At 43.2% G+C, this 259,727-nt stretch overlaps 1 protein-coding gene across 1 annotated transcript; it reads right to left on the reverse strand.

The window, feature by feature from the left end:
* Window positions 1-15,912: 15,912 nt before the first annotated feature.
* CAMK1D (calcium/calmodulin dependent protein kinase ID) lies at window positions 15,913-233,073 on the reverse strand. The gene is made up of 11 exons (XM_005143332.3): window positions 232,779-233,073; window positions 138,809-138,940; window positions 100,358-100,432; window positions 56,022-56,160; window positions 52,699-52,825; window positions 43,773-43,848; window positions 33,522-33,634; window positions 31,368-31,446; window positions 21,503-21,590; window positions 20,040-20,178; window positions 15,913-16,360 (listed from the first exon to the last, which is right to left on the reverse strand). Exons 1-11 carry the CDS (start codon window positions 232,868-232,870, stop codon window positions 16,239-16,241), a joined length of 1,182 nt encoding a protein of 393 aa, XP_005143389.1. The 5' UTR covers window positions 232,871-233,073; the 3' UTR covers window positions 15,913-16,238.
* Between the last annotated feature and the right edge of the window lie 26,654 nt (window positions 233,074-259,727).

Consider the following 259,727-nt stretch of genomic DNA (forward strand, 5'->3'; position numbering starts at 1 on the left):
TAAAGCCCAGCCATGCAGGCACATCTGGAACAGGACAGCTGTTTAACAATCACTGCAGTAGCAACAAGCTCATTTAAGACAAGAAATGAGAAAGGATTTCCCATTGATTGAGATCAGGAGCTAGTTATGGGAGCAGATCGCAGACCCCACACAAAAGACATGGGGACTGACGAAGAGTGTTAGGGTTCTGCCAGGGGCTGAGCAATGTTAGGTGGTTGGTGCAGGCACTGAACTGTTGGCAGTAAAGGTCCTCCCAAATTGGGGATTCACTTTGGAGGAGACAAGACCCTGCAGAGCCAGACTGAGCTGCTGGACTAAACCCTGCTGTACTAGTCACTTCCAGCAGAGCCTTGGAGGGATGATTTCCCAGGCATCGCCAAGTGTTTTCATAGATACCATGTAGAGGGCACAGCTGGCATGGGTGGGCACAAGCAGAGGCAGCTGCCACGTGTGGTACCTATAGATAGATGCATGGCAGCTCTTTGGGACAAAGGGACATCCCAGATTACTGGGATAACTTTATTTTAGTGGGTTCCCAAGGAAAAAAAAAGATAAATAAATACTATTAAATAAAAGTAGAATAAATAATAATAACAGTGAAAAGTAAGACAAACAATAACAAAACAAAATTAAAATCAGTAGTACTGACAAAATCAGTTGTAGTAAACAACAAAATTAAAATAGTAGTAGTAGTAAATATATCTGCTTAACATAATCTAATTATATAATCAATACCATAATCTAACTGTTTGAAATATAAATATTTTAAAATATCTATAACAATATAGATGTTCTTAAACCCCCCCAAGGCTGGAGCCAGCCAATTCTGCCGTCTTGGTGACAGGGCCTGGTTATGATATGAGATCTAGTCTGCAATTTATCAAATGGTTATGCACACACACACCATGGGAAGCTAGAAATTGTGGCTCAACACCATTCTCAGCATCCATCCTTTTCACCAAGCTGTCCATTGCAGCTGAAGCCCCAGGCTGGGAAGTAACCATTCACCCAAACCTGGAGTAAAGCTGTGAGGAGCATGGCTTTGAAGCCTGGTGGCACCAATGCTGACCAAAGCAGGGGAAGCCTTCACATCAAAGCCCGATTCAGGTGCTCATTTTGTGTTTTTATTAAAGAACAATTGAAGGGAATGAACAACACCCAGGGACAGGACTGGCATCTTCCAGGTGAGTGCACATATTCAGATGAAAATCCTGAAGGTGCCAGACCTGGAGGATAACATACACTGATGTGCTGCAACATGCATGACTGCTTCAGCAACTACCTATACTTATGCTGGGCAAGTATAGACAACAAATATCCTACCTGTTAAGATACAGCCTGAGGCAGAAGACATCAGCGCCACCAATGAGGTGTTTGACATCTGCCAGAAGCCTTCACAGCCTGTGCACAATTACTGAGGTGAGTGTAGGGAGGAGATAATACATAGATAGTGGCTTGACATGGACCTACTGAACCTTAAATACCAGGTGCAGGGGCTGCTCTCCTTGCAGGCATGCAGGTTGTCAAGGTATCTGGGGAAGGAAATGATTTTCATACATCCTCTTTTCACTTGATCCATCTGGTCCATGCTCATGCAAGCGGTGGTCCTTCATACCTCCAGCAAAGCCTCACCAGTGCCTTGCCATGCAGGAGAAAAATCCCAGCTTCAGAGCACCTTTGCTGCACAACTGGCCACAGGATACCAGGCAATAGGTGGCTTCCCAAGACCTCAGACATCTCTTGCCTGGCTCCATCCTAGCAAGTGCAATCTTACAAGTCCAGCGTTGCAGCTACATATGACTCACACAACACCAGATCCCTCCCAAAACATCACTGGCATGGATGCTGTTTGCTATGAAAGACCAGCACATTGTCTCAACTACCTGCTATTGCTGTCATGGAGCAAAAGCATGTCCATCCTCCCCTCATTTAATCATAGAATGGTTTGGGTTGGGAAGGATCATCCAGTTCTACCCCATGCCATGGGCAGAGACACCTCCCACTAGAGCAGGTTGCTCCAAGCCCCATACAGCCTGGCCTTGAACACTGCCAGGGAAAGGGCAGCCACAGCTTCTTTGGGCAACCTGTGCCAGTGCCCCACCACCCTCACAGTAAAGAACTTCTTCTTTATATCTAACCTAATATGAGGTTATAAATAAACTTATACTTCCCCTGTTTAATTTTAAACCCGTTGCTCCTTGTCCTACCACTACAGTTTATTCACACAGCTCCCAATCCACATTCAGTAAGGCACAAAATCCGTCACCCAAAGGCAGCAAATATGAAGCCATCATATAGTGGACACAAAATTTGCCCACTTTGTTTTCCAGGCAAAACTAAATGACCATGCATTGTGTTGGCTTTACAAATATGAAGTATCTCCTTCTGATCCTGTGGGTCTGACCTGGTAGGAGGCTCTTTAAAATCACCTGCAACTGTCTTAAAATTCATATTGTGAATTCAGATGCAAGCAGCTGACTTGCCCTGAAGCAGCTAAGACTGCATGGCACTACAGTTAGAGCTATGGACAGCCTAGGGACAGGCTATCAGGGTTCCAGATCCAGCCCTCGCCAGTGGAGAGAGGTTAGGGCTGCACTCAGAGCAGCCTTGGCAGGTACCTTGTTCTGTGCACTGATTCAGGGGCTGAATGGGCTGGAAAAAGGAAAAAGTAATCACACTGTTTTAATTAAAGACAGTGGAAGCTTTCCAGCCCAATCATTACAGCCCATGCAGAGACAAAAATCCCTGTTCTACTAAAGGGATAAAATTGAATGCATTGTCACACTGGGGATCAAGCTGATCTGAACTTCGTATTCCTCATCTGCTGTATGCTTAATTCTTGTTTTTAATTGACTGCAGATTTACTTTGGTTTCAAAACTTTATCTTCAAAACAGATTCTTTGTGTTCTTTATAGAAATAGGCTTCGGGGTGTATGAGCAGGGCTGGCAGGGGGCTCTGTGCTGCTGATAGGTAATGATAGTTTCTCTGCAGCAGGAGCCAGGGTGAGACACAATATACGGTCTTCACTGATGAGCAAAGAGTGGGAGGAAGCAGCGTATTTCCAGCCATAAACCAGAGGGACATTAAGAAGTTACAGGCTGCTTTGGCAACACACAGCTCATTAGGCCAGTGGGTAGGAAATGCATTGCAGATGCAGCAGCCTTCCTGGAAATCCAGTGGGGAAAGAGATTGTAAGGACCTGTGCAGGCAACAGGAAGGATGTCATGGAAGACAGGATGGAGAAAATGACCCTTTTCACAGGTACTGCTGAGTCCTCTGCCCAAAATGTTCATCTGGGCACCAGGCTGCTCAGAAAGAAGAGAGACAAACTTTTTGTGACATGATAAAAGACCTAAAAACCCACAGAGATTTGGGCTACCAGAACAGCAGGGATTCCCAGGGAATGCTGTATCATTGGGCTGAAGTTCATTTTTGGCACTTAAGTAGGTTTTTAGGTTGTCTCCTAAATTACTTGCATGCAAAGTCAAAGGAAACATCAAAGGCAGGAACTGGAACACAGGTTTTAGTTTCACAGTTTGATATTTTCTTCCATCCATTCTTTTTCAATTTTCTGATGTGCCAAGTTTTGCTTTTGTGAGCCATGTATCTGGAGGAAGAACAAGACCCTGCGGGTTGATTTTCTGAGTTTCAGTCAGACTCCATGATACAAGTGGCAATTCAGTAGGATAAGCTCATTCCCTTTTCACTTTTTGTGGATTTCATTAAGAAGCATGAACAGGTGAAAATCCTTCTAAGCAATCATATTACCAGCCTGATTTGCTAGATTTTCATTAAAGCAATTAAAGATAGAATGATACAATGACCCACTTCGGGACCCAATTAAGACCAAATCAATAAATCAGTAGGTTTAAATCACAACCATAAGGCCATAGATAACAAAAAAAAGTTATGAGGCTGATGCTAAACAGAATCACTGTATTAAAATTGCCACAGGAGAACTTAAAGAATGAAATACTTTCCAATTGACATCCCCAGCTCATCTTATTAGAACCAACTTTGTAGTGATGGGCACAGCCCAATACAGATCCACCCACCTGCTGATGAGCACTTCTTGGGTGCACAGCAAAACAGCCCTCCCAGGCCATGTGCTAGCTGTATGTAGCCCTGGACATGGTGACTTCCAAGCACAAGTGTCAGGACCTTGCCCATCCCTTCAGCCACATTTGGAGCTAAATCATCTCACAGTCTGTCACCACCTGCCTTTGCACAGGTAAGTAAAGGCCCACAGTGTCCTGCTAACAAATCCTTCTTAACCCCAGCTTGAAGGTGTTTGTCTTTCATCCAGTGGAATTGCTGAACGTTTGGATCTGTCCATAGATTTAATGTGAACCCCTGGTAAACTCAAACATGTGGCACCTGCTGCATAATGTGACTTCTCCCCCCCAAATGATGCTCTAGCAGCATTGTGGCAAGTTGTCCTTCAGGAAAGCATGTAGACTACTGACTTTATCAACACATATTTGCACAGATGGTCATTTTCTCCATAGAAAAAAAGAAGGAAAACAGAGGGTGAAGGTTTAAAGGAAAATCTGAATTCCTCTTTTGTTCCCTGGGATGTTTAACTAATCTGGATTTAACAATTTGGATTTGTTAGCAAAGGCTTGGTAAATGTTGCCATGGACTGGTGAAGCCCACAACCAGAGGGTAAGTTAATTCAGCAGTGGACTCTGGTGTTGACATGTTTGGTGGCAGTGAAGTTAAACACTGGTTTAAGAATTCATTCCTAGCCTGATCATAGCTGAATTCTCTCTCTAAATACTGTGACCAAAAAGTACTTGAAAGCTTGTCCTCTTTCTTCTTTCCACACTTGAAATACATGATAAAATCCAACTGTTTTCAGTACTGAAAAGACATAGCAGCCTAGTCCCAAATTGTCAGTTTATGCCATGTTGTCCCTGTGCTTTTGTCTGACAGAGATATTATAATAGTATAATCTAGTATAATATATACTGTACTAGTAAGTGGCATTGTATTGTATTACATATATTACAACTCTAGTATGTGTCCATCTCATACCTGTGTTCTATCTGTTGAGAACAGGAGTTTATCCATCAACTCCCATTACCAAAGTTACACCTTCCATCCCAGTATGGGATCCACCACAGCTCAGCACAGCACCTAGGATCCCTGATCCACGGTGGGGAAAAACTGCACCACTAAAGTTAATCATGATAAACCCATACCGACCTTCACTTAGGTGCTATGCTGAGCTGTGGTTGATCAGAGACTGGGAGAGAATGTTGCACTTCAGATGTTACTTTGAGCTCTGCTACAACTGTGATCTGTGACTTTCCACTATGGAGGGTACCTGCCTAACTGGCATCTAGCAGAAAGTGTGTGTTTGAAATGTATTATGCATTTCTGGTCACTTCTAGACTGCAAGCTGAGGCATGGATGTGAACACAGCTCTTCCTTCTGCCCTAAAGAGAGAAAATGAAAAACATACAAAAGCCTACATGGCACCAAAGAAAGCACAAAGCTCGTGAGTTTAATGGGAACACCAAATTGCCTCTCAGTTCTGTGTTTTCCTTATAAAAGTGTTGCTATAAAAACCTTTATAAAAGTGTTTTCCTTAAAGAAAACACTTTTATAAAAAAGGTAAACGAACCATTAATTGACCACAACTTTATCAGAGTATTTCAAGTATAAAATGAAAAAATGCAAGGATAAAAAAAAAAAAGGAAACTTTTGAATTCAGGATAAGTAAACGGAGTTTGGAACTCAGGAATTTATTCCAATGTAATCCAGAGAGCCCGAATGCCAAACAATCTGGAAATACTCAATTGAATACTTGCAGTGCTGATCCAGATGGTCTTTCTTGCCCACCCCCACAGCTATAAGAAGTGGTTATCATCACAGTAATTCAGCTTTGTTGAGAGGCCTCACCAAAACAGGGACTCAGATGTGCTGGGCAGGGCACATTCACAGCAATGAAGGTGGACCTTTTCCCTGAGGGTTGTCCAGAGGTGGGAGGAAGAGTAATACAATAGGAACAGCATGTCCCCTTTGTCCCTGTGGTGGCTTACAGTGTCCTGGGATTGTGCTGGGGCAGTGCAGATCCTTGTTCACTCCTCGTGAATTCCCCAAATGGATCCTCACAAAATCATACTTGAAAATATGGTTTTGTGGATGCACAAATAAACTTGGGAATAGGCTTTGCTTTGAGGATGAAATTCTGTGTAGGCATAACCAGACAAATGGTAGCACTGTGCCCACTGCAAGGAAAGAAGTGGTGTGCAGAATGTCTCCTCTCGGCATCACCTGGCCATGAGGGCCCTAAACCACAGGGTTCTATCCTTGCTCAGGTTGAATGGTCTTTGAAGCTGGGCACCTGCACATGCTCTGCTTCAGCAGCTATCACTCATGCAAAGCTCTTCACTGTGAAAAGAGCTGCCCATAGCCTAATGATGCCCCTTGGAGCCCTGGTTCTGCTAATGGTTAGTGCCTAAGAGTGAAGGAGCTTGGTATAGCATGAAGAAAGACTGAGATATGGAGTAAGTGGGAGCCTCAGTGTATACCAACACCCAGAAAACCTTCAAAATAAGGATGGTCCCCTTCCCTTTATTGCAAACAAGGCTGTGGATCCCGGTGAGGTTGCAAGTGTATTTGTCTTGTTCCTTTGTCTTGTCTGTACTGATGTTTTATCTCATTTGTCGCTGAGCTCGTAACAGTGAAGAAAACACAAAGGTCAACTAAATACTGAACACAACATCAAGAGCCCATCTTAGAGTATCACGATTTCAGTGGTCCTCTGGTCTTCTGCCCTGTCTCACTGGAAGCTAGGAAAAGTTTAATGCACACTGGGTGACCACTGAGCTACAGAGAAGCTCCTGATAGTAAAATCAGGACAAGAGAAGGTTTTCCTGGCTGAGATTTTAATTTCATGGTGAAATGTGGGATACACATTCAACTACCATAAGTCTGCAGAACTTGAGCCACACTGGGAGAATCTGAACCAAACTGACTTACCCAGGTGAGAGTATAGTCCTGAGTATGAAGGGATGGTCAAAATTCAAGTTTGTGTCATATGGGAAGACTGTGGGGTCTTTCTAGAGGATCTGTTGCTCCTCCTGACACTGCAAATCATGTGTCTGTGCCTCAGGGTCACACTCCACCTCCAACACACTCCCTGCCAGTTTTTTTGTACATGGATGTGCTTTTCCAAAGATGTAGCTTCCCATGGATGTGTTTTTCCAGAACAAAATGAGAGATCATCTCTCTTCTGGTACAGCCCAGCATCTAAACTTAGTTCTGAGGCCACAGTTGCATACCACAGCTCTGAAATACTAATCAGATTGGTTCTTGTGGTTGTTTCTTCATTTACATTGAAAAAAACTACATAAATCATTTACCTTTTTATTGCTGTGAGTTGTTCATTATCACTGTTGCTTGTTTCAGCCCTGTTAGTGAACCAGACGCCTAAAATCACCTGGCTTTGACCTTAAGCATGGGCCCAGCTCCCTGCTGTGTGCCCAACAACATCCGTCTGGGTGCAGTGATTTTTCCAACTATTTTTAAAGGGGAAGGAATTCCTGTGTGCCAGTGAGTGACAGCCAGGAAAGCAGAAATGAAACTGGGGAAAATTTAAATAAGAGCGAAGCATAAAAAAGCAAGTCATAACACACTGGGAACATGGTCGAAGGAAAACAAAACCCATGATGGAGCACACACAACAGCATTTGGAGCCCACTGCTGAATGCAAAGGGGCTTGGAAACACCAACACAAATCCTGCCTCCTTTCATGATTCCCACCACAGTCTGTGTAAGTCACCATGACCAGCTCAAAGGCACAGGCAGTCTCCAATAACTGCATCTCCTTTCCCTAGCCCCACACAGACACTCTTAATGCCCAGGAGGCAGCCATATCTCCATATGCTGACACTCAGCATCATTTCCAACAGCAGCTTTACGAAACCCCTGAAGGGAAAAATCTGTTTTATCCATTTCCCTATGGAGTGAACTAGGGAGAAAAAAAGTCTCACTACCCTCCTTTGGGATATAGAGAGACGCTGCTGCATAAAACAAGATGGAGCAGTGGAGCAGCCATAGGAATGATTCACTCCCTTTCTTGCATATGGATGGAGACTCAGGCACTCAAAAACATCAGACTTCACATCAAGGTGATTTAATTGGATTTATTGGAGGAAAACAATTACTCATCCCTTTAAATTTTCATCATGATAGAAATCTCGATATGTATACATGATTGTCAAGGCAGAGAACCACTTGCGATGTAGCCCCATTAACAATTTGCAGTATTGCAAATTCATTATGCAGATAAAACTTTTGCGATGCCTTAAAACATGCATGGAGTAAATACACATTCTCCCTTCTGTTTGGACATGGATGATGTTATGAACTTTTATCAATCACAAGACCTGCAATATTAGGCACACTGACATTCCTTGATTAAGATTTAAGCCTTTGTAGAAAACATGCTTGCGTTTTCTTTGAGTGAAACCAAGATGTTTTGCTGTTGGGGATATCTGGGGAGTCACTACTCTGGGCAGACCAGGCTTTTATTCATTGTTTGCTGACCCAAATCAAATTATCTGTCTAGAAAATGTCCAAACTGACTAAAATGCTGTTTCTTAACTAGAGGCCAGTGTACGACAGGACACTGACATTGTGTTGACCAGAAACATGAGTCACACCATATCTCCTACTGAACTACAATCTTCCACACTTCATTTTGGAGGTCATGCTACAGCTTGATCTAGTAAGACATAGCATGAGTGATGCCGTGCTGGCTCAGGGGATGCAGATGACAGATGGAAATGCTCAGAGCTACTCTGAGCTCACCCCTCAGAGCTTCCACCCACCCAGAACCACAGCACACGTCCACCTTTTCATGGAGCCCTGCACCATGTGCTGCCTCAGCAATCTGAACTCAGGCTGATTTACAGCCATTAGTAATGACGATTTTCATGCTGCCATGTAGTGCTTCTGCAATGGTACAGCATCCTGGCTGAGCACCAGCCTTGAAGGTGGGCTCAAGGCTTCTTGGTGCTTTCAGCCACCTTGGAGTAGTTCCTTGCATAATTCCCAAGGGCTGATACTTGCTCCCTATACCACCAGCATGATGATTTCTCTCCAGGCCTGCTGCTTGTCATGTCCTTGCCAAGAATCCAGAGCAATTTCCCAGCTCTTTCAGAGGACTTTGCTTTAAGTATTGGGAACTTGAGTCTTTCCCGCACTAACACAGCAATCACTCAGGAGCTGGGACCAATGCCCTGCTAATGCCCACAAGAGGGCTGGGCCAGAGCTACTACAAGTAAGTATCATGTGGCCATCCTGTACCCTGCCTTAGAAAGACCAACACACATGAAAATGTGTCAATGATTAAGGAAAGAGGAGGCAAGGACATGTGGAAGAAAAAAAATACTATACCAAAGTCTTCCACAGATAGATGGTGGTACTACATGGAGGTTCAAGGATCGAATACTAGTGTCTCAGTGGTGATGCTTTGGAAAGGATGCGTTAATTAGCTCAGCTCTCCGATGTATTTTGTGCAGGCAAAGAATTTGTGCAGTTCATTCTGCAACAGGTGAAAGAACTATCTTGTAGGAACAGAAAGAATACCAAGAATTGAGTGGACTGGTCTAAATTCTGACTAAGAAAAACAAGACAAAGGAAAAAAGAGAAAACAAAGAGACACACCAACATGCTTCTTGGTAATCCTGAGCATCAGCAGCCCAAGGAAGGAATTTTTGATGCAGATCAAGTTTTTAAGCATTATATCCAAAAAGGGAACCTCCCCTCCCCGACTCCCTGTTTCTAGACATGTGTATGTGACTGCTGCATAGTTTTAAGCTGCTCTGGATGGTGACTCTTCCTGTACATGCTGCAGAGCATCCAACAGAAAGACAAAATGCATTACCAGGCTTTGCAGTATCTTGTTTACAAAACATCAGCTTTTGCATTTACTCAAACTTAAAGATGGATTTTGAGTTACAGATACATTGAATCATTTAAAAGCAAAACGCAGAAGTAAACCCCTTGAAGAAAAGGTTGGGTTGAAGGTGAATAAAGAAAAGGCTTGGGAAATACAGAAACAGTGAACAGCAGTTTAATACATGCAGTGCAGTATCATGCATTTATTGGACATTTGATGTCATCATTAGCTCAGCAGTGATTTTTTTTCACAGCGCTTGCGAGCATACATGCCCTGATTCCACTCTGGAGCTTGGAAAAAATGTAAGAGCCACTCTTCTGACCTTATTACTTATGAAGAGGGGCTAAAAAATGGCTACCTGAATAAACCAGTGGCACAGTTCATGGTGGGAAGAGGTCTTGAAAACCAGAGTCTGGGCTAAAGATCCTTTATCCTGCACTACAAACACTATTTACACAGCTTTGACCCAACCATGCAAAGTCAAGCCTAAAACCTTGAACCAACTCCTGATCTCCCATCGGAGGGATCTGTCATCCCTGGGGCCACAACACACACACACACATACATGCACACACGTGTATCACAGAGACCAAACCACCCCAGCAGACAGGATGGGAAGGCAGGATTCAGCTGCAGGGACGCAGGGTAAAATTACAGGGATTGTGTAAAACTTGCTGCTGGGTCAGAAATATGGAATGCCTGACTGACCAGAGAAAACTGTTCATGCAATGTTTGTGAGCAGGTTGCTGTTTCCTCACTCAGCCATTGCTGGCAGGAATCTGCCAACTAATCCTCCACCCTTGGTTTTGATACTGTTTTCCTTGGATACCAACGCCTCTCTGTGTGTTTCCACTTTTTGCTTGAATGAGTGTAACACTTAGCATCAAGTTTCTGGTGCAAATAAACATGATAATGAAGGCAAAACTCCCATCCCATGAATAATTTCTGGGATGCATTCAGGCCCCAATTCAGATGGATAAATATGCATGGGATAAAGAACACAAATAATCCCACTGAATTCCGTACACTGAAAGGAAGCTACTTCTGCACCTCGGGGCTCAGTCTAGAAACTATTATTTTGCCAGTAGATGAATCCCCTGTCTCTTTGGAAAGAGCAAAAGCAACAGGTTACAGTCAGCACGATCTTGTTGGCAGAGTCAGTCTGGTGGTTTTATGCAGTGCTCACCCAGTGCTGCTCAGGCCTGGAGCTGTTATCACAGGGGGAAATAACAGCACAGGTTTCCCTATATCTGATCCAGCCAGTGCCAAGTTCAGATCAAAGGACAATATTCTTGCTGGCTGCCAATGGCTGGAAGCGATCTGGCTTTCTTTGGGGATTTGTTTTCCTTAAAATATGGTCACACTTACTTAAGGAAGGGGCAGCCTCAAGATCAGCTCCACTACATTTCTAGGGCAGCCTGGAGGTCCGTGTTCTGGTTTGCAGAGGATTTGGGGACAAAAGTCAGAGATCAAGGGCTGCGTTGGCTCCTGTGGCTGGGAAAAGCTTTGGACAAGCCCCAAAGTCTCTCGGGGCCAGTCAGGGGAGAAGAAGTGGTTACAATAAGAATATGGTCAATCACTGTGGAGGTATGCAGGACACATACACAGTGGAAACCACTAATGCCTACTGCAGAACTACGTGGAGATGTCTACCAGTGGGCTGACACCCTTTCTGTTGTTTTATTCATTTCAGGAATGAACCTCTATCACTGCTTGGTTTTATTTCAGCACCACAACCACAACAGACACACAAGGCATAGGTAAAATCTCACTTGTTTTTTTCTGTACCCACTACTCTAATGGAACCTTTACAATAGCAACCAGGACAAAAGAAACATCACCAGCAGAGTAACACAGGCTCAGGAAAGCATTGCTGACAGGTTTTCCCTATAACTCCTACTTCCCCACTTAGCCGTGCCATGGGGCCAATATCCAGTCCGTGCTGCAGAAGGGGTGATCCAGCAGAAAGTTAGGATGTACTGGGAATGAAGTCACATGCAAAATCAGCAGCAGAAACCCCTGCCACTACAATACTGACTTTCAGCTCGCAGAGTTCACACAGGCAGCCTGTCCTCACAACTTCTTCTGCAGGCTAAGGGGCCAGCTGGAGGTTTTCTGGGTTTTGGTTTGCTTTCCCAGCAAGTGCACTGCTGTTGGCATCAGAGATGGCCTCTGTGACTCTGGAGGTAAAAATCAACAATCAAAGCTGCAAGCAAAGAAAAAGAAGGGGAAGGAGCTGAGGAAAATGAGTTACAACGGAAAAGCACATTGGCACCAGTAAAGTAAAGCAGGGAAGGGTAACAGACAGGTGAGCCCAGGCTGAAGTCCTCATGTGAATCACAGAATGGTTTGGGCTAAAAACCTCACACTAAACCATGTCACCCAAGGCTCTGTCCAACCTGGCCTTGAACACTGCCAGGAATGAAGCATTCACAACTTCCTTGGGCAACCCATTCCAGTACCTCACCACCCTTACAGTAAAGAACTTCTTCCTTCTATGTGAGGAGTAAATCACACACTCTTTAGTAGGATGGTCCATTGGGAAAGAGCCCAGAGGGATTTTCCTACCTACACATTCATGACAAGGCCAGATGGGTATTCGATTTGAATATTCTTTGGGGCTCTTGCCCCTTTCTCCACATGCACACGTTATTGACTCCTGGCTTAGCATTTGTGTGTGAGAGTGGCTGAGCAGAGGTGGATTGGAGCAGGGGAAGGACACACAAGGGCACTGGAGCTTCCCTGGCAAGCAATGCTGGAGTGTTTGTTCTGCCCCCTCCATAAATCAGGCCTGGGTGCAGTTAACATATTTACCCAGACTTAAACTAAGAAGTTTTAACCAAGAGACACTTCAGGACACAATGGAGAGATCTCTAAGCATTTGGTGAACTCCAGTGAGGATTCCAGCTGTGTTTCGCTGATACAAAAGCAGAGCTTCCCACCACCCAAACTGTAGCAGAAAGGAGTAATTTTGCTTTTAAGTGCTTCTGTTTCTTGTCTTAAGATCCCAGCAGTTGATAGTAAGCCAAAGAGAATGATGATAAATTACACAACTAAGGCAGAATATTACTTGCAGGAGGGAAAAGAAATCACTCTAATTCCAAGTGTGGAAGGAAAGAATACCCTCCTAATAAAAAACAAGGGAAGCATCCAGCAAGGAGGTGGAGCATAGCATATGGGAACAAGCCCTCCGCATCTGCAGGACAGCATGTCTGCCTTTGCTTCCATCACTGCTCTTTGTTTTGCAGATGGAAATCCATTTGCTTTCCTTTATTCCTGCAAGATATATTTGGAGGCTGTATTTTGATTAGAGGCCTCAGCAACTGTGTCAAGTTCAAACCAGACCTCAGGTTTCAGAAGAGAAAGCAAAGAGGAAATGCTTGAACCTGAATCCTTAAAACCACTCTAAAATGACAAATTATTCCCTAACCAAATCCTGCTTTTGGTTGCACATGTGTAAACATGGGGAACTCCACTGATGCTAAACTGGGAGACTGCCTAATCACATCCCTGCAACTAGAGCAGAATAGGGCCAGCTGGGCTTATGAAACCATGGGGTTTCAAAATAACTTGAATTTCTTGGGATAGGAGACTCTCCTAAACTAAACCTTCCTTACTGAGCCTGGCAAAATAAATTGGCCTTAGAATGACTTTAAATTGTTTTATATTCTTTTTCAGATACCTTTGCAGCAAAACGTAAAGAACTCTGAGGGTAAATACCAACCAAGCTCGTTGTTAGTGGGCAGGATTATATGGTGGCAATGGACAGCAGATGTGTTCAAGGAGTGGGACTTGCAGCAGGAAGATCCCCTGCCCTTCAGCGTGCCCAAATCTCAGTCACAAGCTCTAACCAGAGTTTTGCTGCCAACCCCCAAGAGACCACCATGTGGCGTATTTCCTAAAATCACAGAATCATAGAATCCCAGACTGGTTTGGGTTGGAAAGGACCTTAAGATCATCCAGTTCCAATCCCCTGCCATGGGCAGGGACACCTCACACTAAACCATGTCACCCAAGGCTCTGTCCAACCTGACCTTGAACACTGCCAGGGATGGAGCATTCACAGCTTTCCTGGGCAACCCATTCCAGCAGCTCACCACCCTAACCGTAAAGAACTTCTTCCTTATATCCAACCTGAACTTCCCCTGTTTAAATTTGAAACCATCACCCCTTGTCCTGTCACTACAGTCCCTGATGAAGAGTCCCTCTCCAGCATCTCTGTAGGCCCCTTCAGATACTGGAAGGCTGAGGTGAAGTTGAATTTGAAACGTTTCTGCATGAGCATCCATGCCATCTGCAACATGGTGGGGGGCAACCGGGGCTCCCAGGGGCTCACTCAGATGTGCCACAGTCCTCTGAAAGTGGGGAGCAGCTGAATACTGAGATCTATTTGGTAGAACAGGTGTAAGTAGCATGAAAGGACTGGCTATTTAAAACAGAATCAGTGCTCACTGCCACCTGCTTTTCCAGCTTTCAGCACTCAAAGTATGACGGATGAAATCCTGGCTCTGCCAGTTGAGGCCAACTGACTGAAGTTGAAGCAGGATTTTGAAGTCTCAGTGAAAAATGCTTATCTTTTCCCAGCATGGCCACTATTGCCTGGTATATTCAGCTGTGTCTATGGTTGACTTTCTCAATTTCTCGTGCAGGATAAATGAGACAAACATGGCAATAGAGCACGCTGCAGGGAATGGCACAGGATGGACTTGTTTGGTGTGCAAGAGGTTCACAGTGGCCAGGGAAAGGTGCCTGCCTCTGCTGCCTGCCTCCCTTCTCTCCTCCTCAAAGGAAAATCACAGCTGGAAATGGCGTAGAAGTAACCTGGAGCCTTTCTGGGCTGATTTTTCTCTCCTTTCTGTTTCATGCTGCTTTAAAGCGTGACTGCACAAAAATTACAGTGGCTGCTCCTAACCGATTCAATCAGCACACGGAGCCTGGGAAGTGCATGTACCTAGTCATTAACAGGGAAGTTGAGTTTGCTTTTGTCTCTGAGCTTCTAGGGAGGAGGAGGTAGTGCCACCACTTCCTCTGCATGTGCCCAAGCATTTTGGTTGAGGTCCTGCTTAGTGCTCCTTGACAGCCCTCAGACAGCCTTAGGTGTGACAGAGCAACACTACACCAGATCCTGTATTGCGCATCCAAGAACCTGCCAGTGCTTCACTGAGGGGTGCAAGCGTCTCCCCTCTCCTGGGGGTGAAACCAGGCACACTGAGATTGAGGTCCAAAGTTTTCTGTTTGGTTTCAATACCCAGTTTTGGCCTCTCTGGGAGGTGCTGAGCATCAACAACATCAGGCAAAGCCCTGAGGAGATGCAGGTGCTCAGCACGTCTGGCACTGAGCCCTCGGACTGGATGTGCCCCATACCAGAGGCCAGGCTGGGAGGAGAATGATGAATTAAATGTCTTGCTGGAGGGCAAATGAGTCAATGGCAAGGGATGAACAGGACTCCAGGCCTCATATCTTCTTTTTCTTTCACCCTGCTCATAACACACAGTGACTCAGAAGAGACAGGAACTGCAGGATGAGACCATGCTCTCTCATTTCTTTTGCCCAGCTATGGCTGGCTCCCAACTGGTACCGTGTATCTGCCTCTCTGCTGAAACAAGGGTGCTGCAGATCGCCAGCACTACAGGAATGAAGCCAAAGATGGGCTGGCTCCCAGCTGGTGGCAATTTAACTCTCATCATGGCTTTCAAGAAGGAGGAGGGGAGGGAAAGCAGCAGCTCTTTAATTGGAACAGTAACAGCTTTGCTGAAGCCAGACAGACTTACAGCCCAATTTGAGGAGCAAGAAATGGCATACCATTGAAATCCTCTCATGTTGCAAAGGTAACGTCAATTCCTACCTACAGAAATAGCCTATCCTCCAGCAAAGTGGAAGGAGGGACATTACTGGAAGTACTTTTTAAAAGAAAAAATATATATATAATGCTCAGAAAAGTATCTCTATTTAAATAATCCAGTTGAGATGTTTGTAGTTAATGGAAAAAAATACAACATATACTGTTACCTACACTGAGAAAAAGAGTAAATCATTGGGGAGAAGAATGAGTGTTCATTGGTTAGAACATCGCTAGACTCACATATATATATTTATATATATATATGTATATATATGTACAGCACCAGAGACTGTTAGATCCGTTCCCCCTGGAGTCATCGCAGTTTGTGATAAATGAAACATTTCAGAATTTGCAGTATAAAATATGGCCATAAAAAATCTTCTTTCTTCTAGTCCTTCGCCGAGTGAGCACCTCAGGGTGGGATGTGCAGGGGCACCCTGCCAGTCCCGCTGCCTGCCCGCTCCTTGCCGCCCCGGCTCTCACTTGCTCCCTGTGTGCACTGTGGTCACTGTGGTGGGTCTGGGTCTCCGGTCCCCTCCTACCGCAGAAACGCCTGAAGAAGCAGATGAAACAAAACTACAGAGAGTGGATGGAGACATACCTAAAAGGAAAGCCAGAAACACAGTTAGAAATGTTATGGTTGGAGGTGGGAAAGCTGAGTTTCTTTTGTAGCACACTACAGAGCGGAAGGGACTGCAGCTGGAGATGGTGCTCCTGCTCTTCCAGCAGCGATGGCTTGGCTGGGTACATCCATGGGGCATCTTCTGCCCTCCTAGCCCAATGGGTATTCGCCTACTGTCACCACCAGCAGTTATATGCATGTCGCAATGAATACATGTCCAGCTTTGGTACGCGTTCATCCAGACTGATTCCACATTTCTGGGGCTGAAGACAGAGCTGTGGGATTCAGCAATCTCTCCGGCATTGTAGCGCTTAGAATAATTCTCCCTGTGGGCCTGCTAAAGATGATTGAACTTCTCATCATGGCCATCTAGCTAGACAAACAGACTGTGCACCTGGACTAAGGAAAATTCCCCAGGCATTGTGGAAAACTGCTGATACAAAGGTACAGTGGGTCAAATTCACTGCTGTGTTCCAGTAAACCTAAAAGGAATGTAAATCTGTGGGACCTGGGCATTATTCTAGCAACAGCTTATGTTGCTCCAGGTTTTGCTGGTATTTCTCCAGGATTTCCAGCTAAGAGATGTAGGTTGATGTAGGTTGAGTATCTGGACTCATAATTTACTCAGGCAGCTCCTTTTGAACTCATCAAAGACTTCTTACAGATATTTTTCTATGAAAAGAAGGGATTTTAGCAAAAAATAAACATTTATAGAAAGTGTCTGCTTCCTGTGGACCCGTCACCACAGCTCTACAAACCAAACCCCTCCAAAACATAACCCCTGAAAACCCAACGTAGGCCGGGTTTTGAATAACAGATTCAAGATCCTGCCACTCCAGCACGTCAGCGTTAATGAAGAGAAATAAAATACATCATTACTAGAGCTTTCTGCAGGTGAGCTGCCCCTCTCCCAGCAGCTGTAGAGACCCCACAGAGATGATCCTTAGACCTTGCTAGCACATGCAGCTCTTCATGCAGTTTGGCAGCCTTCAAGGCACTGATGTGCAAAGGTAGCTCTGGTGCAAGGAAAGCTGCTGAATGGGGGACTTGGCACAGTCACCTTGCTCTGATAAGATGCAGGCTCACAGTGATTAGAACTACAGTTCATTTTTCCTAGTGAATAAAGGGCAGATGAAAAGTACATTAATATATTCTTGGATTGGAGTTTGATATGACCCCTTGACTACTTATGATTTTTTGATGCTTGTTATGACTTTTAACTACTTTTCCACGCTTCAAGGTTGCATTTCAACCTCAGGGCTGACTCCGTGGTACCTACACTCACAAACATCCTGCTTCCCAGCAGTTTTGACATTTGACAACTTGGCTTCACATTGCAATTTATCTATTACCCTAAAAATACAGAGATCTAGGTCCTGTAATTAACCTAGCCAGTCCAATCATGTCTTAACAGTATAAACCAAGCACAGGCAGAGAATAAGGCAAATACACTTGAGAATTCCTGACTGATTCACTTAGACTTTCTTGACAGGTAGCATAATCCAGCCTAATGCATAATCTTTGCTTTGCCCTAATACAGAGAACAGAATTAGGATGCCGCCTGACATAACCTACTCTCAGGCAAAAGCTGTATTTAATTGTCTTCAATGATGTGAAATTACTGCATCTGAAATGATTTGGAGAGCTCATTAAATGCCTATTAATAACATCAGGCAGCATTATATTTTGTAATGGTGGCACAGCTGTTTTGTGTAACTTGCCACATGGGATCTATCTTGTGCAAGAAATCTGTCCCCGGAGAAAACCACTAAGAAAGAAAGAGGCAGGACAGAGACCTCAGAATCCTCTCAGCAGGAGGTATTTGGTGGAGTGCATTTGATATGTCAGCTGCACCTTAATGTCACTCCTGTATTTGCTGCTAGCTCTCCCACTAGTTCTCTAAGTCTTCAGCATCTCCTAACTCTAACTGATGACTCTGAGGAAGGGAAGCTCTTCTGTATTGTCTGCTAAGCTGGTCTTAACCTGGGATGCTTGGAAATCTTTCAATACTTTTCTGCCTTACGTTTCTGACATGAGAAATCTTAACACATTGATTTTATACTTTCTATGCTTGCTGATGTCTCCATCAATGCAAAATACAGTTGGCTTCTGTACAGAGACCTGCTGGATTCTGTAGTGGTTCAACACACTTTGTCCTGTTCTTGCCCTTCTTGTTCACAGATGTTTTTCCATTACTCTTCATACTACTCACTGCTATAATTAACACCATTTGAGATTAATCAAATGGAGGGATGGAGATTAATCACCCACTAGTCTAACAGCAAAGCATGTAACCAGATGCTCTAGACCTAATTGGGGTCCAGCTTAGCCATATTGCAGCAGGAACTAAAATAGAGTCATGTTTCTCTTCTGTAAAGGGTTTTCTACATTGCTGCACTGCCAGTGCATGGTTGGAAGTGCTTTGTGGCTGGTCAGCACTGCATCACTCCTTTGCAGGTGCCAGATGTGTGCCAAGAGCATAGTGATGCTTTTTTGGCAGCAGCTGTAGGATTTGCCACTGAGCATGAATTCCCAGGATGCAGAGGGAAGTGGCTCTCCTCTGGTTCAGCTTCAGCACAGGCTGGCAAAAACATCTTGTGCAGCACCCAGAAGGCAGATTCCACCCCAACTGTACCCATGATAGGAAGAGAAACCACAGCTTCCATAAAGAGCTGTGGGGACTGCAGCTGATGGCATGTCCTCATCAAGGAGCAGAGATTGGCAAAAGGCGGGGAACAGGAAGCACTATCCAAACTCCTTCCAAATAGTAGGTGCTTTCAGCTCCAGAACAGTGCACGGTGTAGTAAAGAAATGACCACTTCAGTCCCCAGTGAAGCAAGTACTGACTTCCAGCTCCATAAGCCATTAGCATTCCTTTTTGTTGCTGCACCTTAAAATAATCTCCTCTAATTGTAAAGTCCACATCACTCCATTTCTTGATACAAAAATATCTATGGATGGATGGAAGGAAATAAAAGAAATGCTCAGAAGCCAGAGATTATACAGGCTTCATTGCAAAAGACATATTTCTATTTTCCATATGATCCCTTATGTCTCCTTCCCTGGCATCCAGAAAAAAAACATATATCCCAAGCATCTGAGTCCATCGGGCAGCTTGCTCATCTCAACTACAGCACATAACAAACAAGGCAGGAGGCCAAGTCCCGTTGTGGTGTACAGAGCCTGAGTCCCGCTCAGACAAATGAGCTTTTTCATACAGGAGCTGGGTCAGCCTGGCAGGATCAGTCTCCTCCATAGTAAACAGAAATGGAAAATAAGCCAATTTTTTACAAAAAAATGTCTTATCATAATACTGGAAACTCAACCATAAACAGTTTGAGTAAACTTTTTCAGTTTTCAGACAAATACAGAACTTCTTTTTCTGGGTCTTTTTCCCAAGTGAAAGCATTTTTTCTTCATAAGAAACAGTGTTTTTCTCTAAAAACTAAAAGCAGCTAAAACCTTGTATTTTTTTAGTGCATAAACTTCTGGCCAGCTAAAATTGAAGGCCCCCATTCCCTTTCAGGCCTGATTTGAACACCTGCTTGCACAAAGCCAAACCAACTGGCAGTGAGGACTGCAGCCTGGGGGGTCAAAGGGGGAAAATGGGTATCCTGTGTATTTCCTTGGGAGTTTTTCTGGGATGTTGGTTACTCACAATCTTTCCTTGTGGCTGCATCGGGAAGCGGTGCGGCGAGGCTGAGGGTGCTGGAGACGCTGGCGCTGGCACTGTCCAGGCTGCTGCCGAGATGTAACCGCCTCATGTGCCGCACGACGGCTGTGGCGTTAAATGCTTGCTGGGGAGAACAGAACAAAAGAGAAAGGATAACAACATGGGAAGTGGAAGGGCCGCTTCTGTTCCTCTGCTGGCTGATCAGGGCTGTCAGAAGAGAATCAGCACATCATCTGATTATTCTTCCCCTGGTGTTCAGCTTTAAGACCCCCAACACAAGAGGGATATGGGCCTGTTTGAGGGGGCCATGAAGATGCTCTGAATGCTGAAGCAGCTCTGCCCTGCAGACAGGCTGAGAGCTGGGCTTCATCAGTCTGAAGAAGAGAAGGATCCAGGGAGACCTTGTAACAGTATTCCAGTTCCTAAAGGGGGCCTACAAGAAACCTGGAGAGCGACTTTTTACAAGGGCATGCAGGGACAGGACAAGGAGGAATGGCTCTAACCTGACAGAGTGAAGATTTAGATTAGATATTAGGAAGTTCTTCCCTGTGATGGTGCTGAGGCGCTGGCACAGGGTGCCCAGAGAAACTGTGGCTGCCCCATCCCTGGCAACATTCCAGGCTGTTCAAGAGAAACCTGCTCTAGTGGAAGGTGTCTCTGCCTGTAGCAGGGTTGGAACTGGAAGAGCGTTAAGGTCCCCTCCAACCCAAACCAATCTGTGATTCTATGATTCTACCTTTTAAACTTCTCCCGATTTCTAGTTTCTAAGCTAGAAACAACAATATCAAACCGTATACATTTCTGTTCTGGTCCTGCTCCCTGTTGTCCCTTCTAGCACTCAATTGGGATGCTGCTGCCAACAAGGAAAGTCTGTGCAGCAGCAACACATGGGGGATCTGCATTGCTTCATGTGTCCTATGGTGCTGACCCCAACTCCACATATAACCATGAGTGCTTTAGCAGCCCCATTATCTCATTGTCTTTATATAGGATCATAGAACAGTTTAGTTTGGAAGGAACCTTCAATGGCCATCCAGTCCAACACCTCTGCAATGATCATGGACATCTTCAACTAGAGCAGGTTGCCCAGAACCACATCCAGCATGACCTTGAATTTCTCAGGGATGGTGCATCCACCACCTCTCCGGGCAACCTGTCCCAGAGTTTTACCACCCTCATTGCAAAGAATTTCTTCCTCACATCCAATTTGAATCTCCCCTCTTTCAGTTTAAAACCATCACCCCTCATCCTATCACAACAAACCCTGCTAAAAAGTCTCTCCCCATCTTTCTTATCCCCTTTAGGACCATGCAACTTAAGTCTGGACCGAGTATTTTGACCAAAATTTTGGGCCACAAACACACTAGCATGCTGAAGGGGTGGTTGTATGGCTGCTGCATTAGCAGAGTTGTGTGTTTAAGTGTCATTCCTGAGGATATGTTACTTACTCTCCATTTACTTTTTGCAAAGTTCTTCCGGATCTGAGCGCTGACTGACTCATGGATGTTTTTGTTGAGCGCTGTATCCCCAGCAATCCTGAAATGAACAGAGCAGACAAACTGTGAGGCATATTTTGTTCTCTTTCTTTTTCTTCTCCTCAACTGAGAAGGCCGGCCGTAGGTGTGATTTCTCCTTCAGGGTTGATGATTTCATTCACATGAGGGCTCAAACTTCCCACCACTGTCTCTGCTGGCAGCAGTGGTGGAAAATCTGGGGCAATAAAAGCAAATGTAGATAAGGCTTGTAGGTCTGGCAGCTACAAAGAGGTACAACCTTATTCTGTTGGTGCTTGGCTGCTTTCTGTCACCATTACAGCCCTAGATGAAAACATTCTGGTTTTTTCTTTACATCTGAGGATTTAACATCAACAGGCTGGGACTACTTTTAGCCTCAGCCATGCAGCAGCTTCCAGAGCCACTCCAACCTGTCTGATTTCTGTTTGCACTGGAGATTTTCCTGCCACCCTGCAATATACATAGCCATTCATCATGACTGATGTAGATTTACAGTAAAGCAGATACATGGTCGGTCACTACAGCAGCAGCACAGGCTGCACAAATAGCTGAAGGTGAACAACATTTAACCTAAAAACTTGACAGATACCATATAGTTTCTTTAACAGATACAGACACATTCAAATCTCCACTAACATGATTATTTCAAGGGAATTTTATTGTTTCATTTAACTCCTCAAGGCATGAGATTTGTTGGAAGAGTAAGCATCATAGTGAACTGATTTTGCTACCTAACTTGGGTGATGCCAGTAATAAAGATTATATTCTATGTTGTATTTCTGATGTTTTCAGAAATCAATTTTTTAGCCACAGTGTAGAAAACCAATGTCCATTAGCAATAAAAAAGTATAAGAAATGGAATAATCCATGAAGAACAGAGTTTCCCAGCCTGGGGACCTCCAATAAAATAATCAGAAGATGTGGGGGGCACAGTGGTTACCTCGTTCTTCCCGTCTCCCCCCAGCTCTGTCAAAATAATTCTGAGAAATATTTGCCTAACTAGTCCTTGAAGATCTCCAAAAAACAGAGACTCCTCAGGCAACCGATTCCAGTGCCCCACTGTCTCCCAGAAGACATGGAAAATAGTTTATTCTTTGTCTTTGAAGCATCCTTTCACATATTTGAAGACTGTTATCATGTCTTCTGTCCGTCTTCTCTTCTCTAGACTAAACAAACTGGGTCTTTCACTGTTTCTTCATAACTCATATTTCCTAATCCTCTGATCTACTGAGCTCCTCTGGACTTTCTCCAGCTAGTCTACATCTTCCTTAGAGGGCAGTACCTAAACTGTTCATTGTTTTCCAACTAAGGCAGCAGAATGGCAGCATTTCTTTGTGTTTCTTCAAAGATGAAACTTTGCTTGCATACCACAGCCTACCATTTCCATTTATGTGTCCCCTGAACTGGAGACATTCCTCTCATTTTGTGAAGATAATTGCAAACTATAACCCTGTTCTTCAAAGGACATGCAGCTTTTTCTACCTTTGTGTCAATGGCACATCTAACAAGTGGTCTCTGGGACCAGTCTTCTCAAATTGCTCTCCTCCTTCCTGCTGGCAAAACTCACCCAGGATGTCAGAGAGATGAGAGGAACTACTTACTGTGGGAAGAAGGGGGACTAAACTGCTATCTCCCAACAATGGAAAGCCACTAACCCTATCCTGCTGCAACTGAGTGTTGAGTTATTCAAGAGTACTGGAGCCTCCAGGTTTGTGGGCAGGAAGGAGCAAGGTTTCTCATTCAGGGTAGCCCACCTCCAACTGTTTGTCTAACAACCACTGCTACATAACCTCTATGTCAAGCAGACAGAAGAACTGGTACCATGAGCAAAGCATGGCTCCTAAATGGCACTTGACATTCTCTCTTGGGTCCCAATGCTGTTGATGGAGATGAGGAGGTGTTTGACAGAAAATTGGAAGCTCTTCAGTTCTTGCTTCAAAAAGGATTCCTTCTGATCTCCTCTCTAACTGACAGTAAGGTAAATTGGTCTGGATTTCCCACTGGAGGCAGACAGATAAAATCTTGTGAGGCAGTGTCTAGGTTAAGCATCATGTTCACTGCAGACAGGCCCTAGCAGGGTTTCCCAGTGTGAATGCAGACTGCTAGTCCAAAATGCCATGAACACTATGCTCTGCCCAAGAACAGCTCCTCAGTGAAGGCAGGTGCCTTCAGCACATACCATCTGAGAGCACTGACCTACTACGGACCTGCAGATGAAAACTAAGACACTTAATATGTGCATAGCTACAAGATAGAGCATCCATTTAGTAACTGATCAAACAGACCAACTGCAAAGAGAAAATTTACTTACATTTGCAAAGAACATTTTCCCTCCAAAGCCAATGAAGCATTTGGCTTTATGAACAAGTTGGTTAACAAGCTGTAAAAGCACAGATCAAGTTTCCCACTTGTCAAATTCTATTTTGGAAACAGGGACAGAACAAGTTCTTGGGGCATGATACCCTTGCAAGCTCTTCCAGATGATCTTTCCTGTCAGTCTCCATACTTGCAAATGCATTTTTGCTATATGAAACTTTTCACTGGGCGTGTAGCTCAAATACACGCTAGATGTTTTAGGGATCATTTTCTGAAATGCTGATGGTTTCTATAAGAAACTGCTGGTCCCAGTGGTTCACCATCTTCAGGTCCTTTCCAACCCTAATTATTCTATGATTCTATGATTCTTCCTCCACTAACTCTATGTTCACTATGCAATTTTCATAATCCCAGAAAAAAAATCTTGGTGTTTCCCAAATAGGCAGGACAGTACTTGTTAACTTAAGAACGAGATGGACAAACACTCTGTGAAGCCTTCAGATGCTACAGTGGTGGGGACCATCCTACATCTAATATCTCTTCAGCAGCGTTAGCACCTTGCAGATGCTAGTTTTTAATAAGAGCAAAATAACATCAGTGTTGGGGCTAATTTAGTGCAGCAGGATCCATTCAAACACATGCTGGTATGACAAACTGTGGCTTAAAGCACAGCCCCAGCTGCCCAAGCTGGCTGTGGGATTGTTCTCCAAGCCACCTCTGGAGAATCGTCCTGTTAATGGTGCAATGCTGTATCAGGAAGACTGTGCTTTTATACTGTATTCTGTACTTGAAGGATCTTGAAACTTACATCAAATACTTGCAGTATCATAGTGTTTATAGTGTAGTTTTGCTTCTAGGAAAACAAGAAATGTTAACATTCATTTGCCATTGATGTTTTGCTGGAGATGTGGTGCTTTAAGGACAGAAGCAAGAGAAGTGGAGGTAAGCAGGTATAAGTCATATCTTCTATACATTGACTGGTAGAGTTTGAAAACTGAGATAAGGTTTTGGGCACACAAACCTACCCCACGGTGGGCATCATAAGCATTATCACATCTATACTGAAGGTATTTAATCACGAACTCCAGTTCCCATGCTGAGAAGATAATTCATGAAATTTAATAGAGATACTGTTTTTAGAGCACATCACGATCACGCTTCCACCTTTCTCTAATTCTCCAAGTCCACAGGCTATAAGCCATCTTGCTTTTCCTTTTAGGGCAAAAAAAAAGTTAGCAACTTTCTTTTTAACTCCCTCTCCTGGACAACATACCCTTCTCCTTCAGGAATCAGCTCCATTTTTCCTGAGAAACAGCCACCTCCTGTTTCAGAGATGATCAAACTGATGCATGTCTAGTCAAACCCTGAGCAACAGTTCTTGGCTTTCCACTTAACTTGGAAGATAACTGTCAGCATGGAAGCTTGTTTTTACCAATTATACCAGTTGGCCAGTAAGAAATATTACTTCTACCTACCACACACATCTACAAACCTAAAATTAAACAGATCAGAATAACGCATGATTCACTATCATGCTGAGCATCATCTAGAACCAAGCAAGGATTGATGAGCCCAACTGGAACTTGTTTTTTCTCTCGGGGTTCCCATTTTGCAGCACGTGAAAGCAGCTACTTCTTAACAATGGCTTGGGGAACTTCATGTTGAAACTGTTTTTTCATCCAGTTGTAAATATATGTGTCTCAACACACAGAACTGGATACCGAGAGCCACAATCTAACAACTCTCTGTCACAAATACTTCCACTGAAGCTAAGAAGAGTATTTTTCATGAATAGCCATAAGAAATCTAGCCCTGCATGTGGGAAGCATCTAATCTAATGATCAAATATTATTTCATAGTATCTAATTTATTATAACTTTCTATCTGGGTTCAAAACGATCACAGCAATTTATCAACGTATTAGTATTACCATACTAATTCTAAGCTTTGAGAGGAACCTCCAACAAGGTCCCTCATCCACCATTATTTTCTGAACATTCATACTGAAGGCAGCAAACTCAAACGTTGTGCTGGCCAAACAGTGCTTAGAAATACACTTGAGCTTGATGACAGGAAACATGGAGTTAGCTGTAATGGATGATGCCAGAGGATCGTAACTCTTCTATACATACACACACACATATATATACACACATACCCCACATGAATGCGTATAAATATACACACACACATACTCTATCAGTGATGCTCCAAAATAAATAGAGTGCAGGGACAAGCTCGATAAGAGTTTGATTTAATGTTGTAAACATCAGCAGTTCCCTTCAGGAAGCCCTTTTCACACTTCAAACAACATCGTCTGAGAACTGAGCTCTTTGTAAACCATGTCCTTTCCCTGGGTGGAAATTACTATCTGGCTCACGCTCTCTGGCACATAATAAACACTCGGGGTCATGGTCACAATTTTCAGAGGCTCAATCCTTGCCAAAGCTTTGTGATTCTTCGGCGTAGGCGGGATGGATGTCGGCACGTCCCAAGTATCTGCTCTCTCCTTGCACAAGCAGTAGGGAGAGATGAAGGCCACACTTATACCTGCAGACACATGTGTCTAATTTAGGTGCCACAATCTCCTTTTCCCCTTTACAGTCTATAGGGAGACAATACATACAACACCCTTTAATTTAGATGTACCAAGTTACCTTTGATGCCATAATGAGCTTCTGCACACAGCTCTAAATCCTATTTGAGGTCACTTGGGTAATGTGTGACAGAGCAAACAAATTCATGGAACACCTAATTCCTACACTGCCTTCCTAACTGTTGGACTTTCCTCTCACTCTCCCAGAACTGTTTTCTCTCCCCTTGACCTGAGCCTGGAGGCTGAATCTGGGGCTCTAGAGCCCAGCTAGACCTGACAGGGAGCACAGTGTGATCCTATAGCTATGGAAAAAACAGGTCCCCAGCTTTCTGCTGCTTACCTTTAATCACTGCAATCTGAGCAACTGCCCTAAACAGGATGTGAGTTCTGACAAGGCAATATATTTAATAAACTTAGTTGCTGTCATTAATACAAGCTAGGAAAACATTAAAATGTATCAAGCTGCAGCAAAATTACCCCACTCTTTTGTTACCTTAATTTTCCACATCCTTTTTGAAAAGCCACAGTGGAACAACTAAGCAGAACATTGCACCTCTGCAACACACCATAAACAGTGCAAACGTCAGTGAAAGATATGCTATAAAGTAAATAACTTTTCCAATGGAAAGCACAAGTCACCTGTACATTCAACTGGAGAAATCTGTATAAATGGACAGACTGTACAGGCCAGGGTGTAACCATTATACCAACAAGTCTTACACATTGTACTGTTTCCACTACAATACTTCATTGCAATTATTATCCTCCTTTTCTGCCAACTCCAAGTTTAACATACGGTCCCCCTGCCAAGGTCTTTTGATTATAAATAGCAAAACATCACGTAAATGGAAGCATGTGGGGAGCAGATACAGCCCAGAAAAGTGGGCCATTGGAAGAAGTGTTTACTTTTTTTAGGGTCTGATCCTGTACAAACATTTCATCATGTGAGTAACTGGCTATTCAAGAGCAGTTTCCCTAAATTCAAAGAGATTATTAACCTTAAAGGCACAAAAGTAACATCTTGCAAAATCCAGTTCTTGCAAGCCTTGTTTGGAAGTTTTAATAGAAACATGGTAATTAAAATAAGAGGTATGTTTTGGAATCAGTTTGTTTTTCACAAATGTTATATATTGAAACAACAAATTCTCATGCAGTTAACTACTTTTATCACAGTTAAGATTGTGATTAACATGCATGGGTTAAGTACTGATGATTTGATAGATTTCTTTCTAATTTGTAGCTGATCCCAATGATCTGATACCGTAGGGGCAGATTTCACAGGAGGAAGGAGAAGGGAAAGCTGGAAAATGTTACTACACAGAGTCACTTCATCATATACATCCCTGGCAGTGTTCAAGGCCAGGTTGGACACGGCTTGAACAACCTGCTTTAGTGGAAGGTGTCCCTGTCCACAGCAAAGGTGTGGAACTGAGTGAATTTTAAGGTCCCTTCCAACTCAAACTATTCTACGTTTACCTACCATTTCCACAGTACCAATGACTTGGGTAGGTGTTCTCTGTCCTGCTGGTGAGAAAGGGAGACAATCCCCAACTCAGTGGCAAAACTCCCATTAACCTCAGTGGAACCAGGATTTCACTTCATGCAAACTCTAGGGTTCAAAGATACTTCTCCAGTTACCTTGATATACAGAACCAATTTGTGCAGACACCTCTATAAGATGCCATTAAGTGCTACTTGACACTGTAGCTGACCACTGAGAAGAAGCACAGAGCTGCCTTCCTCCTCTACCAAAAAGGCCTTCTTCTCCTTCAAACAGGAGGATGTCATTGCAACAGATATAATGGCTAGAATGAGACATAAGCAGTAAAAACTTCATTATCTCCTGGCATAAGCAATCTGGGTGGAAAATGTTTCTTGAGCGATGGCTTGGCAAAAGAGATCCTATCACTAAGTCTAAAATAACAGATAATATCCAGGTGAGTAGCATTGATTACCCAAAAAGGCATTAATCACTATATCCAAACCCTCCAAAAAATCACTGCACTGTTCTCCAGAGACATTGTCAACTGCAACACTGGTGTTATAGGAAGCTTTTTCAGAGCAAGGGGGAATGAGACACTGAGTTCTGTTCAAAAACATATTAGGGAGGACAGAGGAAAATCTGAAGCTTTATCTTTGGAAACCTCCACTTTGCTTTCACTGGACAACTGTCCTTCTGTAATCCAGTGGCACATACTGTCTCTGTGTTGAAGAGAGGTGGATTTGGGATGTGAATTGGAGACATGATGACTATCTTAAGACTCCCTACTGCAGTGCCATTTGCATGTCTGGCACTTCAAAGGCTGACCCGTGCTTTACATGGCTGGGAGGTAGCCCTGCATATGAACCACTGCCTTGCAAAGTCAGCCCAGCAGAAGACAATCCCCTGCCACAGAAATGGGGGGAAAGCCTTTTGGGGGGAGCTGTTTTTAAATGGAATATTAGATTTTGTAGAAAATATAAAGAATTACGGGGCAGTCTGTGAGTTTCCATTGGCTCCTGGCCATGACATGCAAATGAAAAGAAGAAAAAAGGGGAATGAAAACACTTTTTATCATTTTGTTCCTTTAGGAGGGCCCAAAAGCCGTGTATGTCACAAGTGCCACGTTTCTTTGTTGCACTCCAGCAACCAACACAGATGTAGCGGAGCCAAGAGCTGGATGCTTAATGTTTTGTGTATCTTGGATGTAAGGCTTTGGAAAATCTGCCTCTGAGTTCTACAAATGGTCACCTCATTCTCTGCTGGGAGTTGCATTGCCATTGTTTATTCTGTATTTCTAATACTGACTGTTGTAACTTGTTTAATTTCCTGAGGCTGAGGTCAGTGTCCTTTAGAAATGTCTTCAGTTGTTGGGTTTAGGGTTTTTTTGTTTCATCTCATGAAACCTGGATTTCATTTCCCAGATTTCCTTTTTGTCACACAGACAATGCAGTTATTGATGGGACTATGAAAAAGGGCAGGCCCAGGCCTTGACTTCTCATCTCTCGTTTGTACTGATGTCAGGCACTGATGCAGCTAAAAAACATCTTTTTTGTTTCTCATTGTCATTGGCATGGGGGATGAAAAGCGAGAACCTTGCTTTTGTTAATGACTTACATTGCATTCTGCATCACAAGCCTTTCCTAAAACTTTTTAATTGTTAACGGCTGAGCCTAAATCTTATCTTCAGCCTAATTTGTAATCACAGTGACAGTTTGCAGTCAGACAGTGGTACATTATTCCCACTATGAAGAAATCAGTGCCATTTCACTGTATTTCTACCACTTATGTAGTTATTACTTACTGAACACCTTCATGAGTGTCAAATCATTAATTAATGATGGGGTAATTCATCAGCAAGCCAGATGGTAAAAACCTGTGAAAGAATTACATCTAGTCCCAGGACTGAAAGCAGCAATGAGACAAGACAAACCAGTGAGTGTCAGAGACAGAAGCATAAACCCCTTTGAAGCCACACCTAAGTACTTGTTCTAGAGCTACAGCCATTAAGTTTTACTCTGCTTTGAAATTTAATTTTAAGCTGGGTACCAAGTTCTGTCCCTTCATGGACAGAAAGGTTGAGGAGTGTATCCAAAACACGTCTGTTAAGGAAGCAGAGATGACAAGAGCCCTGCTGATATATCTCCCCAGCCTCAAAGGCGTGCAGACTCCATCCTCCAAACAAATGTCTCCAAATCAGAGCAGAAAGCAGTGCTATCTTAGAACACACAACTTCTATGCCTGTACTTTTCTTACCATGCACTTTACACTCAACTACACTACTTGAGGCTTATCTTTGTGCCCAGATTGCAGCACAAAGATGGTTTTAAGGTCCATCAGGCTGTAGAGCTAGTTATGACTCTGGTGCAGTTACTTTTCTGAGAGGCTATGGACACTAAAGAAAATCTGTTGCCCTGAAAATGCACAGCCTAATGCTTTTATCCAGCCAGTGCTCCAGAAGCTGCAGAAAGGAAATGGTATCTGTGGTAACTGTGATAATATAAAAACACAGTCTAATCCACACCTGGGGTGAAAATGTCATGCCATTGGTTCCTTTCTGTTGCCACTAGTATAACAACCAAAATAATATCAAGCTTCATTTATAATGATCCCTCTCTAAAAGACTTACATCCAGAGCCCATTTGTGGGTGCAGCTGATAGTGTGGGGTGATACTCAGTCACTCAGGGTTGGTCAAAAGTACATGAGCCACTCTTGCTTCAGCTACATAATCCTTGGGTAACTTAGGTGAAGTCATCCATGTGCAAAGGCACCACCTGATTTAAAGCTAAGGTCTTAATTACAAACACAGTCACACCATGTACTTTTCTGTAGTCCCTGAGAGAGATAGCATTGCTATGTTCAATTCAGACTCAGCTTATCCCTCTTTAGTGTTTCCTATCTCTCCTATTCAACAAGAGAGAATAACAGCATGCGAAATCAGCTCCTTGCTGCAAGGAGGAGGAGTACTATCACCTGTGAAGCACAGATGAGGACTTCCTACTTCATGGGGTGCTCTTACATGCTCTGATGTTACTTGAGCAAGGACCTCAGGAGCAGGTTGATACCCAGCTTGCTGCACATCTGCAGACTTTGACCTTTTGCCCCACAGTATGATTTCTTGGTTCAACCATTTTGGCATATCCCACTGCTCCACCATAGTCAACATACATAATTCAGCATTTCACTGAATTGTGGTACAGAGACTCAACAGGTTGGTGCATGAGATTAAAATCCATCATGGTTTTCCAGGAAAATCTGAAGGACTAAGGTGGGGGTTGTAAGAATAAAAGCCCAGAGTTATTTAGTAGAGATCAGCATACTACATGACAGAAAAACCACTTCCACCCATGAGTGTAGAACGATGCTCTCTGCTCTGACGGGTTTCACACAGCAGACTATTGCTTACCAAGGGTGCCGTGCTGCTTGCTCACAGGTGTATCTTTTATTAGGATCCTTCTCCATCAAATTCCGAATGAAGTCTTTAGCTGTAAAAAAACAGAATAATTTAAAGCAATAGGTTTGGTGCCCAGTTCTGCTGCCATATGACCAGCCAGCAGCACTGATCAGGCTACCAAGTGCCATCTGGCCACAGCACCAGGAAGTAGCCCTGAATCATTTGTCATTTATTAGCATAGATATAACCGAAGTGACTTAGGACAAAATCCAGGCTAATTAGTATGGCAGATGAAAGCTGAAGGCATCTACGCCTGCAGGTATGTTTAGGAGTGGGATGGATAATACAGAGTCAGCAGAGTACAAGCCTGCCAGCTCCCAGCTCCCTGGTCAGCCAACTGCCTCTGACCAACTTTGTGGTCTGAATATGGCCACAGCTGTTGGAGATGCTGGTAAAGAGTGGGAAAGGCAAGGAGAACACCACAATAAGAGACACTTCTCATTGCTCACTCCAAGCAATCAGACACATTGGCAGCTGCAAGGACATGCTGCAGATTTAAAAACAAGTTACTGAGGAAAATGGACTCCCTTGAGCATGAGGTAGTGTGTTTTCAATCGACACTCTAATGGAAGGAAGGGAGATTGTAGCATGGCATGCATCCAGTAGTTTCAGGAGAGAGCTCCTGAAAGAGCCACAGCAAAGCCAAATATGGGAGGAAAATCTTTGTGCTGATAAAGGTGATGGACTTTGCCCCAGTATGCAAAGAGGTCTGCCAGCAGACCTTCATACTTTCTCTGAAATCCCTTATGGGCTTAAAAACACTTCTCATCACATATAATTTTAGGCAATCCATCACAGGGATATCTGGACAACAGATGCAAGCAGCATGAAATGTTGTTCTATGCAGAGATAATAGGATATATAATCTTCTTTAAAATGAAACACTTCTTTTTATATCTCCCCTGCCTTAATCAGTAGTATTAATGCATCAGAAAACTGCATTTTTAGGGATATTTCTATATGATAATATATTCCTAAAATTAATTCCATCTGCATGAAATGACAGACATTCCGAGGGGTTGGACAAAGCAAGGACACTGAGCTTGCATGACCTCTTGGAGACTACACAGCACGTCAGTGGCACATGCAGGGTGCAGTGCTGAACGTGCCCCTGCTGCCACTTATAGACAGCTATGCTGGTAGACAATGAGCCATGCTGGAGCCAGAAGCTTGTATAGGCATATATACCTGTAACAGGTTCGTATATCTGCCTCTCTGACAGACAAGAGCTAGGGCAGGCAGGCACTATGGGTTCATAGAATCAGAATGGTTTGTGTTGGAAGGGACCATAAAGCTCATCCAGTTCCAACCCACTGCCATGGGCAGGGACACCTTCCACTAGAGCAGGTTGCTCCAAGCCCCTGTGTCCAACCTGGCCTTGAACACTGTCAGGGATGGGGCAGCCACAGCTTCTCTGGGCACCCTGTGCCAGCGCCTCAGCACCCTCTCAGGGAAGAGTTTCTTCCTAATGACTAGTCTAAACCTGCCCTCTGTCAGTTTAAAGCCTTTGCCCTTGTCCTGTCCCTATAGGCCCTTGTAAAATGTTCCTCTCCAGATTTCTTGTTGGCTCCTTTAAGGTACTGGCTACATGTCTTCTGCACTGGGCAAGCACATGGGCAACTATCTGGATCCAACCAAGCAGACAGCAATCCCAGTTTCTGAATGTGCTTACCTGCTCCATTTGGAAGCCATTAATTTCTCGGGTTCTTTGTTGTATACACTGTAAACTTGCTTTGGACCTGCAGTGCAGTCAGTAACAGATCCAAACTAGTTTGCCACCTTATTATTAATGACACATAAACCACCTGGCTTTTATTTGGATATGATGGAGAAATTAAGCTGCTTTGTCTTCTTGGCAGTCTCTTGCTATCTTCATCTTCTATCCCAGCTATGTTTAGTGCTTTGTGTGGGGCTGGACGAAATGGTACTTAATTTGTTCTCCTGCAAAACTATTTCAGCTGAAAGAAATGTACATTCTCAACAGTTTTCAGTTAAAAGAAGCTCCACAGATGGCAGATGGTGCATTCTCACACCCAGAGAGAGATATCTGCAACAGGCATACATGCATGCATGGTTGTTGCAATTAAATGAGCAGCAGCTTCTTACCAGACTCAGAGATGTCATCCCAATATGGAGAGTCAAACTCGTACTCTGCCTTAAGGATCTGCTCAAAGAGTTTGGAGTCATTTTCGTCGTAGAAAGGGGGATACCCACAGAGCCTAAAGGAGAACAAGAAAAGAGAGATGTGACCCTTGGACCTGTCTCTGCCAAAAAGGTGAGAAAGGGGGAGGGAGAAGCAGGAGAAACTCTTGTTTAAGACTTGTCCCAGTAAGTTCTCAAGCAGGCAAGCTCTACCATGACAGAGTTTTGTTCAGGGATGTGTAAACCCACTTCTGAAGATTGGTCCTATCCTGCACAAATTGGAATTCTGCATGGTAACCTGCTGCTGTTGATCCTACACTGACTCATGCAGATATCCTGGCCTGCCTCTGCATGCTTTTGGGTGTTTAGCCAGAGGAGCAGCAATATTACATACCCAGGAGCCCTTTCATCCTCTCCTATACAAGTGGTAAGGGAAGCTTTCATGAGCTACATCCACAGAGCACCAGTGGCATCAGGCTGGCTTGGAGCACAACCCATGATCTCAACATTGTGCAAGAGACCACAGCTGTATAGGAATGTTTGCTGGGCAACTGGGGAACCACTGGACACCTGCATGGACTTCTTGGGGAAAAGCAGGACAAGGAGCCCCATAGAGCTATCAGACAAAGGGCAGGATACATCTGCAGGTTTTGCGGGGCTCTGCATTTCCAGACACAAGGATGATGTCTGGGAGTCACTCCACCTCTGAAGAAGAGCCTTCATACTGCTGCAGAGGCACATGGAGAACCTCTCTCTTTCTCACTTCTGCAAGTGATTTTGCTGCCCACATCTAATTGCCTATCTTGCCTGTGGCTAACACCAGTCCTGTCCTGGTTTTCAGCATTTATAGTCAAATTTTTCAGGACACCTAGCCCCAGGACAAGCAGGACATTGAACATTTGCCAAGTTTCTACTAAAACACTCAGGATGGATCCTCCCAGGACTGCAGAGAGCAGGATAGTCACTGGGACAATATAGGGCTCCTCCAGTCATGAGAAAATCAGATCCAGCACTGCGTTAAGGAAACACAGCCATAAACCTCACGTGTTGGAGATCCCTCATGTCCAGCTGATGCTTCACGCTCTTTCTGTACAGACATGCCAGCAAAGATACCTCTTCCTCAAACTTTAATACCAATCTTGGTAAGTGCCAGATTTACCTTTGAGGCTCATCCAAGGTTTTAGCAAACCCACCCTACTCACAGTCAACAGGCCTTTCTGCCTCTATTGTCTCATATAGAGATGATGCATTTTTTTCTCTTATCTCTAGTCCATGGTGTAAATCATTCTTTCACATACTGAAAGGATTTTCCCCTACAGTTTTCTTAAACCCTGAATTAATCAACCTCAATAAAGCATTTCAGTGGAGAGAGCCAGCCATTATAAACAGACTGGAGATCTAGCTGGAAAACTGCACTGTAGCAACAACAGAGCATGGGGGGAGAACTGTAAGAAATGAAATACTTAAGTTATTTATAACCCAAAGCCAGCCGGCTGCCCTGGAGGTTATTTGAACCAACTCAACACTTGAGGGTGAAAGGAGCAATGTTTTGTTAGCCCTGAAGAGCCAGTGTGCTTGATAAATAATTTCAATACTGAGGTGTTGATCTGCATCTGGTCCATATTGACCTGTAAGAACTCTACTGAAATCTGCACCATTATAATGAAACTCTGTGATTTAAGTGAATCAGAAATCTCTCTTTTTCTTGCAAAGCAGATGAGCCACTCCTCATTTGTATCATGCTGGATGACTGCCATGATCAAAAGAAAGTAAGATAATCTCATGCAAGATAATCATTTACATCCAGAGCAGGGCTGCATGCCTACTTAATGGGCACAAGCTTGTGTATGGGGCTTAATGCAGCAACTCCTACATGAAGCCTGGTGGTGGAAGTGGTGTGTAAGAAGGACTCTTAAAAATGGTGCATTTAAGCAAAAAGCCACTGTACATCTGGATAATGAAGCAAAAACATCTGGAAATTTAATGGAGATACTGTATCCACAACCAGGATCCAGATCTATAGGTAGCTATGAGGAAACTTGCTTCAATGTAATGAATATCAGCCCTACAGTCTTGTGGGGGGATGCACAAACTGATTTTTACCTTCCTCCTCTTTTGTCACAGCCCTCAAGATTTTGGGTGCTTTACTGAGGGGTGTGGAAATGCTGGAGTTGACAGTACTGCAGCTGGATGGCCACTGGGGTAGAGACACCAGGGCTGGAGCAAAACAACTTCTCCAAAGGCACTGGGAGCCTGAAACTCTTCCCTGGGGAACTCAAGGGGCTCTGTATGAGAAGCCTGACAGCCCTTCATTAATTCCTTGCCTTCCTCAGCACTTTCCTTAAACAAACCCAAACTGCTGTGATAAAGCACTTTCAGGCAAGCAGACAGCGCTGTGCATGCCAAGGCACTGGCAGGCTGCTCCAGAGAGAGAAATAACTCTTAAAATGTGCACTGTACTAATTACCTTGGCAAAGGTACAAGAGCACAAGTTAGCGCTGCTGTGATTTATACACACTAGTGGCAGCAAAAGGTAGAAGCAAACTGCTGACCAGCACAGAGCTGCAGGGCTATAACCCTGCTGGAGGGGAGCAGAGAGACATGAACCCCTGCAAAAGCCTCAGCCTCTCCAGAGCCTTTCACTCCTTTTCCTGCAGGCATCCAGCTCTTCCCCTGCTCCTCTGTATGGCCTGAGTATCTACACATCTGGGGTATCTGAGTCTATTGCAGGTGTGTTAGCTGGGAAGGCTGATACATGAGGAAAGGTAGCGCCATGCAGGAAGGTATCCATACTGCTGGGAGCTGGGCACAGGGCAGAAAACAGCCTCTTTGGGCACAGCTTTTCCATTCCTAGGGAGAGCTTGGGACGTGCTAGTTGCTATTACAGGTCATGATCAGGAATACCTCTCCAAACCAGCCCCTGCCTGAGAGCCTGGTCCTGGCTTGGTCATGATGGAGATGAACCTCCTGCATATGAGGACCCAAATATGCTCCTCCATGAGCCAAATCACTGAGGACTTACACCAGAAAGCATGTGAGGAGGGAGCAAGCTCCCTAGGACAGAGGAGGTGGCATGCAGAAGGGGAACACCAGGGCATCCCAGCACAGGGATAGGCTGGGAGCCAAAAAAATAGGCATTTTTGCTGTCTTTTCCCTTAAAACCAGAGTTCAGGAAGGGACTGAATTTCTAATGTTACTTACTTTAATGTTCTAATGTTACTGGCTTTGCAGTAAGGGATGGGAAAGCCCCAGTAAATTACCCTATCATGCAATTTATGGTTGGAGGAAATCTTGTTGGACTTCCAGCAACTGGGCCATGTTCCAAAGTCCATAATAAGCTTTTATTTAATTCTTACAGAATCAAAATCCCACCGACTTCATTTCCATCTGCTGGGACATTTCTGTGTGAAAAAAATGACCTCACTATCAGAGGTTCTGCTGCTTTTCTTCAGATATGCAGAAAGACAAAAATAACTCTTCTGTCTTCAATGTGAAAGAATCCTGCGTTGTCCTGGGGGAGCTTCAGCAGCTCTTGGTTGTCATCATTTTCCCTCAGTTCCTCCAAATAAAAGCTTTTTGGGATTATTTAGCAACCTTATAACATCAGCAACAGATTTTCCTTTAACCTCCTATTCCCAGTCCTCCCTTAAAAAGAATGGGATTTAGTTAAGAAAAACACAGGTGGATGTACAAAAGAAATATTGCTAGGAGTCATTTCTAGAAGCCATCAATGAGAGTGCAAGAGGAATACCAGAAACAGCTTCTTCTCATCGGGCAGAGAAAGAAACACCCTGCAAGCTCTCATTATATATTGGGTGTGATACTAGAGGCTAAATCACCCATTTGCATGGTCAGTGTACAGCCTGTAATACAACAGGCACTGGGGTTAGTTTTACAAACAATTTTATAGTGATTAAAGAATTCAGTAAGTGCTCAAAAAGCTCAGAAAGCTCAGATGTGTGGTGTGGGAGGTCATCCAAGTGCTATTTATAGGGATAAACACATGTATTTCTTCTTATTTTAGAAACAGACCCTCATACTGGCTGACACTGGTGCCCTCATGAAGCTGTGGACAAGGACATATTAGCATGGGGAATATAAAATAAACTAAGAAGCAAGCAATGAGTATCAATTATTTGGGGTCGTCCTCTGAGCATCTGAGTTACCCTGAGCAATCCAACATTCCCATGTACATTTTAGCACCACTAATTCTCCTTCCAGTACCGAACAAGAAAGTTATTCCTCACTTCCCTGCTTAGACTTGTGTGTGATGGCGAGCAGGCGAGATGACTGATCAGCTTGTTCCAAAGTATGACTCCAGGATGATGGTGAAAATTTCTGGCATAATACTCTTTGCACTGCCCCTGGTTAATCCTTCCATACAAACATCATTGATGATTCATGCACATCTACTCGAAAACCAAAAGCAACTCCGCCACAAAATGTGAAACTATGATCCAAGATTTATCTCCAGATACTCGTGATTCATAAATAACAAACCAGCGACTCTCTGGTCCTATCAGTGAGCAAAATCAGGGGAAAACTCAGGGGAAAATGTATTCAGCCGTTCAAAGTGCCGACAATGAATAACCAGGGGCTAAGGAAGAACACTCTGTGGAATGTTCCACATTACAGAATCATAGAATCACAGAATGGTTTGGGTTGGAAAGGACCTTAAGATCATCCAGTTCCAATCCCCTGCCATGGGCAGGGACACCTCACACTAAACCATGTCACCCAAGGCTCTGTCCAGCCTTGAACACCGCCAGGGATGGAGCCTTCACAGCTTCCCTGGGCAACCCATTCCAGTGCCTCACCACCCTAACAGTAAAGAACTTCTTCCTTATATCAAATCTAAACTTCCCCTGTTTAAGTTTTAACCCATTACCCCTTGTCCTATCACTACAGTCCCTAATGAAGAGTCCCTCCCCAGCATCCCTATAACCCCCCTTCAGATACTGGAAGGCTGCTATGAGGTCTCCACGCAGCCTTCTCTTCTCCAGGCTGAACAGCCCCAACTTTCTTAGCCTGTCTTCATACAGGAGGTGCTCCAGTCCCCTGATCATCCTCATAGCCTCCTATGGACTTGTTCCAACAGTTCCATGTCCTTTTTATGTTGAGGACACCAGAACTGCACACAATACTCCAAGTGAGGTCTCACGAGAGCAGAGTAGAGGGGCAGGATCACCTCCTTCGATCTGCTGGTCATGCTCCTTTTGATGCAGCCCAGGATACAGTTGCTTTCTGGGCTGTAAGCGCACACTGAAGCTGGCTCATGTTCATTTTCTCACTGACCAACACCCCCAAGTCCTTCTCAGGGCTGCTCTGAATCTCTTCTCTGCCCAACCTGTAGCTGTGCCTGGGATTGCTTTGACCCAGGTGTAGGACCTTGCACTTGGCATGGTTAAACTTCATGAGGTTGGCATCAGCCCAACTTACAAGTGAGTCAAGGTCCCTCTGAATGGCATTCCTTCCCTCTAGCGTATCAACAGAACCACACAGCTTGGTGTCATCAGCAAACTGTCTGAGGGCACACTCAATTCCATTGTCCATGTCAGTGACAAAGATATTAAACAAGATCAGTCCCAACACTGATCCTGGAGGGACACCACTCGTTACTGATCTCCAGCTGGACATTGAACCGTTGACCACAACTCTTTGACTGCAGCCATCCAGCCAGTTCTTTATCCACCGAGTGGTCCACCTATCAAATTGATGACACTCCAATTTAGAGACAAGGATGTCATGTGGGACAGTGTTGAACACTTTGCACAAGTCCAGGTAGATGACATCAACTGCTCCACCCTGTCCATCGGTTCTGTAGCTCCATCACTTTCCAGTGTTGGAATATGATTTTCCATTTTTTTTAGAAATTATCAATCTTCTCTGTTTCAGGTGTGCATGAGATCAGTATTTAAGCTGCCCCGTCACGTGACCCAGACAGATCCAAAATCCACCTGCTGAAAATCCAGTGAAGTTTCTTGCTCTCTGATGCTTTGTGCTTTTAAGCTGAACACATTATCAGAACTACTTTGTGATAAGTAGTAAACGAAGCCCAACAGTGAGGCTGTTTTAAATTGAGAAATACTGCAACTGGAATAACAGGAAATCTCAGCCTGCTAAAATTAGTTTGTGTGAATAATAATTTCTGATGCAAAACAGGCTTTGATAAAAACTCCACTGGTGCAGCCTCTGCAATCTGGCTGTCATTAATGAGCAGCATTAGAGACTGGCACTGAAACAAAGGTATTTTTTCCTAAGACATCCTTCACCTTGCACATCACAGAAACAAATATTTGTCTAGAAAGTCAGTACCACAGAAACAGTTTGTTCTTCCAGTGTCATAAACTGCAGGCTCTCATGTGAAACTGAGCTTGTGTTTGGAGGCACTGAAACCACCTGCAGTAATAATAGCTCAAAGCATCTTTAATTTATGCCTGGCTTCTGTGTTAGATTCCCTTGAGTTTCCATCTTCTTAAATGACAACAGTTTGTTCAAAGTGGCTGTGAGGATCTGTGGGAGAGGTGAGGAGGTGATGGAGGATGATGTGCTTGGATTGCCCCATGCATAAATAAGTCTCTGACTGTTTTGGGCATGTGTAAGTAGCTCCAACTGTGCTGGTTGTGGAGATAGAAATGATATCTCCAGATGGGTATGGTGTTATACTGGAATTAATAACTCCTGCTCAGAGCAGGATTAACCAACACCATTTACACCAGGATGGCTATGCTGCTGATGCTTGTGGCACTCAGCACCATGTTGCACTATGAACATGCTGGCTCTCCTACCTCCAGAGTCCTGAGACAGCAAACCTAGATGTTAAACCTGCACCCATCACTGGTGGTATCAGACACCCCAGAAGGGCTACGTCTTTCTAGACTAGGGAAGGATCCCTCTTCTTCTCTATCTTTACTGTACCCTTGACTTCCACTCTCTTATGAGGCCATGTCTGCAGCTTCTATTCCTGGAAGCAAGGATGAGATCCAGTTCAAGATTAGAGCACATGGGATATTGGCTGCGATTCTAAGCTCCCATAGCAGTCAACAGAGATGGCATCAGTGAAGACTGGAAAGTGATGCAAATGTACCATAAAGCAGATGAAACCATCCTGTGAAGGCAGGGGTCTGAGTATGGAGCAGGATGTGATCTAGAAGCCTCAGCATGGGCATCTGGTGCTATTTGACACAGTCCACAGTCTCCCACTTGGCCTCCATCTGCCACTCCAGAAGGAAGGTCTCTGCAATGGGTTACACTTTCCAAATCCATGCGGCTTTCCCAAACACCCCAGTGTGGCACTAAACTTGTAATTCTTGGTAACTGAATGGCACTTGCAAGTGAAATGACTGCTTGCATTGACCCAGGCTGGGTTGAGGTCCCCACACATAGAGCCCAGTGCCACTGGAGAAGCTGCTGAATTAACAGGACCCCTGTTCCCAGCTGGCAGATATGCTATGGGGCTATGCAGGGCTGGACTGTCTTAGCCACAGCTTGAGAGCAGGTAGGACACAGTATGTGACTGAAACAGCACTAAGTACCTGTGTTAGGGTAACCAAAGTGAGCTTTAAGTACCATTGACTGTTAGAGGAACTGAGGACATAGCTCACATGCAGAAATGTTTAGGGAGGTAGTTTTATCTCTGACACAATCCCACCCAAGGAGTAAAAGTCTGGCAAACACATTACCATGCTCCTTGTACAGCAACCCATTATTGCCATTCATTTTGAGTGTACATAACACAAATCAAGTCCTCATTACATGAAGCACAGAAACCCTGAAAAGCTTTCCTTGTCTTGCAAACAGGAATTTATAGGGACTCATTCTTATTAAACTGATTTAATCCTTTGGGGTTGGGAATTCCCTGTACAAATGGGGAATTTAGATTTGAGGAGTGAGCATATGCCCAGCACATGCTGATTTGGAAAACAGAGAAGGAAAAGACTGAGCTGAACCATGCAGTAAGATAAGATTGAAGCCTTCCACTGATCAAATATGTATTCATAAACTGGGTGTGGAGGACCCATTACTTAGCACTGTCTCACCCATATTCCTCAGCAAGACACATAAAAGCAACAAGTGAAATAACAAAAAGCCTGCCAGCAAAAAAAGACCTTTGTGGCATGAGCTGTGGTTGAATGGGACTGAAAGCCTGAAAGAAAGCAGGGCCAAGTTTATCTCCAGTCAACCAGGATGTAACAGTTCACAGCCCTCCTGTGGGCTGCCAGATGGATGCAGTTTTTCATGTGGATATTTGACAATAAATGGAACCTAGGTAGCAGTTGAGTCTGGAAGTGAGGCAGCATACTGCTCTCTTCCACCTGCATCCTTCTTGCTCACACTCTCTGAAGCTGGTACTCAGCAGAGTACTACAAAAGCAATACAAATGACTCTACCTGACTGTGCTGCCATGGCTTACAAGGACCAAAAAGTCAAAACCCCAACCTTTTGGCCTTCCATGCTCAGGTCTGCTTGTGGGAAATGGTAAGTTTGGGTCAGCACACACCATCCTACAAAACTGCACTTGGGAATGTTGTGTGAAGCAGACTCTGAAGTATTCTGGCATTCCTGCTGTCTTCCTCCCAGCTGTAGCATGTCCCGCTGGGCTTTGCCATAAAGTCAGAATCAGCACTTTTGATTTCTGCTTTATTTAGCAAAAGCTTTTTGCATCCTGCTCTTCAGGGGTGCTCCAAGATAAATCCATCCCCTTGCAAAGTTTTGTACACGAGTTTTCAAATATTCATGTAGGTTGAAAAGCCACTTATAAAGCTGATGTTCTTAGGCAGGACTTGGTTTTAAATACATAAACATACATGCAAATAAATGAAGCCTTCCTATACTATCTTAATATATATATAAAAGCTACTTTGGGTAGCATATAACTTATGCTCAAGACTAAATGAAAGTGTAAAGAATAAACATTTCACAGAGTGGATAACAGAGCAATGAGGTTTGTCCTGGCAAAAATAGCTCTACTACACCATCAAAAAGCTATTCATGTTGACAAGCCACTAAATGTTTGCATAAGGAGAAAGGGAACAAAGTAGGAATGCTTTAATGCTGTGCCTCGTTGGAGCTGCTTTTCCCTCCAGTCTTGTGACAGTTGTGTAAAAGGAAAAAACAGAAAAAAGAGAAAGCACTGGCAACGCTGGCATGAAAAGACATTTGTTTCTGTGTCAGTCAACAGCTACACAGCAGCTCTGTGCTCTCTTGCACAAAAGGAACAGGCTTCTTGTGCACTACGTGGTCACCCTGAGTTGGCCCATGGCAAAAGCCTGACCTCTCAAAGACCCATATGAACAGGTCCTCCTTCAAAGTCTGCTAGGCTATATAGATGCAACCTATGCAACTGCTATTTGAATGACACGCATGGACTCACGGACACAAGAGCATAGACTACTCCATCCAGACAGGTTCACAGTCAGCAAGTTCTGCATTTCCTTCTCAATCCAAATACTAGCAGTGATTTCATATATTTATGCATATATTTCATATATTCATGCACACAGAGCTGGATTCAGATGATGGTGCCTAGAAATGTTATGGGCACCCTTCTCTGAACAGTATTAATGACCCTTGGTACCAGGGTATCCCTGTTACCACAATGGTCAGGACACATCTCCAATCCTTCCAAGTTGTTGGTGGTACAGGAGGTGGTTTACCTGCTTTCACAGCTTAAGTACTGAAGGCTGCTCTTTTCATGGATACAAGTCTGGTCTTTGAAGGATTTCAAGACCCAACTGGATAAAGCCCTAGACAACCTAGTCTGACTTCAAGGACAGGACTTCCTGGGGTTCCCTTCAATCTAAATTATCCTATTAACCCTTTCTGAAGAAGGGTGGCAGGTACTGCATGAGGACAGGCACCAAATCTCTATAAATATGAGTTCTGAGATCTATCCACAACTTTGGAGAATGCACAAAAATCCTGGCCCTGTAGCTTTCTCAAGAAACCAGTCCCTACTTCTCTGAGCAGCAAATAGCCCCATCAGAGGAGCAAGCCCATATTATTGCACATGGTTTAGTTCAGCTTTTGAAGGGTCCTGGCCATTTCCTACCACTTCTGTCCAAATTTCAGCCTTTGTGTAACTGGGAGGTGTCCAGGGTTCCTGTTATCCTGGGTCACAATTGCCAGAGATTAACTTTTCTGGACCAGACTAAGAGGGAAACAATGTGGTGGGAGAGGATGTTGCCTGTGATTGAAAACCCAACAGATACTCACAGGATGTATGCGATGACCCCAATGGACCAGCAGTCCACGGCTTTGCTGTAGGGTTTCTGTGCCAGCACTTCAGGAGCTGAAAACACAAAGCCAAATGAGCACATGTTACAACACCAAGCATTGGAAAGTGGTCAAGAGGTAGGACCCTAAAACTTGAAGCTCCGTGAGTTGCCCTCCACATACAGCCCTTGGATTTGTAAATATCCCAAGGTTTTTGAAGCTCATATTCTCACAAGGATGACTCCTAAAGTGGAGTAAATTCACCATTTTCTGACTAAGGACAGAAAGCCAACCCAATAAACTACACCTGCAGGAGAGGAAGGAGAGCTGCCACCATACCTCCCAATGGCTGCCTTCCAAAACCTGATGCATGTCAGACTCAGAGGGAATAATTTGTCCTCTGCCTCTGGGAACACAGACACCTCTCAAAGGAACGAAGCCTTTTGCCACTACAGATTTCAGCCACCATAGTCTGAATTTTGCTAGAACTTTGAGCTGGGCATCTGTTGAAACTCTTCGTGGGTCTGCTTTCCTGTCTTTCACCAATGAGAGTTAAAAAGATGCATGCTTTTGTTTGGGAGCCTGGAGTATTATGTTTTCCCTGCTGGGACCTTTCAGTGCAAATGCTTAAACCTAAATTTTAAACCCTTGTGAGCCTATAATCTTTTTCATGTAAAGAAGCTTTTGCTTTATTCAAAGCAAAAATGTCCAGAACAATGCAAGAAATCACTGACTGTAGCATTCCTAACACAGACTTGCCACACTGGGCTTTAAAAAGCACAGTATTTCCTCTGAGTACATTGGATTTTAAATGGTGCAAAGAAATCATGAAGGGGCAAGTCCCAGCAAAAATAATCCTTTGGGGTTACACCTTTCTCTGCTAGGAGTCTTGCCAACATCACCACATTTAGGTACTTGAAGAACTGCAAAACAGAATTGTGAAGCACATAAATGTATTAAAACGTGAACCTCACATTTAGTTGCTACATATGATTTGGTACATTGGTAAGGACTCTTCAAAGAGTTATCTTCTTAAGCTAGACAAGTCAATAAGACTAAGGTCAAAACTGCCAGCAAGGGAGGGAACAGGAAAGCAATAATGAGAAACAGAAAAGACTTTCTGGTTTATGGGCATAAGGACTTGTAAGAGACTGAAGGGAAGACAGTGCACAAGGCAGAGGAGAGCATCCAAGCTTTTCACAAGCAGTAGAATGATGGAAAGGGTGAAGTCACACTGGGCACACATTGTAAAAAGGAAGAAAACACAGGGGAATGTTGTTAAACATATAACAGGCAGACAGATTATGCAGACTCAAAGAGTGGGATATGCCCAGTCTGCAGCACAGGTTACATATGACCCTAGTTTTCAAATCATCGAGAAAACTGGGACCACTGCATAAGAAGTTTAGATTATGGTTCTGTTCATATATTGTTAATCCTAAACCACTGTTGTAATGTGTGAATATACTTATCCACTACATGCCAAAGGAGGTTTGTTTCTACTGTACCTCACATGAAAGTCTCCTTACCTGGCCCTCAGTGGCAGAAACCTGCACCCCAATTCCTAAGAAGCCCCTGACTCCTTCCAGAACATGGGCATGCTGCTATAACGTGCCAAGATAAAGGTTATACTATTCTTGCTACAATAGGGGACAGAGTTGTGGAAATATAGAAGGCACCTACAGTTGCACCCAAAATGCTGGTGTCCAAATGCAACTCCTTTCCTAATGGCTGGGTCAGGATCTGTGCAGCAGCTTGCTGCTAGTCAGTATGGTGGGGCTGAATCTGAAGACAAACTTGGGATAGAAGAATAAAGCACCAAGGAGCCATCCTGTTTGTCTTGCTACTGCCTCCCAAATAACCTCGCAAGCTGGGACAATCTGCCAAATTTACATTTCTCCTGTATAAAACAGTTGTTGCTCAAAGTTGCTCAAGATGACCCTCCCAGACAACTCTTGTGTCCCTTAATCTGACTCTTTCCTTCCCGATTCATCAAAATTTGCCTCCAAGTTTTCCTCTAAAAAGAATTCTTTTTTCAAAATGTGCATCAAATGGGGTTGTGAGACTCTGTTTCCTTTTTGTTCCATCCCTTATGACTGAATTTTGTGACAAAATATACAGACAAAGGGAGTTAAATTTCCCCCATTCATAGGTGATCAGATGTCTTCAAACTCTCCACTCTTGCAAAATTTCCAACACTTTATTCACATATCTCTTCTACCGTTGACTGTCTGCTCTTTGCACCATTTTCAAGACTGGTAAACATTATACATCTCCTATCCCCAAAGAAAATATTATACAAATGGCTCCTGAGCACTTCAGATCCTAGTGAGCTCCTGACATTATACAGATAGGGCACATTAACATAACAAAAAACCAATCTGAGACAAGGGGGTGTGAACTATATAAAGATTCTTCCTCTCAAAGCATCAAAGCTGAGCTGAGGCATTTCTCTCAGTTTTAAAGGAGTGAAGAGCACTGAGACAGTTGCTGTTGTAGATGGTAGCTGTGAAACAGGTAAGAACCCCATAGGATCAAGCCTGAAGCAAACATGAGGCTACTACATCCCCTTTGGTAAACTAAAATGGAAAAAAGGCAGGAGGTTTAACTAATTGTTTTAAGGCCAAATGTCTGCTTTTGATTTTTGTTCCAAGGAGCAGACATGCAACAGGAACAGGAGAACATAGCTAAGCATCATCTGTCTCTGATATATGAAGACAGAAATATTTAATGAGCTGAAAAAACAAGTCAAAGGAGCTCTCAGAAATGATGGCAGATCAGTGCCAAGAGGCAAAAGCAGAAGATGCAGTGAAAAGAATGCATGAGCTGATGACATTAAAGGATCAACACAGATGGCTGAGGAGGCAAAACATCAGTAAGGAGAAGGGGAAAGTCAAAGCTCCCATTTCTGGTGCTGGGGTGATGCCAGCTGAGCAAAGGCTTCCAATATTGCACCTTCCCAGCAAATGCCTGTGAGCTCAAATGCTACCCAATGGTCATCCACAGACAGGGAAGTCAATGCGGGAAACCTGGACTCTTCCTCCACGTCAGGGAACTGTTTCAGGCCAAATCAGCATTGCTACTAGCAACATGGGGCAGGTAAAGTGTTGGGGTAATAGTCCCAGGGTCTCACCCCACCTGCAGATACATGAAGATGTGCTTCCCAGGCCAAATGATGTGGTGTTTCACAGTTAGATTATTTTTTTTAATATTTTTATATATATTATTATATTATATATATGTCTTATTTTATATACATTATCATCTTATTTTTATATTGTTATATTTTGCTTTTAATACAAGAAAAAATAACAAAAGGCTTGTTTCAAATGGAGGTTTTAAGAAAAGGCACAAAACAGGGACCTTTGGTAACCTTTCAGAGCACTGTGCCAATACCCCCACTGAGCACAGCTATGCTAATAAGCTCCCTAAAAATGCAGCTGATGGATGCCAAAACCAGCAATCCATGTTCCTGCAAAAAACTCAGGTGGTGGGGATTGCTCTGATACTTTAAGCCTGCTGAACAAACTGTACAAGTCATGAGGGTGTCTGTTCTCATACCAGCCTTAGAGTTAAAAGTGATTCTCCTTCACTCCCAGGATGGTGCTGCTCCCTGCAGATTTTGTTGTCTGATAAGAACTCAGTCTAATGCTATATTCTGTGATTTATACGGCTTCCCATAAGCTGCATGCCAGAAGGAATGATGCATTTGAACAAAGGGTGAAGGTTTTGATGATCCCCATAGGAGTTACATATCAGCAGGCTGCCGTAAATATAGGAGGAATATAAAGACCTAAATAGGGTTAAAATGGGCAGGCATATGGCTCAGTTGGCCACACAAATTGGCGTGGTGCAAGCCACAACTGGTGGTTCAGCTGGTGACTATTTTAGTGCCAGTTTCCATCATGTAGGCACATTCTGTAAGTAAAGAAGGGCGAGAGTGGGCTGTACGTGTATGAGATGGCCAAGAAATCCAAGAGGGAAGGTGAGAAACGGGCAGAGTTTGCAAGGGACAGCAAAGGGAGATAGCGCCAGCCTCATGGTTTAGGACTCTAAGGTACTGCCTCAAGAAGATGAACAGAAAAGAGCAACCATTGAGAAGATGGCTGGCTGCATGAAAGGCTAACCCAGCCCCTCTCCTGAAGCCAAAGATGGTGCAAGGGCAGTGTGAGCTCCTCAGCCACAATACAAAGTGTCTTCCTCACAGTTGCAAATAGTCTAAGAAGCATATGAAGAGGCTTCATTGCCAGATCAGAGTCCCTTTTTCACTGACTCCTGGGATGAAAATGACTTCTTTCCCTTTTTTCACAAATTCCTCCAGTGTTCATCCTGTTCTGGTTGGCTAAGACTTTTGAAGTTTGGGGCTGTTCCTGAAGGACAGCAGAGTTTCTGTGCAGCCTGAAGTTGCTGGCTTCTTGTGCTCCTGTTGTCCATATTTCATGTTGCTGGGTCAGATCCAGATAGGTTTCATGGACCGTAATTCAGCTACAACCACATCAAGCAAACCCTCCTTCAGGATATGGCAATGGAGCTGAGCAAACCCTGGTGATGGCAGTTCCCATGCTTTATTTTTACTTTATTACTCATGTTACTGCCTAAACAACTCCTGGGGTTGCTTTTTGCTAATAAGGATATTTCAAAGGCTTATTAAATATTTTCAGACCATTGACTCAAAGTATATTGAGTAAGTCAAAATTCAACATGGGAATCTAAATGCTTCGGTCTTGCACACGGCTAAGAGAAATGCATGGCTCTGATATGCTCTGAAATTGCTACTGGATCTCTGTCAGAGCTGACAGTTGTGAAATGACCTTTCATAAGCACTGCAGAAAATAAAAGCAATGAGTGAGGTGGAGTCTGTAGTGACAGGACAAGGAGTAATGGGTTAAAACTTCAACAGGGGAAGTTTAGATTGGATATAAGGAGGAAGTTCTTTACCGTAAGGGTGGTGAGGCACTGGAATGGGTTGCCCAGGGAGGTTGTGAATGCTCCATCCCTGGCAGTGTTCAAGGCCAGGTTGGACAGAGCCTTGGGTGACATGGTTTAGTGTGAGGTGTTCCCTGCTCATGGCAGGGGGGCTGGAACTGGATGATCTTGAGGTCCTTTCCAACACTAACTATTCTATGATTCTATGACAAACCACACAACCTGGGTCCAGCCCAATTCCTACAACAGGGAAATGCAAGAATATTTTACTAGAAGTTGGGTTGGGAGTCAGAGCAAGAATTTTAAATCTCAGTAGGACTAAGATACCAGCCAGCCAAAATCACATAGCTCAGCATTTCTGCAAAGGAGATTAGGCTGCCCAAGACAGGCTTTGTAACGTCTTTTCCTAAGTTTTCAATGCTCCTAAATGTCTTGCAAGTCTAAGTCCCATCTACAGAAGTAACTGAAGGTTTTAAGAGACCAGCTCTCACAGAAAGTCAGTCAGCGAGACCTAATTCCCAAGCAAAATCTCTTCTGAGGAATTTGCTGAGTGACTGGATTCGAGTCCTGGTGAGTGCCCAACTTGACACACCTCAAGGATGAACTCATTTTCAGGCAGTTTTGAACACCTTCTTCAAGTTCTTAGAAATGGTCTCAAGCTGGGTAGCCCAAATCTATAATGTTTAAATCATTTATGGCTTACACAGATCTTGCCCATAATCACACTCAGGGTTTTGAAAAACACCACTTCTCCAGTGTAAATGATGGGGTGGGATCCATGCAAGCCACTCCACACACCTGATTTGCAATCAAATGAGCCACAAAAGCTGCCTCATCTTAACCCAATTTAGGTGCTATCTAAAAGTTAGGTGTTTAGTCCCAACTCACCACCTAGACTCCTTCCATAAGAAAGAGAGTTAAGAGTGGCAAGCAGATAAGAAAATGGAAGACTTTTTCAGCATAAGAAGCTGCATTATCAGACCCCTCTTCAGTGAGTAAACATTTAGATTGGCATCTTAACAAAAGTGGCTCAACTAGTTGTGTTAAATTATCCTAACAATCACTATGGGACCAAAATCTCTGACAAAACTCCAGAAGGAATAAGATCCCTGAACTGCTGACAGTAATTTAATCTGTAAGGCAGAGCTTTAAAAGCTGATGTGCTAATGAAGTACTGGTTATGCACATTATAGATATATTCTAATTTGATAAGTAATAATTTTGTCTTCAGAAAATGATATTTGTTGAGAAGTTTAATTATAATTACACTCTCCCTTACTCAGTGAATTTCTGAACCACATAAACAGGACTTTAGTGTCTTGGGTATCATTATTCTTTGGAGGTGAAACCAAGAAAAGTTGAGTTAAAATCTGAAATACAGAGTTGAAAGTATATCCTGTTTGGGGAAATCAGACAGAAATGACAGGAAGGTTTACACACTTGGAAATACTTGGTCAGCAGACATGAATTAAGAGCAGGTCTGCTACCAAGTCAGAAGCTTGTCCAGCACTTTGCATTGTTGGATCTGACTGGATCCATTTCTGGAGATGAAGTATAAATAGTAGCAGATACTAATGACTTTTTAACAGAGCCCTGGGTGCCTTTGACATGTGATACGTGCCTACTTTTATCCAAGTCATGGAATCATAGAATAGTTCAGGTTGGAAAGGACCTTAAGTCATTTAAAAGCAAACTGGTTAAACTGACAAAAATAATTAATTCCTCATGAAATATTAGAAAATAGGTGTTCTACATATCTGTAAGGAAAAGCATCAGGAAATGTGTTGTAAGTGATGCATCCCCACGTGATACTTCCACCCTACGCAAAATGGCTTGGAAAAAGCCCACACAAAGGTGGCAGACAGGACACTGCATGGGCCAGCACTGTGGCATGTGCCCCGATCCGGATGAGGACATGTACTGTTGTGCCATTAGGAAGAAGGACTCTTACATTTATTTCGGGCATTAGGCAGGTGTTGCAAATGGGAGTGATGCTGGAAGGCAGGAAAGCTTTCAGACATGGACAAACTGCAGACCATGTATGCAGAAGCCATGTCACCAGGAACCACATTTGTGGGCATCACCACAGTGACCAGCAACAAAAATTTTCTGTGTTTGGAAAATGTTGTCCGGGGAACCAATTATATATATTAAAAATAAATAATAAAGGCAGCACTAATGAGGAGCTGTCTCCTGTTCAAAAAAGAAACAGAACAAATATTAAAGAGGTTTTCTTTGTGAGAGAGGGGAAAACCTCCTGTCAGCACTTCAGAAATAAGCGTCCGTGACCTCTTGAACCATGGTGAATAAAATCCTGCGTTCAGTAAGGTAACAACAGGCTTGGAGCACTTGTGTAGCTATCAGCGACCAGACCATGAGTAATGGGAGCTCTCAAACCTCTCTCAAAGCACTACGATTTGTGTCACATGCTCCAAGAGCTTCCTCTCCAAAATAGCAAGTTTTCTTAAGTAAATGGCCACGCAAAGAGGCCATGAGATCATCCAGTGCCCAAGCAGAGCCACACTCTCTCATTTTCATCAGCAGGTATCATCTGAGCTTCCCTGTGTCTTCAGACTTATTCTAGTCAGTGCCCATTTCAGAACAAAATCGAATGTGCTAATTAAAGACAGAAGAGCTGAGAGCTGAAATTACAAAAACTGCTGCCTCAGCTCAATTCCTTCTAGTGCTTTGGAAGAAGATTTCCAGTCTGGTGTGATTACACATGACAGCTATTCAGGCTCTACAGAGTGCATCCTGACTCACATGGCTTAAAATAAAATGATGAGCTGATGGCTTCATAAAATGGGAAACCAGAGAAAACTGTTCCTTTTCCTGATGTTACAGAGTGTGTGTCTGTGCAGTGTGAAGATAATGCTCAGGAAAAGGTATTCTTGAGACAAATTTGGATCACTGTGTCGTAACTACATTATCTTTTTGAGTTCTCATACCATGGTATCATCAGAGCTGTGAAAAAGGTGAGGTGGCAGCTGAAAAGCAAAAGGTGGCTCTGACTGCTGGAAAACATTAAGTTTTTCCTGCTGGAAAGGTATGAGACAGATCTATCCCTGGGGAAGTCACTGTGATTTTAGTTTCATAGATTTCATGGATACCCCAGAGATTCATTTTACAGTCTCAGCTGACTAGCTTGGTATCGTAGGAGACACAGGCTTTCCAGATGTCTTGTGCACAAAATGAGTCTTTTAAATAGTGTTTGCTCAAACAGACCCTTCTCATATTCATTTACTTCAACTTTTTAAAAGGATGCTGGTAAACACACTGCTAATCAGAAGCCTGGTACAATCACTGCTGAATGGACAAGAGAGCAAAGAATAAATGACAGGAAATAAAACATTTCTGAATAAACTGAAAGAGGGTATATTTGGATTAGACATTAGACAGAAGCTCTTCCCTGAGAGGGTGCTGAGGCGCTGGCACAGGGTGCCCAGAGAAGCTGTGGCTGCCCCATCCCTGGCAGTGTTCAAGGCCAGGTTGGACACAGGGGCTTGGAGCAACCTGCTCTAGTGGAAGCTGTCCCTGCCTGTGGCAGTGGGTTGGAACTGGATGATCCAAAACATTTTATGATTCTATGAAATTTAGCTCTTACATTTTAATGTCTTCTATCACATTAATCTGGATATGCTATCCTTTATGCTTAATATGTTACATTAGGTAAAGCTTTTTGGTCTTAAATGTGCTTGCAGAATCAATACATTTCATGTGTCCTGATTTAGTTACAGGGAGTGTCTTTGAGAAGACTCATTCTGCAATGGATGAAATTCATGGAAGTCAACAACAGAATCCCAGAGCTGGATTGCAGGATTCTCCCCAAGGAGAAAAGTACACAAGACAAAAGACCAGCAACTTTTGGTACCTAATGAACATCTTCAAAACCTCATTTGCATTATATAGTGGCATTAGAAAACCAGTATTAATTCTTTTCACTCTGTGTCTTGTACTGCAGCTGGGAGGAGTGGACAGACAATATAACCAAACCTCTTACCAACATAGCCAGGAGTCCCACAGGCTGTGGACATCACATCTCCTTTACCCTCCATCTTTGACAATCCAAAGTCACTGATCATGATTTTTGACTCTTCATCCTGGCTATAGTAAAGCAGGTTCTCGGGCTAGAAAGGAGAACAAACAAAATGGGGTTTGGGTTTTGAATATTAAAGTTCAATAATAACATCTGTTGGTTTATGTGCTGCATTTAATAGAATCCTTAGTTACATCATACACTAATAAAAATTGGTTCCCCTCAATCCTAAAAACCTGCTCTTATAATTATATGGAGATTCCCTCCAGACTTTTGTATGGCAACTAATGGAAGAAGATGATTCCTTGGGCTTTGAGTAACTTTCCTGGGATAACAAACTTCTCCTTTGGCACCTCAAGTAAGAACTAAGTCTTGTGCATTGCTTGTGAGATGTCTGACAAATTACCATTTCATAATGATAAAAAGGATTCATTTGAAGCAGGTATATATGGTAAATCCAGGCAGTGTAATGAAATTGGTTTATACAGCATTTAAGTACAGGAAAACAGTAGCTATTAAAGAATTCCTCTATCTTCTCCACTGAAAATAAACTGTTATGAGAGAGGAAATGCCTTTATATTTAACAGACTTGCAGCAAAGATGTTTTAACTAGAGCCAATTAGGAAAAAATCCTACAGCACCAAGAAGTACAGCAACTTGTTTATGCTGAGAGAAAACAATCATGCCACAAACCCCTGTGACTTTATAGCAGTGTCAGGCAGGTTGGAGAGCTCAACCAGCCTCCATTTGCTACACCATAGTCCTCCATCTGTAATACCACTGCAAAGCTCTCGCTAGGTGTTGTGAGAGAACACTTCTTCCCCTGCTAAATATCCAGGCTCACAAAAAGGTCCAGCATTTGTGGCACTCTGACAGCCTGCTGCTAACGGGGTGCCACTGCACCACCCAGAGCCTGGGGTCTTCATCTATAGAAGTGATGGATACCCAATGTTTCGACACAACCCTCGCGCAGAGTTTTGCTCAGAAGATGGTAAAAATGCACATTGCCATGCAACACATTTTGTCTATCATCCCACTGTGTGCTCCAGCTGCAGCCACACAGCATCATCAAACTCCTTGGGACACATCTAAACCTGGATTTGTAAGGAGGAATAATTGCAGTGCAACAGCACCAGCATCTGTCTTCCCTCCTCCATCACCACAACCTCCTGCTCTAGGGAAAGGGGAGACAAAGAAGTGCCATGGTTGACGCTGCTCCTATTCTACTCTGAGGTTCCCATTCAGCTTCAAGTGGAGGTTAAAGCACTCTCTGTTTCCCCAGCCCCCACACGAACCCACGTAGTGATGGTTTTATCCATGGGACACAATGGCCATGAGAGGATCTACAAACTGCACCCACAGCTGTGAGCCAGCTGGGGCTAAGGCTAACAGGGAAGCAATTCTGTTCATAAAAATAATTATGAAGTTGTGCAATTTATGTTTCTTTCTCATGGTAGCTCCTGAGTTCAGTGCTTTAACTGGCTGTTACAACGCTGACACTGTTTTCAGGCACTGCATGAATCAGTTTTACGCTATGGTCTGTCCTTGGTTTAAGTTACTCCTGACCTTTACTAGTGCACTTCCGACCTGCTGAGGGGTTGGCAGAGCTGGTATTAAGGGAAAGGCAATTATTTCCCAACAATTTTTGCTAACTCAGCTCAGGTTCCCACTTATTCCTATATAGCAAGGCTAAGAAACCTACCCATTAAAAACTTAAAACTTGTTTAAAACTGGTTTAAAACCCTCTGGTCCTTCAAGCTCGTTAATTCAAAAAGCATTAATGAAGTGGCTCTGTACCAAGAGGAGTTGCTTGAGCCTTTCAGTCATTTTCTACATCTTGGACTTCCCTGGACCTTATGTGCTTCCATCTCTTGTTATCTGATGTTGTGTTACTTAGATTAGAGACCTGGAGCCCAGATTTGCTCTTCCCAGATACAGCAAGTACTATTTTGGTATCTGAATAACACATAATTACAATAAATAATTGTTATGGATGTTTCATGGGTTGCATTTTTATAGAATGGATTCTTTCCCAGAAATTAATTTTAGGGATCACGATTTGAAACTCATGCTTATCTTGATATTTTATCCTTATTTTTGCTATCATGGTATGCTTGTGCTAACAGAAATTCTCTGCAGGTGTTCCTCATATACCATATTTTATGAGCCATTTTAAGAACTGATATGGTACTGGCAAAGACTTGCAAACAAAAGAAAGAGACAGAACAAAAGCAAGTCTTTGCCCCAAAATACCCCTGCAGAAGGTTGGTTTGATCTAAATTCAGCATGTCCTTACATAAATTCTGAAAGTAATTTGTGGATGAGTCCACTTCCCAATTACCACACCTCATATTTTATTATAAGAACTTTTTAATATGATTAATGTTTTAAAGTGGGAGCTACAGCCTCCCTTTAAATTACAAAGACAGGAATGCTATTAAGAGCTTGTACAACAGAACATCTGAACACCACAGCATCAACATCCAAGGAAATTCTTGTTTGGAGCATCCCTCCAAAACACAGCCAGAGGTATTTTATTGACTGAATTCTTCATCTCTATCAGGAAGCTTTGGTGGAATTAACTAGCTCAGGAAATGAACCCACAGTTTTCTTCTAACATTTGCATCTTTTTCTAATGTTTTCTGCTAATTAATCATTTAAGATACTAAAGACGGGGAGGCTTAGCTGTGTGTTATGAAATCCGAGCCTTTTTGCTTATCTTAATGGCAGTTTAAGAAGGAAACAATACAGAAATAATGTTTTGGTTTGGGTTGGGTTTTTTAAATGTAATAACATGGTACAGCTGAAAGGAAAATTATGTAAAAATCACACTGGCACCCAATGATCCTTAGAAGTATCCTTGCTGTTAACAGTGTCTTCAAAAACACTGGTCCAAATAGCACAATAGGAAATCATTCAACTTTCCCACACTGTTTATTGTTACTAATTATTATTAAGTAAATATAGCCCAGCAGATCTGCAAGATACTTTACAGCAGTAAACACTTACATCCCAGCTGAGTTTCCTGCCTTAATGGAACATTTCAAGTCTTAATGAATGACTTTTTCCCCACACCCATCTGTGCAGAAAGTCCCACTGTAACAGCACTAATTGCAAAGGCTTCATTAAAACCAATTACATGGGGAGGCTTCAGAGCATCCCTCTTACTGCAAAAACTTCCTGAAACAGCCAGTCCCAGGGGAGGCTGGACTTAATATCTTAGACTCATATAATTATACAACCTTCATTAACATTTCCCAGAGGACTGAGTCACGCTGTGGTCTTACCTTGAGGTCCCTGTGCACAATGCCCATTCGGTGCAGGTAGTAGACAGCATCCAGGACCTGCCGGATCAGGGTGCTGGCATCCTTCTCAGTGTAAAACCCTTTCTCAACAATGCGGTCAAAAAGCTCTCCCCCAGACACTCTGGAAAACATAATGGGATGCAAAAGTATGAGGATATGGTTTGCCATGTGCTTTTTACCTCTGGATCTCAAAGTGCTCCCCACTGTCCCAACAAGCATTTGGTTTTGGTTTTCTTATAGTCCAAGGACTGGTCATGCTATAATGGAAAATAAAATCCATTGCATACCAGAGAGTGGGCAAAGACTCACTAGCACTTGCAGAGGGAAATCACAACTCTACCCCAGGAAGAGCCAGTGGAGCACACACACTGGTTCCTACGCTGTATAGGTGAATTTAGTCTGCCCTTCCCACTAGTGCTGGCCCATGAAGGTTGTAAGGCTCCCTACTAGTATGATCCTTGGGGTTCACTTTTTACTTCACTGATCAGGGCTTGGGAAGGCTACCAGAGGAAGGCCAGGCTGAATAGGGCTTTGAGCAACATGGTCTAGTTGATGCTCCTGATCTTTGCAGGAGGCTTTGAACTAGATGAGCTTTAAAGCCCCTTCCAACCCAAGCCATTATATGATTCTCCTTTCCCTCTTTTCACTGGTGAGTGAAATGCATATGGTAGCTGCTGACAATACCTATAGAGCATTAGTTTATTAAAGGATTCTGCTTCTCTAGCAATTTTAAATGCTTTCAGAGATGCCCTTCCTTTACTCTTACATCTATGTTCATCTATCAGCAGCCACAAACTCTTTAGGCAGAGCACAGGCTCTGACTGGCACCGGTAACAGACAGTTATTGAAGAGGGAGCACAGATTATCAGTGCAATTAATCAGCAGATGACACAGATGGGGAAAGGATTCCACAACTCAAAAGAGGAAAGAAAATAAAACCTTGATATTCCACTATTTAATGTCGGCTATATTACACTTTTCTTCAGCCCTGCTAGAAATAAGACATTCTAAACCCAATCTTAAATAAAGAATGGAGACATTAAAACTCCCTGGAGGAGTATCTGGGGAAACAAAAGAGGAAAGAAATGTCTGAGTAATTGAAATAATAAAACTGTCAGCAAAAACCTGTCCTACCAGGGTAAATAAGAGATTTCCATTTTAACAAGCAAAACCTATTAAAAAATGCAATGCATGTGATAGGGTTTTTTTTTCAGCAAGTTGCACCACTTAGCATATCATAAATAGCACAGTAAAACTTTCTTTAAAAACAAACCTCATAAAGGGAAAATAATAAACGATTACAGTCATTAAATACACATGAACAGGGACCTTGCAATTATATGAACACTAGGTAATTCAGCCACTCCAAGAAATAACCTGCTTGAATAATGCCATGAAGTCACTTCCTAGGGAAGTTTGGAGCCTGAATGGGGGAGAAGGTTACAGCTGAAAATGAACACATTCAACTCTGAAAATTAAAAGCAACCTTGCAAGAAGAAATAATAAACCAGATAATCCTCCCATTAAGTGCTAGGCAAACAAACCAAACAGCTTGCTGAAATACTGGCATTAAACTGAAGTTCTGCAGTAAAGGCGAAGTTCACTCAGGGTCTGAAGTCCACCTGCGAGACCCCTGGCTGTACCAGCAGCCCTAGGGATTGCTGCTGGCAGGGAGAGGATGGAGCAGAAGCAGTGGGATGATAGTGGAGCAAGAGAAAGCTGCCGGTACCTTATTGAACTGGAGAGCCCCTGACTAATGGCACAGTGGGGAAGGAGGCATGGCAGGTAGAGACTGCACTGGTAGAAGTGCCATCACAAAATAACCTGCTGTGAGATTAACATTGCATAGAAAAACTTGAACTAGAAGCCCTTCTTCACTAGCTTCTCACAACAGGAGTTGCATTTCTCACAGATATGCATATACACAGGGTATTGCTCCAAGGACATCTCAGCCCTACACCCTTTGCCCAACCCATTGCGTGCCTTGCCAAGGGCAGAGGCAACAGACACAACTCTGCCTCGCCATTCACTGAAGGCAGATACAGTTTTATTGAATCTGGCTCCTATTAGCTGACTGTCTTTATAGTTCCCCTGCAGCCCTTTTGTTTCCCATGGATTGATTGCACTGAAAATGGAGCCCACGCAGTCATTAATATGACTGAATGCAGCACATTTCCCCATGAAAATGTAGTGCGTGCTGGTTTGCATTTCATACAGTTACTTTTGTTATAGTCAAGAGACGCACTGCTTTAGTAGATACTGATTTACATCACACGCTTTCCTGCACAAGGACTCCTTCGATGTTTGCAGTGTACACTTTCACAAATTGCTTTTCATTAAAATGACAGAATTTCCCCCCATGCCCGCTCACAACCCCCTTAAGCCTCATTCTTAAATTGAAAGCTTTTCTTAGTCAAATTGAGGCCAGTGCATCTACTGTACCGGGCTCAATCTGTTTACAATTTTATTTCAACACATGGAAAATATTTGCAACCTCTCAAATAATGCATTGCAAACCAGGGCTTAATCCAAGGACTCGGGAGGAACAGGCGGTCAGTCTGCAGCCACTTGTTTATTCAGATTGCAACAGAATTCCAGGTACATGCAAAGAGCTGCAGGCCCTGTGCTCGTATTTATTTGTGTTGTGACTTTGTGTTGTGGTGCATGGGATTTGCACTGCATGTTTGCGCTCACCTATAGAGTCTTCCTGCTCTGAGCAAGAGTTGTGGCTGGGGTTCACTTCCCAGCAATGCTCTGCAACTCAGCACCCAAGGCCATGGGTACTTTCCATATGTAGCTTATGTCCATATGGCTTTTCTACTCCAAAAGAGGGTTAACTCAACCATAATATCATTGGGAATGCTGCTCGCTGCATGGCGCCCAAGGACTGACGTAAATCAGTGCTGCTCCAGGAGCAAACCAGTGAGGGCAGCTGTGGGAGAGCATTTGAGCTCTAAACTCACGATGGAGATGTGGCCCGTTTTGTCTAAAGCTGGTCTTGAGCCCAGCCCCCTCTACCCTGCTGAGACAGGACTTGGCATCCTGCTCTGAGCAATGCTGGGCTCTCACAAAGCAATTTGTTTGTTCCAGTCTTTATTATTCTGGAATTGTTATTATTTTATTTTTAATTGGCAGCACCAGCTTTGCCCTCTCTATGGCAATTCTGAGCAGTGCACAGAAGGCAGAGTTGAAACTTCAATCAGTAAGAGCAGAATTGGGTCTTTGTCTTAAAGAAATTTAAGACAGCATTTTCTGACCATTAAGAGAGGGTAGGAGGAATTTCTCATTAGTGGAAGAGGACTGCTCCTGTTCTGCAGCTGGCACTGGCTCACAGAGCTGGACACAGTGCCCCAAACAATAGCACAAGGAACCTTTTTCCCCACTGATTTTAGTATTGGTTCCCGGCAAAGGAAAAGTCAAAGGAGGAGTAGCCAAGTGCAGTTACTTGAAAAGCATTTAGCCCTGGGAACAGCTCAAGTGTCATGCCATGATCCTGAGTTGTACTTGCCCTGCCTAGGGACTCAGAGCTGTGTAAAAATAAGCAAAAAGGCTGCCACTGCATTTTCTGTATGGATGCCTGATGGGATCCCCTGCAAATCATGTGTCTCCATCCAGTGGTCATTGCTTGGCCACCAAATAGTGGCTCTGCCCTGGTTCACCAGGTAGCATGCAGAAAGCCCAGCATTTAGAGAAGGAGCTGAGCTGGCTCGGACAGGATAAAAGGACCCTCAAAGAGCTCACAATGCTCACTGTAGGTGAAGGAGAAGGCACTCTAACCGTGTCCTAATATTATCCAGTCCTTGTCATTACACAGTTTCTACATTTTTGCAACTCCTAATTTACAGATGTAACTGGGGAGAGATTAGGAAACATTTCATAGAATCATAGAACAGTTTGGGTTGTAAAAGACCTCAAGATCATCGAGTTCCATCCCCCCTGCCATTGGCAGGGACACCTCACACTAAACCATGGCTCTGTCCAGCCTGGCCCTGAGCACTGCTAGGGATGGAGCATTCACAACTTCCCTGGGCAACCCATTCCAGTGCCTCACCACCCTAACAGGAAAGAACTTCCTCCTTATATCCAACCTAAACTTCCCCTGTTTAAGTTTTAACCCATTACCCCTTGTCCTGTCACTACAGTCCCTAATGAAGAGTCCCTCCCCAGTGTCCTTATAGCTCCCCTTCAGACACTGGAAGGCTGCTATGAGGTCTCCATGCAGTCTTCTCCAGGCTGAACAGCCCCAACTTTCTCAGCATTAATATCACACCTTTACTTTACATTAACCCATTTCCCCATCAAGTTCCTCAGGAAAGAGTCAAACTGACAAAGAAAACAACCCCTGCTGCAGGTATGGAGAAAGGACACAATCAACCTCTTCCCGAAGGAACCAAGTCCTTTGCAGTACCAGCAGGAAAGCAGAACGTGCAAAGTTTCAGAGACATGCTTTGATGAAAGATGAGCATGAAACAAAAACTCCATTGTAATTTAAGTCTCCTTCATAAACACAAATCAAGAGCCAGTCTCTCTGGATTTCTGATGGTTTTGCCTGCAGTGAGAAACCTGCACTCGCACATTGCAGGTCACTACCAGGTACCTGCCAGATCACTACCGCAGCCGAGCTGCCTGGCAGGGAGCAACCCTATATATGTTACCTTCAGGTAAATAAATATATGAATAAAAGAACAAATAAATGCTGGAATTAAAAAGACATTAGTTGTGTATTGATATTGATGCATTCATGTTACTATTCATTTCTCTTGCTAATGCCACCTGTGTGTACAGAATATATATCCTCTTACTTATTCACCAATGCATCCCTCACTGTTATCAAGTGTTGGAAACTTTCTGCTTGTTTTCGGACCTTGAAAAATAACACCCTCTGGATTATCCTTTTGACTTCTTTGCCATTTGGCAAAACACTGATGCTTCCCTTTTATGTCCCTCTTGGAGTACAGGCTGGAATTGCTCTGGATGGTTTACTGCTTGATAGTTTAACTGCTTTTTATCAAAAGTCTTCTTGATGAACTCATCAGTGATGGATTCAAGCAAAGAATCCCATCAAAGGTATTCAGCACTCGTAGGCTTTTCCCTCCAGAAGTGTGTGAAGAAGTTCACCTGATGCCTCACTGAAGTGTAAGCCATCATCCAGCCTCCATTGGACAAGTCATCAAAGCACCATCACGTTGGGTTAGAAGAACCAGCACAGAAAGGCAGAGATGTCTCTAGGGTCCCACTAATACTGTTAAAACCTGCAGAAGAAGGATGCCTAATGAAAAGAAATTTGGAGCAGGAGGCATCCCAAGTCAATATGAAAAATAAGTTGAATATGAGCATTACCCTACAACCGTGAATAGCCTACTGATCAGGAGTTACATATTCACAGTTTCTGGTAATATAAATCAGAAAAAGCACATAACTCAGCCACCAGGGCATGAAGCTGTAAGTATGAGGTGATATAAAAAAGACTGAAGGAACCATTCCTGGGAAGTTTTTGCTTTGAAAATTACTTTCCTCTAATGAAGCAATTCCTATTAATAAAAATATCTCATTTTTTAAGATTTATTTTGTTTTTAATGGGGGGCTTTTTTGTTTGGCGTTAGACATTCTCTGTATTGTGAAAATGCATGAGAACCACAAAGCAAATCTGGCCAGCTCTCTGTCCAAAAGGAAAGAGAAACTGGCTGCCTTCATCTCACTGTTCAAACAACGTAACACATAAAAAGAAAACGAGTAAATAGATTAATATATTTTAAACCCAGAAAGGAACATTATGATTATTCAGCCTGACTGCTTGCAAATAGAAGTATGTGATTAAAATTCTCCTTGTGCCAGTAATCTAAGGTGTTAATCAGGCAGGGACAGATATTGCCATAGAAATACTGCATATCCTACAGAGACTTTCCTTTTCCAGTATACATCTCAGCAAACTGCATTGGCTTTCTCATTTGCAGCACATCATAAAATATACTTAATCAAGGCAAAAAAATAGCTTAAACAAGGCAAGGACTTTCCTTGTTATTATAGCTTTAAATCAACCACTTTTAAACCTGATGGTAACAAAAAGCTCCAAGGCCACCAAAGAAGGAGAGCAGGATTAATTCTGGCTTATTTTTACTAGGACACAAGTGTGTGCCTGTGGTGGAGAGGGATGGATGGATGGGTGTTAGCACCTGCTCCTTTTATAGTGCTGTTCAATGCAACATTGCTATGGGATTTATTCTTAGGGGGGCTGATGGTTCCTCAGCCCTTCACCACCACTGTGATGGTGGCTGCACTAGAGGGATGCTCCACACTCTGAGGAATTGTTTTGGAAAAGTTTGGGCAAAACTGATGTGGTTGTCTCTCAGAACCAAATTGGGCAAACCAGAACAGCTCCTTCCCTGCATTATAAGTGCCATATGACATTTGCTGAGCAGCTGTTAATGATTTGAAAGCAGCTGTGCTTTGGTGAACGAACCTCTCTTTCCACTGGGACAAGACAGTTAAGTCTGGTAAGCTCAGCTCAGGGATGTTGGCAGCTAAAATCTTTGGAGACCACATTTTCCTTCACAGAATCCCTACTGTTGAGGTCTTTCAAGGTCCATGATTTTTTTGAGTTTGATGCTGTCTTGTTTTATTCAAAATTTTAATCCATATTCAAATATCTGATATTGTATTCAAAATTCTCCCTGGTTCCATCAGCTATAAATAGTGTGACAGAACTAATAGCAACAAAATGACAAAGGACATGAGGTTTTTAAGCCTTTTGTGACTAAACGTTACTGACTGACAGCTTATGACAGCTTTTCAAATGCCAGCAGTCCACTTGCCTCCACCTATGCTTGTTCCCCCTGGGCAGCCATGTGTGGAGGAGTCCTAGGACCTGCCAGCTACCACAACACTCTGACAATTCTGGCATCACTATTTATGAGGCACATCTCTATAGTAAAGCAACCTCTACTGATAACCCCACTATGCAATACTAAGGAATACTGTATCAAACTTTCACATCTCTAGCCCTCTGCTGAGGTCTATAAACATAATGATGGGCAGAAGATGGGCATATCTTTTCTGCTCTTTTGAGCTCTTATAGTTTGATTGGCACCTCCACAGGAGCCAAAGTATTATCTAGTATTAGGAGCTTGATCACATTCAAGTGTGCTCCTTGTCATTTTAAAAAAGACCTATTGAGCGTGGTAAAACAGGAACAGGTTGCCCAGAGAGGTGGTAGATGCCCCATCCCTGGCAGTGTTCAAGTCTGGGCTGGAAGGAACTTTGAGTAACCTGGTCTAGTGGAAGATGTCCCTTCCCGTAGCAGGGGCATTGGAACTGGGTGAGCTTTAAGGTCCCTTCCAAGCCAAACCATTCATATATATGACATACATGCTGGCTATTTAGCCTGGTTTTCTTCATTGCTTTGCATTAAAAGACAGTGCTGAAGCTCAGCAATGGTGACTTTCAACTGTGCCCACCACGTCAGTCAACAGTTTGATCTCAACACATGTGAATCTATCCATACAATGGATTCACCACAGGTTTTACGGTGGAAAAAAAAAATCATTTAATAAGGTAATTAAAATATGCACAGTATGCATAAAACAACTCAAAAGTTTAGTTTTAAGGAAGCAATTGCTCTCTGATTTATTAATTTCCTTATTTGAGATGTCAGCAAATCAGTGGAGTCACTCTTGTTCATTGTATGTACATAAATATATATTTAAATAGATGCAATTTTGTTTCCTCAACCTTTCTCACTTTGCTTCCAGAAAACAGAGAAGGAGAGCTCTGTAGACAAACCACCACACAAAATACATTTTCCAGTATCCAAAGGCTGGAACAATGTATTTCCTAACTGCTGTCATATTCCTCCAACTCTCCATAAAATAAGCGGATAGTTAAAATCTGGAGGAGATCCCTCACCTGACAGCAATTTAAAAGTAGGTCATGTTTCGGGACTAATAGGCTGGGTTTGTTTTCCTTATGACTTGTTTTCCAATGAAAACCAACCTCAATGTCCTGCCAGCATTAACTAGGAAGAACAGACCTAAAACTAATGAAAAGCAACGCAATCGTAGGCGGAGACTGTAAATTAGTGATGTATAGTAAACAAGTATGAAATCCAAGATGAATGCAGCACTAAGAATTGACCTAAATATCACAAAGGAGCACAGAAAAGGATCATAAAGTCAGTCTCAGCTGGAGCTTAAACAGCTCAATTTTTCTTTGAGTAACACTTAATAGAAATTTGCTGTTGTGTGCATATTCCTTTCTCTGAGTCTGATTTCCACATGCTTTCTCACAAGTGAGTTTGCAAGCAGATGTCATCATGGAAATAGCCAGTGTTAAGATAATACTAACACTTGACTTAATAGAGAAAGAGCTCTGAAGTTACAATTGTATATATATTTAAAAAGCCATTAATGTGCTCTTCAACTTTTGAGAAAGTGTGGGGAAACTTGCAGGGAATTGATAAAGAAAAAAACCCAAATTCTAATTGCTTATAATGAAGTATTCTTCATGTAACTAAAGTAAACACAAGAAAAAGCCCATTTTCTAGTATAGACACAATTTTAGAATATAAAATATCTATAAAAATCAGGAAATAATTGTTGGAGTTATCAAGGACAGTTCCCTAAAATGCTCTGTGGCCATGAAAAAGCAAGCAGAAGGTTTGGGAAAAAACTGAGTGCAAAGGAGAAAATAATTTGTCCCCCTAAGCATCCGTAGTACACTAACAACTTCAACATTTTTTACAAAGTTCATCTTACCCAAACTTGCAAATTAACAGAATAAGCACCTATATGAGAAATACCACCCCCATCTTGTTCAGTCAACACAAGGAAGGAAGCATTTCTAGGGTGTGATGCTGCTAAGGGCACACTTCAAGGTGTGAGGAATAAAAACACCCATTTCTGTGGTCATTCAGACAAATCCCAACTTGATGACCCAAAGATGCTCTGGCCAAAAGTATAATCAAACTTGAGAAAGTGGAGAGAAGAAAAGCAAGCAACACCAGAGAGCTGATCCATGAGAAGAGAGATCACATTTACACATAAAAGAGATAACAGAGGAGATACAAAAGCACTCTACAAAGTCATAAAAAGGAGGGAGCATAGGAAGAGAAATACAAAGAATTATTTCACACCACAGATGAGAAATGGGGGACCTTGTGGAATTAGCAAGCAGTGGATTTAAGACAAAAGCCTTTGTCATCAGGAGCAATCCTGGAACAGAGGAATCTTTGGTATGACCCAATGAAATGGTGCTCATGTCCTTATGCTTGTGCTCATCAAATTAATTATTGAATTATTCACTCAACTTTGGTCTGAATGTGCATACCTATAATAAGAGAGTATTTTGATTCATTCACTTAAATCAAATATGACAGATTTATAGATTTTAAAGCCAGTATGATAATCTAATCTGACCCCAGACAAAACAAAGACTGTATAATTTTTGCCTCAGATCTGTAGCTCCTGGCTGGACAAAAGGCTATTGCTTAGCAGTGTAGCCAGGCTTGACTTAGAAGATACCACTAATCCTTTGTCTGCTTTGTCCAGTGGTTAATTACACACACCCACTAATTACACTGAGGGTGTTTCCAATGATAATTTCTGATGTCCCATTGGATCCCTTTCAACACCACCTGCAGACTCTTCAGCTATATTAAAGCAACCTTACTCTTTTTAGTTTTTGGTAACTTAATTTTTCCTGTTTCTATTGGATGTTTCTCTCTCAAAAAAAAAAAATTGATATTCAACAGCTACTTGCATAGCCTCTGTGAAGAGCTAACTAGAAGCTGACTACATATAGAGTGATGCACATTTCCAGGTTTCCATTTGGAAACTTAAATTACCATGTTAAGTACCTTCACTTACCTCTGCATCAGTAATGATCTGGCCATTCCTGGACAGCATATGGACCAGTGCTAAGTATCTGAATTTCAATACTGAATCAAATATAATCTAAATAGAATATGGAGTTTCCAATTATCACTCTCTTCTGAACATCGTTTGTTCACTCTGCTACCTCTGATGGTTTTTATCTCATCGCTGTTCAATCAAGCTATCCCCATTTTCCACAGCAGAGTGTGAATTCCTCCAATTTCAAGCAGCATAGAGAGACATCAAACTGAATTCTTACAACTTTGATGCAATCACAGCTAAATACAACATATGTGACTATTTAGAGCAATATTGTATCTTTAGCTAGTAAACTCAGTTTCAACAGGAGCTGCAAGGGCACTTGTAATGCAATTGAAAGAACCAGGAGGAACAGATATTGCATTTGGAAACCTCAGGACTATACACAACTTGATTAATCTCTTGCTCAGTCATCTTTAAAGAGAGACACTGGCCATGGTGAGTGAGGATGAGCAGCAAACACAACCAGACCAAAGCTATTAAAAGCTGTTTATGGCAAACACAGTGGTCTAAATCCCACTGCTCCAACCCCACTACAATCTATGGTGCTGAGCACATCCTGCTATGGCCCACCTGAGAATTTCCTCTCACTCTATTAATTGCAATTCTGCACATTACCCATCCTTTCCCAGCTCTGTGCACGACGCCTGTGAGTGGATGTGATTCATGATGCTGCTCGTGCATTGCTGACAGACCAGCAACAGCACTCCCAGCTAAAACTGTGTTTATTTGCAGATCACCAGCTGCATTCTCCCGTTAGCAACAGCTCATTTCCAAGCTGGCCCTCTGCACAGATAAGGCATGGCAGTAACCAGGAGAACCCTCTGATTTATTGTGGTTTGGCTGGAGGGTGGCAGCACAGATATTCTCTCACGGCCTTGAGGGAAGGTTTATGATGTACAAAAGGCATCTGGTCCTAATTCCTGATACTCTCCAAAACACCCAGAAGTTGGGCATGTGAAGCACCAAGGCTCAAATGATTTTTGCTCTTCAACTACCATGAGATGAGCTCCTCAAAGAGATGTAGTCCATGGCATTCCCATGAGAGATGGGAAGAATGAGGTGCCATCAGCAGCCCATGAAGTGACCAGGCAAAACTGGCCAGCAGAAAATATGGCCTCAAAAAATGCTGGGAAATCATGAGTAAAACCAGCTGGGCATGGAGAGAGCAGAAAGAGTGATCCTGATGACACCCTGTGGTTGCTCAGTCCATGTTGGCTGTCCAGCACTAAAACCAGGTACCACAGTCACAGATGTATTGATTTTATTCTATGAAATAGCTGAAATTCTATGAAATAGCTGAAATTTACTGCCTTTTGAAAGAAAAATCCCACCCTTCCTGCAGGGAAAATACTTGCTAAAAGATCTAGTAGGAGCACAGTACACAAAAGAGAAAGTTTCCAGAATGTCCTACATAAAACAAATGTGCCCCAGGGCTTATTATAGTAATTCTTCAATTAGTGCTTTACTGGTGGCTGAGTTAGCCCAGGCCATTGAGATATTTCTAATGGAAATCATCAATTCATCACAGAGACAACTTCCAAGAATCTAATCACACAGATGAAAACAGACACATGTTCATGCTAATAATAATGACTCCAGCAAAAGGGGGAAGATTTTATGCATCTGTTATTTTTAAAGGTAGCTATTTGCTCCCGTATCTTAACAAACCAGGCTGGCCAACTGCCAGGCATTCTGTTTTTTACTGGGACCAACCCATGGCCTTGGGAGAGATTTTAAATATCCACTTATACATTATTGCTCCAAGGCTGCTGTCTGTTCTAGCACTTTACACGGTTGCCTTGACACAGAAAGCCAAAGTCTGCAGCTAATTCTTCATTAATCAACACAAGTAGCTCCACAGGAATGTTATTTTCAAGGAAGAAGAGCAAATCAATGGCAACAAGCAAACCCTCACAGTTCATGTTCAATATATTACGAGTTTGTGTTACCATTGCTGTGTCTATTTCTATAATCTTTTAATAGGTAAATTAGTAGCAAACTATAAAAGCTGGTGTGAAGAAAGCAAAACCACGATTGACACAACAAATAATCAAAGTTAGCTGAAATAATGGAGAAAGAATGAACCAGACTGTGTCAGATGCTGTAATCTGTGGGAGCTACATCCAGCACCAAAAGCCCAATACAGTATAGTTCAAAGACTTTTCCCCATCTCAGAGCAAACTCCTTGGTCATGTTCTTAGAGTCAGACCATCAGTGTGTGGACTGTGATGGTGCTGGGGCAGGGCACAATGACACTCCTGTCCATCCCACAGAAATCCCCTTCCCAGAAGTGGCATCGCAAAGGCAGCTCCTGGGAAGGACCACCCCAAATCAGAATAGGCTAAGAGTGAGGACATGGTCCTCATCTCCCTCAAGCCAAAGCATTCAATAGGTCTATTCTGAAGCCTCAACACAGACTTGTTGCTTCCTACTATTTGCCACACGCTGTGCACAGTTCTTCCTTGAGCTCTACCTCCTGGGGGCCATAAGGAATGTAATTCCCCTATGCTTCACATTTCACTTAAACTGCCCTATAAAACCCCATTCATGAGCAAGCCCCAAGCAACAGCACAAACACAAGCTGTAAACCTGCTCCAGCTTCAGGTTACAGCCGTCGAACTGGTCCTCACAGATCAGCCTGGCTGCTCTTGGGGAGGCCCATGGCAGGAGATCACCACAAGAGGATGCTGGTGTATCCCACTCCTGGGGGATGCAGAGAGTTGTGCTAATGGGTATAATGCCGAGCTGGTCTGAAATGCCACTGTAATAACTCAGTACATCCCATGCGGAATTCTTGGCATCACCATTTAATTGCTGTCTACTTAATTTTGGCAGTATAGGATCTAATCAGATGGTGGCCATTCCTGCTGACAAACATGACTTCACAATTTCATGGATTCAGCTATGATTAAAAAAATATGTTTTAATCTTCCTTCTACTTTTTATAGGTATACTCCTAATTGCCAATCCTGGTTCCTCAGCATCTGTTTCATATATTACAAACAGAGTTATGTGAAAGCTAAAATCAAATGCTCCTCCTCTACCCCAGACCAAAACTAATGATTAGATCAAACCCAAACAATAATGTAGTAAATGTAATCCTCACTGTACTTCTGGGCTGCGTGATTTATACACCAAGGATAGTGGGGAGTTTAGAAAACAGACAGACACTTCAGATTTTTGCTAATATGGTAGTCAAAACACATTGCAAAAATTCATGGACAAAAATGAAACATGGACTTTGGCTACAGGGCTGCCCAGGCTTTCGAAGTGTCCTGCATTTGGTGATAGCATCTGACAAGCAATGGGCACATACCAAGTGGGACAGACCTGGACATGCCAGTGGTGTTGCACTGATTACAGCAGGGAGGATTTTACCCAAATGGAGTTAACTGGGGTTTGACAAGGAAGCAAGGCCACAATCACCTAAGATTATGAAGAAGCACTTGGCAAGGTAATGATGCAATTTGTATAGCAGAGCAATTTACTTGAAGTGACTTTTATTCTGGCTCAGACCATATCTATAAAAAACTTATCTATAGTAGCTACTTCAGTCACTATCCGGTACAGATGAGATCTGAGCAGCACAGAGCCTGCCCAATGCACTTAGCTGAAGAATGCCCTATTTTAGCTTTTAAAGAGTCTGTGCTTTGCATATAACACAACACAGCTTTAGTATGATCCCTGCTTTTGGCAAGCAGTTGCCTCCCAGCACCTTGCAGTCTGCACACTGATGCATAAATATTAGGGCAAAATTATCTCCACAACTGTTTATCTGCATGGGAATGATTCTGAGATTTGAAATTAGAGGAAATGGCATTAAAACTCAGTGCCCTCCATCCAAGCACTGCCAGGGAGGCACCAAGTCTCCCTAAGCCAACGCATCCAAGTCAGTAAACTGCCATTATACTGGTCCAAAAGAAGAGACCAAAGGAAAGTGCTAAGAGGGTAAATATCCACAGCTAGATAGTCTGACCTCTTTCAGAGCTCATCAGGCAATGCTTAGCTGCCTGTATATCCAGCAAGTACTAACACCTGCCCTGGCAAAGAAATTAATATTACTGCAGTAATTGCATCTGATACAAGTGCTGCCACATAACCCCGTAACTCTCCCTGGGACCCTCGTGTCAGTGAGCAGGGAGGTGTGAGACATGCAGTATCATTGCACTCCCCTGCAAACACAAAAGCATCGCCAAGGCAAGAGTTTCAGCTGTGGGGAGCTGCATTCAACCTTTGCTCCACCAGGAATTTCCTCTGCAACCCTGGGCTCATCACTGAAGGATGAATCTCAAAAGGGACCTAGGACCCTCAAGGGGGAATTAGGCATTAAATGCAAGGTTCAGATAACCCAGTACTGCTGCTGTCAAGAGGTCAAGACTCTCCATGCAGCCAACTGCCAGCAGGAAGGTTCCCAGAATGTGGGACACACACTCCACACTTCACTCCCCACTCCAGCTGGAAGAGAGGAGATGGAGACTCAAGTCAATAGCTCCAACTCTTGGAAAGTGCCCTAAACCACAGGGTGTTTTCCATACTTCCTTCTGAAAATGTTCCACCTCTCAGAAAATAATTTGAGACTCCCTCAGCACCATAGCACTTACTCAGCACTGTGACTGCCTTATGGATGCTAATGTCATGGACTAGTAAAAGGGTCTATTAAAATGAACATCAGTTGTTCCCTTAACCTTTGGAGGGAGACAGATTCATCCCTTCAAGAAATATGTTCATCCTGCTTTTAGCAGATGGTAATCTTAGCCTGTATCTTCCTTAGCTAACTGGAAAATCACCAAGATGAGTTTGTCCGCCTCTCCGGCAGGCAACCAGGTGTATTTATGCAGTGGAAGAAGCCATTCACTTTAGCTGTTTGTTACAGACCAGTATGGAAAATAGATTTCATGCTGAAGATTTATAAACTGCTTTGAGAAAGCTCTTAAATAATGAGTTATAACCAGGTACAAACATCCAAAACCACTGCTGAAAACACTCTCCTGCTCTTGCTGTGTTATTTATGCTGCTCTGGTTGCAAGAACTCAGCTCCCTGGTCCGGCTCCTCAGCCCAGCACCAGGGTTGACCCATCTCAGCACCACAGATGTCTGTTTTCTATTTGGCTGTGGTATTCCCTGTGCAATATTAAAATGTCATCAGTTCAGTTTAACAGGCCAAGTAAAGGCCTTAGTCAACCATTTAACAGCTAAGTAAAACATATGGCAAATGCATATCAGTCCAGGGACTGCATTAAAAGTTTAACGGTTCAATTAAGAGGAATCTTGCTGGTGTGTTCTCAGGAGGTTAGGAAAACAGAAATGCCAAATGTTCCCCCCCTCCCCCCCGTAGCTGTTAAGCACTAGGCTGAAACCACTGGTTAAAATGCTTTTTGTTAAAGTGTTATTCCAGTATGTTGAAAGCACCTCTGTATAATACTCTGTTAAAATAAACTATTTATTGAGAAAATGGAGCTTATAATTTTATGATTTGGGGTTTTTGTTATAATTGGTGTTGTTTTGCTGCCATGTCCTGCCTTATGTGCCCACATTCATTGTCGCACCTGAACGCTGAAGCTGGAAGTGCCCAACCCTCCTGCAAGCAAATACCTGATCATAGAGTCATAGAATCATAGAATAGTTATCCTCGTGCTCCCAAGCTCAGACACAAAACCAGCTGATCTTGACTTTCAAAGCTGACCAAAGCCCTGTTTGAAGATGCAAAACCAAGCCACATTATTATAATTTTTATCATGGTTCAGCTTCCCTAAGGACACAGACCTAAAAGTAACACATCTTACAAACAGCAAATGTCTCCACTTTCAGGCAGGCACTGACAATATAATGGACTGACGATATAGGTATAGAATGATAAACATAGCCCAAAACACCTCAGTTTGCAGGAACAGATGTCCCAGCTCCCCAGGGTCTAGTAGAAGAGACTCCAGGTGTTGGATCTCAGGCAGTTTGACATGTCCATTGCATGACCATGGTGTGCGTGCCCCATACAAATGATGCAGACATCACTATAGATGATGCAGACACCCACCACAAACCTGCCCCAGCCATGTGGAAGGGGCAATGCCATTGCAGCTGCAATCAGGTTATCCCTCCAAGTGTAGAATCCCCCAGGGATCCACAGCTTTCTGCAGTGTCCCTCTCGGTCATGCTGACACCAGGACCTCCCAGTAGTGCAGGCAGGAGATGAGGTTGGTATGAAATATATAGAAATCATGCAATAAAAGCAGCAGCTCCTTGGTGAGGCAGTTGGATCACAAGACTGGGCTTACTCCAGAGACAGACGGTTCAACAATAGTCACGATTTTTGCTGCAGTCGTTATTTATAGGCACAGAAATGTAGACTATTTAGAAACTCAGAGTGAGCTGCCAAAATAGATACAGCAGCTGAGCCCTCTGCCTAACAGTCAGCCATAGTTTAGGATATTCCTTCCTGTAGCAGGAGATGCAAACCCAGCAGGGCAGCAGCTCTGGGGAGGGAGGATGCCATTCTGCTGGCACTTGGTCCACAAGCACCAACCAAGGCAAGATGGCAAGTTTCAATAATCACACTGAGAAGAGTACAAGATGCTGAATGCTGAATCCCTGCAGCCAACAGGCATTTTCTCCCCTGACTACAAACAGGCTTTGGCCCTAGGGTCCTCAAGCAACAGATGGGACATGGCATAAAGATGTGATCCCACAGATACTCAGCAATGGACCCCAGCTGCAAGGAAAACTGATCGCAACCACCTAGAAAAAATACATGAGTGATTTCAGCAGGTCCCAGTACAGTGAATGGGGTATGACAGACTTCACAGGTCTCCTCTCTGCCATGCTGCTCTCCCCTTTTCACTCTGATTGAGGTTTCCTCCTTCTGGCCTCTCCTGGTTTGGGGTACTGATGATGCTCAGAGTTTACCTCACAACTTTGCTTCTGTACTGTGTTCCACCTCTGCTCATAATTTGCTGATTCTGGGAGGTTACCTTGTCCCCCTTCCCTCATCATCCCAACTGGTAAATACCCATCCCACCTCCATCAACGCTGGAAGGGGTTCAGACCACATACTGCCACTGCTCTCATAATGGACACAACACCGAAACGAAGAACTGGGAGGAATTAATCTATTTTTTTACTGTCTGTAATCCGGTACAACTAAACCCAAACATTACAAATGTTATTAAACAAAAGCCACGCTGAGAACAGCTCATGGGGCAGAGAGCAAAAGCAAGCAGTGATTCAGACATTAATGCTTTTTATTAAACAAACAAAACACTCTGAGGAATGCCTCAGAGTCTACAAATTATTCTCACAACTATGCAAAAACTACTTTATGTTTCAGCTTGGGGACATTGTTTAAAATTTACTCTAGCGCTGTTCTCGAGAAAAGTCAATTTATTTCACCCAAGTGGAGATTTAAGACATCAGAGAGCCATCTGGTGGCTTGATTGCCTTCTAATTACAATTCGTCTCTTGGGCTATTGACTTCCTCTGATGCTGAGGTAAATTGGCTGGTCCAGAGCATATACAAGGAGAAATTAAGCATCATAAGATGTGTGAAAGCAAAATTTCAGTATATGGAATTCCAGATGAGATTTTACCATTGCTTTGTAAATGTGAGTTGCCCATGAAGCATGAATGATGCATTTACTCTCTGATTTCTTTTTTACAAGTTTAGAAGTGGAATAAACTTCCACCAAAAAAAAAATCCCTCCTATGATGGAAAAAGATAAGCAAAGTATTAAACAAGTTCATGTTGCATTTCTATGGAATAGATATTTTGTTTCTTAGGAGGCTTCACCATTTCCCCCCCACAACTTCATCTATATTGAAAGAGAACTATCTGTGGCTTTGGAAATACAGAAAACAAAAAGAAAAGAAGAAAAAAGCAGATGCTGGCACTAAGCATCACTACTGGTTCAGGCATTCTCTTGGCATCTTTTCTAGGAGGGAGTCAAAGCCCCATCACCAGTTTCTGGAAAGGTACCCAACTTCAAAGCTGCTATGGAAAGGGTGGGGGTCGCAGCCTGTCACCATCTCCTGGAGCAGAGATCTGAAATGAGCAGAAGCTGCAACTCAGTTTGCTGTTGGACCTAACCATGTTGATGCATGTTAAGTGTGCCAGGGTCTGGCTGCCAAACTGAGCTCCTCCAGGGCTCAGCAGAGGAGGAATTTCATAGTCTGGCTAATTAGGTTAGTGCTGAGTTGCTGTTCAGAGACTGGAGCAAATATCAACACGCAACTTAGGAAGCTCTTCCCAACTTCAGGGATGGCGGCAGCTGAGTGAGTCTTCATTATGGCAACTTTGGATTCATATTCCAGATAGGTATAATTCTGGATGTCCAAGTCCCTCTTGGCATTTGACCTTTATCTCTCCATCCCTGCACAGATGTGCCTCTTCAAGTTTCACTGCCAGATCTGAACCAGATTGGCTGTGTAATTCCACTCCCATGATAAATTAATTTTCATGATTAATCCCAGTCTGGAGCAGGGTGACCACTGGATTTGTTGGACAAACAAATCCATGTGCTTTTGTTTTTCGGCTATACCAGTAAAAGCCAATTTTGCAGAGCTTCACTGCATAGGTCCCATTGGTAACTATACACACTGCACCTTGTGACTATGGAGAAGTCTTAATTAAGAGCAGGAAAAAATCATGACAAGGCAGTATGTCCTTTCCAGAAGGCCAGAGTAGGTGCCATTCCTAGAAAAGGTGGCAGGAGTCACACTTGAGCTCCAGTAAGGTGATACTGTGCTGCTCTCTGGAAGGCAGCAAAGCCTGAACCCTGGATATCAGGGCTCTCCAAGAACACGAACAGTATCATTAATCTGCCTGAAAAAAAGCCCAAACCACAGGACCCTGATTTCAGGCTGAATTGGTGGCATCGCTTCCAACAAAAAGCACAGAGGAGAAAAGTTACTCAGAAAGAAGTGAGCAATTTCTGAAGCTTCATGGCAAGGGGAGGACACATACTGGTTTTGGTCTATACTTTTAGCAGGGACGTTATATGATTCATTGCTAAGACTTTCACCCCTCACCAGTCAGTTGGTGATGCTCCTCCTCCTTCCCAGCCACTTTTTCTACTTGCTTCTAGTATGTTCATCGTTTGTATTTCTCTGCGATCCCCACAGGAGGAGCCTCAGCACTGCTGTAAGAGGCAGAATCTGAGAGCGCCAAAGAGCTTTTGCAGTTTCACCCTATATTTACAGCTGTTCTTTCAGTTATTAGCCAGGAAATGGTCTTTTAAAATTACTCCAAAAGAGCGTTTTGATCAATCTGCAAAGAGTTTCTAGGGATATTTTTCATGGACTAAAATCTTTTTAGTCAGAGGCACTTGGTGCATTGGGAGCTATAATCAGAGAATGTGATTCTCAGATCCCTGTGTAGGGGATTATTTGTGGGGGCAAAGTTATATCAGAAAGTGTTTTCAGGATCATGAGATAAACTATACCTTTAACAACTTACTTGCCAGTAAACCACAGGAGGTTGCTTATGTGTTGGAGAGTGGCCGTTAAGACAGCTTCATCCTGGAAACAGGCAAAACTTGGTTTTGGAAGGCAAAACTGCATTCTTTTTTGACACCATCATAGGCTCCTTCTGTGCCCTAAAGCATGTTTTTTCCCTCTGAATGTTTTCATATTGCCTTCTGCTGTTTGTCCCATCCATGAGCTCCAGGGCTTGTGAGATCTCCAAGGCTACAGCAACATATCTGTGCCACTGCTAACCCAGCACAGAGCATTGCAGCATCCCCCATAGCCAGGCTGGGAGCAGACACAGATCCTTCCCCATCCATGCCCCAAAGGATGGGTTGCATCGCCCCACAAACTAGGATCCACCTGGAGCAAAAAGGTGGGCCCAGGATGCTGGGAGATGCTCCCAGGGTTGGCACTTAGATGTGGCCCTTGTGCTAAGAAAAATCTCAGTTGGCCTCTGGTCTCTGTTCTGGCACAGAAAACAGTTAAACTCTCTTTCTGCCACTGAAATTTCCTGCTAGTAGCAACAGTTGCTGGAGGAACTGCTTCTTGCTGCTCTAAGGCTGGTTAATTAGAAATCTATAGACTGATGTTACATAAGAAATAACAGATCTGTTATTTTTCACATGTTTAATTATTAATAAATTAATGAGATGGAAACCAATGTGCAAGGAAGAATGGTTCTCAGTCTGAAGGAAGTTAATATAAAATCTAAAATGCATTCTCTTCCAGCTTATTAACTTTGAGATTGATGTAATACCCTCAAGAGGTTTGTCTCTTAAATTTATATTCAAATCCGCACAGAAGTAGTTTCTATATTCAGACTACATCTTGAAAGAATTTTCTTTTACAGAGTGAATTTTCCTATTTGGAAAAGCAGAATAAAGGCATTTATAAAATGTGGTAAAACCTGAAGAGAAATGTAACTCAGAAAATTCCTACTCTTCAGAGAAGAATAAACTTGAGCCCAGTTTTTTATCACTAAAATACAGAATATGCTGTGCAAAATTTCAGGAGGAAATTGATTATATTGTCCATTACTGATCACAGGCAATCACACCCAAAGCATCTACAATATTGGACAGTTTTCTGTTCTTATCTTCTTGGCACTGGAGGCAATTTCAAATTGTAGAAGACAGAATTGGGGAGAAAAACTCTTGCATCATTTTGTCTATCAACCTTTTGATTGTTTCCTCTCAATCTGCAGGACTGTACCCCTCTTCTCTGTCCTGTTCAGCTTTGAGTGACAGATCTTTTAACACTTCATTTAGAGAGTAACTTCAACTATTAGGGAAGAGTGTCCTCACATCCATCATAAAAATCTCCTTTTCTTTCATTCTTCTCTTACTGTCATGCCCATACCTCTCTGAGGTAGATGTCTCAACACCAGCACCACCATAGAAACCTCAGCTTTGACAGCCTTTGGATGGCTGTTTTCTAAGGCCTTGCACTCAGGGGGACCCTTCCCAAATTTGCCTGCTCATCATCTGTGAGCTCTCACTGGAACCAGCACTGCTGCTGTAATATAAACCCTGTCAGAACCTTCTTCTCCTCCTTCTGAGGGTGTACGGAAACTCCATCACAAGTACCGAAATCACAAACACCTCTTTTCTCTGCCACCGGGAAACACTGAGCTGTTTATGGAGCACGTGTTACTCCCTGTTAAAATTCAGAAGAATATGTTAAAATTACCATAACTTAATGTCACAGGAGAGATGAGCTCCAAAGTTTTCTTTGGAATTTCTTGATGAACAGAAGTTTCTGCAGACGGTATTTGCTTTTCCCTGCAAAAAAAAAATGGATACCTTCTCCGCACCTCAGCAAGAGCCTGAATCACAGCTCACTAAGCATATGGAAAACCTCACAGTGACTTCAATGGTTCTGAGCAACGTCCCACATGCACATGCCAGCTATTAGCCTAAACATCCTTCCAGAGCATAGTTTATCCTAGACTGGGTTCTCACTGCTGTGTCTTCTCCAGAAAGAGAGAGGTTTACAGATCTGTACTTGCTGTTGCAGGTTAACAGCGCTGCAGAAATGCATCTCCTGGCTCTTTTACACCTGCAGTCAGCATGAGCAGTCAGAAAAGGTTTGTCACAGTTTTCAAACAGCAGCCAATCTCCCTGCCCTGGCAGTCTGCATCCACCAGATACTGTGCATAACACAAACCGTACTAATCATCACTTGGTCAAACTAACCTCTTGAGCTCTTTAAGCTCTTCCCAGGCATTCCTGCCAGCCTCTTAAATCATTTCTGTACTTCTTGTCACAGATAGTCTCAATATCATAATGCTTTTCCAAACATTGTGGGTGATGCATGAAACTCTACATTCCCCTGTCAAGCCCTCAAAATAACCACTCTATACTTAGAAAAGGAAACACCTCTCTGTTTCAGCCACTGTGAAATGCTGAGCTGTTTATGGGGCACATGATACCACTTTCAAAACTCACAAGATTGTGTATTTCCCTCTGTTGAAGGCACTTGTAGACTCTCTTTATCAGAGAGATGTCAGATAGATCTCAAATTAGCCAATGTTCCAAAAATTATTAGGAAATGTGTTGAAGAAACAGAAAAAGACACATGTTTCTCTCTGGGAAATCAGCTTGAAATGGATGCCATAAGTAACATATGCAAATATCCTTTTTTGTAGGTGACAATTTAGTTTAGAACCTTAATTGCCTAACTGAATCACTTTCAAACTGCATAGTAAAATAAATGACTGCAGAAGCCTAAACGTATGAGTATAAATACCTTTTTAAACATCTTGAATTTTTAGACAGTAAATCAAAGAGAAACAGAAGGATGCGGTCTTATTTTTAATCACTTTCCTACTACTCATATTATAAGGAACAATGAAATACATAAGAGACATCTTGAGATATTTTGGCACGCTGCTAAACTGAAACTCAATAGCTTGACATGCTATCTTGGCTAATTTAACTTTGAAGTCTTTGCTAATTCTTCTCTGGATTATTGCCGAACATAAGCTTGATTTCAAAGCTCACCCTGTTTGGCTTTGCACATCTGAGCCAAGAACGACATAAAACATTTTAAGTAGCTCCTGGAGAACTTTTTAGAAGCGTTATTGATGACAGCAGTGTTTGTGTGTGCTGGGATGAACATGTGAGTGCTGATGAACCCACGACGCGAGGGCTGAAGTGCAGCAAGGATGGGAAACTCACTGGATGCTGTAGTGGAGATTGTACCATTTTTGCTGTTTGCTCTCAGTAGCATGAATGTGGTGGCTTGGTCCATAGAATCATAGAATCATGGAATAGTTAGGGTTAGAAAGGACCTTAAGATCATCCAGTTCCAACCCCCCTGCCATGGGCAGGGACACCTCACACTAAACAATATCATCCAAGGCTTCATCCAACCTGGCCTTGAACACCATCAGGGATGGAGCATTCACAACTTCCCTGGGCAACCTATTCCAGTGCCTCACCACTCACACAGTAAAGAACTTCTTCCTTTTATCCAACCTGAACTTCACCTGTTTAAGTTTCAACCCGTTACCCCTTGTCCTATCGCTACAGTCCCTAATGAAGAGTCCCTCACCAGCATCCTTGTAGCCCTTTTCAGATACTGGAAACTGGTCTGAGGTCTCCACACAGCTTCTCTTCTCCAGACTGAGCAGCTCCAACTTTCTCAGCCCGTGCTGATGGCTGATCCTTCTAATGGCCAACCAAATTCACAGTTCCTGGCGGTGTGGACAGCACACCAAACCTGCCCACCACAGCCTCCAACACAATCTTCATCACCCTCCTCCACTCTGTAACACCAGGCACCGCCCTGCAAATTCACAGCCTGTAGCCCTGGGTCCTGTTGGCTCTCTCTGCCTCACAAACCTGTTTTTGAGTGAGGACTTCTCCCAGAGACCACCCGCGTGTCTCGCCTTTCCCGCCAGCTCTGACTCAGCCAGCGTAGGACTGTGAGCAGCAATGCAAGGCAGATCCGTGACAGCTTCCTCCCAACATACTCCCTCCTCCCTCCCTCACCACGGAGCAGCAATTCACACCACCAGGGAATCACAGGATGCTGCCTTAGCACTGACTCCTACCCACCAGATGCTACACTTCACTTGGGATCAGCAAAGGGCTCTCTGCCTGGGTAGGGTAGCAACCAGCACAGCCTCCAGGACCAGAGGCACCAAGACCAGCCCTCAGACCGCCCCTCCCTGATCTTGACATTGGCTGGGATGGGAGGAATGCTGATCATCTTAAGGAGGTTGTGGATTTGCTTGAGTAGCTGATGATGCAGATTCAATTTCAGGTTTTGGGGCTCTCCTGCTGGGAGGGAGATGTAGGACACATCTACAAATGCCAATTAAATTAAGGCCAGGAAATGAGCTTAAGCATTCACTTAAGCATGAAATAACTGAGGTCTACGGATCCCCTCCTAGCTCACACCCCAGCTCTGTTTGGGATCACTACAAGGAGATCTCTCTCTAACACCTCCAGCTTCCCACATTGGTCCCCAGGTCATGCAATTCACACCCTCAGGGTCACGCTATAAAATCACTGTTGTGGTAGACTGCAACATGGTCCTTCATGTCCTATGAGGCACTCTGAACTGAGAAAAGGCAAGCGGCACATTGATCATGTGTGAGGGCCATCTATGGCCTCCAGGAGGCCAAGAGCCTGTGGTGTGGATATACCTGACATGCAGAGCAGGGTAACTGTAAATCTGTCCTAAACACTTGGCCCAGGGGTCATGAACAAGAATTCTTTGCTGTGAACATCAGGTTTGATCCTATCAAAGTTAGCAGAAAAGTTCTAGCTGAACTCATGGACAACATGTTGTGCCTCTAGATGTGAGCATGCACACATGCTTTCTGCACTCCTCAGGCTACAGAAAACCCCGGGGAGTGTCAGAACCAATACCTGCTCCTTAGTTGGACATAGAAAGCAGATCAGTGCTGATCATCCCACTAGTCCTGTTTGTTCTCTGTCTTGTTTCTAGTCCTTCCACACAGTCCTTGAAGATGCTTTTGAGGCATTCTGTTTGTACAGTAAAAGGAGGAGAGCATTCCTTATTCAGTGTGGAATGAGATTATCTAACTGTCCTAGATGGTTTGATGGCTGTTAATTTTCATCAGTTCATTGCTTAGTACAGTTCTGATATGAGAGGCAAGCTTTTGCTCAATGGAGTTGAGACCAGGAGCTGGATCAGGGCTGAAATCACTGGGACAATGGGGTTTCAAGACACAGCTGCAACCCCTCGTCAAACTGGTGGTAAGCACTGGATCGTCATAGCCACAGAACTGCTATGCACAAACACCATTCCATATTATTTGAGGGCAAATTCTGCCGTTATGCAGACACATACATGGTGCTTCTCTGCTTTACACATGTGTGATCGTTTTAACTGATCATTTGAGAGATGATCTTCCTAGATGCACTACAGCCTTTAAACCTTGAAGCATTTATTATCAAACTGAAGTTATCCACATACAGCTTTAAACCAATGTATCCAAGCACACATAAGCCATTCACCAAATAGCTTGTAACCCAACTGACTGCAGGGGAAATAAAGCAAGTGCAGCTCAAAATAGCACTCAAAATAGCCAAAGCTGGAATTCACAGTCCTCCAGATCAGTTCTGGGTATAAATGTTTGGTCTGGTGGGCCTCTAGTCTCTGTATGTACCCCACAACTCTACCAACATGTGGCACCACCAATGCGCAGTACCACTTCTCAGTATCACCTAAATCAATTTTTGTCTTATGACATGACTATAAACAACTGCCCTGCAAAAAAAAATCATATCCAGGTTATTACAAATCTTAATAATCTATGATTTATGAGGTTATGGGTGAGGGTCTTTTTCTCCTGGACAGTTATATTTTTACATGTTGTTTTGACTTAATAATTCATACAGTGGAAACAGGTCTATTCACTATGCCTCAGATTTGTAAAGGACTCACTGAAATGATAGGTGAAATGTTTACAAAACTGCTGAAAAAAACCCAAAGCCATCAAAATCTCAGTTAATTAGCACTAGCTAAGTAACTGCAGGAATAACAATTAGCCTATTTTCTTGCTGTAGGTAAAGATTAGAAAGTATTCAATTTATGTCAATTTTCAAGTTGCTAAGGCATAAGAGAACAATACATGCTATTTTCAGCTCGCCAAGGACAGTGAATCAAATGCAAGAGCCCAGTCTTTCAAAAACAGTCCTTTATATGATTCATGTGCAGAAGCCTGGCTGGAACACCCTGTGTGGCCTGACACCATTGCATTGTCCTTTTTGTGGGAGCCAAAGCAATGTCCCCACCACACACTCAGAAAATAATTAAGAGACTGGGCTTAAAAGCGAAGTCTTGTGTATGTCATGTATGGCAAAGGAACTCCAAGAACAGGCAGATCCCATGGCCCAGCCAAAGGCTTAGCTCCAGTAAAGGAAATGGTGAAGGAACTTTGGACAAGTCTCATTATGTCAAAATTAGCTGCTGGTGCTGGTTAAACTTTGATTTTTTTGTGTGTGAAATGGGACATTTTTATTGCAAATGTTTTTATCCATTATTTATATATCGAGACAGGCAAGGATGGAGTGGGAGTGTGATTGCCCTTTATGTAAAAAAAATATATGGAGTGATTGCACAGAGCTGTCTCTGAAAAACCGCAATGAACAGGCCAAGCCAACAAAGTACATCTCATGGCTGGTGTTTACTGCAGACTGACTGATCCATAGGGGCATGCTGATGTAGTGTCCTTATTTCAACTACAGCATGTCAAGCTCTGCTCCTCCTGAAGGACTTCAGCCACTCTGACATCTGCTGCAAAATCAGCCAGAAAGCTGTGAGCAGTCCAGAAGACTCTTGGAGTGTGCTGAAGATAACTTTAATACAGATGATAGTGCAACCAGAGGAGCAGTGTTACTGGACCTGCTGCTCACCAACACAGATGGACTTGGGAATACTGGTGAATGAAAAGCTCAACATGACCTAGCAATGTGTGCTTGCAGCCCCGAAAGCCAACTATATACTGGGCTGCACTAAAAGAAACCTGTCCAGCAGGTCAAGGGAGGTGATTCTCCCTCTCTTACTCCACTCTTGTGAGACCCCACCTGGAGTACTGCATCTAGCTCTGGGGTCCTCAGCACAGGAAAGACTTGGATCTGTTGGAGCAGGTCAGGGCTTGAGCACTTCTGCTATGGAGACAGGCAGAGAGAGCTAGGCATGTTTAGCCTGGAGAGGAGAAAACTCCAGAGACAACTTACTGAGCCCTTTCAATACATAAAGAGGCTTTATAAGAAAGATGGAGATTTTTTATTGGGGCCTGTAGTAACAAGACAAGGGGCAACAGTTTTAAACTGAAAGAAGGTGGGTTTAGATTGGAAATGAGGAAGAAGCTCTGCTCTGTGAAGGTGGTGAGTCACTGGCAGATTGCCCAGAGAAGCTGTGGCTGCCCCATCCAGGGCAGTGTTCAAGGCCAGGATGGACAGTGAGTTTGAGCAACCTGGTCTAGTGAAATATGTACTTGCCCAGTGGCAGGGGGATTGGACTAGATGATTTTTAAAAGGTCACTTCTGACCCAAACCCTTCTGTGATTCTATGATTTTATCAGAAAATAAAGTCCTAGAATTGTCAAACAAAATTCTAAATATATGGCCAGAAGGAGAACCTGACAAGCCAATGATTTTTACAAGGCAAAGGCTTCACAGGTTAATTGTACAAGACAGAGCTGCTCTGGAATCTCATGATATCTACTGAGAATTCATTATGAAGGAAAGTAGGATACCTTTTGTTTTAGGAATTTCTCTGAAGAGCGTAAACAATACCAAATTCTCTAAAATGGGTCATTACATGGGAAGTAATGCATTGGAAAGAAAATATGTTTTCTGAAAGTGAAGTTAATATTTGCATTCTAAAGGGCACAGGCGTGTTCAGAATGAAAAAAAAATACTATTTTATGCATTCAAAGTCCAACCAGAATAAAAACAGTACCTATTTCCTTTGCCTTGTGAATGGCTATTTAACAGGACCAGGACCCAGAGGCCAAGAATATCATTTACTACCAAGAGGCTATAAATTACATAAACAGCAAGAAAGTAGATTTTGCATTAACAGCCCCAGAGCATGGCGCATGCATGACTGAGGGTACACAAGAGAGTGTTTTGAAGGCAGCATCAATTCTTCTGCCATAGAGTTAATTCTCCTGCTGCTAGCTCAGTTTCCCTCTCCCATTTCTTCTTCTCCTTGCCGTGCATTCAAGAGAGACCTAATCAGCACGTGCCTGTGGCTAAACAAGCTGGGAAGCTGGTCATAGAACAGAACTCTGCAAACTACTTCTACCCCCTTCGTGCTCACGCCAGTGGTAAGACTGAAGTTCGATTTTGTCAGAAAACTCTGAAAAAAGCATGCCATGAAGAAGCTTTTGATCAGTGATTTGTGCTGCAGGCAATGGACAGTGGTACCATTGCCAGACCAGGAACACTTAATGGATGACCTGATGTGTCCTGCTTTGAAATCTAAAAAGTCAAGCGAGGAGAAGAAATCTTTTCGTTCCTCTGCTTTTCTTCTTTAAGGGATTTTTTTGTGACAATGTTCCTATTTTTGCAGAGGGAGAAGGATTCCTGAGACTAGTTATTTTGAGAAACCCTTTGAAATCAAACTAAACTAGCCTTTAAGCAAAATTGCTGTGCCAGAAGTTGTACTTTAAATCACTTGGTGTTTGCACAATATATTTGTTCAAGGCACTTACATGTCTAAATTGATATTATTATCTCAAAACTTTATAGAATTTAACATGTTTATCCTCACAGCACTCACATATGGCAGAAAGGACTCTTATTTCCACTTTCCAGAGGGGCAGAGGATCAGGGGCTATGCCTGGTCTGTCCCAGAACAGGAAGAGGATCCCCCATGTTGTCAGGGCTGCTGTAATGCTCCCCTGGGTTCACCCTGAGCCACCCATCCTCCTGGCCCGCTCAGTGGGTAACACTGATAGAGATATTTTATATTTGCTGGTATAGATGTAGTCAGAAAGGTTCTTCATAGAATGAAGGACCCATAGTGGCCCAAGCACACCCAGACAACTTTCCTAGGAGGGTTTGAAGGCTTATAGATCAGGTCTAAGGCTCTCATGCTCACAAGAATCCTCCTTCAAAGGCCCTTTCTAGTGTTTATTGTTGAGGTCAATAAGTATTTCAAACATAGAGCTGATTAGCTATTGCAATGCATCCTGGAGCATCCATCACTTTGAGCTCACTTCTTTACATGTGAACAAGAGATGGGAAGAGGCCCATCGTGCTTTTCTTTCTGGAGGGTACCTGAGCACACTGGGGATTCCTAAGTCACCCACGCCACCTTGCTCCCATGGAGATCCAGGCACACTGCACTCTTGCTGCACAGGGGGAGCATGAGTCGTGGTCCCAAAGTGGAGGGAGGTGATGGAGCTAGCCTGCTGTACCGTGTGCTTTGGCACATCACTCTTTCAGCTACATATCTGTAATAACCATTCCACCTACATGCAGCATAAAGAAGTGGATATTAAAATCAAATATACTGTTGTTAATTTTTTATTCAGACTGGGTTTAAACTGCTGCTTTATAGCTCTCCTATACCAAGATTTAATTGTTCCACTCCATCACTGGTATGATGTATTTGGCTTCATCCATATCTACCTGCACAGTAGGTGAAATCCTGGCTTTAAGTAGTGGATATCTAGCTTTGGATGCTGCACCTCTGCTGCTTTAGATTTCCATGTATCTACCCCATAAGGATAAATAAATGTGTGCAATGATGATGGCCATCACCAGTCATGCTGTTACACCGAATCACCAAGCAGCCTGGATTATCTTCTGTATAGGTTTCTGTACAGATATGGATGGCATAGAGGGATAAAACCCTGACACAGACACTGAACAGCATGGGGTGCCTAAGGAAACATTGAAGGGGATTAAGGCATACCTCAGCATGTTTTTCAAAATAGGTCAAGACAGACAAGCAGACAAACTTTTACTCATTCCCAGATGCACCACCTCAGTGCTCCTCAGTGGACAATGCTAGAGACCAGACTCCAGGACTCATTTCTTTTAACAACTTATTGCATGAAGAGCAGCACTGACTTGAGAATAAAAACCCAACCAACCAACCAAAACCCAACCACTTAATCATACTGAGAATTAATTAGGAAAGTATTCTCTTTCTGTGAGCAGAGAAACTACAAGACAGAATCATCTGAGATCACAATGTAAATCAATGGTGAGTAAGACAAGAGCTCAAGATTTTCAGACCTGTGTGCTCTAACTACAATAACATCTTTGCAAGACTCCAGAGAGCAGCAGCCACTTGTCTGTTACACATTGCTAGTAAACAGGCTATTTTTCCATAAAGAGACTTGTCCCTTACCTACTTTGCACTGCTACATCTTTTAGCTTACAGAAAAACATTGCCATTCCATTAGCAGACTATACTCAAGTCTCCCCAGCTCACGAGAGACAGTCTAATGAGCACCTACCACTGAGATACTGTGTCTGCTTCTACTTTTTGTACCATGTGGCTCAGCTCCTGCTTTTCCCTCCTCCTCTCCCAAGCTGTGAGCTGTCTCCTCTGCCACTGTCCCTGCGGCTGCACCAGGAGCTCCTGCTCCAGGAGCTGTGCCTGCAGTGCACACAGTGGTATACTGAGATTTAGAGCCAGACAATCCTTCTTCACTCATTAAGAGCTGAGGGGGATTTGCAGTGGTCCTTCACAATCCACTTGGCAAGGGACGTTAAAGATAATAGGAAGGGATTTTATAGGTATGTAGCAGCTAAAAAACAGACTAAGGACAATGTAGGCCCCCTTCGGAAACTTTCGGGAGAACTGGCTACACAGGACTTGGAGAAGGCTGAGGTTCTGAATGGCTTCTTTGCCTCGGTCTTCACTGGCAAAGGCTCTGACCGCAGCACCCAAGTCTTGGAAGGCAGACACAGGGACTGTGAAAACCTAGACCTTGGGCCCACTGTAGGAGAGGATCTGGTTCAAGACCATCTTAAGAACCTGAATGTACACAAGTCCATGGGATCTGATGAAATCCATCCGCGGGTCCTGAAGGAGCTGGTGAATGAAGTTGCAAAGCCACTGGCCATCATATTTGAAAAATCATGGCAGACAGGTGAAGTTCCTGATGACTGGAAAAAGGGAAATATAACCCCCATTTTCAAGAAGGGGAAAATGGATGACCCAGGGAATTACAGACCAGTCAGTCTCACCTCTGTGCCTGGCAAAATCTGGGAGCAGATTCTCCTGGAAGGCATGCTAGGGCACATGAAAAAGAGAAATGTGCTTGGTGACAGCCAGCATGGCTTCACTGAGGGGAAATCCTGCCTGACCCATTTGGTGGCCTTCTATGACAGGACTACAAAAGTGATGGACAGGAGTGGAGCAGTTGACGTCATCTACCTGGACTTGTGCAAAGCGTTCGACACTGTCCCACATGAGATCCTTGTCTCTAAATTGGAGTGTCATCAATTTGATAGGTGGACCACTCGGTGGATAAAGAACTGGCTGGATGGTCGCACTCAAAGAGTTGTGGTCAACGGTTCAATGTCTGGCTGGAGATCAGTAACGAGTGGTGTCCCTCAGGGATCGGTGTTGGGACCGGTCTTGTTTAACATCTTTGTCGCTGACATGGACAATGGAATTGAGTGTGCCCTCAGCAAGTTTGCTGATGACACCAAGCTGTGTGGTTCAGTTGATACGCTAGAGGGAAGGAATGCCATTCAGAGGGACCTTGACTCACTTGTGAGGTGGGCTGATGCCAACCTTATGAAGTTTAACCATGCCAAGTGCAAGGTCCTGCACCTGGATGGGAGCAATCCCAGGCACAGCTACAGGTTGGGCAGAGAAGAGATTCAGAGCAGCCCTGAGAAGGACTTGGGGGTGTTGGTTGATGAGAAAATGAACATGAGCCAGCTGCAGTGTGTACTTGCAGCCCAGAAAGCCAACTGTATCCTGGGCTGCATCAAAAGGAGCATGACCAGCAGGTTGAAGGAGGTGATCCTGCCCCTCTACTCTGCTCTCGTGAGACCTCACTTGGAGTATTGTGTGCAGTTCTGGTGTCCTCAACATAAAAAGAACATGGAACTGTTGGAACAAGTCCAGAGGAGGCCACGAGGATGATCAGGGGACTGGAGCACCTCCCATATGAAAACAGGCTGAGCAAGTTGGGGCTGTTCAGCCTGGAGAAGAGAAGGCTGCGTGGAGACCTCATAGCAGCCTTCCAGTATCTGAAGGGGAGTTACAGGGATGCTGGGTAGGGACTATTCATTAGGGACTGCAGTGATAGGACAAGGGGTAACGGGTTGAAACTTAAACAGCAGAGGTTTAGACTGGATATAAGGAAGAAATTCTTTACTGTTAGGGTGGTGAGGTACTGGAATGGGTTGCCCAGGGTGGTAGTGAATGCTCCATCCCTGGCAGTGTTCAAGGCCAGGTTGGACGAAGCCTTGGGTGATACGGTTTAGTGTGAGGTGTCCCTGCCCATGGCAGGGGGGTTGGAACTGGATGATCTTGAGGTCCTTTCCAATCCTAACTATTCTATGATTCTATGATTTGCTCTGCCAGAGGCTGTCACACACCCGGAAAATCAACAAAGGAACAAAATATACCTGTGCCTGCCTCCCACCAGCATCCAAGGCATTGTATCATACTGGCTTTAGATAACCTATAGCAGAATATGAGATGAGTATCAAGTACAGTCCCCTCTGGCACATCTCTGTCTCGCTGTGGCGCTGCGGTTTTGGGGAGTAGTATGCCCAGCTGTGTGGCACGATATGGGCAAGTGGAACAGACTGAATCCAGATATGCAGCCAGGAAAGAAGCTTTCACAAGTGATAACCTACTATATGACTATCATCTGGTCACACTTAATGGCATACTCCAAGAAAAGGATATTCAGGCTAAAGAGCAGCTCTAGACTTTCAGTTAAATGTTTTTTTCTTTCTCTTTTTCTTTTCCATTTTTTTTTACCCAATCTTCAGTAGCAAAAATCTAGGCTGTTTCCCTTGCCACCCTTCAAACTAGGCAAGACAGCACCAACGTAAAGCAAAACCTCTACATAACAAATTCAGCTGCAAAACCACCTGAAGAGTGCACTTTCTGCACATGGTCCTGCCCCATGCTTCCAGGGAAACAAGCATTAATCAATGGAAAAGACCCTGGGCTGTGGTGAGATAAATATCCCCACAGATAAAGGTGGTGAGTAATCAGAGAGGTGATTTCCCTCTGCTCAGTATCACTTAATTATGATTACACTTCCCCTGTCCAGTGGCACTGGGTGTTTTGCAACATGGTGACTGTGATCTTTAGCACTGAGTATATCTAACATCACAGTCACAACAAGGAGCTTCATAACAATGGTAGGATGGGTGCTTGGCTTTGCTTTCTCCTAAAGGAATAACCCCTTTTATAGAGCTGTAAGAGATTCACGGCAGAGTTTGAACAGCAAAAGCCCTAAGGCAGAAATATATAGTTGCATGAATTTTAGTTTGCTGTCTCATAATATTAAGAATGCCAACCCCAGTTTTCAGTAGTGCTGCCTCTTTGTATGCTTACACAGGTCTTAAAATCTTAGCTCTCTGTCAGTGCATTTCAAGTTATATGACACTGTTATATAACAGTGACTTCTGTTTCATTAAAATGCTTTCTGGAGAGGGGTATCTTCTTTTTTCAGGAACACACAGACATTTAAAGGCTCCACTGTGTCTAAGGATGTCAGTGCTCCTCAGAGTATCATCAATGAGGGATGAAGAAATAGAATTAAAGAGCAGTTAAATGCTACTAACCAACAGAATAATCAGACAGAATAAACACCAAGATCCTCCAAACCATCTTCAGTACTCCAGCAAAGAAAGCCTTTTACAGCTAAGCCAGGATCACACAGCCCCAAATGGGAATTTTGTGTTGGAGAAGGGAAGAGCTGATGTAAGCATTTGGGTCTCTGAACACACTTTTCCTCCAATCCAAGGGGAAAAATAGCCTTTAGAGGCTAAGATATAACCAAGCCGCATGAATCAGAATAAAATGAGCACATGTTCTATAAATGCATCAAAGAAAGTCTTCACCAGCAGCAGTATTTTCTTTTTCTATAAAATGCTTAAAAAAAGTAAGTTTGGCTGCAGCAGAGCTAACCACTGCTTCAGAAAAAAAAAAAAACAAAACAAAATCCCCAAATCCTCCACATTTCTTTTCCATTGAATAATTTTCCAGGGAGAATGTTTGAAGCTGAAAACTATGGCATGAACTTCTGCAGTCCTATGAAAACAGTTTCTGTAAGAAGAGGTAACCACAGCACTACAAAAGTCAAAACAGGATTTCAAACAGCAACCTGTATTTCCATTAAACATTCCAGGCTTTACCACAATCCTGTTTACAGCCCTGACCCTCAGCCCAGCCACAGAAAACCATATGAACCTCCCTGGCTTTAAAAATATGCCCTACGTAGAGTTTTGGGGCAAATACAAGATAAAATGTAAAATGAGGTCTTTTCTTTCAGCATGAATGTGAATGGGACAATAATGCTTCATCATTACCTTGGTTAATGGGTTCTTCTTCTAGTAGCTGTATGCAGAACCTCTGAATAATACAATACAAACATAACTGACTCTGGAGTCTCTTACAGACTCTTGACCAGAGAAACCTACCTGACTATACTACCTAGAACAAAGGTTGGAGCTAAGATCACAGAATCACAGAATCAACTAGGTTGGAAAAGACCTTTAAGATCATCAAGTCCAACCTTCACCCAGGACTGCAAAGGATATGAAAGTGCTTGGGAAATTGAGACTATTTTTTCCACAAAATCATAACCTGTCTTCTGTTATGCACTGATATGTAACACTCGTTACAGCCTACTACTGTCCCCTTCACCACAGTCTGCACAACTTTCCTCTGGAAGAAAATTCCAGAGGGAAAAATCAACTCTTAATAATGGTTTTACCATGTAAAAAAACAGACGTGTGAATGCCAGTGTTAATTTTGCAGCTTGCTTCACTAACATGTTATTTCACTTCAAAGCTTTCCAAGTTGTTATGAAAGTGCTTTTCTGTTTAAATGAGTGGAACCATTTAATCAGAATGCCTCCACATCGTGCCTGAGAGGGATCCTACTGTATCATAATGAATTCTCATACTGTGGCATATATGGATTTAACATCTATTATCCGCCCTGCTGCAAACCTCCTTCCTCCTGAATTAAATGCCAGCTATTTAATTGATTTCAGTGCACCACAGTGTAAATTACCAGGTACTGAGAGATGCAGAACTAAATGTAAAAGACTCATTCAGTGACTATGCAAACATCAAGTAACCAGCAATAAAACTTCTGGGCAAAGCATAAAAGGAAGGTGATGGTTATCCAAAGCCAATAAAATGGAGAGAAAATTGTTAGGGCTCTAAATAGCCATCTACCTGCTGTTTGGAGAGAAAGGCCTCACTCCTGCTCTGAGGGAAGCAGGGATATTCCACAGGATTACTGGCAGATCTATAGTGCTGCCCTGTGAAATGCCTATACTAGACCAAGCTATACAACATGGGCACATATGCCCTTTGCCCAGCTGCAACAGGGAGCTCTAACTGAGGACTTAGCAAGAGAACTGACGGTGGGCTGAAGGAAGAAACATTGATGCTGCCAAAATTTACTTCTGTAAAAAAACAACCAAGACACATACTCTTTCTCTAAGGATTTGGTACTGACCCTTGCTAGGAACTGGACATTACATCAAATAGAGATATAAGATCAGAAAGTACTTGCTTGCTGTACTCAACCAGAATAGGAAAATAATGAAATAGGCTTGTTTGGTTTATGAGACCTTAATTTTTTTCTATAACTTTAAAGAATAATACATTAGAACAAGGTTCATTTGCGATTTTGGCAAAACCTCTTGTTTTCCTTATTGACAACAGCAGCTTTGCAATAATAGATACCTTAAAGAAACAATCCATTTTCACCTCAACTGTTCACATTTCTGTAAAAACAAACAACATGATAATGTGTCTGTTCAATGAAAATGTGGAAATGCATCTCCATTATCTCTTCATTCCCAAGGCTACAGGGGGAAAAAAATCACTCTGTCAGATGCAGTGCAGCACTTTGATTGAAAAAAACAATCCTCAGTGTTGCTTTGCTAATGAGTCCATACTGGGATACTTCAGACTAAGCTAACAATAATGAGTACAAGGTTTGGAGCAAGGATGCTGACAATCATCAACACCTGATGAAGGTGACTGCCTATAAGTGGTTTTGGAAATCATAATGAGAAAGTCTTTTATAGTTCCTAAAATGAAGAAGATTCTCACCATTCCTGTGCTGCTCTAGGAAGGCTGGACTGATGCCCACAGACTCTGAAACACCTCCTCCTAGCCACAGCTGAAGCCCTTACACATAAAACAGCACAAGGAAGTGTAAGGGCTGCTGTTCAGTGCTGGTCCCAGGAGAAGCTGCTGTGTTTGGAGGAGACACTGGAGCAAGAGCTGCCAGAAGTCCTGCCATAGCCAGAAAAGAAGAAGAAAAACCAAAATGTTAACAGCAGGTAGGGCCATCTGATGAGCACATTCACACTTTCAGGATTGTACACTATCCACACAAGTAAAGATGTCTAAAGTCATGTGGTGATCACTCTGAGGCCTATTAATTTGTTACCAACAAATCTGCCCATGCCCTGATCTCTACCCCAACATTAATCTTTCCTACTCTGCTCATAACCTCTCAGCCACTGGAAAAGTGGAGATACTCCTTCATATTGAACACTCACCAGCGTAACCCAGCTGATGTAATAATCTTTTCTCCCCAAAGAAATTGATGCTGGATTAATAGCTACTACCCAGCTCCCAGGGGCATGGTGCCAGGGCTCAGTTTATTGTGCGGTCAGCAGCTTGCAAAGCTCTAGTGCAAAAGTACTGAAGTACAGTGGGATTAACTCCTTTAGCCTTTTAACATGGCTGTTCAGTCAATATGCCTTCAAAGGTTTTGATAAGGCATGATTTTTTAAAGGTATTTTTTATCTATCTGTTATAATGACAGATCACACACTGACTGCATTAAGCACTAGAAATGGACTGGAACTAAAACCTGTATTGCACATGCCCAACATGCAATTTCAAAATCTGACATCCCAGCTCTGCAGTTTGGGCCCACGTCTGCAATATGTTCACATTGAAGGCTGCGATGGGACCAAGATTAATTTTCCTGAGTGCTTCTCCCACAATCATGGTCTGATGCTCCTTGTCGTGTCACACATATTCAACCCTGTTGCTGCTGTCCCACTTTGTTTTCCACATTCACTAGCTGTGCCTTCTAAAGCACCCTCCCCTCATCTCAAAAATCTCTTGTCCACAGAAGCAGCAAAAGACTTTTTTTTCAGCCACAGGTGTTGTCACTGCTATTTCTTGTTCCATTGCAGATTCACAAAGGCTTCTTTGCCCAAATCACTGTTGTTTCACTCCTCAAGCTGTGAGGAAATGAAGTCTTGCCTAAGTAAAGCCCTTGAGTGTCTGCTCAGCTGCATCAAAACCAAGCAAAGCTCCCTTGACATCTCACAAGCTCCTTCCTGGCATGGCCAGATGTACACCAGCCCTCCTGGTACTGTAGTGCTTATGTAGCATTTGCTCAAAAAAACAATTCCAAACCCAAGTAAACAATTTATCCAATAATTGATTAATACAAAATTTATGTATATTTTCTTGACCAGGAACTGGGAGACATATCTTTCCCTGGCCCATCCATTAATGTCCTAGCCAATAAACCCTGTAAGATCCATCTCCCACATACATCTACCACACATTTTAATCCTCTGCAGAATGAGGAGGTACAGGAAGCACGGGATCCAAGGCTTTTGACATTGACCCAGTGTATTTTCAATGGTTACTGAGCACTGATTCAGACTGGCTCTCATCCAAGGCAGGAATAGTGAAAATAAGGAAGAACAGAGTCTGTGTGTGTGCAGCTGAGCTCCCATCCTGTAGCACAAACCAAACTGAATCCCCTGGCTCATAGTCATTAGCTCCAGTGTTCTTCATTACTGGAGGTGTTTCTCCTGTTACCATTACTTTCATTACTAATAATGATAACAATCACACCATCTGCAGAAAAAGGTGATGCTGGGGGGCTTGAACATAAGTATTTTGTGCTGCTAAAGAACCCAGCTTGCTTTTATGATTCATGTAAATCCCATTGTGAATGCAGAGATATTTCCTTGCCTTTTGCATGATGCTTTAAAGGCACAAACACCACAAACAAGGGAATAAATCTCACGTAAGGAACGCAGTGCAACAGATCTATGTTTTGCTTTAATTAGCATCCCAAGGTGACAGTGGCTTGGTGTGCAGATCACTGTTTTGTAACAATGCGCATCCTTGCTAGACTCCTTAAGGAACCTGGCAAACACGGCACTTCCCTGCATTGTCTGTTGTTTTTCTTGGAGGCTGAGTATTTTCACTGAAATGTCACTTGCATGCCCCGTCCATGCTAGGCTGCTCTTGGAGTGTGCTCAGGCATTGGGCTTTCAAAAAACAAAGGGAATTCAGCACTTACCCAGGGCTTAGCACTCCACTTACTTGTTTACAAACATAGAGTTGAAAAGCAAAACCATAAGGAAGTAGTTCAGGTAATAAAAGTTGATGAAGATTTTGCTACAGGTTGTACCTGCTGCTGAGCTACCTCTCAAGACATTACAGGATTATAAGGTAGATGTGTGTGGTGGTGGAGAGTTGATAAACAGCAGGAATGGGGCACTGGGACTCTGAGCATGTAAACCTCTCTCCTTGGTACGTGACCTGCACCCAGCAGAAAGGACCCCCATCATCTTGGCTCTTCTGAGATGGGAATCATCTGTGTGATTCAGGAGAGTTAAGATGCCAAAAACCCCAAGGTCAGAGGCTTAGGCTCATTTTGGGCTGGGTTTTTTTTACAAAGGTAGGGAGAAGCACGTCAGGGTAGGCTGAACTGGGCAGCTCACCCTAAAAGCTTGTTCTCAGCAGAGATGTCTAAGCCTCAAAAGACCTCACACAGGGGAACTACTCTGGTTTGCTTGGAGAATCAGAAACATCAGTTGACAGGATATGGGTAAAGCAACCCTCTTATGAGACAATCAGACCCACTCTTTGGGAGCACACTCCCCAAACAGGTGGAAAGTTATACCAGGCTGGCAGTAGGTTTCCACTTTCTTTAAGTAGATCCTGGAATGAATAGGAATTCCTCTGGATTTGGCACTATCCTTGACTGTGAAAAAAACAAGTGCAAAGAAACTCAGAGGTGGGTGTTCAAATTCAATCACTAGTTACATAGCTACATGCCTTCCAGCACTGCTCCTGTAATCTTTCCCCAATTGAATAGTTTTGTCACCTTCAGGAGGAATTACAGAAATAAGGCTTCCAGCACAGCAGGTTAAAATTGCAGCCTGGAAGATTTAGCTATTAGGAAACGCTCCATACCCATAAGGATGTTAAGCAATGGTGTCAATTCCCTGGGGAGATTGTGACTAGAGGTTTTTAACAACAGGTTAGTAAAACATCTGCTAAGGCACAGGCAGCATATCCTGCCCTGAGACAGGCAGATGGGTTCCATTAGTTTTGGAGGTGCATTTTAGACCTGTTCTCAGCCTGTTTTCCAAAGGCAGTGAGGCAATGGCTCTCCATCCCAGTTTGCCAGCCCTCAGTAATTTCTGACCCACTAAGTGAACTTCAACCAACTTTGACAGAAGAGTAGAGACAGCAAAAATATTAAGTTCCTACATATTTTAAGCAACTATGGATAAATAAAAGAGAACAAGGAAATTAATGTCTTCATCTATTTTGTCACCCCATATCCTTCCAGAGAGGCAACAGCCCCAGTTCTTGCAGCTTTCACTAGCACAGGGTACACACATATCTGCAGGAACTAAACTTTGCTGTTTCACGCTTCAATGCAGGAGAACAATATGGATGAAGTCAGAGTTGAGATTTGGAAATCTACTTTGGCCTGCTCAGACAGCACATTTAGAAACAGCATTTGCAAATGGTTCTGTAACATTCATACAGAAAAGACTACAGGCCTGTCCATGGTGCCAGGGAAGGAGATGGAACAGATCACCTCAGGGGCCATCAAACATCATGTACAGGACAACCAGGTGATCAAGCCCAGTCAGCATGGGTTGTAAAAGGCAGGTCCTGCTTGACTAACCTGGTCGTCTTCTATGACAAGGTGACCTGCTTAGTGGATGAGCAAAAGGCTGTGGATGTTGTCTACCTGGACTTTAGCAAAGCCTGTGACACTGTTTCTCACGGCATTCTCCTGGAGAAGCTGGCTGATCATGGTGTGTGGTGCTTGCTGTGTAAAAAACTGGCTGGATGGCTGAGCCCAAAGAGTGGTGGTGAATGGAGTTAAATCCAGTTGGTCACAAGTGGTGTTCCCCAGAGCTCAGTACTGGGGCCAGTTCTGTTTAACGTCTTTATCAATTATCTGGATGAGGGGATCGAGTGCACCCTCAGTAAAGTTTGCAGATGACACCAAGCTGGGTGGAAGCATTGACCTGCTGGAAGGTAGGAAGGTTCTGCAGAGGGATCTGGACAGGCTGGACAGATGGGCTGTGGCCAATGGTATGAGGTTCAACAAGGCAAAGTGCCAGGTCCTTAAACTGGGTCACAACAACTCATGCAATGCAACAGGCTTGGGGAAGAGTGGCTGGAAAGGTGCTCAGCGGAAAAGGACCAGGGAGCATGGCTGAACATAAGTAGCTTTTCCCCAGGCAGCCAAGAAGGCCAACAGTATTGTGGCCTTTATCAGCAATAGCATAGCCAGCAGGACTAGAGCAGTGATCATCACCCTGTACTGGGCACTGGTGAAGCTGCACCTAAAATCCTGTGTTCAGCTCTGGGAGGTGCTGGAGCAGAGCCAGAGAAGGACAACAGAGCTGGTGCAGGGCCTGGAGCACGATGGGGAACGGGTGAGGGACCTGGGGGGTTCAGGCTGGAGAAGAGAAGGCTCAGGGGGGACCTGATGGCTCCCTGCAACTGCCTGACAGGAGGATGAAGCCAGGAGGGGGCTGGGCTCTGCTCCCAAGGAACAAGGGATGGGACAAGAGTAAATGGCCTCAAGTTGTGCCAGGGGAGGTTTAGGTTGGGTATTGTGCCTTCACCACAAGGGCTGTCAAGCACTGAACATGCTGCTCAGGGAAGTGGTGGAGTCAACCTGGACATGGTTTAGTGGTGGTGCTGGTAGTGCTGGGTTTACCATTGAGCTTGAGGATCTTAAAGATCTTTTTCCAACCTAAACAATTATACGATTCTATGTGTTTTTGTAAATTCAATTTTATGCATCATTTTCCAGCAGGCAGAAAATGAATCATCAATACCCAAGGAGGCTGATTATGCCAATGAAATATTAATATCTGACAATACTAGTCACAAGAAGTTATCAGGATATTTCCCTATACTGATGTCATGAAGCAAGGAAGGTAGCTTAGAATATACAGGCAGGGAGTTCTTATTCATAGCCACCAAAAATCCCGTAACTGCTCATCAACAGCAAAGCTTACTATCATACCAAGACGCAGTTCAACAAAATATCTGTTTCTGAAAGCACTTTATTTCCCTCCATCTTCTACAATATTCCTGTGCAAATTCCACCCAGCATCCACAAAGAATAAAACTTTCAGAATATTCTGTTTGTCTTCGTTGCCTGTGTAGGCCTTACCACAGGAATATAGGAAATCCAAGCTTGCAAAGGAATAGGTGTTTTCTTGGTTTGAAAGCACATCATCCTAATAGAAATATGGCAAAATCTAAATGTTCCACAGTACTTTCCTATATTGCCTGTAAAATTTTAGCAGAATCATCATAGGACAGGCAAAGATTATTCTACATCTGTGTTCTGCTTTGTAGCTGCACCATTAACTCCACCTCATACCAAAGCTGAGCAATACTGCTTGGAGCAAAAAACCACATGGAGTTGTCCATAACCTTGCCAAACTTAAGAGGTTCTGGGTTTCAACATCCTGTATTTTGGGAAAATAAACTAAAAATGGCCCAGCCATTTCTAAGGAACAGGTTAATGATCTGAGATAGCACATGAAATCATGAGTTGTCAAATCTGGGCATCTCCAAGATGGAGTTCTGGTCTACCTTTCAGTGAGAGGATTGTCCCAGTTCAGTTTTGTGGTGGCTTGTATACAATGTATGTTACAAGAAGGTGATGTAACCAAAACTGGAGTTCTGATTTCCCCAATAATGTGGCAAGGGAACACAGGACAGATTCACCAACTGCTATATATCCCTGGGAAAGCTCCTAGAGGGACTGTCAGCAATAAATTGACTGTCAAGCAGACACGGACAGCTGCCTCTTCACCTCCAGCTCCAGCACAGACACTGATACCTGTGCTTGTCCATATCGTTGACAGAATAAATGAGGTGCAATATTTATCCTTTAGGTTGGCCTGCTAACAAGCATGTACCAGATGGCAAACATAAACAGAGAGGCTTGGTCTACTTCCAAAAGCCTTCTCCTTTTGAGAAGCTGAGGGGCTGTAATGTGGATTTTCCACAAGGAGTGTTCTAAAGGCTGGTAATGAAAATGCCATCCATGCAACAAAAAAATCCCCTTTGGGAAACATTAGTTAGTGCCCACTTAGCAGGCAATGAGCCAGGGAGAAGGGCATATACATTTGAGATTTGTTGTGCCCATGATACTGATCTAGGATTAGCGGCCCTAGGATAGGATTAGTGGCCCTAATTTTATCCCCCTCTTTTTTAAAGCTAAATGCTCCTTCCTTAAAGCTGCTTGATCAGAACCCCTTCCACTTCATATCAAACCCCAGTTTAAAATGTAGGAAACTTGTCTTGTTTAGGAGAAATAAACAAAAATGAGAAGCTAAAAACCCCATGTGGAATCTAATAATAAATAGGGCAGAGATGTAAGCAAATAGATACCACATGCTATGCAATGGTTCACAGCTATTGTATCAACAAGTTAATGTTACCTTGGAAACAAGAGATTATCCATGCATGCCTCCTCCTAAACGGAAGCCAGGAAAGGAGGCATGCAGAACTGGTTTTGAGTCTTCTGGACTTCACAGGGTTGCCACCCAACTGTTGATGCCAATTGATCCCAATCCCAACTACTGATGAAAATTCAAAGGCAGTGTAGAGGTTGCACCATCCTTAATGCAACATCCACATCGATGAGGATGAGTACTTGGTCAATTTGTCCTTTTCACCTTGGGATAACAGGACCCTTTTCCAAGAAAGCCCAGAAAGGTCGTTTCCTGAAATACTCCATGCAGAGCACAGAACAACATGGTCTTGTCTGATTCGCAACAGCAAGGAGGGCTAACAGCAACAGCTTGGTACAACATCAAATGACTTTAATGAAATAAGCTTCAGCTAATAGCTGAGGCTGATTAGGAGCATGGACATACATGAGGTTCATCACTCAGGCTCTCTGCGCGAGTGGGAGTTTGTCACTGTGCTATCACTTGATTGCACTCAAGCCTGTGTCCATTTTAGACTAAAACAAGGATTTTGAGGTTTTTTCCTGCTTTTTCTTACTATGCATAGTAAAAAAAACATTGATCCTGCTCCTTGGGTGACTCAGTTCAATGCAGCTGTACACAGGGTGTCTTGGTCTACACCATAACATGAGGCACAGCTCTTTATCAGAGCCTGGGAGTGCTCAGAGCTACCACCCCGAACACTGAGGATGGGTTCTTGGCTGCTGACTTCAGCCAGGCATCTCATCCCAGTGGTCATCAGTGAAGCTCTGTCCCTTGAGAATAGCTAAATGTTTGGCCCTTGGAAAATCAGTTCACTGGGTTTACAAATACAGCTAGAACAGAAAGGGTAATTCCCTGGTGAGTGTCGGATTGTGAGCATGTAGAAATTCTTACTAATGTATATTCAGTGTCTCCTATGACTTCAGAACTACATTTCAGATAAGCCATTGATCTGGATGTAAGAAACTTAGAAAAGTGAGGGTTACACTACATTAAACAACCTAACATGTGTGAATAATAATGATTTTTTTTTCTAAAGAGATTAAACAAAAATAAGGATTAGTTAATCAACTGTGGAATTGGTACTTCCTACAACCCAGCTGGTTTGATGAAACTTGTACCACACTGATAGTCCTGTGCAAGTCCTTTTACAGCACTCTGGGTTAAAATGTAGGCCTACAAAACCAGGGCACTATTCTTCCAACATAGCCAGCAGAACAGCTTCTGATGACATCTCCATGCCTTGGTATTACTAACAATGGACAGGCATAGTCTCCCAAGGTCTTCATGTGGAGTATTAACCTCAGAGCTGCCTCTTTCAGATGCTCTCAGCTTCCTTATGGCACATCTGGCTCTTCCCAGCTGTGATTTATCCCTCTGCCCTGCCTGTCTACTTTTGTTTGAGGTGACCTTGTAACTGAAAGAGAAACAAGAGCTGGAAATCTTATTTCAGAAGGAGGGGGGACAAAAAAGCACTGTATTTGCCTATCCCCCCTCCCTGCCAGCTAGATGAGACCAGGTGAGCCATGAACCTGGTCTTTTCAGGTACACAGGGGGAAAATGGGAGAAGATGGGCTCTGGCTAGAGAGATATGTCAAGAACAACGATAATGACAATGAGACAAGAATGACGCTTTCTTGCAAATCCAGCATCCATGTACCCATGCGTATGGTGGCATCTTGGGTCACCTCTTGCTCAGTACAGAGCGGTATCTGTTGAGTCAGAGAACTGGCAACTCCATATATACAGAGCTAGATCTTATCCCTTTGATTTTTCACTCTGATCTGATTTGGGTGAGACTATTTATAAAAAAAAAACATTAATTCCCAATTTCACAACAACACAGCCCATCATAGCTGGAGATTCGTTTCTAACCACCTACTAGGGATTATTCAGACTGTTGCACACAAATACCTCTCACATAGTCCATCTTTTGGGTTAAAGAAGAAAACCAGAACAAGAAGAGCTGGCGATTTTGACACAAAAACTTCATTAGGCTCAGTACTTACAATTGCATGACCAGATATAAATGGTTTGGACTTTCATAGATGTCTTCCAGGGCAACTATATTTTCATGCTTGATCCTGAAAAAAAACACAAGATAAGGTAAGATGAAATAATGATTTTTATTTTGTTAAGTGGCTGTAAAACATGAAGCTGTTTTTAGTTAGCCACTACTTGTCAGTGCTTTATCCAACATCATAAAATACAATTTTGACCAAAGTAAACAGTGCTTCACAGTCCAGAATGCTGTTATTACGCACAGAAAATTCCTTCCTCTCTGAAGCCAAAATGTGTAAGGGTTAAATATATGGGGCATTAAAGGTTTACAGCTCCTCTGTCACATGAATGAAGATGGTGGTTAGAGACTGAAATCTCAGCAGCAAAAGAGGGTAATGGGGTCAGGGTGCAGGCTGGCAGGGAGAAGGCAGGGATTTCCTCCCATGCAGAATCTGGCACAGGGACGCAGCACCCATCCAACAGCCCCACACTCCTTCCCACCAAATTCATTCTGCTCCAATGTCACTGTTGGTCTGGATGCCTGAATTTGCCTTGAGCAGAGAGGGAACTTGCAGCATTATTAAACACCATGTACTTTCTTCGCAACAGCTCCAAGCTTCTTCACAGGTTTTCTACACCATTCACCATTCCCCCCAATCATTCCCACCAAGCCTCTTGTCAAAATGCTAGCTCTGAAGAGAAAGATCATCTCTACAAGCATACATCTAATTGACTACTAGAGCAATGCCCTTCTGGGTTTGCTCCTTCAATGCTTACAAATTATTTTCAATGGATACACTTAACTTATGTAAACCATAAAGAGATGACCAGTACAACTCCAGGGGCAGAATATTAATTACACCAATTGCAGACAATCATTTCAAAAGTGAGAGAAAGCTGGAAGTGCTAAACAGAAATCACTCATTAAACAACAGATGGACATGTTCAGAAAGAAAGTAAAAGTGCATTGTCAGCAAATGCAAAACTCTGCATGTTTCTAGGTTTGAGTAGCTTAATTAAGATTCTTAATCATGTGTCATGACCTCATCCTTAATTGTTCCAAGTGCCCTCAAGTCTATGTGATGCTAAGAGCAGAAGGTCCCCTGTGCCCAGCAGGATCTTTCCTGTAAGAATGCAGACTAATCCAATTTCCTCTGAATTCACTGGAAAGCTTATGACTGACCTGAATTAACACCCATAATCAGCCATCAAAAGCTGCATTCATATAAAGACCTTCACACACAGGAAATTTAACATCAACAATAAATGATCTCAAATATAATGCACTACAGGATGCCAAAGCAACAAATACCTGAGTAGACTCCTCACTCTACATAAATACCAGGAAAACCCCACGATATTTTAGCAAAATTTTCAGGTAGACTGCATGATAAATTAAGTTCTTACTACTGACAACAGGAAACCAATACATTGCCCACTTGGCTTTACACAACACATGCTTAAAACCACTCATTTTGTTATGCACATTTAGTGCCCAGTCCCTTAAGGGTTACAGTTAGGACAAGGGCAGTTTTGCCTTGCTTAAGTTAGTTGAATGGACCCTGAAAATCACATTTCAATCAGTCACTTTTAAGGAAAATTTGTATGTATTTATCCATTTTCCTTTATGCACATTCATTTGTGCACCTCCTACCATCATGATCAAGACAATTTTAATACAAACAATCTACCACAGTGTTATCTGTTTAAAGCCTCCAACTTAGCCTGTGGTGCGGTTTTTACCATGCACATATTAATGTTTTGCATTGCTATCTCTGAAAACCTCAGAGGTTCTCCAAACTAATCTAATTCCCTCTGAAACAGCTGCCAGCAACACCTAACTGTCACACACATGGCTAATGGGGGTGTTACCCACAAAGACAAGCAGCTAAGGGAGCAGAGGCCAGAAGAGCTCATCAGACATGCAATGCTGCATGCTGAGGGCTGCCACAAGACCCTCACCCCTTCCTGATTTGCAAACCAAATGGGCACTGCTCTGCTGTGCTCTCTGAAGGGCAGTAAACTTGCTCAGTTTTAAAGTGAAGGGTGGAGAAAAGGTTTCGTCCTACCACTGTGGGGTCCTCTGTGTTGTGCTAATCTGATTCGAAACCAGATTGCAGGACATGAGCACGTGGGATTCAGGGAGACAGCCAATATTAAGTGTAATCTGGAGAAAGGCAGCTGAAGAAGAGGAATCACCCCCTAAAGCACAAAGAGAACAATCCCCCTTAGGAACGAGGATATTTGAAAGATGATGTGTCCCTTCGGGAGGTGATGCCTGTGCACACCAGCCACCCTAATCACTGGTGGCTGCTGCACTCGAGGGGCTTGCTGAGATGCAAAGGAGGCATTTTTATACACTTTTTCTGAGCCTCCCCAGGACCAGCAAGACCTTACCATGGAGTTACACAGCACTCAATATTCCTGGTGAAATGCCCATCGCACGCTCACAAAGTGTCCTGCATAGCATTTCTCTACTGAGATGGACTATCAAATGACAAGCTATTTAAAGGAAAATGGAATTCAAGATAAAACTAAAAGTAACAGGAATCAGCTGGCGAGAAACCTGTGGTTTAGATTAAGATGTGGGTTGTGCTGCTGAAGTTGGACCATAGCAGCTATGGGCTTCCCAGCAGAGGTCACTGCAGCCAGCAGCAACCGTTCCTCCGACAAATACGTGTGCTCCTTCACTTCATGGCATGGTCGCTCACTCGCCTACAGTCCTAACACACAATAACCGACCCTTCAAGGCTGAATGCTGTTCATTACAATAACACTCCGGGGTTCAGGAAATCACGTGTGATATTGTCACAGCATGTATCAGTACCACAAAGGCCAGGGGTAACGGGACAAGTTTGACCCTCTCTCCTGCAAGCAGATTGGCAGTGCCAAGCAGGCTGGTACAGCCAAACAGACACTTCTGGCTTACACAGATGCTCGTGTACATCGAGAGTTAAGGAAATGGTCATCATGGATCAGGAGGGATTTGGGAATGGCTTAATTAAGTCCACTTTTATCCCCCTCTAGAAGCATCAAGTGAATCTCAAAGGTTCAGAGGATTCATTCTGCTAAGCCTCCAAATGCCTCCACTCAGCCTCACTGGTGATCTTGCTTAGCAGGAATACTCACTGGACTATCTGATCTCCTCAAGACCTGCTGGAGTTTACGTTTTTAGAAGGTGCTGCCCTAATTTCACAACAGGAGAAGCAGCATGCAGAAAAGCTAGATGTCCTTTTGTAATAACATGAGAGGGGGGAACAGAGGGAGCCAAGAAACCAGATCCCCTAACCCCAGAGTATTATCAAAACATGGGCTTGGTTAAAGCAAATTAAATCAAGTTATGCAAATTATTATGAACACGGAAACATCCAACTAAGGAAATCTCCCTGACCACTCTTTTAATCACCCCTTCCTTATGTTTGCTGTTTTCCCTGATGCTCTCCCTCCTTTCTGGCAAACCCCAGGGGCTGCTCACATCTCCCATACACCAATGTGTCCCCACAAATCCTCCCATCTGTGACATGGTGCCACCTTCAACTACTGCTGCTTTGTTTGTTTTCAGGAACATTCTGAGGCCATTTGACAGAAATAGGATGTTTAGAAATAAAAATACAAATAAAGAGAGGCTGACACTTCAACCAATTCGCTCAGGACTCTTCACCCTACCAGGCCCATGAGATGCTGTAATCCAGGGAACAAAGAAGAGGAAAATTAATCTAGAAGTGAGAATCGGGGAAATTTAAATATACAAAAAATATGAAGAGTGATTAATCTTGGTGAGAAACTATGAAAAGAAAGGATGGATTTACCATTTTCAGAGCAGCACTGGTTTTATGCAGGTAGACACAAGCCACAAGGTTTGATGCAACCATGCGAAATTACCAAGTCTCCCCTTCAGCTTTCCAGGTCTATCATTCTGCCCCTGAGCTTTTACAAAGGTGTCAACAACACAAATGAACAGAGGCAATGTTGCAACTGAGCAATATTTTAACATACAAGCATTTCTAGACAAGAATTAAAGGAGAAAACTGAACTGGGCAACTGATTTGAAGTGACTTTTCCAAGCATGGCAGCTGTGCAAACAAGGGCTGACAGGAGAGCATCTGATCTGCTTCAGAGCAAAGCACAGACTGGTCCCCTTTGCTTGCTGTGCAGATGTTGCACAAGAGCATTGATAGGAGAATTGTCATGTTAACCTCACTGCTACAGCATTCAGTGCTGCTGAAACACAGAAATGTTTGCCTCTGAAGAAGCTGAAACTCATCCCCGAAACAAGACCAAACTTGACCAGGAGTGGCACTTGCCCTGCATGACAGTTTCCATCATGTCAAACTGGGTGTGCTGTGGTGCTGGAGTAGTGATGAGTACATGGCGTGGCTCTCCAGTGATGCTAAATCCACCCTCACCACTGGCCTTCACAGAGCTGACACATCCTACCCACTGCCACCAGAAGAGCACAAGCCCCATAGGTCCACAACTAGCCCTAATGGGCAAAACACACTTCAATATTCATAAAATTACAGAGATAAATAGATAAATAAGTAAATAAATAAATAAATAAAATCAATATATTCCATGGGCTTTGGCTTCAGATTGCTTTTACAAAGCAAAGGATTCAAGTTGACATACAATAAGGGAAACTAAATCCTTTAATGACTGAGCTCCCTGTACCTCTTTGTTGGCTCCTGACCATCCCAAAGGCCAAGAGCTGAAAGTAAACTCGTTGGATATTGCCAAGGATCGTTAATTAGAGGGGTAGCATTCTGCAAAGATAAAAGCTGAGGACCAGATTTTGCTATTACTTTGGCTGCTGAGCTGCTAGGAGAGCATGTTAAATACCCCGGCTGCAAAGGCATGTTATAAACTACGACTGAATCACTTATATTAACATCTATCATATTTAACGCTGAAAACTAGACTCAGTTAGAAGAATATTATACAAAAAACCTTGGGCAAACACGAGAGCTATATAAGTAGGGCAGGTTCCCTCTTTAACAACTCTTTCCGAGCCAGAGTGTTACATTTGCAAGACATGACATTTAACGCTGTACCTCCATGAACAGCACATGTCATGGATAAAATGCCACAAGAAAACACAAATAATTTTGTGAGAGCCAGAGCTAACAAAGCCTGAGTCGGTAAGGATTTATGGCTTTGAGAAACTAAATGTCTTTGCAAATAAATGTTCCATTATTTCCACACATACCCTGCAGAGAGTTTTGCCAGCAGCATGAGGGTTACTAGGCTTGATGAATTCACCAGTTGGCTAAGGGAATTGTTTAACTTGCAGTTCCTGCTCTGGAGGACACTAGAAACTTGCCTCTGTTCAGCTGTCTTAGTTGAAATAAGTCTATAATTTCAACACATATTAGGATAGTCTCACACATGGAGTGATCACATCAGATTGCTTTCCACATGAACAAAAACTATCCAAACCTCTTCAGAATTGCTCATAATGATGTGAGAACAGATGGGAACTTTTGGCCTGCTCCAAGGGGAAAATGTGACAAGTCTTCTAAGAGGGGAACAGGATAAGTGAGATGGCAAGGGCTGGTACAGGGAAGGAAAGTGATGGTTGTCCTGGAAATGGCTGACTGCAGCAGAGCTCTTCCCACATCTCCTAATTTGGAAAAGCCTTCAAATGCTGATGCTGCCCATCAGAATTGCATTGCCATACCTTGATGCAAGGTCTCTTGTAATGTGGACCTTTGAAAAATCAACTGGACATGTATGACATGAGGTACCATCTCTCTAACTCTACCCTCCTTCCTTTCTTATCTCACAGACCTCAAACATAGAATCACAGAATCATAGAATAGTTACGGTTGGAAAGGACCTTAAGATCATCCAGTTCCAACCCCTCTGCCATGGACATCCTCCAGAACAGGTATTTTACAGCTGGATATTTCCCATATAGCTTCACTGACATTTGCATGAGCAGAGTTCAGCATGATGATTCTCCCAGCGTCCAGGTTCCCCTCCCACGTATGAAAAGAAGAAACGTAAGGTCCTGTCCAAGCCTTTTCTTTTTGCACAGTTGATATTATAGAATCACAGAATCATAGAATAGTTAGGGTTAGAAAGGACCTTAAGATCATCCAGTTCCAACCCCCCTGCCATGGGCAGGGACACCTCACACTAAACCGTATCACCCAAGGCTTCATCCAACCTGGCCTTGAACACTGCCAGGGATGGAGCATTCACAACTTCCCTGGGCAACACATTCCAGTGCCTCACCACCCTCACAGTAAAGAGCTTCCTCCTTGTATCCAATCTAAACTTCCTCTGTTTAAGTTTTAACCCATTACCCCTTGTCCTATCACTACAGTCAGTAATGAATAGTCCCTCCCCAGCATCCCTGTAGGCCCCCTTCAGATACTGGAAGGCTGCTATGAGGTCTCCACGCAGCCTTCTCTTCTCCAGGCTGAACAGCCCCAACTTTCTTAGCCTGTCTTCAAGCAGGAGGTGCTCCAGTCCCCTGATCATCCTCATGGCCTCCTATGGACTTGTTCCAACAGTCCCATGTCCTTTCTATGTTGAGGACACCAGAACTGCACACAATACTCCAAGTGAGGTCTCACGAGAGCAGAGCAGAGGGGCAGGATCACCTCCTTCGACCTGCTGGTCATGCTCCTTTTGATGCAGCCCAGGATACGGTTGGCTTTCTGGGCTGCAAGTACACACTGAAGCTGGCTCATGTTATTTATCAGGTATTTAGGACCTGGTATTTATCAGGCCTTTCTCTTCCATCAACTCTCTTGTATCTTGTGAAAGGTGACTTTACGGAAGACCTTTCCCTCACAAAAATGGCACAAATTGTCTTATGGGATTTTATATCACAGATTGAAACCTTTTTCTCTCCTTGATGATTTCAGGCCATTCAACAGGAATGCCTTTTATGACATTGGCCTTTCACAGTCAGCAAATAGTCTACTGACAGCATTGCATGGTGACTCCAAGAAAGTCACAAGAAGTGGCTCCAGGCAGCTCACAAGAAGCAAGCAGCTGCATAATTTACGGCTGCTTGCAGTAAATTTTGCAGAGGGAAATGAAAGTATGCTGGTTGATTTCTTTTCTTTTACACACAAAAGTGAAGTTCCAGGTTGGAAAATCACACATTTTTAATGCTTGCACCACCATTGGGATTGTACCTTTGGATTAGTTTCATCCAGGGGTTTGGCAGCCCATGGTAAATAAAAGGCTACCAGATTCACATCACCAAGCCAACCAACCTTCCCTGAAATGGATACTTTTGGAGGCAGCTTTAGGTGAAAAGTGAAAGGTTTAATGGCACCAAGATTAATTTCTACTACTTCATATCCCACAAACTTTTCCTCTCCCCTGCAGCCAACAAGTACATGGTACTGCAGTGGTGACAGCTTCTGCGGCTGCAGAAAGGGCTTTGTATAATGCATCTTAGATAAGCAGGCTCCCTCTCGCTCATTCACAAACACACATGCAAATAATGTGAGTTAATGAAACCTCAACTAGACACAGAGCAGAGATGTGAACAAAACCAGGCAGATGTCAGTTGCTCTTAGCGCAGGTGGCTCTACAGAGCTTGCAAAGCCAAAACATCTGCTTTTTCTCTCCTGCTGCATTTAGATTGCTGGGGTTTGTTTTGTTTTGTTTTTGAAGTTACATCCTTAATTTGCTTATTGCAAGGAGCTGGAGGAGGTTTACTGGATTCAGTACTGAATATTCCATTGCACTACAAATGAAAGAGAACTCGTACTTAAGAGCAGAAGGACAGAAACAGTGTTGTGTCTCCCAGCCAGACGGCATTTTTGACCTCCTCTGATCTCCTACCACCACAATACCTTTTATGCCCACCCACATGGCCCATCTTGCCTTGTTTGATCTAATGACTGGGCAAGGGAGAGCTAATTCCAGCTGAAAGCCAGATGGTTCAGTGCCCATATATTGATTGTCTGGTCAGATTAGCTAAATCTCTGTGGCTGGAAGGCAAAGGAGTTCAACTTTGGGGTCAGACGGCTCACAACACTTGAAGGAAATTAGTGTCTTTACTAATATCTTTTAAGATCTCTGTGCTCCTGTCAGGTTAACTGGAGTGGGTAGGAAACATCATCATACAGTCCTGTCTGCTTTGAAAACCAGTTACAAGAGAAAGACCCAAGATGCCTTAGAAGATGGGATACAAAGGTAAATGTGGAGGGATGAATCACTTCATACACAGTCCCTCAGCTGTGACTGAAGTGGAGACTGTGATAAAAAGCCCCAGCACTGGTAGCAAGCAGCAAGCGGCTCAGAGCAGGGCATTCAAAGGAAGCTGGGGCAGCCAAAATTCAGGAGAGATATTAGGTTGATTTTAAAATTAACGATTTTTGCCAGTTTAGTTAGTTCAGGATTTAACACTTCAATTTGGCATGGAATTTTCTATATGCAAAGAAATGAGCCAGAATGGGACCCCTCCTGAGCCAGTGTCCTAGCAGGATGCTATCAATGCAGCTTCCACATCTGGGGCTTACATGGTGGCATAACCCACCATATGAAGAAAGAATTGAGAGGTGTCAGGAGACCTTTTCTCATCTGTATACAGCTTGACCTCTCTCCATATCATCTTTCATAACCTACCCATCACCCCTGTGATCTCCTGTTAATCAAGGGTGAATACCTAGAAATCTTCTCAACAATTTCAATGGTCTCTCTTCCCCAGCACTGCATGTATTCCCTCATGAATGCCAGCTTTACATAGCATGTTTATAAAATATCCTCATGAGATTTACGGTGCTAATATCAAATTGGAGACATTTCACAGCTGGAAACCTGAGCTGTGTAGTTAAGCAGCTGAAACACTAACTGGCTGTGACAAAACCTACCCACATACACCTCACAGCTTCTGATCCATCCCCTACTTCACTTTATACTCTGAAGCACTGTAATTCTTCTCTTCCTTTCTAATTTCTCCATATGCAGTGAACAGAGACTGGTCTGGCTCTTTCACTGCCAGGGGCATTTGTACTCCATGTGGTGGCATGCCTTCTGCACCACACTGCACAGTAGTGCATCTTGAAGAAGGGGGGACTGTTGCTCATGTTAAAAGATAGCTTAGTTCCCTATTGGAAAGGGGAAAGAAAAGTATGAACCTAACCTCCTCAAGCCTTGTAATTTTCTCTTGGAGTTACTGTCTAGCCATCAGACATGGTGCAAAAAGCTGTTTCTGAAACAACAGTTGACTCCAGGTGTCGTGTCAAGCATGCTGCTGGGTTCATCAAGCACGCAACGAGTCCACAGTCTTATTGCTTCCCCAGGACACAGGCTGAGGTTATGCCCTTTTCTGCCTTCTACTTGGGTCACAACAGAACTCAGACAAAGGCTGACTATCTCCAGCAGAGATGCCTGGTTTTTCACCAGGCACCACACAAACATAGCAAATTAATACAGGCACTTTGAGAATACAAATGAGAGATTCCTAGACTGCACACCCAGAGTTAGGTGCTGACCTTATGTTCACTTGTCTCCAGCATCTCCATGTGAATGCTGCTCAGCAGCCTTTCAAGAAAAAGAAGTTCAAATTCTTGGTCTTCTATTACAATAACTCACAGCTCCAGTGGGAAGACTGGGACCAAATAACCTTCTGAAATGCTTGGATTCCTACAGTAGGACCTACAGCCCATTTAAGGCAACAGGAATATCCATATGTCAGTGCCAACCGTGATTTCAGGAATACCCCTAATTTCCACCAAAAGCAGACCAAGCCATCAGAACAACCATTTCCAAGTGGTGGATCCCAACTGGCAGCATTCAAAAAGGCTTGCAAAGCTTAAGCAAAACCCTCCAGACTGTTTTAATTTGCAACACATCAAAACAAAGATCAATGATTAATTAATCATTAAAGGTGAAAAAGATAAAAGGCTGCAAGGATTTATTTCAGCCAAAAGCACTGAACCATTTTGCAGTTGCTGGCAGCAGCCCTGTTTTCCCAGTGTGGAGGAGTGTGGATTTACATGTGCAGCCAGTAATTATAGCTGATTCCCACTCCCTGGGCTGGGAGACGTGAGGAGCTACATGCAGTTGAAGGTGGTGATCAGCTCCTGGGCTGAGGTGGGTTGCTCTGGAGGTGTTTCATGTAGTGACAGATGAACAGAAAAAGGATGGTCTCTTTGAAAACATTGTCCTGAAGATGAAGACTGACAGTCTTGGAAGCATGATCTGGCTGCAAACAAAGCAACTATCCCTGTACCTTGCCTCACAAAATAAGAAGATCTTATTAGTTTACAGTGAATGAAGAGCTGAATAATGACTATAATACTTTTTTAGTAGACTCCTAGTTCTCAGATGAGTGCAGTATGTACACATACATTCAGTTATATCTGAAACCTGGCAGCAGATACTACACTTTTCAAAAGAAAGCTCTGCCATCTGTGAAACACCCATTTGACACAGACACGGGGATGTTGCTGTCTACTATTATCTCCTTCATTGGTTTGAATACATACTAATGAATGGTGAATGCTATACCAGTCATGTACCTGTGTAAGTTACACAAAAACATGGATAACTGCCTATTTAGACAAGCACAGGATTGATGTAACAAAATTAGGTATTTCATGGAAATACGGGAAATTAATGTAACTTTCACTCAGGAGATGTGAAAAAGCTGGTACTCCCTGCTGTGGCTTGTACAGGTTCTTCAGTTATTGGGTTAGCCTAAAAAGCTAGTGCATATGAGTGAGGAGGACCCATGCTGATGATAAGGAGAAGCAGCAGTATAAAGGTGGAGGTTGCTTCTGTACTCAGAGAGCAGCAACATAACCAGAGCACAAAGCAGGGCTATGCTCTACAGTCATATCCAAAGAGGTGTATCCTTCAAAACTGCATTTTCTCCACAAGAGAAGCAGAAAAGCAAATGGGCAATGATCAACAAATGACATCCTGAGCATAAAAAGACATCCTTTTTTGCCCCCCCCCGATGAAGCTGATGAACATGCTCAGCTCTGCAGATCAGGCTACTACATATTGTTGCTGGGCAGCCTAGAAAACCACAAGCCTTGACTGAGTCATGGAATCACAGAATCCCAGACTGGTTGGAAGGGACCTTAAAGCTCCTCCAGTTCCAACCCCTGCCACAGGCAGGGACACCTTCCACTAGAGCAGGTTGCTCCAAGCCCCTGTGTCCAACCTGGCCTTGAACACTGCCAGGGATGGGGCAGCCACAGCTTCTCTGGGCAACCTGTGCCAGCACCCCAGCACCCTCACAGGGAAGAGCTTCTGTCTAATGGCTAATCTATATCTACCTTCTTTTATCTTAAAGCCATTTCCTCTTGTCCTGTCACTACATGCCATTGTAAGAAGTTCCTCTCCAGATCTTCCTTAGGCCTCCTTTTGCACTGGAAGCTGCGGTAAGATCTCCCTGGAGCCTTCTCTCCTCTAGGCTGAGGAACACCAGGACACCCAGCCTACCTTCACCAGAGAGGTGCTCCAGCCTTCTGTTCATTTACATGGTCCTCCTCTGGACTTGCTCAAGCAGGTCCACATCTTTCTGATCATAAGTATATTGATAATAGTGATAATAATCACTTTGCTTTTCTGAGCACATGTGGGTTTGAGTCTTGATCAATTCTCCATGTGCCTGTGTCATTAGGACCACTGTGCATCAGCTGTGCTTGCCCACACCCTGGCCAGCTGGCTGGCCCAGGGCCACATGCCCAGGGAGCACTGAAGCCCCACAGATCAGGATGCTGGAGCACAGCTCTCTCAGAGCTCCTGTGCAACCCTTAGCTGGCATCTCGGCAGTAGTCTGACTCAAACACTTGGTCTGCAGGGACAAGCCGCATGACAAACTCATCATCAGCAACCTGTCAGAAAACCCCCTCCTTCCCACCAAGCTACTGGGAAGCCAATCTATTTTATTTATTGAGAAAGACAGACGGATAAGGAAGAGGCTAGGCAGGTTTCCATATTTCATCATCACTGTATTAGGACACTCCTACACAGAAGACTGCTCCCCCAGTTGCCTGTGGGAAGTGTCAATAGCCCTCGTGTGAGTCATGTACAACCTATACCATGAAAGAGTAAGTGGGAAAGCTCTGCACAGCGGGGGATTGATCTCGGAGGACAACCATACCGTTCTCTGTTCATTATGAGTTACTGTCCTCAGCCACAGAATACAGTAAGCCAAACTTGAAGCCAGATTCACTTTTCCCGACACCTGTGTGAAAGCAGTAGGACTGTTGAATGTCCTGAAGCCATTCTTCTGCACGGCTGGTAATGACAGAGGGAAATATGGCTTCATTCCTCTATAACTGAACCTGCCACTTTACAGCTTAAGGGAAGGCTACTGACATTCAAGCTTGCTTTATTTTCAATCTTCGCAGATACTGGAGGTAAAAATGCACCTTCTACTTCCACTGCTATCAGGCTTGATTTGCATGTGGTCTTCAGGAAGAGTGAGAAAACTCCAAGCAATGGGCAGAATTAATCATGGCATAATTCAGCCGGGCCAAACCCTGAAATCTTTAATCAGGGAGAGCCACTGGGCGTCTCACTTGGCTGGGTTCAAATTTGGCAGCATGGCTGTAGAGTCCAAAGTAGACCTGAACCTGACACACGAAGTGGCAGAAAAGTCACTTAACCAGAACAAGATAATTAGCAGAAATTCTTGCTCATAAGCACACATTTGGCTTGTGTATAACAGCTAATTAGTTTTTAACCAGCTGAGAATAAGTTTGAGAAACTTAATCTCCCCAGTTTTACAAAGGATATGATGAAGGGGGTCTAATTAAATAGTGTTGAAGTTCATTTATTCCTGCTACTTGTATTACTGTGGAGCACAGGGACCCTATCTATAGGGTTCTATTTTTAGGAGAGAGAAACCTGGATTCACAAATGTCCCCAGAGTACCTTGGAGGAGGTGACGGAGGAGTTTAAACCAGAAGCCAGGTCAATCCTTGCAGCCACTTGCCCAGTAGAGTACTTTAATTTGTAGTTCCCTCTTTTCCCATGTCATGGAAGTATAATTTCTAAAAACACCCACTTAGTAGTGAGAGACAAGAACTTCTAAAGATTATTTGGTACCTTATGATGCAAGTAACTTCCTATAGAAACTAAGCATTAAAGAACTTTCAAACATCCTCACAGGTATCTTCAGATAGATAAATATCTTAAAAATACAACTCTAAATTATTTCTAAGGTGATATAAGCACTAAAGGGCTGGAAGACTGGAGTATTTCCATAGTTTTAAACCCTAATAACCACTGCAGATGGAATTCGTGTTTTTTAAATATGTTGCTGTTGCACTGTCTTCCTCCAGAGCATTGGCAGAGACAATGCCAATATTTCAGACAGTAACAAGCAGAATATTAACGTCATAAGCAGTAATTAATGTTAAAAGACAGCAAATCCTTGATGTAAAATAAATGCAGGTCTAACCATAGGAACAGGAGGGCAAAAGAGCAGTATTACAACAACATACGGGCTATTTTTCGTCATTCTAAGTTTTACCACTGCTCACTGACTTTTGCATGTCATGATGAAGCAGAAACAGGCATGAAAATACATGAAAACAAGAATTCCTAAATGTATTTCAAAGGACAATGACAGCAAATTTATCTTTGTCAATTCCTTGGTTGCATTCACGCAGCTAAGAAGAAATCACTATGAAAAAGTGGGCTGTTTCATGGCATTTAAGAGAATGTTTTCTAACCAACTGACTTATAAACTACAGTGCTATAGATTTCTAGTACTTTATGCAGCCAAGTCACACATACAAGTCACACACAGTGACTCATTTTTTCCTAAGCAATACATCTAATTAATTCAAGGTATTTAGAATGAAAGGTAGCTATTAGATGAAATCTAAAATAAATGGTACTAAATGCAGCCTTTAGTGCTGATGGTCACAGGGCATTCTGGTAACATTGCCCTCTCCTCTGCTGTGCTAAAAGCTGTATTGCTCATCACAAATAATACTGAATTTAATACATTTAATTTCATACATTTAAGCTGTATCTTCTTTAAAGCACAATCTGCCAACAAAGCCTGTCAGAATGATGCTAGAGGACCCCTAGTACAATACATCTTGCTTCACAAGGGATGCAATGATTTTGAGCTGGGTAGAGCATGTGTTTGTTAAGAAGGTGTTCTCCAGCTCAGCCTCTGAGGCTACTCGATGCTTGGCTTCTCCCACAAGGAAAAAGGAGCTACAAAGCCAGAGGTGTGATTTTATAGCATTCACTCCTGTCTATTGTTTGCTCAGCTGGAGCAATGCATTCGTTTATGACACATCATGAAACAGCCATCAAACCTACCTCTTTTTTATCATTACCTCAGCTTTATGTGGCATCAATGAATTCAGTGTCTTGTCACAAACTGCAAGTGTATTAGCTCTTCATAGATGCTGAGTGCAAGTAAAAACTGCTGGGAAAGTATTTGGTGATGCGATTGGCATCACATACTTAAGAGGTTAGAAGTTCATTTCCAGATGAATGTACACATTCTCATGGGTCTTATCATCTGTGATCTGGTGATCTCTCAAGAGCTGGGTTTGGAATAAAATATACAGAACATCTCCATTCCAAATGTAACACAGATACAGGCACAGATGTTCCTATACAATTTCTAATTTGTGCTTAAGCTTAGAACCTAGAATTGCACAGGTTCATGTCAATTATGTTGTCTTCTCACATTTCATATTCTACTGTGAAATGCCTCTTGAGGTTTAACACTAAATTGCATCTTGACAGGCATCCTGTCCTACTCTTTTTGCCCTGTTTTATTGCTATATCCACCTAGTTACACTTCAACTTGTATATTACTGCATTACCATGTTACTCTGTGGTCTGGTGGGATTTTAAAATAACAACATATTCGATGCAAAGAATTACTTCCTCCAGCCAGGAGGACATTTGTGTATTCTCAATAGAACCACATGAGAGAGGAAGCTACCTGCTGAGTTAATGCTTCTGCTCTGAGTTTCCATTAACCTCCTAACTTCACACTTTTCATCATGAAATTATGACCTTCAAACCAAGCATAAGGAAAAAAGTACATTTCTCCCCACGCACAGAGCTCTGAAGTAGGACTGGAAACACTGTTCTGACACTTTAAAAAAATCCACCTTTGAGCTAGGACCAAAAATGAAAGCTTGCAAAGCCAATGGAATTTGTTTAAGAAGCTATGAACATTTCAAAGGCAGCCAGACGTGCTCAGGCTTCGGGCTGGCACAAGCTACCAGCAAATGTTATGAAAAATACTTTGGAAATATTTAGGGAGAAAAAACCCCCATGAATCCACATTTCCAAAATATGTTGGGCTTCGATGTGTGACTTCATGCCAACTAACAGGCACATTTAGAGGCATAAACTTACTGCCAAGAAACCAGACAGAAATCTCCAGAGACACCAGACACAGAGGAATGTCTTTTTGTCACCTTATGTATCTTTCCGAAATGATAACCAGTCAGTTGGAATGGGCAGAAGAACGGCAGTTCTTACTCCAAGGACATACACTTGCAGATACCTAATAGTAGATTATAGGATAAGCAAGCGTTATGTCCTCATTCACACCTGAGTTGGCCCACACCATGCTGGCGTGGTTCATCTGAGCTGGTTCTGATGTCACCATAACGTACAAAGCAAGGGAGAAGCAGAATCCCCAAGGGGTAGACAGGTTTGTAATACCAGTAAAGTCATACAGTCATAATCCCATGTACAAAATCTGCTGAGCACTTAGCATTGCATCAGTCATGCGTGTGCTTAATTCAGACAAAATTCTCTTTTATCATATTGATTAACACACTGTTGAATAATGCTTTGCAAACTCCATACCAGATACAGGTGGGGAAGGTGAGGCTGTGTTTCTAACACATCATTTTGCTTTTGACAGGTATAAATACACTCCTAAGAAGATAATCAGAGTCATCAAATCTCACAGCACTTAATCACTCAGCATGAATAGTTAAAACACTTAAAATTAAACTCGCATTAGTCTAATTGTTACTCAGCATCTCCTGTTTTATTTGTATTTTTGGTTTTGTTTTTATATCTTATTTCCTCCCCTGGCTTTGGCTGCCTCCTCCCATCCATTTACTCTTTGTCAGAAGCCCCCCTGAAGATGGAAAGCTCTTTTCTCCTCCATGGCAGGCGATCTCGCAGGTACAAGTCATCTCTACGGTTGCTATTTGTGCCAGCCATGCCATGTGATGACAGTAGGCAACACACAATTTCCAAAGGCTTGTGTTTTCATTTGTGGTGTCTGTAAGACCCTGCTCAGGGGAACAATCAGGACAAAGGGAAGGGAACAGTTCTAAACATGCGTGTTTCAGTAGCTGCAATCTCGTCCTCTCTGGCCTTTTTCATTTACTCATACTGCAGCAAAGCACATTTCCTACTCCATCTTTTCAACTGTGCACAACCATGCACTATCCACTGGCTCTTACACTATCTATTCCCTGAAATACAACACATTAATCTTCATCTTTAAGGATTTAGTCTATCTCCATCTTGCCTATCATACTGAACACCCATTTCTCACCTCTAAGAAGGTGGTGATGCTAATCAAGAAAACTAGGTTTTCAAACAAGTACCTTTATGCTGCCTGTTGCACACACTCTGGATGCCCACACATTTTAGAGCTGCTCCTTATCTTTGTAGTCACCAGCACCAAAGCCTTCCACACAACCCTTCTAGGCTCCTTAAAGCCTTTCCTAAAGGTGACAAGATGTATTGGCCAGTCTTGTATGTACCTGTCCACAGCACAGGGCTGGACTAGATGATGTTAAAGGTCCCTTCTAACCCAAACCATGCTGATTGTAACATTCTTCCTGATTCCTTGTGCTCTCTCAAATGCCTGCATCTGTCTCTCATCTAACAGGTTCTCCTGCAATGGTGCAAACTCTTTTTGCATCACATTTGAACAGCTTTTATTTATTAGGAATCTTTCTGCTGTAAATCCAATCTCTGTAAGTCAGAGAACATAGCCATGAAGCAGAGCAGAACAAAGATCTCCTTGCTCCAAAACCCAACAAGGTGAACATACTATAGCCTGATCTCCTGACTGCACTCCAGTGCCACTTTCATCAGCATGGGGTGAAAACACCTAAACCCAGGAGGTTCAGGCAGCAAAGCCACCCAGGAGATAGGACTTTTGTCACCTGCCCATGTGTCCCCATCAGGAAGAGAGCACACAACCACAAGCAATAAGACCCTCTCAGCTGAGGGTCTCACCTCCAGAAAGGGTTGTAGGGTCTGGCTCCAGGATGAACAGAGACAGCTAATGTGCTGCTCAGAAGTAGGTCTCCGAGCTCTGGGCAGAGAGAGGAGCTCAGGCACTGCCTTTGCCTATTTCTAGGCAGACCTCCATCCAACATTTTGACTTTCTGGAGGGCTGCTCTCAGGCTCCCAGCTCCCTCCGTGGATCATTTCTGCAGGTTTTGGACCACATTACGGCAATTTGCATCCTACCCTGGCTCTCAGGGTTTCCTTTTCCTTCCAAATAACAATGCTACAGTTTGAAGGTGGGACTTGGCCAAAGATCTCTGCAGATAAACAACCTCCATCTCTTTTTTTTTTGCCAGAGGAACAGTCCTCTTGGGAGGAAGAGCACAGATGTCTAACAGTTCAAAGGAACTTAACTTTCAGTTTATTAAAGTAGAAATGGGCCATGAAAATATTCACCAGAGGAGAGGACTGCAGGCCTGGAAATGAACTGAGACCTCTCTCAGCACCCATTGAGAGGGATACGCCAGCTGGGAACAGGGCTTAAGTAGAGCAACCTGAGGATATGCTGACTCCACATAGCGAGCACACCTCCTTTCAAAACTTCCTTCTCTCTCACAGAAACCCCAAGAACTTTCAAACACAGGAAACTAAAACTAGCTACCAAACATCAAGCAGGTATGTGTATGAACTGCGTTTTATAGCCCCAAAAGCAAGGTGATTAACAACTCCATTAAGTTTCCCAGAGACCTGGCAATTCCTAGTCTAGCTATTACTCAGACATCATGGTGATGGTTTGCAGCATAAAACAAGAGGACAGATGTCTGTACACCCTCACTGCTGACTGCAGCCCCTTGACTACATTAATCCTCCATTTCAAACAGGATTTACTCTTCAACATTTTACAAACAGGCTGAGTGGTGGTGTGGGTGAAGCATCCATCCACAGCAGGGAATGAGGCCAGCAGCTGAAATCAAGAGGCCGTGTTCTCTATTAAGCTTCAGAATATGGTCCAGAATTGATGCAGAAGTGCCCACTTCCATGTCCTTCAGCATGACCATCTGCTCCCAACTATCTTGAGAAGTCTCACCCACAGCCTGATTTCTTTTAGTCAAATACTCATGGATTTCTAAAGCAGAAACCCATGATTTCCAGATGATTGCCCTGGAAATGGGGACTGTTACACAGTATTAATTCATTTTTTAAGACTAAGACATACTTTAAATAACTTGTAAGGATTCATTATGATTAAATACACTAATTAAAAGGATCCCTCCTATGCATAGTGCCAATCATGATGCCATCTTCATCTAATGGAAAACGCTATATCTTTAAGGATCCATGGCTCATGTGAACCTGACAAGATTGTACAGCAGTTACTTTCAGGCATTTGTACATAAAATATACCATTGCTTCTCATAATCATGAGTTTCCAGATGGTCCTGCTGGTCCATATAAAAAGCCTTCAGCATCCTACTGGTCCTGTTTGCAAGCTGTTCATGCTAATACATGATTACATCCAGCTAGTTTTTAATTCAGAAACAACCTTATTGAAGTAAAAAAAAATAATTAAACAAATGTAAACCTAACGTAACTACAAAGAGATTTAGTGCCTGATTCTCCCAACAAACAACTTCTGCTATTAGATAATTTCAAAGGAAGGTGAGCCAGCATTTCCTTGTGGCAGCATTTATTATTTGTTTAACTAAAGGTCAGGTGGAGTAATAAAAAATCTGTTGTCTCAGTCAGTATAAGGCAGATTCAGGGCTGGGAATTTGCTCAGTTTTAGAGGAAATAAATTCACATCAACAGCCAAGCACTCCTTTCCCTACTTCCACTTCTCTCTGGGTTGAAGGCTGTTGGATCATCCCTCTTGCCCCAGAACACTAATGAGCCATCTCCTTACTGTCCTGGCACCTTCAAACAGATGGTTCCTCTACTTCTGCCTTTTTTATTGTGGCTACTGATTGCAGGAAACACCCTCACTATTTCCCCAAAAGTCTGTGGCAAGCAAGAGAAAAGGCTGAAGCCTGACCCTAACCCAACTTGAAAACCTCCCTCTGAGCATCTCCCTCTGATGGAGATTTTTTGACACCATTCCCAACCAACCTGCCCCTTCTGTTCCAAAAGCCAGGACTGTCAGATCTGTAGCAGCCCCTTTGGTTTTCATTTTTAGAAGTCTTAGCTTTGTTAATCTACTGAGAGCAAAGAAAACCTGTGTTCTCCACGAAGAGCCCCTCCACCCCCTGTGTATTCAAGGACATTTTCTCCCATAGTGCCTTATCTTTGCCATTGTTTATTACTTCCCTTCTGAGAACTTAATTTCATTTATCTCCTTGGAGTCAGACAGGATCATATCAAATATGTAAACTCAGCTGTGCATGATATTCATGCAAACAACGACTTCATCTCTCAGTCTGCACACAATTCATGCTGCATCACAAGCAATTCCACTTAGAAAAGGAAACGTGCATCTGTTCAAGTCACCGTTTATTGCCAATACAGAGCCCGTAAAGTTTTACTGTGCAAACTCAAGCTATTGTTAGCTGAAGCATGCTACAGCTCACTCTGACAAACCTAACATATTTTTTGATGAAGAATTAATAACCATCTCAGAAGAGTCTGAACAAAGAAGCCTTTGACTGAATTCTTACGGGAGGAAATTGTTTAAACACGTGTTTGTTTTCTGAAGTTTAAACAGGTTTCTGGCAATGAACTGTACTGCTCCATACAGTGCAGAACAGCTAAAAAAGCCTTAGTTCCCCTTCTCTGTTCTTCATATTCATATTCTTCACATTCCTGTTTTTCATATTCCTGCTTTTCGCTGAATATCTGTTTGGGTTGTTCTCTCAAGCATTGGTACATGTGGGCCTTTCCTGGACACACTGCCATGACAAGCTGTGGCTGCAATCAGTGGTAACACTGCATGTGTTCTGTTGTCAGATTACAGGGGCTTTTGACGAAATCTTTATTCTCTGTTACTGATACAGACTGCAGAGATCTTGAATGCTGGGATGTTTTCTAACACTTTGTTTTTTCCAGGCATGTTGTTTTCCTCTCAGAGTGTGAAGAAGAGGGCTCTATAGTACATAAAATGCATAACACACATGACAGAAAACAGTCATACAAATAAGAGGAAAACAACCTTAACCTAGATAACTGGAAGAGGATTTAATTTAATAATCTAACTGATTTTTAATTTAATCATTTCAGATTTTTAAAAAAGGGAAAGCATAAAGGATATTTGGGGAAGTCTTACAGACAATAAATAATACAGAGTAATTACATCTCCCACATGCTGCATGGGAGATCATTTAACTCTGCTAGTCAACACACAGAATAACAAAGTAAGCTTAAATTGAAGCTGTTGTCATTATCATACCTCATGGAGGAGAGCAGAAAATGATGTTGCCCAGGGCCCATAACTCGTACCAGCCTTTACTGCTGGTGGCACAGTAAAGGTAGGGGATGGCAACTTCAGAAGAACACCACAAGTGCTCAGCAAATACCAACTTGTCTGGTGGTTTGTCACTAAAACTGAGTTGGATTAATTTCCTTTCCACTCTGCAGAAATCAAAGCAGCCTATTTGAAAAAAAAACACATCATCTTTGACAGCAATTAAATTTTGCAAGCCATGACCAGGGGGAGAAGAGAGGATCAAAAGTTGGGCTTCAAAATCAAAGTTGACTGCAATCTTAATTACTAAGAGATTTTGGCTTGTCTTGATTCCACATTCCTCAAGACACAACTCTTTGATGGCTGCGTGTTATGGATCCCTCTCTGCTAAGAGCCTATTAGAACCCTTCTTGCAGAGAAGTGCTCTTCAAACTTAGGCCATAGCATCTTCTATCTTTACCACAGGAGAGCCCTGTTCAGTCCCCAGCTGACATTACAAGTGCTCACCTTTTAAAATATACATGGGGAAATGCAAATAATAAAAGCAAAAACATAAAGCAGAGGAAAAGTATCTCTTTTTGCAGTTTGGACAGACACTGATCCCTAAGACAACAATTTCACCTAGGAAGTATCACCAACAAGGTCTTACTAAATCTGGGGAAAGCAAAGCAGCATGCCAAGCATAAAGACAAGTTATTACAACTTCAAGACATTTTTTTCAGTCCAGTGCCAGTTTGACATGTGTCCCACCCTGTCCAATTATTTGCTATTGCTTCTTTGTATGTGAGATCACCTTTAAAACCGTAATTAGAGGATGTATTTGTTTAGAGAAACACAAATTACTGCTTTGCTTTGGGGCCTGCTTAGCATGTCAAGTTAGCCTGGAACCACACCTGCCTACCAGAATAAAATCATCAGTGAAAAATAAATAGTCTGTGTACAGTTTCATATGGAATGTAACACTTCCCTCCAAGAGGGCTCATGCATCATTTAGTACCTAACATATTCCCCAGAAGAGGAAATACCTCAGACAAGCCTCAGCACTTAACCATTTGAGGGCAGGCATCCTATTGTAATGATGTCTTGTGTGAGGTGGGACCATTTCCAGTTCCCAGGGAGGAAACAAAGAAGACTTGATCATGACCTTGACTCCCAGTGAGCATATTTGGCTTGCCTGTCTCTGACCAAAGAGTTCACAAAGAAACTGGGCTTGCTGCTTAGTTTCATTCTCACCACGGGATGATTAAACATCCATACTACAGTATTCCAGCCTGTGCTGGTTCCCTGCTCTGTAAGTTAAGTCTGTGCTATCCCGGGGAGCATCCAGCTTTCTACCAACTCAGTTATTTCAGCAACGATACTCAGACACAACAGGTTTAACAGGTCCAAAGGGAAAGGAGAAAAGATATCTCAATGGCTAACCCAGCACTCTGGAAGAGCTTCCTGAAGAAGGGAATATAACGTGTACAGGCAAATTAATATTTTGGTTTTCTACAGCAATTACTATTAAAGGATTTTAGTCCAGGATGGATTCCTCAAGCACCACTACAGTTCAAATGAGTTCTATCAATACCCATGCCCTTGCCACCATCATATCTGCTGAAAGACCTGGTTTTAACAATGTTTTCCCACAGACCTTAATAAAATGTTTCCACCTCTTCACAGGCAGAGAAGAATTTTTTTGCACTTCATTGTCTGCAGTGTTGGAAACACAGTGCCAAAATACCATGGTGAGAGACAGCTCTGAACCATGATGGTTAAAGATATTCCTTTGGGGCTAAGAGATGCATACAAAAATGGGTTTATAATATGTTCCATACCACAATGCACATCACATGAATGACAGCTTGCATGTGGCCTCTCTGCCCATAGCAGATAAGGCAGTTGTGTGAGGAACCCCATTCACTCCAACCAAAGGAAAGAGCAAAATCACTGGAGTTCTTGTGGGACAACTATATCCACCCCTACTGAAATAATTTGGTGTAGAGCAGAATTACCAGCCAGAGCCTGGAGAAGAAGGTGTTAAGGTATCTGGTGGGGACTGACAGCACTGAAATGGCTTAGCCTTTTTCCTAAGTCAAAATATCACACATGAATTACAGGAATCACAGTGTTGGCTACTCGGTGGACTGTGTCTCCTCAGGGCATTCTTTTCAAGCAGACCGCACCACAGTAAAGGTCAGCATCATTTACAGACAAATCTATTTTGCAATATATGGTGCCCACTTTGCTCTGTACCAGACAGCTTACACACAAAACCAGCTTCCTCAGATTGACCCAAATCCTCGTGGGCATCTCCTTGCAGAACCAGGAGGAACAGGAAGTGCTGGTTCAAGCAGCAGATTGATATCCCTGCATCATGCACATTGAGCAAAACGGGTCTGGGTTAGCCCATAGTACCAGAACCTGAACTCCCATTCCTCTATGTGCTTATTGATCCTCATTTGATTTTGACTCAGGCAATAAACACTGGGAAGGCTTGAGTCTCAGCCATAGGGATGCAACTTTGCTGACATTTGGAAACTGCTTCCTCAAGTGCAAGAATGATCTGGCATATATTTTCACTTGGCTTTTTATGGCTTTTAGAGCTTACCTCTAAAATTCCACTGTCTATGAAATACTAAAAGCAAATTCAAACAAGCGGCAAGTTTGCAAAGGTGCTCACAGTTCCCATTTTCATTCCCAGCATTTGATAACACAGGCTTTTCCCATTTTAAGTGAGGAGCAGGAAAAATACAGCAGGAATTAACTGCTTGGGAAACTCCTTCAGCACCTAAGTTGGTGAAACTTCTTTCTTGAATCTTTTTGCCTTGCTCTCATATCTCCTCTATTCCCCCTTTCTCCCAGATTACTCAATGATAAAAGCATCCATGTGGCCATGTGTCCTGTTTAAATGTATTTTCTATTTAGAGTAATGTGTGTGTGTTATGCTTCCTAGGGAAGGGTGGATTACTACAAATGTAATGGTCCCAAGCAAGGAGCATTTTTGCTTATTATAGGACAAATAAGTCCTATTGGCAGGGGTATGGAAAAGCTTCTGGCCCCACCATAGCAGACTTCACACAGCTTTTTTGATCAGCAATGCAATTCCTCAAATCAAAAGCAAAGAGGAGAAAGTGTGGGGAAAACTGTTTACAAAACAGCAAGACCAACTGCTCACGATGCTCCACTTTATTTTTAATACAAGGAAAAGCACAGGACTGCAAAGCAGTTTTTAATTAACTGCTTTCTCCCAGCAATACTTTTGGCTCTGTATAACAGTGCCAAGTACTGATATTTATGTAACTCGGCAACAGTTATGATTTTGCTTCAGAAACATTATTTCAGTGGGTCTCTGCCACCACCCAACAAAACCTGGGGGACGTGTGGCTGCAGGAAGAGGTTTGGGGAAGAAACGCTCTTTTAGGACCCTGAAATGAAAAGTTTAGTCTGGAACAGGCTCAAAAAAATCCATGTTGGACAAAGGAAACCATGGCCAGGACCAAGAAAAAAAACAGACACCAACACTCTCAGTGACACCAACACTCCTTGACCCTATCTTCTCCCTTGTAGAATGGCCACAACAAAGGAATGGGCAAGGACTGACTGAGATCCTCTGAGGCCTATTAAAAATGCTGTGAACTCAAGTAACTACTAGGGAAAAAGGAAAGTTAATACATAAGGATTTCCTGAGAACCGTATCTGATACTAACTCCTTCACAATGTACTGCTACTGGAGGCCCTCAGCATGGCTCCTCTGTATTAGTTTTAACCTGCCACAGTTAGCTTCTGCTTTTTTTACATTCCTTCCATGCTTCAGAGGGGTGGTTTCCACCCTGGGGAGTGCAGACTCTTGGGAATCTGTTGGCTTCACAGGGTCTGTAAAAGATAGCTAAAAAAGTAAATCCATCATCCATTACTTTCAAATTAAATTGCTGCACAGGAGCTGGCCCAGCCATTGGAAAAAATTAAAGCACCTGCCTCCTCAAACGGCTGAAAACCCTTACTATAAAGCCATTTCCAGAATAAGCTCTTGAGTTTATGCCCTTTCATTTTCCTAAACACAAGAAACAAATCACCTACAGCAGTCAGAGAGCTGATTCCCCCACCAAAGCCCCTCTTTTTGCTCCATCTCCAGATATTTAATGTCCTACCATGTCTCACCCCCATGGCATCGGTGTGCTCCTAAAATCATCCCTTTCTACCTCTCAATTAACCAAACCTCACAAGGGTGATTACTTCATAAATGAAGATAAAATCTGTATTATCACCAGGACTATTCCCAATCAAGCACCCTTTCCAGGATTACCCCACTCTGAAAATGCTTTTTTTTTTCTCTCACCATGCTTCCAATAAATTACTATGTACCACAGGAACATTGCTAGCTACAGAGTACACATAAGGAATGACCAAAATGTTCTCCAAGTGCCAAAGTGTGTCTATAAAGAAGAACCCTACTAATTTTTGCTTATTAAGAACAGATTACACAAAACAAGTATCTATGTAGGTAGAAAATTAAAGAAACACCAATTTTTTTGACACATCAAGAAACAACCACAAGTAAATAGAAGTTAAATGCAAACAACTTCCCAGACAAATGGGAATAACACAGTATTTTTTTTTAAGGAATGTAGGGGATGATTCTGTAGTTCTAGTGAATAGGGAGGAGACTCCGCAAAGTCTGGCTACCTTTCTAACTCCTTCGCATTAGTCAAATTCAGTTATCAAGAACTACATAGCATAAACAGATGAAATAACAGAACCTGCTTGATGCAGGAAGTCAGACCAGGGGAGTGACTCTCTTTTCAGAATCGCCTAAACCCCAAGTGTAGTCCAAAATGAGCACAAACGTTTGGGTGGTTCAGGTCCTATTTTTTGCTGGAAAAAGGTATATTGCTTTTTTACAAGATAATCTTAAAAGACATTTCCAAAACGGTGCAAGACCAAGATCAAGCAGCATACTGAGCTGAGTGCTCCCACTCACACCAGACATGTCTCTCTCAAAAGGATGGGAGATGAATGATGGAGGGGAGCATGGCCACCCTTGCACTGAAGATACACTTTATCCACTGGAGATAAACTGCTCCATTGGTTGAAGAAAACGCAACACCTGGAGGCTCCTGAGGTGTGTATGACCATGTGCTGACTAAAGTACCGCTTGTGCTGTTAACTAAACCAAATTTGCTACCACTATTTTTTAGTTTACCCTTACTCTTACCACAATCAAAACTATCCTGACATGTAAATTGGATTTAAAATGTAATCTGTACTAAAGAGAATGTAAACCTTGTATTTTTATATGCTACAGGGTATGCGTTATTTCTAGCCTGCTGCCTTCAGGTGAGCAGAAAGCTGTGGCTGATGCTGAGAGGGATCAAAGTGCTAATGAAGACAGAGCCAGAAACCGGATCCTAAGAGATAGGACTGACATGTCTTGATTTGTCATCCAAGATACTGTAGACATAATCATGACATAGGAAATTATATATATGACTAAGAAAACCCATGAGGTCTTCTAACATCACCTGGGTATGGGATTTAAATGGGATCCAGATCCCTCTCCTGTGCAGATGCTCTAAAAATACCACTCAAGTCTACCTGAGACATGGATGTGACAGAGTTTACATAGGATCAAGTCTCTAGAGCTTGTCAAATTTCCCTGTGTGCAAACTGAGGCAAAGCACAACCCTCCATGCTCATTGTCATACCCTTTCTGTTATTTACTAAATCTTCCATAAATAACCCTACTAGTGTGTTTACCTATACCAGCTACTCAAGGAGTATATACAGACCTAAAATAAACCAAATCAAATTATGATAAAATAAAGTGGTGTCAGTGTTCCCAGCTTGAGCAGTTATTTAATACTCAACTACAGGGAAAGAAAAATAGTGAAAAATTGCCAGAAATACTGACATCAATCTTCCATTTCAAGAGCAATTCAGACTGATTCCAAATATAGTTGGTCCTATTAAGAAAACAGCTCTCGGATAAGAGTGCAAACTATGTCATCATAAGAAAGAAAATCAGAAGCATATGCTTCTAATGAAAGAAGGAATTTTAAATAAAGTCAGCAATTCAAGGCCATAATAGCAAATCAGAGTCAAGATGGGAGAATATCTCTGAATGCCAACCCCATCCTTTTGGGCTGTAGTTTGGTGGAGAACTCTGTGTCTGGTCTTTCAATTTCTAGACAGAAAACCAACTTGATGCCAGCAGCAAGGACTAAAAGCAGGAAACCCGACTTTGAAGATGCAGACCATGTTCCCCATCCTCTCACACAAGTAGCCTTTTGGATCTCCTCATTTCAGCTCTGCAGCTACATGGAAGGAGTACAGGGGATACGGCCAACTTCTGGCAGATCCCCTCTCTGCAGGGTGAAGTCTGTCCTCAACCACGGCAGCCTAAATGAGCAGTAACACCATAAAACACCCATTATTCCTACCCATCATGCAGAGATGGCAGAGAGCTATCCCTACAGGAAACCCAGGATCCTGTGTCAGCTTAGTTGTGCCTGAGTTACAAGGGCATGAAGATGGAGTAACTACCTTTGGAACTGTAAAGCCATAATATATATGGGATATGGCACTATAGTAATTCAGGAGCCACTGGAAACAAGGAAAGGAGGCTGCACAGCACATTTGCTATGGATAAAGCCTCAAGTCCATACTTCATAACTGCACAAGACAAAGCTCTGCAACTCTCATGGGTGACCTCAGCTTAGGCTTTCTTTCCACTTTTGCTTTGGGCTGAAATTCTCAAGGGAGCCTGGAAGAGTCATATAACGAGTTCAATGACTATGAATTTTCCTATTGACCAGAATAGCATTAGATCATATTACCCATGTCTATTTGTTATTGACGAGTGCACATCTACCCATGCTGATGCCACATGGCTTGGATGTGTGTTCTGTACACCATAAATGGCAAGGAGATGCCTTCAAGACGTAAACACTGTGGGACACGCAGTGGCTCCACTCAACGGCAATTTTCTCATGTGCCCAAAAAAACACAAAGGAAAAGTTTCAAACTTCAACAAAGTTTTCAACTTCCCTCCCTCCACCCAACTCTAGTAAATATAAAAGCAGAGAGTACAGCAATGTAGAAATGAAAGAACTAGCATTTCTATACAGATGCCAATAAAGGCTTTATCTTGTGGATGGTGCCATATCCACATATCTGTTCTGACTCATGTAAGAGAGCATTTAAAAAATAATGGAAAAGCCCTTTCCTCTTTGTTTCCAGTTAGAAATCCCCTATTATAATTTTAAGAGCAAAGTTGTGAACAGCCACTGTTTCCTGTTCTACTTGCCAAGTTTAACAGCAGACAAGGGAGTGACCAGATTGCTTTGCTTTGGAGATGTGTTTCTTGACAAAATGTATTATGCCAAATCTTGCTGCTACATGTGGACTCTTCTGCTTTTTGTGAAGGGGAAAAAAAGTCTTAAACACTTAAAAAAGGTTTAAACAGCTGAAAAACAACCCCACACTGATGTGTGCTTTTCTAACAAGTATTTCAGAATGTGTTAACTATTGCACTCAGTGCCCAGTCTACCAATGCCTGAATCCGTTCCAGTTGCCTGCAGGGGAACGGCTGCTTAGCTGAGGCTATAAAGATATATATGTATAAGTCCAAAAAAGTCACAGTTTAATCCCTAGTGCGTCAGTCAAGACAGGAGATATCACAAAGGTATGAAGATATCTGAAGCAGGCTGTCACTCTATTTGGTGTGAACCAAACAAATTATATATAGAAATTTTGGATTAATCTCAGAAGGAGTCAGTGCTGGTGTATAACATATCTGACACACTTCACTGCTCAGAGTTTGTCAGTTGGTTTTGATTCAGCATGGAACTATAATATATATTAGATTTTTTGCTAAAGCTTCTTGCTAATATCTCTTCTGAAAAATATTGAACAAACTTTTAAGAAAAATAAATCAATTGTGCTATTTATATTTTCAAATGCCTTCCAAAAAGAATGTATTGTCTCTAAGAAAGCTTGAATTCACCTATGCTTGCCCTCCTGGAATAAAAAATTAAACAGGGAAGTAAAAGAGGCAATAACATCCCTGTTTAATGTAATGTTCCATAATCTAAATTTGATAAAATATCTGGCAAAGTAAAAGCTAGCTGTCACATATTCTTAGGGAAGTGATTTCATAGTCCACTTACAAATACAAATTGTCAATATTAAAACTAACCCACAGGTGTTTGCACTTACAGAGATTTAAGAACTGGGCAATAGAGTGAGATGTCTCTGGTAGTCAGAGATACAGGAATATGCAATCAAGGAAATAAGGCTTTACTTTGAAAATTGTTTTGATTAATAGATTGAAAATCCTATAGCTGAAGAAGCACAGCCCCCTAGTATGGCCACTCTTAATTCAGAATGAAAATTATTCTGATTAAGCTCATCCCTTGTGAATAAAAGGCACAATACAAAATAAAAATGAAAAAAAGGATTTCTGATTTAAAAAAAAATGAAATCAATGTTTAATTTGGAACAAAATTGCCATCACCTTTTCCTCAGTCAATCTGAGCACTAGGTCAGCCCACAGATGAAGTGAGTTGTGTCTGTCAAAAGAGAGAGTCTGTACCTACAGATTTTTTTCCTTTAAAACTCCTACTGAACACAAAGTGTTGCATGAGTAAGCATTATCAGAGTGAATCAACATGTATTATGTATTACAGAAGATAACTGCAGACTTAGTTGGCCAAATACCAATTAAGTTATGCAGCTCTCAGTACAGGGTATATTGGATATATTCCAAACACAGAGGTTGCTGTTAGGTTTAACCAGGTGTAGTTGAAAGTGGGATAGAGCACAAACATTTTCCCATTTTATTATAGTCAGATCCATCCCTGCTCTGCCAAACTGTGGATCAAGACACGTAGAATCATAACCTTAATAAGACACAAAATGTAACTGTAATTCATTTTCTATAATGATGGTAGAAGTTGCCAATGGAGTTGTTTTAGAATCACACTGGGGTCACACATCACAAAAGCTTGCCCACCAAAAATATTACTGATCTAATTTCATAAAAAGGAGTCCAAAAATACTTGTATTCATGAAGCATTTTAGCATGCAAGTAAAAGCAAACAACTGCTTTGGACAAGGAGTGCTCACGAAACCTGTCATTTCTGGTAACATTTCTGTTTCTACCTTCTGGAACTGACATTTTTGGAATACTTGTTTTTCCTCCCTGTACATTCTGATCCACTTAGAAATGCATATGTGATGATTTCCACAGCAAGCGAGGTTGGAGCTCAGATGCAGCTGTGTACCTTCAGGATGCTTCCAGCTGGTCAAACAAATCCTACCTTGCATTTACTTATTTTCCTTTATGCAGTGCTTCATGAATTCTCATTCACCAATCGGCTACTCCAGTGTTCTGTAAGTTAGTGCCATGGATTTTAATAGCATGAAAGTAAGACAAAGGAATATCCATTGAGGTGTCTGGACTCTGCACTTAAATTACTTACCATCAAAATACGGTCATCTTGCAGCTAGAAAATAACTGGCTCCCAACAGCCCACCACAACAGCTTAACACAAAACACTGAATTCCTCCAGTTAATATTTCAAGATTAAGTTAGAGAAGACAGGGAAAATGCAGTATGTTGATACTATTTGACAAGGACAGCTTCACTTTGCTAATGCCATGAGACCTTTAAACAGCCTTTTATACTTTTTCAAAACAAAGAAATAACTTTCATGGGGGGAAAAAAATAATTTCAGACAAAATATTCCTAATTACTTATGAAAAATCTTGTGAGAGAAAAACAGAAGAGGCAGTATTTTGCCTAATAAAGACAGCTTCAGCAGCTTTCAGGCACCAACTAATCCTCGAACATCTGGGCTGCTTGTGAAAATGCTTTCCCTACTACAGAAGGCATGTGCTTGCAAATTACTTAAGCCTTAGCTTTCATAGAATCATAGAATCATAGAAAAGTTAAGACTGGAAAGGACCTTAAGATCATCTAGTTCCAACCCCCCTGCCATGGGCAGGGACACCTCACACTAAACCATATCACCCAAGGCTTCATCCAACCTGGTCTTGAACACTGCCAGGGACAGAGCATTCACTACCACCCTGGGCAACCCATTCCAGTACCTCACCACCCTCACAGTAAAGAATTTCTTCCTTATATCAAGTCTAAACCTCTGCTGTTTAAGTTTCAACCCATTACCCCATGTCCTATCACTACAGTCACTAATGAATAGTCCCTCGCCAGCATCCCTGTAGGCCCTCTTCAGATACTGGAAGGCTGCTATGAGGTCTCCACGCAGCCTTCTCTTCTCCAGGCTGAACAGCTCCAACTTTCTCAGCCTGTCTTCATACAGGAGGTGCTCCAGTCCCTGATCATCCTCGTGGCTTCCTCTGGACTTGTTCCAACAGTTTCATGTCCTTTTTATGTTGAGGACACCAGAACTGAACACAATACTCCAAGTGAGGTCTCACAAGAGCAGAGCAGAGGGGCAGGATCACCTCCTTCGACCTGCTGGTCACGCTCCTTTTGATGCAGCCCAGGATACGGTTGTTTGAACATGTGGGTGTAAGAAAGACAGACCTTATGCATGCAAATACAAAGCTGAGTTATTTGCCAAACTGTTAGATCTTATTAAACAGTCTTTATGCATCTCAACAATTCTTTCCCCCTAGGTAACAGACAACAGCACATATAATCAGATACTTGTATCACTGAAACACAATTGTAACCATCTTCCTGAGTAATAAATACTGGAAAATAGGGTATATATTCTCATTCTTCAGCTGGGTTTTGAATAGACCCCAAGCTTTGTTATTCCAGCTATGCACAGGATGGGTTCCACACAAAATACACATGGCACAGAAGCAGACTCTGGCTAGGGCTGAAAGACCCATCCTGGTAATTTGAAAGCATCTTAGAGCAGCTATTTCAGAAAGTGGCTGCTTCTTCCATAACACATCAAATTATTTTCCAAGCTGGAGCATTGAGCAATGATGTACTTCTATCCCCTCTGAACTGAGCCCTCCTCCCCAACATGGATATGCCATTTTTGAGTTGAGTCAAGGAATGGGGTGACCTTGAAGAACAACAGTTATGCAAGGGAGATTTGGTAAACCATCACATCCCAGAAGAGAGCACAGCCACATTGTCACCCAGCAATGACAGTGAAATGACTCATCACACTATAACCTACTTGAAGGAACACAACCATCAGCATATGCACAGCACAAAGGCAGGCTGAAATACAAATGCCACACACCACTGCTAAAGCTGTTATGGAGCACACTGCATGTAAGTGAAACTTTGTAAGACCAGAGTAGATACAAGGGATTTTGTTTGTGTTTACTATTTGAGAGAGGATTTTCTCTCTCATTTAATGTATTTGGGGACTTTTAAGATGCCTTGATCTGCTTCCCTACATCTGTTTACATCTAATCTAGCATGAAATACAATCCAGGCAGCCCTGGCTGCAAAGTCTTCCCCTGCAAACTTTCCAGCATCTCAGGGATCAAAAATGGTGTCAGCTCTGTTTCAGGTTTCACATTTTTTCACTCACATAAATTCTTTGCAGCAAAATGATTTCCTTAACAAGAAGTCACCTGCTAGTGCCAAGGCAGAGCTGTCTTATGCCTTTCCCACATATATAGGGTCAGAAACCTGAGAAGGGCAATTCATCCAGTCTGCATCTCCTTGATTCAGGAGATGATCTCATGGTCTAAAGCTGATGTCAGCCTTCAGCAATGTCCAACTGTCCCCCTACCCTGAAGCATCCTGCAGATCCTGGCTCCTTTCCACACTCCTCCTTAGCAGGGATGCCTGCAGCAGTGCCCAGCAGCAAGGGTGGATGCAAGGGCAGGCACCAAGGTCCAACTGAGCACCCAGGTCAGCCCAGCAGATGAATGGGGGCAATGATGAAGTGCATCCATGTGGGATACCAAAACATATATCCCTGGAAGGGCCCTACTCTTCCACTGCTGACATCAACATCATTAATGGTACTACTGGGTATCACACCCTGACTGGTAGTCTCATGCTCAGGCACCTCAAGCCATCCTCAGCTGCAGGGCCCCAGTGGGGAGTGGATTTTGGGATGCCCTGGATTTGCAGTTGGCAGGGCTTGGAGCACGACTGCATGGGGAGGGCAGAGCCAGCCTTCTGTCACCCCAGCACAACTGCAGTGGCATGAGCAAGCCAGGTTTTAACAAGTAAATCTACATAAAAGCTTTCTCTGGAAGTGATTACTTAATATAACAACCAGCTGTCTCTTCAATTCTTGCTGAGGCAGCCCATCTTCTCACTGTTATTCACAGAGGGGAAAAAAAAGGGGGGAAGAAAGAAAAAAGCAGCTAGTCTGTTTTGTCTATACGGTAAGCAGAGCTTCAGAGAAATAATGGTACCTGAGTCAGAGACCCTAAGTGCTTGTTTTGTTCTTCCCTTTCCTAACAATCCCCTTCATTTCTTTACAGGAAAGAGAGTTCTTACTGCAGGGGTGTAAAGAGGTAATTAGCCATTAACCCTTTAAACCTCAATCTCACAGCTTTTTGTACATCAGCTACACAACCTAATTACCATCACTTTTATGTTAGCACTTATCAGCACAGGATCTGAGTGTCTCCAATTCAGCCAGCCCTGTACTCCAGCTGTGTGACCTCACATAGAAAAAGAATTACCATAGGAGAGTATTACCAGCAGAACTTGCAGACTGGGAAACTGGAGTATTGGACCATCCAGTCCTGAAAGCGATGTATTTTTTGACCCAGGCACAACTATGGCTTGAATAGATGGGTCTGTCCCCCAGAGTCACTCTGAACACTGAATTAATGAAATGCCCAAATTTATGTTAGGGCACATTAAACTTCAGTCTGCATGGCCAATTTTACTCAGAATTAATGTAGCCTTTGATTCTGAGTTAAACTGCACAGAAGAGTTTAATAAGAGGTAAGTAATGGGGTTTCAAAACTAAATTTGGATTCATCTTCCTAGAAGCTATCAGGTTAGCCCCAGAGGGATGAGGCCTTACAAAGACAAGAATCTGGGACAGAGATGTTTTAGGGGGAGTTTGTCAATGGGCTACTGCAAAGGGGCAGAAAGGTGCAATGTTTTAAATGACCCTTTTAGCCTTCATGCAAATCTGGAGGAGAGGTGATTTTTCCATATTTGTCATGAAGGGTGTTCTTTAATGCCAGGAATGGTGCTACCCCCCGGGATGGAGCAAGGGGCCCATTTGGCCATCATTTGATATATGTGAGACAAGGAATTCCCACACTTTCACCTGCTTCAGGAACACTTTTCATTGCTCTTTTATGTTCAGTTTTGAGGTGGGTACAGCCCTGACCTTCCAGACTTTGCAGGAAGATGTCACCCCTTCTCTCTTCTTGCTCCTTATTATAGCAGCAGCTCCTGGCTGTAGGTGCAGGCATACAAGGAGCCAGGCAGCCGGCCAGGCATGAATCACTGCCTGGGTGCTCCCAGTGCCCCCTCTTCCTCTTCCAAGAAAATGGGAAGGGAAAGCACCAGCAGAACTCTAGCGGACTTGCTAGAAACAGTTCCATCATGATGTTTAACAAAGGCTTCAGTCTGCAATTAGCACAGCTCTGATTTGTAATAAGGAACTGAATGGTGCTTCTCCCATAGGATCTGCGAGAATAAAGAGGAGAGGTAAAGATAGGATATAACTAACTAGTTATGAAATGTTTAAAATCCCTGTTCAGCAGAAACTAGCTAAAGCAGCATATGATTTGCAAGCTGAACAGTATTTGCTTAACAAGGCACTTGTGCACATTACTGCTATTAAGTAATCAATACACCTGGGTGTAGGGCTACACACAGTTTATTGTTCCTCCTTTGCTTTGCTCTGACTCAGCACTGAACCTATATGATTGTGCAGGTATTACCCAGGCAGCTAGAAAGTTTCTTGTGATAAACAGTGGTGTAGCCAAGAAAAGCAAGAACAAAGAGATCAGGCATATTCTTCCCTGTCTGACTCTTGCAAGGTTGTTTTATTGTTTTCTTTCTATTTAACTAGAACCTCAGCTTGGTGCTTCTCTGCAGCCCAACTCTTCACGTCACCTACTGCCTTCAGGAACCTGTCTAACAGACAATTCATCTTTCAGCGTGTTCACACTTGCACAATTACAATTAAGTGGAAGAAATTTCCTCTATTCTACAGCAAACAATGGAAAGGATTGCATTTACCTCTCTGCTTAAAGCCAGAAAAGAGTGGCTTTCAGAGCAGGTTATGAAACTCCCTGTTTCTCAGGTCAGGTTTGTGACACAGGAAGGTGACCATGTGCTGTCATTCCCCACAGCCAGTTACTTATTAGAGCTGCAATAGCCTTGTCCTAGAAATCCAGTTTTCTTCCTCAGAGATCCTAAACCATAAAATGTTTTCCACTGCAAAAGAAATAAATTTCAATGCCTAAAATTGCTGCAGCTCATCTTCTCCACCGGCTTTTATGACGAGATGTAGTAATTTGCCCTGTGTTCAGCTACAGGCAGCCACAACTAGACACAACTAGAAGAAAGAGCAACCCTTGTGCACTAGCACATCATCTGAGCTCTAATCAAAGACATTAAGGAAACTGCCCTCCTGATGTGGTACCAAACAGAGGTGCCTGGTGGGATTTTCTGCTCTCAAGCATCCCTTTAGGCCTGAGCTCAGCAAGGTGAGCCCAACCTACTGGAATGAGTAACCATCTAAAATTAGGAATGTGCTTAAGCACTTTGTCAGGCTTAAGCTTCCAGATTTGGCTGTAGACTTAGTCTGTTCCAGCACTGCTCTGAACAATGAGCTCCTTCCACTCCATCCCCACCCATTCGAGTCTTTGGGGAATGTTGCCATGGATTTCCATGGGACACAAAAGAGTCCATATTGGAAGAACCCTGTTAAGGTTGCTAGGCGTAAATATTGACTTAACGGCTCTTCCGCCTTTTTTCTTTTTTAAGAACAGATTTGTTGGCCATGGCTGGAAAAATAAAATGATGGAGTATGCAGTGATTCACTCTGGCACTCACACAAACATGCAGATCAGTTGGCTGGCAGCTCGCTCCTCTGTTAGCAGAACATCGCTTCTAAAATGTGTCATTTTGTTTTGGCAGCAAGAGCATCCAAGCCCACAGACACAGAGATAAAATCTCCTACCTTCCATGTACTCTGCATGGGGACCGCTGACCTTCCCTAACACAGAACATTGGATTAATAGCTCAAACAGCTTTATATTTGAGACACACAGAAGGACTGACAATCATTTCACACTGAAAGCTCAGCCCAGAGATCTCCTTTCTTGCACCCACTCTCCTGAGTTTGATGGCACAAGAAATGACCTCAAAATGAACTGCAGGTAAGACTTTTCATTCAGAAGCCTTTTTATTTCAAAGTAGTGTGAAGGCTGCTTCACAGACAATAAATATTAAAACTGACAGTAAGTGCTGTGACAGAAGTTCACACAGGAAGCCAGTAGCAGAAGTGAGAGGGGACCAAGGGTCATTTGATTCATGTTTTCATCATCAGGTGCTACTCCTACAGTACTCCATGCATAAACCTTTAATTCTGACTTTAAAACTCATACTTTAAAATATGACTGCAACACACAATGTGATTTAAACCCTTTTCCATATTGGTTCTGCCAGATCTGGATGATTTGGCAGGACTGGAAAGGGACAAACCTCCACCAAGGCAGCCTTGGTGGACAAAATGTATGTGATACTTGTGTGTACCAGTCCTAGTCATGGCCAGTAAAATCCCTGACTGTTCCTAAAAACCTGCTCAAGACACACAGGGGCACAAGCAGCTCACTTGAGAGCTGGCAAAGCTGCAGAGTACGTTCAAGATTCCACACTCCAGAACCAGAGGGACCTCAAGAGCTGCATTTCACAGCACTTGGCAGGTATCTGCCAGAAAGCCAGTACCTCATCTCCTGATGGCAAAAATCTAATGATGGAATTTAGGAGGAGAAAGTTCAGTGCAGACAAGAGATCCTTCCTTAAAGGATCACAAGGAGTTTGCTTGGTGTACTTTGGGACTTTTACCCCTTTGGAGTTTAAGCACTCACTATAATGCAATACCAGAAAGTGAGAGGAGGATCAACAGACATGTGCATATTTGTATTTGCTTTGCATCCATCCTCTGTGTCTCTACACCTTCTTCCTAGGGAACAGGGATATATTTCTCCTGCTAGGCATCCTCTATGCACATTGCCTTCGAAACTGGCAGTCAGTGCAAGGCTGCAGCACCTCACAGCCATGCAGAGCAGCCCAGGGCTCTGGCATCCTACCCACTACTTAAACCACACACAGACTAGCAATCCCCACTCAGTATTAAACTACAAGAAGCAAAAGCAAGGACCCTTAGATACCTTTGGAGCTTAGCAACAGCCACTCAGGATCCACTCCACCACTCCAAAATCTATTTTTACTGACAGCTTTTGAAGCAGAGAATTCATCAAACAGAGAAACAGGTTGATACCCCCCCCTCCTCAACTGTAGGCGGTTATTTTCTAAGTGTTTCCTTGGTGGCACATACACATTCAACACCGTATACTAGCAAAGATGTCTATTTTCAGAATAAATACAATCACATGCAAAGTTTGTATTAGCAACAATTAAGTAGAAGACATCAGGAGATAAGAAAGGACAAATCTCTCTTTGGGTCACAATGTGCACAGGACAAGAGACCAAGTAGATCTAACTGTAGGAATCCTTACTGCATGCCAATATTGCTGTGCTTATACCCACACATGAGTATCAGGGAACAAAGGCTGTTTCAAGCTGTCAATTATTGGCCATTATTACCTGGCAATGGTGATGGCAACAGTTGAGCTTTACAAGAGGTTCACATTAACACCACACACCAAGTCAACATGCTGCATTTATCACTGGGCTTACAAATGAGCAGGCAACTGCAACAAATGCTTGTAGCTGTTCGGAGCCCCACTTATGTCCCTCCACTGAAAGGGATCCCCTTTGCCTACTGAGGTGGCTCCATGTCCCCCCGAACCTGCTCCTTTAGCTTAGGCTGCCTAAGCACTTGGCTCAGAAGTATCTAGTTTAGGGCCAGTTTTGTCACATGGTGCCATCAGCTCCTACATGACCAAGAGCTGGGCCAAGAAGTCCCACTAGAGATAGAGTGCAGCAAGAATCAGAATGCCCCAGTCCATCATGAACTTCTGTATCATTGTACTACCTTAAATTCAATCAGAAAAGAAGGTACTTTTAGAAGTTTAAAACAAGTTACATGGACCAAGCCTAATGCTTGGAAAGAAAGTCAAGGGTGGCGAGTACAGATCCAGGTATCTCAGGTAAGGTGAGATGAATCCCTCCTTTAGGGCATAAGGTGAAGAAGAGGAAAGGATCAAGCTCCTAATGACTTCACTGAATCCATAATAAGCAGAATCATGAGTTTACTTTTTCTTATCCGGGTATTCCAAACATGGGCAGGGAAAAATACATACTGTGGACAGTCCTTCAAGGATAAGTCCTCCTTCCAGAAGTGACAGAGATTCCTCTCCATGTTACAGGTTATCACCTACATATCTCCTATAACAACCCATAGCAGGCCATAGTTTTAGAGCAATTTGTATAGAGACTGTTTTAAATACTTTGAGATTATAACCCTGCTCTTGCTCTCCCCAAAGCCAGTGACCCAGCTGCTGACAAGAGCAGTGGATAATGTCTTTTTATGGCATCATAGGCTTTACTCCAGCCTAAATCCTCTTCTTTCCCACTCTGCAGTCATCTGGATGTATTAATACAAAAGATAACCATAGCGTTTTCCACTACATTTTCAGCTTCAATCTTGTCTGCCTGTGACGCACTGAGCAACCTGCCAGTCACACTTGTCAATCACTGTTCCTGCTCCTTAAATGCAACAGGCTCATTGAAGTGAAGAAGCAGAAATGAAAGTCTGATACTTACTTTCTCAGGACTGCAATTTCATTCTCTATGCTGCTTTCCTTTCCCTTCAGTGCTTTCTTGGGAATGCACTTGACTGCAAAGAGTTTCCCACTTGCTCTCTCTTCAGCCAAAACAACTTCAGAGAATGCACCCCTGAAAGAAGAAAAGAAAACCCCTGGTTTTAAGTGGTGCCTTTTGTTTGGAAGTTGTTAACTGAAATGTATCATTGAATAAAGTTCTTCTTGTGCCTTTTGCAAGTGGCTCTTATTAACCACAGTAATAGCATTACGAGCATCTTTGCCTTTACAAACATACACAGGCATTCATATTGACACAAAGCACTAAAGGCTTATCAAATACAATACTTTTAATAAAGGACCATAGTCCCAGCAGAGGTATGAGCAAAGCTTGAAGATCAGAAAGTACTATTTCTGCACACAAAGGCATGGACCATGATCCGTGCTTATTTAATGATGATGTACTTTTTCCCTTCCTGAGGTTTTTGGAGGAGCAGCACAAAGTCCCTAGGACTCAGTGACACACCACTGCCAAGAGTACTCCAGGTTCCTCACTGACCACAAGAGGTCAGGGCCTCCACTTTGGTCCTCAGTGACAGCCCAGAGCATCTCTACACCCTTGGCTCAACCCTGACTCAGACAGGGAAGCAACGTCAGACCTCCTCTGTGTGTACTGAGATATTCCACAACACAAACTGCTGTGTGTAACCGCTAAAGCCAAAGGATTGGATTAAATCACAGGTCCAAACAGCCTCCCTATGGTTACCCCAGAGAGGATTACACAAATAAAGAAACTTCATCAAGGCAGCCAGCCACTAATTGCAGAGAGTAGGCAGTGCCTCTCCTCCATTCGATTATTCCATAACAGTGTATTATTTCTTGCACTTTCATCGCTTCCTCCAAAGCATCTGGACCTGACTGAGAAGAGGCCAGGAAAATGTTACAGTCTGTGTTATATACACATTTTTTTTCTGTTCTGACACTGTTTTCTGAGCATTCAAGCATCATTTAGACACTGCTGGTCTGGACAAACCTTTGTTGTGGCATACTAGGATCATTCTCATGTTCTGGTGCTTGTTACTGGTGCAGCAGAGAGGTACTGGGCCAGACAGAGCATTGACCTGATGAGGAACAGCAAATCCTTGCTCCTATTCACCAAAACCCCTTCCTAAAGCACCCGCTTTATCTAAGAGTGATCAGAGACAAGGACTTGTCTAACCAGATCACAGCTGAAGGATCCACCAGCTGAAGGTTCATATTTTATTTATACAAAATAAAGAGGCAGGAAGCTTTCCTTTATTATTTCCCACCCATCAATAGATTATTCTGCTCTACTACATAGCTCTCTGTGAATAACGCTCGGCAGCATGCTAAGCAAACCCAACCACACTCCAGCCTGCCCTGAAGGTGTTAATGTTTGACCACAGCCTCATTTAGCTACCACAAACTTTCTCTGACTCACTCCCCACAACTGCCTGTGGATAAACAGAAGCATTTCCTTTCCTGACCAGCCTCTTCTTTAAGTAATGAACTTCGATGACACAACCAAGCAGCTCAACCAACGGTTCCTGAGTTGCAAAATGACTGAATGAATCATTAAGTCTGTGGATAAGCAAAAGGAAGAGCCTGCTGCTCTGGAAAGCAAGCACCTGTTTACCCAGAAATGCCTTTTTAGCCAGCAATGATGGGGAAATGGTGATGGGAAGTTTAGGAATGGATGCAAAGAGACTTTTGCAAACTGTTCCGGCGGATGTTTGACAGCTTGTGATGCTCTGAACCAAGAACATTTTGCCTCATTTCTGCTAAAAAAGACAGACTCTGACCACATTCACACCACTCTTAACTACGGGAATGATTCACTGTTTTCTGCTTTGTGTATTATCTAACATGGCATGTCAGAGCATCATGGACTACAATTTAGAGTCCACGCAACTCATCCTAATGGCTTGTGCAATCAAACCATTCAATGTGTTTTTGAAGACATATTGTTTGCTTTCCTATTATCAACAGTCCTAGTCATTTGGTTCACCAAATGAAGTTTTCGTCCTGACCCTCATGCTTGGGACAGCCAGATCAGAACTGCAATAAAACCCTTTTACTGGAAAGCCCTAAGACCTCTCAGTGCTTATGAGCTTTGGTTTCAGACCAGGGTGCTCAGAAACATACAGGACTTCTCCCAGCTATATTTCATGAACCCTTTAAACCCCAATTGCTTAAGCTTTCAACACTGCACTTCACTCTAGCTGTCTTGAACAAGCTTTTTGCCTTCTGTTAAATGCCATTAAAAGCAGCATATTTATACCGATTGTTTAGGGATTGTACAACCCTACCAGCATTTACAGTATTATAAAAACACAGAGAAATCTCATCTCAATCTGGATTTCATTGATGTTCTCAGACAACAAAATAAAGGAAATGCCTTTATTTCCACCTATGCAATAAAGACAGTTTTGGGAACCACCTCGATTTCAGCTGCCTTCACTGTGTTGCTGGATTTTTTTCTCCACTTATCAGGGCAGCCATGCAGTTCAGTGCTGGAAACAGCCTCTGTGGATTTAAATGACATTCTTTTTCAGGAGCTCCAAGATACTCACAAAACCCAATTCCATATCTCCTTAACAATATTTCTCATTAAAGCATGAAATAAGCTGAACCTCAGCTAAAGCATTTGCTCACATGTCAACCCTCGACACTGACAAGGCGCTTTTTTACATTGAATTTTATATGAGGCCATGACATGAAATTGATGGTGCTGGGAAGAGCCCCCAGGCAATGGCGGGGGAGCACTGGGGTGGATCTGCCGGGAAGGCAGGAGGGAGATGCCAAGTAGTCGGCACTTTCCTGTGCAGTGTATGTGCTCCTGTGTCCATAGAGCAAGGGGGTTGGGGAGAGCAAGAAGTCAACGGACGAAAAGATAAGTGAAGTGCTAGAAGGAAAGGGAAGGGAGGGAACAGACACAGATAGGGATTGAAGAGTTAAACACAGACTGAGAGGAACCAACAGTATAGTGCAAGAACAAAGAAATTACAGCAGGGAGCATCAGCAAGGAAAAGGTAGCAAAGACACTCCTGGAGTCTGCTGGAGTCAGGGAAGAGTCAGAAATAATAGTGAATAGATGGGCAAGCAATTATCATATTTCAAACATACAGCTGAATTCATCCACCCTTAATGAACCTATCCAACCCCCCACTAAACCCCTCTTGACTCATGCATGAATAGATAAATACCAAAGGCAAAGTCAGAAAGACAAAGTTGCTCATTTTCTTGCTACCAGGAATATTGCTATGAGCAAATTGCTTGCCTCCTCAAAACCCCGGAACTACTGACTTGGCAGGCTTGTTAAAGACGACTTTTTTCCCTCCCAAAGAATTACTGTGGCCTTTAAAATCAAGACAGTAATGAAGGAAGAGATTTATCTCTAAGAATTTACTATGATTCTTTATTGGGGATTAAACATTAATTGTATGCAAAGTTCTATAGAGAAGTTTGGATTTGGAAAACGTTGCATTTTACACCATCAAAGTGACAGGAATTCTTGTGAAAAGGACATGGCTTCCATTAAGCATCATCAAGCCATATTATATGATAAAAAAAGGAAAGAAAAAACTATAGAGGAGATGTTGGACAACCAGAATGCTACATGTCTGCAGCTCAGACAGGGCTCTGGATTAAAACCCCACCTCTCCTAGGAGGTACCTTATGGTCTCTACAACACATTATGTTCCCAAGACCTGCTATTTGCAACCAATATGCCAGTATCTCCATGTTCATTGCACCGAGCCAGAAAGAGATTCAGAAACCTCTTCATCAATCTTGCATTTTGAACCAGGAGGTTTTGTCTGGAATTTCATGTATGGGGAAAACACCATTTCTGTGAAGGCCACCAGCGAACAGGGGCATTTTTTTATTCTGTGAAATACTGAGATACCGAGAAGGTGTTTGTGAAAATATTTGGTGAATTTTATTCTCCTTCCTCCCCCAGAAAATATGTTTGAAAAAAAGTATTTTCACACTCTGATACAGTTACTTTTTTTTTTTTTTAATAGGGAGAAGAGGTTAAGTGATTAAAACTTATGATTTTAAAGGCATCTACAATGGTTGGAATGCCTCATTCTCTTCAGCTGCGAAAGAGGTAACTGCAACCTTCCCAATGTGACTGTAGACCCCGCTTTTGCCTCTCTAGAGAGAGGCTTCAACACCCTTCAGGAGCTCTCCTCGTCCTGCCTGGACATTATAGCAAACAAATAAAAAACCATCACAGTTTTGAGGAAGTAGGACAGTGATGGAAATGGGTGAGAAACTTCTGCAAAATCAAACCACCTTTAGATGCTGAGATACATGCAGGAAAACAACCTATTTTTGCAAGTTTTGATCATGTTACAATTTACTCTAGAGGATCCATTATTTTCAAACTTCTAATTAAGGTGTGGAATAATTTTATGGTCTAGATCATTTTTAATATGATTAGGAACAATGTAAAGGGGGGGAGAAGAGAGGTTAAATGACTTGATGAGTGACACTGAGATAATGGCAAATTCTAGAGGGTGATCAAGATGTTATGACTTCTCACCCTTTTGCATGTATCATGCATCTGGTCCATGCAGATCTTATGAGATGCCAATCTTTTATAGCTTTAATTATTTCTCATCTGGTTATTTTCTTTATCTAGATTTAAAGATTAGGACTTTAACATTAACATTAGAATACAAATACCATTCATACCTAAACAGACTGGATTTCCTATTAGAAAACAATGGTTGTAAGGCTAGGCTATCCTGCAGTTCAAAGCAAAATGAAGGACAAGTAGCTTTTTCCTTCATCTGTTTGAACTATAATTTAATATGAACACTTAATTTCTGAAATACAATGAACAACATAGACCATGACAGCAAGTCTGTTCTTATTCTCAAAAAGAATTGCTGTCACAAGAATACTGACAAAGTGAAGACAAAGAGTTGATGGAGGGATAAAACTTAATTTTTCCATTTGCAGAGACCTCCATGTTGAGCAGTTTTCCACTGCATTAGCAGGTGCTCTGTCATACTAAATCAATAGAGATAGCCAGGAAACAGATTTTATATCTTCGGGCTGCGTATAGCTAATGATCTTAATTATGATACACTTGGTTTTCTGTGTGGACTTTGCCACAGTCAAACCATGGGGGGAAAAATAGCAAACATTCATCATCGGAAAAATAAACCATGTCCACAGTGAAGTTTAAACTGAGATGGGACATTGACTGAATCAAAGTGAGACTGTCAAAGCAGGTCATTTCTGTAGCATGGCTTTGGCAACCACACACAAATTGTGCTTCTTGCCTCCCCAAAGAAATTTTACTTTGAACTGCACCATAAACAGATGCAGGTATGTAAGAAAAAGTCTTCTCTGGCATTTTCACAGCTTTTCCCATGGCCCTCAAGGAGTTAACTGTGGGATGAGCACAGGCTTTGCACAACCAGCACATACCAGGTTGATTTTGGTCACAGAATCATAGAATAGTTAGGGTTGGAAAGGATCATCAAGTTCCAACCCCCCTGCCATGGGCAGGGACACCTCACACTAAACCACATCACCCAAGGCGCTGTTCAACCTGGCCTTGAACACTGCCAGGGATGGAGAATTCACAGCTTCTTTGGGCAACCCATTCCAGTACCTCACCACCCTCACAGTAAAGAATTTCTTCCTTATATCCAATCTAAACTTCCCCTGTTTAAGTTTTAACCTGTTACCCCTTATCCTATCACTACAGTCTCTAATGAAGAGTCTGTCCCCAGCATCCCTATAGACCCCCTTCAGATACTGGAAGGCTGCTATGAGGTCACCATGCAGCCTTCACTTCTCCAGACCAGTTTTCTACTAAATTCTTTCTCCTGCACCAGTCATGTTCTATGTTTTTTTATTAATTTTTCTACTCAGTCGTTTCTGTCACAGAGATTCCAGGCTCATCCCAACATAAACTCAATGAAATTTTTCTCTCCAAAGTCATGTCCACGAATGTCCGACAGCTGTGTGAAAACAAATTTACAATAAAATTTTTCAATAGGTTGGTGATGTCCGAGTTCAAAGTTAACAAAACTGAAGTGTGGAGGGTGTTTCTACCCAGCCAAAAGCAAAGGAAAAGGATTTCAGTACTATTATTTGTGGTACAGAAGTCAAATATCCTTACACATCCCAAGAGGTGAATATAAATTTATTGGAAGAGAAACACACACTGCCTAATCAGATTGCAGCCATCTATTTTTTAGAGGACAAATGCTTTTTCTAGCTATTTTCATTCATCAAACACGCAGTCCCAACCATGCAGCCCCTTCTATGGGAATGCTTCCTTTGCCTGGGCTAGAACAGAGCAATCAAGATCGCTGTATTTTTAGCCTCATCACTCATTTAACTTCCACTAAGCCACCCAGTGACTACTGAAAATGCTGATTTCCAACTTGGGGCCTGGTGTTTGCTATAACACCAGACACAGCTCTGCCCTGGGCTCCATCTGACCCTGGTTCCTTCACCAGGACTGACCCTGATCCCCACCTGCAATGATGTCCCCCATTCCCACAGAGATGCCCAGGGCTGGTTCTGCTGTTACCTGTTGCAGATGATGAACAGCAGTTCAACTGTGCCAAAATGCTATAGCCTGATGGACACTCAAACAACAATGGCAAGGGGCTAAAATACTCTTTGATGGTGTTCCCTGTGTCAAGGAGCACTGGACCTTTCTGGACCATTGACACGTTTCTCTGTGCCCTGAGCTATTGCCCTGTGCCAATACCCTCAGCATTTTGACGAAGATAGAAGGTGCATTAAGATAAGACCATCGGGGTCTTCCAATGAGCAGCCACTTCCTCACAGTGTGAGAAAAGCCCAGGAATCACCATGCCCAGGGATGGGCAGCACATCCCCAGGTCTAGACTTCATCTCTCCAACCACCTTTGATGCTCCTTCTCTAGCATAATTGTTGGGAGAGAGGAGACACATTAACACATAGATCTCTGCTGGGACTTACAGCCATGACCATAACAGAGACACCTGACAGTATCAGACTGAAGGTAGAGCTTCCTTCACCTCCTTACAAACCAGTTTGGTTTTCTCCCTCCATTACAGGGTGACTCACTGTGATAGAATGAGCAGCACAAAGCTTTCATCTTGCATAGTCACCAAAAGTGTTTGGGTTTAACTTCCATTTTTTGGGGTACTATTATCTATAATTACAACAGCAGCTTAGTGTTTTGACAGTTTTTGTCACCAGAGTCAGCTGCAAGAATTTTAATGCCAATTTGAGGCTTATAATTTCTTCTGTTTTAGCTATTCAATATTTTATACTCTCAGGGAAAAAAATAAAAATAAAAAAACAAGCATCAAAGAAATAGAACTAAGATTGAAAATCCATGTCAGCTACTTAAGGACAGCTACTTAGAGGAGAAAGACTTCTATGAAGCCAAAAAACACCAATTTAGAGTTGCACATGATAAAGCATGAATTTATAACAATATAGTCAAGGTGGATTCCTTCACACCCCTGTTTCTTCCCCTGGACCACCTCCATCAGAACACAGTCACCTTGTTAATGGCCAACAATCATTTTCACCCAAGACAAAAATGGCTGGAAACCATTTAGACCATTCTGTAGTCAAAATCAGTTCTTTACTCCAGGACAAATTTCAAGTTCACAGCAGGGCATGGCATACACCACCAGCATTCCTTGAAAAACTCCCTTCTCTTCCTTCAAGCACAATGTTGTGAGGCACCAGAAAAAGTGCCACACTGCTCCATTGCATCCTGTGCACTTCCCTGGCCCATCAATGAGCCAGCTCAGCTCCCGCTTGGAAGGCCAGCAGGAAAAAGCCACATTTGAGACTTGTCCTGTAATGAAGGCAGGAGAGCAGAGCACTGCTGGGATGGCTTCCAGCCATGGGGATGGGAAATCCCATGGTGCTTGAAGCACTCCAACTCATACATGAGCAGGGTGAAGGAACCAAAACACCAAGGGCCAAGGAGACTCCCAGGCAAGAAAAGCCATTATGTGCAGAGCAGAGCAAGGCATACAGGATTCAGTGCCATAAAACTTATGTTCAAAGATGAATAAACCACATAAAGCACAGAAATTAAGCCAAAAAGAAAAGTTTCTGCAGAAGCTCTTCTCTTTCTGAGATGAACTAATTTGTTTTAGCTGCCTGGTGTATGCTAATTTAATAGGATGCTATGCAGTCTGTTCTGAGACAGTGATACATGGATACTAAAAAGGGAAACTTGCCCAGCGCAGATCTCCAGTGATATTTGTTATTACAGTCCTCTTCTTTCCTGAAATGTTTACTCCTTTCTTATTAATCCTGACCCCTATTACAAAGGAAAGTATTGTCTCTACAGGCCTATTATGTTTACATTACATCCTCAGTGGCAATCACAGTAAAGCTATCCAGAATCACAAGTAAAACACATAGCTTTCTGTACAGAGATCTTCCTTCCATTATACACCTCACAAAGGAGCTGTTATGCAGTTTATTTTCTCCACCGATGATCACTTTCTCTCCAAAGTGAATATTTAAATACCTTTTTTTCACTTTCATCTTTTAAGACCAAAGGAGCTCATTGTCTCTCAGGATTTATCTGATGGCAGCATTCTCACGAGGAAATAACCTTTCTTCTTCTAATAATGACCTCAAACCTTTCTTGAGGCAAAAGTGATCTCCATAATTTTTTTCAAAGCACTTCCCTGTTCTGACACTGATCTATGCAGCGCCTATTACAACACATCTGATTTCTGGAGACCTTCTCTGACCAGTTAAAGCACATTACACCAAATTGAAAAAGCATGTTTCTTCTTCTACACAGAAGCTTAAGAGAAGATCTGGCATAGCATGGCACTCTCCAAGAGGCTGGATCAATTAAGGAACAACTAGATGACAGCGCATCTTTTAAAGCAAAGCCAAGCCAGTGCAGACACTATAGTTTTGCTTGCAACAATTCCTCTGTTCGTTCTAAAGAGAAGGTTTTAGTCAAGATGAAACTAGAAACTGCCTAAAGATCAAATAACTTCGAAGTTGTGTCTAAATAATGGGAAACTCCCAATTAGTCAGGAGTTTTGCCTAAAGGTGTCTGGGCCTTCACAAATCCGAGTTGCAAAAGTATACACAGCACCTTGTTCCTTCGGGTAGTATTTATCTCTCTACAAAACAAAGCCACAGTATCAGTTCTGGTGGTCTTTCTCAGTGATCATAAGCAAACAATTGTATTAATTGACCTATGATTTTCAAACACCAACCCCATCCTTCATGAGCTGTATTGTCCATTCTACATATGAGGGACTTGAGGAACAGGAACCACATGGGCCAATTCTTTTTATCCAACTTTGATATTTTAAAAGCTAGGAACTTTGCATAATCTAAAAATGACACCCTCATTTTGTACTCAAGAAACATCTCCAACAGATTATTACATCTCATCCAAAAATATATTGAAGGCAGCACACTATGACTCTATAGGAACTTTTAAACCCTGTCAACCAAAAATCCCCTGCTCCATTTGGCACCTAGCTCCAGTCAAAGAGCACATCTCAGATGCATAGACATTAGCCCCAAGATGCCTGTTAGGCAGCTGCAATTAAGTTAAATGACTTCCAGCCTTAGGATCCAGTCTTACTTCCAGAGAAACCAGAGTGAAACCCAGAATGAAAGTTCTCTGACCACATCTCAGTGGGTTGTTGACACCTAAGCTATTCCCCCATGGCCAAGAGATGGCCAATACAGCAGTGCTGGGTTAACTACCTAACACTGGTCAAATGAGTCGCACCCTAAACACATCTCTTGGTCTTTGCTGAATGCAAAAGGAGGCTAGGGGGAGAGATGAAGATATCTACAGTGTGGACACTTTGAAAGCTAGGGCAAACAAATCTCCTTGCCAACTCATAGGACCTGAGTATACAGAACGACCACGTATTTAAAACAGGATTAGCAGTTGTATGCTTCTATTCCTATGATCACAGCATGGCTCCTACCTATTCTAAGGACAAATTTAGATTAGTTAATCAAACCATGAAACCAAGGCACATCTCCTGGAATCTGCTTTTTCCAGTTTAATCCTTTAGACTCAATCTACAGCCTCCAGTCAGGAAGTGCTCCCCATGAACATGATGAGCAGCCACTGAAAGAAGAGGCCACAGGGTTCAGAGCTGTCACAAGCAGAGCTAACAATTCCCATTGTGTAAGAGATCTTCTGTGCCACTATGAAACTCTAATTGACTTGTTCTCATCCTGTTGTTACCCAGCCAGCCACTCTCGCATATCTGTTTTAAATATTTGGACTAAAAATTATGTGTACTTTGTATCCTCGCCCACTGCAAGTCATAGCTTAGAGTTAACAAAAAAGAAGACACACACAATTCAGTACAATGGAATATAGATTGTTTCATAGCTCAGGACTGAACTCTGGTAAGAAAAGCCACCACAGGCTATCCAGAGGTCCATCTGCAGTCCTACTTCCAATGGCCACCTCTTAAAACACTAAAAGAGTGTTTACTTTCCTACATCCCAGCCTCTTTGCTCATGTATCCACATGCACTTTCATGTCTGAGCTAAGGAACATTATGAAATCTTAGCAAACTGGTTTGCCTAGTAACTGGCAAGCTTGAAAATAAACATTTTGGCAAAGATGATTTTAGTGTAACTGTACACAGAAATTACCAGGAACTTCTGAAACTCCTGGATACTTCCACAAAAAGAATTGCCACACACCTTCCAGCTGGATGAGCTTCAGTCAATCTCACTCAAATCTCACTGCAAAAAGGGTTTTCCTTTCAGCTTCTGTTGATGAGGAATTTCTCTGTGGCTCCATGTAAGGTGCAGTGTTGAGACTACTAAGGTTACTCACAAAATAGATGCAGCACCAGCACAATTTTTTTCCCATAATCTTGTTGCTCTGGAGAAGAGAAGGCTCCAGGGAGACCTTAGAGGAGTTCCCAGTGCCTAAAGAGGCCAACAAAAAGCCTGCAGAGGGACTTTGCAAGGGCCTGTAGGGACAGGACAAGAGGGAATGGCTTTAAGTTGAAAGAGGGTAGATTTAGATTAGACATTAGGCAGAAATTCTTCCCTGTAAGGGTGCTGAGGTGCTGGCACAGGGTGCCCAGAGAAGCTGTGGCTGCCCCATCCCTGGCAGTGTTCAAGGCCAGGTTGGACACAACAGGGGTTGCAGCACCCTGCTCTAGTGGAAGGTGTCCCTGCCCATGGCAGGAGGTTGGAACTGGATGAGCTTTAAGGTCCTTTCCAGCCCAAATCATTCAATGATTCTGTTATTTACCATAAGAAAGGCTTTAGATTCCTGGTTTAACAGCAACCAGTTTAGTCTTCACAGAAAACAATCAGTAATCTATTTACCAGCCCTGCTGATAAGGAGATGAAGACTGAAGACCTCCAGATCTGCCTAGGCAAGCTGCTGCTACTGAACTTCATCTGGCTCACCAGAACTGTGACAGACTGACTGCCTGCAGCTTCAGCACACAGTACCAGCACACCTCAATGCTGGGCTACTCATGCCTCAGTACTCCTATTCTCCAGTAAGCAACAGCAGAGGTGGAATCATTGTCAGCGTCACAAGCAGCTCACAAACACCAGCCAAAGTCGACTGCTGTGCAGAGATGTCCTTCTTGTTGTAAAACTTCAATAGAAACAATCTGACAGCAACGCTGATTCCCTTTATCTGAAATGCAATCATTGTACATTATAGTCTCATAACACAATGAACGAGTTTCCTAGGAGATGACTGCTGTGCTCCCTACCTATTTATAAAAATGAAATTTCTCAGAACTCATTTCCATCTCAGGTTGACATGCTACATGCACAGTGACAATCACCACCACTGTGGTGACCACCAGCCTTCATGTGGGTCCAGATAACCCAGCCCAAGCCTTGGATAGCAGGGCTGAGCAGTACCATAACATGCCCAAGGAGCTGGATTGAGGGTGGGAAGAGGGGGACACAGCTCTTCAAAGCTGACAGTAATAATTCCTGTGTTTCTTTGGAAGCTGCTGCATCATTTCAAACATGAATAAAAAGGATGTAGCATACTGTCCTCTCAGGTTGCATGCACCCCAGAAGATGGAAGTCCCCCAGAAGGATTGCAAAAGAACAATGACAGAGTGACAAGGAACATTGGATTGCAAGAATCTCTCTCCCAGTGGACTATAAAGGTTATCTGAGAGCCAGTTCCCCAAAAATACCATCAGCAGCAGGCCACTGGCAGTGAATTGAGAAGCTAAACTGAGCCTGGTCCAGCCAGAAAAAGCTGCCGCAAGTTGTGTGTGTTACAGATGTGCTGTGGTTGGGAAGCCAGGCCACAGAAGAGATGGGCTGCAGAGTATCTAAAACAGGTTAAAAGTTGATTAAAGGGAAAAGTTAGAAAGATTCCATAAATTTGGCTTCCTGTGGAGCTTCCGTTCACTCTCACTGAAAGGGCTTGGATGGGAGGAAAGGCTGGACACTTAATCCTAACAGCAAGTGCACAAGTTGATCCCTGGGGTCATTTTAGGAATAGATCAAAATGAGATGGTGTCTCTCCTCACCATTATCAAACAAGGAGGTTCACTATGAAGCAATAAGCTCTGAGTCCTTTAAAACATGACAGGTCAAAAGGATGCATAGGAAACTGCTGGAATAGCAGAAAAGCATGATACTTCCTTGGGGAAAAGAGTTTTGCTTTCTGCTATGAGTAAGAGCCAACTTTTATTAGAAACTTTATGCTCTCTGAAACAAAGCCTTTTCCCCATTAAACTATTTCAATTTCTAAGTGAATAGTAACTCATTCCAACAGAACAGAGACTTGAGGATACCAAAATGTAAACTCACATGGCTTGCTTACAAAATGTATCCTTTTTACCTGGTTAAAGGAAGACATAAAGAAGGCAAAAAATGCTCAACAGGGTTAAGCAATAGGGTTTCCCCAGTCCAGGGTCCTTTCATGAGTCATAGACATTAACAGTTATTTAAAGAAAGAGTGTAAGATATGGAGTTCATGCAGCATATGACTTCCTCCTACCCCATTTATCTCCCTAGCCTTCAACAATCAGTGATCCAGAAAAGGGATCTCTATTCAAGAGATTGACCCATCATTTATTACCTAAATATCCTCTACCAACCTGTGCAATTAATTTTCTTCAAGCCATTTACCCTTTAAATTTCACAGTCTCCTCTAGAACTGAGCTCCACTGAGTACAAATTACAGGAGAAAACAGTTCTTGTTCATTTTACATTTGCTGCTTACTAATTTCATTTCATAACTCTCTGGTAAAACACATTTAAAATAAGTAACCGCGTGCTTTCCCATGTCACATAATGGGTTTTAATCACAAATAGAACAAATGTTTTTTAAACCAGTACTAGAGAGTGGTGCTAGAAACAATCAGCAAAAGGAGTCCGCAAGAACAGGATTGCCCTTCACTCTCTACAGCAAGAAACTCTTGATCTATAGTAGGATATACATGAGACAAACCCAAAATTCTTATACTGGGCTAAGAGTTCAGAGGTTTTTTTAAGCACTTCTTTTAATTCTGAAAGAAGTATAAAATTGAGGAAACTTGTTACACAAGAACTGAGAAAGTCATAGCAGACAGAACCAGGAGAGTTAAAACTTGCAGGAGGCATAAGGACTGTTTAAAAACATCAGTGCTTCAAACCCAGAGCAAATATAAACCCCACATAAAGAAGCTCTAGAAAGAGAAGCCTGATAGGCCAAGTATCTGCACAAGTGAAATTATGAAAAGTAAGACAGCGCCCTCAAAATCAGAAGTTGTGTGTCCAAATCAGGAAACAAAACAGGATTTAAAGCGCTAATGGGTAAAATATAAAAACTCCAACAGGCAGGAAAAAGCACCTAAAGAACAAGCTGCACCAGGCAGGAAATTCAATAAAGACTGTTTTGCACGTATCAGAAGCCAGAAGTGAGCCGGATCATTGACAGAGTGGGAAGCAATCAAGTACAGAAGCAGCATGAATAAACCAATGGCTATAAAAGACTTTCTGGCATTTGTGCTTGCTGTAGGGAGGTTCAGGGAGGTTCTTACAGTGGACACCTTCTTTACAAGACTGGTAGAAGAGATTATAGACTGCACTGACTCAATCATTCTAGGGGAACTTAGGCGTGAAATTAGTGGAGCCCTAAACACAGGCTGAAATCTCTCTCTTAAAGCTTTATGGGTACCCAAAAATTAGAAGGCAGTTTATGTGATACAATTTTTAAAAAGTGATTCAAAGGAACAATTCAGGAATTAATTGGAGAGAACTCCAAATGGAGCAGGGAAGGTAATCACTATCCCTTCCAATGCAAGGATGAGGCAACAGCACATGAGAGTAGGAAGGACCCACTTCAAATCGCTACATCCAGCTTCTTTTCATAGGACACAGTAGATATTGACAAGGATTCAGAAAACAACTTCAAAAGTACTGGTGATGAAACTATCTCAGACTACTAAAGACACCATTTGTATCACAGCAAACGCCTGCACAAATCTCACTGAATGCAAGGGGAGTGCTCACACTATTATAATAATTACATTATTGTTAAATGCTGATCTGTACTTTCCTCCCCAAGCATCTGGCATTGGCTGCAGGGACAGCACACTGGCCGAGCTGCATTTTTGGTCTGACCCAATACAGCTGTTGCTATGGTCGATTAATGTGGTGGAGGCAGCAGCAGCCAACAGAAACTCACGGGGAAAAAATGGGTATGCAAAATGCATGGAGAATCAAGCTCATCACTGAGACAAATGGGAACTTCTTTAGGGTTAATCCATAGCAGAAAGCAAGGGAAAGTGTATGCAAAATACTGCCCAATTCCAACAAGAGCATTTGCACCTAAGTAACCCAGTCAGGACCTCTAGTAGTAAAGGCAACCTCTGACTTCAGAGGAATTAAACCAGCAGACAATTACTGTGAGATAAGCATCCAGAGAAAACGCAGCTATTAAAGGTACATCACACACCCATGGAGGAAACAGCCTTTGTGATCTTCTTAGACTGATCTCTCTGGAATAAATATAACCCCTCTCTTCCTTTATTCTTGCTTTAAGTGAATCATACGATGGGCCTTTTATTGACACTGCAGGATTAGAAGGTAGCTACTGCTAATTAACTAAAGCTCACATCCCAAGACTTAGTTATAACATCTTAAATAGCATACAACAATTTTCCTTATGGGATTAGGCAGTGCCATCACGTGTATGAAATATGTGGGAACTAGGGCAGGGAGGGCATAAAACAGACAAACCCCAGGTCTTCCCAGTCCAACACCCAATACTAAACTGGAAAAAAGATTCAAGCAACAGCTGGCATCATTCCCTCCCATCTTGCCATGAAAATTAAGAACTTCAGAAGTGTTTCCTGCTTTCTACATCATACACTACTAAATCCGCAATAAAAGAGCAGCATCATGAACCCTGCGATTCCAACAGTTCCATAAGCTTGTTTATTGGACCCCCATGTTTGACAGTGAATCTATCTTCCTAACTTTAGCACTGTAAATACACTTTGGTTGAGCTGCCATCAGTCTTTATAAGGAAGCAAATCTTTTTGTTGACAAAAGCCTCAGAGTGGTACACACAAATGTTAGCAGGTGTTCATATTTAACTTGTTTTTGTGGATTTTTTAAGCCTGAGATGCATATAGAGATTGAGAATTACTGTTTATTCATTTCTATGTAATAGGAGAAGCAGCATTTCATCTGTCTCATCCATATTTAATAGCTTCAGGCACAACAACCATGAAAGGTCTATTTTTCTCCCACTAGGGAAAACATTATTATTACTACTACCATGACTACATCTGTATTCTGAAATTATTCATCCCTGTCTTTCTGTATTACCTCTGTGTTATCTGTGGGCCAGGTCCTTTCCTGGTACTTACCTGAGTTACTGTGCCGATGGAGCTATACCGATTTATGGTACGCTGAGTCACATCAGCTAAGGACTGAGAGAAGTCAAAGCTTCTTGGCAGTATAAGTCAGGCCTAATTTTGCTGCCCTGAGGAGGGTATAGAACTACCCCAAGGTAGTTCTATAAGAACTACCCATTTGCAACTTCTGCTGTTACCTGGAAAGTGGTTTCAGGACCCCCTTGCCTTTAGGAGGTCCACTACCTATTTTCACACTTCTCAGTCTTGACACTCCCAAAGTGTAAATGGTGGTGCTAGGGATGGTCTCTGACTGCTGCTCCATAGTGCCTAGAGCAGACCCCTGCTCCCAAGATGGCATGTATATATGAAGGTTGGCACCTAATTTCTCCCACCATAGCCGAGCAGCTAAAGGTCTGTTCTGACAGCCCAGGCTGTGCACTGCCCTCTCAATCCCAACCCCAAAATGCAATGCAAACTCAATAAACCAGTGGCATCCCTTCATTCATCATCCAGTAAATCACAACAACCAGAATTAATAAATGGTCCAGAGCATCTGGACTATTTATCTGGTTCATTCATCTAGTTCATTGATCTAGTTCTTCCCTTCTATATTTAAGCAGAAAATAGAGAGGTATGCAAGCAGTTTTATCCCTTCCCACTGATAAGGGGGAACCTCAGTGAGCTCCAAGGAAGCCTCTTCTTCCTCACGAAGCCTGGACAGCCTCCAGCACACCTAACAAATGTGCAGTGGCAACTCCAACCAGAGAAACAGTCAAGATGTGTGTGTTTCCAGGTATTTGTTCCTGGGAAATAAAGTTCCCTTACAGTCTGCCATTAAAATGTTAATCATAAAACTGCTGAGGGCCCCTTAACCCAAGAGGTCACTCGTTCAAACGCAGCCAGTGTCAGCAGTCCCTGGCACGCTACCACGAGGCAGGGTTTACCAAGGAAGAAACAAATTTGACAGATTTGACCCAGTCACACACTGCAAAACCCACAAGCATGGACTGAGACCAGTCCCTTGCAACAGCAGCACTGCCAGCAGGATGCAAACACCCCAGGGGGCTTCACATGGGAGGTCTGTCTTTCCTGGGGCCAGGCTGATGAGCAGGTAGCCCAAGGGAGAGACCCAGTGCAGCCAGCAGCAGGAAGTTTTATGTCTCCAGAGTTGCCTGTTTAGTATTAGCTCCAATTCAAAAAGGGAAAAATAGCCCCCGGTGTCCCCATAATTATTTGTTTCAGACTCATATGCCTAAAGAAGCTAAAAAAACCCATGTTAAACACATTCATGGGCTGAAGGTCATGATGAGATCATCAGTGATACAGAGGAGACAGAGAGATAGATAGATAGATAGATAGATAGATAGATAGATAGACAGATAGAGACACACACACATCTTTTTTTTTTCCTATTGTAATTTGGAGATAGAATAAGACTGGAGGGAGGAACACACATTATCCCCTTTCCTCTGCATGTGTAGTTCTCATTAGGGCCAATTAGGATGATAATCATATCTGAAAGAAGGCTACAAGCCAACCTGTGTGATAAAAGCAGAAGCAAACACAACTCTAGGGAGCTTGGGGAGCAAACTGTTTTCCCCCACCAAGCTCATCAAGCTTGGATCTGACTTGATTCAACTGGAAAGGCTAGCCCTTTGTGAAGTTATCTAGGAAAGATCCTAGCTGGGAGAGGATGAGGTGACAGTGTGGGTCTTCATGGACCCACAAACCTGTCCCCTCCAAGGACTTGCCCAAATAATAGGTCTCTGCACACAGAAGGAGAGAAATTAATTGCTCTTTCCAGTTTTCTCCATACCTAGCATAAGACATCTAAGATTTCTACATTAGGAATAAATATATTGTTTGGGGTGAAGTCAAAAGAGGAAAACCTCATCCGAGTTCAATGAATACAGGCCCTGCACTCAGCTCTCTAATGCCTTTTCCACCCTCTCTCCCCAGAGCAAACTGACAAGTGCAATCTTAACAGGACTGTCTGGGCAAGGTTTCTGCACATTGATGTTTTACTTATGTTACCTTGTCTCTGATAACTGTGATTCCTTCCCCATCCCAGCTGCCTCCCAGGTGACTTCGTGCAATTACATTCTAATTGTACCACACTGGTGCTCTCTCTGGGATGGTACACCACTGTTTAATTTATAAATGTCAATTCGCAAGCACAATACAATGAAAAATTACCCACATCAGACTCAGAGCAGTTCCCACTTATGAATAGACAAGAAGGCAACAAAAATAATTAAGTACTTAACAGAGAGAGAAGATGAGGGAATGCAGGCAACCCTTTAAAACAACCCTTCCAAATTTTACATGTGCTTGATTTTGAGCCATCTAAATGGAAAAGGACAGGTAACTGAGTGACAGGTTTAATATTGGACATGACACTGCACAGTCTGTGCCTGTTTCGGAACCTATTTAATATTTAAATCTCAATTAAACACTAGGACCGACTTGACATTTAAAAACCTAAACAAAACACTTCAAGTGTAGCTCTTTAAAAAGCATCTGTAAAAGTACCTTCTTATTCCATGGACCTGCTCATTCTTTGCATCCCAAATAACATCTCCAGGATGGGAAAAATAAAAAATTGAAACATTGGTATTTGTTGATTTTTACCCCATTCTTCTTGCATAGTCAGTCCAACTCAGCAACAGTGAGCTGAGTTTTGTCCCTCTTGTACATCATCAGCAGAGCAACTGCAGAGATATCTCAGCTAGGTCTGAACTAGAAAAAGATTTGTTCTGCAGGAGGAAAAATCAGCTCATACCAAGCTCTGAATCACCAATGCTGCTGCTTTCAAACTATCTTGTCCTTTTATACAGCTGATCCCAAGTGACACAAAACGTGAGAAGAGGGCAGATGCCCAGAGCAATATTTGGGGAAATGGGAAAGGAAGAGATGCATGGAGCAACCTTGCTTCATGCAGTAAACACAGATCAACAGGACATGCCCTTCAGCTATCCCAATCTACTGCATGCTAAGTCACAGTACTGGCTGCAGCTGGACCTCGATCAGGGATTCATCTTTTCCTGAGCTGACAATATCCCTCCAGTATCAACCCGGCAGACAAAATGGGACAGAATGTGAAGAGCACCAAGGAAAAGCACCAGGTACAAAGTGGATTGCTTTAGGTATCAACATTTTCTCTATGGTTCCAACGTTATGGATATTACTGCAGTGTGAACATCCTTCTGCTTCCACCTGGTCAGGCGAGTGCATTCCAAACCCACCCATGCTTCTGCAAGGGCTTCAAAGCTGCAAATCAGGGATGAACACAAGAAACAACTGAGTCTACCATTTCAAGTCCTTCCAGGTTCATTTCTGTGCAAGCAATTCTAATGTGCTCACTGGAAAGTGTGCCCTCCATCCCAGAGTAAGCCAGAGAAACACACTCTGTCACATAAAAGCAGTGTTCTCATTTATGTCACCTATGATCAGGGAAGCCAGCTGCAGTCCCCAGCTCTGATGTGTAAGGTCAGCAGGAGAGCTATTAAATATTTAGAATGGGAAGCTCCAGCATTAACCAGAAGTATACTTCCATGCTGGCAGGTCTTATGGGATCAGCCAATACCTATATACAGCCCTATAAACCTGCCCTGGAGCAGGACGCAACAGCAAAACAAAGTGTTTTCCCCAAATCAAAGTTCCTACTTTTGTCAGCTGTAGGAGAACCGAGTTCAAGTTCCCACACTGATCCATGCTGGGCAAGAGGAGAGAAACAGCTTCTTATTTTTTTCACCCTCTTTCTGTGTGTGATTAGAGATGGGCCCAGGAGACATGGATTTGCTGTTGAAAACCTCCCCTTTGATCAGTTCAGTGAATTGTAGTTAAAACCTCGCAGTCCAGTACATCCAATTAGAGATAATCCTTAAATATACTGCTTGCATGAAGATGTGAGCTTTTTCTGGTGCCTGGAAGGGGAAAATGGGGAGTTTCTTGTTTTAGTACCACTGCTTACCCTGTCATATTTCATACCAACAACCAAGGTCACATGCTGCTTTTCCTTCCCTTATTTTCTGAAGAAGAAAGTAGAAAGGACACTTTTAGAACAGAAAAATACCCAAGTAGAACATGGGTCAAATGAAGTTTGGTGCCTATTTTTCCCACAGGAAAAATTGCCAAAGAAAAATTAGAGTAAATCCAAGAGGCAAACGTAACACTCTACATGATGAATTCTTTTCTGGTTACTTTCAAGGCTTAATTTCCTCATGTAAAGGGAGAAAGAGAAATAATGTGTCTCCCTTTGCTCCATAGGTCTGTTACTAAGAATGTTTTAGCAAATTTATTCATTTTTCAGGCTCTCTTCCCTATGCTTTCTTTCTCCCTCCCTTCTATTATGTGTGTTGAGGCTGCAGTGCCACTCACTCATTGCAGAGCTGCAAAGTTGACTCACTACAAGCTCATTTTTTCTACTCACCAATCTCATCGAATTATTAAAAAGGGCACCGTCAAGTTGGGAAGAATGTATCTTCAAAAATAAAATAAATTTTCTTTCCTAAGTTCCAAATAGCACCTTAAAATACATATTTAAGGGAAAAAATAAAGAAATACTTTGTAAAAGACTCATTTTCTTACCATTAATAATGTCCTTGCTTTTCTTTTTGCACATTTCAGTCCAGACAACCTAAGTTCACCATCAATTTCTAGACAACTTCACTCTCTGCTTTTCCTGTACTCGTAGAAATGATATTGCCAAGTCTCTAAGTTTATCTTCAGTCTTTGGGTATTTGTGGGCTTTTTTTTGTAAAGTTTGAGCTTCTAAAGCCATGAGTAATGATGTGGCTCGGCTTTCATTTTTATTTTGTTTTATTTTGGTATCTGTTTGCCTTCAGGGTTACAGGGAACAGTTTGACCGTGTGGCTCAAGTACACCCTAAAGGCTCAAAATCAAGAATCCAACTGAAATTTTTACATAATCTTGCTATTTTTAGGGAGATTTTGTGACACTGGGAAGACTGGAAGATGTTGGAGGTTTTTTAAACTCCGAGACTTGACTTGTCTGCAGTGTTAGATTTCGCATCTGAATTTCTTTTGCACTGCAGCTCCTTATAATAAACATGCAAGTGCAAAGTGTCCACAGCTCAAGATCTCTTTCCTTCCTTTTTCACCTGGGGCCAACATCTCCCTGGTTCATAGGACATCAGAGCAGTGCAGGCAACACCAATGAAATCCTTCTACTCTTCTACCCCTAACAACCACTGCCTCAGCTCAAGTGAGCAGAGCATCTAGGCACCATCAAATTAGAAAAACTAGGCAAAATCTAGTATTGCTGTACAGTGTTAATTTCTAAGCAATTCTGCAGGTATAAAATGAGCAAAACCACAGCACTTGTATCTAATCTATAATCAATAGTTAGCTTGAAACTCAGGGTCTATGGAAAGTGGAAGTCTGCCTCCAACACTTAAGCCACTGGTGACAACCTAAGAAAGATGCTGGGCATTAGCAAAGAGAGATTCCTAAAAGCTAACATGAATTGATCAGGAATCTTATATATAACACTATTACATGAAAGTGTGTAGTTAAAAGACAGAACCTGAGCTGAACTGAAACAAACAAACAAGAAAAAAACCCTCACTCCATATTTATTTCTTTGCTAGAATTCCTGTTGGAGCCTTGCTATAAAATCCAGCAGTGCATCACCTCACCAACAGAGACTTTTCTCACAAGACACCAGGAATACAAAAATAATGCACAGTTCAATCAACCTGCCTCTGGGTGTATTTACAAAAAGGGTTTCATTTCCCTTTAAACTTGATATATTGTTTTCAATACCTAGCTGAAAGGTAAAGGTATTAAATATACACTGCAGTGTAGTTTATTCCAGAAGAGCTCCATGGCGCATCTCGGGCAGCTCCCATGAAGACATCCAATTACTGCTTGTGCCAAACCTGACCCTGGCTGTGTGAGCAGGGCTGAACTTTCAAGCACACGGGACAGGAATTAATTTCTTCATTTCTACTGTAAAATTTATGCAGGAGAAAATATTCAAAGCATGCAAAGTCCTTCATTCAGGCTCAGCTTACCCTGATTTGAGAAACTTTGGTCCAAACTGTCTCTTTAAGTTATGACTTGGGAGTATGTGGTATATATGAAGGAGACTGCAGACAGAAAAGAAAGAAACACCAAACTGTTCTCCAGCAGTGTGGGTTGAGGGCTGTGCTTCCCTGCAAAGTGGTATACACTGCATGTTCTGGGGAGTATTCAGAAATGGAACAACACCTTTCAAGGTCTCACTTTCCCTGCGAATCGTAGGAGCTTCAGAGGAAGGAAAAAGAAAAGAAGAATCTATTTTCTTAAAAACCGGAATTTCAAATTTAGATGCAGCTCCATCAAGGCTCTCCCATAAAGTTCAGTGCAGGTTATGGCATGACAACAAATCTTCAGTGGGGATTAATCACTGTATGATCATACTCGGAGAGCTCAACCAAAACCTCAAGCACGTTGGGTCTCACACAAGCACACAGCCCCTCCATGACGGCTTAAAATCTCAACAGTATGGCAAAAAGGGTGAAGATACACAATGGGATTATTTATCCCAAGAGGTGGTTCACAAAGCAAACTCCAGATGTGGTTGTTAATGATTTAAGGCAGTTAATCCCTGGAATGAATGTGATTCAGTCTCTGCACTTGGGAGATGTTTGTTTCTCTATATCAGGAGATAGCACCCTTCCAAAAGAGCCACAGAATACACATCTATCCTCCAGGCTGCACAGACAAGGGTGTCCCGAACAAAATCATCTGCATAAAAGTGGTAAACACTGAACTGAAGTAGGGACAAAATATCTATTGGATTTGGAGGATAAAGATTTTCACCCAGTTCATAGTCATAGAATCACAGAATCAATCAGGTTGGAAAAGACCTTTAAGATCATCAAATCCAACCCTTACCCCAGAACTGCCAAAATATTAATATGCCCTTGATGCTATCACTGATTGGTTGCAATTGATTGCTCCTAATCCAGGCTTTGGCATAACACAAATTGTACCTCTTGTAAAAAAAATATTCTCTCCAGAATTACTATCTGTCTCTTCTTGTGCTGTCTCTCTACATAACTCTTCACATAACCTGGTCTGTTGCCAACTCTCATTATGTCTGGTCCTCTCATTTTAATTGCAAGCACTGTACGATAAGGACCTTCAATCTGATTTTTCTGTGGTGCAGAACGTGCAGTAAAGTTGCTCACAAATGACAGAGAAAAACACGAAAACACAAAGCTTTTGAAAAATGGGTAGGCATTCAAAATGAAATGATTCTTTAGAGAATGACTGGCTACTGACTGGATAAATCCTGCCACTGTTCAAGTTAATAAAACACATCTCTTGACAGGTGTTAGGTAATTTTTAGCAAAGTTACAAGGGCGTCACTATAGCTAATGTTATTAAAAGCTTTGATTAGTTATGAGAACAGGCTCATAGGTCTAAATCAAAGCTCCTAACTGAAGCTGGTGGGATAATTGATGTTCACAACCAGAAAAAAAGTCTTTAATTCCAATAAAACTCTATAGAAGGAAGAGGGCACACACGCTGAGAAGCTGAGATAAAACGTGACTTTTTGCATGCCTTCTGGTTCATCTTAAACTGTGACCCCACCTGAGCAGAGTGGACCCCTCAGTGTAGGCTCAGGTTGCCAAGAGATGGCACAAGTATTGCCCGTCTAGGTGACAGAAGCTGGCATGAGTGTGGTCCTGCCTCATCACACTTGAGGGGATAAATCGTGCCTGCTTAAATGCATTTACTCTGAGGATAAAAAGCCATGTTTTCTAGGTGCTATAGCAGCAGAAATAACGTAGCACATAATAACATAAACCAGCAACAATAAAGAAATACATATGAAATAGGCATTGCCTGAACCACCCGCAGGGCAGAGAAATTTGCACAGCATTCAGATGAGGCTGATTCTCTCTGCTGTATTTACGAGTGAACATTATTTCCTTCTTTTTCATGTCTCCCCTTGGAGAATCTCTTTGAAATACAGAAAAAAATGTCACTCCCACTCTTCTTAAGCACAGCTCCTGCTATGAACGTGAAGACCAAGTACCGAGCACATCCTGGTCCAAGGGGATTATCCTTATTCAGCCGCTGACCCAGACTTCCTTGCCACAGAGCTTGCACATGGGAAAAAAGAAATGAAATCCATATGGAAAAGGGAGTTAGCACTGGCTTGTATTCTCAAAAACATGTGCTGCCAAGTATGTGCTGAAGTCTAACCTGGGGATCAATCAGCCATGCAACCATACACCTGTGGGACAAATTTGGCCCCAGTTAATTTTATAAGCCACTTTTAGATTAAACAAGTTTCATTAAACCTCAAGCAAGAAGCATTAAACCAAAGGCAAATTCACGTCAGTGTACTTTCTTATCCTTAATTACATTATTCGCTTCTTTCTGTAAGGACGCATTACTATCAAATGCAGATGGATAAACATGATGATGTAATATTAATTTGTACTGAGTGATATAATTAGTTACTTCTCAGTAAATGTGAAAAGATTAGGAGAATCACATTGGGTTGTTCAGTTGGCAGATGGAAACTACTGCTTCCTTTTACATCTCCGAAAAATTACAGCAGCTAGCACAGCTTCCTAAACCCATTTGCCTTGATTCAAATAGACAGATTAAATAATTAACCAGAATTAGAAATAACATCAAATATGAGCAGAATAAGGAACTACAGGTGTTCTCTGCAGGCCAAGTCTGCTCTGATTTTAGGATGCCCATGACTTCCAAATGCCAAATCCAGACATGAGAGTGCACACGGTGCAGCTTGAGTTATGTTCTTGTATATGGGAACAAAACTGGTGGAAAAGAAAGCAAGTGACTAAGTGACAGGCTGAAGAACAATAATTTAAGGCTGAAGAAGAGACAGGCAAATAGTCCATGTTTGTAAGGCTTCTGCAACATGAGGATGCACATATGTTATAGGAACAGGTTTTCAAAATTAAATTGCCATAGCCTCAGGGTGACTGGACCAACTGTAGAAAGTAACCACTAAATAAACAACAATATATATGCAAACCCCAAAATGAACAGACAAGGAATTGAAATTATCAACCTTGCTGGTTTTTCATCCTGTTTCATAAGCAGTTATTTAAGAAAGAGGTAGCTGTATTTGAGCTTTTCATCCTAGTGAAAAAAACATACAGATGATTTCTCAGGAATAAGAAAAACCCATCCTTCATATGAAAGATGCTATAAGGTCCAGAATTCACCTGTATAAAGGTGATTAGGAAGGAAGAAACATGAATGTGAGTGCATTTGCAAGGAACAAAATGAAAGGAGAAGAAAGGAGCTGCAGCCAAGGAACCCCAGATGGGGCAAATGTTAGACCCCCAGAAAAGGGGGCTCACACTTGGAAACACCATCTAGGTGAATGATAGGCTATAAACCAGAAAGCCAGAAAGGAAAAACACAAAACACTTGATATTCTAACACACAGGATCACCTCAGCAGAGCAAAACAAAGAGCATTCATTAATGAATATAAAGACCAAAAGATGGTCTATATGGCTGGACATCAAACCTCCTCCTCAAATTAATCACACACTGAAGGAACATACAACTCTCAGGGCATGTCTGATCCAACACACTGTTTATTTGGTTTGTGTCCAGTGATGAATGACCATGTCAAAATCCGTATTTTGCTTCAGGATATGTCTAGCTTCAGCATCACAAGGAATTGTCTATGAGACATGTCTGACAGACCAAAGAATCTTCAATTATTCCTTGCACACCTCCGAAAAGCTCTCCGCAAGCTCTCCATGTCTAGTCTTTCGTTATATGAACAAAGAGCTCAATTAACTTTTAAAGTATATTTTTGAATCCTTTACTTGGAATCATTTTCAAACTACCTACATAGGGTTTGTATGCCAGACATTCCAAACAGGGCACAAAGGCACAGTAACCTCATCCTCCCATCCCTACTCTTACTTTTTCCTGCCTTAGGAATGACAAGGTCTCAGGACAGACTAAGCACTCAGATAAGGTCTATGAGCCCATCACAGCACTGGTCAGAGGCAGCAACAGCTTCTTGCAGCCCCTGCAGTGAGTCTCAAACCTCTTTTGGAAGCTGTAAAAGTGATTTTTTTATACCTGCCTAATTCTTATTCCCTGTGCAGAGCCCTCCTACAGAGCTGGCAATTTCTCCTCCTGGAGGTGGTAGCTTTGCCCTGTGGGTATTCCCATACCGAAACAAATGCAGTTAACAACTGTGACATGGTGAGGATTTCTCTAGTCACGCAATACTAAATGTAAATTGATGTCCTACAACAAGACAGTCAAAGAGACCAGTAATACAGAAGATTTCAAAGCCATGTATTGAAGGCAAAGGGAAAGCAGCTAGATTTGGAATAAAACTGATTCTGTTGTTCTCCCATCTTGCATGCAGAATCAGTGCAACAAAACTATCAAACAAAAGTCCAGAAAAAACTAAAGCCATAGAATCATAGAATAGTTAGGGCTGGAAAGGACATTAAGTTCCAACCCCCCTGCCATGGGCAGGGACACCTCACACTAAACCATATCACCCAAGGCTTCATCCAACCTGGCCTTGAACACCGCCAGGGATGGAGCATCCACAACTTCCCTGGGAAACCCATTCCAGTACCTCACCACCCTCACAGCAAACGAATTTCTTCCTTATGTCCAATCTAAACCTCTGCTGTTTAAGTTTCAACCCGTTACCCCTTGTCCTACCCACTGCAGTCCCTAATGAAGAGTCCCTCCCCAGCATCCTTATAGGCCCCCTTCAGATACTGGAAGGCTGCTATGAGGTCTCCACGCAGCCTTCTCTTCTCCAGGCTGAACAGCCCCAACTTTCTCAGCCCATCTTCATATGGGAGGTGCTCCAGTCCCCTGATCATCCTCGTGGCCTCCTCTGGACTTGTTCCAACAGTTCCATGTCCTTTTTATGTTGAGGACACCAGAACTGCACACAATACTCCAAGTGAGGTCTCACAAGAGCAGAGTAGAGGGGGCAGGATCACCTCCTTTGACCTGCTGGTCACGCTCCTTTTGATCACTATAACAAGATCATTTCATTGGGTCACTCAAATAATGTCTCATCAGATCAGAAGAATTTAGAAATATTTGTACAGGACACTTTCAAAACACACCTTTTTCAAAGGACAGTGAGAAAAATACTCCTAGCAAGAAAGATTCTTGTGTCAAAATCAATGTAAGGCTAATTTGAGAAGCCAGTCTTCTCCTAATGTAACTACAAATGTCAGAAACTGAGGCTGTTGCTTGGCCACAAAAGCAGAAAAGCATTTTCAGCTTTATTATTTTTTGCAAAGGTGTGTGTATACACACATATATTGATATATGTGCATATAGCAGAGCTTGTGTTTGCAAATTTCAGCCATTTTCACACCTACATTTGCTTCAATAAAAAATTTAACGCATCCTATTTAACAAAGGAGCTGGAACTGCCTAGATTTGTCAAACTAATGTTTACTTTAATAAGTGACATCTGAATCATAAAAGGATAAACCTAAAGGCTGTCAACAAATAGAATTGCTTTTCACCCATTTGATAATATACTCAATATCAACAGTTAGTAGCATGATTCATATCTTGGGCATCTCCTTTCTTCCAAACTCTAGAAAAGAGCTCAAGTCATGTTCATCCTATGCAGACATAAGCATGGATACAGATGAAAAGCACAATCCCTTTCACCTTTGACTTAGTTCTTCCATCTGTAAAATGGAACACCGAATGAAGAGTCTCATTGGAGTCAAGTAGAAAAGGAGGTTACTATTACTCTTCTAATGGCATTAGCTTCAGATGTGTCCTCTAGATAAGATTTACATTTTGAAATCTTTAAGAATCTTTACCATCATCTTCTTTAGTGAGATCCAGTCTTGGAGACTTTTTCACACTGTTTAGTCCTCTGTGAATTTTCTTCCTCTTGGATACTGAATTTCTAGGAACTCTCTCTGTCAGTCTTTGAAGCTAACAGTAAGGCAGTATTAAATCAATAAAACACTAAATAAAACCCCATAATTGATGGTATTTTGATTTTCTTTTTCTTTCTTTCATGTCTCAATGTGCTTTTCAAAAGAAGTCAAATGTTATTCCATTAACAGATTGAAAAAGAGGCACAGGCAGATCAAACATCCTATATTAGTACCAGACCCTACAACACTAAATCCCCAAAACTGCACGGGACAGTGAACCCCATGAGGAGGAAAGACAGGTTCATGCCTGATGGGGCTGCACAATAAAAATAACAGACACCAACTTCACCTTTTTAACCTTTCGCTTTCTCAACACATGATCTTTTAAGATATTCAATAGCTGTTAATAGGTGACAGACTCTTCAAACCATTCAAATTATGTAACTTCCAAATCTGTCATTCTGAAGTATTGTTCTTCCCACTACCCCATTACTTTTAGTAGCTACTCCCAAATCAGCTGCCTATGTGGGAGCATTTGAGGAGTGACTTCAGTTAAACAACTCTTCCAATGCATTCTTTCAGAAAGACTAAGTCAGCAAGACCTATTGGGTGACTATTTTTTGGTGTTTGTGAGATGCTGGATGGATTTATCCTATGGAATCCATGAACCCATGAGTTCAGACAGAGAAATTCACCAATAATATTCAGAACACATCAGACCTCGACCATTTTCATCAACAGGGAAAATGGAGAAAATAATCACAGCATGGCACAAAAATACCAGATCTCAATGCCATCAAGTACACCAAGATTTCTCTACACCCTGGATAGATGGTATGAATCAAAAAGGGACTTTAATAACCAGGGATGCTGCCAGCATCCACAAAAAGCAACACAACCATCGAACAAGCATGAAGGAGTTGCTGACAGCTCCAAAAGGAACAGCTCTATTTCACAACCCTTATCTCATGTAATTAATTTTGAAGCAAGCTATCGCTCCCTGTGACACTTCCGCACATCTCCCCCTCAAAGAATGCAACCTCGGAAGCCTACCAACAAGAGATGTAAAATAAGCTCTCGCAGGTCAAATTCCTCGTAACACATGGATTGATTACATAGGAAAGATGTTCTTGTCTGCTTATCTCAAACCGGTTTGGCTGTTCTGCCAATTTTCATTGCTGGCTAGATGCTGCCAAACCAACATAAACCCAGATTTGATTGTCCTACTCAAAACTAGTAAAAAGGACTAATAGCAAAGAAAATAATACTCACAGAGCTCCCTCCAGCCCTGCCATAACACCAATTCCTACACAGAATTCTGCATCAGCCTGCTTTTGAAATTAATTTGAGTTAGCTTGCATAATGTCATGTGCTGAAAAATCTGGAAGGAAAATCTAAAGTCCCACTGTAAACTTTAAACCATGTTCACCACGTTGCTAACACTGTTTTTCTCCAATTTACCATAATTTGCATATAAGCTGAGCAGCTATGTTAGACTTTTCAGGGCAACAAGCCCTGTGAATCATCTGTTGAGCATAAAAAGAGCTTTTACCTATTATGTTATTAACTTTACTGTCTTCTTCTCTGTTGGGCATGTTTTGATCCCTGGCAGTGATCAGCCTACTTCAGGAGCTCCAATATTACTTAAGCATAGTAAAGGTCTCTTTCTTTGGATGGTGTAAGAACAACTGTTTCAAAGCATGCAATAGTGAAAGGTGGTGAAGGGAAGATAAAAGCAGGAAGAAAGATAACTCTGAACCCTCACATCACATGCTACATGAGATATGCACAAAGCTCCGTGCCACTATAGCCCCAACCGTCCATCCTCCCAAGAAAGGCCTGAGTGCCCAAAACTGGAATCACTCAGTGCTACCAATTTCCTCAGAAGATACAGGTGGTGAATTCAATCCTGTCTTTCACACACATGGACAAACACAAGTTCCCTTAACCAATGGATACTCATAACTGAAGAAGATACCAGTATTTCTCTATTACCAGTGATACAAATGTGCTGAAAACATGAAGAACGGATGCAGAAGCTGAGGCTGCAGAAGCTGTCACCTTTTCCTTCCTTTCCTACCAAGCAGTAAGTTGTATGGGACTGAACAGGTTTTACAAGGAGATAAACAATGATATAAAGCCTGAAAAAAAAAGATTTTCCATGCTGCATCTGCAGGCACACAGTTTGTGTACCTGCAGCTGGCCATGGAGAAGCAAGAGAACCCAATGTTAACCTGGCAGTTGATGGCCCTTTTTATTTTCTACAATTCTACAGAGCAAACAAGTGTAAGTATGAACATACAGCTTCCTTAACTCGTTATCTTAAACAGAGTGTGCTCTCAGAATGAGCAAAGCACTCAGGGCCACATGCAGCCAATCTCCAAGAAATACCAAGCAAAATAGATGCACAGGACATACAGGGCAATGCCTCCTCTTCTGTAGCTAAATGCGCACAGAAGGATGTTTTACACCCTCTTTCTCCCATTTCCTTTAAAAAACCATGGACCACAGACCAGAATTCAGATTTTATATATATCCTCCTGTAAATAAACAAGAAGCAATGTGTTCTTATGCAATATCCATAGCACAAAATAGCTTTCTTGGCCAACTTTCAGGCCTTATCAGTTTGGCAGAACCCTTTGACACACTTGGGACATGTGTTCCAGCTGAAGTATGCTGTGGGATGCTGACACTTCACTCTGTCCCAGTGTGTAAAATATTCTCCCTACCTCTGACACTCCACCAATGACATCCTCTTGATGACAGATATTTGTCCAGTTGCCCTGGTTTAAAAAAGTCCCATCTTCCAACACATCTCTTTGGTAAACTCAATGGGAAAATTAAATTATCAAAATATACAGTTGTTCACGCAAGAAAAAAAAAACACCAAAAATAACTATGTAAACTTCTGTTAGGTAATAATAATTGTAGAAAATGGCATGGTAAGAGACTGGACAGGAGATGTGAGACCCACAATGTAGTTCTGAATCACTCGTGTTTTGCTAAGTGATTCTGGACCTGCTGGGTGTTTTCCCATCTGCAGAATAAGCATAAATGAACAGTTTCCTTCACAAATCCCTTGGAGATCAAATAATTGGTGAGAACTGTGCTATTATTTTTTTGCACTGAACTTTCCTGTTTTCCTTGATCTGAAATATCTTTCTTTCACAAGTCATTATGTGATATGACTTGGAGGGGAACACTATCTGAGCATGTCTGCAGGATATAGCCCAAAGGCACAATATCAGAAATCAGCTTGTAAAAGAAAAAGCAGTTTCTAAGGGGATAGAAGTGCAACAGAAAGATGTACTTCATTAGCCAAAACCCACTGACTTATAGTTGAGAAAGACTGCAGGAAATGATCATTCCAGTATCACCAGGAAAGTTATATTCAGCATGGACTGTTATTTTTTCCCCATTTTAAAAAAGATCATATGGTGCCTCTTCTTATTGGGAACTGCTGGATGCTCAGCACTTAGGAAAAACTGGCCTTTTTGCATCACCACAGTGAGAAATGAAGGATGGTCTTATGGTTGGAAGATTGATCCCAAGAGACCTGGCTCCTAATCCCATTGTGTTATAGGCTGGCAGTAGGACCTCAACAGTTTACCCTTGGTCTGGCACTGAAATCTCTCTGGGATACAGATTCTCTTTTTCATAGGTATTTACAGCAATGGGCTTTCACTTCTCGTGGCTCTCCATACACTCCTTTAAACTCCTTTTAAGAGTTAAATTTGCAAGAAATTCACAGACCTATGTGAGCACTTACACACTTGAAGAAAAATATCTATCTACTGTGTATATCAAAATGCCTAGCATGAATTTCTCTATTTCCATCATCCCTCGAAAGATCAACAGTAATGGTATGATACTGAATAATATGATTCATATTCCTGTTATTGAAATTAATTAAATATAGGGCTAGCCAGCAAGGGAAATGAATGTAACTAAGGAATTTATCAGTGGAGCTTCTGAAGCAGATGGATAGGTTATTGCAGGACAGCACTGAAGCAAGCTTAGGAGTGCCTTCTACAAACCTTCATATGAAATAATGGCTACTTCTTGATAGCATTTTATTTTCTGAACATTTTGTATATATATATATATATATACATATATATATATATATATAAGAAAGCCACACTAGATTTTTAACAAACTTTTATGAGAAAAATTCGTATTAGTTTTCATTTCCAACAAAAACTCACCTAAAACCTGCAAATGTTTTAGAAAACATTCCCTGTCCTTACCACCAAGCAGTTAAAAGTGTTTTCTACCCTAAAGGGCTCATGCCCCAGGGACAAGATTTCTCTTCATATAACCCCAATAAAATCATTATATTCATGGATAAATTTGTCTTCACCTTCCTACAATGCTTTTGCTTGCCAGAGAAGTCTGGTTTCCCTAAAGGTTGCGGAACAGCTTCTCCCCTGGGACTGCGCTATTTTTACTCAACACAGTCAGAAATGCCCATTTGTCCTCTCTGCATGACACCTCTTCCCCTCGCATGGCCTGACATGCTGGCTGCCATTGCTCATCCCCAGTGGCTTCCCCACATCATTTTCCACACCCAGGATGCTACACAGAGGCCAATGAGAAACCAAACTCTGCACAAACACATAGTGCTAAATTCTTCTCCCTGCACAAGCCCAAGTAAGTAGATTTCCTGTCGGGAACCATGCTGGGATATGACACATGCAAGTCACATCAGCACCCCATGGCATGCAAACCAAGCACCTATCTTATTGTACATGGCTGTGCAGGTTTCATAGGGCTGCAGTTATGACACCAGTTTGCAGCCTCCTGCTCTATGCAGAAAATGCCACTTTGGTGACGCTCACCTCTGCAGAAGCGTCAGTTCAAGGGGGACTGAAAGCTCAAAGCAGAGAAATTCCAGGGCACAAGGCTCCAGAGCACAGAACTGCTCCTTATTATCATGCTGCAGCAATTCAGACATCCCTGGACTTGCTACATCCATACAAAGGGGACAAGATTTGCTATTACAGGTCTCCAAACCCACTGCCAGATATTTATCACAAAAACTTGTGGTGAGGGGAGACTTGAGCTCTGCTTCCTTCTTGAATGCCACATCTCAGAGTTGATTCCCACATTTGGGGCTCTTGCAGATGCCTACCATGGCAAAGTGCTCACTGCGGTTTTAGTGGTGTTTTTACTGCCCTTTAAAGGCATCATTTCCCATCAGTGCGATATCTCAGTCCTGAAACCAAATTACAATAAACCCTCACATAAAGGCCGATGCGTGGGCTGGTTTCTTCAATAGTCCTCCTGAGGAAGGAAGTTTAGCTGGAGCCAAAAGCACAGTCCCAAGCAAAACCCTCACATGCCATTAAGCCACAGTGAAAACACACAGCCTGCATACAGCAAAGGATGTGACAGTCAAAAGGGAAGATTTTCCATGGACTCCACATTCAGACCCAATGCAGACATTCAGGTAAGCCAAAGAGAAACTGAGTCTTGATTTGAGGCCATTACTGCAAAAAGAGGCAGCCGAGTAGATTAAAGTCTGTGTGAGGAGCAAGCGCATAGGATGACTTGCAAACCAAGTGATCAGACCTGGTCTGCCTCACCTACAGCACAAATGGGACCAAACTAGTTGTTAGAAAGGCAGTTAAGGAGCACCCAAACCAGACCTGATCACTGTGGCTGAAGGGTGGTCTACAAGAAGAGCTTGCAATGGCTCTGATGATGGTGTCTGGCAGTCAAGTACTGTGTATCCATCCCTGCTCCTGACTGCTCTTCCAGAAAGCAGAAGCCTGGCCCCAAAGATACTGGAAGCAATCAGGTTCAAAATGTGTCAGTAGCTGAATCAAAGGACACTCCACTCAACTCCATGGGTCAAACACAGACTTAATAGTCATAACTGGAGCTGCAGAAAACTTAGGTCTGAAGCCAAACATTCTTCCAGGTCCCAAATACTGGGGACTCATCCAACACTTCCAAATGCACCTGAAAATATGAGACTTCTAAAGAACAGCCCAAAATGGGAAGCAGAGCATAGGGCACCCCTAGGTCCTGGCCAGGTCTCAGCCAGGGACAGCCATGCTTCCAGAGCCCAGAGACTCTGCACTGTAAGGCCAGTGAAATAAAACATACAAGGCAAGAAAGGGAAGACGACCTCATGGGACAGTACACTGCAACAGCTAACACTGTCTTATGTTTTCCAAGACGAGATTATATATACACAGACTATGTATACACATGGTTTTATAGACTTGCATGATAACATGTTGTATTTTAAAATACTTGGGATCACCAAAGTAATGATATAAAATGTATATATGGAAGATAATCTAAGTCATTTCAGAAGAATACAAAACTGCCATAGATATACCTGGCTCGTGGGGCACTTCAGCCCCATCTGTGGCCTTCTGGGCAGGTAGATGGCAAGAGACCTTCATCAGAGATGAACCAAGTCCTCCAGCAATCACTTCACTCTCTGTCCTGACATATGTACTACTTTATTGTGTGGGGCTTTTTGGGTACTCCAGCTTCATCTCCCACATAGTCAACTCCAAAGCTCATTTCTCAAAGAAGATTTGAAGGTTGAAAGCAGATCCTTCCCAAAGAGCATCTCTCCTTTGCTCTCTCTCACTGAAGAAGGTAGAGCTGGTACTGCTGCTGATTACACTGCATCCAGCTGAGATTTGGCACAGCAATAAATCTTTGCAGCCATGGAGCTTTCTCTGAGTGACAAGATCAAAATGCCACCATGGGAGCAAACCAATCTCAAGAATAACACCCGTAGGCTCCCACACCATTCCTAAATTATCATATCTTGCTGGGAGACACAGAAGAAACAGATAGATGCAAGTGGACAGCTCACAACTGCTAATAATCAGGGATAGGCTTCACCCCCTGTAGCAGCTGCATATTAAGCTATGAGGGATGCGTCATCATTATGAGATAGCAGGACTGGGGCTTTGGTTAAAGATGGATTTTTCTCCATACCATCCTGCTGTGCCGTTGCTTCAGGAAGGAAGGAAAGAAAGCAGAAGTTCTCAATTACTGAAGTGAATGTTGAAGAAGCTTTGAAATCCTGAACCTTAAAAGCTCAGAAGTGAAGCAGTGAACAGAAAGAATCTGAGCAGTATTTCTTTGCCCAAATTCTTGTTTTTAAGTTTCCTGATGAGTTCTCTGTAAACTAAAATTTATTATTTCTTTCCTTTTTTTTTTTCTTCCTATATAGAGAATCCCTAAGGGAGGCAGGGAGGGCTCCAAAGTTTGCACTCACACGTCGCAGTGAACCTGCACACACAGAATACTGTAGAATCATAGAATGGTTTGGGTTGGAAGGAACCTTAAAGCTCAACCAGTTCCAACCCCTGCCATGGGAAGGGGCACTTTCCACTAGAGCAGATTTCTCCAAGCCCCTGTGTCCAGCCTGGCCTTGAACACTGCCAGGGATGGGGCAGCCACAGCTTCTTTGGGAAACCTGTGCCAGTGCCTCACCACCCCTGAATATGCATGAGAAGAGACATTTAGAGGTGATTCTTACCAAACATTAAAATCCCTCTTAAAGAACCCCAAAAGACTCTTTTCTGGAACACTTTCCCTGGACAAGACCCGATTCTTCTTTGCATCAGCATGAAAAAATGCACTCTCCAAGCAGTTCATGGTGCAAGTCTTTGTAGGGCTGGCACATACAAATCCATGCTGAAGACGTGCACCTAAAAATCAGCGTTCACCCTAAAACACTTCCTGAACAATAGCACTTAGTGCTTAAAGTGCAACGCAGATAGAACAGCAATGACAAAGTCGCAGAACATCAGAGATCCAAGAAACACAATCTAACCTCTTTCACTACCTGAAATGCCATCTGAACCTACATTTCCTGGCAAAAACTGTTGCCTTGGTTTTACCACTGACCATGTGTAGAGCAGCCACGACCAAAACTGAGTTCTCTGATCTGTGCATACAGAACTGTGTGATGCATGTAACAGGTGGCTTGAGATAGGTCTTATAAAGGGGCTGCAGACCTTTGGAAATACTTAGATGAAGTACAGGTTCTTGAAGCAGGCTGCCTAAAGAAGCTGGGCAGTCTCCACATGTTAAGATCCAGCTGGATCAATCCCTGAGCAACCTGATCAGAATTGACCCTCTTTGAGCAGGAGGTTGGATGAGAGACTTACTGAGGTCCCTTCCCACCTGTTTTATCCATGATACTAATATGGAGGTTGGGATTCAGTTCTCAAGTATAGATGTCTGAAGTTGGGCATTTATTCTATGCCACAGGAAAAGAGATAATCCACCCTATTTTGAGAAAGGATAGAGGAATTAATCATGGGGAGTACCTTTCTCTCCCCATTGACTACATAAACACAACCTGCTTAGACTTGACAACTAACCAAGATGTCTACAGGAGGGTAGTAAAGGCCACCTGACCACTCACACCACCAGCAGAAAACCAATATCCTATTTTTCCTAGCTCAAGGGAATCACACTCAGACCTCTCTAGGAAGCTTTCTAATCACCCCAAAGGCAGTGCCATAGCAGCAAAACTCTTCATCCCTCTTCCCAAAACTCAGATGCTGAGCGTTGGAGATAGAGACGATCTGGCAACTTGAGAGGAACTGATGCTGGTCCTGGTTGCTGATATGATCTTTTTTCTTTGGTTTGACTTGAACCTGGTGACTATCTCATGCAAAATGCATAAACATTTTGCTCTTGCTGCATTATACTTGCTCACTGTTTAGAGGTGGACTTTACCTTTCCTTACATCAATAACTGCCATTCACTTGAGCAACTCCTCTGAAGGAAGGATTTACATGAGAATCAGCTTAGCAGGGCCACGAGCCTGGGGCAGTCCCTGCTCAGGTGCTTCCTGAAGCACCACAAGTGCTATAGAAAGAAGTAGATAATCATAATATGTGGCAGCTGGGACCCTGGGTGGTGAAGAGGAGGCTGGGACAACCAGCATCTCCATTTGCTTTTGCTATTCAACATCTTTGTGACTTAGCATTAATTTATCCATCTTCTGTTTATTTAGACCTTGGGGTGGGGACTGTCTCTTTACTATGAAGCCTAAGAAATAAGATAAATAAAGCAGGATTCCAGGATGAAAAATAAAACCATAGCAAACAACATCCTCAGCAAGGCTCTGCTCAGCTGCTGCTGACTGACAGGATCACAAGATGAGTTGGCAAGATACGAACCCGAGTTTTACTCTTTAAAGTCCCATATTTCTGTGTCCACAGCATTTTCTAAACAACTGACGCTCCCGATTCCCCACTGAAACATAACAAGTGCAAGCCCATGCAAATGTTATTGATCTTTTCTTCTCCCTTCCCTCCCCCTTCCCTGTTCAAATATTTGTTCATCAGACTTCAGCACCGAAAGCTGGAAGCATGCCATGCTGCCCTTCTAATACTTTATGGAGTGCCGCATTTATTTGCAATTATATTCTCCCAGTCAAAGTCATGCTGCTTCAATAAATCTTCCCCCAGTTAAGTTTTATGTATTCTGGCTAGCTGTTTACTGCAGGAGTTCTGTAATAAATTATTCTCACTTGCAGCCTGACCTTTGTGATTTTCATAATGCCAGACAAAAATATGCATACTCCTTCTGCAGAAGTACCTTCGCATTCTGCTCACCTTTCCTTTCCTCTGTACTTTGCAGCAAACAGATGCCAGTGAAGACAGCTGCTATATAAGCTCCTTAATAGACTGACCGAGCATCTTGAGTGGTGACACCTGAGCCTCAGGCCTTTTATAGTTCTTTACAGAAAACACATTTGTTTTGAACACCAACAAGATATCTACGCTGCAAGTTTCAATCCAAAGATGTCTCCTCATCTACCATTAGGTCCACACTAAAGGTTCAGGCTCACTAAAAGGTGTAACTTGCAGTATATTTAAGATGCCTTCTATAGCCCAGCAATCACTGAGGCTCTGTGTAACACCTCACATACTGCCCAGGCTGGGAGACACAGAGCAGCCCATTTCTTACAATTTTCAGATAGAAATGGGCAGAGGAGGGAAGGACAGAAAACTGGGAGCTCTAGCAGTAAAGACAGTTGCACATTGGGGTCTGAAGATCAAATACACTGATAGTATGTGCAAATATCCCTAGGTTTGCACTCAAGAGCCCATTTTTAAAAGCATTCACCTAGGCATTGGTAAATATTGTATTTGCACTATCAAAAGCTCTAGGTGGGCAAATGAAGGGTAACAAACAAGGGCTTGCTTGCTTCAGCAGTAGCTCAGCTGGGTTTTTTGACAAAATGGGGGAGGTGACATGACTTTGAAACTGTTCTGTGGAGCTAAGTTTTCAAAACTGTAGTAATTTATTTATCTGTATAATAATAACTAATGTTTCCTATAACTGTGTCATAATCTATTTTCCCACAGCCCCCAGAAAAAGCCTTTTCCTTTAGTTGGCTGGTTGGAGTTTGCAAATGGAACATTTGATGACCCCTCAGCTTTCAGCCAGACACACTGAAATTACAGAGTAGACATTTTTTGTTCCCTGGTGAAAAAAATGCTTTTTCTTCACTGAAAAAGCCTAAGAAAATTGGGAGAGTTTGTGTTAAAATCACGCAAAGTGGTGACTGCAGCATTTTCATACCCTCCTTCTAATTTCCTTCCTTCGAAGTTTTCCTCATTTCTGTCTGAGATCTTTCTAGTACTACTTATTTTCTCCGCATTCATTGCCTAGTTCTTCTTCTTGGACCTTCCTACATGGGAGCAGTCTCTGCATCTAGAGAAATACATTAATTGATTGTCTTTGTCCCAAAAACCTTGCCTTAGCAGTAAGAAAAGCCAGATCTGAGTATGCTATGACAACAGACCAGAATAAAATGTACTGCCTAGCTATACAGACTGTATCGGGAATGTTCCTGCCCAAGAAGAGACAAAAGGCTGCAGCCTGGCCCAAATCATGCTACTGACACTAATGTTCTCTTCCAGAGCACTTTCCTATGTGAATCAAAGCATTTTATAACAAAAAAAAAGAGGTTTAGATGTAATAGATGGCAAACATAAAGGCTTAGAAACAGGGGCTTAGAAAATGAAAATCACTTCATAGAGGACATTTAAGATCAATTGTGGGAACAGCATGCAGGGTTTACTAATGCTGCCTTAAATCACATTCCCTTTCAAAAGGCACAGTGACCCCTCAAAAACAAAGTAATGAGTTTAACCATTAGGTTGTTCCACACTTGTTATTTCTGATACAGGAAAGGGCAATTCTCAGGGAAATCTTGGGGTTAATTTGTTGCATGGATCTTCTCTGTCATGTTTTCTTTGGCAAATGATCAGTGAGCTCATTAATTTCTATATCTAACTTAGTTTCCGTTTCAAAGTACTATAAAACAGAAACAACCATATGATAATGCCAAAAGTAAACATTAAAGAGAATGATAATATAAATGATCCCTTTTAAAACTGATTCAGATAAAACAGATAAAAACCTAACGCTCTTAAAATAAAAGACGAAGACCTCTTTACCCTCTGCTTCGAGTAAGTATTTAAGCTAATGAGAGCTAGGAAATCAATGAGTGGATATTGAATTGCTATCTAGCCAGGCTTCCGATTCTGGGAGACAAACACAAGCCTAAAAATAAATGTGTCCAGGAAATTTTTTCAGGAAATTACACATTTATAAGCGGGGTGGGTGAAGGAGTTGAAAAAGATGCTGTAAAGGTATCTTACATGGAAGAGATTGCACTTAAGATTTTTTCATCTACTGGAAAATCAGCTATGCTTAGATCAGCATCCAGCTTAATAACTGAGACACATACTTGTCCATGCTGAATCTACGGGCTACGTGCCATGCCCCTGGCTCACATCTGCACATTCATCTACAGATGGTATTTAGGACACTAGAGAGGGGAACTCAATTCCCAAGAAAAGCCAACATGGATGCAACTTACCATTAGAGAAAAGTAAATATAACTATTGCTTCTTGCTCCAAGACCTGCTTAAAGTTTCCTTCTGCTTTATTTTACATGACTGGTGTAATTAAACTGAGAGTTTAGACATCACTGAACTTCATTAGTGACATAGTAACATGCTGCTCTCCTGGGTTTCTGTCCATATATCTCTAACAAAGCAAACCAGTTATTGTTGATGTTTCCACATGTTGTCATATGTGATGCTCATCCATGCACTTTTGATACATACAAAGGCACAGAACAGAATTTAGCTCATGACCCTGTGGCAAACAGCAGTCACCTCCTTCCCCTCCAGATTGGAGGGTATGTAGGAGGTTTCCTGCTCCCAGCCCTGCTTCTTTGCTCAGCTTTGGACACCTCTTATGGCAGCATTAGTCGAAATGAGCTAAGCCAAAGCATGAAGTTTTAAAATTTATTTGAAAATAGATGAGATCTGATAAAATGCAGCAAAAAATTCCATGCTTTTAATTCACATCCTGGGAAAATCCTATATGCAACGGCCATGACCCCAGAAAAGATTTTCTGCAGCAGATACAGGGCACGAACTGGATGGTACAATCAGTGGGGAGCAGTACAAAAGGCAGAAGCAGAGGCAAAATGTTCACAGGCATAAATTAGGAAACCTGCTGGTTGGTATTGCTGGTGCACATAAAGTTTGGTACTTTTCAGTGATAATCATGCAAAGAGGTGTCCTAAAGCTGCTAAATGACTTTTGATTGCAGGTTTTGACAGAAGCTCCCAAACTGCAGACATAGATTACAGCAGAAAGTGCCAAGTTCTGTACCGAATTTTCTTCCTCTGACACTACTTATTGCACGTGACTCTCAGTTCATCACAGGCACAACCAAGTACACAACCATGAACTACACACGTCCATCCTGGTACTGCTGCCAGCAAACAGGAAAGAACCCATTAGACTATTTTTATGCAGCAACAAAAGGAGATCTGCACTAACAGTGATCCCAGTTTCCTACCCACATTTCAGAGGGTACCAGCTGGGGTAGCACAGCATCCTCTGTGCCTTTCATCTTCTCTTCTAAACAGAAGAAACTTCTTGTCTATGTTTTAGTTGATGGCAGAGGTCAGCTTCTGTCTCCAAGTCCTTGCCTGCCGCCAGACTTGCAGCTCTGGTCTTTAATAAACTACTATTCTACAGGCAATTTCAGAGAATTGGACAGAGAACAAAGAGGCCACCAAGCCAATAAATATGCAGATGGAGAAAACATAATAATGAATAATATTAGATTGGCTCTAAATTCAGAATCGGTGTCTCCTCAGCCTATAAAAAGTCCATTACCATGCACTCCTTTCTGAGATGTGAGGCATGCAGTGTAATCCTTTCTATGACAAGATAAACAAAGCAATAGGCTTCAGTAAACATCTGCTTTAAATCCAAGCATTCCTACAAAGTATATTTTCTTAAAAGTTGGAAAAGAGCATTCATATGCTTTTAAGACATCTATATCCTGGTACAGACAAGTGACGTAGACCTTTAAATAGTAACAGTGGATAGAGTTTTCTTTCAAGTGAAAAGGGTGATCCTGTGTCAGCAGATATTTCTTTTGCTCATGTGTGAGAAGAACAGATGATTAGATGATGCCTAAATGCAGAGTAATGTAACTTAGACAAGGAAATCAGGTGCTTTTACAAGGAGATGGAGTTGACTAATTTAGAACTTCCTCAACTGTCCTTCTAGCAACCAGGCAGACATGCAATAAGCTGATGCTGTCATTGAAAAGTTTTACTTCCAGCTTTGCTTTTTCACAGAACTATATGCAATTTTTTAATCGTACGAACCCAAATACACCCTTCATTGCACTGTTTCCCTAAAAGATATGAGAGCAATTGTGAGAGAACCAGGGTTAAGTCACCAACAAACACAAAACTAACAGTTTGGTTGTCAGTCCCATGGAGGTCCAACCCTCCATGCAGCCCTACAGCTGGAGCATTACCCAGGACAGCTCACATGGGTGCTGCCAGAAACCCTGATCTGGTACAGAAGTGGCTGCAGTCTCCCAAAGAGTGAACATGAAACACTGGCCAGGCACAATATTGATTAAAAACAGCGTCAGTAAAGCTAAATGGAAGGGATTAAAGAGCAAGAAAAAAGGAGAAATTGTTTGCAGGACACGAGCCCAGTTTTGTTGCCTCATTTTTGTTTTGGCAGCTGCACATCCCAGGGGTGCCTATTTAGGGACAGATTTTACTTAAAGCTTCCGCAATGTTGTGTATAGAAGAAACGGGAACAAAAACATGTCTCACGGACATGTACTTCTTTAGAAACCCAGAGGAAGTGAGCCACTTGTACAGTGCATGTTTGGGTTTGATTTCTTCTTAAGATTGGACTCATCGTTAGATTCTTTTAACTAAATAAACACAATAAAGATAATTTTGCTTGCTTGCTTGCTTCATTTTTTCAAGCAAGCAGTAAAAACAAATCACAAAACTGTAAGACATTGAAAATGCAAGCCAAGAGATTTTAGTCCAGGAAGAGATAGCTACAGGTGAAAGCCCCACAAAACAGGCTCTATCCCAGTCTCACCCCTCTACATCCCTAAGCCAGACAAACACTGGGGGAGCACTCCTCATGCAGCCACTGCTATTTACTCTTGGCACCCTGCTCCTGTTGTGGGGATATCTCCCTCACCCATCCTTGGCTTCCTTACTGAGACCACCAGGGACAGTGCCCTATCAGTGCCTCACATGGGTGGGTGACAATATTTGATAAGAAAGGCAGTGAGGCCACTCAGGAAACAGAATGATAGTATGGTTTGGTTTGAAAGGGACCCCAAAGATCATCTAGGTCCAACCCCATCATAGGCAGGGACACCTTCCACTAAACCAGGTTGCTCCAAGCCCTGTGCAACCTGGCCTTGAACACTTCAATTGTGAAATTGCTATCCCTTCTAAACTGATGTGCTGCCCACTTCAAGACCTATAGTTACTGGGGTTAAGGACAGCTGAGGACAGGCACACTATTCTCTAACTAGTCCAATCACCATTAAAAGATCCAGCAACCTGCCAAGGCCATGCTCTCACATTGCAGTTACACTCCTAGTCTTCCCCTCCACACTATCTATTTACATTTCTGGTCCTTCACCAGGCTCACCCTAAACTCCTCCCTTCCTTGGCAACACCAACCCAAACAGCTACAGGGCTATGATGAGTAACCAAACCACTAACAAAACTTAAAAACCTCTTAGCTGATGATTTAAGCCCAGATCCTTCAATTAGTTATGAACACGAGTGGCCTTATTGCACTCCGTGGAAGTGCTTCTGGGCAGAAAATGGCTTCTCCAAGCTCAACTCATCCAGACACAGGGTGCGGAGCTTGCACTCCCAATTACCATTTTGAGAATCAAAGCAACAGGGCATCTGAGCCATACATTGTTTGCTTCATATACTCTTATGCAGCATTAGATGATACCATTAAGTGGTGTAATTACAGAGTCCAACCATGCATTTTTGTGGTTGAGGTGAAAGTATGCTTAATGGTGTAATTACATCTAAAAAAGAGCTCCCATGACTAATTACATCCACAGGGCAACAAGCAGAAAAAAGCTTCATAGCATAATATTAGGAATGAGTATGTATCTGATAGTTTTCCTCCCTTTCCACTGTAAAATACTACTGGCAAACACTACATCTCCCTGTGCCTTCCACTGTGCCAGGATGATCATCAACAACAGGCCATAAATGCCAAAATCTTCTTAATATTAGATGAGGCCAACAGACCTTCATGCTGCACAGGAATGATCCTGTTTCACCCCAATATGACACTGTCAGGGTATGAAGACTGTGAACAGCCATCAGGATACCACACAAGCAGATTTATGGGTGACTGATGGGGTCTTCAGCCATGCCCCTTGACTCTCTTTCAACTTTCCTGTTTGCCATGTATCTGTCTGAGGTTGATTGAAGCCATAAGGTGAACCCAAGGTGAAGACCTTGGCAAATGCTTGCCCAAGGCCAAGCACCACCTGGACTAGCCAGTGTTATACTGGCTACCAATCCCTCCAGATAACAGTGCAAGGAGAATGATCTTGGCTGGTTAATGTCACATCACAGACCATATTACCTAAATCCGGATTCTGCCAAGCACCCAAACTACCCTCTCATCACTTTGAAACCAACAACACGAGAAATCAGCTCTAATATACCTCTCCCTACCAACCTTTCCCACCCCATGTCATTGGCTAACTCGGGGCAGAGAGGGGCTTTAGACTACTCAGAAGCCATCTCCTCCACCCCCATCAGTGAAACACTGGAAAATACAGAACTACCCAAAGCATTGGTCTGAATCCAGGGATGTGTTAATGTATTCCTCAAATCCATTTGTCTTACTGCCTGAGATGGAGTTTATTACTAAAGTGCTGTGGCACCCTGAGATTTATGGGCGATGGGCTCACTCCATCCCAGACAGAGAGAGAATGATGACACTATTCCCTGATCCTACTCCTCTCCTTTTGGCTTGTTCTCCTCCACTTTCCTTCTTTATCCTCCTGTTATAGCAATAGTGAAGTACAACCAGCATTTGCCTTTTTTTTTCCAAACAGACTTTAAGAGATCAGGAAGCCTTTCTCAGATGGAAACTTGCTCTCCTCAGCTCCAGCCCCAGGCTTCAACATTCACCTTTCAACTGAAATCTGCTGGGTTACACCAGGAAATGCATCTTGCTTTGCTAGCATGACTCCAGCAAAGTTCATAAAATTGGGAATCTTTAATGCCTAGCAGAAAGCTTGAGTGCTTTCCTACCAGACCTTTGCTAGCCAGCCCCATCTCTCACACAAACTTCTTTCCTAAGCTTCACTTTACGTCCACAGCCTCTGCTCCGCTCAGTGCTATGCAGCAGTTCAAATACCCCCCTGGACCTTTTGTTTTGGGAGGGATACTGAACTGCGCATGGTCAGGCTCAGAAAATGCTCTTGCATTCTTGGGAGACCCAGCACATTTTCAGCTGAGCTGTCTGAGAAGAAGTGGGTCCAGCAAATTGGGAAAAGCATTGTGAAGAAATGAGGGTTAAGTGAAAACCGAGAGCTTCTCAACTGATGAATTCAGATCAGGGCTGTTTTGCTGAGTAGCAGTTTTACTAGTAAGCAAGCTGGGCTTTTTTCTCTCTCTCAGTAAGAGCCATGGGTGGTCCCCTTCAGGGCTCCAGAGAATTAGTTGGGAATGTCAAAAACTTCCTCTGGTTAGAGGAAGAAATGTGTCCAAAGTCAGGACACTCTGCTCCTCGCTGTGCTGGAGCTTTGTGGCAGTGGTCACAAGTACAGGACAGCTAGATCGAAGGATAGGACTTGTATTCTTTGGGGAGCAAGGCAAGACTGGGTTTTGGATTCAAAACAGAGAGGCAAGAAATACAGATGCAGTGGAAAGGGAGGGAAAATGTCAAAACAATTTTTTCCCACTCTTTTCTCTGCTGATCTCCATCATGAATAAATGCACAACCTCGACCTAAAGGTACATCTCTTTCCCATCATAAATAAATTCTCTGAGCCTTAACTGCTTGGTGCTCACACACTATTTTGAGATGTTTAAATAAAGCAGGTTTCAGGACTCCAGAAACAAAGCAGGATGGTAAATACTTTTGCTTTTTAAAAACACTAGCTGTGTATGTCTTCAGATCCGCTATGAAGCAGCAAGGGATGATAATAAAAGTTAGATGTAAAGCTGGTAGACACGAACATACGTGCCCGGTGTTTTGGAGCACTCAGCTATGGAGGAGTGGATGGTTAAACACTCAAATGAATGGATCACATCTCCAGAAAGTGAAAATTCAACTTGTGGATACTGATTTCCAGGCAAGCCTGGTTTGCTTTATTCCTTAGTGCTTAGCTGCCTTTGAAGGTCCTTAAGAGCTTGTCCAGAAAACATCTGCTTACTTCAATGATCTATGAACCAGAGGTTATTTCTTTAGTCTGAAAGCAAATTAGCAACACACTGACTCCAAAGAGATGTTCCAGGCTTCTCTGAGAGCCTCCTCCATTTCGCCTCCAGTATTGCTTTCCTGGGCACATTTTAGCAAGCACAAAGCAGGATGCAGAAGGTGGCATCTAGAGCAAGGAGGAGAATTACACTTTTGATATAGGAAGCTCTGAACTGAATGGGAGTAAATTTAGTTCATGTCCCTCCTCCATGCCAAGCTCTGACGTCTCTTCTGCACTGAGCCACATCTAGAAGAGGCAGGAGCCTGGGAGCAGCTGAAGAGGGCAGGAGTGTTGGGGAGCAGCTGACAGGTCCTGGCAGGCTCCATGGCAGGGACTGGAAAACCCGTGTGGCTCCAGTGATGGGGTGTCAATAAAACAGTGACATTAGCAGCACGCTGTTGTGTGGGTTGGCAGTTGGAGGCCAGCTTGAGGGCTAAGGCTGGAGGAGCAGTGATCAAACCAGAAATGCAGCATCCCTCAACTATGTGAAGTTTCCAAGGAAGGGAGAAACATCAGGTCTGGGCTTGCTGTATAGCCAGTAAAAATCCATCACTCATGACCTCAACTGAGTCCCACTTAGCTCCCAGCAGGGCTCGTCTACCTCTTCCCAGCACATCAGCTTCCTCCCCAAAGGCTCTGCCCCATAGCAGGTATAGCCCCATATTACGAGTCACCCATTCCTCACCCCATCTGCCTCTAAGACATCCACACCTATCCTAACCTAGACAGCACTTTCCATATCATAGGCCCAGCCCCACAGGTGGAGGAACCAACAAGGTATAAAAGTTTATTCATTTCCTGGGCTTTGAGTATTCAGCAGGATTTGGAGTAATTCTGGTCTCTAGTCTACCACACCATGCAAAGCACATCCAACCAGATGATGCAGCTCAGGGCCATGTTCAACTGAATTCTGAATGTTACCAAGGTGGAGATCCCTGCAGATGCTCTGGGCAACCTCCTCCAGCATTTGATCACATTCATGGTAAAAGCTTTTCCTACATCTAACTGGAATTTCCCATGTTGCAACTTGTGCCTGCCACCACACACCTCTGAAGAGAGTCAAGCCCCATATTCTCTACACCCTCCTATTAGGTGCTTATAGAGAGAAAAATTGTCTTCCTTGACACATCTCTTCTCCAGGCTGAACAAAGCCACTCTTCTCAGCTTCTGCTGGTACATTGCATGCTCCAGCCCCACACCACCTTAGTGGTTTCCGAGTTAATCAATGTTTCAGGGGACACAGACATATGGGAAGCCCCAAACTGTTGGTTTCTTTTTCCCTATGGCAATTCTAGGGCACAGCTGTACACACAGACGTGAGAGATTTACTGCTGAGCTGTAGTAACTAGCTGTGTTCAGTCACTTCTCCACAATGGGAAGTGAAACCAGCCAGAGAAACCACGAAGCCACCATACAGCCAACACCGATGAGTCACTGAACTATGGTAACACAGCCGCTTCTGGTCACAAGCCAAAAGCTGCACCATCTGGTTTTGGTCCTAAACCTAAAACAGCACTAGACCTTGAATAAGGACCAATCTAGGCAAATTTTCCCCCAAAAGCCTTTCTTTCTTTCCCACCTTCAATCTATAAGCTACCAAAGTGAATTACTTTTCTGCCCCTTCTCTAGGGTCTAGGGTTGAATGAATCCCTTGGTTTCCATTGCTTGCAGAGCTTTTGTTTTACCTATTAAACTGGTTTTATCTCAGCCCATGAGTTTTCTCACTTATACTCTTCCAATTCTCTTCCCCATCCCACCAGGGGGGAGTGAGTGAGTGGCTGCATGGGGCTTGGTTGCTGGCTTGGGTTAAACCACAACCATGGTGAATGTTGAGAACAAACACCAAGACCTCTGTGTACCAGGCAATATAAAAACACAATAAGACAAAAGATCTCCTCTGCTCAGAAATGAAGGCCTTAGAGACAGCAACCTGTGGCTGTGGAGCCTTCTTCACTCACTAAAACAGAGAACAACTGCAGCATCTCTGTAAAGCCTGTTTAAGCCTTCAATGAAAGTTCACATAGCACATTAGGAATGTCAGGACTCACTACGTCCAGAGGACATGATGAAAGTTGATGGTGCTGCTCTCCAGAAACTAATGCATCTTCATTTGCAGCACAAATGATAAAGGGATGACACTGTTCGGAATGAATATTCTGTAAGAGCATGATTAACACCAAGTAATTATTTGGAGATATCAGTTGTTTTAATACAGCAAGCATGACAGAGTGGTTGTTCATATAAGGAGAAAGAAGGGTGAGATAACTGTGCTATGCATCATGTAATTACAGCAGCAGGGCTTGGCTTTTTCTGCTGATGAAAAGCTCCATGGTAATTCCAAAATGTGCTCAGTTAGTTTTTATTTATTACTGGCTTTAGTGCAGTCTTTCTTAACAATTAGAAAAAACATGTGAGAATAATTCACAACGTCACTTACTCTTTCATGTGTGAACATCAATGTGTTTTGAACACTGATTTCTGTTTTCTTTTCCCAATTTTTTATGTATGAGCACATCCAAACATGCTGGATGGAGGTATTGAGAACACTACGGGAGTATCTGGCTCAAAAGTTATACCAGGGCAACAAAAGACCTTTCCTTAGTCTTAGAAATGTTTAGAAAACAAAAGATAATATGCATTCTAAGAATAAATATCACTTAATCTTGTTCTGCTCAGACATGTGAATTAGGTTGTTGATTCCCAGACCATAAGGATCAATGCAGAGCTGAACCTAGGACTTGTTGCATGTGCAAAGGTAGGAGTAATAGGTACTTTCTTTTTCATTTTGCTGTTATTTTCTTTGGCTGCTTGCACAAGCTTCACTGGGCTGGTTATTAACATTCAGTTTCTTGCTAAAGGCATTCCACCCAGCCCAGATCTCCTCCAAAGCTACTATAAATGGATTTAGTTCAGACCATGATATTAAGCCCTGTGTAATGAGCCAAAGATTTTAGCGAAAAGAAATTTTTACAAAGCTCAGAGGGTTTAGTTCAATGGCACAATGGCTCCTGGAGCAAGCCTGGGAGCCTTAAAGAAATGTGCTCTTCTCAAGTACTTATTTCCAGTCCCTTACTCTCTGTTCCATTCTGGTGCAGTGATGGTGTAAACTGCTATTGCTCTCTACTACAGAGATTTGGCTTTTTTTCTCTGTAGGTGGTGTTTACAGTGGCAGCTCTGCCCTGTGTCACCCAGGAAAGTGGTCATTAAAGACATGTTTGCTGATTTTTCTGTGCATTCTGTATAATCTACATAATTTTAATAGAGTTCCTTTGGTCCATCTTTTCTTTTGGTTTTGCATCATTTTCCAAGAAAGAACTGGATGCTGTTTATTTACCTCCTGCAATTTTCAGTCTCTTGGAAATGACTGACATGGAGCTAAATCATTGCTGAATTCCCATTTAAAAACCTAAGGATCCTCTGAATTTGTAAAACCCCCTGAGCAGGTGTAAACTTTGCTTTTCTAAACCCATGCTGGGTTGTAAAAGCCCCATCTCCATTTTGCCTAAAGTAAAGCTATCAAGTTTTGTAATACAGTTCTTTTCTTTTTACAAGTTATCTTGTCATCCAGTGCTGTGTAATTAATAAACCCTGATCCTCGGTTAATAAAAAGAATACACAGATTTATAGGTGGCTGGGTGTATGTTCCACTAGTTCTGGCTTTGGCAATCAGTTTGCTTTTGCAAACTGTGATCCCTACTATACTGTCATGGTTTATAAATACCAGAGGTGAGACTCCTTGTTGACCCACACACTGTGCTCCATGCCATCACTTCTCCCCATTACTTTGATGTATATTCTCATTATTTCATAAGTAACACAAAATTTAAACTGAGTCTGAGACAGCAGGAAAATCAATCTTCTCCAGAGAATCATTCCAGTTAAAAAATTCCATAAATCTTTAATCTATTCAGACACTATAAAAAAATGGCAGCAAGAATGCACTTAAGGAGAAGGCAGAAAAAAATATATTCCAAATGGCCAACATCTATGCTGCAATAATATTCCTCTTAATACATTCAGACAAGTGTTTTTAGGAAGACAGATGATGGCTAAATGTTCTTTCTTGATAATTTCTTGTGTGCTTTCAATTTTCTGGAAATAATTACTCATTGTAACAAGGAGCATTTAGACTTTTAAACACACATTTTTTCATCAAAAATAAAATAATTCAGTCAGGCTGGTAATGTGATAACCCTGCTCCGATTAATTATATTTTCAGCATGAGGTACTCTATAAAAGTACACCCAGAAACACAGTGCAACACCAAGCAGCCTTGTAGCTAATGCTGCTCTCGAGCCTGCCGCACTCTGTGATTCATCCACTAAAATTTTTCACTTTGTATAATGAGAAATCCACATTCAGGCCTAAATACCCACACAAACGCCAGTTATCAACATACCTCACACCAGGAACATGAGTTTAACAGTCCCAATTCATTTTAAAGAGTCAGGTGTGAAGATAGCATCTAACCTGATCAATGATAGGCATGATATCAGACCCTACTCCTGTGCTCCATTCAAAAGTTAATTTAGGAACCCCTGGGGATTCTGCTGGAGCCAAGGCTTTCAGCAGCTCATTAGCTGACAGCAGAACCTGGGATAATTCATTTATGTCCACCAAAAGAAGCCTGAGTGTCCATGGGATTAAGTGCTAGTTGAACAGTGGTTTCAAGGATAGTTACCATGTCCTGAAGATAGCGAACCCTCAGTGTTTAAACCCAATAGAATCTGCAAGACACATCTGTTGTGTGAGAAGCTATGCCCCCTCAGTTCACGTTGCCTTCAACAGAGAAAAAGGCACCTATCTGACCCATCCCAACTACCCCTGATAAGGTGGAAAATCCCACTCATGAGGGACCTGTTGCCTCTGACCTTCCTCAAAGGGAACCCAAGATGACTAGTTCTCACATAGGTATCTACCCATGCTTGGGCAGACGAATCTCATCCTAAGTGTCTACAAGTTCCCAGGCCATCGCACTATGGCCAAAGCTAACACAAAACCCTCTGATTAGGCAGCTGTAATTCCCTCTTTTGTGGCTTCACACTCCTTAGAGCAGGAACCAAAGTTATTTGTAGGCTGCATTTACCCTTCCCACGTGGGATAGAATGGGTTTATGGGAAAAGAGCAACAGCCAGAAACACACTTGTTGTCTTAGATCTTTGAATGTCCATGGGCACATAACCTCAGCCTTGCATATCTTTACAACTGCCACCAGCCCAGTGCCAAAGCATCCTAAAGGATATAGAAACGTGCTTTTATTACCCCTTTCCATAGGGAACTAAGGCTGGAAGGCTATGTCTGTGTCATTAAGACATTTACACGCGTCTTTCTTGTAAACTTGCAGCTACAAAGAAACCCTTATCTTGCCTGGCAAAAGCAGCATATTTTTAAGAACCCGCCTAGTGCAGTATGTGGGTATTTTCTCTCTTTTCACCTTGACAGCTGCAAACTATCACCCTTATCCCTGTTCCATTTATCCCACTGCAAACTCTGAGATTAAGTAACTCTTAGTTAAGAGTGGGAAATTAGTCATCACAAACACGTGGTCCCACTGAAGAACTCCAACTTTCAAACAGCAAAATAGCTTCTGCTGCAGTACTAATGCTGTGATGAACTCCACAACTCCTGAAATGATTGCTGGTTTTCATAGGGTAAAAAGCTGCCAATCATCAAGTAAGAGGTTCTCCCAACGAAAGAGTTCATGTTCATAAAGCCTGAAGATTTATTTTTGTCTTTCAAGATGACAGGAGGTGCATAAAAAAGCAATCACAGACCCTGTGTGTTCCATGAATTTTGATCTGCGTTGTACTATTATGCGCATAGTCCTGAGGGTTTCAGCAAGTGCCTGGCAGAGTCTCATCCTGGTGAACCACTCAGCATCAAGGACCTGAATTCACAGATTATCTGGGGCAGCATCAAGGCCCACTGCATCTGGAAGCTAAATTGGCTTCATACCTTTCTAACCCTAGCATTCACTGCACAAAACTGTTTTCGAACTGGAATCACAAGCTCTTATGGAAAGACTTTGCATCTACCCTCAAAGTACTTCAGAGATGTTATTCATTCTACCTCATAATACAGCTGTGAGATAACTGATGTTGTGATCCCCATTTCATTGGCATGGAAATAAAGGTGGTGAACAATCATACTTTTTGGAGATGGGAATGTGAGGAATCATTGCGGGAAACAGAAATAAAGCTAACATCTTCTAGCACCCAGTCCATGCTTATCTCCTTTAAATGATGCAGCCAAAAGAAAGAAGATGGGTTTCATTCTAATAAACATCCTGCCAGAGCCACAGAACCACATCTTGACTTTGCACCCACACAATATGCAAAACTCCCAGTTCCTCAGCTCTCAGCACCTATGTGCCAATGCTAAAGAGCATCTTCTGCCAACTGGAACTGGCATGTTATTGTTACTAATCATCTGTTTATGCCACTGGTTCACAGGAACTATCCGCATCGTTTTATTTATATAAAGCACTACACTGCAAATGCCCCCTATTGTCTGTGGCGGATCATCTCTCCTGCCTATACTTATACTCTATTTTGTTTCCATTAAACAATCAGATTATGCCTTTCATTCCTCTATTCATTACAAGTATGTGGCAGAGAGACAGCCCTTTCTTGCTTCTGCAAACAAATACTTCTATTAAAGAGTCTGCCCAAAAAAGACCAGGTTCTGAAACAGCAAGGAGGGACTACACCACAATGTAATCCACTCTGGAATCATGTCTTATGGCACTTATCTGCACTCAGACAGTTGGATATGGGAACGCTGTTCAGAGATCTTGGTTGTTTAGTTTGAACAGTAAGGAACAGCACAGGTTTACCTTTGAATTGGTGCTACAAATCCCTGGAGTCAACCAGTCCTTTCCCAACACCTCAGTCCCATCTCTGCTGTGAAAAAAACACCCACCTACTTTGAGGCTAAAGGCCAAATTTTTACTGCTTTTGCCCATGTGAGCTACTGGATTCAGCCTGTTCCACAGGAGACCTGAGGGAGGTATTCCAAAAGTACCCCAAATTCATTTAGTCCAGATGCAATTTAGTTACATCACCTTGGGTGGGTACCCAACCTGGCAAACCCTTCTGGGAGCTGTAAGCCAACCAGTCTGGGTGCTGGTGATACTGGTGGCCCTGCAACACTCACGTCTGTCACACAGACAAGCTCTCAGAAGCTACAGATCATCAGTGCTTAACTCAGCAGTTTTAGAATCAAAGCCAGGCTGGACAGGGCTTAGAGCAACCTGCTCTAGTGAAAGGTGTCCCTGCCTGTGGCAGAGGGCTGGAACTGGGTGAGCTTTAAGATCCTCTCCAACAAAACCATTCTGTGATGCCATGATTTTATGAGAATCAAGATCCTGCTCCTTTTGTGTCCCCACAAATGCTGGCATCGTCTTGACAGCACGGGGGCTCCCGGGGGCACCAGCATTCCCACAAGTGTGGTGGGTTTGTGGTTGACTTCTTCCTCTCTTACACAAAAATGAATGCAGCTAATAGCCTTGGGAGAATATTGAGGTCTTCACCAGGCACTCCACTGACCCTGTTCAAGCCAGAAGCACTCTGGTTTGCACTGCTGTTGAACAGTTCCTTCAATAAAGAAAAATAACATCTGAGTCTACAGCACTGCCAGTAATTAACAGCAATGTTTCTGTGAGTCCATTATATTGTATTCTGTTATTTACTGTAAATGGGGAATAGCAAAAGTGGAGAGAAGCTTCAGAGCTGAGGCTGCACTGAGACTTCCACTTGAAGCAACGGCGTAGCCTCTTGCTTGTTTAGTAATTTTATAATAAAACACAAGCGATTTCATGGTTCCACTGTTAGTTGGGAAACGAGGAAGGGCTTTGCTCCGACAGTTGATTCCTCTGAATTTTGCATGAGTGTAGCCAGAATAATTGGTCTAGAATTCATAATAGCATCACAAAAGGCTGTCTGCACTGTACAACAGGCAGAGAGTCTGTCTGCAGGGCACAGGAGAGAGAACCAGCCCTAGTTTTCCCACAAAGGTATGCTGCTGCTAGCCTGTAAAGCAAGGTCCTGTGCTCACCTGTAGTAGAGCATCTTCCATACGGCCTTCTAACAGCTCCAGCAGTGAGTGTTTTACAGCATAGACATCCAACTGCTATAAGGGCAATTGTGACCTCCAAATCTTTGCACAAAAGCCATCAGCTTGGGATGGCTGCCGTCCCCTAACAGCCTGAGGCATGCTGCAACAATTTGAGAGGCACAAGTTCAATACCCCAACCCCAGGCTCCCTTTGACTTGGTCCTTTGTCCCATGGATGTATCAATAAAACAAATGATCCACGCTTCAGTGAATTGGCACAAATGTGCTATGCAAAGAAGCAGCTTGAAGCTCAGAGAGAAAAATTTACAGCTAAGGACACTAATGAGTAAGTCTGGGTTTCTCTAAAAGCTGCTTCTGTGGGTGGCAAGAAATGGATGCAGGCACCATAAAGCTTGGCAGTGGCAGCCTGAAAAAATGACCCCCTATGCTCCAAGTGCTTGAGCTTGAGATGCAGAAGAAAAAGAACTTTTGCATATTTTTCCCATATTTTTCAGTTATTAAAGAACCAAACTCTGATGTGAACTGAGGTTTATATTCTTTTGTTACGGGGCATAATTTTATTTTTAAAAGTTGTATTGAGTCAAATGGGGAGCAACTTGTAAAAGATGAATATGGGAAGATTAATTGGGAGTGAGAGGTGGGAATATCACTAGTGGGAGGCAGCTCCGTGGAGGAAGGTAGAGCTAAGTCCTGGGGTGTGCAAGCAAGACAAGCAGATTTCAATAACAAGCTTAAAATGAACCAGCTTTGTCCATGGACATGAGAACCTTCGACCTCCTCCTAGCACTTGTGCATCAGCATAGAATCATAGAATAGTTAGGGCTGGAAAGGACCTTAAGATCACCCAGTTCTAACCCCCCTGCCATGGCAGGGACACCTCACACTAAATCATGTCACCCAAGGCTCTTCCAACGTGGCCTTGAAGACCACCACAGATGAAGCATTCACAAGTTCCCTGGGCAACCCATTCCAGTACCTCACCACCCTAACAGCAAACGAATTTCTTCCTTATGTCCAATCTAAACCTCTGCTGTTTAAGTTTTAACCCGTTACCCCTTGTCCTACCCACTGCAGTCCCTAATGAATAGTCCCTCCCCAGCATCCTTATAGGCCCCCTTCAGATACTGGAAGGCTGCTATGAGGTCTCCACGCAGCCTTCTCTTCTCCAGGCTGAACAGCCCCGACTTTCTCAGCCTGTCTTCATACAGGAGGTGCTCCAGTCCCCTGATCATCCTCATAGCCTCCTATGGACTTGTTCCAACAGTTCCATGTCCTTTTTATGTTGAGGACACCAGAACTGCACACAATACTCCAAGTGAGGTCTCATGAGAGCAGAGTAGAGGGGCAGGATCACCTCCTTCGACCTGCTGGTCATGCTCCTTTTGATGCAGCCCAGGATACAGTTGGCTTTCTGGGCTGTGAGTGCACACTGAAGCTGGCTCATGTTCATTTTCTCATCGACCAACACCCCCAAGTCCTTCTCCGCGAGGCTGCTCTGAATCTCTTCTCTGCCCAGCCTGTGCCTGGGATTGCTCTGACCCAGGTGTAGGACCTTGCACTTGGCATGGTTAAACTTCATGAGGTTGGCATCAGCCCACCTCACAAGTGTGTCAAGGTCCCTCTGGATGGCATTCCTTCCCTCCTCAGCCCTGCACAAAGCTCTGGGATTTCAGTTTAGCTAGGATCTGCTATCAGGCAAGAGATCCCCTCAGTGTACACGTGGGCAGTGAATAACCTGGCACATCCCTTGTGTGCAGCCTGGAGCTGTTCTGGGCATCTTGGATGGGTCCTTTAGCCATGGTAGTGCTGCAGAGGTGAAAACTGTGATCTCTACGTAAAGTTTGCCCAAGGAAGATGACAGAGCACGGCCTCATTTTATGATCCTTGGCTGTAAATTTACGCTTTCCAAAGATGTCCAAATCCCACTGGAAACATAAAGGAAAGGCAGCTGAAAATTTCTGGCTGCTGAGTGATTGCAGTCTGAAGACTCCTCCATGTATACAGGAGGGAAAATATTGTTCACTGCAAGCTTATGGATCTCACCAGCCCAGGGATGAGCTTTGGAGTCAGGCAATTTCATGTTTCACAGATGAGTGCTCAGAAAGAAAATGACCACTGTGCAAACTGCCCTCCCCAAAACCACAAGTACCTATTCAGTCAGTGCCAGGAGGGCTGTACGGGCTCAGTGCACTGATGTGGTTAACTGCTGCAGTGAAGCAAGAGCTGGCTCTTGCGAAGTACTGGCAAAAAACATCCCCTGGTATCCACTTGTGCTGCCAAAGCTCAGCACAGAGGTTTCCATTTCCACTCCCAAGGGGTGTGAGAGTGAGATGGGGCAGCACACAGCCGGGTCAAAGCGGGGACCTGGCACACAAGGCCCTTCCCTGCAGACAGAGACTATTTTCTTTTCCACCATATCTATAAAATCCGTTATTTGGGGACTTTCTTTTTTGCAACTGCATTTTATATTAAAAATAAACCTCTCAATGATGTTACAGTACTTGTTAGCAGAGGCTGTTAATAGCTTGCAGCATCTCAGACATGATAAGTTTGATGGAAAGGTGGGTGTTCCCAGTACCCCTGTCCAGGAGCCTCACCATATGGACACATTGAGATGGTCCAACCCATCTAGCTACCATCAGGTAGCTACCACCCACTTATTGCAGCCTGCTCCCATTCAGTGGGAATTTTGCCTTTTTCTTTGGCAGGAAACACAACAGGACTATCAGTCTGGGTCTGTACATCCTATGAAGCAGCAAGTGAGATATTTCAAGGGAATAAAAACATGCCCTGTGGGAGGTCTGTGTCTCAGAGGGAAGGAGGAGATGCAGCCCTGGGATGTAAAGATTGCTATCTTAAACCACCCTTGTGACAGTGATACAGCCAGGGAGCCTCTGGGCAATTATTTGAGGGCTAGTTGCAAACTCATCCTGTTATAGGTGGCTGAGCAGCTTGTGCTCGGCTCACTGGGTGTCATCTCTTCTTGCGCCATGCTTGGAACAAACAGCAGGAAGAGCAGGAAGAGTCTTGGGAGTCTGTACTTGGGCAGGCAGGTTTAAACAGAGTAGTTAACTTTGGACTGTAGACTGAGGATGAACGAGTCCTCCCTGGCACAGAGGAAGATGTAAGAGTCCCCCTGGGGAAGCATTAGGATCTCTCTCACTTGAGTGAAGTTTGACTGCTTTGGACAAAACGGTGGAGAATATTTTCCAGGGAACAATCCTGTGGGTGGAAGGGATGATCTCATAGGTCTGTTCCATCAATGATTTCCAGGATTTTTGTGCCTCTGACATAAAAGCCCAAAATAGCAACATTAGTCTGGGTCAAGATAACACTAAAAGTGTGTGTTTAATTTTACATCTGGCCAGGAGCAGATGTGTTGTACAGAGGTTGTATGAGTCATTCCCAGATGCTATATACCACCCTCAGAGTAAATTCTAGGATGAACACTTTACATCAGGCTGGTGGGAATCCAGGACCTGCAACATGGTGACCATAGGTATAAGTACCAGCACAGACACTGCACAATAAGCAGGAAAACTCCTTGACAAAATGAGGGATTACAAAGTCTTTATGCTGCCATGCTCTCCCTCAGTAACTGAGCTAAGCTCCAACCATTTCTGACAGTTTGGGAAAAGCACAGGCAATGTGCATGGGCTTGAGCCCCAACCTCATAGACCGGAGCATGCCAGCAGACCAGTTCCTGCATCCAACATTTAGATGGCTTAGAAACACCCTTGTTACAAAGAACCTCATAGGCAAAGTCATGGGAAATGTGTGCACAAGTAATCTCACCTATGCCAGCCTAATGACCTCTTCTCTTAGGCTAAGCTCATTTCTCAGCAATTGCCCCCGTTGAAAGGACACCCATGGTCCCTACAAGTGCATGCCCAAGGAAAGGTGTCTTGTTGAATGACATATGTACAGTAAATTGCTTTATTTTGCTGCATCTCTAGTTATTTATCAACCAAACAGTGAATAATTCAGTTTTCCCATCTTGAAGTGAGGGCAGTGATACTTATTTTTACCACCACTGAAAATTAATGAAGGCAAAAGCACTCAAGAAATCACTGCAGCATATCACATAACAGTAGTCACTATAGAGCCGTGCCCCAGTGGATTGTGCATCACAGGTCATTAACTAATCCCTCCATATGTACAAATAACACTCATTATTACAAAAGGAGTTAGAGACACATCAAGGGAAAACCAGACCCCTCAGGGATCAGCAACCACTGTCTCACCACAGTCTTGTGGCTAATACAGATGACATATTAGAGGGGATTGAGGCAGATCAAACAAACATAGCCTTTGAGTGCAGCCACTGAGAAAGCCAGGGAAAGCTCAGTGAGCTGTCTCAGACGTGCAAATGCTGCCTCAAAGGTATACAAGTGAGAAAAATGTTTATTGAAATCATTAATCCACATAAAACATTATAAAAATGCACTTTTACCATCTGGCCTCAGTCAGTGTGTTTATTACCAGGAGATCTGAGGCAGTGCCGGCACTGCCCAGTCCTGCGATTCCTGGTCCCTTTCCAAACACCCTGACTCCTGGAGTGAGCCATCCAGTGAGGCTTTATGAACTGGGTGGGGGAAAGTGAGATGGGGTGCTGCTTGCTTTTCTTTTTGTCATATAAGCTTCTGACCTCTACTGAAGGAAAAAACTACAGCACAGAAATCTAAGTTCCATAACCTAGAAAATTAATGTGAATATTCGAAATTTAGATTTTCTTTTTATACATCTTCCAGCTTTGAAAGCACAAGTTACAATATTTAGGATTGCCATAAAGAACAGACTGAGTCCCAGATAAACATTCTCTTCTTTTCCTTTGACAGAGGGAAGTCTTACCAGCAAAATCTTTCACAGTGATCCAAAGTGGCTTGCTCTAGGCTTTTGTGGTGTATCCTAAGGTCGGCAGGGCTGGCAGCTGAGTTTTGCTTGTAGCCCATCCTTTATCATTACATCTAAACATGACCTCACCTCTTGTGGGCATTGGTGGTCTCACCAATGTGGAGCTTGTTTTCCTACCAGCTGTTTTGCATTCAACATCCCGCACATACAATACTGGATTTCCACCTAATGCTGACTCACTGGTTGGCTAGTTTGTATCCCCGTAGGCTCAATACTAAGCTCTCTGTTTTCCCTACTACCTCCATAGGGCAGAGGCCAGCACCCCAGCACCCATGGCAACGAGACCCAGCATCAACCTGGCAGCTTCGCTGCAGGCTGTCAATCACTGTCAGCTGGCAGACTTTACGTGCCACTGCAGCTCCTGCCTTTGAGTCATCCCTGTGCTTTACATACAACGTACAGGCTGATGCAAACTTATGTAACTGCACACCCATCAGGTTTAGTCACCCTCTCATCACGGCATACCCACACACACAACACAAACTCATCTATCTGCTCCAGAGAATCAATGCAGCTTGGGAAGCCAGGGCTGGAGTCCTGCTTGCCACATCCCAGGCATGAGGGCAACACACGGACTGTTTTTGCTGGGGATGAGAGGGTTAAGTTTGCAAATGGGCTGACTCCAAAAGCATTCCCCAGATTGTTTTGTGGAATGAGAGGAAAACAAGTATTCCTTAGAGAAGGGCTGATGATTTGTCTTACTGTTTGCTAAATGACCTCTGCAAGAGATCTTAATCTGTCTTTTAATAGGTTAGGTAAAGAAATCTCATCTGTGGAAGTCAAGGCCAAGCTAGAGGGGAATTAAAACCCACCTCATAAGAAGAGGCAGAGGGATCCCTGGAGATCCTCCTGTCTTTGGAGATACTGCAATCTTTTCATTTATGAAATACATCTATCCCTGGGGACCTAATCTTATGAAATACCATTCAGGTGAAGGTCTGCCAGACCTGTGGTTGTGATTCAGCAAAGGAAACAGTCAGCAGAGCCAAATTCAGAGTGATGGACACTCTGGGACTTTGCTCTGTGCCCATCTCCCACTGCAAACTCCAGGGCTGGGGAGCCACCTGCCCCAGCTCTGCTGAGCAAAGCTCAGGCTTGGTACAGCACAACTCGTGATGCACACAACAGTTGGGTTTCTTTTTCTAAAGGGCAGAAAATATTTTCCTTCCAAAATCCTATGTAACACTTTCTCTGCTGAATGCACATTTCCAGTTTCTGGCTTAGTGTGAATCTGCTCAGCTCCACAGGGAATGGGAGTGCTACCCTGGCTGGCACCAGCCTCTTACTTGAGGAAGCCAAGTTTAGGTCACTATAATTTAGTTAATTAAACCATCCTTGTTCTTCCACTGGAAAACCAGGTTTTCATCTCTTGCCACAACCTAGAGATAAGCAGGGCAGTGTTAAACACCTGCCTCCAGCACACTGGGCTGACTTCCTGTGCTGGACAAAGCAAGTCTTGCTTATAGTCTGGGATGAGTGTAGGCACCAGATTCAGTTCTAGGTCCTATGATCACATTTCCATTTCTGTGTCACTACACATGGTTCCTCCATAGCCTTAAGAGACTACCAATTAATTAAAACAGTTCCAGCACTCCATCACTGCCCACCACACCTGGGCCAGAGGTACCACTGCATTTTACACTCTGGGCACCAAGTCAGAAAGAAACTGAGATTTGCCGTATCCCCTAGGATTTTGGAGTACAAATCCTATGGATTCATGTTGGTGCTTCCAGCTCAGGTGAAACCTTCAGTCCTGTGAGACCTCTTCTGCATGTCCAGATGAATTAATGGTGGAGCCATTACCACCCTCTAAGTCGACCAAAACCTGGGCCCAAAATGTATTGACAGAACTGCCTCCAAAAGTGAAGTTAGATGAGTAAGAAGCTTCCACAGTGGAAGACTCTATATAAATAGGTACAATGACACATTGCTTTCTGGAGGGTAACATGGTTAGGACATGATTAGAAGGGGTTATATTATTTGTTGCATTCCTTGCTTTTGAGGAAAAGCCTCCAGCTTTCTGTGGAGTAGCGGTGGGGTGGCCCTTGCAGAAGTAGGGGGCTTTTCATGGGAACAACTCCAGGGATGAGCAAAGGACCCCATCCCCACAGTGAAAAGCAAACCAACCTCCACCTTCCTACCAGAGCCAAACACGTGTCCCAGATTTCATGTACACCACACTCTTCAAACCCTCATCCATACGCCTGTTTTCCAAAATAGAGACACCATGACGCATTCTTGAGAGCAGGATCCTGATGTCATTTCCATTGCAGGACAACAGGCATTCACCACAGGGTTCATCCACCTGCAATGCACAGATTGACTCATAGATGCTACATGGGGCAAGCCACAATGCAGCATCGCTGCTCTGTGGTGTATGGAGAGGACAGGTCCATGTGGGAGCCACCAACAGCAGCGCAAATCCCTTCTGCCCCATGGGGGCCAGATTTTTGTGTACATTTCTTGGGGCAGCTCAGAAAAGCACACAAGAATGAAGGTTTCCACAGAAGAAGAAATGCCAGAGCAAACCAGAGCCTTATCAGGTCAAAGATGTGGAGTCTGCTTATGCAACAACCTGTAAAATTCCATACTTGCATGACTCACTAGTTTATTATAAGCAAGCTGACTCTTACAGGAGGGCTTCCACCAAAAGCCAGACAGCCGACAACGGTCTACAGGCAGCCAGATACCGCAGACCTGGAGTTTGAGGTCAGCCATACCAGGCAGGTTACAGGGAGTCAGGAGGTGTCCTGCCCCCTCAATGGAGATGGAAGCGTCAAATTTGGACTCCTACAGGATCTAAGGATATCCCCAGCTTCAGCACCTCAGCCCTTGCAGAGGGTGAGGGTTGCCAACACAAACGGCTGCAAACTGAGAGGAGGAAAGCAAAAACAACAGGGAAGCCAAAGGAAAATGCTGAGTTTCCTGGAGCATTTCCATCACCTGCTGCTTGGCCTGCTGGACTCCCAAGTCCTCTGATCAAACCCAGGGACAGACAAGTGGGAAATTAAATGCCTCATGCCTGGAAAGGCATTTCAGAACATTGTAACACTGGTAAAAATGCACCCATACCCATACCTACTCTTTCTCTCTTGCACTGGTTGGCCAAGGACCTCCAAGCTGACCCTACCATCACACCAGCAATGGCTATCCTCCTAATGCTGCTGTTCTCCTAGTGCACATGATATGTAATCACTGAGGCCATCGACCATCTCCATAGCCACAAAGCAAACAGGTCTCTTCCATAGCTTGGTCTTGGTCATCCTGGAATGCTATCCCTGCCCTAGCCACTGTGAACAAACCTCCACTACACCCGTCTCCTATTGTTCCCCAGCCTGGTTGCTAAGCTGCACCAGAGCCCACAGTCTTCTCCTTGCTGTTCTCTATTAGCACACTCTATTAAGAGCCTTCTTGTCAGGAAATTACTTTCCTATCTGTATTAAAATTAGTTTTAGGGTGGGAGGATTTCTAATGGCTTCAGCATTAGGCAGAATTCATATGTTTACTTTTCAGATTTCACTGATCACCAAAATAGTTTGTTTTAGGAGCCTCTAGAGCGCTCAGCCGCATGGTACCAAAACCCTGATTTATTCAGGAATCAGCTAATGCTTCTTTACTACATAACCACATATATGCTATGTACACACTACAGTGTGGGAGTGAATGGCCCTAAATGCACACCATGCTGGATTCTACAAATGTAGAACTACCTCCATAACACACACCTCTTGCTTTCCCCTGGTCAGCCCCACATCAGGGCTCTCTTATGACTCCTTCCTCATGAACTTCTTTCACACTCTACCCTTTCCACACACTATCTCCACCACACCCAGTGCATTGCATTTACTTCCAGAATATCCTACATGATCTATCCTTCTTATATGGATAAATAGGGCTCTTTTCACAGCCATTCTCCAACCACCTCCACTCTAATTTCCTTTCTGTCCTTTAGGGAAATAAGGGAAGCAATATTTTAATTTGCATGGGATCGTTGTGTAAAGTAAAGCTGATGAAAAGGCAAATCATGCTGCAAGGGATCAAGAGCTACCATCATTCAGTTGTCTGACTTTTAGATAAAGACTGGCTGCTGGCTGGTCACACATTACAGAAGCTCCATGCACCTCTAGTACACTAGACACTCCTAGTGTCACAGACCTGTTGTCAATGAATTGGTCTGATTCCCTTTTGAATCTGCTGATATCAGCAGGCTCACTGCCTCCTGAGGAAACTTACTCCAGAAGTTCACTATCTGCCAAGTACAAAACATTCTTTCAGCTGGATTACTTTCTTTTCTTCCTTACTTTCAGCTGGATACTTTCCTTTCAGCTGGATTAAAATCACTGGATATTAATCCAACTGCCTGCTAGTTTCAATATACCCCCAAGCTGCCATCTCCCTTTGCTTGAATGTCCAACCCCTGCAGTCCCCTCATAAGGAGCTGCTCTATCCCTTCAGTTGTTTTAGCCGCCCTTCTCTGGACCTTCTCTACCTCCGTCTTGACCTGCACAAAGCATTGTACTGCAATGTACACCAAGACTGACATGGGTACACCAACCCTTTCCACAGTGGCAATGTAACACCCCACATCTTGTGCTCAGTGCCCTCCCTGACCACACACAGGGGGTTGTTTTCTTCTTTGGACATCAATGCACTCAGAAAGAGCACTTCCAAACAACTGCCAACCGTGACTCCAAGGTCTCTTCTCCAAGCTATAACTCCCAGTTCTTGAGTTCAGCATCATGCAAGGCATGGTTTAATCTTCCCTTGCTGGATTACCTTACATAAATCTACAGTGAAGTTCATGTGTCCCCTTTCTGACAGTCATTTTTATGAGGTCTTTCTGGAGCTCCTCACCATCCAAGTGGCATCTGACTACCCAAAGGAGCTTGGCTTCATCTGCAAATCCAATTTTCTGTTTACATTTGACCTGCCATACGTTACAGCCTTTCCCATTCTCTTCATTTGAACAAGCTTTCAATTTGTCAGATGCCAGCCATCTCCTGTAACAGGCTGTTTAACTTTTCTACTGAGCCTGCAAAGGATCTGGGGGACAATTTTGCTTTTGATGAAGCACATGTTTTATCTTAGCTTCTAACACAGTATTATTAACAGCCTCCAGGATGTATGCAGCTTTCTTACTTTTTTGAACTGCTCCTTTGGTCCTCCTCATATTTATCTTGTCCCTCTCCTGAAACCAAATATCCACATATGGGATTTATGTGCCCTGATTTTTCCTGCTGCAACATTAAATCTAATTGTGTTGCACTCACTACAAGTGAGCTCTGTCTCTAATGCCTCTTGGACCAGGTCCTGTGCACCACTCCAGGCCAAATCCAGAATAGCATCTTTTCTTAGAGGATCTGTGATTAATTGTTCTAGGAAGCAGCTATTTAATCCCTACAAAACTTTCTCGTTACATCTCATCCTGATATGCCATTGACCCAATCTGTGTGTGTAAAGTTGAAATCTCCTGCTATTAATACCTGTCCTAAATTTGCAGCTTCTTTAATCTCACTTAGTATTTCCTGGGTGGGGAAAAAGGGGTGTCAGTAGTACAATCCTAGTACTACACTTACTATTAGAGTTAGGATTTCCACCCACAAGGATACTATAGTGCTTCTCTTTTCCCATAACACTTCTACACTGCTGCACTTTGTATTACCCTTCACTTGCACTGTCACTCCTCCGCCTATACATCCTACTCCAGCACTCCTATAAAGCTGGTAGCTTGGCAACACTGCATCCCTCAAATTATCTCCTTTCCACCATGTCCCTGGGGAACCCACTGTACCATGGTTGTCTCTTGACACCAAGCCCTCTGCTTCCACTGCCTTATTTTTATAAGCTTCCAGCACTTGTCTTCAATCCAGCACCTAGTTCTGTGCATGTCACTCAACTGCTTTGCAGGCAGTCTGGTTTGTCTTTCCCACTTAGTTTTGCTGTGTGCAGCCCTCATAGACTCTGCAAATGTGCACTCAGCATCAGCCACATCCAGCTCACAGGCTGTATCAGTCCAAGCAAGGCCCTTCTCTGCACCTTCTTCCAGCTCCCAGTTTAAATGCTCCTCTAGAACCCTCCTATTTTTCAGTGTCAGCAGCTTCGCTCCAAATCCTAATCTGTTTTGACACAGAAATACGTGAGCCAACTACAGGTTCCTCCTGTCCCCAGAACTTCTCAGTTCCTAAAGACCCAAGAAGCACCCCTGACTGCACCATCCTGTCCAAGCACTAAGACTGCAGATCTTTGCTCACCTCTCCAGACTCACCTGTGGCATTGGCAGTATCTCAGACAGTGCTACCATGGAGATCCTGGACTTCAGTTCCCCACATTGCAACCTGAACTTATCCCATAGCACATCCTTCTCATGCTGATCCCCAAGACCAGCACTATCTGCTCCTACCCTGCACACAGCAGAGCTCACTCAGACACCAGCTCCCTCTACATCAGATAGCTCCATCTGCCAGTGCCAACACTTCCTTCTCCCAACCCTGGTACATCTCCTCTGCTATCAGAGTACTGCTGGTACAAAAAAACACTCACGTGGAGGGGAGGTGACACCTGAGAGGTGAAATCACTCCACAGCAGCACAGCATCCTGCTCTCAGAAGTCTCCTGCAGCAAGGCAAAATTCCATACCAACTTCCCCTTTCCATTTCTCTGGCCCTGAAATCACAACACTCTGGGGTTCTCATGCAGCTACTTCTTCTATTATTATATTCTTTCTTCTCTCAGGAACCATTATGGTTAGATAGAGGACTGAAGTCCCAAGGCTTAGATCTGGATTCACATTTAGATCCAACAGAAGAGCTACAGTGTCTAACTCAAAGCCAGTTTGAGATTCATATTCAAATTTCCCTAAAGGTCACTCAGACTTGAAACCATTATTGCTACTTAACCTACTTATCCAAGAAGGAAGACAATTTACAGTGGGTATATTATTCTGCATTTTTAGCAGCCAAATGCAGTATAAGACAACACCTCTGTACTCCATTTTTATCCATTCTACATCAGTTCAACTTTTTTTCTACTGTCGTTCCAGGATGAGAGGAAAAGCAGACCACACATGACAGAAACTAGCTACGTGATTTGTACTACCATGATCCATCCAGCTACAACTTGAATAGATGACACAGAATACACAGAAAAACTGAATCATCCCTGGAGCCACTTAATCTGAGTATCTAAGCCAGAAAGCAGAGACCTGGCCTTGCTATAGGTTTAAAGAGTTGTAAAACACAGCATAGTAATAGACCACAAGCTGAGTATCTGCTCGCTGAGTCAGGTGGTAGGGGAAGCTCTCATCAAGTGCCTCCCAGTTTCAACCCATAAGCACAGCTGAAGTCTCTCCTTGAAGGCTTGGTCTTAGCAATCAAATTAAGCAGTGTTAACTGGGCAGCAGGACTGTAAGTTACTGTGGCAACGGAGACTGAAAAGAGAGACTCTGCCTAGTAGTCTGCTCACCCATGACAATTTTATGTAGCATCTACCAAGCGCCTGAATTCTGTCTAACATGAAGGAAACCTCTCTGACAGGCATTCTCCATTTAAAACAAAAGCAAAATCAGCATTATCCATTCAGAAAATCCAGAACATTTAAGGGTGAGGTACAGCATCCTCCAGATCTTCCCAAGATGCTCTCCCGAACAGCGCATTGTGATGGTTAATGTAAAAGGAAAACCTGACTGAAGGGAAATCATTCAAAAGTCTGGGCACTGTTGACAGACCCTTTAAGAGAAATGCAGTAAAACAGGAGCTACAAGACTTACATCATCCAAACTGTCAGCACCTCTCCTCCTCACAGTATTTTTGTCACCCATCACATAATCTGTACAGACTTAAACCCTCACAATACAAGACCTGCTTGGTTCTCTCCTAACAGAGTCCTTGGATATCAGAGGAGCAAGGTTTGTTTTTACTTCTGCTCAACAAGCAGCTCTACAAGGCATGTGTGAGGAGATAAAGAAACACTCTATCAAACTATGCAGAATACTTCATGTTCCATGAAGTGTACCTGCAACTAAAATCTCTATAGCAATCCCAAAGAGACAAGAGGGAGGCTTAGATAAAGGACCTTGATGTGCTCCAGGGAGAAAACCAACAACCTGACTACGTAAGTCACCAGCAAGTGACAGACCTCAATAGACAAGTCATTAATGTCCCCAGTGAATGTCTCTGCCTATTAGTATAAGCTGCATTAGGGGGAATAGAGCTGTAGGGAAGTCACAGAGATTAACTAAAAATAGTCTAAGAGCCATGGAGGAAGTCTTGTTCTAAACTCTTTATGCAACTTCAAATAAAACCAGCCCAGATGACTAGGCGACCCATGTGTGAAGTAATTCAGCAGCTCCCCATCACTAGGGAGGACAAATTCTGCTGCTGGTAAAGACACAATAACTTTCACATGCCACCAGGGTCCAAACACAGTCTGGATGGGGCTAGCTGATGGAAGGACTCTTGTCTCATTCCAGCCCAATGTATATGACAGAAAACCTGTTTATTTAGAGAATCATTCACTGATTTCAGTGGGGAGGAAGGTTAAAGTATTACTTGTGATTTTCTAAAACCACTTGCTTTTAATTCACTGCCTAATCCTCGGGAGGCATGTAAACCAGACATTTTTTTACATAGAAATAAAAGAGGCCATTCAATTACATGCAGGCTGTGCTGAGAACAAATTGGAACAGTACGAAAGAGCAAAGACTGCCAAATAAAGGAAATCTCTTCCAAGTGCATGGCTACCATTTAAACACAGCCCAGAGAGCAGCCAAGGCCCACTCTTACAGGTGCCTCCCATGTGCCATGCACCCAAAAAGAACATCCGTGTTGTACATGTATGTGTGGACCGCAATATGTTCAATGACTATAAACACTTATTATTTGCAGTAAGACAGGGAGACCATGTCCAAGTTAAAACCACTAATCAGCTAACAACATCTGCTGGATTAAAAACTCATTAGATCAAATATAAAACAAAAACTAATTAAATATATGTCCAAACTAATAGTACTGTATGATACTACTGGGCATTCATACAGATAACAAGACTAGGAGGAGTTACAGCTAATGATTAAAAATCTTTTGAATGAATATTAAAGGTCACATTCAGGGTTTAAGCCAGTCTTTCAAGCATAAGTAATCGAAAGCACCTGCAGTAAGGTATGTCAGGGAGGGATCATAACCCACACATCTGCTTTCTATGCCTCCCTCCACAGCATTTGGTGGAGGTCACTGCCAGGAGCAAGGAAAGAGGAGAGACAGTGCTACTGAGACTGCAGTGACAATGTAATTAATACATAAATAGCAACAGAAATCATTAGGAAATAAAGTGCATAGCCAGGTCCTCATCTTCCCCTCCTTTCTCACTTGCTCGTGCATACATATACAGCTTCTTTCCTACTACCACTACCAGCACAACTTCATACTTTATTACATCTTTAAATATCTTTGATCTGTGTTAAACCCACAACCCACCCCCCCCACCCCCCATGGCAAAGGGCTGAAAATGGATGATCCTAAAGTCCTTTCCAACCCAAACCATTGTATGGTTTTGTGGAAAAGGGGAAAATTAAGAGGGTGTCACCAGGGAGAAAATCTTATCTTGCCAAAGACCACAGCTACTGCTCTTCTGCCTCTGCTGCTGGAGTCAGAACGTGTCACCACGAGCCAGCAGTCACACTCTGGCCTTTAGCACAGGAATGACAGCTTTGTCCATTCCTTCTCATTTGGTCTTTATCATCCTGGATAGAATAAGCATGTGTCTTGTCAAGAAGCATTTGACAATGAAGCATATCTTATCAACTCAACGTGCATAGCTCAGGATGGGGAAACGGTTGGTATGAAAGCAAGAATGAGAATTGGGAATAAGGCCCCAGTCTCTGTTTCTACACTTGGCCCTGCAGGCTGAGTCCACACTGGGGAGGGATGGCTCCCTTTTAGTTGTCCTGGAAAATGAGAAACCTGGATCTGTAACGGTGGGTTTGGGTATCACAAATCTTAAAATCACACTGCAGTGGGTTTGCTCCTGCACATTTCACTGGCTCTGTTTGCCAATGTAGAACTATAGTGGCTTCTGGCCAAATTCTGCTCTCACTTACACCATTGTAAAAAATAAAAGAATAAATTCCATTAAAGTCAATAAGCCACAGTGAGATTAGATACTCATACTTTGGAAACCAGCCGAAGTTCTGCCTGTGCAACCAAGAGCAGGATTTGTCCCTCCTGCAGCAGCAAGGCTGGTGGTGCACAGCTCTCAGTGCTACTCACAAGTGTTTCCTAGGCAACTCTAAACTCAACACCCTATCATCTCCTTGGTCATGTCTACCCAATCTGAAATGCAGCCACACTCTGGCATGGGGAGCAGCTGAGACCCCATCGTGCACCCTGAATAGCAAGCACAGGCTCATAAAATCCCTTCTGAATCTAACAGGAGATTAAAATTCCTTGGGACCCATGCAGGTCTGGAACTTAAAAAGTGCCAGGGCACACCCTCTTAGCTGGTATGTTTGTACTGAGGACAAAAAGGACTTTACAGATGGTTACATTGATTTGAATTATAGTTCCATTAATTTGAATTATTCCCTCAACATGAAGCTCCTGCACCAACATTTTTTGTATGCATCCCACAAAAACAGGAAAACATTACATGGATAAATTGTATTCTTAATACGTGGCTTCCCAAACACGCTAAATCCTTAAAACTAAGCTCAAATTACATTGGGTATGATGAGGTTTTCAGATAAACATAGCCACATGCTCTAAGCAACGCACGGAAAGAAAATACAATGATGTCATGGTCCCTACATTCCCCCTCGTCTCCTCCTCCATCCCTGCCCCAGATAAGCCCACCCCACAGTTATCATGATAGGAAACTATGGGCAGCAGACAGCCCTTAGTCATGCAAGAACTCCTTTTTCCACTGTGAACTTTTGAGCTTTTATCTTTAGCTGTCACAACCCTGATGCTGGCTCCTGGGCATGTTGTCTTCCCCAGGGAGGTTTGAATGGGGGTACCAGGAACAGCCATCACCACTCCTGACCTCTGGCAGGGAAGGATTAACCCTCACATCAGGGGTCTTGATGCTCAGGATGAGAGCCACGTGCTAGGCTGGGGGATGCCTGTGCAAAGCCTGGGTGTGCTGGGTGAAGGAAACATCACTGAATGGGGAATAAAAGCTCTCTGCAACATCCTAAGGTCCTTCGTGCCTCTTTGCATCATCTCCAACCAAAAAGCCAGACCGGACCAGCCTTCAAAAGGGAACTGTGGAAGACAGCCGTGTTCTACAGCTCCTTAATGCTTTCTCTCAGGCTGTAATGGAGGAGTCACACTGAGAGCAGGCACGGCTCGATGGGTGCTCCATGGGGACGTGAGGCTCCAACAGCACCACAAAAGGAGATGGTTAGCCACAAACTGCAGTCTGGATTTCAAGTTCGCCCATGTGTAGCAGAGGTGTAGACTCTCTAGGTACAGACAAGAGAATAAATTCATCCCTTTATGACTGGATATATATATCCCTGTCAGTACGGAAACACCTACTTGCCTTGGGCCATTTATGTTAGCTGAGGGTGGCATGAACCATAGAAGGCAGAGACCTGTTTCACTACACTCACATGTACTACAAGGGGTAAGTGGTCACACAGGGAAAAGTGGTCTTTGCCAACTTCTCAGGATGGAAGATCATCCCCATAGCACATTCATATTCCTATTGATGCAGGTAACCTCTGTACCCTACCCATGGGAGGACAGAAGTAGGTGACATCGCTTAGCCAGCACACGGATGAACACATCTTTCAGACTCTAACTCCATCTAAATAGCTTGAGTGAGAAAGCATGGCATGAAAAAGCAGATCTGAATACCCAAGTTGGAAGAGCAGGGCAGCAGATTAGCTGAAGACATGGGCAAAGGCCAAACTCTGACTCCTGCAATTAAATGGCCAGGAGGAACTGGGAGACCTGGCCAGTACGTCTAGCCAATACACTTTATTAATGGCAACACAAGCATCTCTAAGAGGGATTACAGGCAGTTGTAGCTGGCTGCTGCTAGCGCAATGTTGATATAACATCCACGTGGCTATTTTATCTATTATTCAAAAGATCTGTTAATCATCTACCAACCCTTTGCAAGTTACCTAGAAATGGAAACACAAATCGCAATCAAATGTCCACAGCAAGCAGCTCCCCTACAAAATCCCTCCTTGCAGTGAACAACCATACACAGCACTTGCCTAGGATCATTTTAAAGTGGAATTCAGAACAGTTTTGAAAAGAGGAATATTCTGTTCTTTATCTCAGCTCTCAGATGGAAAAAAATAAATATAAACCAGTTGAAGGGTAAAAAAGAATAATGAATATTGGATTCCTTAGACCATCCAGTTTGGAGGCCATGAGAATTAGTTTCAGTTGAGGAAAAAGATCAGTTGTTCAAAAGAATAATCCACAAAATTGTCCCTTTTCAAAACAACATTCTCATTCTGCAGCACTCAGAAAGGTTTAAAGATAAAAAGATTGTCCTGGGTTCAGCAGTAACAGTAATTTTTCTCCTTCTTGGTAGCTGGTGCAGTGCTGTGTTTTGACTTTCAGGCTGAGAATGGTTGCTGATAGCAAGTATGTTTTGAGTTACTGCTCAGGTGTTTGGTTTAGTCCAAGGCCTTTTCTGAGCTCATGCTCTGCCAGGGAGGAGGGGAGGCCGGGAGGAAGGAGAGACAGGACACCTGACCCAGGCTAGCCAAAGGGGTATTCCATACCATAGCACGTCATACCCAGGATGTAACCGGGAGAGACCCGAAAGGGCTGGAGCTCTGGGGGGATGGAGGAGGTATCGCTCGGTGCTCGGTCGGGCAGGCTGGGGTGAGTTATGGGTCGGTAGCTGGTGTGGTGTTGTATTCTCTTCACTTGTTGTTTGCTTTATCATTATTATTTGTAGTAGTAGTGGCAGTAGTGATTTGTGTTATACCTTAGCTATTAAACTGTGATTATCTCAACCTGTGGGGGCTACATTCTTTGGATTCTCTTTCCTAACTCTCCAGGAGTTGGGGGAGCAAAGCGGGGGAGTAAGTGAACGAGCTGTGTGTGGACTTGGTTTAAACCACGACAAAGATTTAGCAAACCAGGTGAAATATTTTACTTTAAACCCAATTTTACCTGGACCATAACTTAACAAAAACATCCACCTGGCCCAAATTCATTGATTCCCCCTCCTGTTTTAGGCTATTTCCCCCTGAGTTTCCCCATAGAGATCCTTTTTTCTCTCTGGAAATTTTGTTTAAGTGCAAAAAGACAGAGCTGGCAATTTGCACAAGACTTTGGGATATCCGAAATCACAGAAGTTCATGTGCAAACGCTAAATAAAAGAATAAAAATGTACAATTTCATCCATGTGAAACCCCAGCACCAGACAAGTGTAGTAAATCCATCACATCCCAGGGGCAGAGGATATTCTTGGCACAGTCAAGTGCGTGCGCACACATCCCAGATGGAAACAGCAGTGCTTTAACTCGTTTTATTTGGTCTGTTTAGGGCCTTCCAGGGATGGAGCTGTTCTGAGCTGTAGTCATCTCTCTTCATTTACTGGGCTGTAAAGAAAACTTTTATTTCCATTATTGCTTCTCCTTTTGCAGGACACATTACACTGGAATCATCAAAATGAGAGGACAGTCTATACTACAGCTTCTTAATTCATGCCTGATAGACTGGAGGAATTTTAATAAAGATCTAAAAGTGAAAACCATCTGAATCCACCTAATTTCTCTTTTTTTTTTTTCCAGCTAGCTAATGAAAACAAAAATGCAGCAGGGAATTTTATTTTTCCCACAAAACAATCAATTTAATCTCCTTTGAAGACAAGATTAATTAAACTGAGCCTACAACCAGATCCAGATGAAACACATCTGACTTCTCAGCATAGGCACCTCAGCTAAGTTGTCTTGGGGTCAGGCAGTCACAGCTGCTCTCTGCACCATGGCTGGAGCACAAAACTGCCTTCCCCTCGAGAAGATAATTCAATCCCTGCTATTGCTGGTCAGGTTAAACATCAAACCCTCAGAAAAAAACAGCACGTTCCTGGCTCTCATGCTGCAGAGCAACCACCCTCTGGAGGGCTGCCTCCTGGTTCAAGGGGAGATGCACAGCAAATCACTGCAGAAGTGCTGGCCCCCAACCCACAACAGCTCAGCACAGCTGTGCAGGGAAGAAATACAGAATATGGCAAGAAACAAGCACTGACGGATGGTGGAAATTACTCAGCTGGTGTTTTTCTACAGACTGCTGCGCAGGAGGTACACACAGATCCCACCTTCTTCCCATGTCGCTCACTGATTTTATGAGAGCCAGGAGCAGGGTGGATTTTGCAGCCTCTAATCCCATCATGTCTGTAAAACCAGTTTGTTCCTTCGCGTCTGCTTTGTTAAATGTTGTAGAAGCCTTCAACAGCCTCGCTTCACCAACAGCCTCTACTTTGGACTTAAATCGCCACAAATTCCCCACAGTATGCAGAATGACACTTGCACTGTGCAAGTTTCCCAGACTTAAAGGAAATTTTCCTGCTTAGGGGAGCAGAAGGTATGGAATGTACTCAGCTGTTACTGTTGAATCTGGAAAATAACTTAATTTCTTTGTTTCAGCTGCTACTGCTTAAAAGATGCACGTGTCAGAGCTGTTCCCATTCCCAGCCCCACGCTATGGGAATTAAACCTCCCCACAGAAACACTATGGAGGAGGCCAAGCTTGGCCTATGGGGAGAAAGACCCATGGATCCATGATCACAACCTCTGATATAAGGTTAAAATGCTGGTTTGGGAGAGCTTCTCCTCTGATATTTCAGAATGGCTTTGTTCCTTGCTTACAGAGCAGGCTGTGCTGCAAAGCAAGGAGTGTGGTGCATCTACACAGACAGACAGGAGAGCTGTCAGCTGTGCTCCCACCAGCTGGACATTGGCCAGCCCCATGCTGTAAACTACCTAATGACATGGTCAGAGCTCGCACAGCCGTGGAAATGAGGATGCTGGTCAGTGCTTCTCACTTCTCGGTAATCAAAGAATTATCAAACTTCTCCTTTTTGATGTTTTGGTTCTTGGGTTGTCTTTTTTTCCTTTTTAATTTCTTTTTTCTTCTTTTTTCCCCCTTTTCCTTTCATTTTTTTTCCCTTTTTTTCCTTCTTTTTTCCTTCTTTTTATCTTTATTTTTCCCTTTTTTCCTTTTCTTCTTTTCAGGTCACAAAACCATTTTGTTTAGTGGTTTTCCTAAGAAGCAATTTAAACTCAGCACATTCAGCTATGACTAATATTTCCCCTACTCTCCCACTCCCCTCTGATTTTATTTGGCTCAAGTTGGGGGTTTAGGGCATTGTTCTTCCAATTCTTGTATGCTCTCCCCCTCTGGCCCCCAATCCTCCACAAACCCCAGGCAGCACAGTATCAGCACAGCAAGGCTTTATGCTAGAGAGGGATAAGAGTAACACAACTTCAAAGACAACAGAGCACCAAGTGACCAAAACCAGCGACCGCTCCCATATTTGTCCATCCCCTCACTGCAGAGGGATGGAGATTTGGCCAGCTGGAGGATGGTTCAGAGAAAACAGGGCTGAAGGAAGCCCCACTACAGAGCTGGAGTTTCCATTTCCTACCCTCCTGTGCCTCTGCCAACAACCCACGTTTCCCTAAGGAAACACCCCACTGAAGCAATTTGTCTACTCTTGCCTATTCTGCCATGTGGAGGCAGCAAACAGGTTCTTCCATCACCCACTAATCCAGGAGCAAAAAAATTCCTGGTTTTCTGCATAATGACCCAGAAGTCATTCCAAGCAGACTGGCCGCACTGACGTGAAATGGCAGGATCCAAATCACCTTTCAGTGTAAATGCCAACTGAGATGAAGATTAGGCATGTGCTTTAAAAGCTTATAATCAGTGTGCACACAAAAAACATACCTCACAGCTGCAAAGAGGAATGATGACAGCTATTTTCAAGCAAAGGCAGAGTTAATGTTTAATTATGGCGGATGCTGCTTTTGCAGAGCAGAAGCAGGGGATCACACAGGTTTCCCATTGGGATGCAAACCCAATATGAGACTCTCACAACGGAGGTTTTTCAGGAAAACAGCCCAAGTGGTACAAGTGGGGATGAGTGTGGTTTTACTTTTTCTTTGCAAGAACTTATTTGCAAATGACCGACATTAAAGGAATGTTTTATTTCTGCCAAATCCAAGGTGGGAGAACAGTGCTACCGCCGCCCCTGGTGGACTGAAAAGGGTTGTCTTAAGTTTCCAGAGATAATTGAAAATCTGGCAAATGAAGCAAAGAAAAATGCAGAGAATAAAACCAGACCCATCTAAAATAATTTTTACTTTTGCTGGTGTTATTTAATGGAAGATTTTACACACAGCAGAAGGACTGAATCTGACAAAAAAAGAAGCTGTTACACCCATCCAGTCCCTAGGACCGATGCTACACAAGCTAAACTGCTATGAATTTAACTGCCTAGCAATAGTCCCAGCAACGTGCTGCAAGACAGAAACATGAAACACAACCAGTTTTCTCCCAGGTGAATACAGACAAATCACATGCCTACGTTTTCTGGCTGGTGACCAACATGGCCCAGTCTGAGGTACCTTTGGTCTAATTTCAGATCAAATAATCAACTGCAACTGAGCACCGGGGCTATTAAATGTTTACTCTTACACATAAGACCGTGAACCAGCAGGAACAAACCCGTGTGGCAGTGTTTATATTACGAACAGCATTCCCCCAGCTCAGTCCTTCTCAAACCAGTAGATCAGCTCCCCCACCCTGATGCAATGCCTCTTAGAATCATAGAATGCTTTGGGTTAGAAAGGACTTTCAATCATCCAGTTCCAACACTCTGCCATGGGCAGGGACATCTCCCACTAAACCAGTTCACTCAAAGCCCTGTCCAACACGGCCTTGAGCAACCACTCTTGGTCTATGTCAATCCTGAACTCGTTTCAGATGAGGAGGTGTTTCCACAAGACACCTTGGTCATGCAGGACTGTTTCAATTTGCCTCAGGACCCAAGCATCCATGTCCAGGGAAGCTATAGAGCTACCAAGATGTATACAATCCCTTTGTGCCACTTAGTTCCATTTAGGACCTTCTCTGCTGTTCCAGCTTTCAGCTTCCACAGGATGCCTCCAGCACACCCAGTGTCACCCCTGCTGGCTTCATGTGGCTGTTTCACATACCCTGGAACATACCAAATGACACCAAATGCCTAAATCTAGGTAAATGCACCCAGACCTTTAGGGGCAGTGAATACCACCCAGCATTTTTAGTGCCTTTAGAACAACAGCAATTCCTGGGAATTTGTCTGAAAAAGCAGTACTTCTCATCACCTCTGCACATGCAGCAATGCACAAAGTGAAGAGATAACATGCCCTTTCTTGTATTTCCTCAAGGTTTTTAAAGACCACCAAGTTTTATACAGCCCACCCAAAGCACAGCCTCAGAGAAGAATAAACCCAAATTACATGCAAGAAATTGTTTTTATTCAAGGCCAAATTTATTGTCTTGGGTGATTCGTTCTGCTACAGTCCTCCTCCCAGGAAAGCTAGAGCTATCCAAAAATACAAAACAACACATTTCCTTTGCCTGTGGTGGAGGAGCATTCAGAGTTTATTTTCATTTTAAAGAACTGCTTGATTAAATAGGAACCTATTAATATACTGAGGTTTTATTACTGCATTTTAAAGGGCATTTCATGAAGGCTGGTGTTTCCTTACTGCAGCTTTTATGGAATCCAGAAAATATTTATGGTGCACCAACAGCATGCTAAGCTAAATAGTTTTTTCCCCTCTCACCCTGCCAAGATACTTGTGTGGTGATGTTTTACAAAATAGCTTAAAAGGGCTCTGATTCATGCTCATTGCAGCTCAGAGCTGGGTGGGTGCAGCACTCCAAGGGCGAGGCATCCCCACCAGATGTGGCTGCTTCTGCAACACCATCCCCATGGTTTGGGCTGCCCTGGTGGGGCAAACTGGTGGTGATTCCAGTTGGCATTAATGTCCTGGCAGGGCTGAGGTCTGATCCACAGCTCCCATCACAGCTGCAGTAGCTAGAGATGTCTCCCACCCAAAACCATGGGCTGCTGCGATGAACTGGGTGGGATTACAAACCTGGTCCCTTGCATTATGTGTACATGTACAGAAATACAGAAGAAAATCACTCAGGAGGCCTGTTCCTGGTCACCTTTCAGCAGTCCATATCCACCAAGAAAATTATTTTCCCTAAAACACTAAGGAAAATTCACTTCAGGAAAATCTCTACACTCATGTAAAAGCACAGTCATTGTAAGCTTCACTAGTGTGGAGCAGTGGAAGTGTCTTCTAAGTAGTATAAAGCTGTGCTAATAAAACCTGAATGGAAAGATCCAAATACTGGGACCCTAATTCATGAAGATGTCAATGGTTTGCTAACTATCACTTTGTGCAACACATCAGTTGAGAATACCCACACTGTTTCTTAAGCACAGATGCTCTCTTACCCACGGCGAGGCCAACCATCCTTTTCCCACAGGACTCCTTGCTTGCAGCAGCCACAGGTTGAAGAGTGAGACCTACAGCTCTTCACCTTCCCTGCAAGCTTATGAGGAATTTGACAGGACATCCATCAGCTGGCACTGTTCTTCAAAGTGGAATAAAACAGAGTGTTTTACCTTCCAACCATATAACTTTGCATAATAAAACTGTTTAGACTTGGAGATTTTTTCTGATGAATGCCAAATGCTCTAGAGCAGCAGCCTTCAACAGCAGATCTAAATCATGCAGCTTAAATGAAAGCCCACTTTCCAATTCATGCACTAGCTTTACTTTTTTTTTCTAGAATCAAAGGAATAATGTGAATACACTCTGCCTACAAAAAAGGCTTCTTAAAACAGTAACACTGTGAAGAGTGGAAACACAACTCTATTCCTGTTGCATCCCACTTTTTGCTCCATGTATACATGGAAATGAAGACATTCTTCCAAGTGCTTTTATGACGTTTTGAAGGTGTTACAAAAAAAGCTTATTGCTTCAGGGTCAGCGTAGCTACTTGCCACACTGATTTCAGTTACTGATTCTTAAGAGGCACAGACACTGTTAGGCATTAAATAGATATAATTACCAGATAACTAGCACATCACTAACTCTACAGATGTATCTTTAAGGCAAGACCATATTGTCTTATCACCGCAGAGCCCTTCAGGGAAGTACAAATCCTTATCCACTGCTCTGCAAATCCCACCCCGTTGGCACTGTGATGCTAAAACCACTTTTATTTTCTGAGTTCCACTTATAACCTAGATAGCACAGGAGGGAAAAACTTCCTCACAGCTTTAACATTCCTTCTAGTTGTCTCCCTAATGTCCATCCACTGGTGAACCAATACTGGAGAACCCATCAGCAGGCTGGAGTTGAGAGCTCATAGAAGGTCTTTCTGCCCTGCTGGTATTCCCTGCACACTGAAAAGATACAGCAGTTTCAGAAAACAAAATGCATTTCAGTAGGGTTTACTCTCCTGTCCCATTTCTAGTGGTTTTGAGATGGGACTGTCCACATCTTTTTGGGGTCAGTGGTATTTTTAGGAAAGGGAGCAGATTCTGGTAGAAGCATGCCCCACAAAAAAACATCCTCTCCAAAACATGAGTATTGCAGCCAAGTTCCAAAATACTTACGTCCATCAGGGGAGGTTCTTAGCATACTAAAACGTCAAAAACACACCTTAGACAGTACATTTTGAGCACCCTGCATAGCAAGCTTTTATCAGTTAGATCTCAAAGTGAGTTACAAAGTAGGTCAGTGACTGTTTGACAGATGAGGAAAACAAGCTAGGGATGTGCTGCAGCCTTTCCAAGCTCCTAAAAAAGGCCAGTGACACAGTCAGAAGCAAAATCCGGGTCTCCCAAATTGTTACCTAGTGCTCTTCCACTCAATAAATGCCTCTAACACTAATCCTTGTCATCTCCAAAGCTCATGACTTTACAAAGTCTAGTTCCTGAGCAGGTACCAATATGGGGGTAGCAATACTGGGGATATCAACAGTGAGAGAACAGCAAGTGCAGGGACACTGGGATAAAGAAACTACTTGGCAAAGTAAAAGAGGAACCTGTGCTTTTTGCAATTACCTTCACGTGAGCTCTGATACATATGTACATCCAAGAAGGCTCTCTGTGTTTAAGTTTTCCACTGAATCTTGCCCATATGAAGTACCACAAAGATAATGTTGGTTCAAGGACAATGGCTGGTTCAGCCTTCCTGGGACATCACGTATTTCAGACTGGTGACCCACTTCTACTAAAAAACTAAGCACACCCATCTCCCTGTCTTCAGTGGTATTTGGAGGAGTCCCATTTCCTGCATGACCCCACTTCACTTCCCTGTCACTGCTGCATGAGTTTGGTACGGAGAGAGGAAAAGGCTTCATAAGGATCTCAAAACTGGTTTAATGCTGTCTCATTGACATCAAAGGTCAGCTCTCACTATTTTTATTGGGAGCAGTTAGGCCACTACGAATAAATCCCAACCTGGATACTCTTTGACACTTGCCTGCACTTGTCATGACCAGAGATGAGAGACAGAGAGTGCCAGGAAATGGAATTTCTATTGAGTTTCACAGTCAGACACTGCAACTGCAATAAAATCTACCAAGAATGCTGATGCTATCTAATAAAAAGCGCAGAGCTGAGGATGAAGAACTTAATCCAACATAACAATAGGCTACATCAAAAGGAGGATTTTGTTCTGGACTGTCAGGAGACAGCACATATTTTCCTAGTCACATCCTAGCAGGCATCTCATCCAGTGCTACTTTTGCCACCAAAGGCTTCATATCAGAACACACTTGGCTATGGTAAAAGCTGACAAGAAGTCCATCAACCTTACAGATAGAGTAAATGATGCTTAAGATGACTTATCTTGGCTGCTCATTAGAGTTTCATGTCAAAGCTTCAGGTATATCTAAATTTATTCCTCATCCCTCCATGATCAAGGGCAGCCAAACAGAAACCCAATGGCTGCTTTTCTCCCAGTCTGGGAGCTCTGATATGTTTGCAGACACACCAACAATAAATTAAGAGAGAACAACATGGACCCAGGGCCAAATTCTCGCCTGAAACACGCCTTTTGGAATAAACTGCATTAATCTAGGTATTAAATTATGTAGATACAAGGTCATCAAATGTTCAAACTCTGCTCTCATTTAATTCAGAAAAAAAAATAAATCTACATAATGCCTTGCTGAAACTCTGTAATTTGTCCTTACAGACCACAATACACACAAGTATTCAGCACAAGCCACAGCAGAAACAGATGCCAGCAGATGGTATTATCCTGAACAAAATCAATTAAGGACGTTTACAGTATGTCAAAAGTGCAGCTACAAAAACAAAGTGTAGACCTGTACATCTGTTTCTTAATGAAGCCATGAGTACTTGACAGTTAGCCAATAAACCACAAGATACAGACTGCAGCAACACCAATAACAGATAAGGAAATAGAATATGTATTCAGATTCTTCAACAGTCACCAGAAAATACAAATGTTGAGCAGAAACTGAGTAACCAGATATTGGAAGTCCATATGTCATGCATAAATGTAGCAAAAATATAAGCATACCAGTTTTCAGTATCACAGATTTTGCAAGGACTGTGATTTGCTCAGAAATTATAGTAATGGGAGTCATATGGCAATGACAAGTTAAGAAACACTATTCTCTTCCATGACATATATTTAAAAGGCTGCTGGAAACCCTGTCACCTTGTCTGAAATAAAAAGAATAGTTCTCACAATTCCCTAAAGGCTGTTTATGACATCTCTGCTGAGAACCTGGTAACATAACATGTTAAAGGCATAATGAGATATGCAGCCACGTACATCTATGGCATCTGGCAGAATATATAAAACACAAATGGACTGAGGGAATCCCAGGGGTATTTGTACAGGGAACGAAAATCTTGCATCCTTGAGTTCCCCATGGAGATGAGAGATGCTAACACCTCATATGGGGAAAAAAGATAATCTCTTCTGTGCCACAGCTTCATTACACCACACTACTTGAGCACACTTGAAGTACTAGAACTCATTTATGGAAGAAAAGGGTTGGATCAGTGAACACCTGCTGCTGAAGATGGTATTTGGTGTCCACTCTGATGGTCCCTGTATCTTGTTATCAGTAGTTTACTTCAGACACCCATCACCACAAACAGGGATGTGACCATCCCAGTCACAGCCCACTGCAACATTATGAAATGTCTAGTATTAAAGTAGATGACTCTATCACCTCCCTGTACAATACTTATTATTTAGCTGCTGGGGAACTCATACCAAGTTTCTCCTACATTTGCTACCAAAGGAATAAAATATTCAGGAATATTTACATTAAGTGTTAATAAGGACTGAGGGCCAGGCTTTAAGGACCCTGAAAAACAGTCTTAGCCCTGAAAAATACTCTTATATTACAGCAATGCATCATTCACTTTTACCAAGGTCCAGACGACAGTCTCATTAGACCAGAGATGGATAAATGACAAATGATCTGGTGCATAATGTCACTGCAGGCCATGTAGGACTTCATACAAGCAGTACCACTGAAAACAGATGACTGGGTAGGGATTGTAAGGGTGAAAAACATAAGGCTTTAAGAATGACATTTGTGGGGAAAAAAAGCACTTCATATTTACATTTAATCTGCTTTGTAAATCGATTTTGTCATGTTACCTTGTCAAACCATTGAACAAACGGAGTAATTGCTTAAGCAGCATTGATAGAGATGTGACAGATTATTCCAGCATTGTGATTCTTTGTTCTCATATATCTCATTAAGAAATGATGATTGGTTCCATTTACAGCTCTTAAGTTGAATTCAGCAACTGCTGACACATGAATTCAACCTGGCATCCACCAGTTTTTTATTGCTCTCAGTCAGAAATTGTTCCTGGTGAAGTGGGTCTTGCAAAACCATTTCAGTTCAGTTGCTGATGATTTTCTAACGACACGAGATGGTAAAAGAAAAAACGCAACCGACTTCCCTGCTGATTTATAGCGTCTGTGGAATGAAAAGACTAAAACTTCTTGTACTTTGCAATCCTCCCCTTCCCCCACCTCCTTTTTGGAAGGCTATTTTTAACCTGCATCATTCTATTAAATAAATGCACAGCACATCCCTGCAAAAAACTGAGTCGGCAGAAGATGTGAACCACCTCGTGGAACATGCTCAGCCCCTTCCTCTTCTGTCCTGGACTTGCAACCTGTTCCTCCACAGCCTTGTAACTTTATACTGATGTTTGAAACCTGAGCAGAAGGACTATAAAATGCTGCTATTCCAGCGTGCTGCTGAGTAGCACAGACTCTTCTTTACTCCCAAAGAAAAATCTCCAAACTGCACATCAAGGGCAGAATTTTAGTCACTTTCAACTGCTACAAATGACTTAACAGAAAAACAGAAGAGTAATAGTCCTGGTGTGCTCTTGTGTGCTACCCTGACTTCTGGAAGATCTATTCAGAGTGCAAAGCCAACATACAAGGAGACCTCTAAGAAGACATTTTACAGGCACCTTTTAAATGCAAAACTTTTAAGTATTTTTGCTACCAATCTCCCTATCTTCCATATTTTGCTTTAGCATTAAAGTACCAGAACATCTAAACCACTGTTAAGTCACAAGGGGTGCTGCTTAAATAGCAGCAGAAAAGGGAACTGATTATGGAAGCTTATGTACCACCACCACAATGATATTAGCAAGGTGGGGTTTTAATCAACACAACTTCACAAGCCCTAACAATACAGGAGCAGAGGGCAACAAGCAATTGCCATCACCCTGAAGGCAGTGGTGCAGACCAGAATTAAATGTGGCCAGTTAAGATACTTCAGCCATGCCATAGACAGAGGGGAAATCCCTCACAGGCTATCCGAGACAGACCTCCTAACACCATGCACAATGTTAGGTAATTCACCCTGAACTTGCTGTGGTCATGTCTGCACCCAGATTCCATCTGCTCCACAACACCTTAATTTTACCATGTGAGGGGTGCTTTATCTAAGCAAATAAAAGGCCTTAATTGACCCAAAGGAATACACTTTGCTGTCTTCCAGCTGTGCCTCCCAGATGTGCACACCCACAGGATGTGACTATAGCACTGGACAATCTTATGGATTTGTGTATATTTAGACAGGAGATGGAAAGCAGTGATTCCATGTAGCAGATGTAACATGAATGTGCAGAAGAGGAAAATAAAGGACCATCAAGTTATTCTTATTTTACAGGGTTCACCCCCATTACCTAATTGACCAGTTCCTGTGTAAATATTAGGCAAAGTGAGCATTCTCCTTCTGATATCTGAGTGGACCTACCAGGAGTGTCTCAGAAATGGAGTTAGAGGGACATCACAGAGCCAATACTGCCTCTGAGAGCTTCCCATGCTCTCTAGTCACAAACGCAGCAAGGTCAAACACCGCCTATTTCATCAGCTGTGGAGCACTACCAAAGTCATCCCTGTTAGAGATGACAGGCTGGAGGAAAGCCACTACTCCCCTTCTAGCACTCAAAGCAACTGACTGGTGAACAAGAGTAGAAAGACAGACCCATGCCTATGAATTCTTGCAGCTGTGGATCTCATGAACAAGCAGAGGGACCCACTGTCTCTAGAATAAATTAAGCTAAAAGCATCTCATTTAGATGGATCTGTCTTGGCATTTACCTGTAGCTGAATCCCATTGCTCTGCTTTGCACCAGACCTCCCTCTTGGCTTGCACTCCCCAGTGCAGCTCCATTCAGCTGCAGAATGAGCATGCTCTAAGCTTTACTACTGACTGTGTTCTCTGAGGAGTGCCAGAAGGGCACATGTTTGCTTTCTGGACAAAAACCATCTCTGCTGTAACTCAGCCATCCTAGAATCACTTTATTTTCTTTCCATGAAAAATAGAAGATTCATCAGAGAAACTCATTCAATGCAGTTGCCTACAAAGCTCTGTAACATTCTTTTTCAGGCTCTCTCAAGAGCACGGGGTTTATATCCATCACATGAATTACATGGCTACAGCCAGGAAATTTAGTCAGTAAAATTACTCCAGATACACCTCATCATACCCAAAAGCAGAAGCTTCCCTGCAGCCTGCAGTACCTGTAAGTCCCTGTCTAGGTGCTTTTGAGAACCCTGGGTCTTTTCAGCTTATTTCTTGGTACATTCTCCCCCAACTAGATGCTGGGGGAGCCTCCTGCTTCCTAAAACACATAAACCATAAGCCAAATCTGTGATATGAGTAATTTCCCTTTTTTCTAAGTTATTCCTCTTGTACCCTAGTGCCTGGGTCATTCAACCAACAGAAGTCACACCATTATTCTGCTCCATAAATGTTTTTATCTAAGCACCTTCTCATGGTTCAATCAACCTGGCTAACAAGCCACATGTTGTTTGGCTCCTTCTTCTCTCCTTAAAGAAAGGCACACAAGTGCAGCAGTCATCTAGTAGGGCTTTTTGTGCTGCTTTGTGGGTGTTTTTAATGTCTGGGAGCATTTTCTGTTGGGAAGGAGAGCTTGTTTACTTTGCAATATTCAGGTTGCTATGTAATTACGCTAGAGAAGGTATCTCAAAACACCAGGGCCTGGACTCAGAGAAGGAGGTGGTGTTTTTATGATCAGCAGCAGCAGCATGGAGAAACTCAATGGTGTCAGATGCTCCCCTCGAAAACATTGTGTCTCTTGTACAAATAAATTACACCCCTATGGCAAGAAATCCTATTGTTGCAGAGGCATGAGGCTGACGATGCTGGGATAGGATAGGATGAGGATCCCAGAGCTTTAGACAGTCTTTCAGCTACCTCAGGCCACCGCTACAAAGAATCCTGAAGTAAAAGACAAAAGCCTTTGAATCTGTTCAGGTATTCTGCAGGAAAACAGGGTAGGGAGCATGAAACAAGTTTAGTTCACAGCATCTTCTGTGCATACCAAGCACTCTGTTGTGCCTGAAATCTCCAAATGCTGCAGGCTTCATGGCTGGGCACATTGCAGTGATTCACTTATGCTGAAAGGCAGGAGAAGTGGGAGGAAACCTCCAAGCCAACTCAACCTAACAATGAAGGATTACCCAGGGATGCTCCAGTCTCCCTCAGCTACAGATGAATTTGATTAGCAACCTGTGCCTTTCCCAGAGGAGTCTTCCACATGGCTGCAAATCCTCTAAGTGCTCTTCTTCCTCACTCTCCCAGCAACTTCCCATGTTGTTTGTGTTTTTCTATGTCATTTCAGTTTTTCCACTGTTTCTCATCCAATAGTTTCCTTCATGTCAGCCCTTGCCCATCACAGTGGGGGTGACGGGGTCACAGCAAATGAGTTTGGTTGGAAAGCTTAAGCCTGGTTGAAAACAGATCCATTGAATTATTTAAACCAGGCTGAGAGGATGGGATCCCACTGGGAAAAATCCTACATCGCTCCAAGAACCACCTGGTCTGCTCCAACTCTTTTCAGCTCTGGAAAGACCACAATTACTCCAAGCACCTAAGAAACAACACAGTAATAAAGCGCTCACACTGTTCCCAACAGCATACAGACAGCACTTTTCATCTTCAAATCTTAACTAGTGAAAACTAATTATATGTGATGACCACGGGTGAATCACATATAAATACATACTTTCTGAAGACAGCAGCACTGACACAGTGCCTGCTACTAAAAGAAGCAGGAAAATCCACTGCATAACACTGGAGTTAAGATTCAGGCTCAGCTCTGGGTTTACAAGTGACACACTTTCTTGTCTTTAACAAAACTGTTAGCATTTTTGCCTCATTTATTTAGAGTAAAAGTCCTTCTGGGTGCAAACAGTCTTTTACTCTGGTGTCTGTAACAGTCCTAGCTCAACAGCGCCTGATCTCATTTGAGGCCAATAAAAGGCACAGTCATAAAAACCCCGAGTATTTTAGACCCTTTACATTTCACTTGCTAGTGTCCAACCCTCAAATACACACCAACTTTTCAGCCTTTGCAAATCTACATTTAAGCATGAGAAGCTATGCTGTTTTATTTTGTACTGCCCTCAAAAGTCCATCCATTTCTGTGACAAGCAACATAGCTGGTGGAGGGAGGATGGCCACATTTCCCAAGTGCACTTGCCATCAGGTCAGCAGACAGGTTTTAAACACACTGCCCAGGTAGAACACACCAACATCACAGAATGACTCTGCAGCACAGGAGATACCTGTCCTAAGGGAGATACTTGTGACATCTGAGGAACCTTTCCGTTGGAGCACCTAGGAAGACCTGCAAACCTGCACACCCCACAGCTGATGAATGAGGATGCTACTACTCTCCTTACCCTCCAAACCGCCACACCAACCCTCACCAAAACAAGCACAGAGATTAAAGGCTCCTGGACCTTAGGCTTTCCATGGCTCCTGACCTCGCTTTATTCCTGTCTGCCACAGATGACACTTCTATGTCCTTTATACTCTCACAACTGAGCATCAGATCTAAATCCCAAAACTTGTGTGCCCAAATTTTGGGCAGTCAGGACTATAAGCACATACCTTCAAATACTTGGCATAAATTAGGGAGATGGGTAAGAGCAGGACAATGACAAGAACACAAGGATCCTTAGCGAGCAGAAGTTCACAGGCAAAGGGTCTAGGAGAGACATGCCATAGTGCTGCACCTTACTGCTGCTGATGGTAAATGATCATGTTAATTTGCATTATTAAAAGCACCTCCCTTTCATTCGTCCTGGAAACTGTAAGAAGACTGAAACTGTTTAGTTTATCTCCAGTTGGGAATACAAGAAAATCAACATCAGTCCTCAGTAAATGGAAGCCAGCTTGTTTTCTTTCACATGCTTCTTCCCCTTGCAGCTCTTGAAAAAGGTATTTTAAGAGCTATCTTCATGGCTGTGTAGCCCACTTGTCCAAAAATGTTGATATTTTAAATGTGACGTTTGACATTGCCCAGGAAGAGAGCAAGCAAGATCAGTGATCTATTGTTATAGAGGATCTCCAGCCCTGTGCTCGGCTGCTCTACACATAGATCAGATCCAAACCAGAGCTTCCGAGTAGCTCTCTCTTACCACATCCACTGTTAAAAAAATATGAAAACACCTAAAAAAGGCTTTTTACTCTGCCAAAAAAAAAAATCTGCTACAGACTATTATTTTAATTGAACCTCATACAATCTGTCTGGTGAGTAATTCTGGCATAAAACTCAATACATAGATTTCAACAGGAAAACATCAGTGAAAGGCCTTGAAAAGTTTATTAACAAACTGTTATTTATAGTTTTCTTTTTAAAATACAATTGACACAACATTCAGAGCAAATTACAGGAACCGCCAAGCCAGACAACAAAAACAGATCAGTGTCAAGACTTGATAGAAAGGTTTTAAGGAACAGTTTGATTTCCAGAAAAGAAAAGTACTCTCATTCCTAAGCTATTTGTCATTCAGGAGCAGCCCAATTGCACACATATGTTTGCAAATTATTGTTATTGTTGTGAATTATTATTCACAGAAAAGCGCTGACAAGCAAGGTGGTTTGAATTCCAATGAAAGTGATAAATAGCTGCCCCAAGGAACTTTTTATCCCTCCTTTTACTCATTACCTGTTTACTAACAGTTTACTAACAGTTTAGTTCCAACTTGTTTTCATGCTATCTAAAATGACTAGAAAATTAGGTCCCATTAAGTAATCATGAATATAAACTGTGACTCACAGGTTAAGTGAATACCATTACTGGCAGTAAATTCAGAACCCTATTATAAATGTTTGCTGTTGTCAAGTGAACCAAAACAATACAACTTTATTCAATATTAATTGCATCCTTGGACGGATTAAGTAACTCCAACTAATATTCTGCACATAGTCAGGAGAATTGTGTGTGGACAGCAACAGAAATAATTGAGGTCGATCACCTAGGTAGAGAGAAAAAGAGACAAAAAGGAAGGAAAAAATACAGAAAGAGATATTTCAGCTCCTATGTGAAAGCAGATGGAGGGTGAAGGAAGCAGACAGGCTGCTCCAGATGGCGGGAGCGGCAGCAAAGAAGGCTCTCACACCCACTGTGTTGTGGCTGTGATGGGAAGAATAGACTTTTGGTTGAAGGATTACTATAGGACTCTAAAGAGTTGGGTTTAACTCCGTGCACTACCTCTCCACCAGGTCTCCAAACCCTCTGGGTTTGCCTTGCTGAAAGCTTTAGGGTATCAGCTACCTCTGCAGCTGACAAAAAACACCAGTACTTTTATTCATGATTTGCCCTCAGCTCACACAAAGAGCAGCTGAGAACTCAATTGAGGTCCTGAGTAGTAACACACTGAGTTTTGGCCTAGGTAAGAATCACATTTTTCTCAGCCCTGCGCAAAAAATGGGGGGGGGGGGGAGGGGGGAAGCCCAAATTCCCCATTCCAAACCTATCCAAAAATCTTACTGTCACCCTGACGGTCAAGCACACTTCTTGGTTGCACAGGCATGCAGGTAACCAGGTATCCTCCAGCAGCAGGGAACTCAGACACTACAAAGATGTACTTGAACAAAAACAGCCATAGGAAAAAGAGATAAAGCAGGGCAAAAAGAGGTAAGGCATCAAAACAAGTAGAAAATAAGGCTCATGAAGGAAACGTGAGCACTTATGTGAGCTGACAACACAGCAAACTGGGCGTCTCCAAAATGACGTGTTTACCTGAAAGCCTTTGATTGTTGAGTATTTTGCAATCTTATTTTCAGACAATGAAAGAAAATTGACCTTTATGTTACACTGTTGCCTCAAATGAGCACTGTCCAAAACACACATAAGCCACACTTGAGACTTGTCAAAAATCCCTCCTCACTAATGGCTGTAGACTTTTCCCCAGTCTTCTCCATCAGCCTTTAAATCCATTGGCCGTCTTGCTTTTCTTTCTTTCCCATTTCAATTCCAGCTGAACACTCAAACCTGTTATTTTCTGTAACTGTTCAAGGAAGACCAACAATCTACGCTATAAGATATGACAATTCACGTTGCAGATAGTAGGGACTCACTATTTTGAAGCCTCCAAGAAGATACCAGATAGTAAACTATGCCACATGATAGTGAACAGGGTTATTTAGTTTAAAACAAATGTGTCACCTTAAAGGAGCCCTAACAGTAATTTTCTCCTTGCCCTATATAAAGTGCACAAACTAAAACATCTGAGTTTTTTCACAGTGTTAAGTTAAACATTAACACCTGGACCTCAGCTTTCCTTCCTCCTCCCACAGATGCTAGAGGCATGCTGTAGGTACCATGCACCTCCTAGCATGAATTATGTCTAACCCCACATGGTTTCGATGGTAAGATTCCCCAAGTTACAGATCTGAAGGTCAGAAACAACAATGAAACATCTCCTTCTGTAAACATGAACAAAAGGCTCTTTCCTGGTGACTTCTGCATGAATCCCCAAAGCTTTCAGATGGCAAAAGGATTTCTTCCAGCAAATCATCCCAGAGGAGATGACAAGCACTCGCCTTCACAGGTTGCTCCAGTGGCTCATCAGCCTTCCCCCTGAAATTGTGTACCTTAACTTTAGCCCCTTGGCTAAACTTATATTCTCCCCTGAGGATATTTTTCAATATGATGTGTTTCTTCAATGTAATTTAAAAGAAAAATAAAAAACACTGAAGTGAGGAAAGGATGAAACACTCTAACAGAGCCACTGCTGCCACACTGGGGTGTTGTAAAAGAGAGGCAGAAACTGCTGGTAGTGTCAGCAGAAACACAAAAATCAGACAGACTCTTCAATCTTCACAGGGGGTGCAGAGCCAGAGGAAGCACAGATACTAACATGTTTCTTTACATCTTGAGAATTTCCAAAATCAGAAGGGAAAAACAATCAATTTGCATAAAGCCTCAAGCTAAACAGCTAAACAGTGATGTTTCATTGTGTTTAACAACACAACTGCTTTTGGCACCCAGTCGATGAGAAGGGAAGATCTTTGACCAGAGACAAACAGATCTTGAGCCTTGTGGTACCTCCCAGCAACTTCCAGCAACTCAAATGCATAGGACACCTCCACTAGGACCTGTCCTACCACCAGCATCTTCTTAGATGGTGGAAGTCAAGGCTGACTGCCTGGCCTGATGCAGGTCATCTCTAGTAGCCTTGTCCCCATGAAGGTCTGAGCAGCAGAGAACAGATGAGAGCATTAGGTGGGCCACCTCATGAAAAGCCTGACTGTTAGCGTGAGACTACATGCAGGGGAAGATACCAGGAAGGATGTGAGAGGACAAGAACACAGGAGACAGCACATAAGAGTTTGTGACAGTGTGTGTGTGAGAAAGAAAATAGATATGAGAGCAGTTCATTTCACAGCATGAACAAGCACAGATGGGTGTGTAGAAGAGTCATGAACAGTACCAGGAACCCATCAAAGAGTTAAGAGTATGGAGGAGACACAGGACATAGATGAACCAAATATTACAGTAGAGCTCCTAAGAAGAACAGAACCACCTGTAAGTTTTCTCTGTACTGTATTTTAGTATTTAGTATAAAATACTAAATACTGTGTTTCATATCTTAGGAAGGTACTGGAGTAGTGTATTTGTCTTCCCACCCAGCTCTTACCATGTTGTGACTATATCCATGCAACACTGTGCTATCATGACTAAGCTTTCAGGAAACTACTGCATCACTTTTAAGGACAGCACCAATATTTCCATAGTTACTAAGCTTCAGCCTTTCTAAATATTCTAGCCTAATTCTAATGTCAACAAGGCCTAATGGCAGACACCTTAGAAATGTGGGCTGATCTGATTAGGCAGACCAAACGATTGGAGGCTTTCCTCTTTAGCTGGTGGATGACGTGGTGTGTCTTATTACTTCACAGAACGTCAAAATTTGAGGTTTAAAATGCCTTAGACAAAATACCATTTAAATAAGAAGAAAGAAACCTATATTTCAGTGGTCACCCTTAGCACATTCCTGCTATTGTGTAAGTTCACATCTCACAAGGGCTGGGGCAGAAATCACCCTCTCCAGGCCTGCAGATTGAGTAGAGCCGCAACAGGTGAGTTTGTGAAAACGTAGAAAGATAAACAGTTAGATGAATCCTATTCTTTCCTCAAGCCCACCTGTCTTGACTTGGATAGGACTATAAACTGCATCAGCTGAAGATCTGGCCCACAGCTGTGATTTTATTTTATCCTTGATTTACTTTGTGAATTCTTCCTTTTTTCAGGATCTGTAATTTCACTTTCAATGGCTCGGTAGTGAACAGGTTCAGTTTCAAGGAGAGAGACCTTCCGAACCCACACATGTAGAGTTCATTACCATGTTACTGCAGTCCTGCATGGACTGGCACCACCAAACTGCAGGAGCCCAAGAATGGATCATTATATGTATTTTATATATAATAATATGCAAAGTATTTTAAATTACTTTTTCTTGATTAATATTACCAAAATATTTTGTTGACATGCTGGTATCTAAGAGAGTGCAGCCACAAACTAAGATTGCACATGCTTAGAAACTGTGTAAATGCAGAACAGAGTAAATACAGGTCCAAGTACCACCTGAGCCAGCCACTGCATTGCTGATAAAGCCTTTAGGAAAACACTATTGCCCAAGAGCACTGAGCAGAGCAAACAACACAGACCTCAGCCACCAAAGGAAACAATTCTTTTGAGTGGAAAAAGCTGTTTTCTTACACATGGAGGTGACATCCAATTCAAGATGCCTATTTCAGTATCAGTGTGGCTGGACATGATTTACAAGCACCTGTGAATAATTAATTCCAGCTCTGGAAGAGAGAGCTGGTACTCATTAGAGATTCCTTGAAGCCCAAATGATATCATGATTAACTGAGTTGGGATCCTTTTAATAATTCCAGCAATTCCAACTCTCCCGTGTTAAAAACCTGCTGAAAAGTTTTCATTCAGTTTAAAGACTCCTCTCAGAGAACAAATCATTCATAGTTTATACACATGGATTTAACATTCACAAATCAATGCACTTGAAACAGAGTATGTTTTTAAAGTTTCTCTTTCACTTTCTTCCCTGATTTAATGCTTTTCTTTCTTCTAACCAATTCTACCGCAGGCATTTAAAACTGCTGCATGAAAAAGGGCTGCTTTTCTCTTAGAAATGCTTTTAGCACTTTGGCACCCTGAAATGGAAGGTGGCAGAGAAATGCAAAATACAGCTACTACACTAATCCAGTACATCTCATCTGACACACCAAAGTTTTCACTTCAAGCCCATCCATGCTAGAGAAAAATCTATTAGAGGGTGAGATCAGACGATGGCTGTCCAACACAGTTCAGCATTACAGTGCAGGAGGAATCAAAGCTGATTTTATCCCTGCTCCCAAATAATGCCAGAGGAAAACATTTTGATCCAGATGCTTTGAAGGCATTTAGACTTTTCCTTAGCTCCTATTTAAGTACTTTACTGTCAATAACTCAGGACGTATCCCATCTCCTGCACTCTGTACATCTGCTACTCAAGTCAGTGAACAGACCTTCAATGCCTTCAGTGGGAATGGAACAAGTACTTCAATGATTTGCTCAGTGATGGCCTAAATCTTTCAGCAGTTTCACACCCTGGTAAGTCACACCAGAGCTGGTATGAACTGCAGGTGCTACGCTGGTGGGTGGCCAAGGACAGAACCAAAACTCAGATTCAAATCTCCTAATTATCAGCCTGCTCTCTGAAACTAAGGAATGCACAACTGATGTGTAGGCTGATAAATGCACATACATTCGTAATGAATATGGTTATGTCTGCAAAACAGCTCTGTTTTCTGTACACAGGACCAGGTCTGTGATCCAGGGAGTTTAATTTTCTAAAACTTCCCAGACTGACAAAGTCAAGATTAAGAACTTCACTGCTTCAGATCTAAGGACTTACTAAACCCAGTGGTGAGGCTAAGACAATGGTTAATAGTTTGAGACACTAATTAACCATATTTAATGAATTTAATTTGTAACAACCGTGCTAATATGCATAACTATTAACTCTGACCAGCTTTACCTTCCTTGGGACCTACACCTGCTCCCATTAACTTCAGTGGGATGCAGATCAAGGCCACAACATTAACCCTTTCTGGACCTCTTCAGTGGCACAAATTAACCCTTGCAGATGGCTTCATACACAACAACCAGGAGAGCTGAAGAACAGAAACCACAGCAAACTCTCCTGCTGCTCTAACAAATCTCATCACATTAGGACTTTCCTCCCCAGCACTCCTCTCAGGAAGGGAACTGCATGCCTAAGGTGACAAGCAGGGACACATCTCTCCTGGCATGGAATTCTGACAGCAAAAATTTGATGAAGCTGATAAGAACACACCACAGCACTCAGTTCTCCTGCTGCACTTTTCTTCTCCAAAGACTTGGGCAGATGTGCATTTGATTTGCTAAGTCAGTGTTTTCTTGAGGGTTACACTATGTGCTCATCACAACAGAGTTGCATGACCCATCTCCATATTAAACCACCAGCCTGATTCTTACTCACAGCCTGTTCATAGGAAATCAGTGAGCCCATGAAGCAAAAATACTCTGTTTATAGGGAGCCCTCCCTTGGAAGCAGAAAGAAACTAAAATATTACAGTCAAAACTTGTTCCACAGTATTTTGGAAGTGGCACGCAGAGTATGAAAAGCACTACTCAGGATTAACAACGTGTCAGTTTGAGACGTGCTTCAAGTTGCAATTAAAGCAGGAGGGACCCAGCAACGAGGAGGACGCCCAATACAACTGAACTTTAATAACAACATATATATGTACAGAATCCTATATGCTTACTTCCTTCAGCACTCCCGGCTCTCTACCTCTACAATAGCCTATAAGGGAAAATTTGTTTTAACAAAAATAAAACTCTCCGTTCAGCCAAAAAAGCACCAGCCAGCACCCCGCTCCCTTGCACCATCTGCGCCTGTTTATTCTCAGCCTCCTGACAAAAAAAAAAACCCACAACTCTAACGTTTTACTAATCTTTATGCCCCGTCACTATAAATAACAGAAATAAACCCCAACAACCGTTAAGACATCCAATCCACTCTGATTATTTCTGCTTGTCTGTCCACGAATAGATGCAGCCATCGGCTTTGGGGGAGAGCGTGCAAGTCAGACCGCATTTATTTACAATTGCACTACCAAGAAAAAGCCTTTCCCCGTCTCCTCACACAGTTAATATTTTCAAACACTTTTTTGCCCCTTTTTTTCTCTTTATTGGGGGGTGAGGAGAGGTGTCAGCCCAGCTCCTGCCTCGTGATATTTATATACATATATTGTTTCCAGATCGTCCTGACTTCTTGCTCGGATGGATGAGCAGTGCGTGGAGCAGCACCAATACGTGCACACGGGAGCATACAGACACACAGACAGGCAGACACGCACCCACCCGCAGGGCACCCCGCGCATCCCCGCAGGGAAGGGACATCCCCCCCGCAGCCGTCCCCACCACTTACGTCCCCAGCGTCTCCTTGAACTCGAAGATCTTCTTGATGTCCTCCGCTTGCTTCTTCCAGGAGCCGCCACCGTCCCCGTTCTCCCGGGCCATGGCCACGGCGCGCAACTCCGCGCAGCCCCGCGGATGCTGGCGCGGGGGACACCGAGCTGTGCGCGGCTTTTGCTTTCTCTTCTGCCGCGGTAGCAGCGGCGGCTGCGGCTGCTGCTGCTCGCTCTTTCTTCTTCTTCTTCTTCCTCCTCCTTCTTCTCCCCTTCCTCCTCCTCACACTTCCTGCCCGCCGCCGCTTTTATTTCCTCCGCTCTCCGGCGGGCTCCGCTAGTGCCACTTTTCCTGGTCTATTTCCTACCAACTTTCTCTGCCGCCCGCCCCTCCTCTATCCCCCCTTTCCCCTCCTCCGCACCGCCCCGCGGAGTCACTCGCGGGGTTCCCCTGTCCCTCCCTCTTTCCGCACCCTGCGCAGCAGCTGCGCGCAGCCTGTCTCGGGGTCACTTTGGTCCCTGACAGACCCACCCAGCGAAAAAGTCCTTTGGGGGTTTTTTTTCTCTTTTTTGGGGAGGGATGTCACTGTTTTCTTCCCCACCTCCCGTGCGGGGCCCCAGGGGATGCTCAGCCTCCCTGCCGCGGAGCGGTGCGGAGCGGCCCCGCCGGTACCGCGGGAGCAGCGGCTGTGCGCGGTTGTTATGGCAATGGGAGGAGGAGGAGAAGGAAGAGGAGGAGGAGGAAGAAGGAGGAGGCAGCCCCGCCGCTGCTCTGCTGCCTGGCGCTGCCCCTGCTGACTGAATGACTGAAGATAATTCGCATTGCACCAAAACCGCGCACGTCAAACGGGAGGGGAGGGAAAGCGGGAGGGGGGGGGGGGGGGGGGGGGGGGGGGGGGAGGAAGAGAAAGCAAGGGAAAAAAAATTAAAAAGCCAGACCACAAGCGGCCGCTCTGCCTGGATGTGCTCTGCGCAGGGATGCGCCGGGATGAGCGGAGGTGATGGTGCCAACCTGCCTCACGCACACACATACACGCCTTTCTGGGATGCAAAAACTCGCCCCTTCTCACGGACACCTCCCTTACCCAGCACCCTCAGAGAAGTAAGGGGCATCCAAACACCAGGGTCACCCCCTTGAGCAGCACCAAGCCCGGAGGCAGGTGGATAGGCACTGTGTAGCCTTGTGAAGATGCCCAAGTCCCAGCACCATGTCCTGAGGCAGGCAGGACTCCAGCCTGGCATACACACACTCATGGCCCCGCTGAGATTATTGCTAAAAGCAGCTTTTTCTCAGCGACACTGAGACCTCTAGTGTTGTCACATCGGGCATCAGCTGAGCTCTGATGCGGGGTAATGGGCAGAATTCATCAGAAACATCAGAAGAAATTACAGCCTAGGCTGAGATACATTTATAGTTTATAAATGCAGAGTCTTCAGTTTCAGAATATGTAAGGGCACTAAAAAAATGCAATTCTTTTGGGACACAAGCGACTAAAGCACAGGCCTGGCTGCTGGCAGGTGCAGGCACTAATGTGCCGCAGGGGCAGCTTCAAACCCGTCCATCACATTAGGTACCTGGCAATAAATCCTAATACAAGCGGCTAAATAACATTTACTTAATGTTATTGTATAAATAAAAGCAGATGTGACTGTACACACACACACCTGTTTAACATGCATCGTGTCCTTTAACAGATCCCTTAAAATTCTACTTTCAAAGCTGTTTTTCTAAATTTCCCATAATTTATGTGAAGAACGTAGAAGGTATAAGCCTGTGAGGCTTTCCATGGGTCTGGACTTAGCTGTGCCTCCCATTTCAAAGGGGATGTGGCAGAGGTGGGAATTTGGAGGTGGATAAAGGTGTTAAACTTGGAGAACAGGCTGGGGTGTCTGGGCAATGCTACCCTCTGCTGGGCAGAGCCACTCTGTTTTGCATGTGCCGGCTCCCGCAATTCAGCGCCGCACCTCTCTATTTTGATGCCTTGCTTTTGTGCAGCAACATGGGCAGAACAAAGCGCTTGGGATTTCCTGCAGTGGGTGCTTACCTGCGTTTTGAACAGCTTTCCTTCTGCTCTTGACTTATTCCCATCTTATCACTACCCTATTTTCTTTGTTGCTTGATCCTCATGACCTGCTCCATGGTAGTGTCACCAGAAGTCCCCAGGCAGGCTTTGCATGCCACTTCATACCTGAGAAATGAAAGCCATGATTGAGCTAAAAGGATGCCATTAATCACCAAATCCAAGTTTCCCTTCAACCTGTACCCCTTTGATAGTTTCTTTCTTTTTCACATGTAAGACACTTGGTGTCAGAAATGCCACACTGTGATTTGGGTTTACTGAGTGGAGCTAACCTCCTGTCTTCTGGATAAGATTGAGAGAGTATGAGGACAGGAGGGGCAAGTGTGATCATCTGCCCTGACCTCCAGAGTGACAGAAGCCAAAGAGCTTCATCATCCAGAAGATGAGCACTATGACTTATCTTGGAGCTATGGCATACCAAAACCACCCACCACTATTATTTATGAAGTCATGTTGGTCCCTACAGCATCAGGTTAAAACCTCACTGCACAGACAGCATCACCCACTTTCCATTCCCACTTTTAACAGCCAAAAAACTTACTTGCAATTGCTCAAATCCTTTCCAATGCTGCAATTTCTTAGCATCAAAATTGCATAAGATAAAGGTACATGTCAGCCTGTAAATCTAAGTTTTCTTTTCCCTATTTAACTTGTGTCTTCAGCACCACATGAATATGCCTTTTTTTTGTGATAAAATATCCTATGTGATGTAGCAGGTAATATAGAAACCTCTGGAGCCATTACAGTTTTAATGAGAAGTATACGAGATGCTCCTATTAGGCAGGAACTACTGGCACAATAGACCGTAACAGCCTTTTCAGAGTCATTACAATCTGTCATGTCAGGCTGAATTTAGGGAATCTGTAATCTTGCTTGACTGACAAGCACCTGCAGAGCTATTGTGGCTATTTGAAGAATAAGTGTTTTTAAAAAAATGAAAATCCTACATGAAAAGTTCTCTCTTTGCTGCATACAGCAGTGCCTGCTGCGCCTATGGGGCTCTGTATGGCTGCATTCAGTGTTTCATTACATACAACTGGATTACATGAACATTAATAGAGTGGTAAAAAGAAGCACACAGAAGTGCCAGAATTCAGACTGCCAATAAAACATCAATTTGGGCCCTTTCTGTAGCACTACGGTGGCAATCTCTCATTACCTGGGCATTCTCTGCAGCTCTGCCAAGGGTTAGATCAGAACATTGCTAAAGAGCAGATATGGTTGATGTGCTTTTGAACTAGCTACACATACTGCACGTGCACCCAATCACTCCATGTAACAAAACCCCAAACCTTTACATTGGAGATGTAAAAGTTCCAACTCTTTTATAAAGCCTCCTATGGGAATATTGGAAATTTAGGTGAGAAATTAAAAATCAGCTTCTAGATGAGATAGTTTGTTTCAGAGTAAAGTGATAGGATTTTCAGAGTAATATTTAAAACTACATCTCTATCACTTTGGTCCTTCCAGATGATGTTGGGGTTGCTTATATATGGTACAGCTGCTCTCGGCCACACTCACTGCTGACTGTTAACATGGGCACTATGGAAACTACATGACAATGAGCATAAATAAAGGAGTCACGTCTACTTTCCAAGCCCTTTCACTTACAACCTGGTTTTCTTCTGCTAAAATACTACAATATTGGATCTCTTTCCCATCGCTGTTTCTGAGTCATACAATATAATCTTGCTTTTCAATTACAAATCAACACTATTGATGCTTTTCTGCAAAACTGTCAGAAACATGCCAGCTGCTCATTTACCCAGGGCTATGCTCAACAGATAAGCACCCACATGTCCATGTCCATGCTTAGGGTTAAAACCCCACATACAAGCTGTACTTTGCAAGGAAGGCAGTGACCTCCAGCATCAGAGCTGGAGCAGCTTCAATGTAAAGCAAACAACACTCAAGCACACAACTGTCCTCTGCTGTCTTTAGGACCATGTAGCAACCTCAGATAGTACCTTTTCCTCTAAAAACTGGGGCCAGCCCCAGAGAGAAGGTGGATTGTTGGTTTCACACACATAGGTATGTACATATGCTAACTGCAGTGCAGCAGGAGCAAAGTTATTTGGTGCTGGTCTGCTCCCACGGATGCTGATAGCAACACTGTCATGAGTGAGTGTAGACCTTGGCAAGCAATTCAAAGCAAAATGTTATTTCAGATGCTTCATAACCTCTAGGATGAGCCCAACATGAAATAAAAACCTGGGGCAAGGCATCTCAATAGAACAAGAGGAAACGGCCTCAAGCTGCACCAGAAGAGGTTTATATTAGATATTAGGGCAAATGTCTTCACTGAAAGGGTGCTCAGGCATCAGAACAAACTGCCCAGGGCAGTGCTGGGGTCACCATCCCTGTAAGTACTCAAAAAAAAGGTAGATGAGGCCCTCAGTGACATGGTTTAGTGATGGCCTTGGCAATGCTGGGTAAAGGTTGGACTTGATGATCTTGAAGGTCTTTTCCAACCTGGTTGCGTCTATGATTCAATGCTTCTGTGATCTTCAAATTCAGCAGCAAGAGGATGCACATGAAGAAAAGAAAATGCCAAACAAGAGATTTCTACAGGTCTTAGGTACACAGTGTTTTGTATTCTTTTTAGGGTTAAGTATAATCAATGTCCCTACACCACCCTTAAGCACATTAAAGCCTTTGATCAGTTTAAGCTCTTTAAGATAACCTAACGCCCTTGCTCATCGAAGATAATTAAACCACTGTCCAAAAACATACAAAATCGAGGAAGAGGAGGTGATAATGGCTGCTGCTTGTGCTGCTTTTCTCACTGGGAGAGGGGAGTTTAAATTACCATGGGGGTTTTAACCATGTCTTTGAAGTGGAATAAGCAAGTACTGATATAGATGTGAATGCTCAGCCTGCAATTAGTTGTCTCAAGACCATCTGGTGCTTGGTTAAGCTCCCAGGTGCTTTTATTACTCTTGAGGTTCAGAGATGCCAGCTAGCCCCTTGAAGTTGTGACTTTTCTGTGCTGTTTTTATTCTCATCTGAATAAACCTAGGAAGCTAGAGGACAAAAGTCTTGACAAAATGATGCAGAGGCTGCTTGTTTCACTATGGAAAAAATGGGGTTTAAGAGAATAATAACCAGGCTGAACACATCATTTGGAGTCTGCTGTGCCATGTGTGCATTGCAATAAATCTTTAAACTCAGGGTTGTAAATCACAGTCATATAAAAGTGTGCTGGGAGGAAAAAGCTATCAGTGAGGAATAGAGTAACATGGTGGTGAAGATGAATGTGAGCAATGGAAGAGCTGGCAGGAGCCGAACATGTCTCATAACTTTAAGGAGATGCATGGCTATTACAAACCCTGCTTGTTCATCTCCTCTCTCAGTCCCTGAGCTATGGAGCGGAGGCCTGGGCTCCAGATCCAACAGGCTGAGGCTCGTCAATGAGCCAAGCTTTGGTGAAAATGAGAACTGGGTCTTTCTCCAGTTGGTCTGGCCGATTTGGCTTTACATGCTTGGTTCTTGTGGGGAGCACTGAGTTGGGACATTACAGCTCCAAAACTCATATTGAAAGAACATCTGGTGATGAGATAAAGGACTCAAAACCTGTGAAAATATTTAAAATAAAATAAAATGAAATAAAATGCCCAAACACTTCCAATTCAACACCACAGAACCAAAGAATCATTCAGGTTGGAAAAGAACTTTAGGATCATCAAGTCCAAACACTAACATTATTCTGCCAAATCCACCATTAAACCATGTCCCTAATCACCACATCTACATCTAAACACCTCCAGGGATGGTGACTTCATCACTGCCCTGGGCAGCCTTTTCCAGTGCTTGACAGCCCTTGCAGTGAAGACATTTTTCCTCATCTAAACTTCCCCTAATGCAGCTTGAGGCCGTTCCCTCTTGTCCCATCCCTTGTTCCTTGGGAGCAGAGCCCAGCCCCCTCCTGGCTCCATCCTCCTGTCAGGCAGTTGTAGGGAGCCATCAGGTCACCCCTGAGCCTTCTCTTCTCCAGCCTGAACCCCCCAGGTCCCTCAGCCGTTCCCCATCGTGCTCCAGGCCCTGCACCAGCTCCGTTGCCCTTCTCTGGCCCCGCTCCAGCACCTCAATGTCTCTCTTGCAGTGAGGGGCCCAGAGCAGAACACAGGATTCGAGGTGCGGCCTCACCAGTGCCCAGTGCAGGGGCACAGTCACTGCCCTGGCCCTGCTGCCGCACTGCTGCTGATACAGGCCAGGATGCTCTCAGGCTCCTTGGCCACCTGGGCACAAGCTGCTCATGTTCAGCCCAATACAGGTTTACTTAATTTGTTTGTTTTCTTTTTCCCCTGGGATTTCTCCCTTGCAATGAACAGCTCGGCATAGGGAATTCAGCTGCACAATGAAGGAGCTGTGCCTATGAGTTTCCTTCCTATTCCTGCTGCCTTGTGTAGGGTACTCTGGATGCATCAGCACTGGGAGACAGGAACATATCAATGGGAGTTGTGCTTCAGGCACACCAACTGCAGTGAGATGCCAAGTGCTGTGGAGGATCAGATCTCAGGTGTTGCAAATTGAGTACCCAAAATTAGCAATTGCTTTTGATCATTTTGGCCTTAATCTCTCTGTGCCCTGGATCACCAGCTGGTGATATCGCAGGAGTGCTGTGAAGATAAACGCATTAATATTGATCAGATGCTGAAGCACTAAAGGCACTCACAAGGAAATTAATGTTGAATTCAGTGTGCGGTTTGAACTGTGTGTATTAATGTGGCCTAGAGCCATTTACTGCATTAAAATAACCCCAAATGATAGGTGATAAGATAATTAAGGGATGCATTACATTCAACATGCACCAAGGCCCAAACTGTGGCCGTGCAGGCTGTTTAATTCTGGTGTTTCCCAGCTCATGAGTTTGATTTTACAACCCACATGGGGTTTACAGACCATACCCCAGGAAAGGAGGTTTATCCGATGATACCCTCTCTCTGCACCATCTCCATGCCTGTGCCAATTGATCTCTTCCACCCCAATAACTTTTGACTCTCTTACCTGATTCCAGCCACATGTAATCCACCATAGGATTTAACTGCCCACCACCACTACTCTTTCATCTAGGGAATATATCCACCAGAGAAGTGGGCTTGCGGACCTCAACACACAGAGGCCAGATCCTACCTGCTGTGAAGCAGCCAGTGGTCACAGCTTTCCTGACTGGCACTGTGGAAGAGCCTCTCTTCCCAGTCCAGCTTGGCCCAAGCTTGCACTGAGTCCATGTTTGCCCTAAGGAGGTTCACAACTCCTTAGATTCATGTGATTTTACTGTTACAGCTGTACATCTACTATGATTCTCATCTTCCCAAGCTTGATGTGTTCATCTGAACCATATGAATGTTGCACCAACACAACTCACTTCCAGTAGTGACAGGCCAAAGCTCTCCTGTCCAAAGGAGGTGACTTATTCTGGCTATCTTACCCATTTGCACTGAGAAAAGATATCAGTAACCTCCAGCACCATCTCACTGCACTGACAGAGTCGCATAATAAGTGAAAAGTGGAGGAAAAGAAATTAAATAACACAGAGAAGGGGAGAAGATACAGAAAGCTGTTCACTTGCCTGCAAAGTAACCACTTTTTCATTTAAGCAGAGCACTCAGCTATCTTTCATATTGCTACTGGTAAAGTCCTCTTAGAAATTAGTTAATTAATTAGAAATTAATATTTTTTATCTATCTCATTTTCTCTCTTTCCCATTTGGCAAACCTTGTTTGCCAAATGTCCCACGTTTCTCACAGAACTTAAATGAGCACGGCTCGTCTTGTTCTTTCCTTCAACAGACATTAATATTGCTGAATAATAAAGAGAGAAGGAGCTTTGCTAATTAACTGCAGCCACGCAAGAACAGGGACATCAGGACTGCCTGTGGCTGTGCCCTGAGCTCAGCTGTTCTTGTGTGGAGGGGAAATACCTGAACAAGAAGCTACCAATTAGGCTGATAGAGAACAGTTAATGTAGGAGATAATCCTGTTCACAAGACCAGGCATTATTTTGCAAGACCAGACTTACTAAGTCACCAGAAATTTGGTGTGGGACACCAAAGTGAGATGATTTTTTGGATCTAGACTTCAAACTGGTTTGCTCTGCACAGTCCCCAGCACCAGCAGCAAACAAGTGATGGAGTTGAGCTGAAGCTGACCAAGGTCTAAATTAGTGCTGTCCCCTAGAATCATAGAACAGTTAGGGTTGGAAAGGACCTTAAGCTCATTCACTTCCAACCCCCCTGCCATGGACAGGGACACCTCACACTAAATCATATCACCCAAGGCTCTGTCCAGCCTGGCCTTGAACACTGCCAGGGATGGAGCATTCACAACTTCCCTGGGCAACCCATTCCAGTGCATCACCACCCTCACAGTAAAGAATTTCTTCCTTATATCCAATCTAAACTTCCCCTCTTTGCTTCATTTACACAACGTAATTACCAGATGAGCTGCCAAGCAAAGAAAGAGTCCAATTCTCCAGTTGTAGCCAAAAGTTTCTTTCAGTGCCAGATCTGAAAGCAGAAATTGCCAGTGTTTAGCAAAAGCAGGCATGTTTTGGCAAGTTTTAGTGGAATTCCTGACCTTCAGGACACCAGGGCCAGTGTCAGCTGGTGTAATTCTTCCAGCTGTCCAAATGCCTGTCTGCTGGGATGTGAGCAGACTGTGAAACAATCTCCAGAAGGTGAGTTACACAAAGTTTGGTGGGGAGGAAAAGGGCTTTAGTAAAAGGCTGAATCTCATTTTTTCCAAAGCTCTGTAACACAGCTGGAAAAATGTGCTTTCATCTAATTGATATGAAAGCTACAGCCCCACAAAGGTTGTTACATGGTGTTTAATCAAACGGTGCTCCTAAGCCGTGTGCCACAATGGAGGTGGGTTTCTCTGATGGAACTGAAGCTCACTTTGTGCACTTTGAAAACTCGTTTAATTAAACAGCTTGGTTTAGACACTCTCCTTTAATTAAATTTGCATACGCATAGAAAGTGAGGAAAGCCAGGGTCCTTTATTGAACTCCGCTCCTTTCATTTAGCAACACCCATTTTTTCCTCCACCATCAAGCTGCCAAAATCACCTTTAGGCCAGTTATGGGTTGAACCATGCCTTCCCAGGATCTTGTTGGCTTGCCCTCCCTCATGTATGCATGTAGAGAGCTACGAGCAGTGACTGCTGTGGACAGCGTGCTCTACAGCCACATCAAACCCCATCAGCTGACAAAAAAAGACTCCTTACCTCAGCTTTGCAGTAATTTCTGCTGGAACATGATGACCCCTGTCCTGTTTGCTTGGTTCTTGTCTTGATTTCTCCTCCCTGCACGCTGTTCACATCACCATCACCATGGTTATAGAGGGGGAAACTGAGGTGCAGAGAAGCCATTGGCCTGATCATCTCTGTCACTGACATGTTTTGTGTTGACTTGCATTGAAACTCATGGACTTTAACACAGCCCTTCACAGACACTTAAACCTCAGCCCTCAAGTGCAGGTCCATGATCTTAAGGTCCTTTCCAACCCTAACTATTCCATGATTCTATGATTCTGTGTCTCCAAGTAAAACAAAAGCCTGGTGTGAGAATCAGCTCAGGAGCTGTGCATCTCTCACCAGCTGCTCCTCCAGTCTCACTCAGTTTTGATAATAGCTTGAACCAAAGAGACAAATTAAATAGTGATTACCCACATCTTCACATGGTTTCTGTGACATGCCTGGGTTGGACTGGGACCTGGCTCTGTATGGGAGAGGCAAGCCAGAGCTCATCAAAATTAGCACAAAAGCAACTGTTTGGAAAATGCCAGGTATGATCAGGCAGGAGAAACCTCCCCACAACCCCCAGGCTACCACTGCCCCAGAACTATCTACCACATGAAGCATTCAACCTGTGTTCCCACCACGTTGCTATGTCCTTGAGTGACACTGTCTAGCTGCACCATCATACCTTCTTATCCCAAACTGAGCTATGGCTTTTGCCTTTTCTCCTCACACTGCATCTCCCACAGCCACTGGTTACTCTCCCATTGGAGAGGAATCCAGACATTCTTTTTCCTTATGGATCACTTTTTGAGCCGGACTGTGCTGTGTTTTGCTATGTTCGTATGTTTCCACTGCTCACTGACTGCCAGCTATGGTAAGATAAGATCTAATCAGGGCTCTGCAGGCAGGAAAACACCAGCTAGTGTGAGGTTTTACATTGTGCACCCCCGTCTTCCTCACTGAGCATTTCCATGCAAATTCAATCCCCTTAACAAAAAAGCTTTCTGTCCCATGTGGATTTTACTTTATCCCTGTTTGTCGTGGTTTAAACCAAGTCCACACACAGCTCGTTACTCACTCCCCCCCTCCTTTGCTCCCCCAACTCCCGGAGAGTTAGGAAGGAGAATCCAAAGAATGTAGCCCCCACAGGTTGAGATAATCACAGTTTAATAGCTAAAGCATAACACAAATCACTACTGCCATTACTACTACAAATAATAATGATAAAGCCAATAACAAGTGAGGAGAATACAACATCTCACCAGCCACCGACCCATAACTCACCCCACCCTGCCAGACCGAGCACCGAGTGATACCTCCTCCATCCCCCCAGAGCTCCAGCCCTTCCGGGTCTCTCCCGGTTACATCCTGGGTATGACGTGCTATGGTATGGAATACCTCTTTGGCTAGCCTGGGTCAGGTGTCCTGTCTCTCCTTCCTCCCAGCTCCCCTCCTCCCTGGCAGAGCATGAGCTCAGAAAAGGCCTTGGACTAAACCAAACATTTGAGCAGTAACTCAAAACATACTTGCTATCAGCAACCGTTCTCAGCCCAAAAGTCAGAACACAGCACTGCACCTGCTACCAAGAAGGAGAAAAAATGACTGCTACTGCTCAAACCAGGACACTGCTTAACCACACCTTAGAGCTTGGCTGCTGCAGAGCAAGTTGCATCCTGGCTCCATCTCCATGGTCAGACTTCACATACCTGAGTGATAATGTCCCTTCTGAAATGGACCTTGGTGGATATTCACTTGTCCAACTCCCTAAAGCAGCAGAGCCCATAACCTTTGTGATGTTTTGACTTGATTCATTCCCATGCTCAGAAGTCAATGAGCAGGCTGAGTCTGGGATGTGAATAACCCAGTTGTCAGCTAATTAGGGCAAACCTGTCAGGGTTAGCTGTGCAAACCCAGTGCCATCGCAATGGTTTGTATGGTTAAAAATAATAATAAAGTGATGGTATCTATCAGTGTAACTCCCATGTAAGATGCTGTGCTCAAATCCTTTTTATTTCAAGACTAATGGTGCACCAAACTGCAGTGTGCAGACCCTTAATACATCTTTATCCAGCAGGATTCTGTGCACCACAGGCATGTTAGACAGCTGGTTTTTACAGTCTTAATTAGACTGAGCTAAGAACCCTGGGCCAGCGTCAAGTGGTCAAGAGGTGACAGAAGGGTTCATTTATCTGGCACAGGTACCTTAGCACGTAGTCACACATTTATGGCCAATTGACTTCATGAGGGTTAGCAAAGCCTTGCTATGAGGCTTTGAGCTTGCAGGCTCATCCTGCCCTTGTATATCTGCTTCCACCTTTCTGCTAACTTGGGAAAACAGACCAGCATCACCAAGCATTGCAGGGTCTGTCCAGAAAGACTCGGAATTCTTGGAGGTTGTGCATCCACTGTGCAGGCAAGGCCATTGCTCCCCACCAGGGTGGTTCAACTGGGGAATCAAGCTGTGGATGGAGATTTGGAAAAGCTACAATGCACCTGTAGTTCCCTCTAGAAGCTCATGACAAAGATCTGGACTCATCTCACCTACCTCCAGCCTTCAGTACACACCACGTCTGAGCTTGCTGTCTTCCTTACGTTCATCCAGTCCACCTCAGACACTTACTAAGGGGATGGAGGTGCCCATTGCTCAGCACTCATTGCAAAGCAAAGCAGGGCTGCTGGCTCAGCATCTCACTTCATTGGACATGACCTCTTTTGCTTTCCATTTCACTGCACATCTGCAAGGCAGAATGGATTCTTGTCCTTTTGCTCTTTATCACCAGGGCAGTTTAGATGGGTGGCTGGTTCCCAGCAGTGCACTGCTCAGGCAGTTTCAGACTGTTAAAGAAAAGTAAAGCTACTAAAGGCAATGAACTGAAAATCACAGCACAGATGAGAAAAGATCTAAACCAGATAACACCTGAACAGTACTGCCTTTTCTTTGAAAGGCTTCATTATGTACATCAAGAGGTGGATGGGAAAAGTCTGTTTGACCCAGCCTATTTGATTCTTAGTTTATGTACCAAATGGGAAATTAAGATTTCAGTAGTTTGGGTTTTTTTCAACAAGAGCTTCTTTAGTTAGTGAAAAGGGTTGTGCCATAAATGCCTGCCATTCTCCTGGAAGGGATAATACTGTTCTTGGTGCTGCGTGTCTTATTATAGCACCGTGACATGGGTCTCCTTGTACCCTGGGTTGCTCTCTGTTTGTCTAGAGTGCACAGGATGGCTGTTCAGACAAACAGCTCTCTTCCAGGAACCCACCGCACCAGGAAGACTTAACAGTCACATCTGTGATGTTTTCGACCCAGCACAAGCTCATTTATTTTTCCCATTACCTCCCAGCACAACAATCTCATTTGCCCTGCCACTGCTTCCCATCACCCAGCTCCGTGCTGCTTCTTCCTCCAAGAGGAGCCTCTGCACTGACACACGTGATGCCTTCCTCTCCTTAAAAATCACCTCCCAGCCAGAAGAAAAGCTCTTGTCTGGGAATGGCTGTTTTCAGAGTATGCCCTTGGTGGGGAAGAAAGGGCTGTCTCCTTTCTTCTCCTTACTGCTTTTATCATTCCTCCCCATCTGTCTCCATGCTGCCATAAGAAAAACAGCAACAAAGTCTCCTCACCTTCTCCGTTAAGGGAATTCTGGATTAATTTGAGAATCCAGGCTGATAGTCATGGGCATGTATGGGTATATTTGCCTTTTAGGAACTAATTTTCCTCTAAAAGCCCATGGGGTTGCTGTGGTCAGGGAGGAGGGTGCATAATCTGCTGATGCAGGGGTAGATCTTGTAGGTACCAGCTTGGGACCACTTCTTATGGTATATACTATAAATATAATATAGTAATTATAACAGATATTGGGTTACTTGGTAGGAAAAGAGGCTTTGAATGAAAAATATACAAATATTTGCTCCTGATGTATATTCTTTTACTGCTATACTGCCAACTTCTCTTTAATTGGATCTACAAGGTTTCTTCATGGGAAGCCCAAGACATTCACTTCCCCAAATCCAAGGCAGCAACCAGAGCACACAGGCTGGGGCCCAAGGCAGTTTTCCTGACAGTTTAATACTGGGCAACTTCACATCAAATATTCCTGATTTCATCCAGCTTGGGTGATGGTGCCCAACTTCAGCGTCCAAAGTGCCAAGTGGCAACTGAGAATCTGAAGGTGGCACATCTTCATCATCATCCCTTCTCCAATATTGGTTTGAAGCCAACACGGTGTGATCCGGGTGAAATCCCAGTGAATTCAACAGTCAGGGGAAATCCAGCTACTCCCAGTTTGGCATGGGGGAATGTGTAGAAGTGCAAGGAGATTATAGGGATGTTCAGAATTGTCACTACTTTTCACTTACTGACATTGTTCAGGAGCAAGGGGCATTTTGTGAATTAAAAACAAGTGAGAAAATACTATTCTTAGGGCAGAATCCAGCATTTCTTCCATCGCTGGCTGCTCAGTGCTGGTGAAGTGTGGCTGCATGGACACCCACAGGCTTTCCCTTTCACAGTCCACCATTCAGCACTTCAGGAGCAGAAGTGACACTGCAACAAGGGGCTTTAGCAGAAGGACTTTTCTACCCATTTTCCGCTTCTCGAGCAATGCACTTTTTCACTGTTGTGAGTTTCTTTGGTCAGGCTGTTTTCAGCCTTGGCAAAATAAATCTGGAGCCAAGGAAACATCTTTGCCCCTCAGCAGTGTGGCCTTGCTATGGATGCTCTCCCACCCCGCTACTTACTAATGTTAAATCAATATTAATCACAGGAGCTTACAGCAAAGCCATTTGCACATCTGATGTGCCCCATGCAGACACAAGAAACCAAGCACTTGCTTTCCTTCATCTTGCCCTTCCTGCAGAAGGGATGCTCCCAAAACCATTCCCCATTCAGCAGCCACCTCCAAATTCTTCCTCCAGGCCTCCTTTACTGCAAAAGCTAATAGGAACATCATCCTAATCTCACAGATGAGGAAAAGCAGGTATCTCCCACATGGATTGTTTCAGACATCCTCACTGAACTGGCTGCGTGCTCCTGCTGCCCCCTGTCTCAGCCTAGAAACACCATGGGAGACATCACCTTTTCCATCAGCACGTGAAATTCAGGCCTTTTCTACAAGGCAGATACCATTGCACATCCATAACATAAAGGGGTTAGGTTGGGGTTTTTTTCAGCTTTACATAGTTAAATCCAAAGCATGAGCAAATAGCTATGGTCCCAGCATCACCCTTGGCACCTAAACACAAGCAACTGGCACCAGCATTAGCAGAGGGGACGGAGGGCCAGGCAGGCACTTAAGCAAAGCTCCATCACAGGGGTGTGGAAAGATGGATCCTAAGCAGGTTGTCTGAATGCAGCACAGGGTTTGTTTTGCTTCAGATTGCTCAGTAGATTTGTAGGAGGACCTAAGGTACATCTTTCTACACAAAAGCCCTGGTTTGCTCGGAGCTGTCCTAGGCGGCACAGAGATAGATGTAAGTTGTTTCCCAAAACCACTGCTCCCTGTAACCTCCTCGCTCCCCACAGGCCTCCAGCTAACATTGAAAGAGCTGCAGTGCTACTCTTCAGATCACTTGTGCCTGTAAAGCCATGGCCAGCATCTCAGACAGAATGAATCTGGAGCTGTGCTGATTTCTATCAGCAGAGAACATCATTCTCTGGGCTTGGGGTTGTTTTTTTTGAATCAGAGAATATATGCACTAAGAAGCACATTTGCTTCCACTTTTGTATCTGAAATGAAAGAGCAACTATTGCTGTCTGGAGAGAAAACCTAAAGGCCTGATAGCTGCCCTCTCACAATGCAAAACAATATACTCTTCTGACCATAAGAAAACATTGGGTTTTCCTCTTTCTTGGCACAACCGAAATGCGATTTAATTACTTGTTTCCTATATTCTCAATTGAGAAGTCCAAAACCTACTTTTTGCCTGGGCCTGAGTGCCCAGGTGTCACAGGAGGGTCAATATAATAACCACACCCCACAACCTGCTCCCCAGCAGCAGCAGCAGCACTGCCTGTGCACTCAGGCAATAAGTCTTTCTGCTGTGTTGTGTACCTAGAACTCTGGAACTGAGATGCCACAGCCCCAGGGAAGTGTGGTGGGGCTTTGCCCAAAACAGTATTTCTTTCTAGCTCCCATCAAGCTTTCTGGATGTTTTAGAGCATATCTAAGGAATTATGACATTTTAGTAGCTCAAGGACTGTAACTAAGGCAGACTCCAGCAGGACTGGTGCAGGAATAGATCTTATATTAGAAACTACATCACCAAGAGCCTTTATTAAAAAATTTATTAGGCTCTGAATATCTAAAACCTATGGCTGCTTTAATGATTTAGTCCTTGCTCAGAGAGAAAAGCAGTACAAGTGGTGCAATGATACCACATCATTATATATATATTCATTTATATCATGAAGACAGGAAAACCACACCCATGTGAAAACTTTGATACTGCTGTAAAACCTGAGAGCAAATTTGTGAACTAGAACTGAAATCTCCACTTCCACAGCCTGCTGATGGGACCTTTCTGCTGTGAGTGCCATGCTGTGATTTCTCCCCATGGTGAGGATGTGCTGCCAGAGCAGAGGTGCACAGATGAAGGCCTCTCCATCCCACACCATCATCTCACATGGGGCTGTGAGCCCTGGACACACCAGGAAAACACAGCACAGGTTGTCCCCATGCTGGAGATCCTAGACTAAACAGCTTGTGGAGGGGTGGAAGAGGGAGATGGAGGCAGAACTGCCCCAGGAGGGTTTATGGGGCTACGTCTCACTCTCAGGGTTTGGACAGGAGCAGGGGATACTGTGAAGAGAGCTATTCCTTGGAAGCCTTTGCATCAAACCATTATCTATCTGGGGAATGTAAACTCATCTTTTAATAAAGGATTGAAGTTTCAGGGAAAAGAAAGTAAGACCCCATAAGGCATTGCATTCCAAGTTGAGGTCTCAGCCAAATCCTGGTAACTTTCTGCTGCCTCAAACACAGTTTTCTAGCAAGACACTCCACTGTCATCCCCCTTGGTGTCATGGACTGGCAGATCCCTTAAGAGCAAGCAAGGATGTGGCTTTGTAAAGGTGATTCAACGAGTTCTGTACGTGACTGGTGCTCAGGACACATCGTATCTGGCGCTATACGTTCAGCACAGCTTCACTAAATGAAAATGTCTTTCATGTTCAGGCAGGCTTCTGTGCTGCAGCTCATCACAAAGCCTGTGAGCAGGCCTGTGGGTGCCTTTCTTCTTCAGCATTCTGGCTTTAATGGCTTTTCACCAGGAATATTGGCTTTGTGCTCCCTTAGATGAATTGGCAGGTCCTAATGAGCTATGAATGCAATTTAATAAAGCTCACATTTGGAGGACGGAAATGTTTCTGTGGAAGGAAATGAATGAAGGCAGGAAGGAGGGGAAGGAGGGCAGAGATGTGTGGTCTCAGAGCATGAAGATGGAATTGTAAGGACCTGCAGAGTCTTCAAACTTAGAAACAGCCAGAAAGGAATATATGCTTCTCCTGATTTGTTTTAGGGAATCACACATGTCTATATCATGTTACTGGTTCCCAAACGTGCTCCATGAGCTGGGACAGGAATGGTAGTGGTGAAAAGGTGGTCTGATACACCAGAGACCTTCACAAACAGACTTGATGCTGAAGCAGTCACAGACAAGTAGACTGTGCCAAGACTGCAGCTTTACTCCAGAATTACATGGATTGCCATGCTCTGATGTGAGCAGCCATGCTGCAATGGCACACACTGAGGAGGAGTTCAGCCCACACCTGGCTCCATAGGAATGACAAACCTATGTGAGGTGTCCAAAATGGTGGAGTGATCCCACTGTGGAGCCAGCTCGGACCTGGACTTTGATGTTCTCCCAGAAAAACACCCTGCAGGCAGCCCCTGGGCCAGTCCAAGCCAGGAGCTCTAACACCTATTGTTGAAAGCCACAAAAAGAGGTCCAAAACACATCCCTTTAGTATGTTTCATTTGGCAGCCTCTTCCAGCACAGGACAGACTGATGGGATGTACCTAATTGCATAGGTGGCCTTCATAACTGTACCATGAGCATCAGGTATTCTGGCTTCTGCTTTGTCTCTCATCTCTCTCCAGAGCAGAAGTTAGCTATGCACACACCTAAGTCACCTGATCAAGCACAGATGATATTCTGAGAGCCAAACCCATCCATTGGTCTCATCCTATCAATTTAAACTAAAAATGTGATGCATCAGAATGAAGAGGAAGTCAGGCCAAAATGCCAAGAGGCTACATGGATGAACAAAAAGCTCCTGGACACATTCCATGACAAACAGGAAGCCTACAGAAGGTGGAAACAAGAACAGGTAGCCTAGGAGGAATACAAAGAAATTGTCTGAGCAGACAGGCATCAGGTTAGGAAAGCTAAAGCCCTGATAGATTCAAAGCTGGCCAGGGACATCAAGGGCAACAAGAAAAGCTTCTATAGGTATGTCAGTGATAAAAGGAAGATTAGGGGAAATGTGGGCCCTTTCCAAAGAAAATGGGAGACCTGGGTAACTGGGACGTTTAGAAGTACCTGAGGTACTCAATGACTTTTTTGCCACTGGAAAAATGTGGGCCCTTTCCAAAGGAAAAGGGACTTTGAGAAACCTGCTCTAGTGGAAGGTGCCCTTGCCTGTGGTGGGGGTGTGGAACTGGATGAGCTTTAATGTCCCTTCCAACGCAAACCATTCTATGTATTTTTATGTATGAAAATAAACTTTGCTTGCTTCTTTTTTTTTGGTGTTTGTTTTGTTATTTGGTTTGGGTATTTTGGGGTGGTTGGGCTTATATATACAATTAAATAACCCATACTTTTAAGTTTCAAGGACTGGTCTGTTAGAGGGGGTCCATTATGCTGGGTTTTGCTCTGACCACTTCACCAGGAGCCACCTTTGTTGCATGATTTCCTTTAACATCAAGGAGGGATCAGTTCCTGGAGTTCTTAGACTGGATGATGGCATCTCATGGGCAGCCACTCCAGCTGTTGGAAATAAATTGGATTATCGCAACTTTTATTAATGTCACATAGCATGTAAATGTGCTCTCTTATTTTCTCTTGGGGCTGAATCTTGGAGCTGTGAGGTGTCTGCAGATGCTGTTGGTGCCTCAGGGCATGTGAGCTGCAATCATTGTGTTTCCCAGGATTCCTCTGCTTAAGCAAATGCTCTTGCATAACCATGCATGAAGCTAAACACACATTCATAAAGCATCTCCACCTGCATACCCAAAGCACAGCTAAAACACTCAAGCTGGAACACAGTCACCTTACTACCCTAGAGAGAAATAATTACAAGTATATAAGGAATCAGGTATAATTTAAGCTTCCTTTTTAATGTTTTATGTCAAAGTACCAGACCTGGAATATTTCAGATTGTGTTTGACCTGAAAGAAATCTCACTGTTGGAAAGCTCAGCTCAGTATCCACAAATACATCACTGTAAAGAGCATGGTGTCATTGTCTACCACAGGATCCAGTTCAATGGAAATCTTGAGCAAGGTTAACCTACGTGCAAATATTGGTTGGATCAAGGTAACCATCTCTCCCCTGTTCCTCTCTCCATTCTTCCCCCTATATTCCATGCGAGTAATTTTCTGCCCTTTATTTTCTATTTCTCCTGCACAGCCCCTTCCAAACCTAACAAACACCATCTGAATTACAAACTTAATAGAATTTACTGAAATCTGACATTAAATAAATGTCACCTTTAAGTCACTGGGAGTCCCAAATCATTGTCTTAATTTTCCCCCAAAACATTAGATTTCTTTTGCCAAATAATGCTTTTGAGTAAATATTTATAGAAAATAAATAGACCTGAATGATATTGTAAGAAAAATCATTTAAAAGGAAGAAGAGCACAGGCTGGGAGTTAAATCTTATAAATTGCACTTTAATTAGAGTGGGCAAACAACTTTCTAAAATTACCATGTGTGTTACTGTCTCATGTTAATAGTGTTTTGTGTTTCCTATTTAAAGATGTCTTTCACTTCATTGATGACAATCCATATCCAAACCAGGAGTGTTGCCTTTAATTAAGAGAAGCAAGTGCTGGATCTATGAATGGAAACATTTGTAGAAAGTATGCAGCCAGGATTACCTTGTTTAACAAGCTGTTGGAGGCTTATGGAAAACGTTGTGAAATATTATGGGATGAGCACAGCCTCTGTGCACACACAACTGTGAGCAGCATGATGGATGCAAAGCCAGCAGGAGCCAGGGGGTGGAATAAAGATGTGTATGGATGTTGAGATGCAAGACGCACCCCATGATTGCTCTGTCTCTCCATCTGTCCCCCCAGTGGTCCAGTGGCCAATTTCTACCAAATTTGAAAGCTAAAACTCAAAGACATGAAAAAACTGCATGTTTTGTGAAAAATGCAAAGAGGAAGAGTTTGAAATTAGTGCCTTCCTTAATAAGCAATAGCGTAAGGGCTAAAGTTATCTGTTCTGTTTGTCATTCTGGCTGACCAGATAGCCCATGAGCTGGTGAGCCCAAGCACAGATTAACACCAAAATTAACCCCAGGAAGTTGTGTCTGGTCTTGCCCATGACTGAGAAGCACAAGAGGAGGGCACATGACAGGGGAGAGTGTTTAATGCAAAGGAATCTGTGTAGACAAAGGGTATGTGAAGCCTTTAGAAACCAGACTTTGGTTTTCTACTGTTTACAGAACCATTTATTGTGTTTGTTTCAGTCTCTGCTTCAGCTCCTTCTGGTCCTTTTTCCACAAGGGATGCTCATCCCACAGTTCTTCCCCAAGAAAATCCTCTACCTGAAAAGCCTGGGTTGCTCTGGGCGCAAGGTGTGTGCTGCAAGTCCTGCCTCCCATTGTGGTTTATTACAGGGGAGAAAAGTGAGCTACAAAGGAATATCCCACTGGTGAAGATCTCCTCCTTGATCTTAGGTGTGTTTTCTCAGCCTATCTCCATGGGATCCCTGGAGGTCATGGAAGCACACTTCATCGCCTTCCACATAAGAGGCAATGAAGGCAAGAAACACAAGTTTCCCACCTGAGCTTCTGCACTTCTGCTGCAGAAGCTTCTGTAAACTGTGAAGGGCTGAAAGCCACTGTTTTTCCTTGATTTACAGCAGCCTCTTTAGGCCTGGAGACCTGAATCTCAGTCTAACAGACTCATCCTATCAACATGCCTCCTTCCCCTTCCCTACTCTCTTCCCAGCCTCAAGATGGATGGGAAAAGACCGCTTGGGGAGACTCCTGTTGCTGGAAGACATCACAATGGTGGACAGAAAGCCTGAGGGAGAACTCCATGCTCAGTGAGGACATTGTGAGATCAGAGTCCTTGCTGAAGAAACCTCAGAAAAAAACACATCACCACCAGCAGCACACAACACTGTTCTCAGGCTTCAGAGGTCCCCAGTCACTGGTTAATGCCCATTCCAAACAGAACCCCATCTCTCTAGCTGGAAGTGTCAGCCACAAGACTAACGGTTGCATGTGGCAGTTGCAGGTGTCTGGAATTACTCCAATTAATTTACTTAAGGGTTAGGTCCTGGTTTTCCCTTACATTAAAGAGGGCTTTGCAACCATGAAGTCAATACAGCCCTGAGCTGATGCATGTGGCTGAATAACTATTAACACCCTCAATAATAAAACCTACTTCAATATTTAGGACTAGTGCAGACTTCCTACTGAAAAAAATTATCTGTAAACAGCATCTGCAGCCATGTGCTCAAGGTAATAATTAAGGAGAATTATCTTTGCTATGTGTATTAAAACAACATAATTGGAGAAATTATGTGTCCATATTAAAGAGAAGCAGGTAATTTTTTTTTGCTCAGGAAATTAACACCAAGTGGAGTAACTGCTTCCAGACCTAGAAGAATCTCAGGCTGAGTAAGAACAGTGAGAACCAGACACCCAAACGTTACATCCCAGTTTCTGCGCTCAGATGTTTGTGGGAAAGATCCTCCTGAAAGCAGAGGGAAACATGCTGAACATGATCAGGAGAGTAAGAAGTAAAAGGCAGCTCTTTTACTGGTTGCCAAGGTATCTAAAATCCATGCCACTTCCCTAATGGCTAATCCAGTTGATAAATCTCAAGCGCTCTGAGGAGTCATCATTATCTGCTCTTTAGATCCATTCAGCCTTGAGTGATGAAAAAGCAGCAATTAGCACTTATTTACAAGTTCTCTATGTGGAAAAGCAAGTCAAAAATGTCCAGGTTAATCCAAGTTCTTCCCTAGTCCAACATTCTTGACTCAGACCCATTTACCTGCTGGGTAGCAGAACGTAGGCCAGGCTTGCACAGACTGAAGGTTTGTGGTTTGTTTCTACAGGGACTGATAAAAGAAACTTCACACCAAAGGTTTTGCTGCCTTTCTCATTGACTCATTACTGACTGGTAGAGAAACCACCACTACAGCCTTTCCTTCAGAGCATCTCATTCTTGCATCTCACTCTTCATCTAGCTGCCTATTTTCATTATATTCAGTATTTTTTAAGAAAGTTCTTGATAAATCAGGTTGAAAACAGCAAAGAGTTGAGCAATGATTCCATCACACATCATTTTCTGTAACTAAAACTTAAGCAAATAGTATTAGTACCTTTTTTATTTTCTTCCTTACTAAGGGTATTCACACTCCAAAGAACATCAAATCCCACAAGGTAAACCCTTTGAGATCCAAAACATGATGCTTCCTTCCCTTTTACATGCCTGGTCCCATTCTGCATCTCCTTTTCAAAAGATCTGCTATCCTTTCCCAGGTGTATGCAAGTACAAAAGGTACCAGAGGAGCTTTCTGCCCCTTGCTGTGAGATTAGATAGAAGAACTTGTCTCCAGGCAATCAGAATCTATCATCAAGCCCACGAGGCTTGCAGCTCAGTGATGCCAATCAAACCCTTGTTATGAGAAGCTGACTGCTATTCCCAAACTCTGGCTGATTTTACTACTTGATGTGGATCATCACCTCATGGATAAAGGAGAAATCCCAAATCCAAACCCAGTGCTGAATTCCCCCTCCTCTTCATCCCTGTGCACTGAGAAGGGCTGAACCACCATGTCCCCAGGAGAGACGGTGGCAGCCATGCACACATAGGAAAACACCATGGGTTCCATCTGAAATCAGTGAAATCAAGCAGATACAACTTTGAAAGGGCATGTGGCACTCACAGGTGAGATTTGAAGTTTGAGGGTGGATCGTCTCACTGGATAAGGCTGAAATTTTCACTGCCTCCTGAATAAGTGGGTGAGGAAGGGCCTCAAGTAAGACTGAGCATAAGCAGTATTATTCCTGCAGGTTCCCAGACTCCCCCTGTAGCTTGCTTTAGAGCTGGGATTAGAATATCTTCTCCAAGGTCTCTCCTGCTCTTCTTTGCTATGAATTAGCTGATTTCTTTTAGAAACAACATGGAGCTCAGCACCTTTCCCTGTATTGAAGGATTCAGGTACTACCTTTTCTAATGAATCACATTCCTGTGTGATAACAATGAATTGTCCCATGAACTATTAATTTAAAGGCAGCTCTTGGTGCATCCCTGAGGCTGAGCTTGAATGGCCATGAGGCAGTGGATGAACATGCCTTGCGCTGCAGTTGCTGCAACAATTTGATCCAGGCTTGGGCATCCCACCAATCCTCCCAGCTCTGCCAGGGCACTGCCAGGCCCATGGGGTGAGCATAAAAGCCCCTGCTGGGGACACAGCTCCCAGGATGAGACCACCACACACAACATAAACGTGGATCAAGGAGAAAACTCCACTTTTACTGAAAGTGAAGACAGCTGAGAAATGGCAGCTCCGGAGAACCCAGGGCCCCTACAGTGTCTGCATGCTGCAAAAGCAGCGGACACTTAGCCAGGATGTCCCAGAGAAGCCCTGGCAAGGGGCTGTGCTAAATGTGGCCAAGGAAGGCAAACCCCCCCCCTGGGGACCAGGGTCAATCTGCCCTGGAGGGGGGAGTCCTTCCTGACCCCAGAGCTGGTGATTGTCTGCACCCTGAGCATGTGAGCACGACCTGATGCCAGCCCCTGGGTTGGTCACACTGACAGGGACACCACCAGTGCCTGATCTCTCCCCTTCCACAACCCTGCGCCATCCCAGGGGCTCCCAAGAGCAGCAAAACCCCCCTGGTAAGATCCACCTTGGGAGCCAGCATCCTTCCTGTGCCAGTTGCACAGCAGTGGAGGAGGGCACCAACACTGACATCCATTGCAGTATCTTTGCAGCCCACAGAGGATGACAGCTAGCTCCATGGTGCTCCTCAAGCACCGAGAATGTATTTCCATGTAATGCTGAACATGGCCCTGCCAGGAGCTGTGACTGCAGTGGAGAGCCTTCAGCAGCCTCATCCAGCCTTGACTCTTCCCCCATCAGTCCCTCCCATTACTCCCACTGGCCCCTCAAAGACATCCTGTCCCAGCCAGCCATATTCTGATGCCCCATGGCTGTATGTGGAGCATGGGGGTATTCTGCTTCCATCCTGCCCAGGCACAATGATGCTGCATTGCCAGGAAGCAGCACTGTGGGGTGCTGGTAATATTTTTTTTCCCTTTCCCCATTTAGTTCTATATTCTTTTCCTTTGTTATTTTCCTTATCATTATTATTAGCAGTAGCAGTATTATTATATTGCACTTTAGTTATTAAACTGTCCTTATCCCAACCCATGTGTTTTGCATTCTTTTGATTCTCCTCATCCCAGCTGGGCAATGGAGGTGAGCAGGTGAGCAAGCAGCTGCAATAGTGCTGAGTTACCCGCTGGGATTAAACCACAACATGTTTCATAACTGCAGTAGATTTCTCTAAGCTTCTTGAGTCCACAGCTCTCCATCTCTGGGTTGCCCCTTGGAGAAACCTATCTGGGACTGCAGCATCTCTCTTGTGAGGAAAGGCAGAGAGAGCTGTGAATGTCTCACATAAAGATGAGAAGGCTCAGGAGGGAACTCACCATTGTATATAACTGGCAAGATGAATATGAGTTGACAGTGAGCCCTGGCAGCTCAAAGGGCCAACCATGTCCTGGGTGCATCATAGCTAGGTAGTCAAGGGAGGTGACTCTCTCACTCTACACTGCACTGGTGTGGCTCTCCTTGAGTTCTGTGTGCAGTTTTGTGTGCCTCAATGTCAGAAGGACATTGAGAGTGTATGCATAGGAGGGTGACCAAGATGGTGGAAGGTCTTAAGGACAAGACTTACAAGGAGGGGCTCAGGTGACTTGGCTTGCTCAGCTTGGAGAAGGCTGAGGGCTGCCTTCATTGCAGTCAACACCTTCCTCATGGACAGCAGAGGGGAAGGTGCTGATTTTCAGTCTCTGGTGGCCAGTGATGAGACATGAGGAAATGGAATGAAGCTTCATCAGGGAAAGTTCAGACTGGACATTAGGAAAAGGTTTTTCACTGAGAGGGTGGTTGGTCCCTAGAACAAGCTCCCCACGAAAGTGGTGACAGCATCAAGCCTGTCAGAATTCAAGTCGGGTCTGGACCCTCTGCTTTTAGGCATATGGTTTAGTTTTAGTTAGTCCTGTGAGGAGCAGGGGGTTGGACTTGATGATCCTTATGGGTCCCTTGCAACCTGAGATATTGTATGAGGCCCTCAGTGACATGGTTTAGTGGTGGACTCAGCAGTCCTGGGTAATGGTTGGACTTGATTTAAAGGCCTTTTTCAATCTAGTTGATGCTATGATTCAGTCTTTGGCCACTCTCCAGTGACCAACATATTTCTCGCAACGCTGTGCCTAAAATGACACATCTCAGTACACCAACCCCACATCAAACAAAATAATCCCTCATTGCTTCCATCCCTCTCTCCTGCTAGCCCAGAACAACACCTGCCTTTTTCCTCCCCCACCAGCTTATTATCGCCTTGCATTTAATGGTCTCTACTGTAACTTATCCACTCCCACTGTACTGCTGCTCTGGCAGCTCTCTTCCCATTTCGTACTTAATGTCTGATTTCTCATCCTAACTACAGCACTTTGCACTCGCCTTTATCAAATTTCTCCTTGTTATTTCAGACCATTTTCCCTATGTATTACGGCCACTTAAATTCTGGTACAGCCCTCGAAAGTGCCTGCATGTCTTCTCAAGCCAGTGACAAGTGCAAATTTTTATACAGGCTATTTATTTCCCTGCTCCAGCCATTAATGAAGTTATGGAAAAATACAGGGCCTGCAATAACATGTATCATGGTCTCGCTCACAATACCATCTCTGGCTACATACCAATAGCTCTTCCAAGTGCAATTTTTCTGCTACATTGTGATAATTTAGTTAATTTCCTTTTTTTTTTTTTGCTTGTAAAAAGGACATCGTGAGGCAAAGAAAACATCAAATGCATCCGTTTTGTCTGAATCACCCATCATTTTTCTCCATCCCCTCATCTTTTCACACTTAATCATGTGCCTTTCCTTCCAATTTCTGCAGTTTCGTTTTGATTGATCCTTACAAGTGCTTGCTCTGCCATTTTCCCTACACATGAGGAGACCGCTGCTGGGCCATTATAAAAGCACGTCTCTCCAGTTATCCCACCCATCATCTCCCAGACAGACCCAGGCATTAATACCCACACTTACCAAGCTGCCTTGCAGTAAGCAGTCCTTATTCTGCTTCTCTCTTCTCCCTGCTTTCTCAAGAGCAGCAAATGCCAACTCCACAACCACCTCCGACTTTAGGATTTTTAATGACTTTGAATAACTGTAATCCAGAAGAGCCAACTCGGGAAGAGCATCCTGTATCCCCTGAAATACAATCTCTGCCCTCTGTGAAAAGAATAAAAACCACAAACTCTTTGTCTTTTCAAGTCTGTCCATGTTGGGTACTTTCCCAACAGATGCCAAGGCAGTGAACACCTCCCATTTCCATCAGACTTCATTGAGAATACTGGTGGATGAAAAATTGGACATGAGCTGGCAGTGTGCACTTGCAGCCCAGAAAGTCAGCTGTAGCCTGGGCTGCATCAAAAGAACATGATGAATAGATGAATGGAGGGGATTCTCCCTTTACTCTGCTCTTGTGACACCCCTCTGAAGTCTCATGTCCAGCTCTGGTGGTAACAATGCAAGATGGATGTGGAGCTGTTGGAGCAAGTCCAAGGGAAGCCACAGAGATGCTCTGAGGCTGGAGCAGCTCTGCTCTGGAGCCAGGCTGGGAGAGCTGGGCTGGGTCAGCCTGGAGAAGGCTCTGGGAAGACTTTAATGCAGCCTTTCAATATGTAAAGAAGACTTCTGGGAAAGATGGAGAGAGACTTCTTCAAGGGCCTGTAGTGACAGACCATGGGGCAGCAGTTTTAAACAAAGAGGGAAGGTTTATATTGACATTAAAGAAGAAATTTTTCACTACGAGGGTGCTGAGGTGCTGGCACAGGGTGCCCAGAGAAGCTGTGGCTGCCCCATCCCTGGCAGTGTTCAAGGCCAGGTTGCACACAGGGGCTTGGAGCAGCCTGCTCTAGTGGAAGGTGCTGCTGTCCATGGCAGAGGACCTGAACCAAGTGGAATTTTGTTATTTTCCCATTTCTGTATAATTCCTACAGGAAGGAACCAATTTTATGATGATCTAAAATAAAATTAAATCAGTGTCATATACTATTCAGTTTAAAAGTGATCTAAAGCATTTTTAATGTATCAACATTAGCTTCCACACCTCCCCAAGAGGAATGGTTGTTAATTATCCTCACAGATCAAAAGGATATATGGA

The sequence above is a fragment of the Melopsittacus undulatus genome, chromosome 5 (genome assembly GCF_012275295.1).
Source record: "Melopsittacus undulatus isolate bMelUnd1 chromosome 5, bMelUnd1.mat.Z, whole genome shotgun sequence".
Taxonomy (NCBI): Eukaryota; Metazoa; Chordata; class Aves; order Psittaciformes; family Psittaculidae; genus Melopsittacus; species Melopsittacus undulatus.

What these genes read in the sequence shown, in the direction of transcription:
- CAMK1D (XM_005143332.3), bottom strand. Translation starts at nt 232,870, where the DNA reads ATGGCCCGGGAGAACGGGGACGGTGGCGGCTCCTGGAAGAAGCAAGCG. An exon ending in GGGGTCATCGCATACATCCT is followed by an intron (nt 33,635 to 43,772) that starts GTGAGTATCTGT and finishes GTTCTCCTTTAG; the next exon opens with GCTCTGTGGGTATCCCCCTT. An exon ending in GGATGACATCTCTGAGTCTG is followed by an intron (nt 31,447 to 33,521) that starts GTAAGAAGCTGC and finishes GTTTTTTTACAG; the next exon opens with CTAAAGACTTCATTCGGAAT.